General features: G+C 39.9%; 2 protein-coding genes and 1 long non-coding RNA gene across 9 annotated transcripts; 1 reads left to right on the top strand and 2 right to left on the bottom strand.

Moving 5' to 3' along the window:
• Positions 1-68,497: 68,497 nt before the first annotated feature.
• Positions 68,498-73,923, bottom strand: LOC135445970 (uncharacterized). Its single transcript, XR_010439644.1, has 3 exons — positions 73,856-73,923; positions 72,687-72,729; positions 68,498-71,088 (listed from the first exon to the last, which is right to left on the bottom strand). It is a non-coding gene; the product is annotated as an uncharacterized LOC135445970 (long non-coding RNA).
• Positions 73,924-97,010: 23,087 nt separating this feature from the next.
• Positions 97,011-213,540, bottom strand: ARHGEF7 (Rho guanine nucleotide exchange factor 7). 7 transcript variants are annotated; one of them, XM_064709214.1, is made up of 23 exons: positions 213,244-213,540; positions 198,193-198,279; positions 168,269-168,303; positions 167,169-167,253; positions 164,558-164,688; positions 161,932-162,133; positions 152,951-153,039; positions 146,745-146,839; positions 146,375-146,470; positions 140,216-140,338; positions 130,687-130,825; positions 129,743-129,802; positions 128,438-128,584; positions 126,508-126,594; positions 123,026-123,104; positions 121,537-121,676; positions 120,672-120,896; positions 119,524-119,617; positions 116,658-116,747; positions 113,316-113,492; positions 103,937-104,036; positions 103,234-103,288; positions 97,011-100,099 (listed from the first exon to the last, which is right to left on the bottom strand). In XM_064709214.1, exons 6-23 carry the CDS (start codon positions 162,128-162,130, stop codon positions 99,977-99,979), a joined length of 2,118 nt encoding a protein of 705 aa, XP_064565284.1. In that variant the 5' UTR covers positions 162,131-162,133; positions 164,558-164,688; positions 167,169-167,253; positions 168,269-168,303; positions 198,193-198,279; positions 213,244-213,540; the 3' UTR covers positions 97,011-99,976. The 7 variants fall into 7 exon arrangements, 6 of the variants coding, with proteins under 6 accessions (XP_064565284.1, XP_064565293.1, XP_064565255.1 ...); XM_064709223.1 differs by lacking the exon at positions 213,244-213,540 and adding an exon at positions 198,370-198,525; XM_064709185.1 differs by lacking the exon at positions 168,269-168,303 and having other exon boundaries at positions 213,244-213,528.
• A 36,492-nt stretch (positions 213,541-250,032) lies between these two features.
• Positions 250,033-287,349, top strand: ANKRD10 (ankyrin repeat domain 10). Its single transcript, XM_064709170.1, has 6 exons — positions 250,033-250,380; positions 256,185-256,337; positions 264,580-264,671; positions 279,027-279,262; positions 282,753-282,848; positions 285,700-287,349. The coding sequence occupies exons 1-6, from the start codon at positions 250,180-250,182 to the stop codon at positions 286,164-286,166; spliced, it is 1,245 nt and encodes a 414-aa protein (XP_064565240.1). The 5' UTR covers positions 250,033-250,179; the 3' UTR covers positions 286,167-287,349.
• The last annotated feature ends 1,009 nt before the right edge of the window (positions 287,350-288,358 follow it).

Here is a 288,358-nt window from a genome sequence, read left to right as displayed (position 1 = left end):
AGTGGGCATAGCATACCGATACGTGTTTGCCATAGTGTGTTTGGATATAGTGTACAGATTATGTGTTTGCCAGACCACAGCTGATGATTCATGCTAGCATGACTCAGCTTGGCTTTGGTGGGGCTCAGCAACGTGGGAATTAGTCCTGAAAGAATGACTGCAAGTCTTCAAGAGTCCAGCTCCTACTCCTCTTCATCCATGGAAAGGCAAGGCAGAGGAAGAGAGGAGGACATCAGACACAATTTTACAATACATTTTAGAATAGCATGAGTACTGGCTTCAAAACCAGTGCAAAACATACAGTTTGTTACCAAAGAAGACTATTTATCCTGGTGTAATTTTAAGAAATACAGCTCTGGCATCAGTGAAAGATCATTACAGCACTATGAGCTGTACGTGGTAAAGACCCAGAGAACAGAATTATGAGCCTAAAAAGACTGAAAGTGCGTATAATTAAATGTAAGCATATCACATTAATTGGGATCTTGGCACTTTCATTTGGGCAGTGTGTATTTCTGCCACTGTTAATTTGATGGGGGAAGCAGAATACTTTTGTTGTAGTATTCATTAACAGCTGGACACTTGAGTCATTCTTATTTAAAAATAAAAACCACTTTTCAGACATTAACAAATGTTGATAATTCCATTTTACATTAAGGAGGCTAAAAACCTGATTTCCAAAGTTCTTTTCTGAAGATTAAAATTCTCATATCAGCTAGGGGAGGGGTCCGTTGTTTTGAACTCAGTGATTACAGACTAACTTCTGACCAAACCATGAAGCACTAAAGTAGATTCTAGAACTTCAAATCTGTTAAATTCATCAACACAGCCTGCAACAAGCAGCTAAACAGCATAAGCTGAATTTTTAAAAAATTATAATACAGTAAACTCTTGGCTCTATCTCAACTGCACAGGCTTTTTGGGTTTCAAAGCCTTCAAAATACAGTTGGGTCTGTTTTTCAAATTCCTTGACCAAACATGATTTTTTTTTCTTTCTTTTCTCACAATAAATACTATTCCCTTTTCTGTATACATCTTTCTGTCTTATTTTAATGCAGACTGAGACTCTCCAATATTTACTTTGTTTTCTGAAGCCAGGACTTAAGTTACACCACCACATGGCATGGGACTGTCATAATGCTCCTGAGGGCAGCAGTGCCAGAGCTGCTGCTGGGCCCCACAGCCCTCACTGCAGGAGAACACGCCCCACTTCAGGCTGCTAGGGATGTCCACCATGGCACAAGTAAACTAAAGGTCTGACCCAACTGCTTTTTGATGCCAGTTGGAAAGAAAAGAGATATCTGTACAGTTATTCATCAATGCCTTGGACCTAGAAAATTTTTAATGTACTTTCCAACATAAAACATTATATGACTTTGCAAGCATTTAAAAGCATTTAATAACACAAGTTGGAATTGTACTTATGAACTTCGTTTTATCAATTAAAAGAAAATACTTAGTCCCCTTTAATTTGTGGGGCTTTTTTTCTTATTTTCCCCTTTCTCCCTTGATCCTCATTTTTCTTTGTAATAAATTTTTAGAGAATAAGAAGAAGGGAACAAAAAAAAAAAAAGACAGGGAAACCAAATTAATCATAAGGACGAGAAGAATTTTCCTTGAGCACTACAATGTGTTAATCCAGTTCAGTTAGGTCTCCTTGTACTTAATGAAAAAGAGAACAGTAGACAAAAAAAAAAAGTTTGAAACACTGACCCAATTCACCCACTTCAGTTTATCTTCCAAGTCCTTTTGGAGGCACACTTTGCTGGATAGTCTCAGAGATGTACACTGAAAAAAAAACTTCTTGTGGGGTTCTCAGAATGGCAGCAACCATAAGATCCTGGAGGGTTTCAGGACTTCATTGGCTGAAGTTCACTGCAGATGCAGCACGTCCCTCTCACTGCTGAGCTGCACGAATAATGGAGGGACAGAATCCTACCAAAAGCATCTCATAAAAGTAAACGGCACAACCAAACAAAATCAGGCTTATGAACAGAACTGCAATACCCTTAACTTTAAGTAGAAACAGTTTCTGATCATCTAGCAGCATGGCACAGAAATGCAAGAGGAACTAGTGAGTGAACAAAGAGAGACTTGACATTCGCTTCCTCTTAACACAGACGCAGAAAGCGAGAAGCTGCAGCTCAGTATCACACAATTATGTGGCTCATTCATTAGTACCACATCATTGACTACACCATGAAAGAAATGACAAATTAGCAATTTCACAGGACTAGCATAATACTATCATTTGTATCACAAAGTCAGCAAAATCTAACCTCCAATAATTCAGCTCACCATTCTAACCCAGGGCAGGCCATCAATACGGTTTTATGTGGCTTGTACTAATCACTAAAGTCAGATAATATGCAAGGTTAATGGTTGCAGACAGTCTGGGGAAATATCCAAGATCTGATAAGGAAACCCCACATTATTGCTGTTCTATGTGTGTATATCCCAGTCAAGAATAGGCAAAGGAAGGAAATCAATGTCTAAGGCAGTTATAATACATCTCTTGGTGTAACATATAAATTGGCCCTTCATTGCCCATTCACATTTCAGTTAATAAATAGTTCAGACATAGGACACATGGATAGTGAAAAAGTGTAACCATTGTATGTTTGTCTCCCGTATTTTAGATTTATGCTGTCTTAGTACAACAGACCCTATCCAGTGTTGTTCAATTACTTCACTAGTCCTTTAAAGAAAATAAGAAGTGATGCTTAATCCTGATCGGTACTTTGTTATACAGCCCACAACCTGAAAGGAACTTGATGCATTTTTCCTCATTTAAACAAACAGATAATCAACCAGGATCTTCTAATGCTAATCATGCCCCACCACAGCTTACAGTCACAAATATATATTTCATTTCTATCACCCATAACAAAAATTCTTTTTTTCCAAACTTGTTACAGCAGATGTAGTTACAACTAACTAGTTACAGTTGTTGCTTTTCTTTTACATTTAGCACTGAGCTAGCCAAGGATACTCTACAGTAATTTGCAGAAAAAGACTGACTTCAATAGACTCATGCATATATTTTAGTGTAGCATTGCTTATAACATATAAAATCACATAATTTAAACCCATACCTGTCTAGTGTTCTTAAAATGCCAAACCCCACACTATGAAACTTTTTCTTTTGAGTGGGCCCTTTTCTCCTTCTAATGTAATTACATCCCTTTACTCTGCACAAACCAAAACCAGGCAGGCAGTGCATTTAATTCATAACAGTAGCACTCAATGCAAATGTAAAATTGGCAGCTTTGATGTTGCAGCATTAAATATAGCTTATCTCACCAGTGACAGTGAGAAACAGGCACTCTCTTAGGACTGTGAGTTATGACAGTCTCTCCAATGAGTGAAAAATCATCCCTGTACAGCTGTCACTGATGAGATTTTCCTTTGCTTTTTCTTATGGCATGTAAGTGCTTCAGCATAGTTGCAGCCACCCTGCTAGCGGTAAAAATGGAGACTGCTTTGATGCAACAAAGTGTGCCCTTTTGTTCTGCACAGTTTTCTCTACCATATTAAAAAAAAAAAAACTTTTAAAAACCCCATAACAACACAAATCAGAACCAATACCAAACAAACTAAATTTTTCTTAAGAAAGAAAACAAAACTTGTTGGATACAGTAACTATCTGCTATTACACTAATGTACTTCTTGAAGAAGGGATTAGAAAGTGATAAGCACACAAAGCCAAAGATTAAGAGATGTCTCCAGTGCTCACATCATTCAGATCATGACTTCTTTTTGCAGATGTGTATAAGTGCACTTTCACTCACTTCAGCATAAGAAATACATAGTGGTGTTCTTTAAGGAGAGCATCACAGTACCAGTGAGCTTCAGTGACAACTGAGCACACTGTGTAAACTAACTCAGTGCAAGATGTCTTTCCAAAAAGTTTGCAGTCTGATAAAATGTGTTTGCAATTGATATCTGGTGCCGAGAAGAGGGCAGATCAGTAAGAAATACTTTTAAATTCTGGGAAGTGAGGCTCTTTTCATTATGCAATTATGAAATGCAGACACCTCTATCTTTCAGAATATTCTTGGCAGTTTCAGTCATAGCAATTTTAGATGAACACTGGGTGATAAATACAGGTAAACAAGGGAGACCAAACATGTCACACATACCTTAATTTACCTGATTCTGTCTGACTATGTGGCATTACATGCCTAAAATCCTTTCTCAGTCTCTGCTTGGGCAACAGATATTTCAGAAGGACTGATGGTCAAAGGACACAAACAGGAAGACACAGTGCAGTCACTTCTTCCACAAGAGAAGAGTGCAAGATGCAGACTCAGTGGGCTGCACACAGACTGAAAGGATAAGGAAGTCTGCAGAGCTCTGTGTGACCAAACTTACTCTTGCTTTACCTATTTCCTCTGTATCTGTACTTGAATATGAGTTTATTTAATAATAAAACATTTGGAGGCACCTTTAATCACAGACCCACATATCATGCTCTCCTTTCTCCCTCCAAAATTAGTTTCCTGGGAGACAGCATGTATGCTTGGAGCCTCATGTTCACATCCCAGGAAAATGAAAGGGAGGGAGTGCTGACACTCCAGTGTTCAAGCCTCAGAAGTTTATTTGATCAGAAGACAATCAAACTCCTTATTTCAGGTCTGCAGTCTAGAGGAAACAAAAAATGCATCTCATATGCAGCCTATTCTGCAAGTGTGGTACTGTCCTGTGACTGCCCATAACCCATCTGTAAATACCTGCAAGAACAGCTGTACAGCTTTGCTTCCTCCTGCTTGTACCTTCCAGCAAACACATTCCAGTAACACTCATTGCTTGATGACCAAGTATACAGCAAAGTCTTCCCTTGCCCAAATTTTGACGTCCCCTCTCTCATGACTGCTCTTTCCTTGTTCTTACCATCCATCATGTCCCCAGCTTTCCCTTTGTTCAGGGCACTTCTAAATGGAACACTGCTGCCCTCAGCTTCTCTCTACCTTAATCTAGTGCTTCTCAGGAAACCCACAGATCCATCTGCTACATCCAGTATTTTTATTTGACAGCAGGAAGGGGAAGTCTGTTCACTCTAACAGACAATTGCCCTAAGTGTGTGATTTTCTCAAACAATTTTTCTTACGTGCTTTTTATGATTTTTATGGTTTGGTTGACCCCTGAATGAATGATCACAAAGCAACCCAAATGATCTTATTAAATTTTTTCCTCAAAATGCTCATCCAAAGACAGATAGACTAACAGTGGCCTGTGGGTACAGATGTAAAATATGTCCAAAATATTGTCCTTCATGTATTCTCCATTCATATAACACCTCTTGTGTTTTACTTGGGAGGAAAATTTTGGGGAATTTAAAATTTGTTTGCTCTAAGTTATTCTAGGACCTTCTATAATGGCTTATTTAAAAATTGATGAGCTGGCTTGGAGGTCTGGGGATTTCCATTTCAAAACACTTCATTTATATCCCAATAATGGGATTTCCATTTCAAAATACTTCATGTTCCTTGAATTATAACTTTCCAAGAATCTTAAAATGAGAAGTCCAATAAAACTTCATCCCCATTTTTCTAACTAGAAAATCAGGACAGGTGGAAACCTTTTACTTCATTCCAATAGCAGAGGATTTATACCAGGATCAAAGGTAACCCTTGCCAAATTTGGACAATGTGGTATTTCTCTGGAGCTCACCCATCTCCTGCTATCTCTTGCATCTTCATGGTCAAAGCTGCCTCTTTCAGGAGCAGCAGCTCTGCATCAACTTGCAGCAGCTCTCTGGTAAAAAGAAAACTACCCTGAGAATTGCTCAATTATTAAAGCAAGCAAGCTAAAATTGAATCCTAGACCTGCTGTCATACTGAAAAAGCAGCCAGGTTTCAAGGGGCAGAGAATAATAATGCAGTTATTCTGAAAAATACAAGAGAGAATTGACCATCAATTTGAGTTTTCTTTCCCTCACTCAGAAATAGAATGCTGCAGTCCTAGATTAACACTATCTGAAGAGAAACGAGTATGCAGAGCATCAGCAGTAAGGCCTGGAGACCTCAAACAAGATGAATTAATTCTGAACCCTTTTGCCACCATTGGGTAAAGAACTGCAAGGGGAGTACAAGATAGCAAGGCATGAGGCAGCTGGGGTAGTGACTAGCAGAAATCTGAGCCAAAGAAGCAAAGAGACAAAAAATTTACCGTAATTTTTAACTCCCATGCAGTATTTATTTGTACACAGACTGAGCTTTTATGTAATTCTCAGCCATACCTTGATCCCATAGAGAGGGATTTCCTGTTGACCACAACACAAGATTCAGCCTCAGCAAGACCCAAAAATGAGTTCTGATTTACAAAAGATATTACCCAAACTGAATGTGCAAAGACCTCTCATACAGGAACTCCCAAATGCTATATGATTTATTTGAATACTAATAGGAGGACTGTCTCTCCAATATCAATATATTTCAGTGCTATTTATGTTTTAGCAAAGACTAAAATATTTATTTCTGTTTATCTGAGGACTAAAATAAGATCTATTTGGGTTTTTTTAATACATAAAATAGTGATAAGTTTCACAGTTCAACAGGACTAAAATTTTTCTGCAAATGAGCAAGAGTTCATTGTGCAAAGTACTGACACCTTAAGGATAAATGAATAATAGCTCTCTTCAAAATCCTGAAAATAAATGTCTTGCATTGTTTCTCTCAACGCAAAAAGAAAAGGATGGAAGGGTTGAAAGAACAATTAAAAGATAAGGACAGAAAATTGTCCAGCAAGTTCATTGCAACAGCTAATTGCAGCTGTTTTAAGGTAGCCTTTCCAATTCTACTACTAACAGTGCTTCCTTTTCAACTCATAATAATGCAACAATGCTTAATTGTTTCCCTCTGGTCTCATGGATGCTGAATAAGGTCATTATGTTGCTATGTTCTATCTTTATTTCATTCATAATTATAGCTCATAAATCATGCTTTCACAAATTGTGCATTTACACCAAGAATCTGATTTGATCACTAACTTGGAAAGAAACTTCCACTTTCTTTCCCTCCTTTTTGAAAAGACAAAATTATGATGGTTAGGTTGTCTTTTACACCATTTTTCCCTTTGTTTTGCTAAGAAAGTGGTTAGATCACAAGAACAATTTTTGAAATATTATTTGAATAATGCATTTCTGAAGATGCCTTCCTGAATCTGAAGAGAGCCTGAAACACCAGTTCTGAGGTGCAGGCTACCTCATCCACTGCAAGGACTGATAACTCTGTGAGTAATCACAGAGCTGTGTCTGTCACCATTGTTAATTACATCACCACTAATCAAGGCTTAAAAACAGAAGCATTGTCAGCACTGGTGCTCAATTCTCAGTGATACAAGAAGCTAACCAAGTAGAAACAGTTGTAAGTTCAGAGGAACAAGCTTTGGAGACTCTAACACTTAGAATTATGGCGAATTACCTCAGAGAACAACATCTCATACTAGAACATGACACAAAGATATATTGGGAGAGGCAGTAAACCTGGACTGGGAAATCTTCTACCATTAAAATTCATGGCAAAACACTGATGTGAAAAGAACCAGTGTTTCATACCATTTCTCTTCTCTTGGCCAACATAGTTACACATGGGACATGTTGGAAAGAATAAGTCTCAGTCCAAAAAGGAAGATGGCAACATGGCAACTCTATATTCTCTTTCTCATTTTCCTGATGCATTTATTTTGTTAATTAGATTTAAAGCATTACTTATACCAATATAATGAAAATAGCATCTAGATGTTATTATTTGCTGCTTAGATATCAAGTAGAAATTTTCAAACTAAAGAAGGCGTCAAGCTTCTTAATTTGGTGTTATATTATCAGAGATGCTTCTGATGGGAAAATAATGAAATGAAATGAAATGAAATGAAATGAAATGAAATGAAATGAAATGAAATGAAATGAAATTTGCTCAATCATGAGCTTCTCCCATCAGACTTTTTCTCTCTTTTCTTTCTATTTTTATTTTCCTTTTATTATTTTTCTTTCTATCCATTTCTTCCCATGAGCTTCTTCAATTATTAAAGTAGATTTCTTCTACTTTTCACTAGTCAACAGCTCAATGCAGAGGGCAAGATGAGCAAAGAGATTGACCTTGGATTGGTCAGTAGACAGGACATGGGCCAAACAAACATTGGTCAGACTTCTACAGCAAAAGTCCTGCATTCATAATGTGTATTTCAGCCTCCAAGGAACTCTTCAGTGTTATTAGCCTCATTGATGAAAGGTTTATGAGAAAGCACTGGGAGTAACCCTGGATGTTTCAAAGTTTCAGCTTTGAACACAAGGATTAGGACAGTTTGAGGTCTAAATGGGCACCCTGAAAATACAGTATAAACATAAAAACAAGGTGTATCAACCTGTGACAATTGCTGGTCTAAAGTGAGTAATTTTACTAAGGAAAACTGAAACAATTTATCAAACAATATTAAGCACTGAAGCACTGCTGACCATGCTCTGAATGAGTGGAGGAAACTTCCTACTCAGCAGTGGGAATGTGGGGCCAGACAAATCATTATCAGAAGCTTCTGAAGCTTGCTTCTAATGTTGGTGGCTGAATAATGATTAACCATTTTTTAACCTTTTTTTTTTTGAAAGCCTATCATCAGTACCTCTCCTACCCCAAATTTTCTATGGAAGCAATGGGGACCAAACATAGCTGATTGTGAGCTTGGAAAAAATGTGTAAAGAGGTTTTGATTGTAAGTGTCAAGAGTGAAAATTATAGCTGTCTGCTCCTGGAAACTGAGTGCTTTGACACAGAGGAGCAGCTGAGTGAATATACAACCTCAGCTGTACCTTCCCTATTCAAGGCTGGATCATCTTTCCAGAACCTTCTGCCATAAAGAACAGGGCTGCTTCTTTGAGGGGAACATTGTGTATGAAGTTGCACAGCACATGGAGGTTGCTGTTCAGCCTGATAACTGATGTCAATCAGAACGTAGATATTCCTGGGAAATTATTTTTGTTGCCTTATATGGGGTCTGTCCATCCCAAATTGCACTCCTAAAAAAGGAATTCAATTAGTAGCAAGCTTACCTATCACTTACCAGCTGACCATGTAAATAGCCTGAAAAATAGTAAAAAAAGGCAGGTAGTAATCAAATGGGATAATAGCTCAGGGGAAAAAAATATGCTATTAGCCCTGCTGGACTCCACACAGCAAACAGCCCTTCCACTCATAAAACCAGGAACAGATCTGCTGCACAGCGAGAAATCAGCTGGGTTCAGCAGCATGTGTCAAGGCAGGGAGGGAGTGAACCTGTTCTTGTGAGACAAAGGGCTACACTCTGTGAGATAAACAACATTAAGGCAGTATGATCAAAAAATATTTTAAAATAACCACATTAAAGAAATTCAGAGGGGAAGAAAATATTCAAACCACCTAAATGGAATCTCACTGAAAAATAAAATAAAATAATCCTGCCATACTTGTGTCAAAACATTGAATCTGCTACCTTGGAGTCACGCTTTTTGTTCTTCTTCCTGCTGTTTCAAGGAAGCCAATACATTTAAAAAAGGCACAGAAATGTAACCTTTGCCTATTCAGCCCAGGTTGGTACTGGAAGCTGGGAAGGAGGGTCACCTATCCCCCCCTCTGAGAAAGTGCCAAGGAAGAGGACAGAGGTGCCAAACTAAAACAAGCCAGTTATTTTGCTACTTTGAGCCCTTTTCAACTATGAAACAACACACTAATGATTTGTATTATTACAGTCCAGCATGAGATTCCATGCCCATCCCATCGTCCTGCTCACCATGAGGAGTCTCATCATGAAATGCTGGGGCTGGAGCCAATGGAACAGTCAGATACACAACAAATTTTCTGTGTCCTTCAGCATGTCCTTTAAGGCACCCTTGTCTCCCATACCCACCTCACATCTAAAACAGGGGTAACATGACTTATTCACTGGCTACTCCCCAGCTGCATGACTGGCTGTGAGGCAGCTGGGGATCCTCAGGTAGTGCAGCATGGACATCACAGGAAGGATAGTTGAAAGCAATGGGCTGTCTGCATTTCTCAGTGCCAAGGGAAATGGCCTATCTGCAGGCAGCAGGTCACCACACAATTATTAAATCAACAGCTGATTTCTAGTAAAGCAGAGTATTTACTAGAGTTAAGTCCTGATGTTAAAGTCCCAGTGCAAGAAACTGTTTGATGTGTTTCATGGAACACTAAGGTATAGTACAGACTCTTTTCCTGACAGATTTGCTATACTTATCTATGTCTTACATTTACAGTTTTTCAAAGCTCACACATGTAGGATCTAAAATATTTGAATTTTACTTCCTTGCTATGGAAATGGTCTGCATTTAAATCTTCTAATTCCTAATGTCACTGAAAAATATGCACTCAGTTTATCTGCTTACACACAGCTTGAAGCAACTCAGCAATAAAAGATTACTTTAAACACCTGAAATAGGATTTTCTGAGGTGCTCAGTGCCCAAACATCCAAATGTCCAATAGTAACTGCAGAAGTTCAAAGCTACAGAAAAACTATCTCCTTATTTTCCTGTCTGGTGTGTGTAAACAGATTTAATGAAGGAAGGAGGAGGGAATAAGGAGTTTGCAATTAGTTTACAATTAGTTCCCTGTTTCAGGGCAGATAGTGCTCTTGGAGGTTGAAAAAAGGCTGGAAAACAGTGGCTGATGGAAGAATAAACAAGAGCAGACATCAAAAGCAAACATTTAAGAAAAAAATGCCACCTGCATATATTCTCTGTCAGGGACAGTGGCACATCTCTCTCCATATAAACATATCACTTTATAAACGTGCTGACTGTGTCACCAAAGCATCTCAGGTACAGGTGAGAAACAGACAGAGCTTTAGCTGTGTAGAAGGATTTCATAAAACCAGCAAATCCTTCCAATATTTCAGAAGGCATCCAGGAACAAACTGTTTACTAGTCCTCGTGCTCACTACCCGGAATAAGTTCTCTGTTACCAGAAGGTGTGCGGACACTGCTTTCAGCAGTGCTGCTTCCACTCTCTCTAAGTTTTCCCACAGAGATATCTTTTGACTTGTTTCAGTGCAGGACAATGCAGGCAACTGCACTGGTCTTCTCTATCAAATTAAATATTTATGTATGCTTATGTCTAATGAAGAGCATCATTATGCTGACAGGTTAATCAAAAGAAAGAGCACAGTATAGGGGAAGTACATTCTGTGAACATCAAACTTGAATGAAAAATTAAGAATGATAAGTAAAACAGGGATGAATTTATCATCCTATTTTAGTCTCTGACTCTCTCTCCTCCACTTCTTTGTTTGCCTTGTCTTTAAAAGATGAACAACCATACTTTAATAGAGACTTACAGTAGACACATCAGTACAAGGTTTCAAATGACAATCCTGAAAAACACTCCTAGAGTATTTTTTAAAGTTTTAATGAAAAACAGTTGCAAAAAAATAATGGCACAAGCCTACTGATTTTTTTTACATAAAGTACTGAAATGGATATACTCAAACAGGTTGTCAGGGTGGTGCCAGCCACAGGCAAAGTACTCTGACCTGCCTTTGTTTGGCCAGACTTCTCATTAAATTTCATTACTTGACACTTGTGCTTCTTCAGACTATAGTAGGTAAGCTCAAAGACCTGAGGTCCACCTATTTCCTGAAGTATCCTCTTCCATATCAGTCACATTTTTTTCTTAGACCATTTTTCCCTCTCTCTTGAAAATTTCCAGGCCAGAGAATGAAAAGCACAACTCTGTATAAAAATATAATTATCCTCTTTTGATACCTTTCAGCCATCAGGTCAGTCTGAATTCATGTTTGTTACAAATAAGAATCTGTAACACTATGGCATTGAGGGGCAAACTTCTGTCCAATTACCTCACAGTTGTGTCCTCTGTGTTTTTTGCCCCGAGGTACCACTACAGCTCTTCCTGTAGAGAAGGCCAGGAGAGCATTATCTTACCACCAAGGGTTAGCTCAGTGTCACTGACTGAGAGTCAACTCGTGCTGACACTTCTGAACAGCTGAGTATTCACCATGATTAAGTGTTTGCAGTCATTTAAGGCCCAGGTACTTTGTGAGGAAGACAGTTTTTCCAGCTGCCTACATTCCAGTTTCTCTTCTACCTGTTACCCCTATATTGTCATAGGTGCAAAGAAGACCATCAACAAAGGAAGTAAGCAACCAAAAGGTCCTGTCATTCACCCAAGGAGCAAACATCTGTTAAACAACTGATCCAAAAGGTAAAGCACTCCTAATTTTGTAACATTCAAGACAATGGAAGAAATCAAAGCAGGTACAGCCCTGTCAACATCCTTTCAAACCAGGATGATACAATGCACATGTTCATCCCTCAGTGGGGTGGCAGCTCACATCAGTGTAACACCAGTTGGGTATGCATACTGCTCAGCCTGCAATCATAGTCTGCTTTCAGCACCCAATTACCTGGCTGAGGCTCTCAGACCTCATTCACAAGTTCCACCAGTCCCTAGCCAAGGCTCCCTTTCTCTGGCAAAAGCAGCTTCTTCAGCCCTCTCCTCCAGACAGCTCAGTCTCTTGTTTAGTGGTGAATTGATGCACCACCACCCAGATTGTGCCATGAGCTCATTCACCATGAGCTAACTGCTTGTCTTCAGGAGCACCTCAGCTTTCCCAGTGACAATCAGCCATCTCCTGCTGCCAGCCTGAGTCCTGATAATGAAGAGTCACAACAAGGAGGTGCACAGCTCTCCTCTCCTCACAGTGAAGGCAGCACCAGGTTGTGCAAGGAGGGGCACACAATAAGCACAACAGACATTTTGCATAAAATGAGCCATACCTGTGGCATCTGAGAAAATATTTTTGTCTGTACTGCAAGACTAGCTTTTAAAGGCAGAATTGAATAATTAACCATTCATGCAAAAACAGCACTGAAGTTCTGAGAAGCCAGCAAAATAAAAAATAAGAACAACTAAGAGCTAATTAAGTCATTATTTCACACATAAATCAAATGTACATATTGAAAATGCAGGGAATTGAGACAATAATCTATATCCCTCAACTTAGAAACAAGCAGAAAATTAGACTTTGCCATAGGCAATACCATCACAGACAGGTAGGGATGAAAGGTCCACTTCAAGCTAAACTGGTGTTCACCGGTTTTAGAAGAGATAAGGCAGCAGAATGTACTAAGTCCAGAAATGATAAAAGGGGAAGTTCTCCTCTGGTTTGTTCAGTGGGTGCGTTGGGCTCTTGGACCAGGTCAAATCAAGTCTGTTGCACTGGCTCCACTATCAACCTAACTGCTCTGTCATTACAGTTTGGAACTGCTTTCACAAAAAACACACTTTGCTTTGTCAAAATAGGTTTGAATCAACTGCACTTTCATCCAGAAACCAAAACCCCTTCCTCCAGGCTGCATGGGGCCTGGTACAGCTCCAGCAGTGGGAACCACGGACCCCTGCACAGCAGCCCCAGCCCTGCAGTGAGAGCTGAGGATTAGCAGTGAGTCCTGTGCAGGCAGGGAGCCTCCACTCTGACAGCTCTGACAAGTGTAAAAGGCATTCTGGCAGCACCAATGGACTGTGAAGGTACATTCTTTTTGAAGGCGTATTCCTTTTCCCAGTCTTTCTTAGGGTTTGTCTCTCCTGCTGTCCCCTCAAAGCCCCACTTCTGCAAGTGGAGTAGGGATGTACGGCGCTCATCAGCAGCACCATGGGAGCTAGCACAGAGCAGCTGATTCACTGCAAACTCATGCTTCTGCATACCACATACAAATATGTGTAAATAAGCAGTTTAAATGTCCACCTCATTTCTTCACCAAGGTGTTTACTGTTTATTGACACAACATGACAGCAGGAAACCAGTGCACTGAGACTTAATTCTTAGATTTTACACTTGGGAAAAGCTAAAATGACAGCCATCATACATGGTATTCTGTGTGAGATTGCTGACCTACCTCTCCATGTATCTGCAAAAGATCCTATTTGTAGGTATATGACGCAGAAGCCCTCTTGGGGCTCCAATCTTTCACAGAATCAGAATGGGTCAGATGGGAAGGCACCACAGGGGGACACCTGGTCCAACCTCCCTGTCCAAGAAGGGTCATCCCAGAGCACATGGCACAGGAGGCTGTCCAGACAGCTCCTGAGTATCTCCAGTGAGGGAGACTCTACAGCCTCTCTGGAGAACCTGTCCTAGTGCATGGTCCCCCCACAGAATAAAGAATGATTGGAAAACCCCATGCATAGAAGCAAAGAGACTTTGTATGTTTTACAAAATTAATCTATATGATTACTTTGAGTTCAGGTACATCCAGAGAATATAAGTTATCTGGGAAACTGATTAAAATGACCAAAAAAATCAAAAGTGATGTAACTTTTTGCTGTTATCAAGCATGTGCCCTTGAGCATTAGTGTTGTGAGTTTTGGAGGACTCCATACAAAGAGAATTAAAAGCACTTGTAACATTGTATCAAGGAAATGTTCATACATATACATGTAGAGGAACGAAAGAAAAGATAGGTGGTAAAATCATAAAACAGGTCATAAGGAAAAATTAGTGCATTCTTTAGAGATCTTAAAGTAAAGAGAGAGAAATAAACCAAGCAGCCTCATTGTCAGAAGAGCCTTTACATCCTGCAGAAATCCACTCTGTCCTGTGTGGGAAATGCATGTGCACAGCTCTCCACCCCATTGCTGACTGCTGCCCTGCTCACCCCACACACTTCCAGGGCAGCAAAAGTGACCTGACCTCATGTGACAGCCAAGCCAAATGTTAGTTTGACTTGGCTTACTTTACTAAATAAACACATACACTTGCTATGCTCAAAAGCTGATATTGAGGGACACAGAGCTGCATGCACTCTTTGCTTAGGCAGTTCTGCTGGATTTTGCCTGAGTTTCTGGAGAAATAAGGGTTTTTTGAGGGGAATGGTTTTTGTCACTGTTGGGTTGGATTTTTTTTCTTTTTTTTTTTACCTCCAGAGGCTTGATTACAAATTCAAATTCAGGCATCATAGTTGCAATCAGTATTTCATAATACCCCAACTTTGTGGGTAGCTTGGCTGGCCATTTTTCCAGTCCCTATTATCTTTATCTATTTAATGGCCCAGATGTCAGAACAATAGAACATGTTTAATATTGACACTGGGGAAGCATAAAGAAAATTAATATCGCTTTTGTTTATTTTTATTTACTAGTAAATGCTTGTTTTGGTGAGTTACTCTAAATAGTCTGCACTGTTATGGAAGGGTTTTTTCTAAAATTAACTGCTATTCACAGGTTAAACCAAATTCAGATGTCACAGGAATTAACCATTTTGCATTTTAATAGTTGGATTACCTTATTAATCCCATTAATTATGGCTAGTCTCATGTCAGCTGCATTGTGTGACAGATATTTGCTCAGCTGAACAGCATGCATTGCTTCTGTTTGCAGTGATCCTACCTCCACCAGTCTGTTTTTATTTACAGATACTTCTGTTATCACTTGCCTGTCTTTATCCCCATTGCTAACATCCCAGAAATCATGATACAGCATGTTTATCTACAGCAGCTGCTGCAGATCAAGGCACAGCCCAGTAACTCTTCAAGCAACTCAGAGTCCTTAGAGCATATTTCATTGAACCATTTATTTAGGGGAAAAACCTGCATTTTCATCATCTCATGCCACTATTTACAATCTCAAATTATATTTGAAACTAAGCTGCTTCTTTGGAGAATGCAGTGGACAAAGAATATAAATATTCTGAATAGAGTCTAAGTTATTTCAAGGTTTTGAAATAGCTGGTACAATTCATTCTGGTTTTAAGACACAGTGCAGGACACACAAGGCCATTTTTGCCCTATAATATCCATCCTGCTTCTGTGGGACAAGCCACCCAACTTTTTTGAATAATTTTCTCATAGGAGCATTTAATAAACATTTATTTAATTCTCTTAGAGCTCCAGAAGACAGAAAATTAAGATGGACAATGCACTGCTGTTTGCTTTCCATTGATGATTTATAATATTAACACATTCACAGACAATGACTATGTGATGCCCTATTATGAAGGTGTTTGATGACATATTTTCTTTGAGTTTTCTTCAGAAATACAGATAACATGAAAGTAGCTCTTGGCTCATTATGGTTTATTTCAGCTTATCATAAGAAGACATCTTTTCAGTGGTGTCATTGAATAGGAGACCTTTTGGGAAAACTACAGCCCACGTTTCTGAGATTCAAGTCTCCCTAACCACAGAATAAGTCCAACTCAACCCAGCAGGGCTGAATGAACCTGCTAAACAGTTTTGTTTGCAGAGCATGGGCAGGAGAGAGGCACTGCAGGAGGAGGGAGCCTAGCCTGGTGAGAGGATGAGGTGCTTGCAGACCATCATTGCTTCAAGTCTGTATTGCAATAAGCGCATTTTCAGTTCAGGATGGTGAAGCAACACTTTCATTTTAGCCTCAGGCCTCCTTATTGCCCTGACTTTGTTTTATCAACCTGACATGTAATCTAAGAAATCCAGCCCAGCTACACAGCCAACCTGTGCTGATTTAGCCACCCTGGAGGTAAGCACTCCCAGGAGGCTCAGGAGGTCTGACAATGTCCAAAGGCTGATGGTGAGAGTCTCATTGTTTCCCTGCTGTCCCCTGAGAGTGGGCTCAGCTGAGCCTGAAAGACTTCCAGCACCACAGAGCAGTAACCAAAAACTGTGTAACGCTTGTCTACTGGAGCTCTGCATTTTGAACACTGAAACCCTGAAGCCTGTAGGTGCTTCTCACACCAGTTTCTCTTCTAAATAACTTCTCTCAAACCAACCTGTCCCATCAAACATTCTGTTTCAAAGAATAAGGCATTTCCCCCCACCATGAAATGCTTTTTGACATGTTATCTCTGCAACACTCAGGAGTGAATATCAAGCTCAGCACCCTCTGGCCTTGAACATCTTCCACATCTCTGACATCCAGCAGTATCACTGAACAGGTTCCTGGTTGTGCAACAGAAAGGAGACAAAAGGAGTAGCTATAGGTTTCTAGCTCAATAATGGGATTTGGCACAATTTGCAAGGATTGCAAACCACAGAGCACTGCTGTTTGACAGTGCACGTTGCCTAATTTATTTATATACTATTTCAAACAAAGATAAGTAAACAGGCACTGCACACCAGAGCACAGTGGAACTAAAGGCACAATAGATGCAGGAGTGTATAATAAATACTCCATTAAGGAGAAAAAACAAAAAAAGCCCCATGTTAAAAAAACATTCAAACAGCCTCCTCAAGCATTCAGAGATCAGGAAATACACACCATAGGGCTGTTTATGCAGCCAGCAGAAGGTGCTGTCCAGAAATTCATCAGCTCCTGCTGCAGCTCCATAGGTTTCCCCAGACACCTCTCTCTCCTGGCAGGAGTGAAGGGTGCAGAAGGAGATGGCTCAGGTGCCCTCCAGCCCAGGGGATGCTCTGTGGGCAGGGACCCCTGTAACTCTGTGCACACTGAGCCCAGCACAGAGCTGCTGTCAGCTGCAGGAGGGCAGTGCATGGCTGTGCTGCATCCAGGTGCGACCAAAGGTTACAGTTGGGGTCCCTAAAACAGAATTAGACACAGTCTTTCCACAGACAGTCTTGCCAGAACCCAATGCCTTTGAGTCCCGTTTTTTTCCTTTGCTTCTTTTATTTATTTTTTTCCCTTGAGTTAACCTTTAATGTCAAGGAAATCACATTAAGAAAAAAGACAGTGAACACTTGCATTTGAGGGCAAAGGAAGAGCAAGTTCAAGTGACATGCACTTTGGGATGATGGCTTATATCAGCTCAAAATTAGAACTGTGAGATATTCATCCACTGCATTTTTTCCTGCTTTCAATGTGACTGAGACGGTCATCATTCCAGCTGGAATTATTTAAGCAGAAGTCATATCCTAATGCATCAATAATGAATCATTTATCTAATTATCTGTATTTGTCTCTGTTCCCATCCAGTTTTGCATATTGAAAAAGATAAGCAACAAACATGATCTATTTTTTCTCCCATTTACACTTTTAAATATTAGCTTTTAATAAGAATTCATAGGAAAAAAAGCATATTATAGCAACCAAAAATGTTGAGCTTAGTGCTGTTCTTTGCTATTGCACAATTTAAAATAATACTCTGCTTCTGATTTGCATTCTATATCTCATTGCTGGAACTAGATTTTTCTAAAGAGAAAAATGTTGACACAAAAAACACTGGGGCAAGAGCATCTGGAATTAAACACAGAAAAATTCTCCCTCAGCTAAAGAAAAATGGTCTAACACTAGCTCTGTGCCAAAGTTTAGATCAGAAGAAAAAAAACTAGGCAAGGCTCCTATCTAGAATTCCAGACTAACCCTGATAAGGAAAATAAAAATAAAATTTAAAAAAGTTAAGAAGTAGTGATAAAAGCAGTATGAAGGGATCGGGTGTGATAAAAAGCCAGCTGAGAAATAGGCACTAGAGAAGAAAAAGCCATAAATTGGAGCTTGAGGATACAGAACTTGATTCCAGAATAAGAAAGAAGCAATTACAGGGATCTGGGAGATGAACAACATTGACTTAGACACAGGACTGTGGGTCTTGAATGTCCATGACCATCCTCTTTCTGAACAAAAGCAGAAGGAGCAAAAGATCACCCTTTAAAATAGCATATTGATGCTCGGGGAGCATTTTGATCCTCGGTGGAGGATGGAACAATTTAACAAAGGACCTGGCCTTGGAGGCTCCTGAGGGACAAAGTGCCTTGGGGCCAAGGCCCTCCGGGCTCTCTGTTCTCACCTTCTGTCGCTGTGTCACCCTGGCTGCAGCAGTCCCAGGCTCAGCATAGGTCAGGGTTATGGTAAGCAAAATTATTATTATTTTAGTCAAAATTTGCCATACTCGTGTCCTCAGGTGTGGATTTGCACGAGCGAAACCCGCTGAAGCCAGCGGCCCCCAGCTCCCCATCCCGCCGCGCCCGGTCCCAGCCGGGCCAGGGGGTTCCGAATTCCCGGCACGTCCCGGTGCTCCTCCCGTCCTGCCACGGGCGGCAGCGCTGCACGGCCCGGCTGCCCCATCCCGCATCCCGGCTGCTTTTCCAGAGGGATGCTGGCGACATCTGGTGGCGCCGGGAGGGACGCCCGGGCCGGCGGGGATGGCCGCGGAGCCGCGGGGACAGGGCCGGAGCTGCTGCTGCCCCAGCCCCATCCCAGCCACCGCTCACCCCACAGTGAATCGAGGGGGGGAAAGAAACCTCGAGGGCTGAGACAGGAACAGTTTCGGTAATTGAAGCAAACTGAGATATTATAATAACAAACATAATAATTGTAATTAAAAGACAGAGAGGAATAAAACCCAAGACGGACAAGTGATGCACAGTACAATTGCTCACCACCCACTGACTGATGTCCATCCCTGAGCAGCGATCAGGGGCTCTCAACCTGCTCCCTGCTCCATTTAACACTGAGCATGGCAATCTCTGGTATGGAATATCCTTCTGCTCAGTTCAGGTCACCCCCTGGCCATGCTCCCTCAGAGATTCTTGTGCACCTGCTTCTTGGCAGAGCATGAGGCACTGAAAAATCCCTGACTTAGGGCAAGCACTTGTCAGCAACAACCAAACATCAGTGGGTTATCTTTACCCTCATACTGAATCCAAAACACAGCACTGTAACACCTCCTGAGAAAAAAATATTTACAGTATGCCAGCCAAAACCATGACAGATGAGATGAAAAAATATCCTTGGCCTAAACAGTACTAGGTGGCTCCAAGCAAGTTCAACATCTTAGGGAGGTCTAAAGGTCAGATAACAAGAACAATCTTACTATCAGGGTGATTGGAACTAAACCATCTTTAAGGTCATTCCATTCTATGACTCAATAACTACTCCCTTTGCACTTCTTGTAATGCAGCCACAGCAAATAAGAGGTGTGAACCCGGGTGTGAGCTCCAAACTCTGTAACAGGCTGTGTCTCATCATGCCAAGATACAGAACATCTTTCAGCAGAGAAAGAACATAGCTTAAAAAATACTCATAATTTTACTGTAAATCATACACAAACTAGGTGTTTAAGTACATTTCAAACATAGCAAGCTTATAAGAATTTAAGACTTTCATAGAAACATCATTCTGCTCCTGAAATAAAGTAAAAGAATAAACAATTTGTAAGCATCCTGAAGTAACAGCTATTAGTCCACTTCCCAGTTGGAGTTTTCAGCATACTTTTTTACAGTTGCCATGTCTGATTGATTCTCATGCTGCAAAGGAAACCCCAGAAAAAAAATTGATAAGTTTTACAATTTTAACCAATGAAAATAATGGGATTCTTGTACCAGACTCTAGATTACATCTCGTTTTCCCAGAGAAGTTGTGGATGCCCCATCGCTGGAGGTGTTCAAGGCCAGGTGGGATAAGGCTCTGAGCAACCTAGTCTGGTGAAAGGTGAAGAGCCCTGTCCATGGCAGGGGGGTGGGAACAAGATGATCTTTAAGGTCCTTTCAACCCAAACCATTCCATGATTCTATGGTATCAGTAAATTGAGTGCTATGAAATCATAAATACTTTCTCCCCAAAACTGATAGCCATTGGAGGTCACTAAGAACACCTGTGCATAAATCTTTCAAACATGAACTAAGTCTGGCAAATCCTTCCTCATCTGGATTCATAACATGGGCCACCTGACCTTCCAAGGTCACGTTGAGGAAAATGGAAATTTTAGGCAAACAAGTTTCTCAGTTCTGCCTCCTGTTAGAAGCACTGCTAGAATCCCCACACAGAAAGAGTTAAGAGCCTTTCTACCTTAGAGACCTTAGAGGAACGTTCACAAGAGCTGTAGTTACTTAATAATCAGTCATATCCATACATTTCTTAGATTTGAACATCATAAATATTCCACCAAACCTCTAGCCACCTGGATGTCATAACTGAGCCTCATGTCCACGGAACAGCTAAAAATCAGAAGTATTTTGAGGTTGCCCTTCCTGGTACATTCAGCATCTCCACTTGAAACCAGAACCATCACACGCAAATATAGAGAAGAGAAAGTACAATTACTATATACACGGAGTTTGAATTTGGCTTCTAAGCTGGGGGAAAAAAAAATAAAAAGATCAGGCTCTTTGCTTCTCTGAACTGTAGGAGAGGGATTCTTGTTCGGGGCAGTTTAGAACTCACTTGGAATAGGTATTCCCAGAGAATTCTTTCGCTTAAGTTTCCTCCATATACCAATGCACCAATTGCTTTCCAGGAATCACAGACATTACAAAGAGAGGGAAGCACGGTTGGAAACTTGGGAATGACAGAATTGATGTGTTTCCACTTTCCAAAGAAGGCAACAATGAGTCAGCCCTAGATAATCACTGAAGCCTTGACTCCAGCGTGCTGTGAATAATCCACAGTTAGAAATCAAGGAGTATGGAATGCTTTTCTCTATAGTGGTAGGTGTGTTGCTAAGAGTGGGGGTGAAGGGGAGAACATGACAAGGACTCTCTTGCATCTCAGTGAGTCTTGACTGTTGGAGTGGCCTATTGACACTGCTGGCAGCTGATACAGATTGAAGTACTTTGTGAGCCACTCTGCCTTGCCTGACAGGGACTTCAGCTCTACTCAGCGCTGCTAAGGCAGCAGCAAGAGTGTGGTGTCTGGTTTTGGTCACAGCACTTCAACAAAGATGGGAGCCAAATGGAGAGAGTCCAGAGAGGTAATAAGAATGAAGAGAAGTGTAGAAAACATAACCTGAGGTAACAACTTTCCCTAGAAGAGAGAAAACAGAAAATACAGTCCATGAACTGTCTTCAAAAAAGTAAGCAGTTACTGCAAATAGAGAATATATCCTTTGGGGTAGGAATAGCAGTAACAGATTTAAACTGAATCAAGGGTACACTACATTTTCCTCAGGGTTCAGAGCAGTTACACCTTCTGGTTTTAGCTGGACATGAATCATTGCACTGCCTAAATATACTCTCAATATTTTACTCCTAATTATTCTATGTGCATTTTTCTCTGTTGCCTTGGAAAAGTAACACATACAGTCAAAATACTGCTAACAAGTTCAGTGTTTACCAGTACCTTATTTTCTGTATACCTCAGTTTACAGCATTCCTATCTACTTCATACAGTTGTTGTGAGACCTACTCAAACACCTGCTAAGCTATTTGAAAAGTGCAAGTGTGAATAGCATAATTTTATTAATACATAATGATATTGTGTGCATTTATTAATAGCATATCTCAATGTATGTTTAATAGTGTTTTTTATATATTATTAACAGAACCAACAAAAAATGAGAAAAATGAGGCCCCAAACTGTGACCCTGCTTTCATCAGAAATTTTTCAGTCTGGCATCTTATAGTCATCTATAATTACACAAAGCTGACAAAAAGGTTGTTGGGATTGTATTCTAATAACTGAGGAAAGAGACTGGGTCAGTAGAGTCATGCAGTCATCTCAACAGACCAACATCAATAACCTACTTTTCCAAAAGAGAAACGTAGTCAATAAAACATAAAAGAAAAGCATTTAAAAAATTTAAAAGCTTTTCCAAACACAGAAAGTCCATATTATGACAGCAACTGGCCACTCCAGGATGCACATTATCAAAGCATGAAAGCACTGCTGAGGTGACTGAAGTCACTCTGCCTTTACTCTTGTGTCTCCCAGCACACCCAAGGCACACATTAATGGCTTAATGTGTTATTGCCTAATTAAATGATTGAATGTCTTGCATGTAAAAGACAATCTGTTAAGTGGTAGGTTCTGGCACACCTCACCCTGAAAACACATTAAAAGCTCTTGCCATCTGAAAGGGAAAGAGATGAGGGCACAAACATTTGGGTCTACACTATACAAAATAAATCCAATAAAAAGTGTCAAAATTTAATGACAGTGACAGTGAGTGCACAAAATCATGAACTTGCTTTCAATCCATCAGAAGGGAATGAGGAAACAAAAAACAAAAAAGCCTGGATTCATTGTAAACCAGGTGGCAAATGCCTTCTAAATCACTTGCATGCAGTATCTGTGATGTTTTCTGGAAATACATGTCAACACAGAAACCTTTGTACCAGGAATTTCCAGGTGCATTAGTGTTATTAGTGTTTCTACTAATAAAATCATTGCTGTTTGTGGTTTGACTACACTTGCTACATAAAACACCAAAAATACACTGTAGCTATGACTTAGTGAAATTGTCTTGCACTTTAAGGGTGGATTAGCATCATCTAGAGATTGCTAAGGCTAAGAAAACTGCATTAGCTCCTTTTAAGTACAGAAAACCTAAACTCAGTCCACACCACAAAAGATTACTGACTAAGAGGTATTGCTTAAAACTGGGCTTAATCAAAAAGAAAAAGGGCTAAATAGCCCAGTTCATCACCTGGTTCTCCTAACTTCCACAATTCTTGTGTTTCAGGGGCAAAACTGAAATGGGATTGCTTAAAGCAGAGCATAGCCCTAACTCTTGTCAACTGTACAGAAAGCCACTATGTTGCTGTCATGCTGCCATTGGAAACTTCAAGAAACTACATGCAGTGCTAAAAGAGAAATCAGGGGAACCCTTGAACCTGATCCACCAAAAGTCACGGAAGCAGCAGAAACCCAGCCACTAGCAAATATTTTTCTTTGAAGCAAAGCTGAAAAGAGACAGTGCCCAAAGTAACAGTGCATGTGTTCAGGTCAGACACTTAAACCATAAGCAAACTTTATTTTAGAGTTTTTTCTAAAGACAAGAGCTTGAGGATGACATTGACTTTAGGCAGAAAATGCTGTAACAACCACCTGAGGACCCTGGAATCCATACAGCTGTGGATGTCCCAGAAGCCAGGGGGCTGAGCAGCAGGATTGCTAGGCAGCACTGCAAAGAAAACTGCATTTCTGCCGGCATGAAGCTGAGCTTCACTGCTAAAAAATGCCTTCTGGTCTACTCTGCTTTTAAAGACAGGATCACAAGGCATTTCTGCCTACCTGGACAAAGCAAACTCCCAGTTTGGCTGTAAGGACAGGATGCCTCAGTTCATCTGCTCCCTCAGGCAGAGCTCAGTGCATCACACCCCAAGAGAAGCTCCTGACTGGAGATAGGCCTGGAACAGGAGACCCTTCTCTCTATCTAAGCCACTTCATTAACAAAGCTAACATTGTGGTTGATTGCATTGTTGTTTTATTTTGTAGAATAACATGTTACAGAGGATGGGTTGCTCAATGAGCAGAAGAGCATTACAAACTCCTAAGCCCAAAATGCAGCCATTGCCACACAGGCACTCACATCCCAGCACCCTTGAACATCACAGAAAGGCTTGGTTTGGAAGGGATCTTAGAAGTTATTGATTTCCAAAGCCACTTCCACTAGGCCAGGTCACTCAATGCCCCATCTAAATTGCCCTTGAACACCTCCAGGGATGGGCATCCACAACAGTATCTCAAACGTCAGATTTTGGGTGTTTGATGTGAAGAAACACATCAAAGATTGGGTAGCTGTAGATTGTTCTTTAATGCTCTGGGTTTAACATATAGAAGCTCCTTTCCAACAGTTACAATTATGACTGCTATGAATTACAGCCTAAAGTTTCACTCAGATAGTGAAGGCCAGGAATATGTGCAGTGTTATACTCCTGAAAGGCATGTTATCATCTGAGCATGACAGGAATGCCCTAACATGACTCACCTTCCCTGATTATGATCATCAGTGAAAGCTGCTAAATTTGGCAAGTGTGAGTCATTTTGGAGGCTATATATATGTAAAGAATTGATTGTCAGTCTTTGTAGTCTCCTTGAGTTTAAAGCATTGAAACAATGGTCTGCTCTCTCAATGAGCTGCTGAGTTTACAGGGAAGGTAAAATATATGTGCTTACCTGAGAAGGTCACATTTTCATGAGGGAAAATAAGAAGGGGAGAAATTTAAAGGAAGTAGAGGTTTTTTCCCTTTCCCTGATCCCTTTCTTTAAAATCAGATATCCCCATAGCATTCATGATAGACTTCTGTCTCATCGGTTTTCAAAACACTAGACTGCATTATCTTCTCCCAGAACAGTCACATGTGCTTATATTTACTATAAGAAAATATTGGAGTTTGTCTAACTTGAAGTTTGATGCAGTTTAAATTCACAATTTCTTATCTTGTCAGTACAGCATGTAGAAAATAGTTTCTCCTGGTTCTGCAACTTTTTTATCTCTTTGAAGACCAGTTCCCCTTGGCATTTGTTGTAGATTAAATAATTCCAAATTCTTCAATATTCAGTAATAAAAGTTTATTCTGTCATTACCAGACTCATGTTTTTTCAATGAACTTCTTAAGTTTTGATGCCTCCCTAGCAGTTTATCAAGGATTCCAGCACAACCTTCCTCACACCAAGTAGAGGAAACAACTATTTCACAGTACGAAAATAATTCCCATTGCTTTCTGTTTCCACTAGATCTCTATGCTGTAGTCCAGCAGAATCAGTATTATCTTCCAGTATTTTTTTACTGTGCTTCTCATCCTTACTTAGGCTGTTGTTTCCAAATGTGGGGTTTTATCACTTTCTGTACCTGCCTTCCTCTGGTATCCTGTATTTCGTAATACTGAGCTCATCCAGTGCATGGTTTCCTTTGGGTTTGTTTTTTTTTTTTTTTTTTCCAGAGCAATTTTCTAATTCATTAAAATAATTTTGAATTGACACTGTCCTTCCTTATTCTGAGCATCCTTTCCAGCTTAATACTGCTTAGAAACACTACCACACCACTTCCATCACTCAGTATTTTCACTCACACAGTATTTTCCATTGAAAATACTGAGAGCTGCCAGCCCAGGACACACTGTGAATACAAAGGTTGCCAGCAAGTCAGTAGGTGGAGATTTAAAACATCCTTATGCTTTTTTTCCATAGACATTAAGAACTGGAGGGCCTTTTGCTTTGGTCGTCCAAGGTCGCAATCATGATTCATCAACCCACAAGGTTCAACAATGTTCCTATTTGCAATTTGGTATTTGTTCAGCTTATCAAATCTCAGTTATTCTTGTAAGGACTGCAGAACTAGTCCCTGTGCTGGATGGATTTGCTCCTTTTTCACCGATTCACCCAAAAAGTAGACTATTTTGCAGTATTATTAAAAATATAACCTCCTTAACTGACCTCCAGCAGAAAACAAAACCAGAGGTCTTTCTATAAAAACAGCTCTAAGACAATACATCATACTCAGGCTTAGTACCACTTAGCTTTGTCCCTGGCATAATATTTTAACTAGATGACTGGGCAACAGGCCCTTTAGAACTGCAAGTCAACCCTAATAAACTTGGACTAGTGATACAAAACAAATTGAGTTTGACTGCTGTAATGCGTGCTGTTGGCATAATTTCATTCAGGGAAATCAGAAGTCTAGTGGATTGGTCAAGGTCATTGCTGTGATGATGCTTCCTTCATGCCCCTGCTGTTTAAGGGATGCGTGCTGAGATAATGAATCAGATTAAGTATCTTGATGACACTTTTGATTATGCTCCTTCCTCAGAAAGGTTATCAGATTTTGGCTGGTGGCTGGCAATCAGCTTTGGAAAGGCAGCAAATTTCAGAGACACAAGCTGTCCCTTTTTGCGAATACAGTGACCTAACAACAGCAACATACACACTTGAGGCCAGAAGGCTTGATTATTGTAATTCTGTCCTAGCAGGACCTTTCCACAGCTTGCAGGGCGTTCAGAAATGTGTACATGAGCTGGAGTAAGCATCACAAGCTTACTCAGAATTTCCTACAGCAATACCTTCACCTCAGTCAATGGAGCTGCTCCCCCGTCACTTCCCAACGACAGAGTTTGCGAAGCAAAATCCCACCGTAAGAAAGCAGTCCCTGTTCCCATATATACCTCTGCTACTTCTCCAGGATCTGACACACACACAGGGAGCCAGGATGTGATATACATGTGATATACACGTGGCAGAAGTGCAGCCACTTGGTTCAGGGGGGTCGTGGTGAAAAGGCGCTGCCACCCGTTCGTGCAGCTCCTCTGAGCCACCGCAGCTCCGCAGCCTCAGCACCCACGGGGTCACAGTGTGTCACAGCGTGCCCAGGTGTGGAACAGGTAATGCTGCGACACAGGGCACACGATGGAAACCCCCTGGTTCAGGGTGCAGGCAGTGCGGTGAGTGAATGCAGGCACAGCCAGAAAAGCCGCCGCGTGTTTGGGCACTGCACTGCTCTGAGCAACATCTTCAACATCTCAGCACTAGATGGCGGCGACCCTCACAAATTTCTAATCAATGAGAGCTTTATTCTCAAAGTGCGTGCCGAACCCCTGCTTTCTCTCTTTCAAAACCACTAGAACTGCTTTCTCTTCTACAATAACAATTTCTCTTCTACATAACAGTTTTCTGCAAAATGCCTCTGCAAACAATGAAATAGGTCTGGTTTTCAGTACAGGTATTCTGAAAAGTAAAAGTATGTTTCACTAAAACAGCATTATGCCTCTGAAATAAAGCCTATCTGGCTGAACAGAGAACAAACATCCTCTTCTGAGCTTACATCCGATTTCTGTTTTTATACACAAGTCTGTATGGAGAGAATGCTTGTAGCCTTCATATAGATTGATCACTTACGCAGTTCACCTATGTTATTTTGAAGGGACTACCCCATCAGAGAAAACTCTGCAAAGTCTTCCCTTTTCCTTCAAGTTGCCATTAATTTTTCTAGATGTTCACAAAAGTCATTTCACTCAATGTATAAGGGGAAAAAAAACCACAAAACACAAAGGAAGCATACCTATATAATAGGTCTTCCACAGCTCTTCAGAAAGTCCTTTGGCCCTGTCTAGCAGATCTGCCAAGTGCCACACTTGTGATATTCACTCCCTTGGCCCAGTTACACATTCCCTCCTGCTCTCTCTTGCAAGTCACAGGAGTACTGTAATTTATCCCCTACATCAAAAGGCTGCACTGCCACTGGCATTTCACCGATCCATCAGTCAGAGGTTTGTCACACAAGGGAACCTGGGGCTGAGAAGCAGCTCTAGTACTGCAGAGGCCCAGAATTTGATGCCCCTCAGCACACATGGCCTGAAGTACCTAACTGGAAGGTGCATGCATCCCAGTTGCCAGCTTGTACCACAAGTCCTCTACCCCATCATCTAACCTAGCATAGAAAAGGCACATCCACTTCATGAGGAAGCAGCCATGAGCCTCAGGAAGTGAGTAACAACTGCTGGGCATTTTGTCTTTTTCAAATGCTAAAATGCAAATGCGAAAATGCACTGTGCTAAAGCTGGGGCACAGTGACACAGAACAAATCTGCTTGAGTGACAAACGGACTGAGCAGATCCCCAGCTTCAACACAGTATTGAGATCACATCAGATCTGGAGCCAATTCAAAGTTTAGCCCTCGATACCAACTTAATAACATCAGCAAGGATGCAAAAGTAGTTTACTCTGGTCCTGAAGCTCAGAGCAGAAAGAAAACCTGCTTAGAAGAAACTCTACCTAACCCTGCATGTCAGCTCAGAACAGAGCTTACAGCACTGAGCACAAGGTACACATTGGAAATATATGGTAAGATCTAAACCTAAGATAATAAGGTGAAAGAAATTATGCTTGTTAAAATTAATATCTGTTCTATTTCTATATTTTTTCATATATAGTTATACAAAATATACATAATGAGACTAAAAATCTAGCTTTTCAAAAGTAATTCTTTTCACTGCATACAGTCTTGTCACAGCTATTTAATGCTTACTCAAATTATAGTAAAAATGTAAGTAATCCAAGTTCACTATTAAGTTGATCCAAGAAAACCATCTATCATATTTTGTAGTTTAAGGATTGATTTCTTTCATTGGTGCTTGTGTCAAAACCAAATTTGAAGCTGAAGACTGAGACTTGAGACTTTTCCTCAGAGTTTGTCGCCTAAGAAGCCTCTCCAGCCTGAATGTCTGCATGAGTTGCAAACAATTATATATACCAGAGACCTCTGCAAGTCAGAGGTCAGGCTCAGCCATGGATGGCTGATAATGTGGGCACAGCCCAGGAACACATGGAGTAAAGAGAACATAAGGCAAGGGTGCAGTGATCCTTCTTCCCTAGTGTGCACCAGCTGATCTGACACAGATGCGGCAACTCATGGGCCATGGACACAGCTCACATGGGGTCAGAGGGAAAGACTACCATTGTCTTCCTAACAGTTCAGTCTCTGGAATTTTACAAGGTCATGTAATATGATATTTCATATCTCAATTCGTGAGGCTTTCCTCTCTCTCCACTTCACTGTAAACATCTAAGAGAGTGTCTTGTCTGGGAATAGAGTCACCTTGTCTGTTGGTGGAATAAATATTTCTGAGAACCCCTTTTCTTCCTTTTATTGACTACAGAGACTCTATATGGGCATCTCTCTGAGGAGCCTGGATTTGGAAGAACTTGTTTAAGTCCTTTTTAATAGTGCATTTTCCCTTCAATCTTTACAAATAAGCAGGCAAAATGTATGTATTCCCTTGTACTTTAAAGAAAAACCTAATGAATTTTAAGGGAAAATATTTACTTACCCTGAGCAGGGAAAAAATATGGGAATGATATCTGCAAGCTTCCTGTAGGATATGATGTTGCTCTTCCAGAACTGCAGCAGTGTTCACAATATATTTATCAGGAGCAGCCCAAAGTATATAGATTTGAGTTTATCAGAAGTATTTCAGTTGTTCAAGCTATCATTAAATCAGACCAAACCCTATCAGACAATTGAAGGTCCAAGGTTTGGTCCCAACACTCCTGAACTGACCCCAATTGCCAAGAGTCTCAAAATCAAAATGCCACAAGTTGTGATAGTCTGAAATTGTGAGACACTTATCCTTGCAGCTTGTTCTAACCCGTGTAGCACTTCAGACTGAAGAATTATCTCAAACATAAACACTTTTATAATTGAAAAAATCTAGTGTTTTGTGTTTTAAAGAGCAAAGAAAATTTTCCATCCTAAAAACCTAATATTGCTCAATTTTGTGTTTTATACTCTATATTTTATTCTCTTCAGAGTGAATAGCTTGACTCAAGACTTGAGTCTATTTATATAAAGACTATGTTGGCAATGTTCAGGAGAAGGTAAGATGAGAATCCATCACTCAGCCTGCTGCAGAAGACACATTTTTGCCACACAGCTGTTTGACCATCCAGTTAGGTACAGATCAGAGTCCTGGTGTACCACCAGCACACCTCTGAAAATACGAGTCACTAAGGACAGACTTAGAAGTCTAGATTCAACCCACAAATGGATTTCTGTGGATCACTTTCACTCTGTTTGGGACCCAAACACTAGCAAGATGTGCAGCTTTGGAGGGTCAGCATCCTTAGTCAGGTAAAGTTTTGCTCCCAAACACAACCAGAAAGAAGCACAGCCATGCTGAGTATACATTTCAACACAATTTATATCCAAGCATAACCTGAGTACTTTTAAAATTAGCATTATAATCTGAACCTTATGATATTTTCAAGCATATATATTAAAATTGGAGCAATACAGAGAATATTAGCAGAATATTAGGATATTTTCTACCTGAAAGGAAGTTGTAGCCAGGTGAGGAGGTAGTCAGCCTCTTCTCCTAAGCAACCAGCGACAGAGTAAGAGAACATAATTTCAAACTGGGCCAGAGGTGGTTCAGGTTGGACATCAGGAAGAATTTGTTCACAGAAAGGGTTATTAAACATTTAAAGGGATTGTCCAGCGAGATGATGAAGTTGCCATTCCGGGTGGTGCTTAGAAACAACTGGAGATGGCACTTAGTGCCATGGTCTAATTGACAAGATATTGGACTCAATGATCTTAGAGCTTGTTTCCAACCTAATAATTCTGTGATTCCGTGAAATTATTACACATCCAAAGATAATCTAAAACTACTATTTTTTGGATTGAAGTACAGGCTTCAAAGTTTTTCTGACTTCCTCATACACTTAAATTCCTAAAGCTCCATTCTGAAAAAGATATTGACATAACCCAGTCAAAAGCACTGCATAGCACAGCCCACAGGTTTACCAAGGTCTGACTGCAATACCAGCCTCAGCCAAGGATGACAATGTTCCAATTCTGAATGCTGTTTTATTTTTTATAAATTATAAATGGATACCATGCCCACAATGATAAAATTGATTACTCAAAGGCTGAGTCAAATACACAGTACCTCCATGGCTTTTAAGAAAAGGAAACTCTCCAGTCAAATTAGAACCAGATGGCAACATGGGAGATGGAAAATTCTTCTCCAAGTGTCAATTCACATTGCTTTTCAAATCAGCTGTCAAAGGACCTTCTGGCAAAATAGACTTAACCAGTTCAAATCCCCATTTTCTTTACCCATACAGCATCCCACAACATTCCCTGGAAAAATGAAGCAAACCAGATGTATGGTTTTCAAGTAAGACTGTAAAACTCAAAATGTTTGGTAATCTTTTTGTAAAAGTTTCTTCCTTGAGTTTCTCTCACAGAACTTTATTTTTCTTGGGTTAGTCCCAACATCTCAGATTCCAAATACTTTAACATACTTAAAATTCAACTCTTCTCAGTTTAAGTTACAGTATCATCAATATATTTCTCAGTTGTATTTCATAGGAAATTTGCAATTCAGTTTCACAAGAGAACATCAGTACTTTCAAGAGTGAAGACTAGGAACTGTTGAAAAAAATCTACCTAAACTAAAGTAAGTAGGAAAGCAAAACATTGAAAGGAGAAAAGTTTGATTAAATTAATTTCCTTTTCACTTTTTTTTTTTTTTGGTAGAAAACTGAAATATTACTCTTTGTATGGATTATTCACTGTCTACTGAAAGTATCTGTGTGGTTTCAGCCTCCCATCTGTAACTGCAACTTAATGTATGCTACAACCTGCCATGATTTGTGGCTCTGGTCTTGAGAAGAAACTCCATGATGTATCAGAATATTATCTCTTAATTGAGAACTCAGCCTGTGTGCCATTCTGACTATTACCTAGCAGGAAATAATGCAGGATATTTTGGAGCCACTGTGAGTAGCTGTGAGGCACAGTATGGCATTTTTCAACACAAATTTTTCAGCATTCAGTTCTAAGTCTTCTCATGGAAGATGTCCTCTTGCTACCTTCACTGCTGCTGTAAGAGTCTTAAGGATCACAATTGCCTCAAACACTGCCAAGACCACAGAAACAACTTGCTATAAGATAAGCCATCACAGCTGGAACTTGAGATAAGAAATATCTGGGATATAAACTTGAGACAAAAAAAAATCACTGAGACATGAACTCCTATTTGCTTTGACTAAATAGTTTGGGTGCCACTGCAAATTCAAGATGTTTCTTTTCATCTGTTGTCGTCATAACACTTGAAGTTACCAAGAATACCCAGTTTGCATGATGAAGTTAAAATAAAACCAGATCATCTGTTCTTACTATATCAAATCCCAGTCTGAAAGCCTTAAATCCCTCAGTGTAGTTACTTGTTTTGTCCAAATAGATGCTGCCATCCCATGCCTTGTAATTGACGATGACTTACTCAAAAATTTTACCAGGTACATGATGTGAATGAAAAACTTCTGTTACTTTAAAAGCAAATGGAACCTGTGCTGAAAGGCAGATTTGGGCAGTAATATGAGATTTTAGTTCAAAATAAAATGTAAAATAAAGAGTGAGGGAAAGGGAGAATTGGGAAGAATCCATTGGTAAACACACAGTTTAAAAAAAATATAATAAAATAAGAGGAAGTCTCCAGAACTTTCAACTTCTGATTTGTATGAAAACTCTTGAAATTTTTTTTTAATATACACAGAGAGAAAGCTTCTAGAAACATAGTAGCAAATGTGACACTGTATTTCCCATTTCACCCTACAGTTACTCATTTAATACTCAGCTTTAAAACAAAGACAAGAAAGAAGTTCAAAGGCTTTACAGTAAATTCCATCTATTCATTTCTTTTCCCTTATGTTTTTTAAAGTTGTGCCTATGCATACAGCTTTTACCATATACTTTTTCCTTGCTTTTAAAATGTCATGCTGGTCAAATGCACCAGAAATTAAAACCACATGAATTTGCCTCAGATGTAATTTGAATTCTGTCATGCTGGAGCACTCAAAACTTTGCTAGTATGGAATTATGTGACTGAATACATAAATGTCATATGTTTTCCCATTACTCCATGAATGCCTACACTGGCATATCAAGACATATCTACCCTCTAGAAATATCCATATTGAAGCATTAGAAAAGCAAATGGAGGTTAACAAGTGATCAAGCATATGCATGATGCAGGGTACTGAGTTCCTTCAGACTGTTAGGTCATGCAGGAAAACAGAAGATGAGTCAGAAAACTTTTCCGTGATGCATCTGTCGTGTTTCTTCAGGAACATATCCAAAATTCCTTAAAATATACCCAGTCACACCAAAGCATTTCTAGAGAACACAAACAGTATAAAAAAAGGCAATATGCTTTAGCTTTGCATGATTGAAGGCACATTTTTAACCTATCTCCATTATTTACTATTTCTTCAGTACTGGACTGCATCACTTTCACCCATGTGCCCATGACTGGGAGCTCGTTATCCCCATTTTTGTAAACGTCTAGCACAAAAGCTATGGATATCTTTTTCCCCATTCCAATAAAACTGAAACCCAGGGGACTTAGCCTAAATAGCATCTGGGAATCTGGCACTAAGAATTCTAACAAGATCACATTTGATGCTGGGGAAGAACAGAACTCCTAGTTAACCACAGGATCTCCCTTCTCTGAAGGATACTGTACAAGTCCTGAATTTGAGTCTGCTCCAGCAAAATGCTGGATAACTGCTCTGTATCAGCAGCTGTCTGGTTTGAAGTTCCTGGGAAAGGTAAAGGAGATCCTATTCCCCTCCTGACAATATGTGGGATAGATTCACAAGAACAGCTGTAACTACTCTAAATGCACTGACACATCATAAAAGAATTCTTTTGTACATCTGTAACATAAACAATCCATACAAGAGCTCAAAATAAAAGCAAATATGTTTATTGAAGACATAGGAGAGCTTTCAGCCTAACCAATTCTTCTTGTTGCACCATTTTCTTAGACATTTTGTAAACCAGAACAGGCAATACAAACAGTATGCCTTACAGTAGGATTCCTTTGAGTCCCAGAACAGCATGAAATGAAAAACAGTTTCATGTATGATTCTAGGATAATACCATTGCAATATTTACTATTCAGATTGCAAACTCCGAGAAGGATTCTCTAGCATGTCCTTGGTTCACACTAAGAGGAAAAAAACCACAACCAACATAAATAATTTAAAATTCCTGGATTTTGAACATGTAATTTCCCATACAGAATAGCCTCTGGTACTCTAAGCACTGCTAGAACCAGTATGTGAGCATCATGACTGACTATTTAGTTTACGTTTCTGCAAATTTCAGTCACAGAAACTGAGATAATGCAAACAAGCTGTATTCTCATCCCCTCACATATTTTGCCCATCCCAACGCTCACAGACGGCCTGGTCTACCAGGCTGACATTTGCTAATGAGAAAATGCCAATTCCATATCTAAAATCCTAGCCACCATCCATTTTGTGAGCATTTATGGATGACCTCCTTTCACTAACAAGGATCAGCTCATCTCTCATTCCCATCATACCAACCTACTGAGCGCCACAAGGGAAGCTGGGAGCTTGCTCTTCTTGGAGTCATTCTCAGCACCTGCTGCAGCCCAAGCACACTGTCCCTTCCTGCTCCTCACCTTCAGCAGTGCTAAACAAGAAATAATCTGTCACTTGTAAAACAGATTAGAGAAAAGTATGTGTTTTATGTAAATTGCAGGGAAAAGTCTTCAGAACTAATTGCATGAAGTGATTGGGAATGCTGATGGAATTAGATTGCTGTAGGGATTTTTTTTCTGTTCTACAACAAGGAAAATCTTGAGTACCTGGGTTTAGTACAATATTTTGCATATCAAATAGGTAACAAAATTGCTAGCACTAAAACATTTGCAGTCCAGCCAAGCAGACATGTTTCCATGAAATGTTAAATAAGAAACCAACTTAACCTGAGCAAAACAAAGGCTTCTTCTTCATCTTCCTAAAGTCCTTCTTAACAAAAAATATTGATAACTTTAGGGCATGCAAGTTCCTCTAAACATTTCACTCTGTGTTGTATACTAGATGTCAACTTTCTACAGCACTGAACAGTTAGCACATCATTCAGATTTTCAGGAGTGGCAGGAAATATCACCCCTGTGCCTGGACTAGATGCTGAGTGTAGCCAGATTAAGAGCTCTGGGTTCCCATTGTTTGGTTTGGTCTGACCAGAGTTGACACTTTCAGTAAGGATAAACAAACCAACTACATAACTGTTCTCACACTTCATTGATCAACGTTTTCTCTTGCTGCTTTGCCACAGACCAATTATTCTCTTGGTCTCTCTCTGTCACTCCCAGTACATTTTGGATGTCTCTAGCTAGTTATATCTCATTTTGTTCCTTTGACATTTCTGATGTTATCTTCACTTGCTCATTCTATCCTTTCATAACCTCCTTTAAAATGAGACCCAGCCTGGATTGTGTGTTCCCTTCTCTACGTCAGGGCAGAGTTTTCATTGTCTGAGTTTTTAATGCATCTGCTTCTTTTTTTGTCTCTCCATCTCTGCCCATTATGACCCTTTCTTTTTTTATTCTTTTGTGAATAGCTATTCAGCTTTATTTGTGTTATTTAGAAATCCTGACTCTGCCACCATGTTCTAACTGCTTCCCTTTTACTCCAACTTTGTCGGTAACACCTTTCCTTTATCTTACTTGTATTGCACTGGTATATTCAAAAAATATTTAGAGTTAACTTGTTTTTTCCTTTGCGCTAATCTTTTAATCATCTAAGTGTATTAAGCTTTTTTTGGAGCTTTTTTTCTTTCCCTTTACTGAGCTCATGACAAAACCTGGAATGCTCATTTGCTTTACAGGTAGGAAGTAATTTTTTCCCCCAGCTTGCCTCTCAGTTCACACTACTGGGACAAACCATGCTTCAAAAGCTATTTTTCCAGCCATAGGTACCTAGATATTTCTAAATGCTGAGTGTATTACTTATCATTGCTGGACAAAATACCATACAGACTTGTCAGTCCTTTAAGGGCTTACCTTGTTTCTTGATGTTTGTGCAAGAGCTGTAAATGTGCACCCTGGTGGGGTGGTAAGGTCAGAAGGCATTTTTTATGAATCATGCAAGTCATATAGCCTTCAGCCTTCTGTTTGGAGGAAGTGCTCCTAAGAGGAGCCTGTATCTGCTGGACAAAGCTGAGAACAGAGAGACACTAATGTGGTCAACAAAGATCTGCTCTGTACCATACCTTGGGCAACGAAGGGCAAACAGCTGCTTCTGGATTGTCATTATCTGGAAACAATGTGCCACCCAGGGAACTCAGACATTCTGAGCTTTCTTCAGATGTTGACCAGATATAGCACTGGGTGGTTCACTGCTGGATTGATTTATCTGTTTATCCTTGCCTTGGAGTAGACTCACAGCCTCAGTTGTGAACTTCCCATGTCCAGCAGCACTAACAGCTTCTAAATCTTCCTGTCCAACTTTGTCCTTGCTTAGTAACCACTTGTCCTCAAGAAGAGCAGAAGCTAGGAGGACAGAGGTAATGCCAATGCTACTGGAACTTATTTTTGCCAATAAAGTCTCTTCTTGTCTCCTAACTGTTCCTCTACCAAGTATTCATATTCCCATTATTATCTGCTCTGGCACAGAAACGCTCACTTTAGTCCCAAGTTGTTTCTCTTGCAGACTGCTGAAGCTGATTCCAAAGCTGCCAATGGCATAAATAGCATGCCTGTCTATGTCAAAGATGCCTATTATGTTGGAGCTTCTTTTGCATTCAAGAAGTCCTAGATGGTTTTGATCCTGAAAGCATCTTCCTCCAGTAAATAATAATAATAATGACAACTATTACTACTACACAACCCCCCTAAATACAGAGACAAGATATCTTCCTTCTCCTAACAAATTTACTTATAAATTGTGTGACAATTACTGATATGTCATGTCATCTCTGCTGCTTGAGCTTTATTCCTCAGAGCTATCATAACTGGCTTTCCCTGTACACAACATTCCAGTGTCATCATGGGGCACAGTCACAGAAATTGAAGGATGTAATGGCATGGTACAGGGAATAGTTTAAATGGGAATTTCCTCCTCTGGAAGGTCACACTTTTGAACAAAGCCAGTAGAAGTACTCTTTACAGAAACTGCAGAAAACTAATGACAAAATAAAGCCATATGGATTAAGCTTTGAAGAGTAATCTTGAAAGGGATGGGTTTTCAGAGAGGAAAGTAAGGTACGTGTTATTTGGGAATCAGAAGTTTCAATTATCAGTTACAGTCACAAAATCTCAGTCACTAGTTTCATACTTTCAGATTTTCCAGCTGCTTATTTGCACGTTTTGGGGGGTTTTTTCCCAGTTCATTTTAAAACATGCTAACAAAAAAAAAATCTTGTATGAGTCAGGAAACATAATTCCAATGGAAGTCTAAAAAAATCATCCAAAAAAATCCCCCAGAGTGAAAGAACAAGGATTTTGAAACACTACTGCAGCTATCTCCACATCCATCTCCCTTTCTAGGAAAACTAGCTAAGTATGAGGCTCTTAAAAGCAAAATCATATTTTTCCCTAGAACTTTTTATTTGCAGATAAGATACACATCTGCAATTTTAGATGGAGCTGTGAATGAAAGTTTCCAACCTAAGTCTCAGCAGTTGTTAAGTGATTGATTTGCACCTGGACAATTTGTTATAAAGAAGCAAATTAAACAAATTCTAAAACAAATACACTTCAGATGTATTGCAGCAAATAGTTTTACCCAGGTCTCTGTAATAATATTTTCTGACCGAATATGAAATACAGCAGTTTTCCATTTTGAGCAAAAGCAAAAATTCATGCAAGTTATTGTTGTAAAACAGTGAAGAATTTCTGCATAACTCACAAGTTTCAAAGGACAAAAAAAATTGCACCTTAGCAAGATAGGAACATGCTGGTTAGCCTGCCTAAAGTAATGTAACTCAACGTAATTGCAATATGAAAACACAGAAAATTAACACCATGAAAAGGTAGTGATGTGAAGTTCCACAGTGAGCTAGAAGTAGAGATGGGAGCAGAAACAGGCACCCTGGGCTTTTTTCTCACAATGTAGTCCATGAGGAAAAGGAGACAGCAACTTCACTAAATCTTAAGTGCATCAAGATTGTGAATAAAAGCATCACAACATAAAAGAGGCTTTGATTATAGAGTGACTTAAGAATCTTTGAAAATGTTATATGTGGCTCAAGATATTTTTTCAGTTTAACACTAAGGCACATTCCACTGACTGGTGAAATAACTACAGTGCACAGTAATATTTAATGACCTGTTTGAGAGCATTCATAGAATGCAATATTAATTAACCCTCACTGGATTCTTATTCCGTAATGACTGACCTGTAACATTTTACTGTGATGGGAAAGCTTTAACACTCCTGTCATTCGAAGATACAAAGCCTTCCATGTTTTCTGTGGGCTTTAATGAGCAGCCAAACATAATTCTGAAAACAAAGCTAATGACCACTTAAAAATTCTCCCCAAAGTTCAGTGCAAGATATCTTGCTTTTGCATTTCAAGCAGGTAGGTATTTAAGTATCTATGCACTGTTGCCCAGTTTCATCTATGCCTACCAGCCTCTGCAATGTTTAAAGGACCACATGTATTCTGGTATTTGAAAGTCAAAGTTTTGAACATCAAATAACTTGCCCTATGTTTTGGTATCTATTTAATCCCACTGTATTTGCAAATGAAGAAAAGCACTCACTGAAAAGCATAAGCAAAAAGGAGCCTGAGTGCATAAAGCTAGAGTGAAATACATCCTTAGATTGTCCACCCAAGACCTACTTCCCTGGTTTGATTACCTGCTCTCTGGAGAAGTCTCATTTCTCAAACAGGAAGTTTCACATCTGCCTAAAACTCCACCTCCAGAAGGAAACGTGTAAAGGGGCTGGGCAAGGCAAGGCAGTGCTTGCGCATCATCAGCTGCTGTGACAAGCCTGCCCTCTTTTTGTGTATCTTTGAGGTGGTTATGTCCCCATCATTCACCCAGCCTCCTGAAGGTGCCATGACAATGGCAGGTGGGCTGCTCCACTGATAAAAAGCACTAACAGCACATAGGTGTGGAGAAGACTGAAAACCAGCACAGTTTGTAGCCAGCTGGCAAAGGCACAGTGTGACAGGTCAGGAAGAGAGGTCCCAGTTAATTTGGGAAAGGCCAACAGCAGAAACTCCTGCTGAGGAGTACCCTGGCAGTTCTGGGGAAAGATGGTCTCTGAGAGAAGCAGTGTCTAAATGAGGGTACAGAGATAAATGAAATGTACTGCCCTGCTTTGCTTTTCCAAACTGCATGGACAGAAGATCTACCACTAAAAGCTGAATAGCTGCGTGAAGGATGATTTGTGGGACACTTGATTTGGAGAGCACTGCTACTGCATGGAGTTACTATGCCCTAAAATTTTGGAGGCATACAGAAGATGGGCAATCTCTAGGTGATCCCCTTAGCTCCTTCTACAGCTGATGGACAGAGAGAGGCATCACTAGAAAAATATTGCTTTCAACCCAAAACTAACAGGTGAAGTAAACTACTTTCTTAACATGCCCATTTCTCCACTATAGTGCAAGAAGTTCTGGGCAGTTAGCTCAGAGGTATATCCCTAAAGTGGAGTGATATGAACTCACATCGTTATCAGCAAAAGCAATCCTGCCTATAGTTATGAATAATCTATCATCACAAATCATAACTGTTTTGTTTGGGTTTTTTTTTCCTAAAAAGAAATGCAGTGTATTTAAAGCCCCAAATGGCACTAGGCAGCATTTAAAAGATGCTGGTCTTCCCCCCAAAACAGGTATTTAATTCTGTCTCTGATGTTCATACATTTCTCTCATGCTGTACTTGCCACAAAACAAATGCCGACGAAAAAGAGGAGAAAAATCTGTGTTATGCAATGCCATTTGAAACCCCTGACCTCACTCCTCTCCTGTACAATTCAAAAGTCAAAGGGAGAGGAACAAAAAGCTCCCACCAAAGCTCCAGCAAAAGAAATTTTCTCAGGATGTTATTGTGGCCTTTTATCATTCCCCATAGTGACTGGCACTGCTTTACAGAGCTGTGCAGAGAAGCAAGAACGTCATCTCTGGTCCTGCATCACCTCAGGCTCAGTCCTCTGTTTTCCATTTCAAGTAACTACCAAATTGGGAGTACAGTGCACTTGAACTGATTTCCCCCTTCCAAATACTGGTAATAAAAGGAAACCTACCCTGCCTCATTTTCTACATGCAGAAAATAAAAAGAAAAAATTCACCTGCACCCAGAACAATCTTCACAGGAGACAGTGGTGGCAAAGGACTCAGTGTGCTTCCAAATACTTACTAGTGCTACAATATCAAAAGGCACATTTCATAGGCAAGTGAAAACAGAATTTTGTTCTGTGATGTGGATAAGAGATCAGTCAGACACATAACTTTTACTGGCACTGCACTGAAAGGCAAAGTTTGGCTGTAAAGGCAAAAAGGGTAGTTTCTGGCAGTGCCATTAGAGTGAATCTTTTTCTCTCTGCTATAAATCAGTTTTAAATAACACACTGTTGTTCTGGAAAGGTAGTTCTGAAAATAATTTTTTTACTACCATAAATTGAAAGCAACATGAGGCATGTACAGCTTAGTGGAATTGATTAGTTAAATTGTAGGTTTTGGTGCTGACTTCTCAGTCAACATTAAACTACTTCTGAAAATAAGAATCCCAACTCTTTTAATTGTCTTCAGTTATTTGGAACAAATAACTGAGCCCTTTTTGAGTTCATATTATCAAAACTGAAGTTCATTTTGGATTCAAAAGGGGAATAGACCCATAAAGGCTCCATTGCAAAAATACTGTTGACGACAAAGCATAATCAACTAAAAGATGCAGGAGCACAAATGGAGGCACTGTGTTTTCTGATCAGTAAAATTACCTGGGAGAGAGAGTTTAGAACTGCCTTTATTCTTATATTTTTGAAAGGATTATGGGCCAGAAGTAGCTTCATCAGAAAGTTATCCTACTACTGAAACACTGAAAATGCACAACATGTTTGTCAAGTCCTACAGAGCGCTGATTTTATTTATTGTCAGCTATTTGGTCTTTGCTAAATTGAGAGGCCCAAATAACAAAGCCATAGCTGAATGAATTTGATATATTTAGTGAACCCAAATCAAAGCTGTGACACACTTGTTCTCTGCCCAATATCCATGATAAAGCAAAGGACTGTTCATTATGCAATATAAGCTCTACTTTCGCAGATTATTTCTTTCCAGTATTGCTATTGTTTTTTTAAACTCACCCATTATAAGCAAGCAACAGCAGAAAACATGCTTATACATGATTATGATGGAACTTATTTTCTTACTTCTTAGCTTAAAAGTGGTATTCAAGTGTGGATTATATGTGAATTCTATTCTAACTGAGTAAACAAAATGTGAATGACTGCAGTTCCTCTGAACCTGAAGCCTTCTCAAGACAGAGAGAAATAGGCTGTCATAAATATGCCTGTAGAATAATATGAAAAAACTTTCTCTAGTCAGTGTGCATTCAGCAGGAACAATGCATTCATGTTATTTTCATTTTATTAATTTTAATATGGAAATCAGAGCTTCATTACAGTGCAACAAGAAGTACATGATAATATAAAATTTCAAAGCACACAAATAAAATTATGCCTTACCAGCTTTCATTTCCCCACAGCACTCTGCAAATAATACAGACAGAAGTTTTGTTTCAGGATCGGTGTGGCATAACCAATTTTGCTCAGGCAGAGAGCCAAGAAAACACAAGTTCTAATCCCTACCCTCAGGCTCTCAGTTCAGCAAGGCACTTATGTCCCTGTGTAACTTTGAGAAAAAGCAGTGTAGTTGCAGTCAATGAGCCTATTTCACCATTCATGCATTTTCCAAGCACTCAGCTGAGGTGCTAAGCTCCTTTCTGCCATTTTTTTTTCACCTATAATGGGAGACATGCTCAACTGTAGCACTGTGCTGCTGTGAGGTTCCTCATCTGTATTTCTGATGAACTGATGCAGCTCAAATACCATGGAATGCCAATGTTTTGAGGCCTTTAATATATTTATTTTCGAAAACATAAATTCCATTTTACTCAGGTACTGCCTCTCGATTTTAAGCAATGCTAAAATCCTTTTTTATTACTACAAGAGTATAAGTGAATTCCCCTTGCAGCCCATCAGTCTTTGGTGAACCTACCTGAACACTGCTATAGTCCCTCTACCACTTTGTACCCATCACTACTGCCCTCCTCCTTGGGTTTTTTTTTTTTTTTTGAGGAGTTGCCTGTCTATGAAGATAAAGTATAGTTTTAAATCTGGATGAAGCTTGCCTTCACTGTGTCTCTACAGCTTTATATTTGGTGACTATCTGCACCTTCAAACCTCTGTCTCCTGCTTTGCACTAGTTTTTGTCCTGGTTCCAAGGATTTCCTCCTTTCTGCACTCAGCATCACCTCAGGCCTCTTTAAAGCTGTTCACATCCCTCCTACAAGGCAGCCTTCCAATTCATCATCCCAACTGCTGTGATCCACTCTTCCAGCTCCCTTTCCAGTGTGATGGATCACCTCAGTAACAGGGTCTCACAATAAGACCAGCACCCCATGGAGTACCTTAGCACACCTCTGATCCTTGCTTACCCCTGACAGTAATGCCACAGTACACATCGTTTTCTTGCTTCGTTCCAAAGTATTCCCCCACTTTTCCAAGCTGTCCTAAATGTCCTTATTGGCTTTTAGTCTCTCAGTACATCTGACATTCTCTTAAAAACCACCAACTTGACATCAACAAAGCAAAATATGAGCTGAAATGTTGGCTTTCCTGTGAAATTCATTATCCTATGCTCTCCTGCACTCCAGCTTAATTTTCCTGTTTCTTCTTGTCTTTCCCTTACACACAGTTCACTTGTTTACTGAGGTAAGGTCTGTCTTCTTGCTTGCTCATGACTGCAGCAACATCCACAACATACACCCAATCAGCCATATCTCCAGTTAGCCTTCCTAAAGGCCTGTGAAAAGTCAACCACTGTTTTCTGAGTCCAGATCACATGGTCACCCCTTCTGTTCTTTCCCAAGGGGACATCTTCCCTTGGACACTCCCAGGAAATAGCAGCTACCCATGCTGTGCTTTGCTACTGTCCCACCACCTCACAGTTCAATATTTTACACACAATGAGGATTATCAGCAGGTTATTTCTTGCTGCCTTTTGAACATCGTTTCGTGTACATGGCTGCTGTGTATATTGTGTTTTGATAAAACACAAAGCTTTTCAAATACTGCAGGTCTATAGCAAGAGACTGTAATATTTGAGAAGCAAGGCTGAAACTGATTCAAACACATTCTAATGATGATTTGTTTTCCAAATATTGCTTTTCACTATATGACTGTAAATTACATAGCTGCATATTCTAATTTTGCACCAGAACTGGCAAAACACTGTCAGTAGATCCATACCTGATTCCCATGTAAATACTGGACTTGTTTCACAGTGTCCCAGAAGGATAATCTTAGGGAACACCTACTTGGAGGTCATTTTCTTCCAGACATCTGCCCTCATTATTGCAGCTAGACCACTATGTATGTTCTGGTGAATCCAAAACTGGGTTTGAGGCACCTCTGTTCGAGATAGCCTTACATTTAAATACAAGTGCTTAGACTTTATTTAAGAGTTATATATAATTAAGGTAGACTGGCTGTAGCTTCTTAGTCCTACAATGCTGACAGCATGAGGTCTTGGAGGATGCTTTCAGTGGGATTTTAGAGGCCAGCTGAACATTCTGCTCTATGTAATTCCAATCAATTTTCTGGAAGTTTCACTGATATAAAATCAGCACAGGAAAGCAAAAATTAAAATCACTAGTTTCTGAATCACACAGAAGAGCCTGAGACAACACAGAAGATGCAACTGCTGTGCGTAGACATGGCCTGCATTCATGCTTTACTATGTATAAGCAGGGAAAGATAACCAGCTTTCTACTTTTAGCACACTTTTCAGTACAAACTCAGTAGATTTGCTTCATTCCAATACTTCCACCTAACACTAATAAGCATCTGTACATAGGCTTGCATGGGTAATGCACCTGGAGCAGCCATAGAGCACAGGAGCTTTTAAAGAATTAATTTCTGAAAATAATTCAGCCACTGGGAGGTAGTGGACCAGTGTTTTGGGATCACTGTTTTTTTCTAGAAATAAGACAATATTCCCATCCTGCACTGCATTAGGGCTGCATGTTTGTGGGTAACAGAAGGAGATCCTTCTCCCACAGCTCACACTGGTGAGGTACACGTGATGTGCTGGCTCCAGGGCTGGGCTCCTTGGTGCAGGAGTGACAGACTTACCCAGGTGAGCACAGAAAAGGGCCAGAGAAATTATGAAGGCCTTGAATCATCTATTATATGATGAGAGGCTGAGCACAACACCATATGAGCCACTTCTTCAGATATAAGTCACAGCATTTCAGCTACAGAAAGATTTCCATGTTTTCTTATCTCAGACCAACCTTAGTACTGCATTGCTAAGCAAACTCCCCTCAGAAAAACACAAACACCAGAAACTGAAAGGACACAAGACTCTGCTAAGCTCTACAGATCTAAATATTCCTTGCAAACTTAACTTTTTCCACTGTGAAGCTGAGCAAGGGACAGAAATGAACCATAAATATTTAAGTCTTACAATGTCAAGTTGCCTTTCTACTGGTTCTCCATAAGAATGAACTTTATTCCTAGTTTAATGGTCTCTCCTAGTTTATCTGAAAAATAGGTCTGTTGGCCTCATACACACATCAGTCCAACCCTCTCTTCTATACAAAATTTTTAGGTAGCTACATAGGGTCACTGTCCTGGCCCTCTCATATCCTGGATCCCCATTTTACCACCCGCCTGCCATCTGTCTGAGGACCCTGCACAGTGACCTGATAACCAAACTGGCTTTCAGAGATTCCTCAACAGCAAACATTCAACTCAAAGTTACAGAAGCACACAGAGAGGGACTCATGTCAAGCCTTCAAAGCATATAGGATTTTGTGTATTAAATAACATAGCATCCAAGCACTTCCAATTCTGGAAACAAGGATGGCATCTTAGTATAACCCACCATGTTTAGGTTTATATTTGATTCCTCAGAAACAGAACAAAACTACTTGCATTTTATTTTTTCTTGTGCAATCAATAACCTCCAAAATGGAATTCTAGCCAATCACTCTCTCTTTGACAGGCCTACCAGAGAAGCAGAGAACAAAGCAGAAAATAAAAAGTGAGCTCCTAGATGCCTCTAAAAAGTTAGGCTTGAAAAACTTTTCACAAAGCATGGACAAAGAGGACTTTTCATGCTTTGTGAAGGAATAGGGCAAACAATACCACAGACCCTTACTTCAACCCAAGAGCAAGTGAAACATTCTTCTGACTCTGTAAAAAGCTAAAAGGAGCAGAAGTAAAGGGAAATTAACACCAGGGGAACACCTTTACTTTAAAATACACTCCATCAAACCTCATTCTCCCTCACTATACAGGGGTTTCAAGCTTATTTTCTTACTGAAACCATCCTATATGACACTGCACCAGCCCTAAAATCAGTTGTCTGACCAGACAAATGCAGTACCTGCCTTGCTACAAGCAGCTGGAGACAGCAGAGGGACCTGCAGAGCTCTCTCTTCTCACACACATCAGCACCTGACTGGATGGCCTCAGCAGCACAGTGGTACTGGTTTTGTCAAATCCTTAGGTAAATGCTATTAAAACTATTTCACAGTGTTGCACAAAAGTTCTGTACTGGATGCACAAGTTGCTATTCATAAATTTTTAAATTTGTTAAACATAAAATGAAGAACATAAAAACATAGTAATAATCCATAAAATGAGAAGAATTGAATATAATTTTTTTACTATATTAAAATATTTCAGCTAACATCTACCATATTTCAATAAATATTTGAAATATTTCTGGTAATTTACATTCATCAGTTTTCAAGATTTAAAATTGTTGAGATATTACTCCCCAATATCCATTTCCAGGATGTGCTCATATTGCATTCATGAAAATATCTGCTGAAACACATAATAAATTAAATTCCCTAACTTTTTATTTTTCAATTTAAGGTCTTGCTGTAATCAAATGAAGGAGTTTATAAAGGTAGACCAAAATAAACTAAGAGTTTCTCATATTTCTCCAATTGTTTTAGTGTCGTCTTTCAGATAGTGTGGATTTTATCTTTCTACAAGAATTACAACATAAGTATGGGATATCAATATTTCCAAATTACTATCTTTGCAGCTAATGTATTGCAATTACTGATTATTTTAATATATTGGCTTCCATTAATTAGATTATAATAATAGTGATATTATTAAACCACCATTGTTGGATCATGTGGCTCATGTTGTTGAATTTTACACTGACTTGATGAAAATCAGACTGTTTCAGGAATATTCATATTGTCACTTGTTACACACCTTTAGTCACAAGTCACAGGTATTTGTTTCTAACTGCTGCTGGGTTTCATCATGCCTAATTCATTGAGACATGCTTGCAAAGTTAGCCCCTCAAGCCAATATATGTGAAAACATGGCAATACTACTTAGCTTCAATGTACAGAGGAAAACAACAGATAGCTACACCTTGTTAAGCTATGCTGGGAATGAAGATGAGGCAAGTCATTTGCCCAAATCTGCTTTTCTCCTGAGTAGAGGGTCAGCACAACATCTAGTTTCAGTCAAGAGCAAACAAGGATATGCATATGTTTGTCATTTAGCTGTTAGTGGCAAGTTTTTTTGATTGCAGAAATATACCAGATCATTGGAAAAAACCATTTTTTATTGACAAATGCACATAATTCAGTTAAGAGAGATGAACAAGTTTTATTCCTCAGTGAAGAAAAATGAAGTTACTGGCATAACATGCATTTAATTCCTCACAAATTTTAGGGAATGAAAATACTAAAAGATAAAAATGAGCATGTGGGGAAAACAGAAGTTCCCCATTCCTTCTATGGGCCATGTGATGTGCCTGCTGTGCAGCTTGATGGAAGTACAAAGATGTTTCTGATGCTCAGATACATGATTTTTGAAAAGCCTGATCAAAGAAAGTTTTGAAGGCTAGTAACTTAGAGATTTTCCCCAATTGGTCAATTTCTGATGATTACAGTAATAATGTGAGATCACATTACAAGCTTTCTATAGATTACCCATGCAGTTGCTTTGTTCACTGATTTAAAGATCATGTTCCTCATCTGAACTCACTTCTGTGTGCCAGCAGATCTAGCAGATGCCTCTGCTGAAACATGCACTTACTTAAGAGCTACTTAAATACTAAATTGAACTTCAGCCCTAATAGTGTCTTAATATGAACCCAAAGCAGGCACACTAACTGTGAAACAAGGGCCTTTCTATCAGGTCAGCAAGCAAAACATCCTGCACCTGGTACCTCACAGACTGACAGCTCTGTACAAGCCAGGAGCCAGCTTTTGCAGAGCTCCATCCTACACCAGAGTATGAGTCAGTAGCATGGGAGAGCTCTCTTCTTGCTATCAATGAACAGCTGAAGGCACTCCAGAAACTCATGCCCACAAACACATCAAAGAAGCTTGAGATGCTCTGCCAATGTCACTGCAGAGCCCCAGATCACAGCATCTTCCCAGCAGGTTAGAGATGGCAGCAGGAATTCAGAATGGCACTAGATTGTCTAGCTTAATGGCCTAGAAAGACCTAGCAGGATTTAAAGGAAATTAAAACAATGCAGAGATTTCTCTTTCCTTTTCTAAAAGCAGAGAAGGTAGAAGATCAAAATCAAGATAATCTCTGTGGAGCTTAAAGGATCCCAACGCTTTCTTGCCAACAGGTAACAAAGCCAGCAACAGAAGAGAGAGCAAAGAAAAAGAAGATTGTCCTGATTAAAAGAGGTGATTGTTCCCTTTTCAACCAAGTCCTTTATGCTGTCTGGCTTTCCCTTTCCTCACAGTGGAAGTCAAGCAGAAAAGAGAGACACTCATTGCTTTTTCCTCTTCTTCCTCAATACTAAAATGAGATGAGCCCTGACAGCATTTACTGATTTTCATTTAAGGATCCAGCACAAACTAAAACAAGGAAAGCCCTGAGTGAGGAGGGTGCCAGTGAGGAGGAGAGCCCACAGCAGTGCTCTGCAAGGCTATGTCTGCATCAGCCTCCCAGGGAGTGCTAATTCCTGTTACATCTGTACCCAGATAATGCAAAGCCACTGCTGCACAAGGTCAGCATCCACATGACAGGCTACCAAAAAGAACTGGCAAGCCCTCATTGCTGCTTCTGACAATCAACTTCAGTGGAGCACAAGACAGTAGCCCATCTTCTCCTGAGAGAAGCATTATTGTATAAAGCTAGTAGATATTTCACTCCCTTGCAGAATGAAAATCATGGGAAGCATTATGTCCCCTGGACATTCAGAAAAGAAACAGTGGTCAGATACAGAATCACTACAGCACGCCACTGCTGCTAGAGCTTAGTAACTGAACAACTATCTTTCTATCTTTAGGTTTCTATGTCATATCCAGTCTGGAATGAGAGCAGCTGTAAGTTATTGCCACCCCTGATTGTGCCATAGGCTATCCCTTAGGAACAGCTAGTCTCAAAGCATTTCTATTTGTCAGCATTACCCAGGAAAATAGTCACTGTGACTTTCTTAAGTTGAAAAAGGAAAAGAACTCATAGGCTTTAAATTCACACATTTTTATAACACAAAAGATACAGTTAGGTCCACCTTTCCAAACAAGTCTAATGTTGTCTTCAGATGATTTTGTACTGTGTCAGTTTTGCACAGCAACAGCTGCCCTCTCCCAGCTACCTGGAAAATTAATACAATTATTCAATCATAGTTGACACATCTCCTTCCTGTGTTGTAAAGCTCTCTCATGTTCTATTTAGTAGCATTTTGAAAATTCCTTATCCCTTTCAGTGCTGGATCCGTGCCACAAACTGTACAGTGATGTTCCTGATTTCCTGCTCAAGCCTGCACTACCCACCACATCTTGTTTGTGTGATGAATTACATAACAAAGAGAACTTGTGCTTGAGCACATCTGACCAAGTAGAGAGAGCCTTTAAAAACACACAGTATATCCACAAATGTGCGTAATGCCCATGAAAAGACATGTCCCCAAAAAGGTGGCAGGAAGCTTGCAAAAGTTCACAGAGTGTATATCTTTGCCAGTTTCTACAGTGACTTTTGGATGGGACTGTCAGCAGCCTGTCATCACCATGTGTGTCCTTTGATCCAGGTCTTCTGCACACAACTATACCCCTGCTTTCAGACAGGTCATTGTTTTGAAAACATGGACTCTTGCAGCTTAATAACTCTTTCACTTCTTTGAACAGGACTTTTTCCTTTTGCTGTGCTGCCATCCAAAGCAGCATTTACACACACAAAAGCTTGATCTCTAGGGACAGCAGAAATCCAGTGTTCCAGAAAATGAGATCTCTTATTACATTAAAAACTTTGGTCTTATCTTTATAAATAATTAAACTTTCATTTTTCTAAGCTTTCATATAATGTTGAGAGGAATACTGAAAGAGGATCAATGCCTTCTTTCCCCTACTCACACAATGTGAAGTACAAACATCTAACTGGACAGAACTTCTGTAAGATGATGTACTGGTGTTATTCTGGAGTAGGTTGACATAAAAAAATTGAGTTCCAGATGGTTTTTGAAGAGGATAAAAATTCAGACACATAAAGTTGAATGTTTATCTACCTAGTACCACAAAAAAATATGGTCTGTTCTGAATTGGACTAGTATTGAGACATTGAGGAAGCATCTTCAGCAAAATGTGCTTTCACTGTCAATAGAAGACAAAAATTGGTCAGCCAGAATTGAACCTGAAATGGGAAGGTTCCCACTAGATCAGAGATCTATATCAACTGGTCTTTTTCTATATCCATTCAACACAGTACTTTTACACTCCAGCCACAAGACTGATGAGGATGCTGGCCATCAATGTCAAAGTCTCTGATGCACGTCTCAGACTTGAGTAACAACTCCCACATTGCTATTCTGTTAGACTAACCAGAGTATTACCTGATTTTAAGTGCTGAAATACTTTATTAAATTAACAGGCAGTAGTCTCATTTAAAATGCTATTCTGGTTTGGAGACCTATTGAAACTATTCAATTCACTTTTAAAACTCATTACAGTAAATCTTCTTATGAACTGACAAATTATTTTAATGATTTCAGTACAGTTATGTCAGCTTATGAAGTCAAGTGTTAATCAGTAGTCCATTATTCATCTTACATATTTGCAGCTCAGCCTAATAAAACAACTGAAGAGTCCAATGTCATTTTATCCTTTAACATTTATGGGCATGTTTACATTGATTTTGTAAAAAATTGTCAGTTAATGCAACATAATGCCACATTTCCAATATGGTTTAAATGCAACATTTTCACTATTCCAATATGGCTAAAAACTTCCATGAAAGACCTTGATGAAAGATTAAGACCAACTCCAAAGAGACACTGAAGATGAGCTCTCAAACAGATAAATCAAGACACATTTTGCTAGCTGCTATGAAATATGAAGTATTTGATGTACTTTATAAATGCTTTGCAGCTGGATGTTCCATTTCCTAGGGAGACTGTAATGACATTTTTGTAACACTCTCTAAGTTTTGGATCTTTGCTGATTGGTAGAAGTATAAACTGTGCTCTTTCTTCAGTGCAAGCAGTGTTTGGGAAAAGGCTGTGTAAATTGTCTGAGGAAGGCTGTTTAATGCTTCAGATGTGCTACAAGCCTAGACCATGAAAATGAGTACCCATAACAGTTACAGGTTAATGAGTAACCTTAAATCATTGCTTTTTCTGTGGTACTGTGTAGTGGACACACCAATTACTTCTTGCTCCCATTATTCTGAAATTGTTGCTATCTCTTTGGCTTCAGTGTAGCAGTGAGAACATATTTTTATAGATGACCTTAACACTAGCAAACATGGATGGCTTAAGGAGCAAAAGAGAAAGGCTGTTCAACTTCAATGCTCTTCTATTTGACAGAAAAAGAGACATGAAAAACTTTTGCAAAGCTAGCATTTTAGTCTGAGTGCACACCTGGTTTCCCAGTGTGTCCCATCACTTTCACATCTGATTTCAAATTAATTACAGATATTTAAATGATGGAATGCTCTGGGGAAATTAGGACCAGCTCTTTGAGCAACGAAAAGCTAAAATTAAGAGAAAGTTTTAATTGTTTTCAGAGAGGTGAGAAAACCAGTGGGGGAAAAAAATCCATGTATGGATAAAGAAAAAAATACAGTCATCAAAGGCCATCACATCATATATTTTTTAAAAAATTGACTGTTTCATGCTTTGTGGTAGTCTTCTCCAGATCCCTAAGCACTGCCAGTTTATATTTCCTCCTCCATGTACATACTCAATACACCCAATATGCATTGGTCTGATTTTGCAGCATGTATTCTCTTTGGCTGGTGGCATCAGAGATGGTGCTCAAAATATTCTGAGAGATCATTTCATCAAGAACTTACTTCCTTAAACATCTGCTTCTTCACAGCTGTGTAGAGTGACTAAAACTCCCTACAGTTGCAGCGGGTGCTTTTTGCCCATTTATACCACTGTTATTTTGGGGTAGCCTGCAATCCCAGAAACTTGTGGCCAGCCACCATTTCCTTCTCCTCCAACTTCATAATTTAACCTGGAGGATGCCCAGGCATTTGAACTGTAACCCAGCTGCCATGCCAGCCTCCATTTTTCACCTACTCTCTGAAATCACCAGAGAAACACCAAAGTAGTAGACCCGGGAGGGCTAGGGTCCTGGTTTCCTATTTGTAACAGCAAACTGGAGGAATTCTGCTTCAGCTCGCTGTTTAGTTGATTTTCCTCTGCTTTTTTCCAGCCCATTTTGAACATCTAAAAGCTATTAAAGTAGAATACCTCCTTTCTTTCAACTGCTGAAGCCCATTAGGTAGCCCAGCTGCCAGCAAAAATTTTACATTTATTAACTTATTTGTACTGTGTTTCAGAGCCTTAAAGCAGAAAGATGCTGCTCCAACTACCTTTAAGAGCAGTTTGGATGAAATGAGCTGAATTACACTCTAAAATAACACGGCCATCAGGCTATCACACTAAGAAAAGTTGAGGAACCAACCCTCCTCATAAAGCAGAAAATTCCTGTTTCAAAGCAGAACATTGGCATTCAAATAGCTACATTATGGCGGCACCACACACAGAGATCTGCCCTTTTTTCTGGCCACATTTCATAGCGAGGAAGTAAGAGTGTGTTTACAACAGGTGACAATGCAAAACCTGAGCTCTAGAAGGCAAAGCCTTGTTTACAGAGCTCTTGCTGGATGTCTTAATAAAAATACTCAAAGCTTTTCATTGATATGCACCACGTGGATTCAAGTACACAGATAAGGCAGAGTGCATTCAAAGCTGAGAACACAATAAACATTGAAGTCTGCTAACCTTACACCTAACCTGAAAATAAAGACACCCATAAACAAGCTCTCAGTTTTCAAGGATTGAAGTAGACAGATGTGAAAGTGTTGAAACTTCAGGCTGCTCTCAACTTTTATCTCTGCAATTTGCATAAGGAAGTACAGCATTTTACCAAAATCTACACAGGTTAAGCAAACATAACGATCAGAAGAGCAAAAGCAGGAAGGTCTATGAAACAGCATTCTACAGACATTCATCCACAAAATATGGGTTGCACTTTGTCACCTTCATTATCATAATTATTGATGAAAATCCTTTAGAAAATCCTTTAACATATTTTTCATCTTACATATTATTTTTACACATTTTAAAGCCTACCAGATAAGCTGGTGCCAGAGCTATTCTAGCACCAGAGTTCTAATTTGAATAAATTATCTAGATATGCCTTTACTGAAGACTTCTTTTTAATAAACAACTGCATGCAAATCCAGCCAAGGTGACCACAAACTACTTGAAAAACAAGGCTGGAAAATTTAAATACATTTGGTACAGAGATAGTAAATATGCAAAAATATGTTTATACTTAATTCCTTTGGTTTACCTTCTTGTGTAAAAGGTCAGGACTTTTTTTTTCCCCAATAGTAGGGTGCATTGATTAGGTAAGATATGCCAAACCTGAGTATATAATTTTTTTTTTTTACTACAGGGTTTGATGGCCTTTAATTACACTACTGCCTGCAATGGTTGGAACCTGCTTTTTATTGTAAAATTATTATCATTTGCTTTGTACCTCTAGGGGAAACCATACTCAAAGAATTTAGATTCCAGCATCAGCAGAAACTTAAAATTTCAAGACAAATGTACAGAGCATCATCCAACCAATTATGTCAACAGGGGACAACTTTGTGTGTTATAAGTGACCTGTAACTTATGGCTGCCTAGCCTGCAAATGTGTTCCTTTATAAACTTAGAAATGCTAACTGCAAGTGAAAATATCTGCTTTTGTGAGTTACAGCAGTACATAAAGTTAACACTGATAAACATCATATTTGTTTATATTTTAGTCTAAAATAGGCATCATGACATTAGTTTGGAGGTCTTACAGTGTTTCACTGTTAGGTACTTAATCCTAATTCATAACACTGCCAAATAACAGAATAATTCTTGGGCATGAGATGCATTAGCAGCTCTCTCATGGGAAGCTTTTTACTTTCTTTAGTGTACAGCTGTCCCACTCTGGTGCTGTCAGTGGGGGAAATGTCTAATGCTGGTGAAATCTAAAGAAGTGGTTTGTTTTCATGGATGTCTGTGCACATACCAGAGCTTCAATAGAGCACCTCATACCTAAATGAAGCATCCTTTCTGTGTGAAACCCAGAAAAAACCTGCATTTCCATGACAAAGAGGAATCCAACATCAGAAACATAAGGAAACATACTCCAAACAAATTCACTAAATCGTATTCAAATACAGCAAGAGAAGGAAAATTCTTTCTAAAGCTGTAGACAGAGTGGATTCCTTGGCAAACTTGTTTTACGTATTGTGTGTATTTGGTGCTAGGACAACAGTACTGTCCAACTACAACTGAAATGTTTCCTCCTAAAGAAAACTGATAATGCTATGTTCCAGAACTTGTAATTAAAAAGCTAATATCACCACCACATGTCAGTTTCCCAATGAAATAAATGCAAAACCACATTGCTAGATAGTTTTTACCAAAACAAAAAGATTGGTTCTGTTGAATAGACTCTCTGTTCTCATATTAGTAAGTACCAACAGATGCTCTTTTATATGCTAACATACATTCCATTCAAATGCACTTGAAAATTTAGTTATATTATCATTCTTTTAAACACAAGCAATATTATTTATCTCAATTCAGCTTTAAATGTAATATAAAGCAAATTCTCCCATTGTGAAGAAAACTGGAATTGAGTGCATGCTACATTTTGTCTAACCAGCATCTACCCACAATTTTTTGATTTTAAAGATTTTTCTCTAGACAGAGTTAACCCAACAAGCAACAACAATATAAATACTTGCAATGTTCACAAATATTATTCCAAATTCAGCAGTAAAACATATACCAGTCTTAAAACACTTTGAGAAATAAAACACTGTATTTCTGGGAGCCAAACACAGAGGTATGTTAAGTGAATAATAAAAACACATTTGTGTGTACTAATTGGATAATGACATATATTGCTTTGACTGTCAGTTACCACTGTGCCTTTAAAAGTTCCTTTTGTTAAGCATGTAATTTCACTGTTAAAAATGAATAAAAACCTCTGCAACTACTTCAAGACAGCCTTGCATACGGTACAGATCGAATGTCAATGCTACTTTGAAAATAATCCCCATTGTAAGACTTTGCAGTTGACAATTCTCATTTACTTTTATCTGCCTTGGATACGTTCTGGACTGGTGAGGGGGGTAGGGTTTGTTAAACTTTTCTAAACCCTTGGGTAAGTTATAAGGAGAACAATACACCTGGTATTAATCCATTCCTTATTTCAGTTTAAAAGTGCATGGCTTGCAGAGTCTGGATTACAATCCCTTCCACTGTGAGAAAGCCCTTTGCAAAGCTGCTTCTCACTTGCCACCAAGACACGCTCAGTCCTCCCTGCCACCAAAATCCACAAGTAATGGCACAGTTCTGACCAGCTATCGTGTCTCACCCTGCTTCTCCCTGGGCACTCTGATGAGTGGCTTTAATATCTAATCCAGCCAAGAAGACTAGTCAAAATTCAGCCTAATCTTTAAGCAGTCTCTCACCTCAGCGTTGGTGAGGCTGATCAAGTCTGCATCTTACACATAAACAGACTCCAAATCAGCATTTTTGCATGTCTGCGTCTGCATGCAAATTTGTCACCACTCAGAGCTCAACACTATCAAAGCTATCAACAATTTAAAAGCATAAACTGATGGAGAGGAGCAGGAAGGAGGTAATTTCAGGTACTCAGACTGAAGTTTACCCTCCACTCCCCCCAAGCTGAGGCAAAGAAAGAGAGTCACTACAGACAGGACATGCTCCCAGAGTTTTCTGCCAGTCTCTTGCCTTTGCTCACACAGCCTATCTGGGGAGCAACCTTCAGCCACAGCAAGACCTTTAGCATCGAGTCACAAAACACAGATGTGACAACGAGGTACGCCAGTTCAACCAGAAGCAGTGCCGAATCAAACCCGCAAAGTCTCACCCACCTAAGAAGAAAAGAACACCGAACCCCAAAGCAACATTTCCAAGAGCACCTCACAGAGCACTTGGAAACCCTCACTCCTTGCCCCTCACATCCTCCTCCAGCCCCCGCTCGACTCCAAAGAGGCCGAGCCCACGCCACCCTCCCAGGGGCTGGGAGCCCGTTCCCCACCAGCGCTTGGAGAATTCCCAGCCAAGTTGTCCCGGCGCACGCCTTTGCTTACCCTGAGGAGAGGGCAGGCAGGCTGCCTCCCCGCGCTCCGCGCTCCGGCTGCGTGCAGGGCGCACAGTGATGGAGAGCAGGCAACTCTTCAGTGATAATCAGCGCTGAGAGGCTGCTCCTGTGAATAGTGTACATCCTGTAGCAGCAGGCTCTGTTTCTAGCAGCTGGCAGCAGCTTTCGCAGGAGCAGTGATGAGCACAGCTTGAGATCTTCCACAATTAACCAAATATTGTATAGCGGCAACAAATCAACAACTAAAACCCTGCTCGCAAATAAAAGCAAAGTACAATTTCAGATGGGAGCTGAAAGCTTAAGTCACCGAATGCTACATCTCTTCTTCAAGATTATTCCAGCAAGCTCCTTCTGCTATTTTTACTGTACCATAATGCACTAGGTCTGGCTTTTACCCTATTGAAAGAACATGAATATATTATTATCCACACAAAAGAGCAGGTTATTGTTTATGAATTACCAGCCTTCCCAGCAACAAAGGCTATTTTCATAAGAAAACTCAATTTCATTTTAGCTCCAATTTGATTACCAGCTGAAGAAAAGCAGCCCTGCGCCTAAACCTCAAAGGATTTTTATTCATACCATTGAATGGGCTTTATTGCTTCCTTTTCAAAACTGATGTAGAAAGCTTTTAGAGTAAAACATTGACAAAAAATTATTGCGCTGCTATTTTGTGCAATAACAGAGCTGAAGAGGGGCAATGATTTCTCAGTCATCCTTCACTGTACTTCAGAACAGTAAAGGCTGGAATTAATGACAGACCATAGAGAGGAGCTAAGCCAAGGTCTCACAATGCATGTCAAATCTAAATGATCACTATACATTGAAAAGACCCAAAAAAGCCTGCAGCTGATTGATTCATGGCTTTCACAAGAAAGACAGGCTTGAAGAGTTTATTGCACCACAATTTACTCTGAATTATCATAAAAATGAATGTAGAGGCTGAATGTCACCCCGGCACACTCCAAAAACACACATCCAGGGACAAAGTTCACCCAGGAATTATAGCAGTGCTGTTCATGCTACTATAGTTAAGGGTCTGTCACTTTTCTCCTATTATAGGGGGTTTTAGCTCAGCTGTAAAGCTGTGCTCCAGAATAAAACTTGGCACAAAGGTCTCATTTTGAGGGAATATAATTTTTTTAAACAAATGTAAAAAAAACCAAACCTTCCTGGCTGTTTTTAAGTTAAACATTTCTAAAAGCTGCTGGCTAATTTCTGAGGCTTTTAACAAATTGTATAACTCTAAATTGGGTTTAGGAAATGAATAATTTTTCTTTCTTCAAGAAATAAAAATTAAGCTGTCAGACCATAAAGGGCATAAATTGGTTTTGCTGTATTGGACAGAAAGATTTTTAAATTATGTATTTTTTTAAGATGTTCTGTAGAACACATATGATAGAAGAGTGGAATTGAACTGCTAGGGCATAGACTTTGCTAGAGACACCTGGATGCCACATTATGAGAGCAGCCTCTGTACTACTACAATTTGAATTGGCTCAGTCACTAAAGAAGTCTGCACAAAAATTCACATATAGCAGATTGGAATTACTCAAATGCAGCAAATTTACGGTACTAATTCTGAAAATTTCTATTTTCATAGCTACCATAAAAATACCATGAATTCATTTTCATCTTTCAATTATTGGACATCTACTTTTGAAAAGCTAAAGTGGAAAATAAACCGTAGTTGCTACCATAGGGCCCCATTTGGGGCTCTTTGTCTATCACAGAAACTTTGAATTAAACCCCCAAACTGTATTAGTTTTACAAGTAAACCAACAAGTCTTGGCTCATGCTGTCGTTATTCCTTTTACTTCATTGTGCATTTTTTAACATTACCTGTCCTGAGCAGAGATTCACATTTCAGGCTTTCCTCTCAATCTCATATATATTTCAGAGGGAAAGAAAAGGTTTTCTTTAGGTTTTGTTCAAGTCCAAACCTGGAATTTCAGAATAATCTGAACTTCCTTTGTGGTTCTCTTTCAGAATGGGCACAGCTCACACCGAAAAGCTGAAAGGTTTAAGCTCTGGCTAAAGGCAGATGTTACTCCTGAGGTTCATCTCTTGGTCCAAACGGGTTTGGGTTTGATGCTCATTTCAGTGAGTCAGAGTTTCTGTACTGGGATAGTCTGACTGCAAAAGTCCTTTGTGAATTGCAATTAAGATTAAAAAATAACCTGTTCTTGTGCATTTCAGTGAGTATTCTTACTGAAAAATATCTGGAAAGTTTATAAAAGCTAAGAAGCCTGAAAACCCCTCCTTCAGCGCCGGAAAGAAAGAGCATGTACATAAAAAGAACTGATTTTTTAGAGAAATAGTGCAGTTTGGATTTTTTACAGCTATTTCTGACAGTCGGGTAGCTCACTACAAAATTCAGTGTATGCACAGACCACTGTCAGTTCACAGGAGCTGAGTACAAAGGAGTGTTTCAAAATTCCAACATACAGCTTGCTACACAGTCTCATCTCACACTTCAAGTGTACTCATTCTTTCATTTTCTTTTACTGTGTTTGAAACTTTTCTAAAGAGTTGGTGGCAATGGCTATGCATTCGCTTGAGACACAACCAAACTCTGACAAACCGATGTGGAAATTGGAAAATTGTGCATCCAAATCAAGGAAAGAAAAAATCCCCAAAAAGAGGAAGAAAAAAAAGAGAATTAAAATTAGTCAGTTTTCAAATTCAAGAAGGTTTAACTCCACAGTAATTTAACACCTACAAAACATAGAGAATGTTATTCACTAGTGTAGGTATATCCAAGTAAAGACAGGAGGGCTACAACCACGTGCCTTCCAAAAAATAGTATTTTTTTAGGGAAGTATACTGCAACTAGGAAAAGCTATTTGTCTACATAGAGCAATTCCAGTTCCTACTCACAAGGCTTCTTGGCACATGAAGGCACTAAGAGCACCTGGTACAATACCACTGCCCAGGGACTCAGTTTTTGACCACAAATTCAGTTATTTTTGGCACCATGTCGAAGTGAAAAAACTACTGAAGACCAGAAGAGTATTCAGCACCAAAAGAGAACTCACACTGTTGTGTATTTATATGTGTGTGCACACACATGCAGACTATAAAAGCAGTCTCCATATGTATCTGCACACAAAATCTAGTTGGGTTTGCAGCATTCTTGGAAATTGAGTGCAACCATTATATGCAGCCACACGCACATGCACGTTTTTGTTTACAGCAGATGCTTTCTGAAAATATCTATTGTCTCCTAGCCCACATTTTTTAAACAGAGAGGATTTGACAGATCAGGCAAATATTACAAATAGACAGCATTTTAATATATTGCTGCTCCCTGAAAGGCTGAGCTGACAGTGGGTTTAGACCCTTTTAATAATCCATAGGTGCACTCTGTGTCTCTTCTCACTTGTTAACACTTGCTATTTTCCTTTGGGACAGGTAATGCTCAGGGCAGGTGTAAAAAGTCCCTCGCACAAGGCCCCGTGCAAACCAGCAGCAAACAGCCTGCTGTCTCCTTGGCAAACCCCCACTCAGGAATGCAGGAATGGCTGGCATGGTGCTACACCAGTGGACAGCTCCCATGTAAGAGACCGGGGTGGAAACCCACAATAGTTTTCCATCCTTCAACGCCCACAAGAGGCTGATGTTTTGGAGCTGGGAGATTTGAATGCTATGGTTATGAATGTGCATTAAGTATTCTGCCAGGACAACAGTAACTAGGGAAATAGTCACAGGATTTGTCCATTCTATTTCATTAGAGCATTACACAGGAAAAACCAAGAGAAGCTGCCAAGCCACCAGTTAAATACAAGAGCATATTTAAAACAAGTGGACTTGCCTGTATCAAGTCTTCATCATTAAGCTTTCCATAAGAGTGATGATACAGAGTTATCCCTCCTATGCCTTCATTCTTGGACAAAATATGATCAAGATGCCCTTGGGCACGGAGAAGAACAATACCAGGGTTTCTAGCAGACACTCTGTTCCAAGTGGCTTCCTGATCTTTAACATTTCCACAAGTCTTTGCTCTAGGCCCTTTTAGTGTTTCATAGAATCACAGAATTGATTGTGTTGGGAAGGACCTTGGAGATAATCTAGTTCCAACCTCCCTGCCACGGTCAGAGACATCTTCCACCAGACCAGTGGGCTCCTTGTCACATCTAACTCCAGCACCAGCCTTAAACTTTGTTCCATCACATCTTCCCTTGCAGGAAAAACCTGTGCTTAGACTCTCCTTGCAAATCTTGATCCTCCTGTTTCTTAAGTGACTGCAGTGAGAGTGCAGGCACAGGAGAGACAGGGAATAAGTCTCTGGGTGCAAAGCTAGGATGTAAAAGCTGCCCTTACCTTGAAATAAAAAAAAACTAGAGAGTCTGACCTGTTAGAACAGGAGTAGTAAATTGACTACTTGGCCAATACTGAGAAACTGTTGCTTTGCAAAAGGAGGTGACAGAGTGCATTTTAAACTGTTTGAACCAGCTAGTACTAGGCAAGTGTCAGCATTTTAGAGACAGGCTCACTGTTCCATGATTGCCTTACAAGTGTGGCTCAAAGCCCTGTCAGTCATGCACCTGCTCTCCCAGACCCCAGTTCAGCCTGCACTTCAGCACTTGGATGCTACATTACACACAGGACACCAAAGAGGCTTTTTACAGGAGAAGGGGGAGGGATAGGCACTGCAGAACTTGAAACTACAAATTAAATTTCTCTTTTGATATTATCTCCAATTCAACTAGGATCAGATAAAGCTAAGTTAGATTAATTAATTCATTGAATTTTTATTATTCACACTTTTTTATTTTTGCCTGCTCTCTAGGAAATGCATTAGACTTACTACTAAAGTAAAAGTAAACATCCTCTCAATTTTCATAATTCTACCATAGGCAAACCTTCCAGCAGCCTTTTCCCCCAGTTTGGCAATCTCAAGCAGAGATCATGCTTCTATCCAGTCTAAGTCCATGGACAGAGAAGAAGTTGGTACAAACTGGCTAACAGCATTACTATTGTGCACGTGAAGAGGTAAATAAGGATTCACCAGCACCTTTTTTTCTCCTCCCGCTCCAAAAGGAGAGGGATTTTGATGGGATCTTTGGAAAAAGAGCCAAGAGGTACCATATCATTGCAGCTTGCATTATGGCAGGATGTGGGAAAGCTGCTGATGGACTCAGAGCCCATTATATCAAACTGTTCTCTGGCATGGGGAGCGAACAGCCCAAAGCAATACCATGGATGTGGGAGCAAGTGAAGATAAGGCTTTATTGTCAGTCAGTCCCATGGACTGTGTTCTCCCTGGACATCAGGTCTTTAATCTCATTCATGTTGTCATAAGTATTCCTGGAGACTCTGATTTTCAGCTGGGAACCAGATCAGGCTTTGCGCTTGGTGGAAAGTAACCAGTTTTTCAGTTAGAGTGGCACAGGGAAGTATTGAGCCACTATGCAATTTATTAACACAGAGACGGTCAGAACCTAAACCATGCAAACCTTAACCCCTCCTTTAATTATTTGTAAGGATACAGGCAATTGTCTGCTCCATGGCTGAAATCCTTTCTCCCTCACCAGAAAAGTATTTACTTTAGAAAAATAAATAATATTTATCAGAAATGCTATTTCAACTCAGAAAGCAAAACTCTCTTGTAAGAGGTAGCTGGCAGAAAAACCCACGCAAAGTAATGTAAAAAGAATGTAAAGAAAGAGTAGCTGTCAGTGGGAGGAATATTCAAAGACAGCAAAAGAAAAAAGCAAGCTCAATTCAGAGGGAGGTTGTGATAAATGATTGCCTGAAATACACCTAAATGGAAAAAGACAACTTAGAGACACCAAAGAAACAAACACTGAGGAAAACCATCCCTAAAGTATAGCCAGGAATCACAGCTAGGTAGTTGAGAACAGTTCCAAACAGATGCAGCTGGTTTAGGGCAGTCCTGCATTTCTAACATAAAAGGAAAAGAAAGATTGTTTTCTTTGCCTAAGAAAACAATCCTCAATAAATAGTCTTATTTGTGACAGAAGGAAATTACATCTTGCTTATCTGGTTCTTTTCTTCACTGTGTATAAACATACTGAGAACAGGTTTGTTTGAAAAAAATGTACTCATTGTGGCAGTAGCCCACTCTTTTATCTTTCTTTTTTTTTCCTTACCTCAAGAAGAACAGAACCAGGAATATATTTTCTACTAATATTTCAAAATAAACGATAGTTCTCTAAACATCACAGATATGGTTTGTGACAGGATGCAGTGATATCTGGTGCAGTGCCACTGCAAGGAATTAAATTTGTTCGCAGTGGAGGGGTCTTTTTTTGAAAATGAATAAGAACTAAAAAGAAATGGGGAAGGAGGCTGACAGCAAAGGTTGAGGAAAACACAAAGGATCTATTGGACAGCATTTCTATTCTTCTCTGTATGGTGCATTAAGTGCATTATAGTAAAAATGAAGGAAATTTCTTTCCTTCTCTTTAAAGTCCAACATTATTGAACTTGAAACCTTTAACTGTGAGCAGAGCTGTGGCTTTTCTTTAATACAATTCTGCTATTGATTTCTTCATGCATTTCATTCGAATGATTCTGACAGTTTAAAAAAAATACATTACCTTGATGAAAGATACAATTTTTCTCATGGAGAAAGGCATTCAAGTAGGTATGTGTGTGATGTACCAGACATGTGAATCTTAAGAGATGCTCTCAAGCACCCAAAAAAAAAGAAAGACATTTCAAAGAATGGTGATCCAGTTCTTCTCATTGAATGGGACTCTGCACACACAGGTATCACAGCAGCATCTTTTGCAAAACACAATCACTTCTTTCTACTGCTTTCCACTATCCTAAATCCCTTTCTGGTCTGTTGACACCTCTCTTCTATTGTGTTTCTCTCTTTCATTTGGTATTTGGTCATTACCACATTGCATTAGCTTCCTCTTTATGCAAATTGAGTTGTTTTATCTTTAGTAATGGAGAAATGTGTATTTTTAATATGTGTTAATATCCTAGCACCAGCTGCTTTTTATCACCCTATAACCAGTCTCCCCATTTCCCATCACAGTCATCCCATTTGCACATGTGCTCATTTTAAAAACACTACACCTTTAGCACATACTAAAAAGGCTTATCTTTTTTGCAGACAGGAACTCCATAAAACTCACAGACCTGAAGGAAAAAAAGAAAATCATCTAGTCCAACCTTGTGCATTATGGCACTATAAGATTGTCTTTTGAGCTTGAAATAACACATAGAAAGATATTCTTGTACTGGAATGTATGCCTGAATACTGAGTTAAAATTTGTTCAATGAAGGGCATTGCTGACCTTGATAAATTATAACAATGGTTAATTTTCTGTACTGTTAGAGTTTCCTTCATCATACTCTTACTTTTAGGCTGAATTTGTCTTTCAGCCACTGTAAAGAGAAAGGCTCTATTCAAGCCTCTGCAGCAAGAACGTGTCCTGATTTTGTTCTTATTCTGAGGACAAATACATCTGAACTAGCAGTGCTGCTCACTCTTTTTTCTGTACTACACATATCCCCAGTACACTTGAATTAGTCACTTGTCCTCCCAGCCCACTGGCAGCTGGCCACTTGAAGGCCTCAAGCAGCCTGGTAGAAATGTGGTGTGGCATTGTCAATACCCAACTTCGCAAACAGGTAACTGGAATTTTCATTTTTGCAAAGCTGCCTCCATGAAAATGACACAGCAAAGGATTCCCTTTGCAACCTAACCCAGCTCATTAATTATCTTTGGTGGAGCAACTTAACAAATCCTACGTGTACAGATTCCAAAAACTCTAAACTGACCACCATGCTCCTAAGAAGAAAAAAGTTTCAATACTTATCTAAAAACAGTAAATCAAGTTATCAACCTCCTTATCTATCTTCATAATTGTATTTCTAGAAAAAATGTCTTGGTCCTGTTCCACTCTGCATACAAAGCGTGGCCTATGGTACCTAGAGCCTATGTAATTGTTGCATGAGGAGAAACTGGAACATGGCAGATGGAGAACAGTCTTGCTGGACAACTGCATAGGCCTGGAGTTCCAACTTCCCTAGCTGCAATGCAGAGAGGCAGAAAGAAGACTTTCCACTGCTTCCCGCTGCACAGTGAAGTGTTACAAGTTAGGTTCCCACAAAGGAACAGAGAGAGACAATGGAAGGCAGGGATCCTGAGTGAAGGACTCCCAAAGCATAGATGTCCTATCCTCCCAAGTGGACCCAGCAGAGCCACCAACCCAGGTGCCCAGACATGGAGTCCATGGGAGGAATCATCAGGAAGAGCCCTCCATGCCATCCTTCTGACTCAGGGGAGGGGTTGCCAGGGGTGGGGTGCATGGGGTGCAGGGAAGAAATAGCTTGGGATGATCCAGGATTTTTCATGAGACACTTAGGACAGAAAACAGAGGTGGAGAACAAACATGGGAAAACAGAGGGATAGGCAGATGAAAAGGACTGGATACATGTAAATAGGGAGCTGGTCAGCACACTTGTCCATCCATGCCTTTTGCCTGATGAATACAGTATGGTTTATTCCCTAATTAAACTCCTTTCCTGGGTGCAGGCTCTCTGCGCACCTGTGTTATGGGGTCTGAGCACAGCGATTTGAGGTGAGCTCAGGTTACAGAGGGTCTGTATGTCCATGGTGAACACTGAGTGTGGGTGTGCTGGTGAGTGTGTGAGCACAGGCAGGGATACCTGTGGGGGATGTGAGAGCACAAGCCAGGAGTCTGTCTGTAAGGGTGAGACCATGAGAGAAGCAGGTTATAGGTGGGACCAGTGGAGCCCTATCAGCTCCCAGAGTTAGTGGGGTCTCTAAGGGTGTGATGGTGGCTGTGGGCCCAGAGGAGACCCAGCCAGCTCAGGGTGTGCTGGGGTGGGGGGGAATGAGCGATGTGGTCTTTGCTAGCAACTACATCGGGGGTCTCATACATCCAGAGGCCAGCAGCTGGGGGACTGGGACCCAGAGGCCATCCATGAGGCAGACTGAGTGTCCATTGGAGTGGTCCATCCTCTTTAGGAGGTCTCTCTCTAGAGACCTCCCAGTTCTGCTCAGGGATGAGCAGGATGAGGCTGTCATTGTTGCCTGTGTTTGTGTGAGTGCTCTGTGTCTGTCTGTGATCTTGTGGCCAACCATGTATATACAGATGTGGTGTATATGTGTGCTCCATGTGTCTGTGCCCTCTGGGAGTGCATTTCCTGCCTCACAACAGGGAGGAGCTGCAGGCACATAGCACAGGATACTGCAGCTCTGTACCTCCCCAAGCTGCTGGATATGGCATATTTTACTCTAATAGTCTGAATTATCAAACCATTCTGGATCTTTCCTTCATACAAATGCAAAGTACATAGCAGGGCAGGACGCTACCCCAAGGTCAAATGTCACAGAAGGAAAATGAAAGTTGAAGGTACAGACTTTGTCAGCAGATTAGACCAGAGTGACAGTCACAGAGAGAACTACTCCAACTGCAGTAGTCAAAGTTCAGCAGATTGTTATCCTGCTATTCTACTATCCCATCAATTTCTGTGTGAATATTTAGGACCAGGAAAGAAGAACAACCAAAATCTTCAATTCATACTTTGGAATGTCCAGAATAAGATATGGGTGACTGCTCCATTTCAACACTTCCTATTCCAAGGTGAGAAATCAAGGACTGTGCATAGAAAATATCCCTTTTGAAAGCTCTTGTAAACTCTGTAATAATTTTCCCAACTCATCTCCATATCTTGTTCAAGAGTCAACACTCCAAATGGAAACATTGTCATCTGCCAGTAAGGCAAACTGCAGTTACAATCAGATGTCCAATGCAGAATTGCATATTCCTTTGTATTGAGCTTGTGTGGCCAGGTTTTGGTATGCAGAGGGCTACAGGGGTGGTTTGTCTGAGAAGATGCCAGAACTTCCCCCATGTCCAATGCAGGCAGCACCAACTGGCTCCAAGACAGACCTGCCACTGGCTAAGGCTGAGCCTATCTGTGATGGTGGAAGAACCTTGGGAATAACAGATTTAAGGAGGCAAAAAAATTACTGCACAATAGCAGTTATCGACAGAGCAAGGAGTGATAGGTGAGAGCAGCAGCCCTGCAGACACCCAGGTCAGTGGAGGAGGTGGAGGTGCTCCAGGCAGAGCAGAGATTACCCTCAACCTGTGGTGCAGACCATGGTGAGGCAGCTGTGCCCTGCAGCCCATGGAGGGCAGGACACCATGCAATGAACTGACTGCAGACCCCATTTCCCATCTACCCATCTAGACATTGAAGAAGTATGAGGTAGAGAATCAAGAGGAAATTTATGTCCAAGAAGGAGAGAGGGATAGGGTAACATCTATTGTTTATAAGATTTAGGTTTACTATTCATTATCGTACTCTGATTTGATTGGTAATATATTAATGTTTTACCCAAAATCTTGTCTGTTTTGCCCATAACAGTGACTGGTAAGTGATCTCTCCCTATCCTTACCTCAACCCACAAAGCCTTCATTTTACCTTCTCCTTCCTGTCCAGCTCAGAAAGGACTGATAGAAAGGCTTTGGTGGGAACTTGGCATCAAAACCCACCACATACATTCACTTCATAAGTCCAGGGTCACTGTGTTTGAGGAAGTCAGCTTTTGCTCTTGCTGTCATGTTTTTCCTCTTAGAAAAACAACCTCAAAACTGCCTTTAGAAATATTACAATAGATTATTCTTGTAACATAATGCTCACAAAGATTTTTACAGTGCTGAGATTACTCAGTATTACTGCAGTGTTATTTCAGTGATACTCTTTAGACCTAAGGAGACAAAGGAACATAAAACCCCAAAACTGATCAGGGCAAAAATCAATTCAGTAAAATATCCTGTTTCTGATGCTGGCTAGTAGCTGGAAATATTTTTCCCCAGTATATCCTCCCCATATCATTGAAAAGCACAGGGGTTTTCCAAGGCAAGCATCACAGTCAAATAAGTGCATGCAATAACCCAGCAATGGACTTAAACTTCTCTACAGCTCTTAAAATAATTTTTAAAATTATTTTACTGGATCCTGTGACAGATGATTTAATTACACACTATGTTCATTTTAAAGACAGGATGTTGACTTAGCCTCTCTTCTGTGAAAAATAATGAGTAGTAATTGCCTTGTCATCTTTCTAGATCATCTGCAAACTTATAGTCCTCCATTCCAATTCAGTTGGAGATGACCATATCTAAACACTTCCTACAGAAAATCTAGAAGGCTTGGACATCTAATTTAAACTTACTAAAATTAATCCTATCTTTTACTGTCCTGAAAAACATGGTCTGAATATGGCTTTTATTTGAACACATTAATTTTTATGATTTTGTTGAATTGCATCCAACTAATGAATCCCCTTGGTTTTTTGAGAGCATTGGAAATTAACATAAAGTCTAATACCTATGAGTTGCTATGCATTGTATTCACCACATAATTAATATACTGGATGTACAAACTTATGTATTCAGTACGTAATTATGAGCTTTTTTAAAAACATGACCTCTTTTCACACCCATCATAGAAGAAAATACTGTAGGAAAAAAACCTAACACACACACATAAGCCTTTATTCTGTGTTATGGAATCAGAATTGCAGAATGGGTCAGGATGGAAGGGACCCCAGTTGGTCACCTGGTCCAAGCTCCCTGCTCAGGCAGGTCACACTAAAGCACATTGCACAGGATGGTGTCTAGCTGGTTCTTGACTATCTCCAATGAGAAACAACAACCAGCCTCTCTGGACAATCTATTCCCAGTAACACCCATTCCTCATGTTCAGGTAGAAGTTCCTGTGCCAAAGTTTCTGCCCATTGCCTCTCTTCCTATTTCTTGGCACACCTGAGCAGAGCCTGGTTCCATCCTCTGACACCCTGCCTTCACATATTGACAGACATTGAAACCTCACTGCTAGCTTACAATGTAAGTTACCTTTGACGGAAATTCAAACTAAAGATTAAATTTCCTTTATCATTCATTACAAAACTACAGAAATTACCATGCTAGAGCTATTGCTGATAAGGACTACTGTGACTATTTAAAAAGAGGAATGTGTAAGTTTCATGTTGTCTTTGTTCAGTATAAGTGTTCCTACAGTTGACAACAATTCATAAATGGATGGATTGCACTGCAGAGATGTGGCACATGTTTTTAGTGGAAGCTTTGTACATAATTTCTTCTTTGGAAGGCCCAGTGCAGGGTACCTGTCCCCTGAAGCATCAGCCAGAATGCCCTGCTCAGCACCACAGTTCCTTTTAGAGCCATGGGCTGAGCTGGGAGCCCCCAAGCAGTGACCTTAACAGCTCCAAACCAGCCTCTCAAGGCAGAATTCCTGTGAATTTTCACCAGGGGCTGAGTTGTCTGAGTGTGTGTGGCACAGTTCCTGGAAGACCAAGGCAGGTACAGGTGCTGATAGACCTTGAGCCATATTAGGTATCACCTAAGCAGCCATCTGCTCAATCTAGGAGCCATCAAAGAACCTTGGAAGTCAAGCTGGAAGCACCATATAAACCTCCAGGCTGAGGGGGCTAATAAAAGGAGGGAACTGGGGGTGCAGTATTATCCTTCATCACCTTAAATCTTCCTGCACTTCAGTTTGTCCCCAGGTGCTCTACTTAATCTGATCCTTAGCTACATGTGTACTCCAGAAAATTCAGGATTTGGGGTGTATTTGCACTACAGAAGAAATAGGCCATCACTAACAGCCTACAGGAAATGAGGAGACATTCTGCTGGGTGCAGAAACCCAAACAGATTAAACTGATCTGTGGAGAAAAAAAGAGAGTTGTAATAAAAGTATTAAGATTGGTAGGAATCAAGAGTGAATGGGCATATCAGAGTGGAAGGAAAGGAGGGAAAAGAAAGGAAAACCAGAAGCAGAGCTGTTTCAGTGGCAGGTGTCATTAGTGCCTAGATAAGCAAATTCCCAGCACCCAGAACTCTCCACAGAGCACCCAGGCAGAGAAGGCACCTAGATTTAAATAGAAGACAGTGTGCCTTATGAGGAGATGACAGAAAGGTGATGGGCAGGGCTGGAATATTAAGACAAACATAATCTAAAAGGGAACAAGCATTAAGGAGTTACACAAAGGGGTCAGGATGTCTGAAAGGACCACAGTTGCGGTCAGTTCCTTAAAGGTGCATCTTGGTGACCTCAGATTGTCAATCACATGCTGAAAAGCCCAGGAGATCCAGGGAGTGGAAGATAACTGGCACCCATTATCCTCCTGCTATAGCCAGGCCCTCTGGAGATGCAGCTCAGGACTTGTGAATACAGAGGCATGAGTAGAAATCAGCTATTTTTAAAATACATGTTTAAAAAAGTTCACATTGAGCTTTGCTACAGTTTCTCCTGGATTCTGGAGACACCAACACAGCCTTTGGATTGGACTCCAGTTGCTTTCTTCCCTGGTAGCTCTGAAAACACTGAAGGTTCTTTAGTGCCTTTGCCTCTGCACATCAGCCCAGAGTCTTCCTAGGCAAATGGTAAAGTGAGGAGTGAAACCACTCACAAAGCCAGTCTGCCTCATGAGGGGAAGCATATATCTCATGGAGGCACAAATCATGGAAACTATTCTTGGCTGACAAATACAGAGCTATCAAGTCTCCCATTTTGGAGATCAATTGCTCACTCTGGTAGTTATTCAGAGTATTCACAGTTGATCTGCCAGCTGCTAATGAATTTAGAGGGGCTGAATACTTGATATTTGGGAGGAGATGAAATGATTCTTGGTCATAAGGGTTGACTTCCTTCAAGGTTACACTCAGTCACTGTTGCTATAATGGAGACCGAGCTTTGGGATTGTGGGGAGCAGTGCCACTGCTCTGTAGCTGCTGACAGCATTACACTCACAGTTCCTTCTCTGCAATTCCCCATGAGCAAGTGAAGTGCATTTGTGTACCTAGGCTGTATTTCAGCTGAGCAGGGCTACGTGCATAGGCTAACAGGAAAATAGTCCCTGAACCTTGAAGTATATTACCTGTGGTAAATTAATCATTTAATGTAGGTATACATTTATGTAATATTCGCCCAAGAGTTGCTCTGGAATTCTCTTTGAATAATACACAATTAGATTTAAATGTTTTCCTCAATTTTCCTTTCATGGGCGTATTTTCCAAATTTTCTCTGATAATTCATTCCATAGCTGCATTTCAACTGGTTTGTAAAATTTTACTAACTCACAGAGATATAATTTGCATAGAAATGAAATACAGACAGAAATGCTGAAGAAAAAAGGACGTTTAAACTAAGTATAGCATCACAAACAATTTCTTTCATAGGTGCTTTCCAGTGCAGTTGGAAACAGTCATTTAAAAGAATACTATCAAAGAACATGCTGTACCAAGAAATGGTATATTATAAACCCAATTCAAACAGCCACATCTAAATTCCACATTCATATGAATTGAATGATTGACTGATTATTGCTGGCATTTATTTCACAGAAAGAGGGCAGCTTAATAAAAGTGTATTATTCAGTCAATGGTGTGCTATGATGGATAAAGAGGTGAAAATCACAAACATTTAAATCCAAAAAAAGGCAGAAGGCAAAGCAAGTACTGAAAAGGAGGGAAGAGAATTCATTGCTAACAAATCATCTTTTAGGCTACCCTATTGACAGTCTACTCTAACAGCCAGGCTCAGAAAACATGGAAACCTGTGCCCAGAGTGGAATTTACAGATGACTCTTGGGTAAAGGAGGAGCTGCTCATTATTTTTCCTCCTGCTTATTGCATATCTGCTTCCATTGGTCTTTACTTGCTGGCAAGATAAGCAAGTTGATTAAATCTTGTGTGGGCTTCCTAAAAGCAAATCAAGTTAGAACAAATGTTGGTCTTATAGGAAGCCAATGTGCGCACTAACACTTGCACCACATCAGCCTAAGGCAACCTTCAAACAGAGCCTTAAAATCACTTTTCTCTATGTGCAAAATTGTCTCTCAATTAACAGGTTGAATCCAGAACCTGAGCTGTGCTCCTCCAGTGGCCTCAGAGCACAATCCCTCATTGCTGGTCCTGATGATGCACAAAGCCTGTAGGGAGCTAAGTTGTCTCTCACCCAGACTACACCTTCATGTCACCGGGTGTTCACAAAAGAAGGGACTGAGAGCAACAGACAGATATTCTCTTTCTCCCAGAAATTTCAGCTTCTACCCGTGCTCCAGCCCATGCCCCTGTGAGGGCCAGAAATGAAGCACACAAGACTATGAGGGAACAAGACAGGCTAGCAAAGAGTGGCTGGGAGGGCACGTATTTGCTTACAGTCTCCTCACAGTAGTGTTTCACAACAGCCAGAACTGCCTTCTGCAATGGCATTTCAGGAGCTGCTTCTGGGGGCCTCTCATCCTGACACATATGTACATTACCTCTCCTGCAAAAAAAAAAAATATTTATCACAAGTCAGCCACAGGGACAAATAGAAGATGCAAAGCATCACATTGACCTTAAAAACACTCCTGTAAAAGTTGAAGATAAGGAACTAAAAGATTTGGGCCACAAGTGCATGGTGTTTCATCATGCACCAAGGAAGACACCCAGCTCAATTGCTGAGAAACACCAATGCAGCATCCACTGCTTTTTTTTTCAGCAGATTCTTCAAGCACAAAGAAAACAACCCACTTCCATCTGGGGAAAAAAGATACATTGACTTCCTATTTTGAACAGAATTAATTTTTATTTTTAACCTGAGTTTTCAGTTATAAAGTAGTCTTTGTATACACACAAGACAGTTTCTGAACAGCAATCACTGATCTCTTCCCAGACCACAAATTATACCTAAACTATTCAGAATAACTGAATAACCTGAAAAATGCAGTTCACATAAGTCCAGGAGTTTGCACAGTTATCAGAATTTTTCTTTAAAAGAGTGGAGAAAACATAGCCCACTTTCTGTTTGTTACTGTAGCGGTTTCTCACACAAAGGAGATTGGAGAGCCATTTACCTGAACAGCGCTTTATAAATCCTTCCTAAAAACAGCATCTTGCAAGCATAACATTCAGTTTCTACTTGGGAGACTTAGTGTAATGTCAAAACAAAAAGAGCTGCTAGAATCACTTAAGTGAGTAAAAACCAGTATTCATCTTTATTTCTGAAATATAAACAACCTTATCAAATGTTTGGAATTTTTTTTTAAAGCACCCTATAGGACATTTCTTATGACTAAAGAATGGAGCTGGGAGAGGTGAGAAAGGCAGAAAGTAACATAACTCCTCTGCTCAGATTTGTGCTCTTAGCACTAATAGCCCCCCAGTACTAAAAGATAGCTTTCTGTGTCTATTCTTGTAAAAACAAACCCAGCAAAGTCCTGAAACACATTTTTAGGTAAGTGAATCTTTTAAACAGTCCATTCTTTCAACATTTTCTGAATGCATGCCAAGTATTTGGAGTTAAAGAATTTTAATTATGCTATTTTTCCTATTAGCCTTTGCATTAGGCCAAAAGGTTAGTCCAGGTGATCTTTTGAGATGCCTTCCACATAAGCTAGTATATGATTCTGTGAAGTTGTCATTGTACACTAGACTCTCTTGCTTAATGGATCTTGATTTGGAAACCATTTCCCTCTATAAGTCTCCTTTTGGGTGAAAATGAAAATTTAGTGCCCATTTGGTCCTCACTGGAATAGCAGGTGCATGTCTCATCTGCCCATTTTTCCTCTGCAGAGGAGTAGTGTTCAAACTACACATATTATTCTGATTGAACTACCAGTTAAGTCCAGGGTGATATTTCACATTTGCTTTTCATGATAACAAGTGGCAAAAAACCAAACAAGAGTGAAGAAAAATCCCATGGGGTTTCTTATGAATTATAACTAATGGGTGTGTGAACACAGACATATTATTTCAGTCCCTTACAAGTTTTCTATGAAGAGCCTCATATTTTATTATACAGAAAAAAACACCTCACTCCTCTGTCTCATGGTCCTATTGTGAAGCTGTAGTTACCCAAAAATAGCAGTGAAAAAGACTTACCAAAATTTCCTAATTCAGGAACAACTTCGGATCTCAGATGGACCTGGAACGCAGCCACAGGAAGCAAGGTTTGAGCAGAACCTGGACCATGCAGCCTTATTGGGAGATTGATGTCACAAATGCTATAGATAAAGCACTGATTGACTCTGCCCGGGGTTCAAGAGGAATGTTATTGCACACTGTGCTTTCCAATCTACCTTCATTGTCCCTTGTAGCTCACCACACTAGTCATACAAGACTCCTATTGCAAGTAAAAGCCCCTGTAACTGTACTGTTATCACAGGACCTAAAGAAACAATAAAGCAGTTTGCTTCCACAGCTCTAGAAGTACAGCGACTTCTCCATCATTTCAATCTGCAGCAGCAACTTTGAACAAAAAGGCACAGCCAAGGCTATGCTACTCCATACAACATGGCTAAATGGAAGCACACCCTGGACGCATTTTTTGCCCAATAAAGATTTTTAAGCCATATGTAGCTTAAAATCATTCAGAAACTCTTAAAGTAGCATGCCATGTTCATGTTATTATCATGTGCTTCTTTATAGCAAAACTTCATCCTATTCAATGGCAGATGAGTGAATACAAAGGAAGAAACACACCTGGCAGCTTCAGAATGATAAATCCCTATAAATAATTTTTTTCAGATTATATCACAAGAAATTAGGTTTTCTTTTCTAATAGTGACCAACTGGAAGAGTTATTTAACATAACTTTTAAACTATTCAGCCCTAGGAATTAAAAGCCATATCAGAAACTGGTACTATAGGAATCACTGGCCAATAATATTTTAGAACAAGCAGGAAACACTAGGAAAACAGGGAACACCTTAAGCTTTTACACAGCAGCTGCCAAAACACAAACTCCTTCAGAAAACAATCAAGTAGTGAGAAACCTGTGATAGAGAGGCTGAAGGATGCCCACAGGAACTCTTAACAGCAAGGGAAAAAACAGCCCCTCTTCCACATCTAGCTTAAAACTCCAGGACAGAGTGGAAGAAGGCACCTTTGGCTCTGGACTAGTACTGGCCATTGCTGTCACCCCATGTGAAGCTAAACAAGCAGCACACTTGTTACAGCATACGTCACAGTTGAGACAGCCACAATGCACAGATATCACCATACAAGAGCAGAAATCTTTAAGCGTTTGCCCCAACAGAGTAACACCATACCTCATCAGAAGGCTTCAGGCATCCACCCATTCAGAGTAACATCATGACACTTCAGGCTGCAAGCATCTGCCCTTCTTGTCCTTTAGCCTAGCCTTTTATACCCTCATGCTGATGCATGGCACCTGTGTGCCCTCTGCTCCCTTTGGTGGTTGGTCAGTGCCCCTGGCCCTCCATGGCTCATTGCTGTCAGTGCTGCTCACCTGCTGCTCACAGCTGTGGCCCATTGGGGATGAGGCTCAGCCACAGCCCCACTCCCAATCATCACAAACTGTGTGCCTACATACACTGATAGTGGGTAAGGTAGGAGCACTTTACTTTGAGCTACTGGATTTTGTTGGGCTTTTAGAGCAAAAGGGCACGAAAGAGGGTGAAACAGCTCTTTCCCACTTTGCATTCTAACATATCCCATGAAAGTGAGAAATGCGATAGGACAAAAGAAATGGGAGCATATATACATGGAAAGCAAGGGTAGCTCTGAAGATTGGTGATTTGGGACAAGGGATAAAAAGGAGACAATTTTTACCCACTAAACAAAGGAAAGTGGGGAAGAATGGGAATATGAGATCAGGAGAGCCTGGATGGTCGAGGTACAATCAAAGTTGCCACAGAAGAGAGTAAGAGAAGAGCACATGCTGCCCTTGCATGAGGCTGAGGAATCTTACCACACTCTTGTGGCCAGCACCATCTTTCTGATCATCTTAAGACATTGAGAAATTAAATAAAGACAAATAAATTTTTCTAAAATAAAAAGAATGACAGATCAGGAGTAGGTGTAGTGTTAACACAATTACTTTAGATAAACTGGAATTTGTATGTTTGTGCAGAGGGAGGCAAGCCTTGCTGCTCACTCATGGTCTAGGAATCACATGATGAAAAGTATTCAGTATATTTTTGCATCTCTTTTTCTTCAAACTTGTTCCAGATTTTACTGAGGTGTTGAGAACTTTGCCAGCTATAAACCTTCAACTCAGCAGGTTTTTAAGATCTGCACCTCTCTGACTAAAGGCAGATCCTGAGAAATGATGCACAGCCTTCTCTGACCACTCAAACCCCCAGGAATAAATGAAGCAATATCTGTTTCCAGAAATGAGACCAGTGCGTCCTGCTAATGACAAAGCAAGAAGCAACAGCCACAGATTCCTGAGAGACTGGATGTTTCAGTACATGAAATGGTCCAATTTAAAACATGTGATCCCCTGCACAGCAAAGGGTCTCTTCCCTCCCTCACCCACAGTTTCCAGATAGACAAGTTTGGCATGTTCCACACTGGGGGTTTCTCCCTGGCATCCATTCTATAACACTCCACACCTGGGCTGCCCCTTAATTGATAATGTAATTATCAGCATAGTCATATTACTTCACACTAAGCATTTTCAACCATTTATCACAATGTTGATCTTTATTTTAAATATAAATCAGGCAATCATTTATGTCTTTTATGTTCTTTGTATTTATTCAAGAATATTTAACTGTAGACAAAAGGTGACTTATTCATTATTCATCCTGAACAAGGCAAGTATGGCAATTTGAAAAGCCTGACATTTGAGCTTTTTGCCAACACTAGCAAAATTATATCCTTCCCATTGTAAATCAATGAAGTAGAATCATTGTGCACAAAAGAATTAAATTGCCTTGTCACTTTAATAAGGCCACCTTATATACAACCTTCAGCCAATGCCATTGTGCAGAAAAAGGGTGCATCCTTTGCCTCAGCTGTCTCAGATCTCAGTAGGCTTTCCAATTAAATGAACATCCTCTTAGTCTTTCACTCCACTCCACTCTTTCTCTTTTTTGAGAGGCAATGTCAGAATGTCATAGGCATAACTTGCTATCAGTGGCATGCACACATCAATGTGAATTAACTTCCTCCAACTCCTGCTTTCTTTTGGCAGCCTTTTTAACTTGTTTGTCAATTCCAAAATGATGGAACTCCAAGAAAGGGGATTTTTTTTTTGTTGATGTTTACTGAGCGTAGATAAAAGCTGCAAATAGCTATCTGCAAACCAAAAAAACTATACAAATGTGAGGATCCTTTGCAGGCAATGTAGATAATGTAAAATGGCAAAGAAACAACATGTCCAATCAGGCAGAACACAAGTGGCATATGCCAGGAAGAGAACAACTTTGTATGTTCTCACTTCACAGGCTAGGACTCTATTTTACAATCAGACCTGATTTTTCCCATCTAACACCCCTTGGGCACATTTTGCCCTAAGAGTAGAAACCTTTAACCAGCCATTTCCAGGCTTTTCAACGACTACCCAGAACATCTATTTCATAAATCAACAACAGACAGCTGCCCATAATAGTCACATGCCTGCCTGCCCTTCCTTTCCATCATAGCACACAGAGGTTGAAAGAGCAACTTCAGCCTGCATTTTTCTCAGAATCAGAGAACTGAAAACAATTGAACAAAGCCATGCACATCAACAGCATGGTGAGTGAATCTTGATATTTCAAACATACCTAAAAGTCTACAGTTTCACAATTGTTTTGGAGTCTTAATATTATGTCCTGTTTTGATAGTTAACTGATAGGTGCATGGTAAAGAGAAAAACCATGTGAGTACAGAAACAGTGATAATATTCTTGATGTTGTTAACATTTTGGATTTAGTCAGAAAATGTTAATAACAAATGACCTTTTTCTGAAGGGTATTTTAAGGAGAACAAGCAATTTTCTGTAATGTGGTTACCATAGTGATTTGCCCTCTAAAAAGACCAGAAAAAAAAGATGTACATCTGTAATCAACCAGCTACTGCAACAACAAATGGTCTGACAAAGCAACACTTTAATTCAAGCTGGAAAGACTCTTGGTTTGAAGTTAAGTATAAAAGAAACTATTTATGGATGCAAAATAGGTCCTCTAATAACTATTATAGAACATTTGTGATGATTCAGAAGGGATTTTCCTTGAAAACTACATTAGTGCACAATAGATAATTTTTTCTTAGAAACTACTTCATCATCTGTACCGTACTGAGCCAGTCAGAAGAAAAACTCAGCAAGCAACTGGGGATGGTAAATAGGGACCTCTGCCTCCTTCACTCTCTTCCTTTCCTGGAGGATACCTGGAAAATAATCAGTTTAAAGAAGTGCTACAGTTTTAAATATTTCTGCAACTAGACAGACAAATTAACACCACAAACATTTTCAGCCTGCTTGTCCTGGTAATGTTGGTATATTTAAGGACAGGAACTTCAAATCACCCATTAAAGAACATATAACTTGACATTCAGACTATTAAATTAGAGTACTAAAACTTCAACTGTCTAGTTTTCTTCACTGTTTCTTGACATTGGGAAAAACCATGAACAAGTCCCTTTCCATGCTGAAGTTCTCTGGAAGCCTTATGTGACAAGCCTGCCCTTACTCAGAGAAGACCTAGCCATGGCAAGATGCTGCAGCCTGAAATCATGGAAAGCCCAGAACAATCCCTCCTTCTGTGACCTTCACGGCTTGGAACATGTCTTACAAACCCCAGCACTGCAGTGCCATATGTCAAGTGACTTTTTCCTTTGTTTTAAGGCATTTTAAACTTATTGTTTAAGCTTATCATTTCCTGGGCTCTCTTCCTTGCCCTTCTTGAAGATAGGAGGGACATTTGCTTTCCTCCAGTCCTCAGGCATCTCTCCCGTGAGTCACCATTATCATTCAAAGATAATAAACAGTGATCTCTCAAAAACATCCAGCAGCTTTCCCAGCACTCATGGGTGCATCCTATCAGGCCCCATGGGTTTATGCAGGTCTGGTTTGCTTAAGTATTCTCTAATCAGTCTTTTTTTCTACCAAAGGAAAATCTTTCTTGCTCCAAACTTTCTTCTGGGTCCCCACATTTCTGAAGGAGGATCTTACTATTAAAAAGTATGCACTTAGTAGTAGTGGATACTAAATAGTCAGAGACTGTTCTTGAACTAGAAGGAAGCAATCCTCCAGTATCAACCAAATCTCCTGAACCCCTTTTATCTCCAGGGCCATCTCCCATAGGATTATTCTAACCATATCCCTGAAGAAGCCAAATTCTGCCCTTCTGAAGTCTGAGCTTACTGTCTGGCTTTTTGACTTGTTCCCTCTTCTGAGGATCCCAAAGTCCACTTCTTTCAGTTTTCTGAAAAACAGTTTCATCTACTTCTTCCTGCTCAGGCAGCGTGCAGCAGATACCCACTGCAACACCATCCACTAACCCTGATCCTGTGAGTGCCAGGCTGGCTCATCATCCTTTCCTAGCAGAGCTCTATGCAGTCCTGCTGTTCTCTCTCACAAATGCTCTCTCTCTCCTTGTCTTCCTAGCCTGCCCCTCTGCAGAGCCTGAATCCCTCCCCTGCAGCACTCCAGGAGCATGAGCTACCCCACCACATCTCTGTGCAAGTGCACACAGACCTCTAAACCTTTAGCTTGCTCCTGAGCTGCATGCCTGTCTGTCATGCCAGGCTCTTCAGAGAGGCACCCAAGTGCACTGACAGCCCAGAGAAGGTAAGAGCTTTGCCCACCATGCTGTCCTGGAGGTATTTCTTCATTTATGTGTATACATTCAGAGGCCCTTTCAAGTCCTCTTTTACTGTTTTCAGGGTCTGTCTTGACAATATCACCCTGCACCTTTTACTTGCCAACCACCAACAACCAACCACTTCACTTGAATGTGGTCATCAGCTCTCTCTCCTGTTATTCCTTCACAAAACTCTTCATACCAGCTTGGTCAACTTGTTGGCTATGATGCATTTCCTCCTTGGTCAGGTGAATCATCTCTCTTCTCAGACCTCAAATGGATCCAACAGTGATAAAAGCCTCTGTTGTAGGTACCAGCTGCAGAACCGGTTTCAGAATGGCTGGGTCTGAGCTGGCCCCTGCCTTTAGGGAAACAAGAATGACCAGGTGACTCCTCACCTTTATTTTCAAACCTGTTGCTAGAAAAGGCCCTCCTTTTACGGATTTTCTCTACACCAGGGAAATTAAATACATGCTCTTTCTTTCCTTATTTCTGCTGCTTCCATGCTTACAATCTTGAAGAGGTCTGCTTAGGCTTGTTCATAGGGGGAGCAAATTACATCATCCAGCTGTGATGTGACTCTACAGATAAGCATTCTGTGCAAATACTGGGGCAACACCTAGTTTAGGAACATAAGAAACTGAAAACCCTCTCTGCTTTCTAGTGATAATATATATTTATGCTTTTGGACCCACAACAAGAGTTTCTATGTTGGTATCTCATTATGTCTTTAAAGCATGTGAGTTTTCTAAATATATAAAACAAAAAAACCCTGATATTCACCAGGCAGGCAGTGTGAATGACATGGCCATTATCTCATGAATACAAGCCAGTGTTTTAACAGCAATCACATTGTTTTCTTTTCCAGCTATCATTTAACTAACTTTAAAAACAACAATTTATTTGGATGAATGTTCTAAGTCTCTGTATATCATTTAACCAGGCATTAATGACCACTTTATAATGAGAGTATATCATGCTGCCAATGGTCCCATATTAGTTTGACTTCTATCTGATACTGCTCTAAATTTCTCAGGATAATTTGATTATTTCAACATCAAAATATGTTTGATGAAAGTATATCATTGGAATGATTGTTAAAGCCTGCCTCTATTAAATGAATATTGCTTATGGATTTATGATAAGCCGAAAAACAAGGCCCAGGTGTTTTTCTAAATTCCTGGACAAAGTATTTTAACCAAAATGACACATTTTTCATAGGACCTCTTCATATAAGATAGCAAACAACATGTTATAGGCATCTTCCTTTGAAAAGGAAGGTGACTTTAAAAACTAAAACCTCTGTCAGGAAGGACAAAATTAAAATCAATCAATCCAGGTGAAGTAACTTCTTTAGACTCCTACTGGAGGCCCAAGAAACCCTCTCTAGAAATGCTGGAACTTAGAACATTTGCAAGATCTTACCTTGCACCCACCCCATAGTGACCCTCCATTCCTGCAGTCATTGTAAAGCAATTGTTACTACCCATGGAGCACAGGGAGGCTGATATTAATGAGTGGAAGCCTAAGGCATAGGGTAAAGCAGTGAAAAATATTGCCTGTGGACCTTAGTCACTGTACAATGCAGCAAAAATTACAATGTGGAGAAGCCAAATATTGTTTCCATTGGTTTAACTTGTGTAACAGGAAGAAAGACTTCAGCCACTGTTGAGCCATAAGCAAACATCACAACACTCAGCCTTTCCATAGCCCCACACCTCCCAATCCCCAGTATTTCTAAGACCAGGAGAAGATATTATAAACAAGTTCACAGCCTCTTTCCCCATTGTCCCATCTAGGAATTCTCAAAAACCTTTGCTAAAACAAATATCCATCTGGCTCCAAATTTTCATAAATAAAAATGCTTAAAATCTCTGCATTTATGAGTACTAAAAGTCCATAAAGAAATTACGTCTTACCACAGGGCCAAAATCACTAACACAAATCCCAGAGAACATACTGAAATAGGAATCCTTTGAGGTGGTGATCAGTACCTTATAGACAAATTACTTTTGTGAATGAATGAGGGGGACCAGAATCTTTTCAGTAGGTTTAATTGGTGTCAGGAATATTTCAGGACCTATGCAGATGGCAGTCAGTGTGACTACTATCATTGAGATGAGCTGGGTTTTCTGAGTGGCATCCAGCTGGGCAGAGATTTCCCACAGGTCCTCTAAGACATCTGCATGAGGCTGAAGGTGTCTTACTTCCCTAGTGCACCAGATTTGTCAGACATGCTTATATTTTATTGAGGTAACTGGAACAAGTTCCACGTTTCAGCAGAGTAATGGGACCCCAGAGCAAGGCTGAGCTCACATCCTAAAGCACACATCAGATGAATGACTCTCCAGGCTCCACAGACTGTAGTGACTTGCTGTCAGGAGAGCTTAGACACCTAGCACACACACAAGGGTGCCCACATTTGGATGTCTTAATTGCAGCTGAACTGCACAGTCAGGGCAGGATCCAGCTGCTTGAGCAGCTCAGCACTGTCCAAAAGGGCACAAATCATTTTTCTCAAACCCTCCCTCAAGTGGGATAAAGTCATAATCCATCCATCATCTTTTTCTCGTGGCTGAAGGGAGTGAGTTGCATTAAATCACCACCCAAGCTTATAGGACAGGATATACATAGCCTGGCTGTGCCTCAGCACACAGTTAATTCACATACCCTATCTTCATTAGGTATTCCCTGGGCCAGCACCACAGACCTTTCTAGGGATAAAAAAAAAAGGAAAAGAAAAAAAAATTCAATATCTGTGAAAGCCCGTATAAGCTTGAAATCAAGTTATATATGGTACTAATTCAATTTTGGCAAAGTCAATGGAATTACATTTTCTTCATGGAGTAAAAGCACTCACCTGCTGTACACATAAATATGATGAAGATGCCCAGGACAAGTATTATCAAGTTGGCAAGCACTTTCACAAAGGCTGAAAAACAATTACACTCTGTCATCTACAACTCCTCAACATTATTTCTTCCTCCTCCTTTAAATAACAATGGCAGCAGCCTGCACATCACATACAGGAGTGGCATGGACAGCACACACTTAGGGGTGTGATTAATATTAGGTACCACTGGAACAGTTTTTCTCTTCCAACATGTGACACTTGTTCACAAGTTTGAGACACTTGAAGGGTACTATTGGAATAGATATGGGTGATTTAGACCCTTAACTGGGACTTCCTTCTCATTTTCCTTAAATGAAGAGTCTGGTCTCCACCTCTGACTTATAACCAGGGAATTATCTTGATTAGATTAGGTGACTGATTCATTTGATATAGACACACAAAAAAAAAAACAAAAAAGGTGCAAAAAAATTATTTGGGATCTTATAAGATTTTTCCTTTTTTTCTTGCAATCTGTAAGATAATTCTACCAAAGGAACCCTCCACAAAATCATTCTTTTCAGCCTTGCTCATTGAGGAAAAAAATAACCAGTTTATGCTAAAAGGTAAGATGCCTCATAAAAGAGCCCCCATATGTGTCACTAGAGGTACTGTTAATATTGTTATCATAACTGCCATGACATTTAAAAAACCCAGTTTTTAAAGGCTGGAGTTTGACTGCTGAAACACTGGCAAAGTCACAAAGACATCTTAAAACACATTTCCTTTACCATGAAGGAATCAAGTCCCTGAATATCTTTGTACTGGCATGTAAATAAACTTACATAAAATAGGAAGCATTTCACTGTTCTATTTACCCAGCCAAGGCAAAGGATTAAGGGATTTCCAGCCCTGCTTTACAGCCTCACTGGCAAGGACAGTTTTGACAAGGAAGGTTTGAACCTGTGTCCCCACCACCCAGCAGATCCCTCCCAGGGTTACCATTCAGTAAGGGAGAAAATCAGCACTGCACCCTCCCTGCACAGACCTGCACTGTGAACCCATCCTGAAGCACTGTGATTTTTTTTATGGGTCATTTGAATCAAGCATTGCAAAATGTCATGTATTTTCCCCTCTTTTGGCCAAAACTATTCATGTGATTCAATCAGGATGTGAAACTCTGAGCAGCCACAATGAAGCAGCACTTTTTTGGCAAAGAGATTTGTATGAAAAACAATACCCTTTTCTGTGCACAACAGTTCTTTCAGCAAAGTCTCATACTGAGTCTGAGTTAAAGGTGCCCTATGCCACAAGAAACAATACCACACACCATCTTCCCTGCACTCAGCATGAACCTGCTACTTCAACAGTGAGTAAATGAAAATAAATGGGGAAATGAAGAGAAGAAAATGTTGTAACACGTGAGATAACCCCGATCTCAGAAATGGGTGCTGAAGGACATGCATACACTTTTGTGTGTGCTTCATACTTGTTTCACAAAGAGAAAGGAATTAGGAGGAGGAAAAAATGAAATGAGGGGCACGTTGGGTCTTGTAAGCTCATAATGCAGTGATCATAGAACAGCCTGAGTTGGAAGGGACCATAAAGATCTTTTAATTCCAATCCTAGTGCTATGGGCAGGGACATTTTCCTGCAAATGAAAACATGCCTGTGCAGCTCATTTTGGTGTTTCTTGAATACCCTAAATGGTATGTCAGAAACCTTTTTCTTCAGTGGGAAATTAAAATCTGTTGAGCAAAGATGAGTTCCTCACTTGCAAGGCTCTCCAGGCTGAAGAGTTATAGGTCAGTAATTTTCCCCTTTTTGCATTTTCCTTTATCCCATTACCCCCTCTCACACAGATACTGTCTTCATTTTAATATAACTTTTTATAAAAATTCCTTTCCTATCTCTGGCTTTATACCATTTGTAATTTTATTTTTCATTATTATTTGTCCAAGCTTCTGACAGAATATGCTGAGTTGGAAGGGATTTGTCAGGATCATTGAGCCCAGCTCCCAGCTCTGCACAGCACCATTCCCCTAAGTCACACCCTGTGCCTGAAAGCATTGTCCAAATACTTCTTGAATTCTCTCAGGCTTGGTGCTGTGACCACATCCCTGGAGAGCCTTTCCAGAACCCAACTACCCTCTGGGTGAAGAAGCTTTTCCTGATATCCAAACTGAAAGTCCCCTGACACAATTTCAGGCCATTCCCTACAATTCTGTCACTGGTCACCACAGAGAACAGATCAGTGCCTGCCCCTCCTCTTCCTCTCACAAGGAAGCTGTAACTGCAATGAGGTCTCCCCTCAGCATCCTCCAGGCTGAACAGACCAAGTGACCTCAGCACACACGGTTTTCCCTCCAGACCCTTTACCATCTTTGTGGCCTCCTTTGGACACTCTCCAATAGTTCAATGGCTTTCTTTTGTTGTGGCACCCAAAACTGCCCCCAGCACTCGAGGTGAGCCCCCCCAGCTCAGAGCAGAGCAGGACAATCCCCTCCCTTGCCCAGCTGGCCATGCTGTGCCTGATGCCCCCAGGACAGGATTGGCTCTCCTGGCTGTCAGGGCACTGCTGGCTCATGGTCAGCTTGCCAATGACCAGGAACCCCAGGTCCCTTTCCATGGCACTGCTCTGCAGCCTCTCATTCCCCAGTCTGTACATCCAGGGTTGCCTCATTCCGAGTGCATAATCCAGCACAAAATCCAGCACTTTCACTTGCTGAACTTCATGAACAGTTGGTGATTGCCCAATCCCTTAATTTATTGAGATCTCTCTGCAGGGCCTCCCCGCCTGCAAGGAAGTCAACAATTCCTCTCAGTTTTTTATCATCTGTGAACTTGCTCAGTAGCCTGGAAGTCCTTGGAGGAATTCTTGCACTGATCTAGTTAACTTTCTCCAGTCAGTCCAGGTAGACTTGTTATATGGAAACCAGATATTTCCAACAACAAGATTTTTTAACAACACACTATTTAAAGAATCACAGAATTGCATAAATACAGATTTAACTTAGATGTGCATAACCAATAAAGGAAAAGGTAAGGGGAAATTGTCTATCCCACTTCCCTCTGAAGGTGCTCTTTTGCAGGTTTCTTTCTCCTTCATGGAGAAAACATGCCTGCTCTACATTTTTGCAAACATCTGCAATGATTTTTCTGAGTAAACTTATTTCTGCCCCTTTACTCATAAAGATTTTGTTCTCTTCTCTAATATGTCTCCTTGTCCCATGGCTCTATGAGAGGGAGTTGAAACCAGCCCCCTGAAATGCAAATACAAGTCAACGTATGAACACCAGCTTACATTTTGGACAGAACTGAAACATTATCAGTTCTTACCTGCCTCCACACAGACTGATTGCTCAATGATTAATATACATAGCCTGTCCTGGACATTTTTATAATGAGCCTTTAAATATCTTTTTATTGGAATCTGGCTATTATTCCTGCAAATTTTCCTCCCACACAGTTGATGAAGTTCTCTTGGTTATTTTAGTATGAGCAGTGTGATGGCAGTCATCAGAGGAGGATGCAGGGGCACAAGGGCATCAATAATTCGAAATAAGAGCAGAAAGACTGTGGTGGGCTTCATGGGCACAGGTCCATCTCCTTCTGTTGAGAAACGAGCACCACAAAGTTGGTCCATGAAAAGACATTAATCCCAAAATTAGAAGCAAAGTCTGACATGGGAACAATATAAGTTATTTGATAACCATCTCACCCACAGAAGGAGCAGGTCTGTGGTTACATAACACCTCTCCTGGAACTGTTTGGTGATGAATTTCATAAGCATGGTGTTCAAAAAGTACAAAATAGAAAACAAAAAAAGAAGACAGAAAAAAAGGCAGTGGATTTAACACTAGCTTTTCATTTAACTTCACTGCAAGTGGCTGCATTATCTTCATAATCACTGAAAGTGAAATCTGTAATGCATATGTAGAATAAATTAAAGTTTGAAGCAAACAAAATAAAGGTAGAATTGACTATTCATAACAACACAGTCTTCAAGTCATAATACACTTCAGTGGAAGACTCTTGCTGATGCCAGTCTGAATAGTCCAGTAGAACACAAGACAGACTGAATACAATAGAAATGTTGAGATTCGATTTGTAATATATAATTATTCCACATTTTACTGCATTATAAGTTTAAATTATCCACATCAGAGGTTTTAGTATTTCATGTCTGTGTTATAGAATAGAAATTCTACTCCCATTCTGACAGGAAAGGAGGAAGATAATGAATATGTACCACAGAAAAAGAATAAAGAAAAGTACTGCTCTGTGACTGACCAATTTCAATATATTTACAAGTAGTTCAACATTTTAATCAAGAAATCTTTTTATAATATAAAGTGGAAATGGAATTGAAAAATCAGCACAACCAGGTAAAAGACTAAAACTGGGGGGAAAGCCATGTGCTGGCACATTGAAGGGCTCACACAGGACACTGCCTGCAACAGAAAGGGACACACTGAACCCACATCAGGGGACACCTCCCAGATGCAGAGCTAATATTAATGGAACACAAACATTGATGGATCAAAATTTTAAAAGGGTTTTGTTACAACAGCCCTTTGGATCTGCATTTTTGGAGGTGTCTCTGGTCCAGAACGATAGGCATGACCTGCAAACCTGTCTCCCCATAACCACCAAGAAGAAAGGGAAAGCCCATTCCCAACTAGCTCTGTCCCATTTTAAAAATTAAATGTATATTATGGAAGTAGAGGCATTGTAATGCACCATCCCAGGGTATTTTATGCTGCAGCAGACAACGTGGCTGTGGTAGAGGGGCACATGCCCTGATGCTCAACACGAAGCAGCCAAGAGAGCACCCCACTGTTGTTTGAGCTAGGACCAGCACCAGCTACACTGCAGCCTCACAGATGTGCCCAGCCTGTCTGTACTCCTGCTTTTTGAGTCAAGTTCCTTCAGCAGCATGAGCAGTTCAAGCCCACTGGCTTCTCTGGTGAGTTTTTCATCCCTGAGGGTTTTTGAGACCTGACTGGACAAAGTTTTGAGCAATCGGACCGGACCTCAGAGTTGTCCCTTCTCTGGGCAGGAGGCTGGACTAAAGACCTTTCGAGGTCTCTTCTAACCTGAATGTTTTTAGTAATGTACTTAGCCCATAACAGAGCCTGTACTGCTTTAGCTGATCCCACAATCAGTGCTCAGGTGGAGATGAGGAAATTCAGGCCTGTTCCTCTCTGCTACAGTCAAATTTCTAATCCTAATATAGGCCTGGGAGCTCTGAAATGTAGTGACTATGGCAAATATCAGCAAAGGCCCACCTCTTTTTTTTTTTTTTTTCATAAAGCAAGCACTTGGGAACCCAACCTAACTGTGGAGCACATTTGGTATGGGTTTAATGCCTGTCTTCCTGGAGTCAAATCTTGACTAAACAGGAAAGCTAAGTTAAAAAAAAGGATTAAAAGACCAGCTTGACCAGCTTGCTCAGTCTTTCTCTTGGTCAGTGGGGAAATTTTCTGAAGAACTAATAGGATTTAGATATTTAAATATCCTTGAGCTGAAACAAGGGACATAGTTTGGAAGGACATTTTTTCTTTTCCAATATGGTTCAGGTTTTCTGTGCCTCACTACTAACATGAGAAAGTGGTTCCAATCCCAGTTCCAACTAGGAATAAAACTTCCCAGTAGTTCTCAATATCACTTGCTGGGCTGCAGCTATCCTTGATGATAGCTGCAGGAAAAAATTTGGATCATCTTTTTTGGGAAAATGAGAGCTATGGTGATGGAAACCACCAGACAATACCACAGATCTTCCAATTCATGAGGACCAACAAAAGAAAATTTCCAATTGAAAATGGACAGTAAACATGCAAGAGGTTGGATCCAGCCAGATGCAGTCTCTAGATACCTGTGAAGTATCTGAAAGCTGTACTTGGTCTGATCAGAATCTAATTTTCTTCATAGGAATTTGTATCGTGGTGCTATGTTTAGATTTGCAATGAAAGCAGTGTTAACACAGCGTTATTGCTGAGCAGGGCTTGCACAATGTTAGGGCCTTTTCTGCCCTAACCCACCCCACCAGCAAAGGGGCCGGGGATGCACAAGGAGTTGGGAGAGGATACAGCCAAAAGAGCTGACCCCAAGGGACCAGAGGGATATCCCACACCATATGGTGTCGTGTCCAGCATGTAAAGCTGGGGTATGGAGGAGGAAGGGGCGGGGGAACATTCGGAGAGATGGTCTGTGTCTTCCTGAACACCTGCCTGCTCACAGAAATGGTGGATGAATTCCTTGTTCTGCCTTGCTGGTGTGTGCGGATTTTACTTTGCCTGTTACACAGTCTTTATCTGAACCTACGAGTCGAGTTTTCTCACTTTTACCCCTCTGATTCTCTCCTCAATCCCAGCGAGGAAGAAGGAGTGAGCGGCTACCTGGGGCTGGGCTGCCGCCTGGGGTTCCACCACAGGAAGGCAGACAGAGAGCAATGAAGACAATGCCAGAGCATCAGGAAAAGGTGCTGAGAGAAGGGATCTTTCGGGTGGATTTTAGGCACGGTCCTGTTTAACCCTTCCTTTTCCGGACGGCCTCTGAGCTCCCTGGGCCTCAGCCCGAGGGCGCGGCGGGGCCGGCAGGGGGCGCCCCTGCCCCGCGCATGGACCCGCGGCTCCTTCCCGGGAAGGCCCGCCCGGAGCGCGGCCCTCCCTCCCTCCCTCAGCGCGGGCAGGCTGGGCTCTGCTTCGAGCAGGGGTAAAAATGTACGCATAGGAAACACCTGTGAAAAAAGCAGAGCGCGGCCGTTCCTCAGCACGGGCAGGCTGCGCTCCCTCCCTCAGCGCGGGAGGCTTTCCCCCTCTCGAGGAGGGGGGAAAATGTACATAGAGAACACCCGTGACAAAAACAGAGCGTGTCCCCCCCTCAGCACGGGCAGGCTAGGCTCTGCTCTCGAGGAAGGGGGAAAATCTACCTATAGGAAACACCTATGACAAAAGCAGAGCGCGTTGTTTCCTCAGCCCAGCGTGCCAAGGACCCTCGGATGCAGCCCAGCAGGTGGGATTTTGCCAGACTCGCAGGAGGAAGATGTATGGGAAGGAGTCTCCCTGGAGTTCAGATTTTCTTAGGGCCTTGTGCATCTAATTTGAAGGCGCTGGTACAGTACAGCTCATGATGCTGCTTTGCTGCTCCTGAGTGATGTGATTCCTCCAAGTCCCACTGCCCTCACGTTGAGCACAGAAAACCTCACACACAACAGCTTGTTCTCTGTCCTTTGGGGACTCATACTGAGTTCACAAAGATGTTTCCTTGTTCTGCCTGTACTCTGTGAGTTGTCCTTAATTTACATCTTCTTCATGGGCTTCTTTTCCCACCACTGCTCCTATGTGCCACTGCTCCTGGTCCTTGTGTAGTGAAACAAAGTCATTCCTACTCTGGTGGTGAACAGCCACTCTTGGAGTCACCTCCTCACTGCAGGCATTCCTGGATCCCCAGGTGAGCTGCACTTCAGAGGATGCAGGTATCCAGGTAGCCAAGAGCATTATCCAGGAGCTCTAGGGAATTCATGCTGGCTCAGTGCTCCCCAACATCAGAATAAAACACACATTTCATTGACTACTTCAGACACAAATGGCACAACACTGGGATAAGTACAAATGAAAGAAGAGAGGCTAGCAGATCTCCAGCTTCCCCAGCCTGTATCCCTACATCATGGCTTTTGTTAGGAATGTGCTTGTCCCAAAGATAGTATAGTACAACATATACAAAAAGCTTCTCTGGACCTGGTTTTCTTTTTCTACAAATTTGTCCATATTGAAAATGCATTGTATAGGATTATTCACCAAACCACACAATCTCCTCATGATACAATGTCCCATACAGTGAACAAAGATAAATTAGACTTTGTTGAAATGTTCTCTGACCCTGATCTGTCATGTTTCAAAATCTTGTCAATTGCACCAGATTTCAGAAGCACTCAGCTTTTGCAAAAACTCTCATTTTTTGTTTTTCTGATGAGTACAGAACTCAACTGCAACATTGCACTTCTGGATCCTGTTTAGTGCTTTACCACAGTTAAGAACAGTGGCATGACTCATTTACAATATGCACCATTTTGTTGTGATGTGCTATAATATTGACTGTTTACCTTTCAGAATTATCTCTCATCCAGTGTGGTTTATTCTGGCCCTGAAGACAGATTGCGTATTCTCCTCACATAATGGAAGTACAGCATTTGCTTTTGGCACTTTTGACGTGTAAACCCAGAGTAAATATTTTCATCCAAAGCAGTTTGCTTCCTAAGCCACAACTTATGAAGTAACAACTTGTCCCATCTATCACTATTTCAAAGCCAAATGCTCAGAGATAACTTTGCGTCATTTCCAAAGTCTGGAAGGAAGGGAAACTCACAAGATTGTCAGTCATTGTATTCCAGGTATGTTTTAATACTCCAAATTTGGCAGAGGAGAGGGAAACACTTACCTGCACAACAGTATCAGCTACAGCAAATGGCTGGATTCAGTCCCTCAAATATTCCATTTTTGCAGTTTTCACCTGCACATGTATCACTTCGACAAAACAGGGGCTAAAAAAGACATCTGTCACACAGGAGGGGTTTTATTTTTTTGTTTTACACAACTTTTCATTTACTTCTCAGCTTAATGTGGACAGTCATGTTGGTTTCATATCCATTTAATCAGATAAATTTAAAATATTTTTCTGTGAACAACTGTAGAACACATCCAAACAACACCCTACAATTATTGTTCCAGGACAGCAGCTAAGCAGCATCTAAGCAGCCAGTTGTGAGTGTTTGGTTCAGACCAGGGGCTTTCATGGAGAGATGAAAAAGAGGCAGGTTCAGAAAGATATATGATCGGGGTTGCCTGGAAAACAGACCTTGCAGAGGCCTTGAGCTGGATGAAAGAGTTTGTCCAGGACCATCAGCCAGCACAAATTGCATGGACTCTGCAGTCAAGAGCCAGCAAAGGGAGAGGGAGTTTGATGGAAGGGACAGGCCCTGAGCCATGAGCAGGAGGACAATGCACCAAAGACACAAGAGGTGCAAGTCTGTGACAAGTTCATAGAGTGGGATTTGTAAGTGTAGTTTTGCTCTAGTCACTTTTGTTCAAATTGCAGATGCTTCCTGTAAGTCAGTGGATTTCCCTCAATCAATATGCCTCAACTTATGTTTTTATTTCCTTCATATTTCCACAGCATTACTTCACTCTGAATAGGGGGACAGAAGCCCAGAAACAACATTCCAAAATTGTTGGGCAGCTGTTCTTAAAACAGAACTTGGCAACAAAACTAGCAAAGTGTTACTGGCTTTAGAGAGGGGATTTTAGCAGAAGTGCAAACATCCACAGAACCGTATGGCTGCCCACAGCACAGCCTCCAGCAGCTGGCAGGCTTCAGCTGTGCTGGGCAGCAGCCACTGCCACACAGGCACCCACATCCCAGCACCCCACAGAAACACAGAGAGGCTTAGCTTAGGAGGGATCCTAGGGATCATCTACTTCCAAGCCCTTGCTGTAGACAGGGACACTTTCTGCTGGACCAGGTTGCTCAGAGCCCCATCAAACCTGGCCTTGAATATTTCCAGGGATGGGGCATCCACAGCTTCTCTGGGCATCCTGTGCCAGTGTCTCATTGAGGTGTCTGACACAGCTCCATTGTGTTATTTTCAGTTGTTTCAAGACTGGCAAGTAATTACTTGGTTCATTACAAGTCTGTACACAGTTTTTGTCTCACTTTCCTAAGGTACCTGCAAACACCACAAAATCTGGTGAAAATGGGCAGCTCCTCTGCTTTCCACACTCCCTCCAAATCTGAAGGGATTGACAAAGGGAATGAGTTCTTTTAATTTTCCATAAACCAGCACTCATTAGACCAAAAAACCCCTGCAAATTATTCTCCCTAATTCAAAATTAAAGATTTTACTTATTAAGGCTAATCATAGAGCACTTCCAAATGCTGCTAGCCACAGTCAAGGCAGGACACAGAACAGTCTTACAGCAGCATATTTCTTCCTAGGAACCAAGTAGTAGCTCACTGAGTAGTTTAATATATTACAATGTGCACAGTAGCTGCCTGCACAATGCATATTCATGTTTACACAGAGTAAACTACATCTCTGCTTTCTAACCTTACTGGACAAGGTTCCCAGAGATCCAGATCTCTCCTGAGGAGATCTTGCCTGAGCACAGTGAATTGACAGTCAATGATGACCTGAGACTTAGAGGGAAAGTCCAAGCCTAGAAGGTGGAGGGAAGCTGTGAGGAATCACACTAGCAAGAAGTGCTTCTTCATGGCAATCTGCTGAGTTTGTTTGCAAAGCTATGAAGAGGACTTTCTGGAAAGCCATGGGTTCAATTGGAAATAAAACAGAAAAAAGGCACAAGGAATTCTAATATGGTTGCTAAAAAATGAAGTGTTCAGTGCAGCCAAAATCAGTAACATAAAGTTTCAGGGCAGAAGCTTTTCCAGCTGCTCAGGACTGCATCACACCCCTCTTTCCCCACAATGTGGGCTGGTGCTCAGTGAGGTCACATGGTGTTCCACATAGCATTGTAGTTGTTGGGAGACATAACATAAAGACAACACTAGCAGAAAAGAGCAGAATAAGGAGCTCATGTTCTGTGGACAAAAGCCCTCAAAAATTCCCACCTCCTCTGGGACAGTGCCTGTAGGTTGCACAGTGCTTTCAGTCCTTCTTCCCCATCAAAGAAAGCCTGTCACTCCAACCTCTTCCAATAGCCAGGGATTTCAGTAATGCCAGGCAACAACTTGTCTGCCACTTCCCACTCAAGTTTTCACACTCCTGTTCTTCCCAGTGTGCACAGCACACAGGACATGCTGCCTTGCTGGAGGAGCATAGCAGTACTTCCCCTATCAGGATCATGAGACAGGGCATTTTCACCATGGTTTTCTTACGTCACAAGTCAGCCCCATGTCACAGCTCCCTGTTTCCTTTGTCATGTCCCCCCCACAGTGCACCTTTGCACAAGGCTGCCTACTTTCCTGTGTGCAAATCCACGTTCCTGTGTGCAAACCCACTTCCATCATGCTTTTGGTTTGGAGTGCAGCTCAAAGCATGGCTGTTGTTTCCACAGGGTGGTTGAACTAGCCTTCAAAAGTCTCTGCCAAGAAGAATCCTCCTGGCACACACCACATTCCAGCCTTACAGACATGTATACTGATTAAGGTAAAAATTACTTTTCTTCCTGCCATGCACCAGTGCCTCAACTTACTCAGATGCATCTGAGCTCTTTATATACAGACTTGCAGAACACAGAACTCTTCATGTTAAGTGTTTCATGGTGGATGTTGATAAAATGTGATGCTTTTAATGAGCAGGAAGTCATTCAGAATAGCCAGAGAATTATATGCCTTTTCTTTCCATCCAGTGCTTCCCTATTAGTGCGAAATACATTGAAATGTTACATTATTTCTTGCATTGAAGAAATATTGAAGAAATTTCTTGCATTTCACCTCCTAATAGAACCCAGTTCATCTGAGTTGTTTTAAAGTCTCATCTGAACAGATTCCAAAATACCAGTACCCTAAATGGAAGAGGGAGATGGGGAGCAGAACAAAGCTCCCATAATCCAAGGAGATCTGCTACATTTAGTCACACAAGCCTATGGGGCTCAATGGGATTCACCTGAGCATACTGGGGAAACTGGTGGAAGTCCTCATTGAGACATTATCCATCATTTCACAGAGTTACAGACAGGCAAGGATTTAAAAGTCCCACCAGTGGGCCATCTAGTCCAACATCGCTGCTGTTTACCTGTAAAGCCTTCAAAACTGTCTCCTGCAGCATTTTCCTGGAGAAACTGGCTGCTCATGGCACAGATGGGTGCACTGCTCAAGGGGTGAGAAACTGTCCGGATGGCCAGACCCAGAGAATGGTGGTGAATGGAGTTGCATCCAGCTGCTGGCTGGTCACAAGTGTTCCCCAGGGCTCAGCACTGGGCTGGTTGTATTTAATATCTTCAGCAATCTGGATGAGAGGATCAAGTGCACCCTCAGTCAGTTTGCAGACAAGACCAGGTTGGGCAGGATATTGATCTGCTGGAAGGCAGGAAGGCTCTGCAGAGAGATGTGGCCAGGTTGGTTTGATGGGTTGAGGCCAAGGGTAGGGGGTCCAACAAGGCCAAGTGTCAGGTCCTGCACTTGGGTCACAACAACCCCAGGCAGCTTTACAGAGCAGAGAGGCTGGAAAGCTGCCTGGAAGAAAAGGACCAGGAGGGGCTGGTCAAGAGCAGCTGAACATGAGCCAGCAGTGCCCAGGTGGCCAAGAAGGCCAATGGCAGCCTGGCTTGCATGAGCAATAGTGTGGGCAGCAGGAACAGGACAGGGATTGCCCCCCTGTACTCAGCACCAATGAGGCCACACTTCCAGTGCTGTGTTCAGTTCTCGGCACTCACTGCAAGACATCGAGGCACTGCAATGTGTCCAGAGAAGGGCAATGAACCTGGTGAAGGGTCTGGAGAATGAATCATAGGCTGAGGGAGCTGGAACTGTTTAACCTAGTAAAGAAGGCTCAGTGGGGACCTGACAAGTAAAGATGGGACAGACAGTAGAACAAGCAGCCAGGTCTGGATGCAGTGGCAGAAATCCTGCTGAAAATCTGCTGGTCATGGCAGGGCAAGGGCACTTTCTTGAACCTGTGTTTTCAAACACTTATCTTCAAGGATAGGGAAGTTACCAAGCTCCCTCAATGCACTGCTCTTTGCCCCTCCCAGCACTGTTAAAAATCCTATATCATAAATTCCCAGCAGAGATGAAACCAAGTGCAGTGGATGGAGCATGCATTGCATCATGCCAGTTTTCTCAATACAATCTCAGAATGGAGATTTCATGTATTACATGTTGTAGCAGTAGATTTTTCTCAGTCCCTCTGAAATTCTGCCTGTTGTAGACCAAGGCCAGAGATTTAAATGAGTTAGTGATCACAGAAAATTCCTTGCTTAGTTCTGCCTGACAATAAATCTGATCCTGTGTTACCCCCACACTGCATTATGCTGAAACAGCCCTTGTGATGCTGAATGTACTGATGCTATAACAAGTCATGTGTGCCATGGGGAAGTGCTAAAAACCTCACACAAATGCCATGGGCACAGCTTGGTCAAATGCTACATGAACACTTTCACCTGTGACTGTCTACCTCTGTATTACAGGACAAAAGGTATTTAATAGACTGCCTACTGCAGCTTGAAATCTGCTCCAAAATATACAAAAAGCTAACTCCATTTGGTTATAAAACATACAAAAGTAGAAATATTAACAAATTCAGGGAAAGAGTAGTTTCTGACATAGGAGAAGCTAACACAGTCCCCTGCTGGAAAAATATTGCAAAAACATGCTATTTCTGTATTGCTCATCTCTGTCTACTGCAAACACACAGCTATCACAGGCTGCTTGACTGACAAGAGGTGGCTAGCAATACACTAAGAAAAAAATTGACTGTTTGGGGAATCTCACCAGGCCTGCATATGACAACAGTACAATGGACATTAGGAAAAGCTTTGTCCTGGTTTAGACTGGGACAGTTAATTTTTGTCTTACTAGCTGGTACAGTGCTAAGTTTTCAATTCAGCAAAATGTGCTTCCTTTCCCAGGCAGGTTAGCACTGCCATGTTATTGGAAAGCCAGCAGATATACCTGCAGGTGTACACACCCACACAAATAGGGACAGATTCCAGACAGCAGATACCCCAAGTGGAAAATAATACCACAGAAGGGAGCTCTGCCAGGCACAAAGGAGAGCCTGTGCACATTCAACAGAGAAACACAGTGAGATCAGTGAGAATGAGCAGGAACTAATGGGAGCACCTGAGCAAATTTCAGACTGTGAAGACCTGCACTAAGTAATTGGTACCGAAGTTGTAACTATTCCTAGTAACTTGCAGAACTGTAGCTCTCATGTTTTCCTAAGGACACAAGACTTAGATTTAGGCCTGGACAGTGGCTTTAAGGCAGCCACACAAGGTATAATATGACAAGCCTCTATCCTTTTTCCACATGATGAAGCATGTCTTGCAGAGCAAATTCATCTCAAATTTCATATCAGCATTTCTCCAAAGTGCAAACTCCCCTTTTCTGGGACCCTTCAGCATCAGCACCGTGGAACTTAGGGAGTATCTACACATACACATATTAACCCACACAACCCCTGCCTATTGTAGGCTCCTCACTCCCACAATCAAGGATTACATGCTCCTTTTCCCTTCTCATGACCTATCACAGCAAATGAAGGTGTGACAGTGGGTAACAGCAAGTTCTGCACCTGAATTTCTGAGCCTGGTAGGTGTAGCAGGTTCAACAGGATGTAACTGAGACATCCCTTGAACAAGCAGGACACAGCTAAACCTCAGACAAAATGGTAGTGCCTTGAGGAACACCCATTTTAGAGTGCAGCAGTGAGGGGGAAGTGCAACAAAAACTCCTGTAAACACCCAGGTTGGAGAAGGAGGGGAACAAGGTGCCAGAGGTGCTGGAGAAGGCTCCCCTGCAGCCTGTGCAGAACACCACAGTGAAGCAGGTGTCCCCTGCAGCCCATGGAGGACTCCACGCTGCAGCAGATGCACTGAAGGAATCTGCAGTCCATAGTGAGCCCTCAGTGGGGCAGGACCATTGGCAGGAACTGTAGCCCAGGATGAACCCACCTTGGAGCATATCTATCCTTGAAGGACTGCCAGCTGTGGAGAAGAACAACACTGGAGCAGGGAAAAGCATCAAGGGGGAGCAGGAAGGAGGAATTGCTATAGACATACCAAAACTCCCATTCCCACCCTCCTGCACTGCTTGGTGGGAGGAGAGGGGAAGACAGGGAGAACAGAAATGGAAGAGTCAAGTTCAGCTTAAGTGGGGTAAGGGAAAAGTGGCTTAGTTTTTTTGTATGTGAACAATAGGAAATCAGTGTTTTTTATCTCAATGCACAAGCTTTTCCATCTTATTCTTTCTCCCATCTCCTGCTGAGGGAGAGGTGTAAGTGTGGCTGTGTGAGGGTCTGGCAGCCAGCAATGGTCAACCCACCTCAATAAAAAGCATTCAAAAAGAAAAATCTCCAAAACACTTCAGGTAACAAGGAAACAACCATTTCAAATTGTGTAAAATATTCATCTTTACAGTGATGAACCCAGAGAAAAGTTGCAAAGTGAGACTTCTGAGAATAATTATAAACTGCTACAAATAAAGTCCTCTGTTCCAAGTATTTCTCCTTGCTGAACTAAGCTGGAATAAACCTATCATTTCACACACCCAAGATGTTACTAATCCCTTCAAATGCTTTGTCCAAAGACTGAAACCATCTTTTCAAACAAATGGCTCCCTGCACTTTCCTCAACCCATCCCACCATCTGGCATAAAGCCACACTGATGATTCTGCTGCCATAAAAATCACCCCACTCCTCCCATTTCAGGCAGCACCAACCACAAAAAAATACCTATGGCAAACACATCACAAATTTCTGTCTATTCAGATAAATCATGCATGTAGACATTTTTTTACTCAATTGATGCAGTTTCTACTGTTTCCTGCTTTATTTCCTTTCACTATTTTCTGTCTTTGATCTCCTCCATTTCTTACATTACCTGAGCAGGTCAGGTTGCCAAATAAAGTGAACACTTCTCAGTGTAAGACAGTTAAGATCCTCCTCCTCACCCCTCTAAACAACCCTTGCTTTGTGTTTTTTTCTTTTCTCCAGGCATCAAATTACTATTATAATAGACCATGAAAAAGCTCTTTCAAGATAGTATAGCAGCTACTAAATTGGAGAGGTGCTTATTTATATGAATGGCAAAAAAAATAAAGCAATTTCCCTTTATCTCATAGCCCACATATTAGATGAAACATAACACTTCATAGGGTAGGGGAAAAATTCATTGTTTAATTACAATGTAGCATAAAAGCTTTAGTAGTGGATACCAGGATATTATTGTGACATCTAAACTAGAGTTCTTCACAGACACTGTAAACAGATACTCTAAATTCCCTAAATGATTTGCATTAAAAAGGTTTATACAAAAGCAATCAGTTATTCAATCTTTAGGATGTCATGACATGGTGAGACAAACACACATACATCATTAAGTACAGAGAAATGTTATGCTACATTTTGGACAGTTCAGAACTGAAAGTGCTTCACATCTATAGGATAAGAAATGGCTTCATCTCCTCATCCCTAAATGATGAGAGCAAACAAACAACCCTTTAATAGGTTAAATAAACAGTGCCCCATTTATCCATGCTTATGTAAAGTTTCCAACAATTCAGAAGGTCCATGGTGACATTTACAATCTATATACACTGTAACAAATTGTCAATGAAAACAAGTTCAGGTACTTCTTGGTTCCCAAAAGTTGGAAGCTGCTCTCTGCACTAGAGACAAAAGCTACCTACAACATTCGGTCAGTTTTCTTTACTGCCTCCTTTTTTGTGTGTGTGTGTGTGTTTGTGTAAAAATTAGTCCTCTCAATCCACCTTGAATAAAATCAGTCCCTAAGTCCTGGTCATATTTAACAACTGCTTCATCCCAGTGTTTAAGGCATGTTCATTAGATGTCAGTGTAGGGGTACTGTCAGAAATTATAATATCACAGGTACTAAGAGTCAGCAGATTTACACAGCAACACCACTCTTTACAATATAATGCAAAAGAAATTGTTATGATGGAAATTGTTCCTGAGTTAAAATTTGCTAAATACTGCTAAGCTTAATGTTTTCCTTTTATATTTCTTCCTCTGGAATGTCCTTTCACATCTGCTCAATTGAAAATTAAAAATCACTCTGAAAATACTCTGGATGTCAAAGTGAAAATGTTAACAAAATTCTAATTGTATTGACCTTCCCATGTCAAAATTTGGCCATGATAGTATGCATTTGCAGGGGTTAGTATCACTTAGCTTTTAGCAAGGATATTTTGTAAATGTGAAGATAAAATGTCAGTCCACAATTTTGTGCAAATATCAAGGGAAGATTTTGGTAACAATAATTTACATATTTCAAGTTCTGTGAAGATATAAAACTGGTAATGTAGATATTTTTCATTTTCTCCTCCTTTAGAATTAAAGGAAAACATTTTTAAATTGCAGGAACACAAGACACCTACAAATATATTCAGCTTCCTAAAAGAGACAATTTGTCTATTCAGGTTATGAAGCATCCATTCCCACAGAATTGTTTCTCAAGTATGTAATCATTGACAGAATTTCCTATTTAAAAAAGCTGTTCTTGACTGAAAAAGTGGGTAGCTTTAAAAGTAGATTTTTCATTAGATTCAAAATGTGCATTACAATTCTTGCAACCCAAATCATCCTGGCTCCAACTCACTAAAGTTTGTACAAACATTTGCTGAAGTCTGAGCATTACATTTAGCAGGAGTTAAAAGAGCAGTAGAAAATCAGAATGACAAAAGGTGTGACTCAAGTCTGTGCTATACCTGCACTTCTGACTCAACTGAACACAAACCCCTCAGAAAGCTGCACTGTCTGGAGTCAAATCCAAAGTTTGATGAAATCCATGAAAACAATGAGCTTTTATGGGATTAGTATTTTAAGTGCTTCATCTGAAGCTCACCGTTTGCAGTGATGTATCATCCATCTCCTATCTTAAATATAAGAAACTGCAGTGATTGCACCTATCAGACTAGGGAATTAATGTTCCTTTACGTATTTTAAAATCTGTCAGCAGTGCAAATTATGAGTTACAGTACGATTAAAAAAAATCTTCCACATTTCTTTCCATTTAAATCCCAGTAGGACAAAAATCAGCAACAACATGCAAAGAAAAAAGGGTGGGAAAGGAATGACTGCTTCCACAGTATGGGAACTCCAAAAATTATATAGTGGTATAGAAACAAAGCTCTGAATGAAGTTTGGCCTAGACCATGTGTCTTTTGCACAAGGTTAGCTAAAACTTAATTGCTGTGACAATAAAATATAAATAGCAACAATTTATTCACATAATTCTGGATTAGATTGATTTTTTCCTTTGAGAAACTGTATGATGTGTTATCAGCCAGCTGTATGTTTAAGCACAACAACAGAAAATGTAGTACATAAACACCTAAAAATCACAGTCATAAAAAGCAGGCAAGTACATCAGTCTTTTGGTGGCCAAAGCACAATAGATCAGTCTGCCAAACAAGTGTATGTGAATGTCAATTGTGGGCATTAGATTTGTTAAAAATTGTTTCTACTGTCAATAAACAATTTCCTGTATTTTAATACTGTCCTTAAGGAACTGTAAACTGTTTAAAGTAACAGGTAACAGTAAAGGATTTAAATATACTGGTACATAGAAAAATCAGGGGTTTAAATTTGCATGTGTGGTGAGTGGGTAATTTGGAACTAATTCATAATTATCCACAAAGAACTCTGACCTTTCTTAGGTAAGACAGTACTGCCATTATTTCCAACACTTGTGACCATTATGATAACACAAGAAAAAACCCCAACATATCAGCCCTGATACATCAATCACATATGCATTCTAAATTACAGCTATTTACATGAAAAATATATATTTAATTAAAAAGCCACTGAAAAACATGGACTTTTAGTCAGGTGCTGCACTTTATGCAAAATGAGGTAATTTGGATGCAAACAAATTAAGTTTAGTAGAGTTCAGGATCCACAGTCTCCATGCTTAAAGTACAGATTGCTGCAGTAAATGGCTTGACTCTTTCTGTATGTTCAGAGCAAGAAATCACTAGATCCAGTTAAATCCTGTTTTATAGTGCTCTTGATGCAACACTGACTAATGTCAGAAGGCTTCCCAGCTCAGTTCTACAACTGGTCTTTCAATAGAAAGAAGAAGGGGAAAAGAAAAAGTGGTTATAAGTTGGTTTCATCCCAAGATGGATCATTCATATTCTTTAAAACTTTTCTAACAAGCTTCTCCAAGTCCTTGCGAGCTCTTTGTTCCTCTTCTAATGATTTCTTCATCTTTTTGTTATCCTGTGTAACAGAGACAGAGATATTACTGGTTGGTTTTGGGGGCTTTTAACAGATTTGACTACACATACACTGTCATTTACAAACTCTGAAGGCTTTTCCCAATAAAACTGATATTAGCTGTACAAAAGCAAAGCTTCTATTAACTTCACAAGTTACACACAGTTATTTCATACAATGCAACAAAAGCTCCCAAATGGAAACTGAGCTACTTCCTATTTGTACTTGGGGGGCCTTTACACAGCAAGTTCTAGTAACAGATGGCCACTAATCATGAATTCTTCTGCTCAAATCTGATCAATGAGGAGTAGAATATATTTGTTGCTAATGGAGAAGGGAAATGGAGCAGTAAGCAGACTAAATATCCCCTGTAAGAACCTCCTGTGATTTTAACTGGTTTCAATCTCCAAAGAGCTTAAAACTTGATGCAAATCAACTTGCTTCATTAGGAATGTAAATAGTTGAAAGCAGTATCCTGAAAACCCATACGTTCTCTGAAAAGTGTTTTGTGACTAGATTTTAAACTAGACTGATGACTTCCAGCAGTCTAAGAGAAGTCTGAATTTCCAGGAACACCATCTCTCCACATGTATATTAACAAGTGAGTTCTCACTGTTTAGTGTCATGAGGCAATATTGAAATAAATGAACAACAGGACCATAAGGATGACAGGGATCAATCCACAGGAATGCTCACATTGTTTAATCCTGTATAGGTCAAGGTGATGCTGGGAATAGTAGGGAAGCAACCAGAAGATAAAATAACATTGAAAGAAGGCCCCAAGATAAGTCTAATGGTGTTTAACAAACACAGGCCTTCAATCCAAGGGTCCAACTGGACTCCCTTTATCTGTCCTTTACAGACATGTTAGAAAAAGGATGGGATAATAAAACCATGGAATATGAGTTGAGTTGGAAGGGACTCATCAAGATCATTAGGTTCATCTTCTGATCTTGCACAAGACACCCCAACAATCACACCATGTGCCTGAAAGCATTGTCCAAATGCTTCCTGAATTCAGACAGGCTTGGCGCTGTGACCTGGGCCTGGGGACCTGGAGAGCCTGTTCCAGTACCCAACTACCCCTCGGTGAAAAATCTTTTCCTAATATCCAACCTGAACCTCCTCTGGCTCAGTTTCATGCTGTTTCCTCAAGTCCTGACACTGGCCACCAGAGGAGATTGCTACCTGCTCCTCTTCTTGCCCTCACAAGGAACTTGTAGACCACAATAAGGTCTCCTCTCAGCCTCCTCCAGGCTGAACAGATCAAGTGACCTCAGCCCATATGGCTTCCCCTCAAGGCCCTTCACCATCCTCATGGCTCTCCTTTGGACATTCTAACAGTTCAATGTCTTTCTTTTATCATGGCACCCAAAACTGCCCCCAGCACTCGAGGTGAGCCCCCCCAGCTCAGAGCAGAGCAGGACAATCCCCTCCCTTGCCCAGCTGGCCATGCTGTCCCTGATGCCCCCAGGACAGGGAAGTCCCTCCTGGCTGTCAGGGCACTGCTGACTCATGTTCAGCTTGCCAATGACCAGGAACCCCAGGTCTCTTTCCATGGCAGTGCTCTGGAGCTTCTTGATTTCTAGTCTGTACACACAACAATGGTGTGTCACCTCATCAACTGCATTCCCTCCTCAAGTCTGTTAAGAAACTTCATTATTGGGAAAGTTCATTATTTTATGTAGGAACAGATTTAAGTTAAGTCTGCCAATTCAGGACCAGCTCAAGCGTATTGCCTGTGGAACAGCAGCTATGAATAACTGATGGAAGCTGCCCTAGAAAGGATCACACTTTGCAGTCTCGTGTCTACACCAGCCAGGACACCATGTACTCCCAGAGAGCCTTTATCAAAAAAGCCCCTGCCAGCTCAGAGATTATTTCTGCCCCTTCTTTGGTTGGGAGCATCAGTGCAGTGGACCAATAAATGCTTTTAAGAAGAGATTCCTGAATTCCTGATATGTTAGAAAATTAAATCAGGCTTTAATATGTTTTAGCTTGGAAGATGTAAGATTCTGAAGAACACCTATTTGGAAAGGCACCAGAAAAGAGAGCTGTTGCATGAAGCTCAGGAGAAGGTGACTTTTTATTTAAGGGTCATGGAGCTGTGCAGAGCTTCAGTGAGGCTGCACATTTATTCTTTGTACAAAAGCAGGAGGCCAGCAGGACTATTAGTGGACTGTTATGAATTGTATTTTTTAAAAGGCTGCCAAATTCAGCTCTAACCTGGGATACTCATTCTTTATATGCTGAACCCAGCAGAATCTATGTATGCAACACATCAACTGTCCTATTTCAAGGAACATGCATTACATCCTTAGAAATACTAGGCATGGTTACAGATGGAAAAAAAAATCACATTTATAGCCCCAGACCTGAAGAAATTTGAACACAAATCCTATTTACATTAACACAAAAATTTTATCCAACTTCTGGAGTCAGAGTGGTAAGCAAATTCACACCTTGCATAGTGAGGAAAATCCAATGCTTCTTTTCACCTATACATTAAGCCAAGTCTACATGCAGCACCATTAACATGGTTAAAACAAGCTATGCCCTGATAAAGTGATATTTTTATTTAATCATGGTGGATATTTAGAACAAGTGACAAAAAAAGCACCCAGAGCTATTGTGAAGCTCTCATTAAAAAAATACAAACATGTGATAGGCACTGGAAAGGACTCTTGTCTCTAGAAATGAGCAGTTTTAAGAACTGATCCATAGAGGTGTTCAGGTAACTTTAGGACTGTATAATTTTAGAACTATAAATATCTGCTTCTATTTAGGCCTTTATTAGTGTTCTCGAGCAACTGTGATTTCTCAGCCTCTGTAATCTTACTTTGCTGCTGATACAGCACAACTGAATTTGCTTAACACCTTCACCATTTCAGAAACTGCAACATCCAAAACCAGCTTAGTAATTCACTTCAGAGAAGCAATCCTCAATGCTATTCTCAAAAGACTGGTAACATCAGGGAGTGCTTTTTTGGCAAATGATATTTTACTTTTAAAATAAAATCTAGTCCAAAATTGAAGCTCATGACTGTCAAAGTGAAGTTGCAAGCCATATTTATTTTTGTAACAAGCCTTCCATCTTTTCTTTCTCCATGTTGCTATAAATGTAGCAAGTTACCAACCTGTCTTAACTCCTGTACTTCATCCTTTAATGCATATACTGTGTCAACAAGGCTTCTAAAATGAAAAAAAGAAGATAATCTGTAACAACAGTTTTCAGAAATACACCTCTAAATCTATTATTAGACAAAACTGTTTAATGAAATGCAATTAAATAAAAAACACCCCACACCTAATAGCTAATTTCAGACCTGTGTTAAAAAAAAAAAAAAACAAAAACACAACAAAAAACTGTCTGCAATCCTTATTTATATTCAGTAAGGCAAGGACTTGTTACCAGCTTCTGTGACAAGAAACACCTGTCAAGCATTTATGGACCTCTGCTGGTTTCTGTATTAAAGCTTTCTAGAACAGAAGTTTAGTTTCACTTCCAACACACACTTTACCAAGAAAGTTGAATGACACCACAGGCTAACTAGAAGGATGACACCAATTTAACACTGAAATCTGACAGCACTCAGAAAAACTATTTGTAAGTGAAGCACATCACGTCTTGGCATGGGTGGAATAGCTTGCACAGCATATACAAAGAACCAGACATTTAAATGAAGGCCAGCTGCACTGAGAGGACTGGCAGCATACTCCAAACAGCTCTATTCCAGCTACAAACACACCACACATCCCCTGCTATAATGGGAGACACGAGGAGGAGGAAGAGTGCAAAGTTTACTACTTTAATTCATCATTCATTAAACATTTTCTTACTTCTCTTCTATAACAGTCTGACCATTACTTTTAGTTTCTTCTACAATAATTTTTTCTTCTTCTGGAAGCAGGACTTGAGGAGCTGATTCTTTACGGGAACCTGTTGTAAAAATAAATTACAAAGTGAGCAACTCACAAATATCCCTGGGGATTATTTTAAAGATTATTCTTTCATTCACCGCATGATATATCCCCATGACCAAGGTATACCACTTTCCATTTCCCCCTTCCCTCTACACATGAGTTACTGGCACATTTTTTACTTTTGAAACCACAGCCTTACAACAACAAAAGGTTGTGTGACACCCCTACCCCACTGGTGACATAACTCCCAAGTCACTGACGGGGATGTTATACTGTTCAAGGAACAGTACACTATTCAACCATCAGTAAAAGCTGTGCAAATTCCCCACTGCAGACTGAGAAAGACATAGCTGTGTTTAAATAACAGCTTAAAGTGTCAAGGACAGATTCTGATCTCACACTGATACAAATCCAAGATATAATCCTGCTCTAAACCCACTACTCTGTCAGTAAGGAGCAGAATAGTGGTATCAAATGACACAGCAATTAAAGAAAAATAAGCAAAAACCCTTTTCCCCAAAACACTGTAAGCATCCCACTTTATGTGTGCACACATATACATGCAAATACTCTTACAAAGAACCTTTTAGTCCTACAATACATTCCTACCAAATGATACACACTCTTTGTATTTAATATGTGGTTTAAAAAGCACTTCATGGTTTGATGATAAAAACTCAAAACATTCCAACATCTTCAGAACTTTTTCCACATATTACAATTTATAACATCAAGACAAAACATATAGATTATAAAAATGTAGTTCTGACTAGAAAAGCTACAACTCAGAAACGTGCATCCACCCATAAGTCTATAAACATTATTCAATTGGGCTGCAACAAATTACAAAGTTTTTTTTTAAGAAGGTCTGTAAATAAATTGGTGTCTAAGCATTTGTTCAGAATTCAAACACTGCAGATAAAGCACAGAAGTTCTTACATTTTTTAATTAAGACATTGGTTTTAACAAACAAGGTACACCTGTCACAAATTCACTGTAGTGAACTTCCATTAACCAGGAATTTCTCAAGTCTCATACAGTTGAAACTGATAATTTGGTACTACAGAGCACTTGCCTGCCCAGAGACATCAGTTGCTGAACAGCTGCTTTGTGCTAGCAGCACTTTGATTGTTCATGGTAAAACACAAAATATAAACAAATAAACAAAAATGTTGACTAAATCACAATCACTGCAAAATATTAACTTCCCAAACAGCTGCAGTCTTGAGTTCTGAACAGTGAGCTTGTAGGGATCCTATCTTAGCTGTACATGTTTAGCTATTTAAATTATTTTAGCAAACAATGACAACTGTCTTTAATGCAGAAAAACATTTCCTTAAGCTTACAGTAAAGATCTAATGTATCAGTATGTGATTGTCAAAATTATATAGACTAAAGAGAACAGCAGATTTGAGAAAGAATCTTGTCCTCAAAAGCTGTAAGTTCTTCTTACGGAGCGAAGAAATCTTTTAAGGGTTAATACACTTCCACTTATTTTCCAGGAGGAACAACCTATAAAACAAACACATCCAAATTCTGTAGGGAGCTCAAGGACACTTCCCTGCGTGTGCTGTCAGTCTCTGTAAAAAGCTCTCTTACGTTTATTTCAGTTAATTGCTTACTGCTCTGCTTTATTAGCCTGGCAGCTAACACAGAACTGAATTAAATGTTGCATTAGGAATTAGTTGGCAGCAGCTGCTACCAGATCACTGCATTTTGGGTCTCTGTACTGACGTGGAGCACACCTCAGCCCAGCACAGGCCAAGGGGACACTGACCAGGGGAGAGAACTGGCACAGGTTTCTCACCCATGACTCCCATCACCCAAATGGAGCACACGTTTTTCTCTTTGTACAGAGCTGCATCCAGCTGCCAGCCTGGGCAGGGCAATGGGTCCTTGCAAAGCACAAATAGCAGGGAGGAGACAGCTTGACAACAACAATGTGCCAGCTGTTCAGTTATACACACACATGCATGTGAAGCAGATGTTACAGCAGCACATCCTGATGGAAGTACAGCAGAGCACAGCACACAACACTGCACAGACACACAAAGCACTTCACCAACATTATTATACACAAGGAGACCTCAGGGTACACAAACACTCCCAAAGGAACACTGCTGCTGCCAACACTGACCTTCCTGTGCCACAGGACACAAGTTCCACTCTTGCCTTCACTGCTCCAATACCCTTGGTCATAGAAACCCTTATTTGTATGTCACAACTCTTGCTGCTCTTATGGCTCGTACTTCTGTAAAAACCCCCACACTTTCTCTCCCTGATCATGGTTTGGGTTTTGTGAGCTTTGGAGGGTTTTTCTTTATTGTAGATTTTTTTCCTAAACCCCACAAGCACATGCTGAGTATCAAAGGTACAAACACACAACATATCAATCCTGCCACAAAGGATCCAGTCATCAAATGAGTACATGCACAGTAACATCAGACATGAGGTGTCAAGTTCTAAAGGCAAAAAAAAGCTATTTCTGAATAATGCTTTTCTGCATCATTTATGCCAGGAGCTATCTTTTTTTTAAGGGTTTGTTTGTTTGTTTTTTGGTGTGTTTTTTTTTTTTTTTTTGGTTTTTTTTTTTTTTTTTGCAATCACACATCTGGAAGTAACGTCAAGCAGAGTCATCACTGGCACTCAGCAATATCCCCTAAATTACACCTTGTACCATCATGAAGTTCTTCAGGCCTACCCCCTGTGCAACCATTTCCCTCTGCAAAAGCTACAGCTTTAGGACATGAAGAGAGGGTTGTGTTACAGTACAGTGAGCACTTCCCACTGAATTAATACTGACAGGACAGTCTGGGAAGTTTGTACAGCTCAGATAATCCTGAACACCTCTGAGACATACTCCACATTTTCATGAAATGGGGTGGAAGAATCAAGTTACTTTAGTTTGCTATATCTGCTATTCCTCAATTCTAAGCACCCAAGTTTGACACTGTATTTTATTACAAGACACTATTCCAAGTCAAAAAGGCCAAATGACTGTATTTAAATTGACCTCAACTGCCCAATTCACCTGGAGAGAACATAACCACAAGTTACTAGTCAGTTAGTTTGTAGGGGTTTTTCACGTAGGGATTTGTTGTTGTTTTGGATTAGTTTGGGTTTGGGGGTTGGTTTGTTTAATTTTTTTGTTTTTTTAAAGATGGACACCCTGCACCCCAAGCTACACAAAACAGGGTTTCATTTGATTTGGGTTTTTTTTTTTTTTTGGAGGGGGTGGGTATTGAAGGAAGTAAGGTAAATGGGAGGAGAAATTATGTTTGACCAACCCAAACCATTATTTCAAGATTAGCAAGCAAATATCAAGGCCAAGTAAGTTGCCATAACTTCTCAATAGGGAACTCTTAAAACCAGGGTCTTGGAAGAATGACCCCACTGTTCAGAAGTCTGTTGAGTAATTAAAGCAAACAACTGACCACTACAATCATGAGTCATTTAAGTTTCCATAAATTAAATTCCATGACAAAAAATAAAGCTATCTATTCAATATCAATACTTCTCAGCACTAGAGTGGAGAATAAAGAACTACAATGCTTTTTGACAAAATCATACTCTAAATTACAGGTTTAGCAAATTCAGCCTCCAGAGTAAAGCCAGCAACAACACAGCCCACCTGACATTCAGAGCAGGGCCCCAGGCCCTGGCAATACCCCCTACATAATGTGGTAGGACACCTGCAATACAGGAATAGGCCTGTGAGGAACAGCCCCCTGCTTTTGGTTTTCACTGTCTGATCCCCTTTGCGGCTAAATCAATCAGTCTAAAACAAGCAAGCAGTTCTGAGCATTTCTATAAATAAGGAAAGCTGGCACCTGTTTGGGTATTTCCATGGTTGAAAGACTTCATAACAAAAGTTCAGTTTACACCTGCCTAAAACAGGTAGAGTGTTACTGGAGTATGGTCTTAACACCAAACCAGGAAGAGACTACAGCAGAGACTGAATGTCACAAAGATTCTCACTGATGTCTGTTTGCAGTCCTAACTCAGAGCCTTAGCCTTTCATTCACTCTCCCCCAAAAGGAGCATGACATCTTACAAAATGGTTGACACAGAGTCGGCCCCCCTGCCATGGGCAGAGACACCTTCCCCTAGACCAGGCTGCCCAAAGCCCCATCCAAACAGTCCTGAGCACTCCCAGGGATGGCGCATTCACAATTTCTCTGGGCACCATGCAATTTTTATACGGCACCATCCTGGCTCCTGACAGAAGCCAGGCTTCAGAAAAAGAGCTGTAAACAGCCTGGTCCTTTGTTTTGAATCATTTAGCAGACAAATATGAAGGCAGTTTAGAATTTTGGCAGAAGGGAAGTAAGAAAAGAGGGATGAAATTCAGAAACCTTTCTGCTTTAACTGGATATTAAATCTCTGCCTATGTCCATGTCTGTCAGGAAACATTTAAGCAAAGAGAAAAATGGAGGTGGTTATTCACATTATCTGCTAAAGTAGCTAATTTCAGGGCATCACTTAAAAGACAGCTCTCCCCAGTCAACCAAGAACAGCTTCTTCCAGCTGGTGAAAGGGAGGAGAAGGTTCATAGAAGACTATGAGTGTCCTAATTTAAGGTATGGAAGTGAGATGAGTGGGCATGGTGGTAATTTCAAGAAGTGCACAGCATTATCTGAGGCCATGAGCAAAGGCTCTGTTGCACAGCTTTTAAGTATTGCTGTTTTCTTCACTTCTTCGTACCTTTCCTGTGATTAGGAGAGGTAAGTAGGGGAACAAGGCAGGGATAAAGGTCAAAAGTTTGAAATGGTACTTGTGAATATACAATTCTGTTTTTCACCAACTTCACAAGCTAAGAAGCTCTCAGAAATTAAATTTACTTGAGTTTCAATGACAGGAGTGTGTCTTGCCATTGAAAACAAGTTTGTGCATACACAACTGTTTAGATCTACCATTAACACTGGCATGTACAGATATGTACATTTCCTAGTGAAGCAAATGTTAGACAAAAAAATTACTTGTCATTTTTAAATGTTCAGTGTGTAACTGCATTTGCTATATTAAATATGTTAAAGCAGATGAGCAGACCTGCCAAATTAACTTTCTCTTTCTTAATAAATTTTTCATGAGGTCTTAATACAAACAATTCTAAAAATGCTCCTCCTAGACTCAGCATGTGTTGAGATGTAAAAATTGGAAAAATCTGTGCTACAGATCTGCCAAAATCAAAAGGGTATCCTTTACTCTCTTTGTAAAGAAAACACAAATCAGAGGCCAAATATCAGCTAAACTTTAGTTCACTGTATAACATACACCATAGATTTCAAATTCTTGGGAATTATAAAAAAGGTTTGGGCATGAAGTTGTTTTGTCTTTTTTTAACTAATAGAGATCACAAACAGAAATAAAACCCCACATGACTCAGATGACTGATTTAGGCAATTTACAGCATTATGCTTAGATGAGTATAATGGAAACAATCAAGGTGGACCAAAGAACAGCTTCATATGTAAGCGTTAGTCATGTAAGAACAGAATGGTCTGAGAAGACAGATACACCATCTGAAGACATGGGACACCCCTAAGACAACATTTGCAAAGAGCTTCTCCACTAAACTGCCTGTATTTCACTAACCAATGCAAAAACTTCCAAGCCCATGGCTGCAGGACTAGAGCTGCTTAAATCACAGCAAAACAAAGTTATGACCTTTTAATAGAGAGGGGTGGTTATTAAATTTGTTCTGATGTAAACATTTTAGCACATATATTAGCTTATTGATTTGTTTAAATTCACTCATATGTATGCAACTTTTAAGCAGAAACACTACAAATAACTCTTGCTTTTAAAATAAAAATGTTGTCATATTACATCATGAAAACACATAAAAATGTTGTCATATTAAATCATGAAACCACATTATATATACCCTTAGTATATTAATAACATTTCTTTCTGGCAATAGGACCTGCAGAAGTAGATTTTAGACTGTTCCAACAATTCAGCCCATGCTTCTACTGAGAATATACCAACAAAAAAAGACCCCACAAAAAAAACCAACAACAAAAAACCGCACACCAAAAAAAACCCAACCAACCAACAAAAAAAAAAAAAAAAAAAAAAAAAAAAAAAAAAAACCAAAAAAAAAAACCACAAAAAAAAAACAAAAAACCAAACACAAAAAACCTAAAAGGACCAAAATAAACTCAATTTAACAGGAGAGGAAGGCAACAGAAAAACAATCCATAGACGGCAATGTCTCTGAAATTATTTTTACAAAAAAGGGGATATAGAAGAATACATACTTCCCATTACACTGAATTTCCTGTAGATGTGAACTACATTAAACAAAGATTACACACTTATGTCAAAAAAGGTTTTTCACGTCAGCATTTGATTCCTCAGGGAAGAAGGAAGGAAGAGAAAGCAGGCATAGGGAGAAGAGGATGTGTTAAGTTACAAGTTCTGATGTCCTTTCCCCCTGTGTAATAATTAAATATTAAAGTCACAGTCTAGCAAATGCAAAATTTATTTCAACTGTACATAACAGATGTCCTTTTCATATAAAACAAAACACTTAATTGATATATGCAACCACAAACAATATGCATTACTGTACAGTACAATGAAACATTCAGATATACATCCATTTTGCATTTTCCAAAGGCAGTCACCTACTAAAGATGGCTTCTCTCATTCACAAATGAAGTGCACAATATATATTACTCTTTCTATGTTTTACGTCACTATATACACATTACTGTGTTTTGGCAAGATTATGCAAAACACCCAATCAATACTGGCTGGCTTCAGCTTATGGTAAGTACTAATTGATATGGGAACACTGCATAAGCCATGAGAAGAGGGCCTGACAATGGCTTGAACCTACCTTCCAATTCAGGTTCTCCATCCTTCCAGTGTATTTGTAACTGTACACATACAATTTACAGAATTGCATAAACATAAGGTACTGTTATTACCATGACTAAAGTTCCACAAAAATAGAAACACTGAACCTTTGGACTGAATACCATCATTTCCACATTTATCCTTTTTTTGTTTCAAACATTTTGAATTAATACTCCTGATCAGTTCACAATAGTTTACAGCCTGTAACATTGAAGATGTAGAATGGTTTTAAATGTGCTGTGATGTTAATATGAGAATACACAATATGAGAGATCCTAATTATGATAGTACCTAATGACATAATTGCTACAATAATTAAAGGTGGTCAACTGTCAAAGCTTTGGTGCATAAAAAGTCAAAATCTTCAGATCTGGATAACAAAACTTTCTGTGTGATAAGGAAAGTTCAAGTGCAACAACTGTATTACAAACTCATATTTACACTACATAACATGAAACAGACATAAAAGAATTATCATTTATCCAGTGCAGAAAACATTATTCAACTATAACACCACATCATAAGAAACAGGGCAAAAAACAATCCGTACTTTCCATATATGTTGAAAAAACAAAACAAAAAAACTGACTGAAAAGAAGAAAGGAGTGAAGTGGGCTACAAATGTGCTGTGAAATGATATGGAGCAGATTTACTTATCTCATTTCTCTAAGCAAGACTCCTTCATTTGCAAAAGGTTCAACATACACAAGTTCCTGGTCATTAGATTAATACATGACCAGCAGTAAAATGGACCCCTGAAAACCCTCCTTGGTAAGCACTACTGCTTTTTTTAGTCACATTACAGAATGCCAGCAACAGTGAGAGAGGATAAAGCAGGGGATCAAACAAGACTGAACGTAAACTGAAGACATGAAATGCCTTGAAACATCTTCTCCACACTGACCACCATCTGGAATCATGCACTCCTAGCAATTGCAACTTTCTGATCATGTGACCTGCAGAGAGGTATTGAATACCTTTTAAACAGTGTGATCAAGTTGCCAGGCTGCAGTTAAATTTCATCACAATTACTCTGAACTTGTTCATAGAGTAGTATCTGAACACTGGATAGCATGCTTCTGTGAGAAGTGATAAGGGTGTTGCACTTGGGAGCCCTGGCAAAACTGAGAACTGTTTCTGTCCTTTCATCACTTTCACCACACTTTTCCCTAATGCTTACAAAGATTTGGAAAACATGCCATTTTTGTTTTGATGCCAATTACTTTAACAACAAGTCAGCACACACACACAGTTCACCCCAGCAGTGCCCCAGGTGCAGGTTTGAGACCTTCAGCTGTGCACAGCATGTCACAGTTCTCTGAAAAAGCCAACATGACTGTAAGTGAAGAGCTGCTGCTGAAAACAAACCTGCTTATGAGAGAAGTTACAAGACACAATAAAATCTGTCACAGACATGCTCCAAACAATACAACCCAAAAGCCAAGCATTCTATTATTCAGAACTTCAAGCAAGCCAATTTGATCACAGTTGTACCTAGAGTTTCAGATGCTGAACACTGGAGCCTCCATCAGGGGAATCATTTTCCTCTCGTCTTTTCAAGAAGAATGGTCAATTGAGAGTTGACAGTTGTGTATTTTAACAGGCAAGTAAACATCTAAACCCTGCTTTCTGCCACACTACTGCACACAGTAAAGTGACAGTATGACCACAGGTAACATGAGAGTACCAAAACACTGCATGTAATGAGCATGGACTGCCAGGTTTTCATGACAATTGCTGGACTGGGGTGGGGAAAGAGCAGCAAGGTCCTTCATATAAACGTTTTAAGCAATGAGCAAAAGACAGCAGTATAAAACCAGAAATTTTTATGGATTAGCAAATGCTCTTCCAAACAAACAGGCCAGATATGTGAGTATCTGAATGATTTTACAGCTCTTGTACTGCTTATTCTTAAGCTGCTTTTCACTTACTCTACCAGCTATGTATTTTGTTAATAATACGTAGAAAATCCAACCACTATCACTAAGGTATTTCCATATAGCTGGCACTCGGCTCTCAAACCAGTATGGCTTCAGTACAAAATATAAAAATGTGCTTATCCAAAATAAAAACAAAACAAAGGACCTGTTACTACACTAACCAAGTCAAAAGAAAAAAAAGACCATTCAGAGCTACAAATTAACATCTGTCAATTTAAAAAACCCTCAAGAAGTATCATCCTTAACAGGATATACACTTTTTAGAATGACTTTTTTGTACGTGTACTGAATTGACAATAGAGCCTTCCACCAGGTATAACTGAAGTTTCAGGAGCTCCCTCAGAAGTTGTTAAAATATCACATTAAAGAGACAAGGAACAGCAAGAAAACATCTAAGAAAAGCAGGCTGTGATACAACAAGCATTTGTTAAGAAAAAGCTCAGAAGTGCATTAGTTCTGGTGAGAGATATATGAGCAACAGCTCTTACGAGATGTAGACCCCATTCTGTAACTATGGGCTGTCCATATACTGTCATAGTCAGAGTCTTCTGAGAGGTCTGAAGGCTCCAAACGAGAAAGGCTACTGCGACGACCCAAGGAGTCTAGACTTGATTGGTCATCATCAGCCAAGACGTGATTATGCATCAGGTCAGTGCCTTGCCATGCTAAGGATGTATAGGTGAAATGAAATGGTGGATGTGGATAGGCAGAGGTGGGATGAGGAGGAGAACGTAAGGAATAGCCACAACCAAACACATGAAATAAAAGCAAAAAGGTGATGGGAAGAGAAGGAAAAGAGAAAATATTGTTAACAAGGCACCAAAGTTGGTTTTTTTTTCTTTCTTTTTTTTCAAATTTGTTTGGGGTTTAGGTATAAATTACACTCAGCACATGATGTTTGAACGGTTACAATACAATTTTGAAGTGGTTTTTAAGTTTCTAGGCAGTGTCAGTTGAGAATTTTGAGTAACAAAATATTGTTTGAAAGTAGAATTTTTTGAAGAGGAAGTCAGGTTCTTTTGAAATACAGAGTCAGTTCTGGTCTGGGGAGGATTTGACTGGGCACAGAGCAGTAAACAAACACAGTAAGCCAGCATGATCCAGCACCAATGTGAAAAGCAACAGCCCCTTCCCCATCACGTATCTGTACCTCATCCTTTCCCTCCCTTGCAATGACACAGTCTTTTGTACAGCTGCTTCATGAGCCAGGTCAGGAAACAGCTTCAGATGAAAAAATCTTTTGCAGGGTTAGTTTTTTCAAGCAGGTAATTTTCCCACCAGCTCACAACACAGCCAACAGAAGTGCTTGTGTCACCACTGTGAAGAGGAAAATGAAGGGGGAAAAAGAAAAGCAAAGGTTCTCATGCAGAGCAGGGCTGCTGATTACTAAATCAGCAGCAACATCTTGCACCCATTGAAGGAGACTGTCAAAGCACATTTTTTTCTGTGCCCATACCCCTTGTTATTTGTTAAACCACATGGCAAATTAACTCACAGTAAAACACGGCCAAGAGCCTAACAGTGACACAGCCTAGCCCATTCTGACCCCTCACACACCTCTTCCTACATGCCTGAGTCCACCCCCCCCAGTTAAATATTTTTAGATTTCTAGGGTCATTGGTTAAACATAGTAAGGACATGTTTTTCAATTTTTCAAGGCCTGGCAATATCCAAGGATTGAAGCCGTCTAAGTGGCCATGTTATAAGCCACCATGATATTGCAGAGGATTTTAAGTCTCCATTTGAAGCAGAAATGCAAAATAAGCTCAGTGTACAAAAAGCACGAGAAAGTCAAACTCTGCTCTTTCATTTCCATCTACCTACCCAAATTAAATCCCACTTTTTCCCACCTAAAAAAAATGATAAAAAGCTGCTTTGCTACCTCTAATACCACACCTTACCAGTTTGCACTGATGCCATAGCTCTGCTGTACTGACACTGCCAAAAGCAGCAGATTAAGGTGCAGTAGGGGAATTACCCAGTGAGTGCTGTCAGGGACAGGCAGAATATTAACTGGGAGGTAAGAATGGAGTATGTAAAAACCAGCATACCTCACAGATGACAGGCAACTCTCTCATTCTATTATTCTACACTGACTACTGCTCCAACAGAAGCAATTTCAGCTTTATTGGTTCTTCCCCCATTTCCAATTCCAGTTAAAAATGGACCTTCTGAAACCTAGTCTTAGGCGACAACACTATGCTTTCCAAACAGCAGCTGTGTGCCTAATCAATAAAAATTGTTTCGTGCTGCAGTTAAGAGCAAATAAAAGAGCTGACTTCTGATGTATGCAATGACACCCACAGCACTATGTATATTTCTTAAATATACATAGACAGGAAAAATAGGCAAGCAAAAAAAAATCATATCCACTTCATATCTGCACACACACACACTACTGTGCAAGTGCAAATGTTTTCCCAACCATTTCTTGTCACGTCATCCTTGGAAATAACAGAACACAGTTGAGGTGTTTAAACAGCAATCATCTCATTTGATTTTGTTTGGAACAACAGCATATCTTCAGAACTTTGAACTCATTCATTCCCTTTATCCAATTAAACACACTACTGTAATGACTGTAGGACTATAAAAAGATTAGTATTAAAAAAAACCAGTAGCAGTAGCTGATTTCATGATCTTGGAGATCTACAGTTCATTAAGAACCAAAGATTAAAATTAGGGCTTTTGTTATTTGAGAAGTTTTTACAGTCTAATATAATTACCATATTCCCATAGTAAGTTACATAGGAATAGAAAGTAGCTGTGTTTTTTTCAAGGTGGCAATAGCAAATAAATGTGTATTAGGAAAATTCAAGAACTAAGTCTGCAATTGTGTTTTAAGACTTCAACTGTCAGCACGAAGTGCTTTTGCTTGGAAGCAAAACAGGCCTAGAGCACTGTAGGCAGCAGTAAGAGTGATTAATGTTGCAAAATTTAAACATCTTTAGTGGACAAGAAGTTATGATGTCCAGCCTTCTAGTTCCAGCAAAACCAGCCAAGTACCTCAAATTCATTATACTGTGTTCCAAGGATCTCCAAATTAAATTTGTATTCAACAGTGCAAAAAGGAACAAAGGCAACAGCATTTTCTCCTTCCTTGTGTAAATGGAACACATGCTGGTGGACTCCCCTGCTTTGAGCAATGTTTTACTTACAATACAGAGGAACTCCACATGGCAACCTTGATTTGGATTAAATGAAGTAGGACCCCAGAGGCACGTTACAGGTTTTCAATATGCTAGGTATTGATCTGAGAAACTAAAAATGGCTTTAAGCAACACACATCTGAGAACAATTTCTCCTGAAATTATGAGATGGGATTAAAATTTGTAGTTAATACTGAAAACAACTAGTGGCAATAAAATTAAAGAAGTTTTTATTTGCCTAGGTTACTTTTCCATGGACAAAGCCTTTGCTGAACAGAAGACAACAAAAATACAGTCCTCCAAAATTACGACTTCATCATTCCTCCTACTTACCAGCTTCTTGAAATTTATCCAAAAGCATACTGATTAGCTGTTCTATTCAGTTCAGACATCTCTTATTCATTGGTAAAGCTTTAATAAAATTTTAAACCATGACAAGTAGCTACATTTAGGTTTTTGTTGGTTTTGATTGTTTCAAAATACTGAAAAAATGATAGCCTCGAACCACAGTCCTTGGCATCCAATACACAAACACCTGACATTGATGTTAAACCAGAAGCAGGTAATTATTATTTGCAGGTCCAACTTACTGTTTGCAAAGGCCTGAGAATATACAGATCTCTATTTTGCAAACTATCTTATTGATATTTTAGCTAAAAATTACTGAAATAGCTAACTTACTTGAATTTAATGTCTGACGTGTTTTGGCACTTGTGCAATATGCTTCAATGACTTTAAGAATTTGAGCATCTTCTTCTAAAGCAGCTGTACCTAGAATCAATGGGAGAAACAGAATTTTAAACATGGGCATGTTTCTTAATATAGAAAAGCCTTTGTAAATAAGTACAGTTCATTTGAGTACAAAGTCCAGCCTAATCAACCATTGAAAATTGTTTTAATCATACCATTTTAAAAATCAAACTTCAATGAACAAAAGTAACAGTCTAAAAAGACAAATACTATTTTGAAATGCTTAGAAATAATTCAATTCAGAGTAACCACCCACACATTCAAGAAATTTTCTGAGCATCTGATATTGTACAGAATGTTTTGAAGTGTGAGGACTCTCATTCTAATCCAGTCATTTTACTGAAAAACCCCTGTATATTGAAGTTTTTATATAAACACACAATTCAATATCCATACCATTCCATTATTTTAATCAAATGATCAAGGAACAGAATACTAATTCACATTAAACATCTTGAAAACTTTTTGCATTTGTGTGTGTATATATATGTGTTTGTGTACATATATATATATATATAAAATCATATTTACCCCCCAAACAGCACACAACTGAAAACAGAACTCAGAATTAACAGCATAACTTCAGTGCAGCATGGAGAAGGGAACATGCTGCTATCATGTACATATATCTGTGAAAAGTGATAACTCTAAATTATTCAGACTTCAACAGAAATAGCACTACTGAACACATTTAACTATTCAAGCTTTATATGGCAACATTTTCCAAAAGGTAAAGCTCCACAGTGAATCTCATTGGGTGACTCAGTAAAAATAGTGTCAAATTGTTCACTGACAATAGAGTGAACCCTCTACCTCTACCATTATTACTTTAGTTTAAAGCAGAAGTCTATGTGCAATAAAAGTCAATTTGTTGTTTTAAAAGCATTTTTCCTCTTTTCCCCTGTGAAATAACTAGGTTTGAAGATTTTCTGCTTCATGAATCTGAGGAGCCTTCAACATCAAAATGTAGTTGTATTCTCTGCCAGCTAATGCATCCTGTTGGGTTTTGTGATTTATTATCACCAGAAAAAAGCCAACTTTTCAAACATTGTTGAGACAAACTTGCTACTGCAGAAATTATCTTGACCCAATATAATTTTCCTACAGCTTAAGAGATGTAGGAGCTCTAAAGTATGGGTTATCCCTCTTTCAAGGCAGGAAAAATAACTGGATTTTGTAGCTACAATGCAGCACTATATAATTACAGTAGCAGGGCAAACACTACACTTCTGAAATAGCATTTTGAGGGCAGTCAGTTGAAACATCTCAGTTCTTTTGTCTGTTGAAATGCTAATTTGACACAGCAGTTCTCAAACCATAGCCCATAAATCCTCTGGATTCCTGAGAAGGGAAGTAACAAAACCCAGACCTCTTTACCAATGCTTTAAGTTTGACAGAAATAGGAAACTTTTCTAGCTCCACAAAAAAAAGTTGAGAAAGTTGAAGAAACACTAACAGAAGCTTCTAATTACTGATTAGGAAAGATGAATACCAAGAATATGTAAGAAACACAACAAAAAACACCTTTCAATAAAAGTTATCAAATCAGGAGTAGAACAGTGTATTTGCAAGCTACAGACTCCTCCTTTCCCCCAAGTAAAAATCCTAAACTCCTCCCATTGTGTTCTTTAACAATTGCTAAACCTGCAAGTTGACAGCTTCTTCATCATCATTACAACTACTGAATCTCCATTCCCCAGCATCTGAAATGATACTGTAATACAGTACTTTCATTTTTCCTAAACAGATACTTTGCTGTAAGGATAAAACATCCTGAACTACAACATCCACTTGCTCATCCTTGAACAGAGAATCATTCTACTCATTACCTTAATCTTTGCCACATGACATTCACAGAACATTCAGAAGAACCTCAGACAAACCAAGAGCACCCTGAGGAAAAGCTCTTTCTCTACAGCTCTATATAAGCCTGTGAGAGACAACTGCCACAATAACACTTCCTGCACTGAACACTCATGGCACAAACTCTTAAATTAAAGTCCATGAGAAAAAGAAAGACTCAGAGAAGCAAAGGCTACAGCAAAAATCTCTCCAATAAAACACCCTTTTATTGATACAAGTAATCTGATTATTCATCCACACACATTTCTATGGAAGAATTACAGCAACACTGACAAGTAAGTGAATACTGTGCTTGCTTGATAACATTAATGCTCCCTCCACTTCAAATTATCCCAACATCCAGATTTTGACCTCTCTCTTTCTGTACATTACTAAGTCTCTCTCAGATCAGCATTTTTCTTCAGACTTCAGGCAGCCTAAATAGCCACAATTTATTTAGTTACAGATATTATTCACAGGAGATAAGAGAAGACTGTTGGATCCTAGGAGTAGTGATTATGGAAGCAACTTGTCTTCAAATCAGCACCAATAACCAGCTTTCCAACACCCAGGACAGCAGAAGCTCCTACCAAGACCAACTAAAGAACATAGCTACAAAGTATTCTGCAAGAGTGGTTCAGTATCTTCACCTTGTTGCTTACAGTACTAAAAGACAGGTTTAGCTCACTGAACTTCACCTGGCTCTCTAGTGACCCTCCCTTCCTTCTGTAACAAACAGAAATAGGCACTTCACAAGCAGACACCCACTGCAGCAATCATTAATAGCAGAAGGTGACTATAACAAACCATCCCTGGACAAACCTACCCCTCTCCCCTTACACAAGAGAGGAAACCAGGTGACTTGCTTACACTGTACACCTAACTCTTACAGAAATTAAACTGATGTTAATTCCAGTCTTTGTGTTATGCAGATATTTGCTCAAGTCTCTCTTACTTTTTCTCAGTGCAAACTCTTCATCCGATGGCTTCCTCTCTGGCTTGCGTTTGGGAAGCAGCTTTTTCATGGTTTTAGGGCTTTTACTGAGATCCTGTACAGGAAAAATGAAAAGTAGAGCTTCTAGACAGTATTTCAAAAATTTAACTTCTAAGATGCATGCAGGAATTACTATCTAAAAACCTTTCAACAGCACCAAAATTCAGTTTACTAATATTTTTTGCAATGTTCAATTTGCTTGAATGGCTGATTTCCTCTCTACCCTTCCTCCAACTATATACACAGCCAAATATTTTATCTGTTCTATTAAGAGAAATATACATAAAACCTGCTGCAAAGGCATTCAGCCTGTTTGGGAGCTAGAGTGAAGAGAAGAGGCAGGAATATTTCCTGAACAGTTGAAGAAACAACCCATTTCATTTGTCTACTGGGAAGCAAGTAAAAGAGGGACCTAACAAGGAAGCTGGGCAGGTCCTACACTCTTCAAAGCCCAAATCTGTAAAGGTCTAGGTCTATTTTTACAGAGGTCTATAAAAAAAAAACAAGAAAAAAAAACAACAACAAAAAAAAAAAAAAAAAAAAAACAAAAAAAACCCACATAACAAACAAACAAAACCCACAAACAAACAGCAAACCCAGCAGCATTTCTGCTCAAAATGTAGCCATGATAATTTACAGGAACAATACTATGTCTCAGGAACAAAAGGAAGATGCTGATCTACCCTTTACCTTAAGGATACAATACATGTTCTGTGGAAACACAGAACAAGAAAGTAAAAAGATGACTGAGCAGGACCTACCAAAGTTGATCAAGACAGGTTTTGGATGTTATTATAGGCTAAACAGTATAAGGACTATTGAAATTTTAATACATTGGAGAATTTAGTGGCTTACACATGAAAGCATAGAAGGATTTCAAGTTAAATTACAAAATAAGCATATAGTACAGCCAAACAGAAGATTCTCTTACAGCAGCAAAGTTTCAACACAAATCGTGCACTGCAGATCAACTCTCACTTATCTCCTTTTGTTTATGAGATTTACAAAATTAAAGGAAAGTCACATACACACAGCCAGCACAAAAAATGAAAACTTCCCACTGCAGGCCTGCCACCCTGTGCTGTCCTTGGCTGCTGGCCCTCACTCACCTCTTTATAGCAGAGAGCAGCTGACGGGCGCAGCGGAGGGGCCGGCCGCAGGCAGCTCAGGCTCCACGGCTTGGGCGTTTTGGGAGGTTCCAGCGGCCCCCAGTTGATTGTGGTGTGTGGGGTCCCATGATGGGAGGGATGAGGGAGAGTGTGGTAGGCAGGAGTCAGTGGGATTGGCTTGCTGTCTGAATGCTTGCTGGAGGGAGTCACTGGGTGGGAAGGAAGCTGCCAAACACGATGGGAAAGGAAAGGAGGCATATTATCATAATGGAGACATGGTGTCATCAAGGACTGGTGAAATAATCCCACTTGCTATAGAATTCTTGTTTATTACAGCTGGCCTTCAAAAAAATTTACACTAAATCATTTTTTGGAAAAAAGAAGCTTAATTTTTTTTTATTGTCTACCATAGACAGGGCACAAACTAAAGATAGAACAGCTACAAGCAGCCCTGCTCCCACTTCTCTCACCACTAAGGGTGGAGCTAAATTTAGAACCATTCATATCCAACAATTCAAATGCAGAACCGAAAAGAAATTACTGTTTCTCCACAGCCTGTCAAGTACATCACCAATTACAACCTACTGTTCTAAGTATACTTAAAAGATGGTGATGTAGGCACTTGGTCAAAACAGAAAAAGTAATGATAATGAACTTTCTTTCACCCCAGTTAACTGTTCCACTGAGTTTTAAGCATTTTATTCTTTGTTCACACAATTAAAAGCAGAATTATCTTTTTACCTATTAAATACAGTGACAAAATTCAGTTCTTGCTACTAATGGCTAAAAGAAAAAAAGGCTTTCCATGGTGTTATATTTGCCAGACAATCTAATTATAACCTATTTCTACTCATTAATTTCTTACCGTGTGAGATGGCACAGAGTGAGGTTTAATGGTGGGATTCCCAACAGTTGTGACTTTGGTTTGCTTCTGCAGGTGATCCACCCATTCATGCAAATCTTGTTGGTTGTTACAAGACACTAATATCCTTTCAATCATATTTCCTAGGTGATAGACACCAGAAAGACATAGGAAATGAAAAAAATAACAGTTTAGTCAATCTGACATGATTAAAAAATATACTTATTTCTTAAAACAATGTCCTCTCAATACTAAGCAAAAATTTGAACCATGTTTTCAGTACAAGAGCATCCCACTTTTCCAGGCTGTAACACACATCGCCTCCATGTATTTATTCTTAGCCTAGCACAGGAGTTCTACTTTTTTCCCCTAACTCTAATAATTAAGCACAACCTTAAATGACAAGAGTAGGACACAGGCTCATTTACTAGCCTTATGCTTCTCCATCCTCCCCAGCAAAGCCAGCACATAGCCTAAAATGTCATTCTTGAGTCTGCACACTACAACATCAGAAAAGTTATAAAATAAGAGCTCACCAATCTTCTCTCAGAAGAAGGCATAAAATTAAAGCTAAGGCAAAAGTCACTTGGGAATGTACTGACAACCAAAGATAACTTTCACTTCTGCACTTAACACCATTTAACCCATTGCATTCCCCTTGAGGTCAGCTTCATAGCTATTATCACAAAAAAGTCATTTTTTCTCAATATAAACAATTTTTTTCCCCTGTGAGTCATGGCATTGATATCATACCTGAGACAGTCAAAATTATTTTCTTTAAATGCAACCTGCTTGGATGTAGAACTGATCCAGGAAATTAATGAAGATACAAAACTCCACAATGGGGACCTTGCACTGTCCTTTAAATTGTCTCAGGACATATACATGATGAAATGAATGGCTAAACAGAAATTACCTATAAACACAATGGCCACAATCATTAACATCAGAGATGCTAATGAAGCATCTTGTTTTCTCAGAAAGAGGTGGAAAATTTCTAGAAGAAAAGTCTTGCTCAAAGCTCTTCCAGAGCCTCTTGAACTCTTATTCTTTCAGTAAATAGTGTACTTGGAACTGCTTCATCACAAAAAACCTTCTCCAAGGCCACTGCCTTCATTCATTAAGATACAGAAATTCCAGGATGAATCACATGCAAAGAGCTCCTTAACTGCTTAAGAGAAGCAGTAAAAAGCAGCCTTCAGGTGAGGCTCTGGGTAGATGTGTTAGAAAGTCTGAATAACCACAGATGGCTCAGGCTGTAAGGGACCTCTGTAGTCACTGCTCAAGCACAGACACCTGGAGCTGGTTGCCTGAGATCATGGCCAGGGAACTTTCCAGTACCTCCAAGGACAGCCATCTCCCCAGGCACCCTGTGCCAGTGCTTGGTCACCCTCACAATCAAAAGTGTTTTCCTCTGTTCAGAGTGAGTATATGATGTTTGAAACAGTACATGCTGGAATAACTAGCAAATAAAAACACTAATGGGCAATACCTGATATTTCAAATGCATTTTTATGGTTTTCACTGTCTTCTAGCTTTGTAATAGTCATTCCTGTCATAGGCAGTTTTCCCTTAAAAAGAAAAAAGATAACATCAACATTAAATACAAAATACATAAAAGCATTACCAATTAAAGAAAATACTAACTTTAAGCTCTGAAAAAAGATGCTCCCAGTAAATTGACATACACCCCAATGGGTTTAAAAACATTCAAAAATCCATACAAACACCTCACAATGGGAGTTTTTCATATGTCCAGCTTCTGCAAATGACATCTGTGATGTCAGTAAGTCTAGCTGATACCTACTCAGGCTACAAAATCCATACAAACACAGCAGTGATCATTCCTCAGTCTCGGGTTCTTGAAACTGAGACCTTCAGGATCATATTACATGACTGGAGGCAACACTGACTCTTCTTTAAGTACATTTGTTTGCAAACTGTCTTATTAGCTCCCAGAGTAAGGTCTGTAGAACAAGTAAATTTATAAAAGAGTATTTCACTAAATAAATGCATCAATTATTTACTGAAGATTTATTTCCCTAATAAAGCCACTACTAAATCTCCTCATGGAAATACTTTGAGGGGAAAAAAAAGCAGTGAACACCTTCAAATTTGTAAGTTTTCTTCAGAAGAACATACTAATTTTTCAGGAGATCCCATTTTGAGCAGGGAAAAAAAAGTCAGTTTAGGATAACTTTTTGACCCTTTAGAAATGAATAAATAAAATTGAGTATTTTTGGGATGAAAGGCTTTACTGAAAATGAAACTTCAAGAAAAGTCCTTTAAGACATCCTGTATTCTCCTGCACAGAAACACTATTCAGCAAATACTGGCAAAAGCACAAATACTATGTACTGTGGAATTTTGGCTCCAACACAGCAGAAAGAATAAAAACCAACTTTATGTTTTCCTCTTTTCTAAAGACAGCAGAATGGACAAAGATTTCTTAGAAGCTTGAAAACGAAAAATCACTTGGTATTCTGTAGGCACAGAGCATGCTCAGGCCCAAGACACCAAAGATAAAGGAGGAGTTCTCTTGTGGCAGCTTCCCCCCATGAAGGAAACATGGTGGCCATGTACATGATTAAATGCAGCTAAAATTTGCTCTTTTGCCTTTTTTCCCCTGTTTGCTGGTTCATGAATAACACAGCATAACAACAAGAAGATGCGCAAGAACTGCTGACACAGGTGGGGAGGCAATATAGGGGTGCAGTGGTGACAGATCACCTGAACCACAAGGCAAGAACAAGTACAAAGTCATCAAAACAGAAAACTGAAGTGAACTTGTGAATCATTTGTATTTCCCTTCTTTTAACAAACAATTGTGCAGCCCTCCTAAGAAGTATGGTCCTTGCTCCTTGTGACTTCAGCTTAGCACCGCTAAAAGTTCTTCCCTTTAGCTCCTGTGGTAGATATCAGCACTATCAACCAGAAAATTTTGAAGCCTGACAACAACTGGGCTATTCAGAAATGCAGAGAAGGTGTTATGTAGGATGATGCCTCCAGTGGCATAATTTCCTTGAGAGAGACTGGGAGAACTGCATCATCTTCTGCCCATATCCATTCCAGTTCTGAGATGTGAACCTCAGAAAAAATGTCCAGGAGGCCCCCATTATGCTCTTTAGACACGGGCTCTGATCAACTGTCTCAGACAAACAGTGATGAAATAATTTCACCTTGCTGTGAACGTGTAGTCATTAAAATCTGAGAAATTCTCAGTGCTGGGACTATTACACATAAGGCTGTGAAGAAATTAAGAGTTTTGCTTTCAAGAGATGGTTGGATAGTGAAAACCAAGAAAGGCTGTGGCCATTCTGAGTAGAAGCTAAAGACATACCACAGAAAATGGCTTATTTATTGAACAATGCTGTACATCTAGGGGATAAAGTGAGTGGGAAGAAGAAGAAAAGCAAGTGATAGGAGAGGAAAAATAGAGCTTGACGGACTGTTTAATTTCATGTTGCTTGTTAACATACTAAATTTCCAGTCAGCTGCTTTGTAATCAGTACAGAAGACTCTATCCTCACCAGAAATTCTGTCTGTGCCACTTGGAACACAGAACTAATCTGCTTTTTCTACCATCTTTTTCCATCAACATTGGGATAATTAGCAGTGCCACAAACTTAAACTGGACTGTCCCCTTGAACCACCTAATGCAGCAGCATTTCAGACAAATCCATCTACAATTGTGGCAGGTAGGGTATGAACCCAAACACAAATTTTGGAATTTAATTACTCTTAATTAAAAAAAAAAAAAAAAAGTAGTAACATTTTGTGACTGACTGTGGCTGATCATGTAGGAACACCCAATGACCAACCTTTAGCATTCCTTTGAAGCAGGCAAATCACTGCTCAGGAAAAAGGAATTAACTGTTCAAGTGTCTGTTTTATAGAAGCATTTCTAGTAGGTGAAATCTCTGTCTCCTTTTAGAACTTGGTTGCAGTTTTTTCCTGTCTTTTGGTATTTTACTGTGATGCCCCAAACCCACATGGCATTATTTGAACACGTACAAGACTTGGGAAGTCAGGGTTTGCACATTCGCCTCTCTCAGGAGTCTTTGCAACTACATACCCAAGATGCAAGTGTTTTTGTGAAACACAGCCTAGAGCTACAGGGAGCCCAGACAAATGGCACCCCTGCACCTCAGCACTTGTTCCACCTCTGGAACAGGCCTGTGGGACAACAGCCACAAGCGCTCAGCTAGGAAACTTGGGAGAGAGCTCGAAGACTCTGTCTGGCAGCTGTGAGCAGAGGATTTGTGAGGTGAAACACCTGGTGCTAAGGTCCCTAGGGCCGCCTTGTAGCATTTCAGGTGCTGTTACCCTGGGGAGCCTGAGGCTGGGGCCAGGGACTGAAGGTCAGCCCATGTACTTGGTATTTTCCCATAGTTAGAGCATCTCAAGCATACATCTGGAGCATGACTTCAATTTCATCCAAATGGAATCTAGTCTGTGAGCCCCAAAGCAACTCCTACTCTGTGACTCAGTGCTCATTAAACAGAAAAAACTAAAAGATGAATTTTGAAAGTGTGCCACCAATTCCAAGATAACACACAAATGTGGATGCATCCAAACAAACTGATGGCAACAGCTCAATTCACACTAATGGAAGGTTAAGGGGGCTGTGCAATTTTGTTGTCTCAAGCAGCAGTCAAAGAGCACTAACAAACCCATGCAGCAACACTGGTTTCCCAACAGATCTAAAAAGCTCCCAATACTTCCTCTCATCAGCTGCTACTAACAAAGTAAAAAGAACAATGTCTCCTTGGTGATAGACACAGCTACAAAGAAAATCAAACCCTGGGCTTCTAGGGTTTTTCATAAGACAGATGATCACTTCTTATTGCAGATATTACCTTCCATCTTTATAAATGCAAAAGTTTAATAATCCTTCCAAGTTTCTTATGAAATATCATCTGGAAAGAACACAACCCCCAACACATTTTTACACATGTAAATGTATTACTTTACCTGATAGATAAAGCCACTCATTCTTGGGCTGGCAGACAACATTAGCAAAATGTTAGGGAAGAGAAGAAGATACCTTTCATTCTTTTCCTTGTTAAAAAAAGAAAATGAAAAAGTAAATACACCATCACAAGTCCCCTCTCCTATTTTTCTATTACTAAAAGCTCTCAGCATTATAATTGGGTGATTACGCCACAAATATTTGCTCAGTGCAAAACTATTGCTCCATTGTATTAAAAAAAATAAAAGAAAAAGAAAAAAGGAAATAAGTAGACAGAATTACTTATTTTCCATTTGAAAAGTGCTACTAACACATGCCTATCTTTTTCCAGCAGATTAGAGCCTTGTATTTCAAAACAGGAATTTTACATTCTGGGTGAAATACTGACCTTGCTTAATATGATAACAACTGTGTGGCCAATTTCAGTAAAACCAAAATTACATACTGGATCTATTTCTTCCTATAATTTAGATGGATACTGTTACAGTCATATCAAGACTGGTCTCTCAAATTAGAGATCAGATTTTTAAACAGTGGATTATACCCAGAAGCAGAAAAAGCAAAGGAATAATTAGTGTGGTCACAACAAAAGCACTCATTACTTTGTTCTGGTTTTAATCTTCTGGTTTCATGTACAAAGTTATCCATTGTGGTTTTGTTTTAGGGTATTTTTATGGAAGGAGGAATAAGTTTACTCTGAATCTACTGCTATAGATTAAGATTAATAAAAGGGAGAAGCATTAAAGTGTAATATTGTAATGACAACATAAGTATATCAACTGACAAAGCCACCATCCTAATTTCAAGCATCTTCACAAAACTACAAGTCCTTAGCAGGCTTTAATGTTTTTAAGTAAACATTTGCAAATATCTGTATCATTTTTAGAAAGACAAAACCAAACCCAGTTGCTGTTGCACAAATGAAGCTGTCCTGTATCTTGCCAAAAAGCTGTGATGCTAAACAGAAACTTCTAAAAGTTGATTACATTTGACATTTCACCCATGATGACAGTAGGGGATGGTGATTTGTTTTGCTGGCTTAAAAAGAGACATGACTGCAGAAGATGCACTACCAGCTCTACTGAATCTTATTTATTTACTTTAACACCTAACAAAATATCTCAGAGAAAAATATCAAGCGACTAACTTCTAAATATTCAGTTGCATAAACACTTTACTTTTTCTTCATATTTATGGACCTCTTTGTTCTAAGGGAGGAAATGGACTGAATGAGGTTGCAATTCAAAAGCCCGCATCAGATTCAAAGTCTCATTGATTTTTCAGGAGAACAACAAGCAATAAAAACATGTCAGTAACCTGTATAACATTACTTTTCTGTTAGCACTTGCTTTTAAGAGTATTTTAACATTAGTTCTGGTAGGACAAGTTTTTCTTTACATTTTATTTGCTGTTTTGGTAAGAAAAACAAATCACCAGACTATGTCACTTTTAACTTTCTAATGTATCCCCTTATTCTATTTCTCAAAGAGCATTTGGTTCTCAAGCTTGTATTTCAAGATTTACTACTTGAGCAATGTGCCCATAACAGCCAAAAAAGTTTGTCTCAGACACTTCACAACATAAAACTTTAAACCTTTTACTGTTTAAAACACACTCTATGCACAATGATCCTGTAACATAACAACACATGGAAAATCTTGTTCAATTACGCCCTCTGAAAAAAGCCCTGCAAAAATCTTACAATATTTATAACTGCTGTATTTAGTCACTTTTCAGTAAATTTTACAGAAGAGACCATCCATCTTCAAGGAATTTTATTTCAGGTTTTGTAAAAAAATGCCTTAAATCAACACAAAGATTTTAGCTTAAATTACCATCTCTGAATCACTCTCTTTATTTCTGCTGTGTAATGACTATAATGAATTTCATTCAAAATTGGAAGAGTGAGAGTAAAGATGAGAAGGACATTACCTCACTTCCAGCACACTGGATCATGACTTGGGACATGTAAATCACATTGCCAAGTGTTTTGATGTCCTCTCCCTCCCAACAACGAATAGCTTCTGTCAGGATTTGCAGTTCAAGCTCTTTCCGTTTCCGTACTTCTTGACATTGTGCCTAACAAACACAGGGAAAACAATCTCTATAAACTCTACCAGTTTGGAATGGTTCAAGGGTAGAAGTACCATTACAGTTGTATTTACTGCTGCTGTGCTTGTAATGCACACAAGACAGCAGTTTTCATAGCATTTTCATTTAGATGTCTGCTATCAATATTTTTTATAAACTAGTTTTACTAAATTAAATATTACAGCTTTTCAACACACTGATTTCAATTACCATTCCAAATTCAGTAATAGCTCTGTTACTCAATTTTCTCCTTCCTTTATACTTCAAATTTTGGTATGACTAACCAAAAATGGACATGCACAGTAGCAAAGAGTAACACAGCTGTCAGAAATACACATCTATACAACAAAGCATCTTTCAGTAAGAAGAGACATGCCACCTGTGCAAACCTGAGTGTTTATAACTTTGTGTTCCTACTTTTATTAAGTAACTCCAATCTGCTCATGTTATTTGAATTTTTCTCAACAGAAAATTCTGTTGAGAAATTTTCTATTTGTTTTCTCTTGTTTTTATAGCACTCAACAGGATGTAATTCATAAACCTCTTCTAAACACTGATAACACTAAATTTCTAATTTAAAAAATAAAATTTTTCAGGTTATCATCAGCATACATTCCTAAAAGGAAGCACAACACACTAAGTTTCTTGTAACTGAGACTGCATTAATCATTGCTTGATGCAGTTGAGGCATATTTTTTCATGTTTTTTTTGTAAAGACAGTAGCAGACAGCTTATCTGTTCTTCCTGTTCCAATTATTACTAGAAGTTTGGCATCTTCTGAACTTCACTAGCACTTTTCTAACTCTCTCACATCCATAGCCATTTCCTGAGAAGGGATGCATGTGGAAAAAAAAAAATCAAAACATGTACTCATTTATTGTAAAGAAGCCCTTCTTCAGGACAGACAGAGAGGGCAGACAAAGAGGTGCAGAACACTTTGCACAACTCTGATACCAACAGGCTACTTACTACAGCTCCCCAGCAAATTACCATCCTTAGCTCTGACTACATACAGCATTGATTTCCAGCCTTTAAAAAACTTATTACACATTTATGAAAAAGTTTCACTCTTTTAAGCAATAAAGGAAGATGTAATTAGGAAGCATCCTACTTAAAATATATAATTCATTCTTTAATCACTCTTACAGAAAGATTTTTGAAGGCAGTCATGGATTTTTGAATATCTGGACGATCCGGATGATAATCCTAAAAAAAAAAAATGGAGAAAACATATATCAAAGGTTCAGTTCTAGCAAAATTAATTTTGAAAATCAGTAGAGGCTTAACTAAAACCAAATAAACAATTCTGCAAAATTGAAGTTGTAGACTGATCTAGTCTCTTCGTGGCCTTCTTATATTAAACACTGGTGGGTCTGGCTTGTAGTAAAACTTCAGTTATTTAGCACAATGTTAGCTATACTTAAAATAGAGCCAAAGAAGTTTTACAAGACCTGGTGGATAAGAGATTTTGAAATCTCAAGGGGAAAGTATTACCAGAGTTTTTTTTAGCAGGTTAGCTTTGTCACAAAGGTGATTTCCTACAGACTATCTAGCACGTTCTGCTGTCACTGGCTGGCAAACCAATCTGTGTGACAAGATCCCCACACTTTCTATTTCTCTCTTTTTTCCCTACTCCAAACATATAACTTATAAAATGAAAAGGTGAAAAGAGTAGGTCCTCAAAGACCTTCTTGTCCTGTAAAGATCACTTTTGGACAGTGCTCACTAGAAGTCAGAGGGACTGTTTTGCCCATCACACTGAGGTGAAAAGCAGCACTCCCTCTGCAAGATGAAGTGGCCTCAAGTAGTGTGCAGGGGACACATTCAATGTCAAGTCAACTGAAGACCCTGGTAAGACTATCCTAGGAATGATCATTACCTTCTCTGGATAGTTTTACTTTAAATGTTTATCTTCTGCAGGAAGTTTTACTGCACTGACTTTTACATAAACCACTGCAGCCTGTAGTTTAGAAGGCTGACTGAAGAGCAAGCAAATGCAACTTTGGGTCCCATCATGTTTGACATGTACCTTTAAAATAATTGTTGTCAAATCATCATTAAGCTGGAACATAAATGCTGATAAGATATACCTCCATGTGCCTTTCAAGTTCTTTGAGTAACGTGGGGTATTTATCCAGACGCATAAAAGGTTTGCTGAGGCCCGTGGTCAGTACAAGGATCCCAGGGCTGTTTGCACCTTTCATCTCCATGAATTCTCCTAGTTCCTCACTGTGTACACAAAATATTTAAGCAAATTAAGATCAAATTATCAAAGCAAAGAAATGACATAGGAGTCACAATTTAATCTTTCACCTGCAATGAAGTATACCAATAAAACAGGAGGCCAAATCAAAAATTAATTTGAGTATAACTTAAGTGCTGTGACCAGTTTGTGTGTTAAATAAAATACAGGAACAAAGCCACATGCAGATTTGGGACCTAAGCAGGGAAAAACACACATGGGAACACATCTACTGTTCTAGATAACTAGTGCTCAAAGACAGTTCCTAAATGCTGCACCATTCAAGCAACAATTACAGAATAAAGCTCTATTTTATTACTCAGCTCTTCATTCTAGTAAAATGACATATGACCTTAGAGGTAGTTTACACAATACACAAATAAGAGTCAAATGTTTCATATACAATTAAAAATAGGTATTTTTATGGTGTCAGGCACTAAGAAGAAGACAGAAATTTCCAGAAGTTTTTTTTCTCTTGCACTTACATGTTTAATGACCTCATCTCACATCCAAGATGTTAATGCAAAAAAATTACCAACACTGATACAATTGGTAGAAATAATCACTGTGCAGTATATTCTCTAATGAGCTAGGGTTTCATTAAGTGTGGACTTACACAACACATTTCTTTTCACAGCAAAGCCACTGTAAGAAATCCATTCTCTCCATGTATCATGAATTGCTACTTCCCCTCTCTAGATATTTTTTGAATTATTTGAATAATTCAGAACTGGCCCAGCCCCTCAACTTTTACAGCAACTCAGTTAAAACACCAGATCTGAGCATTTCAGCTCCGTTTGCCATCAGGGAAACAAAATAGCTACATCTTCTGCTTACAATGCAGATATTTTAAAGGACTATGGTGGAGGAGGACTAGCTTTTCAAGAGTTTAAATCACCAAGAACAAAATGAGCCCTCTCCATTCATAATGGAAGATACAGCAGCATCTGGGCTGATTGCCAGGCTTCATAAAATACAAGTTGCAAAAGAACACAGAATTCTAAAGGCAAAAATCTATGTAAAAAAATACAGAAAATAATTTATTAAAAATGTAACATCTTACTGCATTCAAGGCACACACACACACTCCTTCCCATTGCAGAACAAGTGACACTGATTATTCACATCATTTGTCCAAGTAGATGTCTTGAAGACAGAACAAGAACACAAATATGGTCCTTAGGGGCAGGTTTAGTGGCGGATTTGGAAGTGCTGGGTTAACAGTTGGATTTTATCTTAAAAGTCTTTTTCAACCTAAATGATTCCATAGTTCTATGAGCTGTGACCCTTCCATCCTAATCTAAGTGCTCTACCCACCATCCCACCTGGATCCTTCACCCCTCAGACACCTAAGTTTCCACCAGTTCACAGAAAAGGTACTTTTCCATACAGTTTAGTCCAAGTTTACTTGTCTTTGGATTAGCTACTTAGAATTTACTTGCACTACACCTTGCTTACGTATAGCCAGCACTGTTTCTGAATTGTCAGGTCCATCATCATTTTACACCACCACTTTCAAGAGCTTTCTGTCCCCACTCTAAGAAGGCCCACGCTCTCCTCAGTGCATGTGTTTGTGCCATTTCAGCTGCATTTAACTACAGAGTGAAAAAAGAGGGATTTCTCAACATCTGCTGTGCATTTTAAAGATGCAAAGAGAAGAGCTGGACACACTTGGGAAAGACCTTGCATCCCTCTTAAACAGGATATATCAGCAACTCCAGGCCCTTCTAAATCAGCTTATGACATAAACAGGTTTTAGCCAAAATTAAAACACCTTGAAAAACTTCCTACAATACCTTGCATGAAGTGTTACAATAATGTAACATAGATGAACCCGAGTACTTTTGAGCTTAAATTTAAATTTAAGTGAAGCTGGCCAGCTATGAATACCTAGAGGTTGAAGACCTATTTTGCCTAATGCTTCCTTAATCACAGCCCTTGGTTAGCATAAAATCACACCACTTCAGAACTTGACCTAAACAAAACTACAGATTTTGACTTGCAACTGTGTCTTGGGTTTACCACTTCCTGGTCAAGCATTCAGGGTAATTCCCTGAAACATCAGGCTTCCTGTACTGTGTGGTGTCACCTGCTCTCCTCCTGACTCAGTTAAAAGAAACTGTTTCCAGTAAGTAATAAAGGTATGACACCCAGTTTACACAGGAAGCTTTACCAAAGTTCACCAGGAAAGCCCTTCTGTCCCACAGCACTCATTGGTTTTAAATTTCAATTCCCTATGCGCATGACACTGATCATGTGCAAGTCATTGCTTTTCTGTTTTATCCATTCATTGTACCTGTAATCAGCCCAACCCATTTCAGCATCATAAAGTCAGGTTACACACAGTACTTGATACGTCATCATCTTAATGTTAAAGATATTTCCTACAAGAACCAAGAGGAAGTAGCTGTTTAAATTCATTCTTTGCATTTTGTTTGCTTCAGTGAGACACAGCCACTGCTGCCTCATTCCACCAACTCTGCCCTTTTACAGTATCTACTACTCTTCCCCATTTCAGGCAGCACAATCCATAAGTGCAATACACAGATTCTCTCACCCCCTACAAAGCTGCATTTCCACAGGATGTGCCAATCTCAAATACCACAGGCTACTCAATTTAACAGTGCTCTGAACAGTCCTCATCTTTGCCCTGAGAATGCTAAGGGGCAAAACCCCCCATTCCTAGCTACTTCAGCCATCTCCATACTGTTGAGTGCATACAAATGCTTTATAGAAATAGTATTTGCTAAGCTATCCGCTCACACAATGTACACACTTCCCCCTCCCTCCTTTTTTTTAATGCTTTTACTGTAGGAGAAACTTTGGTTACTGTTTCACTGGTTTTGGTTCTAGTTTTCATTATCATTGTTCCATTTGTTCAACTTCAGCATTATGAAAGATATGTGAAAAAGCAGGAGAAAATTTACTGTAACTTGAATTGAAAATGACTTCTTGGAAACCGGAAATAAGAAGCTGGCATTATCTTGTTTTCACTGTCTACTCTGCAACCCCTTTAACTAAACAAACTCAGTTACGCCATTCTCCGCTCAAGTGACACTTGGTGCTGATCATCACCTTTTTTACTTAATCACAATATAGAAATCTATGGAGCAAGTTTAAACCTCAGCTCACCTGAAACATACACAAAGTCCTGAAAAACAGGCTTAGCAATGGCATCAAAAGGGAGCAGTGTTAATAGGTGTAATTAAAACTGAATGACGAAGTTTTCCTCCCAACATTCCCAAGAGGACAATGTTTTCTTTCATACACTTCTACACTTCCCTCTTACAAGTTTTGACATGTCTGCTTGTTCAAGCTCTATTCTGAACATAGCACACACTCCTTTAATACAAAAGTACCCAAAATTTTGTCTGAGCAGTTCCATCATACAGACCACTGTAGCATTCTACTCATGCTATACCAACCCAGCATCTCTGCAGCTTTGTGGATATAAAATATCCATCAAAACGCAGATGTTACTTTAGCTCAAAGCTTAAAGTGAGTGTCTTTCATTTAGTCACAAATTACAAATAGCATACAGGACATAATGGAAGGGTTTACTTTTACTTTCAAAAACATAAGAGGGGGTTAAAATACTGTTCGAACATGACAATAGCTCACAACCATTTTATAATTAATTGCAACATAAAAAAGTCTGTGTCAGCTGCTTTGCCAAAGACAATGGCTCTTTCATGTCACAATTTCAATTGATGCCTGCAAGTACCACAGACTCCTAGGCAGTATGTGCTAAATGAAACTGCAGCCCACAGTTAAGAGTATGTTTTAATAAAAAGCTATCATTTAGCTGAACAGGAAAATCTTTTGAACAGTGAAATCATCAACTCAGTCACAACTGCCTAAGCAACTAGCTTTTCAGAAAGAGGCAGATGAGACTTGAATTCACTACTCACATCACTTTACACAATAAAATGCAGAGAAGCATACAAAAGTTCTGTGCTTCATTTATTCTGAAATCTCAAGCTGAAGAGTTCTCCCCACTCCAGACTGGAGTTGGTTCACTTGAGATATTTTAAAGGTCACCATGAAAACTGTCTTTAAGCCCTACTAATATATTCAAATCCATCTCAGAACAGCTGCCTCAAAAGCTACAAATTACACTGGAAGAGGGAAGAAAACAAAGTTCAGATGTTCGCCTACAAGTAACAGAAGGAAGGAGAAAAAAAAAGGTCATTGAACCTTGAGGAAAACAGATCCAGGAACTAAAACTGCAAACATTTAAAATTACAACTTACACTTCTGAAGGAGGTCTCTGTTTGTAATAGATGGAGCATGAGCTATCACTGCTGAGGGGTCTGAGGACTGCACACAGGCACCGCATTTTGAGAGCGTCGTGACACAGCTCAGCTCAGCAACCCCTGTGCTGCAGCTTTTGATTTCCTAGGGCTACACTTGCCAGCCCAGCTCCTCTCCCAGGGACTGCTGCTTGGCGTATGACATCAGCCTGCACACTTGCAGGCTCAGGGATCCACCAAAGTGGGGGAAGCACAAAGAGTTTTCTGACTCAAGCTGATCTGTATTCCACGCACCAGTTACTCAGAGTAATTGTCATGCTCCAGCTCCACAAATTTTATCCAGACTGCTTAGTCTGTGATGCAAGTGTAGAATATGTTTGGGACATGTTATCTCAGAGAACAGAAGAATCTAGCAAAATTAATATTTCAACAAGTAAAGATTTGTGCATAGCTTTCTTGCTGCTGCGAACTGGCTTGGTATTTGCCACTTCGCAAAATAAAAAAAAAACATCAGGTGTGTGTTAGTAATTTTCAACTGCCTTTTCATCAAATTAAATTTTCTTCTGGTAAGATTTTTCTTCTGTTTTAAAATATACTGCTGTTTAAACAAAATAAATAAGTTGAACACCCCACTCTACCCCTCCAAAATTACATACCTGATGCTTGTTATTGAGTCTGTACTGTCCATATTTCCTCAAAAAAATTTTTTGTCCACTGATCAGTGGAGCCTGTTACACTTGTTTTCTTAAATTATGTTATCAAAACTCCAGTAAATCCCCTACTCAAATATCCTTCCTCTTGTCATTTTTGGATATAGTCCATTGGAAGTTGCAGTCCTAGCTTCTGCCTGCTCTCTTTTTCCTTTTTGCTAGACTTTCTTGTTGCACTGAACTTTGTTGCTTGTGATCTTTTCCAGCTAGGTAACATTTCATGTTCCTGACACTCCTCATCCTGCTCCAATTACCCATTTCTGTACTTTGTATCCAACTGGGCATTTTAATCTGCAGGACATTCACGCTTTCACACCTTCAGCTGCTCGTTCTGTTACTTCTCTTACTGGAAGGCAAACACATGTTTGTGATCAGAAGCACACACAGGAACTGTACTAGTTTGACTAAACTCTACACCCTCAAGGCAGTACTGGTCTCACCAGCAAGCAAAATTATCTCCTAAAATAATACCATATATTGGAATACATATCCTTAGATGTGAACTGGGATCTTCAAGCAAAACTAAACCTGATACCATGGAGTCAAAAAGCTGAGACTCTTGTGGAATAAAGTAAATAAAATAGGAATGGTGTACAGTGGCACTCCAGCCACTCTGAGAAGGGAACATGGAAAACTCTGGGCTCTGCCAGAGCACCACCCAACTGTACCTGGCAAACTCCACCTCTTCAGCTCTAGCCAGTGGCTTAAGAGTCAATTACAAGATACAATGACAGATCTGAGGAAAAATTATTTAATCCTTCAAAAACCTTGATTCATTAAGCAGAAGAAATTTCAACTCTGGAAAAAAAGTATGCAATAGCTCCAAAACAATTCCTGAGACAAAAAGGTATCTACCAAATTTGAAGACAGCATAAAATCGGAGAAATTATTTTCTATGCAAACTTTAACATCTGGATAAAACTTATAAAGCCACAACTGGAACAAAGAAAAGAATCTGTTCCCAAACTTAACAGAAAGATTTTGTTGTTGCTGTAATTATCAGAGGCAAATAAACCTTCAGAAACACATAGCTCTGGAACCTGAACTCGTGTATGGGCTGCATTAGGCTTTATTCCGCTTTCTTTATGTTCACATACACTCAGGTCTCCAATGACTTTAATAGTCTTTTAATAGTCTGGCTATTAATGATTTAACTTAATGAAATGAAAGGTGCTTTTGGCTTTGAAGATTTGAACATGATAAATATCTTATTCTTGAAATAACATGATTGACCCCCTTCAGCCCAGACTGTGCATTTACATAAACATGCACATACATGAACATACATGCATGCACCAACCCTTATTCTACATTAACTGAATGAAAGCCCTCATGCTGCTGCTGCATATGATCAAGAAGCAAATGACAAAAGATAAAGTGCAAACAAATTTGCATTCATACTGGACAGCATTTAAAAGAAAGGGAAAAATAAGACAGTCGCATTCCAACTTATACATCCCTTTTACATCTCCAACCCCATCCCTAGGACTGCTATTTAGAACCTACTTCATAAGAATGCTATTCAAAAAAAGTTTTTCTCTAGAAGTGCACGGTAATTCTGAGCACACTGATCTGGTATTTTACCTACACATACACACAGAGACTTTACAACATTTTAGCAGGTCTCATAACGCTGCTTGAAGAGCACCATTGATAGCTCAGAAAACGACATGTAAAACCCCTACTACCAAACCAGACAACTAGTTACAATTTTAATGTAAGTTATCCAATCATTCTGAAGAAAGAATACAGTTAATGCTTTAGCCAATTTCCTTAAAGCTTTTTTAGCCAAGTGACAGTAAAAAACCAATAATAAAAGTCGTATATTTTTTTTTAAAATGTAAAAATCTGCATCTAGAGCTATTATCATGGAGATTTTTTTTATTGTTGGTATGGGTTCCCAGAAAAACAAGCATCCTAATAAACGGAGAAGAAAATACTAATTTTGTGATATAAGAATTTGACATTCGCTAAGGGTTTTTTGTAAAAAGGCTTTCAGAGGTACAGTAATAGTACATGTGTTCAGTTTATGAAGTGCACAGAGCTCATGGCAAGAAATAACCTTCTGTAGACAGTAGGAATTTATGTTCGAAATCAAACTGTTCCAGATAGTTCCCTTTTCTTCTCTAAAATGCTACTGAACAGCACAGATGCTACAAACACAATAATAAAGTCCAAGTATTCCACATACACTTATTTCTTTACCCTATTTTTGCTAGTATTAAAACACATGGGTTTGGACCCTCTTCTAAAATTGTACTGACAAAGCAGCCAACGAACATTGTTTTTCCTTAAAAACCTTAAATCTTGGTATTTTACCCAGTATAAACTGCAGTGTGATTGTTTCATCATTACTACAATCATGGCTGTCCTCAAACCTTAGGCCAACTTGAAAATTTAGGTTTATAGGGGATTTTTTACACACTAAAATCATTTCAGCTAAACAAAGAGACAGTTCTGAGTATTTTACATTTCTTCATGCTTCCAACCAGTTTATTTCTCTCTTTTCCTCTGCTCTGAAACAATGTAACTAAGAAGTTTTCCAGCATTCTGAGAGGCAGAGATTCAGAACTGCTTTAAGCCACCTTCTCATTTTTCACGGCAGTGTCTCAAGCAGAATATTTAGACAGACAACTTGCTACCTACAGCCATGCTGAACAACAAAAATTAATGTAATAGAATAATAAAAGGTGGGTAATCAGAAAAAATAGGATGCAATTCTGTTGACTCATGCCTAGTAACACAATAGCATTAAACAGAAAACTGTCCATCTCAACTTCTGTTCCTTTGAGCTATCTCATACCAACTTCCACAACCAAATTACTTAACTCCTCTATCACACTTATTGTCTCCACCAGGATTTGATGTCAAGCTGACTTTAGAGACCTGAAGCTGAATTTTTCTTAGGACATCTTACACAAAAAGAAAAATCAAAGAAGAAATGCTTCTCTGCTCCATTTGCAGAAGAACCAGCTTTCCTCCCTCACATTTCTATCACTGTTTCTGAGTTCTGAGATAATCCTTTACAGATATTCCCAAATCTAAATAAATGCAGATGATCACTTTGCTGTCACATGTCATCTTCCATCTATAGGTTAAATCCCAGAGCTCTGGGAAAGAGCATAAAGAATCAAACAAACAAAATTCTAATCCCAAAAGTATTGAAAATCATTTACAAAAACTGGTAATAAGAGGGTCATTTGAAAGAAAACCAACACATTGGGATTTCATCAGGGGGGTTTAAAAATATTTTTGTCTTGCTGAATTTTAATGACAAAAACTTACCTGCTTTTTGCCTACACTGTAATGTGAATTTGCAGCTTGATTTTTCCAATGGGATTGGAATACAGTTACATGTATTATTAACATATATGAAAGTTCATAGTATTTGGAATTAGAAGTGTTTTTGTCTTCATAACATTATGAGTAAAGCTCACAAACATACCACAACGTTGCTGTTAAAACAAAATTTGAGTTCCTGAAAGAAGCTAACACTACAGGAAAAAAATCTATTGTGATCCTCTTGGTCTTCTAAGTGTTAAGAGTACTCAAAGTATCTTTACTTTAGTCCAACAGAACAAGACAAAGAGGAGAGGGTGAAGTAAAAAGAACATATATCCTGTGAGAATTTGTCCTAGAGCTGACCTCCAAGAAGAAGTCATGATTCTGTCCTGCACCAGAAGCAAGCAAAAATAACCCCAAACTGACAGCTGCTTCAGCATATGGTCATCAAAATACAAGTATATAGCAAAAGCTTGTGAAAGCTGACTATTTTAATCAAATTCTGGCCTCATACTTGTCTCCCAAGATGATACAGGGCATCTTCCATGCAAATTTAAGGTCTGTCCAAAAGCTGAGCACCCTACATCATGTTAACTAAGCATCCTACTTCTTACAGAAAACAGTAATTTTGTAAACATGATACTTCTCTCATACCACTAAAAAGCAAAGCTAGGGGTATAACACACTTTAAAGTTAAGTATACACAGGCATTTACAGGGCTAAGTTACAATGCACCAACTGTCTAAGGAGCCCAAGTCATGTCAGTTTTGCCATAACTTCACAAACTTGTTTTTATCTCAACATTTTTAAAACAAAGACTACAATCAGAAAAGTTTGTTTTACACATTCAGAGTGCAGCATGCATTCTTTCAATGAAAAAATTCTCTCAAATAGTTGATAATACTCTGCCAAAAGTGACAAGATGTCCTGGCCAAATGAAACAGCTTGGTTTTATGGGGCATTTAATCTTTTATTTACAAGTGTAGGGTTTTTTCCCCTCAAACAAATTCTACAACAACAAACATGTCAAAAGATACATCCCAGCTTTACAATTCAAGTGTATATTTGTATTTTCTCAAGTGCATATTTTGCATTTTTGTATCAGACTCAGAAGACCACAAAGTTAACATACCTGTGTTCTGTGAGGACATTTACTGCTGATGGGTGGTTGGCACAGTATGTAAGGTATAAGCTTTTCATTTGTGGCATCAGATTTAGAAAACATCCTCCAACCCTCTGCTGAGCTTCAGGCAACCTAAAAACAGAGTAATCAATATAAAAATACTGCAATACTAACCAGACAGAGAAATAAATTAAAGACCAGAAAAGCAGTACATATTGTGTGCTGGGTTTGGCTGGGGTAGAGTTAATTTTGTTCACGGTGGCTGGTAGAGGACCATGTTTTGGATTTGTGCAATAGCATAAGGGCAACAGAAGGGATGAAAGTCTTCTTTTCTATGGAGCAGCTCCCACTGCAAGGACTAAGCCTCTTCAGCAGAAGGCTGTGTGGCCAATTGTATAACCCACACTGAAGTTAACCAGAAGATGGACCACCAGCTTTCATCAGTCCTAGATAACAAACTTATTCCTGACACCTTGTCTAAACCACTGTACAACATGTGCAAGATGAAATGTTTCAATTTCGCCATGCACTTGCTCTCCTTCCACAAAGGCTGCATAAAATAAATATGCTAAATCTTTGCTTCTTTGCAAGACATGACAGTGGATTTTACTGTTGTTGTTAATCTTTTTAATTGCTCTTAAAACCAGTACTTCACTCTTCGCATCAGCTGTAAAGCTAAATGAGCCCTCACTGAGTACTTGATGCAAATACTGCTAACACAGTCAAAGAGCTTCATTCTAACATTAGCTCCAACAATTCTTTCTGGAATAATATTTTTTTTTCCTGGAAAAAAATTTTACAGAAGTCAGTATTTTCTGTTGTTGTCCCGGACATGTAGATCAAGTTCCTAAACAGCAATATTAAGCATTTCCCCTTTAAAAAAAAGTGAGAGATGCCCCAGTGAACTTCAGCAGGAAATAAACCATTCAGCTTTCCAGGACAACCACTCCTGCAGGCAGGGGATGTTCCCCTTCTGCTCAAACACAGTCATCTTGTCCCAGTCCTTAGGTTTGCTCGTAGCAGTCAAAATTCAAAGCTCCCAAGAAATTCTCCTCCAAATCCCAAAACAGTAAGTCTGTCTCCTATTAAGCCGTTCAGTCCCTCTGCACAGTCTGGGAAGACCACCCAAAACGAAGTAATAATTGACTGTAGAGGTGTTCCAAATGTGAGTCAGAGGAAACATACTCTCTTATTTGAGGGCAACATTGGCTACAGACACCCAAAAAATGACAGTTGAATGCCCAGCTAACACATCACACCAGACACACTCAGGTCACAGTATCGACATTCCTTATATCAAAGACTAGGGCTCATATTTTCAGTCTGTGTCTTTTATTTTTAAGAAGTTTAGATTCTGCAGTCAATAGAGTGGCTGCTTTTGCAGGTGCTTAGGGGAAAACCAAGCATACTGAGGGAATGCTATTCTTACAGCCTTGCCAAGCAGCATTTCCTGCCAAGCAGCTGGTCCCCTTTAATAAATCTAGCATGAGCTAATAATACATTCTTTGAGTAATAGATGCAGCCAAAGTCTCAAACTCTGAAGACATACTCAAGGCATATAACTCAGTATTAAATAGCAAGAGGCTCCAATAAACAGTTGCTAAAAATGGTTAAATTCCTGTTTCATACTGTAGTGATGGGGGTGGAGGGGGAATTATGGCTGTTTGCACCAAGCAGACATCTGGGTCTCCTCAGTCTGCTGTTCTTTTAGCAGAATCAAAGACTGGCATTATTCTCTTTCACATGTTGCACATGCATTGCCACTTTATACAGCACATTCTTTGTTGAATTAAAATAATTAATAGACTTTGTAAGGGGGTGGTAACTCATCGCTTTAACTTTTCTAATCCATGCACTTTAGTTGCAAGTGCTCTACTATTTTCAGCAGATAGTTTATCTATATGTCCTTTACCCACTGAAAGAAAATCAACAATTTAATGCCTATCACCACATCATATAAACCTTTTAGTAATTAATGTGCTCCATAAAGACCATATCTATTTTACAGTTTACTCTGAAATTATCATCCCAACCTCATTCTCATATTTAACACTTTTATTAAAAAGGAATCACATATAAATATTTACAGATATATTTAAGTTATATCAACTTCCGTTAAAAGAAGACCAGATACATGTTTTAATTCCATTTGCAGATGTAAAGGAACCATAACAAAGCCTCTGCTGTTGTACACTTGCTAGAGGAATCACCATGTGACTACATCTAAATTACCTAACATTGTCTGCTTGCTGGAGTTGCATCCAACAGCTATCAGTTCTGTTTCTCCAGACTTCAACAGCCACCCAGTGCATGGTAATTTGTAGAAAGAAATAAAAAGTAAGTGTAATTGAGCCCCAAAGGGTGCAGTTTGTGAAGAAACTAAATGTTACTTCCTGAGGCTTCACAGTTAACAGAGTTATGAAATAAGGGGCCACTGCAAATTTCTGAGAGACTCCTTGCACCAATTAGGCACTACTCAACTTATTCACAATCCTTCAATCTAATTTTCACCCTTTTCACTACCACACCTTTCACTAATTGTCTAATTGTCTTATCTCTCAGACATTAGTTACTATGCACGTTTGTCTCAGGATATCCGAAGACACGGCAATCAAATTCCCTTAATATCAATACCCTTATTTCTGTTGATACTCATGATAACCAAAAGTAAAGGATGATACTGGAACTTAGACTTAATTTGTATCTGCAGTCCAAAACAAAACCTGAAATACTAGTGAGGTTTGGACTAGATTTAAATAGTCTCCCCCTCACACTCTGGCCTCTCCTCTCTGTTTTTGTTGCTTGAAGTTTTCTTAAATTCCATTCCACTTCAGAATCATCCCCAAACATGAAGTATCTTCTTGCACTTAAACACAGAACAAGACAACAGTTCCTGTGGCTGCAAGAGCGGGACGTGAGGGAAAGAGAGGACAAACCCCAGCTATGGCTGTAGCAGAGCAAGGAGGTAAGCCTGTGATACTACATAAAGGACTTCCATTTGCTACACAGATCATATCTAGATCATATCTATCTACCTATGATCTATGTATCTAATCATATCTATCTACCATATCATGTCATGTAGGCTGCTGCCACCAGCCAGCCTGTGTGTCATGCGTCCCTCCTTACTGAGAAATAATGCCATGGACTGACAGCTTCTACTACCAGGTGAAAGGAAGAATTTTTTTTGGAGCAGGAGATCAAATCAGGTCCACTCTCCTGCTACAGAAATACCCAAAGAGCAAAACTTCCAATCGAGATCATTTGTATCAGGCCAGAGATCACCTGATGGACACTGACTTTGTTCACAGAGACTCTTCTGCTGTGTGAACTACTGCAGAACTGATCTTTGGCACAGGACCACAGACCTGGAATGAGACCTAGAGCACTGCTCTCATTTTGTTTTCAAGAGACCAGAGCACAGAGCACTCTTGCTATGTTTCACTGTCAGAAATCTGCTCTTTCACAGCTGAAGGCTCCAACAGTATCTCTCTGCCTTGTCTATTACAGTTCTTTTCCATCCTGAACCAAGTGCACTGGAAGCTGATCAGCCAAAAGAAAACACCTTTGAAGCCTGTCAGCTAGAAGATTATCACTCAATGCTAGTTGGATTTATTCCATACACCACTTTTGTTTGGTAAATTAAGAAGAGAAGTTACAAAGGTGGAAATAACACCAACCTGGAGAAGTTCAAAGAGGACAAACCTTGAACAATGAACCAGAAGACCTTCAAGGCTGTGGGTCGGGTGGGAGGGTGGCACAGAACTAAACTCAAACCATATCCAAACAACATTTCCCCCAAAACACACAAATAATCCACTACAGCATCATATGCACAACCCAATGTTTAACACCAGGAGGAATAAACAAGCCAAAGTGGCGCAGGCAAAAAGGAGGAAAGCACAGGAAAGTTTCTGCCACTGAAGTACATGCCAGGATTTGTAAAAGAGAAAACTCAAATGACAAACTGTCTCAAGGTGGGTGTGGAATTCAAAAAACATTTAACTCTCATGCCCAAGAAAAGGAATTTGTCAAGCAAGGTAGGCTGGCAGCATTAGAATTGGCAGGATGACAGCATTTGGTCATTGTGACATGTCAAGTTAGAATAAAACACCACACCGGATGTTGCAATATGAAGTGCCTCAATGATGGAACTATAAGCTCTCTGCCAAAAATAAAATAAAATGATAAATCTATTTTCAGCCTGGGAGCTACTCTGAGTTTACAGAACAGGTTCACAGCCAAAAAAACATGGCAAAATGACAAGAAAAAAAAAAAAAAGGCAGCAGAGCAAGCATTCTTCTACATGATGGGAATCATGATGGATTAGTGGATTAGATTCCAATCAGGAGGATGCTGTATGCTCAAGTTAATGTGCTATGATGAAAATTAAACTGAAAATACAACTCAGCATGATGAATATATTTATGAAATGAAAATAAGATAAAACGTTTGCAATAAAGCTTCAGTAACTCCAGAGCATCACTTTCTCTGCCCACCTACTAGTACCCAGTATGTTCCTCTAGTTTACTATATAGCAACATTTCACTTAGCAGAAAGAAGAAATAAAGGACATTATGAAAAGGTGCTTTAAAACAATTTAAGCCAAGCAGAGTTATTAATGAAGCTTTCTGAGCTTGAAGCTCCATTATGATATCACTTAAACTTACATTGCAGGTCAAAATGAAGTTTGCAGTAACATTTGTTTAAAAGTATAGTACAAAGGTATGTATAAAAGTGTACATATATATACTCTTTTCCTCTCATTTTTAAGACCACCTTAAAAAAAGTTTAAAAAGATTACAGTCTGTTCCATGCAAAGTATTTCATTTCCTTAATTTGTGATACAAAGAAACAAAATCAAAGAAGACACCAAAGAGCAGTGACAAGAAACAAAAGGAAACATTTGAGTATGTCGACAAATTGACATTTTCAGAGATTTAGACATTTAACTGATCACGTCAAACTTTCCAGAATGACTATCCTTCTTTCTCACAGCATCAGACAGACCATTTCAAGAATGGTCTATTTCAAGAACACACACCATCCTCCCTTCCTCTCCCTCTGGTCTAAGGTACCTAGAGGCAGGACAGAGGGACAGAAGGCAGGTGGTGGGAGGACGTGGGACCTCAAGTCAGCAACAGTACCAGGAATATGTCACTGCCTGGTGGAGATGCAGCCTCTCCTTTGTCATGACAAGGCTGCTTCCTCACACAGAGCAGCTCAGGGAGAGGAGGGAGAGGTCAAAACAACACATACTGAGGTGATCCAAGCTCAAAGAGGTATTTTCTTCTCCATCCAAGACATTCACTTGTTCTCACAGCAAACTGAAACTCGTTAAGCCCTCAGTAGCACTTCAAATTACTAACTTGGCAGAAACCAAGAAAATTTGTATTAGGAAGTTGCCTTAGCTCCCCATGTGGTCAGACAAACTAAAACATAGGCAGAGAAAATGACACAGCTGAGGTAATGAATGTAAATTACACTTTCAGTGGAGTTTCAGAAAATTGTTAGGACAATCCAAAGGCAGTATGGTCACCTCCTTTCTTACACGCCCAAGTACTGTGGTAACAAGCTGAAAAATACCAAGTTACCACTTCAGTCTCAATTATGGAAGGAGGACGAGTGTCTTCATGCCCTTCTTTCTGGGCTCCATGCTTCCTATATGGCGCAGGACAAGCACTCAGGGGTTTCATTTGATTCAGGTGGCTCTTTCTGCCTATCCTGCATACCTCTCCCAGCATACTTGCATGACAACTTTTGCTCAGGCCAGAAGAATACCAAGTACAAGCGTTCTCATACAGTGTCCTTCATCCAAGTCACTTACCTCCTTCTCCATTGTTCCACTATCACACAAGGTTGCTCCATTCTTTCTTCCTCTTACTTTGAAGAAAATATTTAAAATTCATGCCCCCCAAACCACCACTTTCCTACTGGTATGCACTTGCATCACAAAAATCCAAAGCTTCTTTTAAACTACATCAAAATTCCTATCTTTGCAATTGCAATATGTATCTGTACAAACAATCAATACATTCTCCAAAGATCTATTGCTGGCAACAACTCTTGAAGGAAAAAAATCTATACCAAACAAAACATGCAACAAGTAAAGTAATAGAAGAGATTTGCATGTTAGCATTTACTCTGTCCAGTATGCATGATACTTACTTGGTGCATTCTTCTAAAGACTGTACAAGCATTTGCTGGAAAGAACTTATTTCTTCCAGGTTTCCCATTAAGTAAGAAGTATTTGTCAACGTTAACCTGGAGCCAAAGCAAATAAAACATGTTTAGGTTTGCAGCTATTGACTAACTGTGCATTAATACTATCCATTGCATTAAAAGAAAATGTTTACTGGTTCTTAGATCAAGGACCAGACTGTTTCAGTCAGCAAGCAAGCTGAATAAAAGCAATCCCTGCCTCAAGAATCACACAGTTCACAGAGGTAAATTCACACTGACATCCACATTTTGACCATGTTAACCCTCCCCAATACCTGAGAGAGCTCAATTTAAAACACAGGACAAACTCACATACTTTTCACTGGCTTGTAATGGTCGCAGGTAGTTTGAAAGCATTGTTTGTAGCTCCTTAGCATATTCATTTTCTGTTTCTAATATATTTTGTAGCACCTACAATAAATGACAATTGCTAATTGGTACTTTTTAAGATATATCAATACCAGTTTTAAAGCATACTAAAATTTATTTAGCATGAGAAAAGCTTAAATGAGAGTTCCTATTTTAAAAATGCAAATATCAGCAAATATTGAATACTATACATCTATGAAATTCACAGGAGGAAAAAAAACACTACACCAGATGAACCAATCTTTAACTATACACAAAAAAATGCTAAGTTTACAAGATTATCACTACATTTTGCTGTAAAATTTGAGTTACACAGAGCTTTCCTCCAAAGCCAGGGGTAATTATTCCCCCTATGTATCTTAGAACAGTCAAAGATCATCAGAGGATGGTAAAGCACAATAGAACTTCCAAGAGAAATGAACAATGTCAGTTTCTCAGTCTCAATTCCAACACATTGCAACTAATATTGCTAGTGGAGTGTTCAGATGCACTAAATAACCTGCTAGAACACCTGAATATTAACAGATTTACAAAGATCAAGTAATTTCCAACTTCACTTACCAACACATTTAGCACTATTACATTATTTTTAAATAGTGCTGCCTAACCTTACACTGGGAGTACACTACCATAAGGAAATTGCAATAGACTGATGCAAAGCCAGGTATTTATAAAATACAGCACACACACTTGGGTTTTGGTTGAATATAAATCAAACAAGTAAAATAATCCCAAATATGCACAGGAAAACATTTTACTGGGCCATTTCTTGGGAGTCTGCTTTAGGATATCCTCCCTTATAATCATATCAGGTTCTACTGTGCTTTTAGAAGGCAACTTCTTTTTTGCCTCCAAAAGTTATTTAGCAAGAGAATCATCAGAATTAAATGCAGCTTAGTGAACAGAGCTGAACTTCAAAAACTTACTGCTAATCAGTGGTCACAAGCTGCAGCACAAACCTCATTTTGTTACATGCCATATTTGCCAAGCCTACAGTAATATCATCTCATTTCAGCATTTATAGGAACAACTGTAATTGAGTGCATTATTCACTGTTGTAGTCAATACTCTCTCTTAGGAAATAAAAAAAGCCATTCATTCCTAAATGCAAACCTGATGAAATAACTTTAAATAGTTCAGTATGTCAATGAAGAATTCACTGTTCCTTTCATTGGTGTCACTGATTCTGCTTATTCCTTGAATGCTTCTATTCATTTGAGGAGAGAGAGAGAGAGAAACCATTTTTGAGTCCATTCTTTTGTTGCAAGTCTGAATCTTGAACTGAAGATTAAAATGTCTCCATTCTCTGCTAAACACTGTGACAGAAGAATGTCACAGGGAAAGTTATGGCTACTAACTTGGAAATTACAGCATAAGTACAATATGGGCACACAAATTTTTAAAACGCTAAGAGGATTTTTTGACCCTTTAGACCAGGGAAATGTCTCTGCCAATCATAGCACTAACTAACTCCATATTCTCTTTTATATACATAAAACAAAAAAGCAAATAGTTCAAATGCAAATATAAAAGTACTTGGCATCCATGAGGTTCAAAACTAAGTGCAAAACCAATATTTTTCAATATGGTTTTTCCCACAAAAATCTCCCAGCCCGAAGTCATTAAACTGGCAGGAAAAATTAGTAGGGAAAAGGAAACTGAAAGCCAGGGACAAAACCACAGTGTCCTGATGAAGATCCAAAAAGTATTAAAAGACTCTGAAAGACAAAAATCAACAAACTTGCTAAAGATCTTGAAAGACTGCAGCACTATCCCATTTTCTCAAAGATTACTCCCATTCTGAGCTACAAACAGCTGTCTGAAAAGCTGGAAATAAAACTAGTTTCATGTTGGACACACTTCACTATTTTCCTTGTGCTGGCTTGGATTTTTCTTTGAGGATTTTCTTTGCCATATGGAGAACATGGGATTAAAGGAAAAAGACTTAAGGGCAGGGGAAGGTAATAACAAGAAAGCTTAAAAACTAGAATTAGTAACCTGACAATTAGTGGAAAAAGGAAAATTAATGCCACTGTAAATAAAACTATGCTACAAAACCTGTGCAGAGTACCAGATGCACTTACACATGTTTTTATTCTAGTAATTCACAGTGTTACACAATACTTGAGATATACACAGTTTCAACTGTCCCCAGAACATATTAAACATATTAAATCTATTACCCTTTCTTCTAAACAAGTACAGTTTTCACTGCATACAATTTGTTTTTAACTTTGAATACATTATTTAAAGAATAACCTTGCTTATATAGCTCTAAAACATAACTTCTGTGATATCTTGCATTCTTCCAGCTTGACTTACCTACCTCACTGAGAAGCTGTATTATTGGACTGTGCTTTGAAGTGACAAGTAGTCATTACTGCAACTCAGTATTTTGGCACCAGAAATCCCTGACATTCCTCACATCCACATCTCTTCCACATGATCTAATAATCACCTTTCTTCCCTTTCCTGCTCTCTGAGCACTCTGGCTGCTGCAGGACCCCATGAGAGCTCCCAGACCTCGTTTCCACAGCCGCACCACAACATTGCAGGATCCGCCCGGGTACGACAGAGCAGCATTGCAGCTCGGCAGCCCGTCACTGCTGAATGGCAGGCACACACAGCCGAGCTCAGACTGCACCAGCTCTCCCAGGCACATGGCATACAGCATTCAACATGGCTAACAGTTCTGTCACACAAAACCTCAGCCTGCTCCCTAACACCCAAAAATGGATTTACAGTTACCTACACAAAGATGACTGCCTTCCAAATCGGTGGGAGAAAAGGCAGAGTTGAGAGATACACCTGGGCATTGTCCTGAAGCACACTGACATTTTATCACACTAGTATGGCACTTCACCAAAATATCACAAAGTTGAGCAAAATTGTGATCAGTATGTCATTTTCCTGGTTCACAAGAATTTGCTGAACTCCTTAAAACAGGCTCTTGAGAGGGGCATTGTAAAGCACTGCACAAGTATACCATACGAGTGCCCTCAAAAACTTATATGAACTTCAGTAGACAACTTGATCCAACTTTAAAAGTGTGACCTCAAAAGGCATGTTTATTTTCTACTACTTCTCAAACACTTAAAAGGAAACAAGGTTATCCAAATACTCATAACTGTGGAGAAATTTGCCCATTTCTTCACCTGCTTTTAGAACAGCTGCCTAATCTCAAAGCAACTGTAAATGGAGAGAACCTGATTTTATTCTGGATACAGACTTATAAAATCTCAAGGGATGTGAAGCAAAAATAAAACTCAGAGTAATGCCTGCTCTATCTTCAGGGAATAACATGCAACAATACACCCCCTTCTTCAGTAATAGGCTACTAAATTACTTCTACATGGAAAGTGCTTCATCACAACTCTGGTTCATATTACACACTACTATAGACTTGTACCATTTCATGGAGGACAACACCTCAGCATTCTCAACTAACCTGAACTCCTGAGCCAGGCCAAATGTACATGCATAACAAATGTGTCTTCTCAGCAACATGTAGTGCAAGGAGCAATAATTAAGCACACTGAGACGAGAAGCATGTGATTTGTCTCACAAACTCCAGACGGAGCTGTGAATCCACAGAAATAAAGAACATGTTTATAAGGGGGCAAAGAGAAGAGGAAAGTGGGGAAAGCAGTCTCCTCTTTACATGAAGTATTTTCCCTTAGCCTATCCCAGTCCTCCTCCCAGAAAGGGGGCCTCTCCTATCACTTTCTAAACAGCCTTTTGATTTTGTCCTCAGTCCAAAAAATGTATCCTCAAGTGCTGCCTGCACAAAACCTTCCCCAGGGTAAACAGCAATAAATAACTGTGATGACTATAGAGTCTCAGCACATCCACATGTGGGGACAGCCAACAACCCAAAAATAGTACATAGTCCCAGAGTAGCAGTCCAACTCTAGATTAGTAGTCAAGAAAACCTTAAACACAGATTTTAAGTTTTACTCCTTTACTCCAGCTAAATCCTTTCAGCTACCAGTTGCCAAAAGCTTTTTTAGAAATCTTCTGCTTTTTCCTCAACTTTATTATCAGTACAGACTGATGACATAGCACAGGGAAGTGCCATGTCTGCAGCATAGATATTAAGACAGAACAAAAATTCAACTCAGAAGTTCTCTTCAGTGAATGGGTTTGCTGTTTGTCTTATCTACATGCAAAACATGAAAAAATCTTACATACTTAAACTGAAATTGAAAATACTCTATAGATATTTTCAGAAGCCAAAAATGGCACATTTTTGTGCCATCAGAAGCACAAAATGTATTTCAAGAAAATCGAAATGTCAATATATCTAATTTAGGTTTTAGACACAGCAGTACAATCTTACTTCTCTGAAACAATGGGCTAGGTACAGCAGAGCCTCTCATTTTCTAAACCAGAAGAATAAAATAGTGACTTTAAAAAAAAAAAGGTAGGGGTATTTGCCACACCATGGAAAAAAGTGAAAATGACAATTATCCAATTCATTGCTGACAGATTAAGACCAGCACTCTAGGGTCTGTGGTGTAATTTACAACAAATTTGTATATTATTATGAACTGGTCCTTTTTATTCCCTACAATGTCATCAACAGTTATTTAGTAATCAGCAGTCAAAACAGTTGGCATCTCATTACATCAGGTTAATTGTACCAAGAAAGTGGTACCTGAGCAAGATATAAAATAAATTAATCCTAAGAGTAGGTATATGATGGTCAGTAGGGTTTGGGGGTTTTTAGGTATTTGTTTGTTTTTTAGTTAAACTACTTTAAAAGCCAGCCACAGCTGTATTTCCCAAAGTATAGTAGTTTGAGCCTCCACAATTAGAAAGGGTCATTCAGGGAACAATTATAAAATCACATAAACAAAAGGTGATATTTCAAAATCATACGGTATAACTTAGGTGCCTGAACAAAATCAACATTTACTTTCTCTTCTTTTCACTTAAGTACACTTTCATCTCCCAAATTTGCATCCACACACTACAATAACTTATAAAGACAAAAACACTATAAAGAGATACAGTGAAAACAAAAATAAATTAAATCAATCCACTATTTTGTCACTGGATAAACCACAGCAAGATCTTTATGTCCTGCAGTTTGAGAGAAGGGTGTGCCTGCAGATACTTTCCACTGTGACCAGCAGTTATGGGATGCAGTAGCCAAAGAACTGCAGCCCTCCTTCAGCACAGAATTGCAGCTATGACAGAGCCAGGGGCAGAGCCAGATGGAGCAGCAGGAGGTTGCTTCACAGCCTTCAATTAGGGACAACAGACAAAACACCTCTGCTCTTCCAGGTGCTATTCAAGCCACAACCACACAAGAAAAAACCAGAAAATTATGCTTTATGACCCTTCCTAAAAACTGACATAGAAATGAAAACCCATGACAGCTGCTGGAAGAAAAGGGAAAGAAAGGTTGTGGTTTGGTTTTACACCAGCAGGGAGCAGTGCTTATCAAAAACAGTAAGATGCTTTTTTGCTTCCCAGTGTATCTCCTCAATAAATAAATGATTCTCAACATGGTTACAACACACTTAAAGACAGAGTTGGGTATGTTTCCTACATGCATCTGTTTCTTACATGCAACCTAGTACCTGAGTACTAGATTAAGAATTCCTGGGGGTGTGCTAAAGGCTCACTCTGCCTGTACTGCCTTGCTGTGAAATCTATGCACAGTATAAGGGAAGAGGTTCCTTAGGTTAACAACAGAGCTGACTTACAAGCATCAATACAAAGGAAGCAAATTGAACATTTTGTAACAGTCTCTTATTCAACAAAAAGGACAAAAGTATACCTAATTAGTTTAACACAGCAGAATTTCAGTAATTCATGGAGATTGGGGAACATTGATGTCACATGTGGGGGATGGAAGAAAAAAAGGAAATTAACAACTAGAAAAACATGAGCATAATATTACATTAATGACAATCAGTCACTTACTTTAGACTATAATTTTTGCACCATGTTTAAGATTCCACATATGTGATATTCTATTAAGCTAATAATGATCTTGTTTATATGAGAATCCACCAGTACCTCTATCTAGTTTTGGTACTTCCTAGTAAGACTGCCCTTTTTTTTTTTCCAGATAAGAGCATTTAGTTCAATGACATTCTACTGTATATAACAGCTCACATGGAAGAAAAAGTGATCACTCACCACATTGTAGTAACTTTTGTTAATTGCAGATGTATCAAAGCCTTTAGGTGGACTCTTCAATGTACCTGATTTGGGGGAGACAGGTTTTTCTGAAATAAAAGATATTTTGGGGTCAATGGGGTGCAATTTCACAGCTCAACACTAGAGGTCAAACAAACTGCTTTAAAATATTTATCAAGATACAGTGAAAAGGGTGTTTCACTGAGAAACCTACATAATTGCACTTGCAATTACTGGCAAAGAATCAGTATGTTCACAATGAATCAAACTTTAGCCCCATTGAAGGCAAGCAGAAAAACTGCTATTCTTTTTCCTGGAACCAGAAGGTCAGTTAATAAAATTTGCACTTCCAAATTAATTTTTTAAAAACAAGATGTTGTTATAGACTGTAATTAAAAAAAAAAAGCAAAAAAAATCAGTAACAGGCATTTCCAAACCATATACACACTTTCAAACAAAAGTAGCACTAAGTTTCAACATTAATTTAATGACCTCTGTGAAAGCAAGTGACCAATCAAAAACTGAACGCTCCAGAAGTGAGACATTACACTCAGTCTCAAAATAAGATTCAAAACACTGTACTAGTGAAGTGACTTATCTTATGCCCAGAAAATCAGCTTTTAAAACAAATTATATTTTGCTATTAATAAAGGATAGAATAAAAATGTTTATGCACTTGAGAAAACGGTTCTTCATAAAAATGAATCCTTCCTATTACCCATAGGGAATCTATCCCTCAGTAATGCATGCTCTTCCTAGAAGGACAACATTAATCTGCAAGAACAAAAAGTCCTGAGAGTCACCCAAGTGCTGGCCCAGATCAGAGAGGCAGAGAAAACACACACTCCCCTAAAGCCTTCCCTCCCACCACTACCACTCCCTAAATCAATTACAGAGGAGCAAACATGAGGCGAGAGAAAATCAAAAGCAACATGTTGCTTGCTGCAGAAACAGCAAGTGAGATTTGCAGCATCTCTTCTTGATCTCTCACACTTGACTGTGCACTCAACCAACTGAAAATGCTTGTGAGACTCTGTTTATCAGGACATTTTGGTGCTTTGGTTTGTCTATTTCTATATGTTTTTTAAATAATCAGGCTCCTCTAAGATGCAAATGTCTAATAAGCATTTGAGTAATTTGCATCCAAGCTATAAAACAGCAAATTGTCAACTGAACTGCTCCAAACAAAACCACAGAAGCGTCACCAAAACATACGTACTGAAGGCTCTACCTTAATTTTAAAAGCAAGCTCCTGTTTCAAACACATTTTAATAAAGATACATGAATAATTTAAGTCTAGTTTACCTGATACCTCAGGCTAAGAATAAATTATGCAAGTCTCAAACACCTCTCCAGGAAAAGCCCAGCCAGCCAAGCTAAGGGCCAGCTATGGAAAATTCCCATGGACAGCAGAGCTGACCAGGGAAGCAGCATCACAAGCAGAACACTCCCTGGGGTACCAGCCTCTCCTGAGCCATTTAGGGCTCCTTCAGGCTCCCAGCTGCAGCCCATGGATGATGCCAGCACAAGCAAGCTGACTCCAGGTGCAGATCACCCTTTCATCTCCAGCAGCAGGACAGCCTGGCAGCCCAGAGGCATTAGCTAACAGCCCACAAAGAGCAGCTCAGTCCCCATAAGCACATAAATGCAAGTATCTTTAAGGGGATTTGCTCTGTATTGCAGTGGAACTCCCCTCAAAGAAGCTAATCTAAAAATAAAATAAAGTCTTAAAACTGCCAAACATGTGCAAAGAAAAAAAACCCACCCCATTCTCCTTGCCACATTGAGGGATGACAGTAAAACCCTTTTGGTTAATATTCCCTGCCTAGCCAGCCCACATCAGATCTAAGCTGACACACAGCACAAAAACTGTTAGAGCCAGCAGTTATTCAGCTGGGAACACTGGTGCTCTCAGCCACCAGCCCTGCAATGCATGTGTGCTCTGCTATACAGCCAAGTAATTCCAAATGACAGGACTTCTCCCACCCCCTCAGAACCAAGCTGTAAACTCAAGCAGATTTGCCATCAAACACTCAGTTTGAAAAGACCTAAAATCACCTCATATGTATGGCTACTCATTTATGTATTCATCTGTAATGCTTCTCTATATGGGACAATTAAATACTTTTCTTTGTACTGAATGATGAAAATGATGTCATTCCCACAAACGTGGTAATTTGCTTTTACTCTCTTGGAAGCTCTTGAACTTATCCTACAATTTATAGTGACTTTCAGGTTCACTAAATACCTCAAGGTTTATTATCATGTGCCAAAAAGCATGAAAGGAGAAACCAGAGTTATTTAAGGATAAAAGTAAATACTTGTCACAGAATTTATCATAATACAGATGTCTTGAAAGGAGTAACAAGAGTTATTTAAGGATAAAGGTAAATACTTGTCATTGAATTTATCATAATACAGATGGCTGACCATTGTTAAGCTGGCTGGTCATGGAATTCTGGTTCTTTGTTATTTTAAAGGGTGCAAAAATACCTCTCCACTTAAGCTGCTGAAGAAAGTGGCAGGTTTTTTGCTGAAACATATAGAGTCATTTATATTGCCAGCTGTTCAGCTGATTCAGTTATCCATCAGAGACACTCACATGTCCAAATTCAGATTTAAAGACAGAACAGAAAAAAAGAATCACACATTCATATAATTTTGCCTGAACAGTCATAATCAACATTTAGCTTTTGAAATGTAAAGGCCATTTCTATTGCAGAAACACAGAATCAGACACAGCAAATTAGTCCATCTGTCTATCATGTCTGGTATTCTGCCTCCAAGCAGTGCCTTGCTTCATAATGAGGAATAAGAAACAGTCTTGTTGCAATTAGCTTATTGCACAATGCATTACAGAGAAGAAAATCCTGATCTTGGACATAAGAAATCACTTTCTTTGTTTATGCTAAGTTAAGTGTCATTTAGTATCCTTGGTAATAGAACATTAGAGTATTTTGCAAACAGAGCATATTTCATTAAACATTTCAAGGAGGAATCACCCCTATTCAGCACACTACATCTTTATGAAGTCCATGGGTTTTTGAAACATCAGCAAAAGCCTGGCGCCTTGCCCTCTCCACAGAGGCTCTATTTCTCAAAGCTCTGGAAGAGAGTGACCTGCGCCAGACACCAGGTTTTCCCACACAGATTTTTGCATCTCCCTACTTTTCTCCAGGCACAATGTGCATGCCTTATATTAACACTAAAAGCACAGTGAAAATGGCTCAGTGCATGATCAAATCCAAAGCTGGCAGGCATCTGCTCAAGTATAGGAAGAGATGGAATCCTGCTGATGACTGAAACCAAGAGCTAAGTTCCCAGTGTCCATCTCTCTTGTGATCAAAGCATCACATTCAAATGCCCTCAGCCACACTTGATAATGCATTGTCTAGTGGCAAACCAGATGGACTTCACTGAACAGATCATCTGTGGGTGAGAGAATGAGGGTAGCGCAGGCTTTTAACATTACTTTTCCAGGAAATAATTATCCTCAGTGGAACCAACTGCTTTTATAACCTTCCCCTAAGTGGTATAAGATGCCACAAACTCCCTTAAATGAAGTTATTTTATTCTTTACAAATGTCTATCTATTGGCTATAAAAAGAAAATTTACCCAATCCTTCCCAATACTCTGTTTCTTTCTAACTTATATGCCTTCACATTACCTGATATTCCCACATTCTCTCTCTTCTGAAATGTCTTCAGTTTATGCATATTCATTTTCATGCAACACTCTACTTTGTGCTACTCCACAGAGAATTTATTCCCTTCAGAACGTACTTGACTAAAGCACTTTGACCCTACTGCTACAGAGCACCCCTGAGTGTTTCTGCGATTCCTGCGCCGTGGGGCATTATCTAGATAAAAACATCTGATTTGGGTTATTTCATCCCACATTAGGGCAGGAAAGGTGTGTCAACAAGAACACCAAAAGCTGTGTGGTCCCTATCAGCCAAGTGCTACAAGCATGCTCCATGTTCCTAGACTAATCAGTTCAAGTCCAGCATCAGGAGGGCAGACCCAAACCCATTCCCAGTCCTCAAGAGGGCTCTGGCACTGCTGCAGAGCTCCACTCTGCAATACAGACAACACCAACACTTTTGCCCCAGCAGCATTCACTGGTGCCAAACTCTGTGTTACTGATGCCTGTAGAGTTACACTTGACAAAAGAAAACAATACTCCTCTGAGTGCACATGGTCGGGGAGAGAAAAATTAACATTCTTCATGGGGTTTTAGCTATTTTTTCCTTTGCTTTTTTTTCCCTCAAAGCCAAAAGTGTAATTTCTCTTTCCCTCACACACCACAGGATGGAAGCAGCTGACACTCTACTCCTCCACTATATTCTGACCTTTTCCCCACACTGATTTTGTTTTTTTTAACATCCAACTAAAAGAAACACTATCACTGTAATTTGCACTGGGCCTGATACCAATAACAGTCAAGAACATGTAACAGAGGCTAGAGCAGCAATGATACATAAATTTCTGCAAAGAATTAGAATAAACTTTGCGACATATCAAATGTAGTTCGTACAAAGCTGTATTCCCTTCTGTGTAATCTCATGCCATTTAAAGGGGTTATGCTTGGACACAACTCAGTAATGGACCATGTGTGTTTTGGGTTTTTTTTAAAATCTGATTAACATCTGACAGTGGCTAAGCAACTGCACCCCATTCTGGCTAACCATCCTTCTTTTCATTGCAAGAAAACCCTCCAAATGAGGTCTCCAAATCTCTCTAAGTACTGTGTGAGACAGAAGCAGCACTGTAAGAGACAAGGCTCCACCTACACCTTCACCTCTTCCTGTTCCATTTTATGTAAGCAAAAACAACTTCAGTAAGGCCACACTGTCAAGTATCTTAACAAGTTTACACATTATTTTCTACCCTCTGTCACATGTAAGAGTAGAGCAGGATAAAACCAAAATCCTTTCATTTCAAAGTACTTCCTGACTAGAGATCAAAGAACATTTAAAAACATAAGATGTTAGAGGTTTGAAAATGGAAATGAAAACACAGGGAAGAGGGAGAGAGAAATGAATCTTTTTTTCTGAAGTTCACAGTGTAGGCATGTACCTGAATAGAAAAGCAGTGTATTTTTTTTTACATATTTGATCATAACTATCACTACTTTAAACAAATTCTCTTTTTCTCCTTGGGTCAGGGAGGGGGACAGAATAAATATACACTCAAAAGCAAAACAAAAACAGTTTCCCATCTCAACCAAAATTATTTTCCCCCAAAACAGTCCTTGTCCAACATAAGAAAATGAAACGCTGTGCTTTGCTCAACAACCTCAGTATGTGTCATTTGTAGCTCACCTCATTAGCATTGTGTGCTAACTCTAATCACCCAGGCACAGATAAACAAACAAGTTACAGCCATGGCACAACCACTGTGAGATACCCTATCATGTGATATTCTCTGCTGGTGCAATTTATGTAATGCAGCTTACTTTTCTTCTAAACACTTGAAGAAATCAATGTGGGTAAAGGCAGTTCCATTGCCACACACATATTCAAGGAAGGGAAGAGAGAGAGAACTTCAGAGCCACTGTAAAAGCTAAGATTACATATCTACAGGTTTTTTTACACTAGTGGATTTTAATTTAGAACAAAAATCAATTTATCTAAATATCTAATGCCTATGAAGTTTGCGAGAATCAAAACAAAAACACACATGCATAAAAAACCTCACTCATTTCTTCTTTTACTCAATTTGCACAAGTCAGGTTACATCAGACTGAGCGGACTTAATTTAGTGAAACCCAGAAGCTTATTTAGTCATGTCCTGGGAGCTCTCCATAGAATGCATAATCCTATACAGAATTTCTAAGTATTTACAGTATTTTCAGCTACATTTCAGAGAAGAAAGAAGACTAGAGTTGTACTACCAATGCCAGACCATTTTACAGAGTATGTTGAAAACAAATGAGATGTTCAGGATGAACATTTTTTTCAGAGAGACCTTAATCAAGAGCATGTATTTCAAAACCACTATCTGGATCTTTTTTAAAATCAATCTATTGTAACACTGATAGAAAACACATTTTGAATTTGAGCTAGCAAGGCTGCAAGTTCTAACCACTTTTAAAATACGTAAGGCAAAAAAGAGCACTTTTATATTTCAACCTCATGCTTGAGGCATAAAGGCACTTAAAATACTTGTGAATTGGGGAAATCCTGAAGTGAGGTGTATATAGAGTTACTAGGAAATAAAGAAGAGTGACCAGTGTAAGATTATCAACTCAAGAAATGTCAACTCTCCTAATGAAGACAAACTAAGAAGAGCAGGGACACAGGAAGGCAACAGAAATTGCATTTAACTTAGATGAAGCTTCTTATGAACACCCACCTATTCAAACAACTTCAGAGCTTTGTAACAAACAGCATTACATCCTTGTTTCCACAAGGACAGCAGAACAAAAAGTCCAGCAGCAGGACAGTGACAATGCATTTGGATACAGAAGGGAGGAGAATTCCAGAAAAGCCCTCTCTTTAGGATCTTCAACAATATCCATAAAGCAAAACTTAGCTGAGAATAGAAATGCTCACAACACGTTTCATGGAAACAAGCAATAAAAGAAACAGTGCAGCAAAATTACAACGACGGACTTGAAGTAAGAAGAAAGCAGTGAACTTAAAAATATGGATTAAAAAAGAAGTCCCACTAGTAACAACATAAGCAGAATAGGCTCTCGAGAATGATAATGCCTTTAAAAGTTAGTGGCATATCAAAGGAAGAACAGAAAAAGTGGATGCAAACTGTATATATCACAATTATATACACTGACCACAATCACACAAAAAGAAGCCAAAGTAAGCAGGAGAAGTCAGGTCATCATTTAAAACACAACTAACATGGCCATGAGGGTAGTAGCAACAAAGCATCCCACAGCATGCATACATATATACATGAAGGGGTAAAGCTAATCTGCAACTCCACAGTTCCTAACACACTAAAAAGCTCCTGGTATGTCATGCTTCCTTCCACCACCCCCCATCTTCCTCATAAAAAAATCAATTCCAGACAACTCAAACATATACCTACAAATGCATTAAAACAGGTTAAAAATACTATTTTGATACATTACACAGTACCTCTTGTGCTGAACTGACAGTAAGAGAACTAGCTATATCCATATCTGAAACCAGAGAGGACAAGTGAAGTTCCATAAAGTACTGGAAAAAACCAAACAGTAATTTTAAAATGGAGGAGAAAAACAGAGAAAGCTAGTGAGCTACAGCTCAGTCATGTGAACTTGGTAATACTCAATGAACTAAGCTTCCTGAGAAGAGAAAAGCATGGGCACAAACAGAAGAAACTTCCATAGAATAAATTTAACATATGAGACAGCAGTCCAAGAATGCAATAAGTCTTGCAGAAGCCACAAGAAGCACAATTATAGTGCCACTGTTGTGGCAGAGAGAATCCACCTATAAAGTGGAAGGAAAAGGATTTGGGAGAATTTTCTTTTGACAGCAAGAAGTGAAACCATGCCAGCCCCAGGGATCAGACAGGGCTGCAAGGAGTCACAAGCATCAGACTGCACTTGGCACTACAGCTTGTCCCTTCCTACTTACTTCACCCAATTGCAGCATTCTTAACACAAGAACCACTTAATTCTTGTTACTGGCAACTTGTGGTTCTTGCATGTTCACTGTTAAAGCACTTCTATTCTAGAGCTTAATTGCCTACCTAGGTTCCAGGAGTTGGAAGAGGTCAAAACTGATGAAATTTAAACAAAATCTCTGTAGCGATGATTTAAATTAATAACAATGAGGCAAGAGGGTCATCATGGCAGATGCTAAAACACTACAAACCAAAAACAGGTTTCAAGAATTGCTTCTCAGGATAAGTTGCATTTGGGGGATCTCTAAAGAACATTAAAGCCAAGTCTTACATTGTGACTATGTCTGGAAGAAGCTGGTTGGAAAGGACAATGACGCTGCAGATCTAAGACTAGCACTTTGCAGCAACAGACTGGAGATATTAAACCAAGGAAGAAAACAAGAGGATGCAACCAAAGGAGAAAAGGTAAGTTTTAAAATGGACTTTTGCTCCCACAACCTCACTGCAATCAGGCATCTGAATAGCTGCCTCATGATGGGGGGAAGAAAAAAAAAGCCATGCCAAAGACTTTAGCACAGCCCCAAAAGATGTGTGTTTTCACTGGAGCTGTAACAAAGGAAACAGTGGTAAAGCCTCCCAGAGACCCGGGGTAATTTTATCCTACCAGGCTTATCCCTAATCTCTGAAAATAAGCCAAGACATGGGGTTAAAAAAAGGAAATAAAGGAGACAGAGAAATTATGTCACCCACAGCAATATCCTAGTGGATTAAAAAGGAATGTTACTTCTGATATTCAGATGACATTTACAGAAGGTACTTTGACTGTATAAAGTTCAAAATAAAACTTCAGCAGAAGGATGAAGCCTGTGTGAAGAAAAGCTGAAGGCACATGAACAAGAAAGAAAAAGAAAAATCACAAATACATTAGCTTTCAAAAGATGATTTTGATAGAATTGGGTTTCCCTCCTACAGTTGTTTACTTCTAAGTAATGGGATGCATTGAGTAAATTTTTGTTAGGTTTGGAGGTTTTTCTTGCTTTTTTTTTGGTAGGAAATCTGTCACTTTTTAAACCAAAAGCACCAATTCAAAGTCTGTCAGCATCTGAGTTAAAATCCCATATACTAGGAATTTAGACCAAGGAAGTGAGAGCAGCCCAAACATGACAGACAAGCAAACAGAATGGGGACTTTTCTGCACACTTACTGCTGATTCAGAAGCCACTCTATACAGTGAGCTGGGGTGGGGAAGTGCGAGTTCCCAAGCATTAATCATTGCTGTGAATGACCTTCAGTAAATAAAATCAAACTTAAACAAAAAGCATTAGAAGTTTTAATGAATCAACCAACCATCAGCCTCTACCCAAAGCATGAATTTCTGCAAATATGCTCTCCCCCTCAAAACTCACCATTTGATTTAATTTCTCGTACGTAGTTACTTGGAAACCATCCTGTTTTTCCATTCAAAGTTCCTTCCCACCAGCCTCCTTCTTCCACTCTTGTAACATGAATAATATCGCCTTTTGAAAAAGAAAGTTCATCTTCATTTGTCTGTTGAAAATTAAATTTGGCTCTCACCACCAACTGATGGTTGCCGTTATCTGTCATGTCCTAGGAAGAGAAAACAAAGAATAAAACGATCATTAGAGACTTAAACAATATTTTCATGAGCAAAACAGAAATTTTCATAAAATGGAAATAGTCTTGACTCCACACACAACAGTCCCCACACATTTTTACTCAAAAGCCTTTATAAGGTGCAATTTAGCATTTCCACCATTTCTGTGATTTTTTATCTACAGATTTTTATTAATCATGGGAATAAATATTTTACTTATTACAGCCTCTCCAAATCAGAAAGGATTAACAGCTAAAATGAGAATAATTATTGCTCTCACAAAGAAAAAAGAAAAGAAAACATATACATTTTTCTATAACTAGCATAGACTGAAACTGCCTTTGACAACTACAAAGAAACAAAGGCCTTAGATTAGAGAGTGTTCTCCTAAAATTCTCTGCGCTGCAAGGAGGGAGAAACTGAGTTGGGTTTAATTTAATTTTAGATATATCAAGAGTTTGCAGCACGAAACCTTTTCTTTTTTCCTGTAACAGATCAGGTTAGTGGTTTCCACACTGAAGGTACAAGTCTCCATGGCCTGCCAAAGAAGGAGTGTTCTTTCACAAAACCTACAGAAAGTTACACAACTTACCTTCACTAAGTACTCCCAAATCATTTTTCTGAAGGCTAGCAAAGCTGGAAGCCTGCAGCAGTCAGACTTGCAGCTGTCTATGCACACTATGTATGTGTGTATGCTCATCCCTTACCATGGGTGCAAAGGCAGATTATCACTCTGTCCTAACATCTGAATGTTCTTTGAAGTAACTAGTTTGTCTTCCAAATTAATGATTTTCAAATGTAGCATTTGGTCCTTGGATGTCACTTTGGGTATCTGCACCATTCAAGCACTTCATGAGAGTTTGGGCAAACCTTTATGCTGAAAAAGTGCAATACTTGGACAACTTTAAAAACATTGCACTGTAATTGGGAGAACAGCACTACAAATCATGTTTGTCTCTATCATAACCAAGAATCAATACCTGTACAGCTAAAAACACAGCTTAGTGAGAAAATGACTGTGTAAGTCCTAGTCAGCTCTCCAGGTAGAAGAATTTCCCCTACATGTTGCCTATATAGCTGAGGTGATGACAAGACTGCATGTTGTCACTAGGATCTTACATGTCAGCTTAATTCATAACCCCAGCAATCATGTTATTGTATCACAACTCAATATTACTTTCATCAGAGTTAGCAGCTGAGAAACTACAGGAAAATGAGGGCAAACACAACTTTGAAAATGTGCAGAAAGTCCCAAGACAGTGTAAGTCCCAGTGTTTGACAATTAGATTGGCACATTTTCAAGTGCCTCTGCCATAGACCTCTGCTGGTACATTTTGTGCTTTCATCCTCTTTGCTCAACAAGAGAGAATGTTTTGGTTTAGTAAATGGTAAAAAGCCACTCAATAAGCAAAAACATTGCACAGTGAGACCAACTACAAACCCTATGCTCTGCCAGGTTGGCTTTCCAGCAGAGGAAATGAGTACAAACTTGGTGAGAACAGTTCCAAACAAATTATCTACACCAACAAAACCAAACTAGGAATTTCCTGGGTTTGGCCACTAGCTCTCTTTCCCTCCTTCTTGCACCTCTCTCCTCTAACTTTGCACAGAGCAACTCAGATCACCAAAGTGACAGAAACACTGAAAACTCTGATCACTTCAGTGATCCAGCTCACAGCCAGTCCCTCCAACTGCTACATCTGCAAAACTGAATGGGCTGTGAACAGCAGAACAGGAGCTTGAATTAGTGGCCCTGGGCAAAAACTTCAACAGGCTCTGCTACCTGATAAAACACATTACACACCTAAGAAAGCCACAGGTAAAGCAGCTTTCATAAGGGATCTGAATCCTCCTTGCAGATCTTCAGTGACTAAAAGTACATTTTATCACAATTTCCATGAGGTATGCAACCCTGAATTCAGCTGGACTATAAAACAATGGCCCACACAACTCAGTTACCCAAAGGCAAGTTGAAGGACCAACCTTGAAATATAACAGAAAACAGGAACAACTACCACTACTGCCAATATTAGAAGTATCACCTTCACAGAGGTTTGAAAAACATTCAATCATCACCCCTAAACTCAGAGAGAAAATTAGATTTTTGCCTTTGGAAAAGCAAGTTCTTACACAGAGAAGAAAAACACAAATCCATGAAGATACTGTCTATGCAGAAAAAATGGAGCACTAAAGGAGGAAAAAATAGTTTGAAGTTCACAAAAAGCTGCATGTATTTTGAAGCACCATATAAAAAGCTGCAAAAACAAACGCACAGGCTAAAAATACAGAACTGAAAGAGAAGAAGCAGTTACTTTGCTATGCTATAATTTACTTACAAAGCTCATTAAAAAACAAATGGGAAAAGAAAGGGGGAAAAAATACCACACCACAGCATATTTCATTCACACAGAACTTACCAAACTCCGATACTGTCCCTGAAAGAGTTTTGAAGTTCTACTGTGTGAAGACTGGGATCCCAAAGAATCAAAGGATTTTATCCGATGAGATGAGGGACGTGCACATACAGAGTCACTGCCCAGCCCTATGTCTGTAGGAGGGTGGGGAAAAAAATTAAATATTAGAATTTTAATAATCTGCATCTATAACTTCTGCTTATCTCTGTAAAATTCACATGCTTAAAGCAGATTTGATGTATCTGCAGTTACTCAGTAATTCAAGACTCAAAAATGATAGCAATAAATAGTGTAAAATCCTGAGACATCGACAATTTCTTCCCCACACAGACAAGAAAACAACTTGGCCTGTTTAGAGAGAGGAGGGTTAGGGTTGTATTTCTCTATTCCTACTCACTACCAGTCTATTTAAAGGTAATTAACAGCATCATTTTAGCTAGTAGCCAAGAATTTTGACTGCATAAAACTTGCTTGAAGTGAAGCCAGCCACATCTGTTTCTTAGCTCTTCCCACAGCCCCCCATCTCCTTCTCAATTAAAACATTCCTTCCACTGTCTCTTTTTCTACATTCCTTTGCCTCATCCTATTTTTTTTTTTTTTTTTTTGCCAACTAAGCTATTTTTTCTTCTTTGGAAGGAGGACTAGGAATAGAAGAAAAGAAAATGCTGCTTCTCAAGTAAACAACACCATCCCAAAACATTTCCCCTCTTGCATTTGTCTCTCCTCTGAGAAGCAGACCCATGTGACATGTTCACCTGAAGAGCTGTGTGCCATCAGGGGCTGCTGGGGTCCCTTGTGGGCTGGGAGGCACCGAGGGAGCAGCAGGACAGGGCTCATCCCACCATCCCAGCCAGGAGTGGGGCAGCTGGGGGCACCAGGGCAGCCCCAGCCCTGGACACTGGGCTGGCACATCCCTGGGATGAGGTGTTGCCAGCCAACAAGGGGGGTGTCCTGTGGCTTAGTGAGCCACAGCCAGCCAGGGGCTGCGCCAAAAGCCCCTGAGGCAGGTTCAGTGAGGCAGGTTCAGTGCTGGCTGCAGCCTCCTTCCTTGTGCCACCACTCCAGAGACTGACACTTCAGTGGAGTGAAAACCCACAGAAGTCCTTCATCAGTAATCATGCCCCTTTCTCACATTCCTCATATTGTAGGAAGGCCTATCTCAGAAGAACCCGTGTATGCCTGAAATTCTTGCAGATCCACGTGGGGATCTGAAATCCATCTTCCAATACCAGAGCAAAGATACAGTCTAAAATGCCTCTACACAATTACCCAGTTAATGAAAATTGTTTGGAAGAACAAGGTTTATGCTTGCTCCTAGGAACAAGACAACACCACAGCTTGCATGTGGTTCTGATTTTTGGTTTCCATACCACCACCACATGCCCTCACCGTGAAAGGGATCAGCCCAGGTCCCTTCTAACCAGCTGCAGTTGTGGTTCTTTGACATAGGCCTTAATCCATAGACATCTGGACAAAACAGCCACACTTTCTCCACGTTAACAGCAAAGGCAGCAATGGCTAGTTACAGCAGATTTAAAGATGTACTGCCCTGGTTTGCATTTGCACTTACCCTTGAGATGAGAGGCAATATCTCCAACTGATCTAAACAGCTTCAAAGAAGTCAGTGGTATTACTCCAAACCCATTCATTAAAACTAAGATTTGGTTGCAAAACTTAATTTTAAGGGGTGCTTTCTAACGCAAGGAAAAAACCCACCAAAACCACAAAGTCTCTCATGAAACAGATGAGAGATTATAAATGTGACAAGATACTTATCTCATTAGTATTAAATCAACCAACACTTATGCATCACTGACTTTTCTATCACCTTTGCTTCCTTGCACAAAAACTGACACATATGGTTCAATTTCAGACTCTCTCAGACTCTGACCTGATGACCAGTACTGAAACCTGCTGCTGATGGTGGAACAGGAAGAAACCAAAAGGGCCAATGTCAACATTTCTTGACTGTCCCAGGGTCCAGCTGGCAGAATTTAGCACAGCCTCAGCCTGCAATGATGGATGGACACCTCTCACCTGTCTGTTATTCCTACAGCTCTCTCCCTTCCTATCAAAGAACTTAAGGTGAGTGGTTCATGACTTCTAGCTGCTAAATGAATGAAATATGTGGCTAAAGGGATCAAAGACATTGGATATCCTTTTGGTATTGGCAAGAAAGGATAGCACTGGGAAATGTAGGCTGGGGAGAGCAAAAATGTTGCAAAGTCGTTCAAATAGGAGAATGACAGAATGGAGCAAAAGTCAATTCCAGCAGTTCAAACTGGGATGGAAAAAAAAGAAAGACAACCTAAAAACCAGGCCTTTCTGAAAAACACATTTTTTCAGAAAACACATTTTCAGAAAAACACATTTTTTCTAAATTGCTTGCCAATTTAAAGGCTTAGCCTTAGCTCTACCACAAAGCTTCCTTCTGCAGAAGACACGACTAGAGAACCCAGAGCCACTGCAAAGTTTTAAAAGCATGAACTTCAACAAAAGCTCATTCAAAATACTGCATATGTTCACTTTATCATGGGTACAACACAGATATAAAAATACACTGATGCAAGTGAAAGTAGCAGTAAGCCAGCACAAGACAGAGCAGCCTACTTACCTGCAGTCACCTTATTTAAAGCCACAAGAGAGCTAAGAACTTTGCTGAAATTCTGTCCCTGATACAGGTCATTTGCATCAAAAGTCTGAAAAAGAACCAAAAAACAAGTAGTTAAGCAGTTAATAAAAAAGCCTTTAAGCTTGTACATACAAACCACAACTGTAGAAGCTATTGCATGATCAAAGTATCAGTCTTTTAGTGGTTGCTATGAACCAGTAAAGGGGAGGGTTTCTCCTTAGAAAATGTTTAAACCCCAAATTTTAAACTATGACACTTTTAAATGGAAAGATAATATAGCAACAGCTGCATTTGAAAAAAACTGAAGAACTGAGAAAGTAAAAATATCAAGTATCATTTAAGTTACAAGAATGTTGAATAATACAAGTATCAAGAAGTTTTCCTAAGACATTTTGGCCAAAAAAAAGTTACTGTGTGCTATTACTCTTGGCATACTCTTCTTTTTCTGTAGCAGTGCACAGGCATTGTACCTGATTTTTCATAATGTACTTTAAAAATAACTACTACAACCTACATGCCATCTCTTTACAAGATGCAGAGGAAAACAGCATTCCTGAACATTAATGAATTTTAAAAGAATTAAATTGCTGGATAGGTTAGATCAAGGATGAGGTTTGGGAAGAGGACAGATGAAAGGAGAGGTTAATTTTATTTTTATTTTTTAACTGTGCTAAGGGAATCCAAACCTTGAATTATCTTGCAGAAAACACTCCAGCAACTTTCAAGCACTGGGTGATGACATTAAACATCTGGATTTTTTGGGGGAAAGAGGACATTTTTTCAAAAAAGGAAAAAACCCCACAAACCCGTATTTGCCTGAGGTAATGGAAACACTCAAAGTCTCATGAAAATAGCTCTTGCAATAGATTCTGCATAGGTTGAAAGAACTCACAGTACTCCTTTGTACAAGACTAGAAAGCTGACAATAAAAGACAGCTGCTGCAGTTCTTCCAACTGATTTAGGAAACAGAAAGATATTTAGTTTTCTGCAATGAAGCAGTTTTCATCTAAAAAGTCAACAAAAACCAGTTCACTTTTCTGACAACAGACCCATCCCACAGACACTATCAGAAAGTCCTTACCCAGAAAACAGCCTTCACAGACAGGAGAGGAAAAACTCATAATCCCAGGGGAGAAGCGAGAAAGGAACAAAGAAAGGCCAGTTTAACCCAAGAGAAGCAAAAGTGTTAACAAAAGCCATGAAAGTAACCACAGAAGGGGCTGCCAGACCAGCTCTGACTGGTGATGCAATATCACAGAAAAGGTAGAACAGATTTAGAAAGCATTTAATGACTGTGTTACAGTAAAAAAAAAAAAAAAATTAAAAAAATTTAAAAAAATCCCAATGCATCCACACTATTTGAGGATTTGAGGTACCTGCATACATTCACATGCTCATTTCCCCCCTTAGACTGAGGATCATCTCTGGCCCCAGAAAGCAGCAGTTCTAGCTGGGCTGTACAGCTGCCAACATCCCTCAAGCTTGAGTAGCACTTACACAGCTCAGAAAAGCAATGCCACACAACACACACAGCATCAAGCAGTCAGAACCACACAACAGTGTACTCCAAGCAGTTATTGCACCCATAAACAATGTCAAATAACTACTTCAACAAGTTTCACTGGACTACAGATAATTTAAAAATACTTCTCTTAGTTATTTGAAGCTGTAAGTAGTAAGGAGAGGCACCGGGGAATTGCCTAGATGTGAATTTTGTAAGGCTTTTCCTCAAACACAAGGAATATTAAATGATTATGTACACAAAAAAGGCATTAAAGAGAATAAATAATCTGATTTAACAAACAGAAATGATAGATTTTATTAACAGTATAATTTACAAAGTCAAAACTGAGATCAGCTTAACCTCTGCTCAGATTGAGGGGAAAAATTAAGCTGCTATGGAACAAGAAAGTATTAAGAGTGTGAAATTTCCATTATTGCTACACACTTATTGTAGTAGTTTTTAAACAAACAAAGTGTAAGTAAACTTGAAGTGTGAACAGAATCACAAAAGCCTGGCCCTGATCCTAAAAAAATTAAATACACAACACAGGTGCTCATGCAGAAACCAGACCTGGATCAGAAAGGGACAACAAGGGAGAAAGAATGACTAAGAAAGGGAGCATTTTAAAAAAGGTTACAAATGATAGCTTAAACTTACAGAACCTTAAAACAACCCATTTTAATCTCACCTTCATTCTGGATTCTGATAGAGCCAAGAGCTCCCCACAGTCAGGCTAACTTGAGAACAAAAGGTTGAGAGGAAGCCCCGTTTCCTGCTACACTCAGACTATAGGGGGAACCAAGAACAACTTGATTGGATCATCCCAACACGTAGAGTGCCATAAAAAACCTGTATCCAGGACATGCTCACAGGAAACAGCACAATGGGAGGATGCAAGAAACATTTGCTTCCTTGTGATTTTACATGAAGCAGTTCTGACGGGAAGCCACTCTCAGCAGATCATGGCCAGAACATTCACCAGCAGCCTACAATAAGGGGGAGGGGAACACGACACCCTCCAGAGGGGTCTTCTCCTTACATGGCAAATGTGTAAGAAATAAATAATCTAGAGAGGTAAAAGGGTAAGGGAAATAAGTGCTCTAAAGAATTAAGGCTAATTCATGATTATAAACCCCTTATCTCAAAAACAAAAAAAAAAAAACCAACAGAAAAAAAACCAACCCCAAACAAACCAAAACCCAAGGAAATACACAGCCCACAAAAAAAAAAAAAAAGGAAAAAAAAAAAAAAAGAAACACACAAAAAAAACCTGAAAACCCAAAAGACCCCGCCAAAACAAAACAACAAACAAACAAAAAACCCCCCTACTAACCACTTACACCCTTCTCCCATCTCAGTGGAGGTTTGTTCATTTTACAATACATCTGAAAACTTTGACAGGGTAAGAAAATCAAGTAGCCAGAGAAAACAATCTACTCCAGGTTTTCAAAGGAAGTCTGATTTGCATGTGGTCTGTAATCTTTATACTGGTAATTATGGAAAAATCAGCTGTTGAACTGACTCTAAAAATTTATCTTGCTGTTAGAAAGAGTAACCTCTCATTCAGTGACACAGGATGGCAAACAACTCCCCTCCACCATGCAGCACTCCCAAGTCTTCAACTGCAAAAATCAAAGCTGGATTTTGAGTTCCAAATATCAAGCCAAACTATTTTTATACCACAATATATTACCAAATAATAAGGTCTGCATACTAAATAACTTCCATAATACTGGTATAACCCACTTTTCTAATGACAGCAGAAGCATAACATGAATTCAAAGCTGCACATCCCTACAGCTCTATAAACCTAAAAGCACAAACACTTAGAAAGGTATTACTTGGCAAATATTAAGATTTACCTTTTGAATAGTATGCAACAGGTGTACTTATAGACATTAAACAAAGCTTTATGGAAAAAATATTTCCAATATGTACTCAACTTCCAGGCAAACAAAATTTGTAACTCTCAGGTAGAGACTCTACCTGGGATGAAATTCACCCTCTTGCTCATTCAATCCTTACTTTCCACCAAGAGTCAGATTAAACATTAGTAGAAATACAAGAATAAAACTGTCATAAATCAGATAAGGACCAAGCTAAGCTGAATCTTTTGACTAATTATTTAGCTATACCTTTGTTATTAAATACCACCAAATTGCCCATATGCACATATGCCTTACGTAAGCATGAAGATGAGAGGAGGAGAATGGGCGATGCTCAGAGTGATGGCGTTTGTCTTCCCAAGTCACCACTAGGAGTGATGCAGCCTGCTTTCCTGGAGCTGGCTCAACACCCATCTGCCTGCTCATGGCAAGTAATGGATTCACTCCTGGTTCTGCTTTCTGGCACACACAGCTTCAGCTGCACCCGTGACACTGCCTTTATCTCACCTGGGGAGTTTCCTCTCTCCTGCACCCTTCTGAACCTCCCCCCAAACCCCACCAGGGCAGGGGGAGAGTGTGCCTGCCTGGGGCTGCACCACAACACCCCCCAATGGACACCACGTTCTGAAGGCAGAGCAGACCAGGCCAGCAGTGACCTAACAAACAGAGCTATCAATAACACTCTGGAGCACTCTGGCACTTCTGCTCACTGCCTGCCAAGGCCTGCCAATTGCCTACCCCACCCACAGATCCTGGCTTCCCTTTCCACACACCACACTAAAACCAAACACACAAGCCTGGCTTCCCACAATTACATATGCATTTTCTGCCCCCAGACTTCAACTGGCTATATACTTTATTGATAACAATTCTATGACCTCTTCCAGGTCATCAATGAAATGTTACATAATGTGGTTATGTAGTAACAGCAGCAAAACCCCTACAGCAAGATATACACTGGATGGTCATTCTCCATTTGGAATTTTAATGAAGTTTATTAATAAGGCAGATTTTAAACTCTTCATCACAGCCATTTTCACTTTTCCATCACTGACATTTCTTCAACACCAAACAAAATGCTGTAGAGATTCATTTCATCCACATACTGGCTGTTCAACTACCACATTTACCCTCTGATTCTAAACAAGATTAAACTATGCATGGATCTGCTTAAACTCCATAGCATTCAAAATTATCTGAATGTATTATTAGGACCATTTTAAGTCATCCAAACCACTAACCCCCAGTGGATGGAGACTTCTGTTCAGTGTTTCTCATCTAATAAGAATAAGGAAATAAAACTAACATAACAATGCTTATCCCTCATGTCCCTGCAAGAACCAGTATCTACTGAAAGGAAGAAACACTACAAGAGAGCTTGATGAAGGAAAAAGGAAATGAGAAAATAAAGCTGAAAATATATCTGAGAGCAGACTACCGCATGCAGTAAGCCTGCAGCAAGATCCTTTTCTTCAAATAAGTCAGTTTTAAGGCCTCATGCTACCTTCATACTATTTTATTTCCACCTTCTAGAGCTTAAAGTCAGAATCCAGTTAGGAAGTATTTTTAAAATAAAGGTACTTCACCTGATAAAGCAAAGTCTACAACTGGAGACAAGGAAAAAAAATTGGGGGTGGTGCAGCCAAGCTTTCTTCTGACACACACTTTCTTCAAATATGTCTTCTACAAACCTTGACTTGCTTGTGTCCTTAAACCAGCAGAGCATCAGTAAGGTTATTTCTAACAGTCACAGCAAGAAAAGTTCATATTCTGGTTAAGAGTAAAATAGAAAGGTTTTTCCTTGTTAAACTACTGCCCTGAATATACCCAGGTACAGTATTCCCAGTGAGCATTAACACTTGAATCGTCTGACAAAAACAGGTGACAGCTTTCTTTGCAGTGCTGCATCACCAGCTGCAGCAGCTGAGGAGCAGCCCAGACAGGGCAGCTGCTGCTCACCTCCCCAGCAGCCCCAAAAGCAGCTGTGAGCCCTGGGCTGTGTGTACTACAGCAGCAGGACGCTTTCCAGCTCGGTTTTGCAGCCTCAGGCCCCCAAAAGCTGAGGAGAGAGAACATTGGCTCGCCGAGCCGGAGGAAATGAGAGGAAATGAGCGGAGTGGGCTGACAAAGCACAGCGTGACACCACAACGTGTCACTGCACCTGCTCCTGCTGCACTCACTGCAGGGCTCCTGGCCATGGCAGCAGGAATAAAGAAGTGGCAGGGAAAAAAAGCAAGTCATGTTAAGAAACAGGTGATTGCAAAAAGCGCTGGGAATCCCAACACCTTTCTTTGCTGGGCCACAATCCTCGGAGCAGCTACAGAGGATGCCACGGAGGCCATCCACAGTTCACCTTCCAGTGATGACATCTAATAAATCCAAGCTGAAAAAAAGATCCTGTAGGTAAGCCCAGAAGCAACTCACAGATTTGTTCATTTATTCTCACATTAGGTCAGCTCTAAGCAGTGCTGCAGCTATTATGCAGCAGCTGCTGCTCGAGCTGTGCATTATCATCTGAAAGCTGCAGCAGTAAAAGGAGAGATAAGAAAAGCAGGGAACTATGACAACTGGGAGGAAAGGAAGGGGTGAGGGGAGAAGAGATGATTACAAATGTTCTGGAAATCTCTATGAAGCATACTGTTGCCCAAATGTAGCACTGTAGGGCACATAAGAAAGTTACCAAAAAAATAAGTTCTCTTTCAAAAATTAAGAGTAAGATAAAAGGAAAGGTTTAAAAATAACTGGAAGAACAGACATGCAGTACATGATTTCTGTGCCATTTGGTAACATTTCACAAGAGAAACATCAGTGGTAAAGAATAAATAAAACTTGAGAGGTGGTCTGGAATAAATTTTGCTGCTCATATAAACCTATTCCTCAAAAGTAAAAACCTAACTGTACTAGAACACCACACAACCTAGAAAACTTTAATTCCTAGTAATGCTTTAATTCCTAGTAATGCTTTAATTCCTGAACTAGTAATACTTTTGAGGCATAACTTGTTATCTACAAAAACAATCAGAACCAGCTGTAAAAATGTATATGGAAGTTTGTAGTGTCTGTGTGCACATCTGTGTGTGCATACATCCAGATACACATTTAAAACACAAATCCAAAGAGGACAAAGGTTAAAAAACCTGTTTTAGAATCCTAAAGCTTTCCAGCTCCAAGAATTTTTGCCCAAACACAGACACATCAAAGCACTAAGGATTCTACAGAGCATTAATTTCAAATACTAAACAACATTTTACCTAAGAAAGTGCTTCCACATAAACTTCTCACATACACAACCTATTTTTTCATCAACACAAGCAAAAATATCATTTCAAAAAAAGAAACACAAAAAAAGAAATGCTATGTTTCCTTTTGGAGATTAACTGTACACTTTAAGATTTCAAAATCTGTTTTTAGAATGTAACACTGCAAGTTCGTATCCTCAAATGAATTCAACTGTAAGATGTCACAACTTTTTATTTTTGAGCATAAAGAACAACTACTTTGCTAGTAGTAGCAAAACAAGATGTAATTTAAAAAGCATAAATAGGAAGATGAGCACTGCCTACACTTCTGTAAGCAAGAAAACATAAGAACAAGCCTATTCCAAATTTCTACCTGAACAGCAAAACAAAAACTACATTTATTACACTTTCATCCTAAAACACTTTCAAATTGCTTTGTAGGTTTTGGTTTACAGATGATATCACAAAGTGATAATCTCAGCTGACAGACAAAGACATTCAGTAGCACACAGTATTAATACACAATTGAGTAACATGGCTTAAGGGAGCTCACACTCCTGGAACTACAGACAAAAATAAAAGTTGTTGGAATTAAATTACCAAAGAAAATTTGATCAGGACACTGAAGCTGAGGCATCTCAGTTCTTGCCAATGTAACAGGTTACACCTACATGCTTGGCTGAAACAGCAATTGCATAAGCACCTTCTAGTGCCAATGAAGAGAGGCACCTCAACAGGAAAATTGGCCAGAAACAAACCCTGAGAAATTCAGGTTATTCAGCCAGCAAAACCAATCTCATCCTGGTATACACAGACAACTGTGTATGCTAGCCTCCTAAAATAAATCAGGAAAGACAGATGTGGAAATGCAGGCCAAAATGCAAAGGGAATACAAAGAAGACACATAGCATTGAGGAAAAAAACCAAACAAGCATACGTTTGGAAATACAGACAGCTCTGCTATCAAGCAGAGTAAGCAGTCAGTGATAGAAATGATGAAACTTCATTTTCACTAGTAACTACACAAGGCAGACACTGCCATTACATCTTATAAACAAGAACCTTGTTAAATAGATATTTAACCTTGTTAAATAGATATTTTCTTGAGGAAAACCACATAGCAAGGTAAAGGATTTTCCCAAATGAAATAGACTGTAGAGAAGAAAAAAAGCATCTAGGTCTTACTACTCTCCCCCAACCCTACCCATCACAAGAACAAAGCCAACAACTACTCCAGGACTGTGATGCTGATACTGAGAACAGACACATCTATTTCATCAAACCAGTGCCTTCTTGTATGAATAGTCCATTAAAGATCAATGTCACATGAGAAAGCCTGTGAAGTCTGTTTTTAGGGCTGCTCACAAGCCAGATGCTGGGAATCTGTTTGAGTACATTTCTCAATAACTTGCAATTACAGAAAACCTGAAGATCTGGCAGACGTTGGTCTTCTAAGTCCATGTGATGTCTGTAACACTATAAACTGATCACCTTCCCAAGACTACAATCCCTCTTAGACATGAACAATTGCAAGTAAGGGGAGTAGCTGATCCCTTGAGTGGCTGCACTGCTTTTTAAATCATAGTTCTAGGTTATGATTTGGGGAAGCTATGTCTGGATTCCACAGCTCCTGCTACTTCAGACTCTGTTGGGCACTTATCCTTTCACCACTCTCATTCAACATTATCATGCCCTGTAGTACTAACACTAGCTCACAGATCAGTGTCCCACCTTCTCCTCCAGAACCCATACATGAATGACAAACTTTCAAGTAAAGTTACTGCCACAGAATCTGTAAACTGTTCCCATTTGAGAGGAGAAACATACATTATGGCATCATCATTTTCATACATTTGCAATTTCTTCCTGACTTTTCTTTTTTTCTCCTCAGTAATAAGTTAAAAAGAAACAAGTTATGAAAAAGTCTTAACGAAAGAACAATCTAAAAAAAGGTCTCTGGCACCAACTCCTGACCAAGGCTTCATGCTAACTAAAAATATCAGAAGCACTGCAAGGGAAAACTGACCTGAAATAGATCAGTCAGTCACAGTGGAAATCAAAATCACACAAGAGCAACAAGGACAGTGATTAAGCTACCAAAACAGGATACCCAAAGGGCCTGGCCAGGGTCTGGAAGTAGTTAATGAACATAAGCACTCAGAATGAAATCATCTCCTTCCCAATGGCTGAACTGAGTAGTGACACAAATATTTTAAGGCTCAGATTAAACCAGTTCCTAACAAAGAGGAAGTTGATATATTCAGGAAATTTTCAACTAGGTTTCAAATGTTACGAAGGGAGAGTCTACTTCTGGCATACTTGAATTGTAGATATATTTTCTGAAATAAAAAAAAGTACAGATCAGCTAAACTGTGAACATCTCCATACTCTTACCTAAAAACACAGGAAGGATGGCTTGCCACAACTGATTTCAGATGCCTTCTGTCTAGATGCATGTTCTGCCAACATTTCTCAACTAATTTCTGAAGTATCAGCTTAGTTTCAAATGTATAGAGATATGAAGAGAGGCCTATACAATGAAGCAAAAAGCTTAATTTATATATTGAAAATTTTTGAGAGAAATAAAAAAACAAACCTAGGAAAGCCTGCTTCCAAAATAGGGATTGTTACTGCAATCCAAATCTCCATTTGCAAGTACCACAGGCACACAGTAGGATTGCTGAGGCAGACTTGACTCAGAACAGCAGTGTTAAGAGACACAGGCATGCCCAGAGCAAGAGCTGGAGGTGGGTGAAAGGAGGCATCTTATTGCAAAAGATTTTCTACTACATGAGGTTATCATCTCCCTCCTAAAATAGTCTGCTGGCTGTTTTACTACACTACCACGTGCTCCAACCACAATTTAAATGCCATCACATGCTCACATTTCATCTGGAACAAATGTGTGCAGCCAAGTGATCAGATGATGCAGGGACTCAGCATCAATGGAGAATGAACTACGAGCACGAGCCAGAAGCACAGACCCACTGACCTCAAGTGTGCTTATTTCCCCCACTGCTTATCAGCTGGGGAGTATCTCTTTGCTGTGTGCACACATACTTTTTAAAATAAACATATTAACAAAAGAAACAGGAAAAACCTTAACATTAAGTATGTACTAGTAGCCAAAGAAAAAAGACTGAGGGGGAATTGATATTCTGATAACAGTCAGAATTTGACTAAGTGTGATTAAACACAGGTAAAAAAAAAGTGGGAGAGGGAAATAAAGATAAAGAAATGCAAGAATTAAAGGAAAAAAACCCCAAACACATGTTACACCCTTCTGGTAAGAAGGGATTTAATCAAAAATCTCAATTGCTTCCTTAATACACTGTGGAAAGTGTGAAAACTTAAGAAAAAAGGCTTACTCAATTTTCATATAGCTTGTTGAAACTTTCATTTAATTTAGAATCACAAAACGGAAAAGAAGTAATTCTCAAGCAGTTAGCAGAAATGAACAAGCCCCAAAACCAACACTTCAGGTTTCAACTACAGTAAATTAATTTCAATACTTCCCTTTTAAAAACTGATAGAAGAACACAGAGCTGTAGGCAAATCCCTGAGCTACAGCTCCTCCCCAGCACATCCTTTTCCCTGCCTAGGTTACTATTATGACACCAGCCAGAACAAATTATCTTTAAAAAGGGGCAGAGGGCTGGATCTCTCCCTCTCACAGGTACCTGCAACAATGTGATCCAGCATCCTTCACCATTTATTGACACCCTTTTTGAAGGAGCAGGCTCAGGACTTGATCCAGGGACAAGCCTGACCACCACCTGCTGCACTGACCAGCCCCTGCTGCTGTGGCAGGGCTGGTGGAGCTGCCTGGGCAGCCCTGGGGCCCCGTGTCTTTGGCCAAGGAAGAGAGGAAACTGAAACCAAACCCAGTTTACAGCAACAGCCTGTAAGGTGAGGGCATCCAGCAGCTGCCAGGCCAGCAGACAAGTCATCTCTCTGAAGAACCAGGCAGACACCTCAGGGAGACACATGCAGCACATCTCTAGGTAAAACCATTCCTGCTCTGGATCTGCAAGCCCACAGGTCAGTGCAAAATTTCAGGAGTAAAATCTTCCAGACCTTCTCTCACACCACCTTATATACTTTTCACTCGGGGAGGCCATTAAAGTGGACTCACAGAAAACTAATCCAGCAAGTAGAAAGCTTGCTGCAAATGAGCTAAACCAGTCCAGTATCAGACAAGACCAGCACCTGAGCCGTGGGAGAGAAATATCCCATCTGCCAGGGGGACCAAAAAAAAAAAAACACCCCCCCCCCCAACAACAACAAAAAAAAAAGTGCCAAACTGCTACACTCCAGCCACAGCAAATCATCCATCATTCAGTAGTAAGTTTATGTAATTTAAACTTAACATTTATGGGAATATCTATAAAAATTTCCACATTCCAAACTAATAACAGATGCCCTCTAGCAGGTTACAAGCAGCCACAAAAATTCAATCCACACCAATTCTACTTATTCATAGTCATGCCTGGGAATTCAATTGGAAAGAAATAAAGATAACTTCCTTTAAGAAATTAGCTATTGCTAGAATTTGACAGTTCTGATTCATTAGGTGATACACTATATGCTGGGCTTGGGTAGCCAAGCTGACAAGGGCAGCTAGAGGTGACACTGTGAGCAGTCAGGCCCAACAGTTGATCTCAATTCCTCCTTAACAGTCTCATCTCCACAGTTGAGGTTCTCCCAGCCTTGTCACCCCCCCCACTGCAGACACCTTAACTTCAATGCCCTCTCCAAAACACAACCACTCCCACTCCACCTTCACAGAACAGTCCCCACTCCAGCCTCTCACTGGCAGCACACACTGCCTCACCTGGGCTGCCTGGGCCCTGATCCAGCATCCTGACCCAGAAAGCACATCCTGGGTTTCCTATAGCCATCCACTGAATCCAACAAGCCTCAGCCACCATCAGATCAATGGCAACCATACAGAGACATCCTCACCCTATCACCTGAATGCAGGCACCCAATGCTGAGGAGTCCAGGCCAGTGGTGGTTCCTGCCCTGTACGGTCAGGAATGTGTCTGTCCACAGGCACTAGAGCTTGGAATCTGGTGCAAGACTCAGGTATGCTACCTTGTCCTTTTACAAGTTACACCAGTTCAGGGACTGGCAAAGATGGCTTTGGTGTGAGCCCTTTTGTTAATTTAAGTGCTGCTCCTTGACAGAAAGAATTTCTAGCAGAGGGCCACACACTCCGCCAAGCAGCAGCTAGGGATGCCATCTGTGGAATCAGGACAAGCACTGAAGAAAAATCAGTGACAGCCTATTCAGGCCCAAAGCCTGCATCTCAGATTTGCCAATAAGGAAGAATACAGAAAGGCAAATATGATATAGTAATAGTTCATCAAGGTTATTTTCAACAATTTGTCTCAGGGACTATCTGCACCTAAAGGTCTTAAATGGATGTTTTAGATTTCTATAGTCACTTCATAAATAATGCAACTTCAGCTTCTACAAAAACCACAGAAATCGTTTGCACAACTTAGTTACAGGGTGAAGAATCACTTCCTTTCATTTGTTATGACCTTGCCAATTGCTTGGTTTTTTCTGAGTAACCCTTAGCTCCTGTGCAAAGAGAAATAGAAAATAACCTTTCCACTTTCTCCATGTTGCCTGTTACCAAGATCCTATTGATCTCACATACTCATCTCTTCTGTTGACAGAAGACTCAATTTATCTGCACCTCACACAGACTCTATTCCTTCATTTTCTTGTAACAAGTTCTGTTAAGTCTTGAAATGGCAGACTATTCCATTTCCTTTAAATACAGCATTTAAATGCTGCAAATATAATTCATCTTGATGCTAGAATTCACAGAATAGTGAGTGACCAAGCACAGCATCTTTGTGATTTGCCAGGACTCCATGACACCTGTCAGTAAAAGAACTCGGACACTAAATTGAAATTTTAACTACAGGGAGCAACATCATACATGGCAGAGCCTCAGCAGCAGAGGGATGGAAGGCAGAAAACATGAACCAAGCCTTTAAAGATTAAGGAAGGAAAGAATGGAAGAAATCCAGAGATCTACAGACCAATAAAAGATATGCCTAATCTTGGTAAATTATTAAAAGATGTAACGGAAAAAAGAAAACAGAATGTGAGGTTGGCATAAATAGAGAAATAGAAAAGAATTAACATGGCCTTGGTAGAAGGAAGGAGCCTTTCCAAAATGCTTCTATGCATCTTAAAGCAATTAGTCAAACATAGGGCAGTTCAGATAATACATCATATCTGAATATCCTTTGAAAAGACAACACAACAAGGATTGGTTTCATTTTAAACAAATGTCATTTGAGCTAGGAGACTCCTCTTGAAGATTCAGAAGTGCTACAGAAGAAACAAACAACAGTATACAAACAACTGGGTTTTACCACAAAGGGAGTACCAAAAGTGACCAATAGAGATCCAGCTTGGGAGCCACATTACTCAACACAATGTACCTGCAATTTCACAAAAGGCATTAAGAGAGAAATTTAATGAGGATATGAAATTATTTGAATTAGTCAAAACGTGAACTCACAGAACAGCCACCATATAATGCTGTCAACAGCCAAACATTCAAGTGAGGGGTAAAATCCAGTGCCAACAAATGCAAATCTACCCCAAGGCAAAATAGTAGAGAAAAAAAAAAAAACCATCATTATACCTGTACAGAAATGAGTTCTCAATTAGCTATTTACACTGACAGGTAAAAGATAACACTGAAGTAACAACCTCAGGTCATTAATCAGCCAAGTCATGGAGTCCAAGAAAAACAATACTGGAAAATTAAAGGCAACAAACTGACTTTCTACTATTTCTATAGCCTCAATACAGCTGTGATCCACTGTGATACTACAAAACAAGAAGGGGTACAGAGATGCAAACTGTTTAAACCAACTAAATTACTGCAATGGTATTCACACGAGGAAAAAGTGAACCAAATGTGTTCATCTTGGAAAGAGACAGGATGTAGGGCAGTACCATAATGCCATGAACTCACATATAGCGTGGAGAACATCTCTGACACAAAAACAAAGGCACCCACTGCCACCAGCTGCAGCAGCTGAACAAACAAAAGGAAAATATAAAATGCACAATTTAGACGTGGAATTTACAGCCATAGGATGCTGTGAAGGTAAAGAGAGCTCAAAGCAGCATTAGAAAGCTATTTAAATAAGCCACAGAAGGAGTTCCACTGTGCTGTTAAATATATTGGGATACATGCCTGACTCCAAAAGGAGCTCCTCTGCTATGAACTGTCAGAAGCTGGAAAGATTTACCAGCAGCTATCTTGCTCTATTTTTACCAGCTTGTCTGGGTTTTTTAACTTTTCTTCCAGACAACTACGACAGACCTGCATCTCACAAGATAAGATAAGCTAGCCTTTGATCTGAACTTGCACAGTTATCCTTAGGTCATTGAAGGCAGTAAGACTATTTCTACATTTTTCATGTCCAAAACCAAGCTAGGTAAAAAGTTTTTTATGCTAGTGTAGTTACAACAAAAAATCTTCTGTAAAACACTGCTTGAGTAACAGTAATTAGCATTTATTTCCCAAATTCTCAAAACCATGCATCAAATTTTGTTTCACAGTTATTACAGGATTTAAAAGTTGAGCTAAGCAATTAAATTGTCATACTGGAAGATATAGAAATATTCTGGCAGCAGGTACCTCTGAGAGGACTGAGAGAACATTGTACCCAGGTCAGTCTAACTGTGCCCTGTTACCCCAATGGCCAGTGCTGACTCCACAGGTGTGCCCCCCACACCTCTCCAGTGTGGGATCTGGTCACAGGTCACAGAATCATGGGGTGAGTCACACAAAGTGGCAGGGCTGTGTCTAAGACTATTGGGATTACCCCATTTCACAGTAGCAGTCCATAGCCACAGCAAAAGATGTGCAGCAAACCTTGTTCACCACCAAGAGGGGCAAACACTGTAAGCTAATACCACTAAATGCACCCCCTAAATACCAACATAACTTTGCACCACTTCAAAATTAGCTAGCAATCATGTCTAATCTTAAATGACTGCAAGGAGATTAGCAAAAGGAAACAGCTCCAAATATCACTACAGCAATATGTTAAAGTTATGGCACAGAAGCAGCACTTTGTTATAAAAGCTTCATGTGATACATTAACACATGAGAGTTTTATCCCCACTTAATCTTTGCTATTTAAATACCACAAAAAAGTCAGCCTTAGTCTAGAAGAACAAGTCACGGATTATTATACTGACCCATCTTCACAGCTGATACTGTGGAGTTGAAGTTTATACTAATGGGACTTCTGTGGGAGGCTCACAATTTTCTAATAAGCAAAGTCAAGTTTGCTGAGTTAACAATGAGGCTTGAAGTACAACTGAAACCCCTACAGGGAAGCATTTAAAACTGAAACTATGATTTACATAATACTTTTAGATAAAAGGATACCAACCAAACCTCATGGATCGACAGCATCCTTAGAAACACAATTCATCACTGTAAAGCCATAAATGGTTGTAACACTAGCATTTAGCACAAGTCTCAGAAAAAGCCAAACTAAGAGCATATATAAACCCTTTTTAGATTATTTTTTCCATTACAATCCTCAAAAATCCCATGCAAAATTCCTGCTGAGATCACTAATGTGACTAACATCAGTCTCAAGATGTCAACCTCTTAGCTGTGACACCAAAGCAGAGATCCAGTTATTTCCAGAGTCATGCAGCACTGGAAATCTAACTTCTACAAGACATGCAGACTGCAAACCATTCTGATTTTCTGACACAGAATATGCCAATGCAATGAAATAGAAAAGCAAAAAGTTGTTCATTAAAAGCAGTAACTAGGGTTGTGATCACAAAGACCCAGTCTCAGAGGAGCACCCTCAAAGGTGCTCTGTGTGTGGCAAAAGGAAGCATCACATCCTGTGTGATAACGGAGTACAATGTGCCATTCTAGAAACAGGCTAAAAAGCTAAATCTTTCCAATTGGATGCTCCAGAAGTATTAAGGAATGCAAAGACATGGTTCTAACAAAGTGGAACTGCTTAAAAATCTTCAGCAGTTATCTCAAAATGGTACTGCCAGCAACTTATCTTTGTGGATGACATCATCAAGAAAGTGACTTGTATTCCAAAAAACAAAACAAACACCAAAAAAAATCATCTTATGTGGGTGAGAAACTCTTTCAAATACACTGCAAGAAACAATGCAAAGCAAACAAAGCACAAGTCAGGACAATACTGAAGTTTTCCAACAGATCACAACTCCTAGTGAACAGTATCAAGAGATCACTCTTTTTAACCCCTAATTAGTAACATTAGCTCTGGAAATCAACATATATTTTTTTTAAATCTGACACAAAGGATCTATTAAAAGTACTTCTCATTTGTTAAGCACTGACTGAATATGCTTGCTCTGTACTATCAATCAGGCAGAATTTGTTTTGCCAGGCCTTTGCCAGGCTTCTAGAAGAGCCTGCCTTATTTTGCACTGATTGGACTGCTGCTCAATACAACACACCTGATACACAATACACATACACTGTACAGGTACAGCACATACTCCTCATATTTGTGCCCTGAAACATAATTAGTTTTAGTGTACCCCAACAATAAATATCCCATCCACCCATGAAGACTCTGCTCAAAGCTTGCAGCAGTGGTTTCCACACTACCTTTTACAAGGAATTCCTTTCAGACAGACACTCAAACCATAACCCCAAACTTGATACCACCGTTTAAAATGGAGTTAAGCCACAATGCAATACCTGGATTTTACCAAAGCAATTAAAGTCCTGCTTCATGGCAATTCGCCCCCCTAAACTCCATGATTCTAGTGCTTTCTGAACAATTTAATTTACAAGTACTAGAAGCCACTGGGTCTTCCAACATAAGACTATCTCCTTCCAGCAGCACCTGCCACCCCAACTAATGGCCAAGATGTTCTGTCAAAAACTCTTCCAGCCATGAGAGCAGTGAGCAGCCATGCTTTCTTCCAAGTTGCTTGAGAGCAAGTTCTCTGATTGTCAAACAAGCCACAGCTCACTGCCTGTGAGGAGGCTGCATCTGCTTGCATAAATTCCCTCAGAGAGGCTTTTTAAAAGGCAGGAAAACAAAGGAGGAGAGAGTTTCATGCTGTGATTTCACATCCTTCATTAACTTACAAGAAGGGCACCCAAGGCTTCCTCTTCTGGACTACAAAGCCTCCCTATTCTACAGAAGAAAAAGAAACGCACAATGATGAAAAAGTCGCCTGTAATATTAAAACCAGGATTATTGCGAACAAACCTCACTATATCTCACATCAAGCACCACCACAGTTACCTGAGGGTAGACACTGCCATAAAATATAATTATTTCCCTTGGGTCATTTATCTAGTGAAACTATTAGTATTCAGTAGGTAGTGAGGACACTCCTTGATGAGACCTGCCTTAACTACTACCAAGAACAGACTAAACTCGACAGCAATTACAAGCACCAATTAGATAGAACTCTATCCGGCTTCAGCACTTCCAGTAATGAAGTAAAACAAGTAAGACCCTATCTGAAGGGCTGAGCATGGCAGTACATTCCCGCAGTTAAAGTCAGTTAAATCTCTTATGAGGCACAAGTAGAGGTCTGACAGGCTTTACCTCCAAGAGAAAGCAACTGCCCAATTCACACCATGTAAAACAAAAGCCACATCCAGAAATGAGGAGGGGGAACATGCCACACAAAGAATGACACTGCCAGTAATAAATTTTACCTAAATTTAGGACAGTATTTTTCAGCTGTCTAGGTCAATGCTGTCTTCTTTTGCATCCCTAAAGACTTGATCCCACCCCGCACAGGTTATCCTCTGGAGAGGTTTCTGTTGTTGACCATAACAGGAAGCCTCTCCATAACTAGCACTAGCTGGGATCCATGAGACAGAGCTCAGAGGGCAGGAAAGGACAGTGTTACAGACACCTGCAGCCTCTGCAAAACCCACTTGCTTTAACTACACACTCAGCTACAAAGTTGCACTCTCCCTTTCCCACTAGTTTTTGAGCCCATCACCCCCTCTGCTGTAACAAAGTGAATTGGCTGAAACTATATCAATCCAGTTTTTTTCCTGAAATAGTTCGCAGCATTTCAAGCACCTGACCATCACCACAGAGAATCTACAGAAAGCAACAGACAGAAAAATACTTGTCTCTTTGGCCAGAAACAGCACTGTCCTTGGAAACATCAGAAATCAAGGTTAGACAGCTGATGCTAAGCTAGGAATGACAGGAATGAGGAAACAGAGGCAAATCACCTGAGAAAACATTGCAGAAAGGAAGATTAGAACTCAAAACACAAGTGGAAAAACAGAGCCAACAAGAAAGAGAGAATGGGAGAGGAGAAACAAACAGTTACTAAGAACTTGGTGTAGAAGCCAAGTCATATCATCCCTCTGCTATCAACACTTAGAAAACACAGCAGTTGAGAACATGCCAGCTCAACACAAAGCAGAAACCTGAGCTCACCACCACTGGCAGATAAGCTGACAGCTCAGGTGCAGAGGCTGAGATGGAGACACAGAGACACACATCTCCCACACATCACCAAGCTGCCACAGAGAACTTTCTTTCTCCCTACTTTTTTTCAAGTCTAGGATCACCTAAAGATGATCTACATATTCACTGCACAATAATATATCCTCACATTTTGTGCCAGCCTCAGCTCCCTCTTGACCTCCACAAGGTGAGTTTGGTAGGAAAGCAAGCAGGTTAGCAGGGTTATTTCTACCAGCTGACTTCCTGCACCATCTCACCTCGGAGCCTGCCAAGCATCCATGCCAGACAATGGATGGGCAAGAAATAGGTAAATGATGGCATAGGTAAGAAATAGGTAAATGGTGTCACTGCTGCTCTGCTGCCACAAAGGTTTATCAACCCTAGGAGCACAGCCTGGCCTCAGCCTGCTCTGCATCCTGCTCTGCATTCACAGCTCCAGCTGAGGCCCAGAGGAGCTGTGGCAAACCAGAGACACCCAAGGCTGCAGCTCAAACACCACGAAACAAGGTAATACCACTCCTTCAGAAACCAAACCAAATAAAAAGTACTGTGGAAAGCACTACATTCATACAGCACCTACTAATTCTGCCTCCAAACTCACACTTCAATCCAAGTCTGAGACCATCCAATGAATAAAGGAAGAGCAATGAACAGCTTTCCAGTTGGAACCAGGCAAGGTTCCTAGAAAAAACTGAGCAATTACCTGTTTAGCAAAATGCACATACAGAGAGGGCCCAATAACACTTTTTGGGTTTGGCATAGCAATTTCTTAAGTAACATCCCCATCAAAAATTGAATTGAGGGTGGTATGGTGTGCAAAAATTAAGCCTACAGTTGTTCCAGTCTTACAATGCTTTTAAAATACAAGACAAGTATTCCACTTAGCTATTTTAAACTGAAATAATACAAAAGCTGATTTGTTTACATCTGTGCAAAACCACGCCAAATTACAGTGTTTTGAGTGTGTCAATTGAGGACAACGAACTGCAGCATTCTAAGTTACAACAGTCTCTCACTTCTGCCTCAAAGTGTACTTTCCCAAGACCTGAGATTGTTTTGAGTGCTCTAAAGGCACTCAAGGTATATTCTTCTGCATTTGCTGAAAACAGCTATAAATAAAATGACATTAATTCCCTTAGTTTTGAATGCTACAGTGACATTTGAAATACCTCTAGCAAGAAATATTAACAAAAAAAAATTAAGAGATAAGCCATCTTAATAAGCAAGTACAGGCAGGAAACAACTAGCTGACTGGCATTCTCAAAACTGCTGAGCCCTCCAAGGCAACTAATTAACTTAGGCCATAAATAATACATAGATGTGGTCAATTTAACTATCAGCAGTTTATAATATCAAAGTCAGGTAATTACTAAAAACTTTGTATTTTAACAATGAAGAATTCTCTTTCAGTTTTAATGCCAAGTACAGAAAATAACTTTAGCTGCATTTATCCATGAAATTTATCTTTTGCAAAATGTTCATGTGACACCAGGATGAAGAACTAGCCTAGGGCAAAGGGTGTGAAAATACATTTTCTTGTAATTTACTTTATGCTGCTCACAAGCCCACAGGGTGGATGGATTTAAATGGCCTATTCAAATAATGATTAGATTAGTATAGATTTACATCCTGTTCCATGTTTGTAATTCAAACACTTTCCTAAACCTTTGGCATCAATCTTTAGAGAAAAAAAAGTGAGCGATTACCCTATCTCCACACACTTAAATGCTTTAACATACATGATTTAAATGCTTCAGCAACAAAGACTATGATGAACTGTGTCATGATTTCTGCAGAGGCTTGCTTTTAGACAAAACAAGGTAATTATCTAAAATGTACATTGAGGACACTCTATGAAGCTAATAAACATATAGAACATACCAAAAAAAAAAAGGCATTTCAATGTGTATTGAACAGAAAGCCAGTTAATTTAACAAGTAGGAATATTTGTGCCTGATGATTTAAAACCAAGTGCTTCCAGGCACTTTCTGCTAAGAGACTTCAGAATTCAGAACTGTCTTTTTCTTACTTCATTTCTATTCATTAAGTAAGTGAACACGTGGAAGGGGTGTGATAAATTCCACTCCCTCTCCCACTCTCTTTGCTTTGTACTGACTGAATGAACCCCAAAACTCTTGAAGAATAGGCTGCTCCAGTTAAAAAGTATGTAAAGGCCTATTTATTTGATATCTATCTTTTGATTTGCTGACAAAAGAGGATATCCCAGACTCCCCCATTCTTCACTGAGTCCTCTGTGCCAACCACTCAACCAATTCAGTTCTGAGGGTCAGTTACAACTGGAAGAAAAATCTAATACACATATTGGCAGGGAAGCAATGAACAATTTACTGGGAATCTCTCAGATCATCTATAAACAAAGCAAAATGTATTTCTACTCCAATTTCTTTAGAAATAATCATGAAACACAATGTAAACTCATCTAGATGACGTAAAATAATACAGACAATACACACTTGCTGACAGAGTTTACAACTCTGTCAGGAAAGTAAAACATGGAACTGACTGATACCTTGCTGGGGTGCTTCCATTGCAGCTCACATTGATCTAAAGCAGTGTGCCCTCCTCTGCCATGCTCAGTCACTGCCAGGCAGGTGGGCAACAAGAAAACAGATAACCAGAGTTCCCATTCATGAAATTTTTCAGAGGGGAACGTAAAGAAGGGGGGAGGGGGAGGAAACAAGAGATAATATAATTAAAGCTAGGGCAATGGTTCGGTTTTCAGCAGTACTTGCCTAGGAGAACTGCTTTTGCTGACACTTCCAGTCGACAGTCTCCTAAAAACATCATGCAAAACAGCCTAGGGATTGCTGTGAAGCAAGAGTGGACATCACATGGTGAAGACTTGATCAGGCAGGAATTCTGCAAGTTATTTAACAAGAATAGATCTGGCAAAAATTATTAAGCACATTATCACCATATTCTCACTAAACATCACTAGGCCTCTCTCTGTAAGTCTTCCATCCTCCTCAAGAAAAACATGTTATGGTAGGGGATAGAAAATAGGAGTGGAGAGCATGGGAATATTTTTTTTAAATCTAGATATTAAAAAAATCACTCAGCAGCAGCAGGAGAGGATATGTGAAGATGCCCTTACATCAGCTAGTAATAGCATGTATTTGTTTTTGGGTTCCCTCACCTATAGTTTTTCCTTTATCATTTCACAGCCTAAGGCAGCTGCACCACTACCTTTTATAGGGCTGCTGAAGCAAGCAGCATTGAGGATTTGTATCAAAGGGGCTTGGCTCAGTATTTAACGTTTTATTTGTAAACTGGACTCAAAAGCAACTGCTACTTAACAGTTTCTAAATACTCCATTCAAAGAAGTGTGGCCAACAACAGTCAAAAAACTGGAAGAAGTCTATGACTTCAGCTGAAGTTTGGGAAAAAAGAATTAATCAGGGTTTCATCTGCTAAACATGAACCTCCAGCCCAGGGCTGCAGAAAACAAAGGGTACCCCAAGAATGCTTCACCCTCTCCCTGTTGGCCCCAAAAGTAAAGACACACACAGGCTGCCAGCAAAGCTGCCAGCAGGGCAGAGCCACCTCCAGACAGCACTCAGGCAGAAGCTCTGCACCAGAAGGAAAACCCCTCTTCTTTGCAAGGCACCAGTGCTCAGGCCCGTGCATCTACACTTGGCCCACAGGATGGCCCTGACAGAAAAACTTTGCTCCCTCTTTTTCCCCTCTGGGCCTGCCTCTCCCTGTCACCAGGCTCGCCACTGGCCCTGGACTGACTCAGAGAAGGACTGCCACCTACTGAAAACACCACATCATTTCCCACACAGCTCAATCTCCCTCCTCACCTGCCCCCAGGTTACCCAGCCAGCTGGATCCTGCTGGCTTCATCCCCGAGGAAGAGTAAGAGGCCCACAGCTCAAGGCAGTTTTTTTTCAGTAAAAAGAGTGTGAGGTTTTCAGCACTGCAATTTTCCCCATGACCTAGAGTTTTTCAGTATTTCCTGAAAAACAAAAAGACCTGGGAAAAGCTAGAAGTGTCAAAAAACCATGCTGCTCTCAGTAACAGGATCTAAACAAACTGCAGCTCTCAGTAATACCGACAGGACCAGCCCAGTATCTGAAGAAACATCTACACACAGTTAACTAGAGAGAAATAGAGGGCTCAAGCTGAAACATGCAAGTGCTGGAGCCATTTGGGTATTCAGCTGAGCACAATAAGATAACTCCCCTTAAGGAAATGGAGAAATCACCATATTCTAATATTTCTTTTCCTTTTAATTAGAGCAAGGTGCTTTTCCCCTCTCCTCAACACCATCTTTCAAAATCAAGCCTGTGAAAACTACTCTCCACTGCAGAATGCATATCACCTTTCCCACAAATGCCAGAATATTTACATGCAAGCAGAAGTCAGGAACAGTTGCAAAGCTGGAAGCACTTAAGAAATCAGAGCAACTCACAAAACACCTAGATTTGCTACTCCACAATTTACAGATAACTGAAGTGATTTATGTCAACTCTTAAGTTCAAAGAAAAATCAAAAGATTCTGGCGAGATGACGACAAACAAAAGCAGCAGGATGGACTCTCTTCTGCACAGTCCTCATCTGAGGTAAGGTTCAAAGCAACTGCTCTGCCAGAATTCCTCACTTGCCAAAATGATGCAATACAGTCATTGTCACAAGAGGAGAAAGTTTTCCAGGTTCCTGAAGAGACTGAGTACTGTTATCTCACACACTGCAGGATGCACTTCAGCTCTGAGGACCTTCTTAGTCCAAGTGCATACATTAAGAAAACATTTTATGTCATTAAGGTCTGCAGGTACCCAAGTTTTCTTCACACAATATACCACCAACTATAACCTATTTTGTATTCTTTTTCCTTTTCCTCTGTCACACACATGCTTGGGAAATAATCTGACACCTAATAACAATGGAACTGTGATCAGTATACACAATTGTAGTTGTACAGTGCAAGATTTATCTACATTTCTATTTTTAGTATGCTTGCCATCTAAAAAAATCTCCTCAAAACTATTCAAGACAAAAAGTGTATGTGTAGGGAGGGAGTCTGAGACCTCCTAAGTCCAACTTCACAAGGCACTCATAAAAACCACAACAGCAACTAACAAGCCCATAGCCATCTCTGGGAAGTAAAAAGGCAGGCAGGTCCTGACAGGAACAAGACCTGACTTCTGAAATGCACTTCTCTGCTGAGCACAGCAGGTGCCACACTATCCCAATGCCATCTCCTACTGTCCCTGCTGTCCCTGCTGCTCCCTTGCTGAGAGGGACAGAGCAGCTCACCTGCTCTCCTCCCAAGAGCTGCCGTCACACCCAGCATCCCCACCACCTCTGCACTGCTTGCTGCCTGCTCAGGGCTAATCAGAAGGGCCCCCCTTCCCACAGCTCCCACCCTTCAGAAAACCAGCAGATGAGCCCCTCCTCACTGTGCTTCACAACAAAGGAGGGCACAACAGGGCTAAAGAAATCAGAGAGCAAGAACTCCTCTGACACGTCAGGAGAACAGCCTGTAAATCACAAAGCACACTCTTCTCCCTTTTTAAGCCTTAAGGACTCTGAAGTTCTGCTCAAAACCCTCCAACTCTCTCTACCCACCCTTTTCTCCCAACTTTCCTAGTTACCACACCTTCCCTCAGATGATTAACTCCTATCAAAGAAGCAATCAAATCCTCTTGTGAAAACAGTGTGCTATATTTGAGCATAACACTGAAGTCTTCTGTGCATTCTCTATTAATAGTGCAATACATTTTAATTGCTAGATGAAGATTCTTTGGATCTTGAGAATAAAATGAAACACCACAAATGAAGCAGTTACACAGAAGCCTCTCCTAAAGCACAGAGCAACTCATTTGCAAAACTGCTCTGAACAGATCTCTCCCAGTGCTGTGGTTTGGCCGGGCAGGCAGCTGAACAGCACTGAGCCATTCACTCACTCATCCCCAGCCCACCCCCCAACAAATGGGACAGGGGACAGAATTGGAAAGAAAGGTTAAATTCATAAGTTGAGATAAAAGCAGTTTAATACGGCAGAAAAGGAAGAGAAAATAACAATGATAAGGGACTATAGAAAAATGTGATGCACAAGCACCTATTGACCAGGACCCAGCCAGAGGTCAGGAACAGCAGGTGGACACCCCCCAGGCACCCCCTCCCAGTCTGAGGCTGAGCATGACACCACACGGTGTGGGATGTCCCTCTGGTCAGCTGGCATCAGCTGTCCTCACTGGGTCCCCTTCCAACCTCCTGTCCACCAATCTCCTCCCCGGCAGGACAGCACAAAAATCTAAACAGTCCTTGCTTTTCTGTAAGCACTGCTCAGAAACAACAAAACAGTGAGTTACTAACATTATTCTCATTCTAAATCCAAAATTCAACACTATACCAGCTTCTAGGAATAAAATTAACTCAATCTCAGCCTAAACTAGGAGGACTACTTAATGTTTATTGTGGCACTGCAATTTGCCTTGTACATGCTGACCACCAAGACATGACTGAAACACTTTGGATGTATTCTGACACGTTAGACTCTCCCTCAAATTTGCTTCATGCAGCAAAGAAAGGAATCTGCACCCATGATAGATCCATTGTGCCAGTCTCTATATGCACACTGTCTTATAGGTTTGTGTTCACAGTACCATAAATCATGCAATACAAAAGAACTGGCAGGAATTAAAATATTCATGGTCTAATTCAAAATTTTAAAATTATTTTTTTACCTTTAAAATACTGAACATAGACCTCAAGCAGCAAAAAAAAAAAAAAAAAAACCCAACAAAACAAACATACTGGCACATTCAAAAAAAATACTAGCACTATTTGTTACATTATTCATTACAAAGACACTCTTGTAATCCACTTTTGTTACTTGATAGCTTTCTTCTAAGTATCCACTTTTGTTACTTGATAGCTTTCTTCTAAGTCTTTTCAAATTATCGTGTATCAGGTGCTTTTGAACCTGTACCCCAATAAGGAGCTTCATTCTTCTCTTTAATGAAAGCCACTGGACACACTTTATTCAGCAGGTGATAGCACAATATCATGCTACTGCTGATGCAACAAACTCACACAAGATTAATTCTCACAGAAGGAGCAGGAAGGTTTAAGTGAAAAGGAAATCATGTAAGGATTTGAAAAGCTACCATGCACATTTGTGTTTCAGACTGGGTTTTACTAAGTAAAACAGTTTCTGATACTACCATTCCTCCCTGTCCAATGCCATATGTTCCTGCCTCTGTGTCACCTTCTCAGCTAGCATGACATTATGCACAAATGGTATACAAGATGAGGAACTGGGCTAATATCAGAAAAAAAAAATACTGTTTTTCCACCATTCTATCTGTAAGGCACCCTTAACGTAGTATTCAAAGACTTCTCTTCCATAGGAATACAAAGGATTGATAAATACACAAAACACAGTCTCAGTCTTAGGCCTGCCACTCGGTCCATCATAAAAACTCTCTGTATCACAAGAAGCCATGCTTATGAAAATAATGTAAATAAGTCCAGGAACAGCATCTCCCTGTCTTAAAAACACATATTTACACATGAGAAAAAGGATAGAAACTAAGGGTGTGAGAGAGAGAGAGAAGTAGTCACATGTCAGAGGTCTGTACGTACAAGTTGCAGAGACACATGGCACTTTGCTGTAAGTGATATCTAAAATATATTCAGAATAGTTTAGTGAACAAGTAGAAATCAGAGTGGGAGTTGGGGGGGAAGGTATACAGTAGACACATCTTAATTAAAAGGTACAACTTTTCCCCTTTGAAAAATATACCAATAAAATCTCCACCTCGAAATAAAACTTCACAATGTGCAGTCCATAAGCAAAGAATGGTAGCTTTAAAACATTGAAATTCTGGAAAATATTTATGACATTTAAGAATCATGAAGGCATTTGGCAGCACACCTTCTGGGATAGAAAGGCATTATGTTGGAATAAACCCAGGAGCAAATCTAAGGAATATTGTTCTTGACAAAATAAAGGTCACAGTCTGAACAAGGGCTGAAAGGATACATAGATGATTTAATTTCTGTATCATCATCCTAAGAGTGGCATGAAGGTCTTCAGTACTAGAAACCTATTTACTCATAATTCATTGGCAAGTGAATATCAGCCAAGTCCATGCACATTAGCAGCACAGCTCTACACCTTCCTTATACAAATAGGTCTTTGAAAGTCAGCTGGCAGAATACCTTTCCAAGCCCACACTGGCAGTAGGATTGTAGCCATAATGATCTAAAGAAGTGGGCAAGGCTCAGGGGAGAGAAGCATCACCTAGCAGATGAACCGCTGTGTTAGGTGTGGGTGTGAGGGAAGCAGACAGACAGGTTCCCTTGCTCCCCTAAATTACCTGCTCTAACAGAGTGACACTGGCACCCCTCACAAACTTTTCCCCAAGGCTGGAGCTCCATTATAGCCATTTAAAGGCATTTGTGTATCTTGATTAAATCTTGAGTGCTATGAATTTTATTTTACAAATTTGCATGCAGTGTTCTGAACATTAAGGGCAAATCCCTCTTGTTCAAGAGATTTTATAATACACAAGCACAGGATCTCACACTGTGTAAGACTGCCAGGTTTGCTTCATTTCTTCTTTGGTTAGTTTATTATAGAAATAAACTCCTGGGCTTGGCATTGCTGCCTCTGTAATAAAATGACCATCCTTGAATCCTAGAGGCAAGCAGGTCTCTTAGCAGGTAGAGAAAGGGTTCTCAGATCCATGGCTTGCCTTTTTCCATTGAGCAGTTGCTATCTCACCCATCAGTATAAAAGTCAGAAATACAAAGTATTTTTGAGCTAAGAAACCTGTTAACATTCAGATAAGCAAGCATTAATCTTTTATTTTATGAAAGCCAGCAAAAAACCCCTGCAAGATGCTACTTATGGAATTTGATCACACAGACTGTGGCATTGTTCACAGGATATGTCAAACATTCTGCCCTTTAAACAGCAGATACTAACATGGTTTTCCATTAACCTATTTTTGTTTATTATTCTACATTCAACTGCTCCCCCAACAAACTTCACTGCTGTTGAACTATACAGTGATTTCTCCAGGGCAAATGCAAGCTGTCAAACAGCTCTGGTCATAGAACAAGAAAAGACAGCATTATATTCAGGAAGCTCAAGCTCCCTTGAAAGAAAACAAAACTAGAGTAACATGACACAGGTACAAGATAATCACAATGGCAAAACTTGCTAGGGCTCAGGTAGAAATAAGCCATCACTTTTTCATTTTTCTCTCCTTTGCAAGATTTCTGTGTAAGATATACCTGCAGTGAATTCCTTCTTACTTATACATATCCACCACATTCTTCTAGAACTGAGCCCCTCAGGTACAATAAGTATGTAGGACCCTGTTTGGAAAAGCAGGTCATGCTCCTCAGAAGGGAGTACAGTTAAATGTCTTCCCACCCAAAGAGAAAACTGGGTGAGAAAACAGCCTTTAAAGCACAAATTGCAAGAACAGTAGCTAGCAAATATCCCATTTGCCTAAGGAAAAGGTGTACAGTAAGATGTGAACTGACAACACAGGTGGCTGTTCTACAGTCCTCTCCATCTATACAGACATTCAGCAACAGCACTGAAGGCTCAAAGTAGAATAAACTACTCAACACCACAATTATTCTAAGGATGTACTAATGGCTTTCAGAAGGGAAAAAATATGGAAATTCAGTCCCTGGTGGAGGTCTTAGGAACATTTTTTCATTAATGGGTCTCAGTTCCTTGTATCCGCATACAAGAAAACTGTGTTAAAAATAATTTTTAAAACCCAATACTTGCAGCACATTCCTCTGGTTATTTCTGGAATTATGCTTTGCTGTACAAAGATTGCTGCAAGCTCCAAATTAAGTATTCTCTTTTCTATGGAAAACTTAAATATCAAAAAATACTGAGGGGTGTGGGAAGGGAGCCATTGGTTTCCTCTGAGGAACAGCAATCCTCCTCATTAGAATTTGAAATACCCTTTCTGAATGTTTTATTATCTTTCTAACAACCCAAACTTACTGGGAAGCAAGAGGAAGAAAACAAGAACAACTTTTAGACACCAGCACTTTTCCAAACCAACAGATTTTCTCATCTCTGCCCGTTATTTTACACGTAGGAAAGCAACCAAAGTTATCACATCCCCTAAAAAAGGGATCTGCAGATGAAAGCATCTCTAAGAAGCCATCTACTGCTGTGCAGCTTTCCATTAACCACAGCAGTTTATCAAATTCTGTTTATCAAGCTCTGTAAGTCTCCCCTAAACTGGAGACTTACAGAGCTCCAGCAAGGAAAGGAATTCTGACATGGCTTCATAAAAACACACCACCACTGCTTCCAAGATGAGTTCAGATCTGGGAGCAAAAAGTGCTTGTGCAATGCTGATCTTGGGCTAACCGAACCACTACCACCCTTTCAGCAGGCTCACAAAATCACACACAGAGAAATCATCTGATCCAACTACATATAATTCACATTCAATGTGAGGCTCAAGCACAACCCTTATAAGTCACAAAAATCTCCACATTGTGGAATACTTATTAGGAAAAGTACTACATTAGTGCACAGAATAATGTCACATCTCCCCAAACCACCCTAGAGCTTCCTCTGATACCCATATTGTCCAAATGTTTTTATTGTTTAACATGCTAGATACACATCTAACCCTTTGTCAAATATTTGTACTCACCACTAACTCCTTGTTAGCTCATCTGCCCTCTCTGACAATATCCCCTAAAGCGGTTGCAGAGATGCTCCTCACACTCCGTGCTCCACACAATCCCTACCCCCTGGCTGAGGCTCAGGAAGCATTATACAGACCCTGCACAGGGAGCTGTGGCATCTCCCCAGTTCCCACTGTGAGGAAGCTCAGATTCTCCAGGGCTGACTCACACCTTGTTAACAGAGGGAGGGGAAAGAGCCCGGGAGTAGCGGATGGCCAAGAGGCCCTGCCAGCTGCTCCCTGGGTGAATCCAGGCTGCCATTGCTCTCATCTTTGGCCACAGTTAGGGGCTTGGAAAAATTAATGAGAAAACAACAGGGAACAGACAACGTACAAACCATAAATACACACACAAGAGCTCCACAAGCCCAAGCATTTGTGCCCCTTCTTGCCAGCTTCTGAACTCTCTGGTAGCTTGGGAGTAATTCCTGTTCCAACATGCTGAGCTGGAAGCCACTGCTGCCAGTTCCCTCCACTAAGAAAGGTGTTTCCGGCACTCTTGCTGAGAAGCCCCTGAGGCCAGGTTAACAATTTGACTATTCCCAAAGATACTCAGCCTCTCAGCAAAATTATCTTTTCTTTCAATCATTTTTCTTCATTTTCTCGGCACCCCAAGGAAAAGAGCTGACAAAAGCTTTTTGCAACTAGAAGAGACAAAACTGCAACACTGTGACTATTCCCAGCCTGTCACAATTGCAATGGCTTCAAGCTTCGTGAGAGACCTGAAAAAGGAAATTAGTAAAGGGGAGGAGACTATATTAATGTCATTTTCCCCCTCTTTAACATTTACAACACTCAATTTATTTCTGCATTGAGATCAGAAGTACCTCCTCCCCAGTTCATGAATATCTACCACCTGAAGTTCAGATTTGCTCACACCCATGAATGTTCAAAGCATGAAAAGCTCAATGTGGCCCTAGAAAAGACAAATGGGCGTGACAACTGCTCCAAAGCAAAAAGAATGCTTGACATAATGCACTGTTAACCCCAAAACCTGGTTTCTGAGTATTTCAGAACTTAATTTGGTTTTACTCCCAAGAAATCCTAAGGGATTTTCTATGTATTTGGTGGGGAGAAGGGAAGGAAGGTAAAAATGGAAGGGCTTACAAGAGGAGTGCTAAAAGTGGTCTTAATTTCCATCTTTATCCATGAGGGAACCTAAGATAAAGGGCAAGTCCTGCAAGTATCATTTATTTCACTAATGATACTTCACTGTTTAGAGGCCTCAGGAAAGCAATCAGAGTCTTTTTTTAATGACATTCAGTTACTGCCTGGCAAAATCACAGGCAAGACCAGAGGTACCATAAGACCCTACAAATTAATTAAGGCAAGACTACATTAACTCAAGTCCAGAAGCACAAGAAACCAATTTTTCCACCCAAAAAGAATGTCTCCAAGAACTGAAATGACAATACCTCTCACTTCCCAACGCAGAGAAGCTGAAACCTGTTTTTAATCTCATCAGTTTCTTCCCACACGCCAACATCAAGTAAACTCGACAGCAGTATGTACTTGCTATAGCTAAATATACCAGCAATATTCGAGAACCTAATTTGCAACCCTGCTAACACACGTTCGGAAAAGATGGCAGTTTGCAGGGCTTTTATGTAACGCAAATTTAAATAGAAGAAACAGCACCTGCCATTTTCTTCAATTAGCATTTCGCTCGGTTGTAGGCAACTTAATTTCTCTAAGCCGACCGCTGCGCTTCCAAAGCGATTCCACGAATAAAGCGGACACAACGTACACGTACCGAGAATTCACTCGGACGGAGCAGCAGTGGTTTCAGGCGCCCCGGAGCCAGGCAAACCCCGGCCCCGGCACTCGTGGCTGCAGTGACACAGGGACGGGGCGCGCCCTGCCCGAGCAGCGGCGCGGCCCTTCCATGGGCAGCCCTTCCCTTTCCCTTCCCTTCCACGGGCGCCCCTTCCCTTCCCCGAGGGTTCCTTCCACGCGGTCCCTGCCGGGGCGCGGCCGCCACCGCGCTGCATCGGGCAGCGCCCCGACAGCCCCGGCTTCCCCGCAGCCCCCCGGGCCCGCAGCCAGGGGAGGGGCGGCCGCCACCATCTTGTCAGCCGCGTCCCCGGGCACAAAAGAAGGGCTGGAAACCCCCCGCCCCCGGGACCGAGCCGGGCGCCCCCAGCCCCGACTCACCTCCAGGCGCAGGGAAGCACCGCAGCCCCGCAGGAACTCGCGGATGTTGCTCAGGCACTCGCCCTCCGTCCGCGGCTCCGGGTACACCTGCAAGAGAAGAGGCGGGCGGCTCAGCGCGGGGAGGAGACGGGACCGCGCCGCACCGGAGCGGCGTCCCCCACCCGCCGCTCCCCTCACCTCCCGCTCCCTCCGCAGGCAGCGGCGCCGATCGCTCCCACTGGAGGCTGTGAACCGGGAAGTAAACACGGAGCACAGGAAATGGCGTGCGAGGGCGGGGGGCGGCGGGCAGGAGCGCGGGCAGGGGTGCCCCGGCCAGGCGCGGTCGCGGGTGGCTCTGCCCCGGCGGGGCGGGCGGAGGGAGGAAGGGAGGGATGAGGGAGGCGCGGCTCCGTTCGGCCCTGCCCAGCCCCACTCGGCCCTGCCCAGCCCCGCTCGGCCCTGCCCAGCCCCGCTCGGCCCTGCCCAGCCTAGCCCAGCCCCGCCCCGGCTGCGGGCGGGAGCGGCCCTGGGCCTCGCCGCGCCGTGCTCCTGAATTTTTCAAACTGCTGCTGCACAGAACCCGGTGCCGTGGCGGGTTTGGCTGCAGGGCGAGCGCCCAGCGGGCAGCCGGGGACAGCCCCTGCTCGGGACAGGCAGTGGCCGCGCCCGGGGCACAACGCGCCCGCCGCGGGTGGCCGGTGCCGCCCCTGGGGCTCGTCGGTGCCCTCGTTGTGGCTCCGGTCCACCCTTGGGTATCGGTTTGCTAAAGGAAAATGTGTGAGAAATGCTCCGAAGACCTCCGCGGGAAATACCAGCGCCCGGAGTTAATAATCTACCAATTCCAAGGTCTGATGTTAACGACCTTTATTTGTGGTTTATTAAACAGCCCCTTCTCACCCCGGAGGAAAAACATCTTCACATAGAGGAAACCCTTGACTGAATCTAAGACAGTTTTTGGCAAGGCAGCCCTCTGCTCTCTGCAGCCGCACTCACGGTGCCTTCAGCTCAACCTCTGCAGACCCCAAAAGCAAAGTGTAGCCCTTCTACGGAAAAGCAGCCTGCCCCAAGAGCTTCAGGGACGTGGCTTAACCTACCGCAGCTTGACTAAATTCTGCGTGCACATAAGCGTCGTTTCACAATACATTCATTGATTTCTGTCAAGTAGTTTAGCAAACAAATCATTGCCCAAACTGGACACCTGGCTCTGTCAGAAGGGGAAAGCCTACACAGAAGTGCACTGGCAAACCGCTGGAAACAGAGGTGTTGCAACACACGGTGTCACAGCCTTTGGTCATGCCTTACACTCACAGGAGGTTTTGTTACACGCGTGTGTGCTAAGGTTACATAAACTCACAGCACAATCCACCTGCATAGCACTGGGAACTTCGCATAAGGTTGCCTCCAAACATTCTGTCAAGCCAAGGTAGTGCCTTCCCACAAAGATACCTCTGACCCACAGAGGCACTTTTTGATACAGAATTATTACCACAGAGGTAATTTTTGATATCACAAAAAAGTGACAGCATGACAGGGTGAGCCTGGCACAAACAAATTTAAAACACAAGTCACTATCTAAACAAAATTCAGGTGAGTCTTAAATGAAAGCCACTAGTCTGTAATACAAGGAATTTGATAATCATATGAGTTGAAAAATCTTCCTTTCCTCAAGGAAAGGACACATACACACACCCTCCAAACTCCTCAAATTGTTTGGTACTATGATAAATCACTGTGGCTTAATAATCCTTTACTACACTTAAACATAAAGGGAATCCTAAAGAAGCCCTATGGAAGGACTACAGGCCAAAAGATAAATTCAGTAAGTTTGAAGGACACAAGAGGTGAGAGAGCCCTCCTGAAAACACCATGACCTTCATGTCTCTTCCTTTAAACACTTTTTGATTACTCTATTAATTTATTTCTTAATTCTAGTAAGAAATCTAAAGCTATCATGCCAACATCCCTTGTTAGAATAAGATGCTGGGAATTTTTGCCATGTTGATGCTCCCAGTATGCTCTCTCCTATTTGTTCTTAATATTTACACAACAATGATATAATTACAATTTATAACTATTTTATCTTAAACTATTAGCATAATAACTGGGGTTTATCTCCTTTTACATGTGCTACTTCATTGTCTCTTTTTGGTATCCAACATTTCCTTTTTCTCTTCTTTGTTCATCAAGGCCTCTTTTCATTCTGAGAAACCTTAACATTATTCTGCTCTTCAAACACAAATAATGTCTCCCAAGAAATCACAGTAAATCCAGGTTTCTCTTAAAAGAAGCAAATGTCTTGTCTCACAATGTAATCCACATTAACACAAGATGTCCCAAAGTCTCCAACAGATTAAAGTCCATAATTCTAAGAAACTCAGACATGTACTACCACCTCATAAGAGACTGCACATAATTCATAAAAGACTGAACAATAACTGGAAAAAAGAGGCCAAAAAACAAAAAGGGGGAGTTATGGGGAAGAAAGGGGAGAGGGTAAGGAGAGACATGATTAGAGAAAGGCAACAATTTTCAATTGAAGATCAAAGAAACAACAAGCAAAGAAAACTCAAACCCAGCAAATTGTTCCCTATCAGGTCTAGAAGCTTAAAATACATGCCAAATACACCACTGAGACCTTAGCCCCACCAGCACTCTAATGCATGTTTTCAGTTAAAAGTCATCTTCCTCAAAACAATAAAATAAGTTACAGTAAATCTTTAGAAATGTCATTTCTTCCTTCAAAACAAGGGAAAAGACTTTGGAATGATAAAAGAAGCAGGGTACATTTTCTCAGCTCTGTAGCTGCAAGCATTTTTATACAAGAGAAGACAGAAGCATATGGGTAAAGAATTTAAAAATATCTTTGCATTTGCATTCTGCTAGAAGTGTAAAGTATTAATGATCCCATAAAATGAAGAAAATCCGTTATTTACCTGGAAAATCTTAATGTGATTTTGGTAACCTTCTCCTACAGACGGCTGAGAAGCACAGTAAGGGACCTGAAGAACAAAACCAGCCCTGTGACAGAATGTTGAAGTGCAGTTATGTGGGCCAGGCCCGTGATAAAATCACACATATGGTACATGATATCCTTTATAGCTACAGGAAGCTCAGGAGCATGACCTCTCACACAGATCACATTTATAGCCTCACAGACTATTCAAAATGTACCAGAACATCATGCAAGCAGACCACAGGCAGGTAAGTCCTAGTCCACCTGAAAGACAGCTAATCTGTACAAAGGATAAATAAAAGTAGGGTCATATTCCCAAATTGCTTAGCTTAATAAAAAGTAGGTTGCATGTACACAAAGCCAGTGAAATGAAGAGGTTATGTGTTTTCCTCTCCAATATTTGCTTCATCCTTTTCCTATCATAGACCAACACCATTGGTTCATTAATGGGGGTTGTCTGCTTCTTATATGTATCCACAGCTCTTAGTACAAAGAGGCCTCAGTGTCCAACTGGAACCTCTGTGTGCTCTGGTAATACAAATAAAAAAGGGTAATAGTAATTAGAAAAGACAGGGATTCCAGAGGGGCATGACAAATTCTTAATTAGGGACCAGGGTGCCACAGTGGAATCCAAAGAGATGAGAGGAAGGTAATATGCAGAGCAGCCACTGTTTAAACCACTTCTTTGTGGTTCAGGGACAGGTTCTGATTAAGATTTAATCTCTTGGGGAGCAGTGCTAGAAACCACAGCTAGTTCAATGAGGACACTTATGTGATGCACTGTAGCTATCAAGGAGCAGAGTACATTTCCCACTGTCCAGAAAAGGTGGGGAATAATGTGCAATGCAAATAGATGGTACCTAGTTAAATGTTACATCCCTTTAGATCAGTTTAAATCTATGGTTTTAAGCAACATAACAAGTGAATAAAAAAGGGCAATGCAGAGAGGCTGCATCAGGAAAAGGTCTTAGAAAAAATGAAAAAGGCCACTATTAGTTCATTTGGACAGGGAAATTATATGAAGAAAATAAGCAAGGAATGTGTATAATAATGAATAAATTTAAAAAATAACCAAGAAAACCCACAGTTCTTTGATTCTCAAGTAAACATGAGACATAAATTAAAAGTAGTAGACATCTTCAGCTATATGTATGGGAAATCAGCTGTTTACTTGCATTCACTGCTGAACAAGTTGACAAACCGGGTCACGGAATGAAAAGTGTACAAGGCCTTTATATAGAAACTGGAATCTACCAGGTAGAGTAAGAACACAGTTCCTACCTGCAAGTTACATCAATCATTTATCTAGCACAACATATAATAAGTACAACAGGGTTTACTACATAAGAAGCCTATCTCAGTAACTAGAAAGCAGAAACTAATAGAAAATGTAAACTAGCTGCAAACTAGTAGCCAAGTTCAGCAGACACTTAAAAACATCCTGTTCAGGTGTATGGCTGCTTGAGCCTGAAGTTCAAAGACTGAGCCCTTAAATAGGGGGAAATCCTTTTCATCCTGCCTGGACCCTTTTATATCAGATTTCCCTTGCAGCACAGAACAGTTCTCTTTCCATGTTTCAGAGCACCTTGTACACACAGAGCATTACCACAATCTAATCAGTAAAAATACTATAATTGCACAATGCAGCAAAGCTAACAAAAGGCTCCTATTGATCACATTCAGTCCCACAGCAGCTGTGTTTCCCTTGCTTCTAACCCCTTTGACTGGTCAAGGGCAACTCATCTTCCAATGGGGCAAACACCTCCTGCACAACCACTAAAGGCTGGGATTTGTTGCCAGGGTTTGTGTTCAGGGACAAAAATGAGATTAAAAGCATGATGAGGAGGAAGCCTGGCCATTCTCACACCAGCCTGGGTGGTGAAGCTGCAGGAGATGAACAGTGCAACACCTCCTGCCGGTTCCTTCCCTGCCAGCTGCTGCCTCCTGCCTGCACCTGCACCCATGCCCAGCAGGACCCATCCCTTCAGCATTCGGGTGTCCTGCTCTGTCCCAGACCACTGGCCCTCACAAATTGCCAATGTGAGGCACAAATTTGTGAGGCACAAATCCCCTGGGGATTGTGGGGATGGAAAAGAAAGAGTGGCTACACAGCTACACAGAAAGACATCCTCTGCTTCTCGAGGAAGCATCCACTGCTGGGGACCAGTGTCAGCTGCAGCACTTCCTGCATAGTCAGTGAGCAGCTGGGCTGACAGGACTGCAGATGGGAGCCCCCTGCTCCTCCCAGGACAGCAGGAGGCACAGCTGCACTTCTGAGGATCGCATCTTCCACATCTCCAGTAAGGAGCACTCTGCACTTGCGCCAAATCACTTAAAGAACTGCACATCCCTCTGATGGCACATTAGCAGGATGCTATAGCTAAACTAAAAACACAGATCAGGATTCTCAACAAAGTGCAGCTCTGTTTAAAATCAGGTGTCATGACAGAGACCCAGACCTTAGCATGATACAGTTTCTGCAGTAGCTGTAGCTCTTTAGCACTGACTTTTCCCATCCTATTAAAAAAAAAAAAAAACCTGCAACCCACAAACTTTTCAATAATAACCTGCACAGCAGCCAGCATGGACTACACACCTGTATTTTGGCTTGAGGGAACCCATGCTCTGAAAGCACAGCAAGCAGTCAGATAGACAGACACAAAGATAGTAAGAGCTAGATCCAGCAAAAGACTGAAGCTCCTACAGGTCATGCACTAAAATTTTTTTATGTGCTGAAATTTTACCTTTCCACAACTCACCTAGACTCTGCATACAATACAAAGAGGAAGGGAAGTGCCTTATGATATGCCCTAAAATTCTTATTTGCTGAAAAGGATACCCAGACACCAAGACACAGCAGAAGGTAAAAGCAGGAATCTACTTAGTGTCCCAAACTCCAGTCATCTCCTACACTTACAAGAGTCCTTTGAGTGTCATTTGGAAGAGCTCTCTGAAAAGCGGTTAGTGTCCATTTTTTATTAACAATAGAGCATAAAGGTTCCCAAACCTCTTGCCCTTGGACACCACTACTGGTGACAGCCACAGAAGGAGCTCTTAGATCCCATCACCTCACTCCAAAGCCACCAGCATGACTAGCTCCACATCTGACACTCCTCTGCTTTACATCCTACATCCCCACACCAGTCCCTGTATTCCATCTTTCCATCTCTCCCACCTCAGACCACACACCACCACCTTCCAAACCAGCAAATGCAATCCCACATTTAGCCACACAAACGTAATCCGCCATCTCTTCTTTACTGCCCAACAGGCCACATCAACTCCTCAGCCACCACTCTGTGCTCCCTCAACCTCCACTTTGCTATGCTATCTGAAACCAGGAGCACTTTTAGCTGGCTGAAGACTCCTCCAGCTTTTCTGATTTTTTTCCTCTGCACACGTTCAGAAATGCTCCTCTGCCTGACTAGCCATCATTAACAGTGACCTACATTCAAACACACAAATGTTCTGCTTTAGCTGCTTCATTTCTTTAGTGTGATAGCCCTCAAAATGTAAGTTCAGCTAAGTTTGCAAATGAAATGTGTAGTTTGGTTAAAATGGCAGCCAGGTCTTGTGGCAGCCTTTATAAATGGGACCTTATGCAAAAATTAGAGCTGCTTTTTTCCATTAATCTGCCCTCCAAAAATGACTGTAAAACTGATTCAGCTGTTTGAGTTCATCTTTTCAGATGTGTACCTGAATTAAATAATATTCAGGAAAACAGTACTTCTTTTTCCTTGCAGTACTTTTGCCACTTCCCTTCGACCCTGACTAAATTCCCATCAATGTACATAGACTCAAGTTGCATCAGGGAAGGTTCAGGTCGGACACTAGGAGGCTTTTCTTCACAGAATGGGTGATCAAACATTGGAATGAGCTGCCCAGGGAGGTGGTGGAGTCACCTTCCCTACGGGTGTTTAAGGAAAGACTGGATGGGGTACTTTGTGCCAAGGTCAACTTAACAAGGTGGTGTTCCCTCAAAGACTCAGTGATCTCAGAGGTCTTTTCCAACATGATTGATTCTGTGATTTTGTGGAAGTCTATAACTGACTTCCATGAAGCAGGTTTTAACCCAGCACTAAGATACAAACCCTGTAGTCTAAGGGCACCAGGGCAGTCCGTATGGTACTTTTGTTGTCTCAAGTTTCCATCTAATTTTTATACTTCAGACAGCAAACATAGGTTGGCACATGGCATTAAGAAAATGAGAATGCCATGCACATAAAACTTACAAGCTGTCTTTGCAACTGCTATTAGGAGCCTTGAAGGTCCCCTGCTGTGGCCTGAGCTAGGCAGGAGTCCTACCAGAGCACATGGACAGGAGTGTGCCTGAAGGATGTGATACACACACATAAGAGAGCCTGGCTGCAGCTGCAGCTGTAATCTGCTTTCCCTTCCTTCCTAAAAGCTAAAAACTAATATTCCTAATTCCTGTGGTTTTGCTTATTTTGTTGCTATTTCAAAGAAAAAGAGGAAATCAACTAGCATGCAACTGACCCCAATCCCAAGCAGCATCCTCAGCCTCAGGCTGCAGAGCTCCAGGAGTGTCAGCGTTAAGCGTCCACAAGAAGATGTGTATTTCCCTGAAGTAAGCACGTGAAAAAAGCCTGGTGAAGTGCAGCTCCAGGTGTGGGCTTGGCAGGAGCTGAGCCAAAGAGATTCCCCTGTGAAGGAAGGCAGGTGGGGAAGGGTTTTGCCCCCCTTGTCACGTAAAGCCTGCAGTGTTTGCTGTGGAGCATCGCTGGTCTGATGCAGCGCAAGCTCAGGCTTCGGGAGTCCAATCACTCAGGGTTTGTTTACACTGGGAGAGCTCTGCTGCTAGATATGCTGGCAAAGCTCCTCAGTGTGGATGTAACATATGCCAGAGAGGGAATTCCTCTGCCAGTCTAACAGCACCGCTTCCCCCAGTGACATTAACAAAGCCAACAAAACCACTTCTCTGTCAGCACAGCTGCACCAGTGGGGGGTATATGATTTTTACTGCTTTCCCCCTCCCCCCACCCCATGAAAATATTCCATAAGACTACCAAAGCCCTACAGAAGGGATGGATTCTCTTCTGGGCAAGCTGCCAACATCATCCAATAGCACTCACTGCAGAGCAGGAAAATGGAGACCTGTATTAAATGCACTTAGACCCAAGCAGTGTTTCATTGGCCAGGAAGGGACAGGGGCTCTGCCCACGGGGTGTCAGTGATCCATGATGAGGAGTGGCACCAAGGAAACCTCCTGCAGGTGAAGCTGGCCACCCCTGCTCAACCCCCCACCACAATTACAGTGCTGAGGCACTGAAACAGCTGCCCAGATGAGTCATGGGTGCCTCATCCCTGAAGTGTTCAAGGCCAGGCTGGATGGGGTTCTGAGCAACCTGGTCCAGTGGAAGGTGTCCCATGGCAGGGCTGTTGGAACTAGATGGTCTTTAAGGTCCCTTCCAACTCGATCCATTCTATGGTTCTATAACTCTGGTGGTGGGTAATGGCAGCAATCACATCATACTGAGAGATGTGGAGAGAAAATGGCTTTGCTCTAGGCAGCAAAGTGAGGGAGAGAGCAGAAGTGTCACACTGGCTGAGGATCAGGGAGTAAAGCTCAGCCAGCCAAAGTGCAAGACACTGCTTCCTTGATGCCAGCTCACAGTATTTTTGCAAGCCCTGTCATGCTTCAAATGTTTTAAAGTTACAGCTCTTCAAATCACAGCCTCTGAATAACAAATAATTTAAATTTTTATTTAAGGAAGATGTATATTGAATTCCCCTCAGTGATTCATAGCCAGATTTTAATAACATATATGCATACTATATATAATATATATAAATATATATATATGTGTGTATGTATGAAAACCCTTACATACATACCTAGTCTGCAAACTTCAATTTTAAAGCCAGACTTCCAGTTTTCTAAGGCTGGAATTACAACCTTAAACATTTTCAGCTGAACAGTGTGGTGCCACCAGCCACTAGCATGCAGTGTAACCAGAGGGGAGCGTGCTGGTGGCATCCCCACAGTGCTTCCTTTTCTCCATACACACAGCATTTGGAGGATAGCCTGGGTAGCAGTAGTGCACCTGAGGGCTAATGTTTTCCTTGTCCATATTATGTACAGGCATAGAAAGAAAGTATATAAAAACTGTGGAAAAGGCATTAATGAGAGTAAGAGCAGCAGAACTACATTATTTTTCCACAGTTTCTCACAAAAAACAATTTAATCACCAACAGTTTCCTTAATTGCCCCCTCTTCTCAGGATCTGGCACACCCTTATTTAACTCAGTCCAGATCTTTATGCACTGACAGAATCTGGTTTTCAAGGAAAAAAGCAGTGCACATAGATACAAGTCCTCTGCTTCCTCAATGAGCACAGGCAGACCATATTTCTTTGGATAATATCCCAGTTGCCAGAATTCCAGAGCCAGTACACAGACAGGAAAAGCAAGGGCATTCTCCTTCAAAGCATTCCTGCATCCCTGCTCTCACAAGGCAGTAGGAGTAGCACGGCCAATGACAGGTCTGTAACAGGACCAAATAATCCTACAAAGCTCACAGTGTCCCTGATGGGAATAGCATGTATTCAGGAAAAAGGCACTCCAATGACTTTGTTTGGGATAACTTTTCCCCAGGCTCTTGTCCTTGCAGTGCTTCCCCCCTGGAGCATCAGCAGTGCTCATACACACACTAGCGTTCCCCGAGCACGCAGCCATGGCAGGCACACCTGTCCAGCTCGGATTATTCTTGCCAGAAGCACAATGATCTCCCTGGGAGGACTCTTGCTAAAGGAAGGGAGCATATGCACATTGAAATGCAGATTTGGCTTCCTGTCCTGTGATGACCTGCTGCTGCTGTTGCACACAGCAACCACAATACCTTCCCAACAGATTTCAGTGAGCAAAGGCAGAACAGCCTTTGGGGTCAGCCAGGCACACCCAAACAGCCTCACCAAGGCTTCAGGGTGACAACATCCTGCCAGAAGAACTTCCAAAATGTTGGTTGCTCAGGGCCAAATAGCACCTGGAAATTTCCACCTTAGGAGTAATGTCTGCATTGCTGGTGGGATGTTCTCAAGCTCTGTCTGGGCTCCACATTCAGCTCCCAGCCAGCGAATATACCTTTGCAAATATACTGGGCTACAAAAATCGTCACTTGTTATTAACTCTGGGTCCAAAACACCTTTCCTTTCTTCTTCCTTTGCAAGACATGAAATATCATGTTCAGGTCACACCTTGTCACAACAGGAGAGAAGTATACTTAGCCCTGATATTTATGAGTGAAATGAGAGATAAGTGAGCATAAATCTCCCTTTGCCCGAGCCTAGGAGCACATGCTCATCATGGGGACAAGGCTGGTGACATGGCTGCCACATGTGGCAGCCCAAACCCTCAGTGCTTGTGCTCAACGCAACATTTCATTTGCCTTGTGAATCACAAAAGGTTAATTTATTCCTAAATCACAATTCAGAATGCCTCATTTACCCAAAGACCTCTCTCATTAAAAAGAGAATCATACAGATGTATGATGTATTTGTACAAAGATCTTAATCTTTGCTGCCATCAGCTCTGGTACTACCCAATTAATAACCAAATTAATGTCAACGCCGGTACCCAATCCCCCACAGGGAATGGGGATGCCGTTTCCTTTCGGCCGTGCACCAGGTCTCATCCAGCAGGAGGGAGAGCTGTGCGCTTTTTCCCGGGGCCGTGCCGCCCGTCTCCCACCTCGGCGCGGCGGGAGCAGCCGGAGGAAGCGGCTGTGCCGGCTCAGCCTCCCCCGCGCAGCAGAGCAGCTCCTGCCCTGCTCAATCCCATGCTCGCTGCACAGCCTGGGGATGCTCCATCGGACACAGGGGCCCAGCCGCACACCCCGCTCGCTCCGTGCCCCGCTCCGAGCCCCGAAACAGCCGCGGCCGAGCCCTCCAGCAGCCCGGGCCGAGCGGGGGCACCGCGGGCTGTCAAATGGCCGCGGCATCGCATTGCCCGATGCGCCTTCTGCGTTCTCCCCAAAAAAAGAACAGAGCCGTCCTCAAAACGACGCTCTCTGTCGAACAGCTGACCAAAAATAAAAAGTACAAACAAAACTTAATGGAGCGCGAAGCCTCATATGACAAGGAAAATTCCCGCTCCAATTCTGATCTCTGTTTACAACGTTGAAAGTGGGTCAAACTGGTCTGCGATGGAGGAATCTGTTTGGAAAATGATCTCTGAGAGGAAAAGCATCTAAGCGGCAGACAACTGCACTGCAATGCTTCCACGGGGATCCCTTCCCTGCCATCAGAGTAATTCAGTTTTACCACACAAGGCTGAAACCCTCTAACTTGAAATTATGGCTTTTTAATTTAAATTACTTAAATTCAGCAGTTCCCTATCTTCTGGAGCAAATCAACTAACCATGTTTTAGCATAGATCTCCATGCTTTAAAAAACGAAGACAGCTGGGTTTGGACAGGGTGGAGGAAGCTGTTCTCGGTTTTGTTGGTTTTGCACTGTTTTTTTTTAATAATTGCCCTCACTTTTGTTCATTTCCTGCGTTCAGGATAAGGCTATTGTGCAGTACCATCACATTGCCTAACCCAACTATTTTGTTTTACCCTGTCATGGTCTCTTTCAAAGTGCAAAGGGATTATTATGACATTAAATAGGAGCCCAAAAAAAGGAACAGTCTGTAACAACATTACTTTTCAAGGTATTTTCATACTGACTTAGAGAAATCTAGTCAATTTAATATCTGTCCTTTCCTGTGCAATATAGAATATGATTGTAATGTAAACAAATTCAGCCAAAACTTCCTGGCAAGAAGCTCTGTAGGTTGCTCTGTGCAATGCTGGTATACAAATACACAGCAATCTAAAGAAAGAATATACTAACCAGCCTTGAAACCCACTAATTTGTTTTATCGACTTATGAAAATTCTGTTCTTTGACCTTCAAGTGCTTGATTCCTTTTATGGTCGCACAATCTTTATTTATTAAAAATCTCCTGCTAATTACTCTCAGGGTACCCAGAGGCTTTAAAAAGCACAAAATGCCAAATAATGTATTACTACATTCCTGTATATATTGAATCCTCTTTCTAATCTGTTTTTGAAAGAAAGAAATACATTTATAACATTTTCTAGATAACATCTTTAAAAGAACCCCAAGCAGATAAACATTCCTTCATATTTATATTACTATTTTGTATTTACAGAAAAATGAGCTCTGTAAGTCTTCAAAGTGTCTGCTGATGTCAGATATTTATAGAAAGTTATGATCTCAAATGATTTTAAGGACTGAATCAGTCTACATCTGTGGGACATCCTTGTATCTTTTAAACTTCAAAAATGTCCAGTTTAAACTAGAGACTTTCAGGGCAAATAAGGAATAAAAAGGCTCACATTTTAAATGCACTCAGTATAAAAAAAGTAACAAAAAGTAATGGCCAAAAAGACTTGGAAAAAATACCATGGCACAGTAAAGGATGTAAATTTTATATCTGTTTACTAACAAACAAACAAAGAGAACAAAGTAACACGGAAACAGCTCAGACATAACATAGACGAGAACATGAAAGAGGTATGGACTATAAATTATGAGTCTACAGAAAAAAAATACTAACAAAGTTAGATGGAAAAATGAGTTTGAGAGACATCTATGAATTAGAAAGTGCTTTGTGAATGTCCCATGAAAATAAGAACAGTTACCCTCACAAAAGCAAAGATACCCCTAAAAAAATTTTTAAACCACTATTTCTCCCCAGACTTACAACTATCAGGGATGGACATCCAGGGCCAGCAGGGATGTCCAGGGCAGCCCCCTGTCCCAGCACCCTGCAGGACGCGGGGCGAGCTCAGGGCTGGGCGGCTGCAAGGTGCCAGCCTTCCTCCTGCCCTGCTGTCATCCCAGCCCCGCTGTCATCCCAGCCCTGCTGCCATCCCAGCCCCGCTGTCATCCCAGCCCCGCTGCCATCCCATCCCTGCTGCCATCCCAGCCCCGCTGCAAACCCCACACTGCTGCCATCCCATCCCTGCTGCCATCCCATCCCTGCTGCTATCCCAGCCCCGCTGCCATCCCAGCCCACTGCAAACCCCACACTGCTGCACCATGAGTTCCACTGACAGCTCCTCGCACCCAGGCTGGTGTCCCTGCTGGCTGTGTGCGCCTCTGCCAACCCTCCTCTGCATGTGGGTGCTGTGAAGGGACCCCCGCCCGAACATGAGGGGTGTTTGCTCCTCTGAGATGAAAAGAGAGCTCTTCATTCAATAACCGAGCTGTCCCAAACTGTACTGTAACAGAGAAGCACATGAAGTTGGGAAACACTCTTTTAACACTTATTTCTGTTATGCTCTTTTGTTTATTTTGTTTTTTGGTAGAGCCTCTTTCCCAGATTGAGTGCAGGACCCCATTTTACTAGGCTTGACATCTACACAAAGGGGAAAGACCTTTCCTGCCCTAAAGCTCAGAACCCAAAGCCCAAGAGGTGCTCAGGGAGCGTGCCTGGAGCAGCAGCGTGGGAAAGGCTGCCAAAACCCTCCTCGGGCTTGGTGCCACCAGGCAAAAGAGCCTGGGGACAGGGAGGCACGGGCAGAGCCTGTCAGAGCCAGTGGATAGTTGGGCAGAGGAGCCCCCACTTACCCCCAGCCCCACGTCACACGTGTCACCCCGGACGGCAGAACAGGACATTTACCTGATGGCAGAACAGGACATTTACCTGCTCTGGAGCCCCACTCCGCAGCCCAGTGCAGTGGACAGCAGTTTGCACCTCATGTACCACCTCCACAAAAATACAGTCCCTTGGGAGCAGCGATATCCTCTTCAGCTCTACTGCCTGAACAGCCGCTTAGGGGGAAATGGTGGTGGGGAAAGCTGGCAGCAGCAGTGGCAGGGGCTTCAGCTGTCCCAGCTGGCCCCATGGCCACCACGGTGGTCCCTGAGTTACCCACACAGCCACTGACACACTGTGCCCGCTCTCGTCACTTCCACCGCCTGCCAAGAGCACTGCGGGCTCCTGTGAGGTTTCCACATCCCCACATAACCCCCAATGTACCTGCGGATTTGGGAGGCAGGAATGATCTACTACATCTGCAGAATGGGACTCCAGTCCAGAGCCAAGACCTCCACGCTACAGCACAACACAAAACAGTAACAACCCCAGGGAGTGGTAAACTGAAGAACTAAGGGGGACAGCCCAGCCCAGTGTCCTGCTGAGCTCAAGGCACTGGTTACAACTTTGTAGGTCCGAGAACTACTTGAAATAGAGCCACAAAAGGTAACAAAAGCCCACTGTCAGCAGGCTCCAAGGAGTGGAGTACTCTGCCAACTGCAAAAGGTGAAAAATACGGTTTTATTTTCAAGCAAGAAGTCATCATAGCAGATGACCTTCATCAATCTTCACTACCTTAGACTGGCACACGAGGAAAGTTTTTTGCCGATACGTGGATCTCCTGTGTGCACTACGGTATTGAACGTCAGGTGAGACAACGGAACTGTCCCAAGTTTGGAGGCACAACCAAACCCCTCTCCCTCTGGCTGAGCTACGACAGGAATTACGTACGTACACAGAACACATAAAAGTTACCTGACAGAGTACATTTTCTTCAAACACAACGCAAACTAGAGCTGTAACGCGTTTGTTCAGGCCCCCCCCACCCCAAAAAGGATGAGATTTTTTTCCACAGGCTACCGAACAGTAAAAGACCCAAATAACGCTAAAACAGCCTTCAAGAAAACTAAGCATCAAACGCTAAAATGTCCTTCAGAGGCTGGAAGGGATGAGCTGAATCACCTCCCCAGCGAGGTGAGGCACCGGCTGTTCCAGCAGTTGCGTAGATAACTTTGCAGCCGGCTCGTGGCAGGCAAGGAAGGGTCCACAGCGCACCCCCAAAATGAGCGCATCTCCCGCGCACAGCCAGGACTCCGCTTTGGCGAGCGGAGCGTTTGTCCAGCACTCGCACAACAGTGGCCCCTCAGGGAGAAGCCCCTCCAGCCCGGCCGCCGCTCCCCGCTCTCCCCCGGCCCCGCTCCGCCCCCCGCGCCCCCCGCCGCCCTCCCCGGGCCCGGGGTCCCCCCTCCGGCGCGGGGGGCGGCGCGGGCGGGGCCGGGGGCGGCGGGCCCGGCCGCACAAAGGGCGGCGGGGCGGGGGCCGCCGGGCACTTACTTTGTCTATGGTGCCCGGGAGCAGGCGGTCGAGCAGGCGGCACAGCACCACGCCGTCCTTCAGGGAGGACTGGAGGAAGCCCTCGGGGTCGGAGATGGTCTTTTTGGGCGACTCCAGCACGCCCAGGGCGATCAGCCACGTAACGGTCTGCTCCGCCGAATTCATGGCGATGGCGGCGGCGGGCGGGGGTCGCGGCGCCCCGCGCCTCGCGTGGGTTTTGTGTCTCCCCCGGCGGGGGCTTCAGGCGGAGGCCGGCGGCGCCGCCCCCATGTGAATGCAGATGACGACGCCCCGGCCCCGCCGCTACAGACACATGCAGCTGCAGTGCCGCCTCCTCCCCGCCCCCCCCCCCCGCCGCCACCGCCGCCGCCGCCGCCGCGGCCGCCGCCGCCCCATGACATCACTGGCAGCGGCGGCGGGCGGGCCGCGCGCCCGCGGAGACCCGCGCACCGCTCCGCGCCCGCTGCGCGCTCCCAGGGGCGGCCGGCGCGCGCCCCCTGGCGGGCGGTCTTCGCCTCCGCGGGCGCGCAGCGGGGCGGGCGCGGGAGCCGGAGCCGGAGCCGCGGGCGCCGCCGGCCGCGGGGAAAAGTTGTGGGATGCCCCGGGCCCTCGTTTGCTCCTCGGACGGCGCCGTCGCGCAGAGAACGAGCCCCTACAAAGCCTTCGGCGCCAGGCTCGGGCAGACCGGTTTCGGACCATCTACCTCTGGGAGCACCGGCAGCGGGTTCCGGCCCGACCGGCAGCACCAACGCCATCTCTGCCTTTGCCCGCCGTTCCCTTGCGCACGGAAACGCGTTCGGGAACCCCGGCCCAGCGGGCGGGTGGCGGGCTCGCCCCGGTACGCGCCATCCCCGCCGTGCGCCTGCCGGGATGCTCCATCCCCGGAGCGCCTCCCGCCTGCTCCCACCCCGATGGGCTGCGGCACCGCCTGGAAGCCAGGGCCAATACTCAATACTGTGAAGGCTAACCTGACACAGAGCCTTCCTGTGCCTTTTATTCTGACAAAAACCATTCCTCAAGACTTTCCTTGGACAGGGCACTATGAGCAATCAGTATTTTTTTGTTAGGAGCTGGCTGATGTGGGCTCCGAGGGTCCCTCTGTTGCCATCAGCCTCCCTTGATGCAGCCCACACGCCAGAAGAGGCGATACCACCACAGTCCCTGCTTTCCCTTCTCGCCCCATCTGACCCCCTCGAGGGGCAAAACGCCTCCAAGGCAGAGGTAGAGGGGACAGTGCCGACCCAAACTCGTCTCTGCTGTTCTGCTTCCAGCCTGGTGCGCTGCATCCACCACCATCACAGTCCCTGAGCAGCACCTCTGGTAGGTTCTTCTGACCCAGAATCTCCTCCCAAACCACTGGCCAGCCCAGAAAGACAGAGGTGCTTTTCAATTTGATACAAGATAATCTAATTTCAACACTCAATCTCCTCCTAACCCATAATAGGTGCAGATTTTCTTAAATTCTAACACTTCAGGTAGATACCTCTTCCAAAATTTGTTTTTCCTTTTGCTCTTTGCTTTTTGGTTGAGGTGAGAGCAGCAGACTGGCCTCTGCCAGTATTAACGCCCACCTGGACTCAAGCAGGATGAGAGAAACAAGCACAATGCACACAGCAATGGTCAGAAGGCATTTATTACCTCAGCATCCCCAGCAGGGGTTTCCCAGCAGCTTCCCAAACAAGGTGAGCAGCAAGTGGGGCCATCCCTGGCACTGGCCCATGGTAGAAAACAACGGGCACGAGTTTATGAAGCTTTTCATGTGGCAGATGTGATGGGTACATGAACAAGGTGAAAAGTGCATGGCTGATTACAGCAGAGAGCATGATGTGGGAAAACCCATCCAAAGGCAATGGAAGTACCAACATACTACAGCACAGAACAGTGATGTTAACAAAGCAGAAAGGGTTTCATTATAAGAAATATCTGGGTTGACACTGACTGACATCCATGACCTATCACCCTACCATTCTTCTGCTCTTCACTGTGCACCCTTCCATATTTATTTTCAGCAACAGCTTCTGATCCAATGATTTGCCAGCTGTGAAGAACACCAACATGGCAATTCTTTGCCATTGGAAAGATTGGATGCATTGCCTGGAGACTTCTAACAGAAGCTTGACACAGGTCAGGAAACCATTTCCAGATCTTAAAAGGAAAAAAATTGAAGTGCCCAAAAGATTTAGGAGCATGCCACTCCCTTCTTGGCTTCCTTTCTTGTCAGACTTTCCCCTACAAGGTATTTACTGCAAAGCACCTGAACTCTCTGCACAGCTCCCTTGTTTTATTCTTTCCTCCTGCATGTCCCAGTACTGTCCATTTATACTACAGCCTTGTAGGACAGAGATATTTTGCATCTGCACCATCTGGCAAGTGGAGCCCATGCTATGGTGGGAGTTTTGAAGTAACACAAACAATGAAACATACAATTATTGCAAGTCTGCTCTCCTTCTTTGTTTCACAATTAAAGATGTTCTGATTCTCTTATGTCCTGATTCAGGTCCCATTGTTGCTTCTAAATCATAAACTCATGACATCTTTATTCAAGCATCCATTTTGATAGTATTTAAATAATCTAAATTCTTTCTGAAGTTGTCATAGAGGGATGATTTTAACCAGTTTCTTTTCTGCAAAACATTATAAATTTATGCAAAGCTGAAAAAGTAATTTTGGTACTGGCTCTCATAAACAAAGGACAAATATGAGCATGTATGTAGGTTCAGGTAACTTCCAGGCCTTAAATCTGTTCACACAAGCAAAAAGATTCTTATATTTTGAGGGGGAGGGGAGAGGTGTTTCAGTTTAATAAAATCTGGACCTCTTTTGAACAAGAAATAAATAAATGTTCTCTGAAATACATCAGGCAGCTTTGGCAGAGGTCTAGTAGATTTAACAGCACATAATTTTGTATAAATAAAGATTAAGCAGTTGACAATTTATTTGGTCTTTTTCAAGCTTTTGTCATATTCTTATAAGAAGTTACTAAGGAAACCAAGTAGGCATGAGGTAGAAGGTAAATTTCTGTCATGGATTAGTGAGTGGTTGAAAGACAAAACAGCAGGAATAAATTGCCAGTTTGCAATTTGACCAAAAAGTTGTCAGTAGAGATCTTCCTCTATTCTGTCGTATGAATTAACTGAAAGTCTCCAAAAAATGATTATACTTGTGTGGATTTTATTTATTCTTTTAGCCTGAGCAGTTGGTTTTGGAGGAAGGAGAACAGGAGAGGAAGGAAAGAGCAGGTGAAGAAAGCTACTCTTTCATTTTGGCCTTCCATTTGCCGTTTTCCATTTTCAGCTGCTTTTGCCTTGTCTACCTGCCCCTGGGCAGCAACAAGATGCTTTGGCCAGATACACAAATCTCTGTTTTACCTGTGCCAGGTCAAGGTCAGGATTTCAATGTGGAGGTAACTAATTAATTATCAGTCCAGCTTGGACAGAAACTGCCTTGACAATCTGTAATTAGCTATATAGGGGTCATACTGGATCAATTGCTGGGCTTCCCATTCTATACGTAATTATCTCTGCAGTTTTAGCCTAGGGAGGTTTATATCTCTCTGTAGTAAAAGCCTCACCCCAACAAAGCACACTTCTGTGTTAAACTCAGAGATGCATTTCCATGCAATTTAAACCTACCTTTCAAAAGAATCTTGAGGCTTATAGAGGAGCTAGTCTTTTGCGTTTCCTGAAAACAGCTATCACAAGTTCAACATCACCAGCTCTCTGCTGTTGATTGACTACCTGTCAGCTGAAGGGGTCAGTTGAAACCTATACACCAAAGATTGTGTTGGTGAATTTGGGATGGCAGATCAATGAGCTGTGTGGTACAGCCACAAGCCTCAATGAATTTAAAAAAAAAAACCAAAACAACAAAAAACAAAATAGAGAGCAAATTATTTCATTATCTTCCAAGTTTGCAAAGTATTTTAATAGGCAGATGAAACATTTTTTTGTCCTGAATAAGTGAGTGCCATACAGAGAGCAGCTAAAGTGCTGATGCAGAAACACAAATCAGGACTCTGAGAGAAGATGTTTGACCAAGGGTGACAGCAGCATGATGCTCAGGACTGCCCTGCTCAGCTCCAGGGCAGCACCATGAGTGCCCAGGCAGGCTTGGGCCTCGCAAACAGGCATCACAGAATGCAGTGTGTTGAATACACCAGTGTGTACACCAGCCAAAGAAAAAGATGCTTTAAAACCACTTTCTTTCATGGAAGTTGCAGGTACCTGTTGCAGAATTTGAGGGAAAACAGGGATCCTTAGCATCATCAGAGCTTTTAGCTGGGGGAGAGATGCCCCAGAGATCAAGTCCCTCATTTATTTCCCCCGATTACAGAGCTCAAGTCTCTCAAGGATCTAGTGCACCTGCCCTTCTGCCTCCTGTGCAAGTGCCTTTAGGGCCTACCCAAAAGCAGAAATACTGTCACCATGTCTTTATTTTAATCAATGCAGCCCATTGACACTATGCTCTGATTGAGCTCAGAGTCCAATCTGCTGACAAGTCTTGGCTATCTTAATCCTATGCAGTCAAATTTTTGTTAGCATTTGCTTGATTTGATGAGGCAATCCTGTGTTACAAGCTTTATCACAGTCACTTGTGCTTTTGTGGCTTTTACCCTGCCTATGATCTTTAGGTGGAAATATACAGGGAGTCCTCTGGCAAACCTGCAGTAGCCCAAAATGCAGCTCTGCTTCTGCACTCCTGAGAGCATCAATTCAATAGCTGCCTTTGTCTTCTAAGTGCAGTTCAGGATAATGGCGTTGATCCACTACATTCTTTATACTTTCAGAAACCAGTAAGTGTCTCTGCTTTCGGCAGAGATGAATATAAAACGAAGGTCCTTGCCATGAAGGGCTTAGTCTAAATCACAGATGATGGAAGATGAAGGATAGACCTGAAAAAGGAAGAAATGAAGCAGGACAATAGGAAGCAGCACAGTCACACTTAGGCTGTCTCCACAGGAAGAAACTTGTTTTAATTGCCATTTCAAAAGCTTTATTCGCATTTAATAAGGTCTGAGAAAAAAATGAAGGACAAGAATTGAGCGAGTGAGAAATCAAGATTACTAAAATGAAAATATTTTGAATTTAAACAAACAAAAGTAGCTGAGATTCTTGGATGTTTTTAAAGAAATGCATAATGAATTGACAGTATTTTCCAAATTCTGCCCTGTATTTTGTTAGCATAAGTTGGAATATGTGCTTTTTTAACACTGCAGGCTGGACAGAAGCAAATCAGTGGTTCCCCTGTGGAAGGACTTGGGGGAGGGGAGCTGGCAGTGAGCTCTACCATTTCAGGCCAGACGCAAAGAAAGCTGTGTCCTGCAAGCTGAAATATCAGATGCAGATCCCCAGCTGGTGGAAGTTGTCACAGCTCCCTTAAAGTTGATGAATCTATGACATTTTTAAACAGCGAGCTCAACAATTTGTAAAGAGCTCTGATCACAGGGGACTGACATGACTATCCATAAAAAAAGGCAAATTGGATTCTAAATTGTATCTGATGAAGAATTTTGGGCAGAGTAAATGTAAGAATGTTACTGAGTCATCAGTAGAAACTCGTTTGAATTATAGCACAGAAACTTGGACACTTGTTCTCTGGAAAAACTAAATCACACAGCAATAGAGTCATTAGAAGACTGACAGTGATCTTAGGGGAACTCGGCTTGTTTGCCCTGGTGAAACAAAGCCTGAGAAAGGGAACAGGAGGGCCAGCTATAAATACACCAGTGGGTAAATATCACAGATAGGCATGCAGCTATCTAAGTTTCAGGACAATGCTAGCACAAGAGCAAATGGATATAAACAGTTCCTGAATAAATTTGTGCTGGAAATCAGTAAAATATATTTGTTTCTTCTAGCCATAAAAATTTTCAATGCTGATAAGAAAGAGCAGGGCAAATAACCCAGCTGTTTTTAGAGGGGTGTATAACGAATGTGCAGGCTAAAGGGATTCTGTGGTTTGAGTGCAGTGGCAGGGACTGGACATCGCCCAGGCTCCCTTCCCCAGCAGACTGTGCATTACTCCTACCAGAATCAAAGTGGGCCAAGCATTCATCATGATGGATAAGTTTAGTGAGAGAAGTCAAATAAGCAGAACCGCAGTCAAAGCCATTCTCTCACTCTGAGTGAATGCTAATGACACCCGTTCACTGCTGCTTGCAAAATGCATTTAATGAACTAGGTTAATGGAAGAAAACCCTCTTCTCTGAGATACAGGCTCACAGAGTTGGAAGCTACACATAGTGACTCTTGGATTTTATTTAAGAGCCCTTTTGTATTCAGATTTTTCAATCCTATAAAAGTTTGCTGTGGATCTATGCCTCTTTTTTTTAAACACACAGCAATTACCAGAGAGAAGTAGCATCCTGCTACTCCACTGCCTGTTCTCCACTTTACTCCAAAATCCTCAGCAGTAGACAGACAGTTTTGAAGACATTTTTGAAGTGTGGGCAGACAGAATGGCAGCAGAGGGAATGTGACAGAGGAAGAGAACACAGGATGATAGAAGCTCTTAGTCAATGCATTGAGCAGGAGCATCAAAATATACAGCTCTTCCATCCTTGGATTTATGACAAGATTTCCACACTTGGCTCAGGTAAAGAGAAGGAGAACTGATTTTGATGGGTTTGGTTGGCTGGTGATGTTTGCAAGAGGATTCTTATCCACAGTTGTATGAGTGGACAACATACTGGATACATTTGCTAAAACTGTAAAACTGGATTAGTCCCCATTCACAGGGGAAATTGCTGTCTCCCTGCAGGACAGTAAGTGTCACCATCTGCTGGGTCACCCTTGTGCTTTTCTGGGTGTGGGGGTTGCACTTGCTGCCACTGACAGCAGGACATGCTCAGGGGAGGGTTTGGGAGCCTGCTCCCCTGGCACAGGGCCAGAGCCCCAGCCTGGCACGCAGCAGAGCTCAGCAGAACATCTATGGCTCCATCAGGCTTTCAAGGGCTCTCTGCACTACTTCTCCAAGAGACCACGGGAGCTGATGGAGCTGTTATTTTTAGTCCTACAGTACTATTTGTTGCCTATGGCTGTTTCCTATGCAGGAGGTACTGAAGGACTAGAAGCCTTCTAATGATTGACCAATAAATGTTACAGTCAATAAATGTTGCAGTCAATAAATTGCACCATCTGCCTTACAGTTAGCATCTGCACTCTTCCAGCCTGTAATGATATATTATATGATATATGATATATGATATATGATATATGATATATGATATATCGTATATATTATGTTATGTTATGTTATGTTATGTTATGTTATGTTATGTTATGCTATGTTATGCTATGTTATGCTATGTTATGTTAATTTATAGACCTTTGTATCATCAGCAGTTCAGATTCATTTGTGACACTCTCAATCAGTAATAAGATGGTCTTCTAGTGCTCCTTTTGAAAGAAACCAAATACTAAGTCCTGCAGAAGGCTTACCTAACTTATGGGAGCCTCACCTCCCCACACTAAAGGGTTTTCAGGGGTGCTGTCGCTGGGTACCCAGAAGAAGGTGGAAGCCCAGTTGTGGAAGCTGCTCAGACAGAATATGCAGAGATGGAAACAGCTGAAATCTTGTGCTTTGCCCCAGAATCTCTGAGCACTTCTGACTACTTTCTTTTTTGCTGATTAAAACTACAGCCACCCAGCAAATATGGATTACTTTTATTTGGCTCAGCTCTCTACCATTTTCTCTTTAAGCTCCCAGTGTTTAAGGACATTAATCTTGTGTCTTTTTCCTTGGCTTTTATAGCCCTGTTGGCAGCAATTATAATTCTCAGTGCTCTTAATTTTGGCCAAATAAAATGAATAAGTATACTCTGATAAATTAGCATTTACTTGACAAGCATCTTACCAAACAAAGTCTTTTGGAGGGCTTGAATCCTAAAGATCTACAATGTTATAAAAGCCAAGGTGCACATATAGTTACACCAGAGCTGATTAGAAAGGAGAAATAAGTATCACTGGCATGCTGAATTTCCTAGAGTTCTCAAGCTCAGGTGACGCCACCATTTAGCAAACAAACTCTCTGTAAGGTCTGGCCTCATAGGCCATTTTCTCCCCTGCCATATTCTCCTTGCAACCTTTCCTATTTCAACTGGAACAGGCTACTTGGGGAAGTGGTGGAGTCACCATCCCTGGAAGTGTTCAAAATACCAGTAGTCATGGCACTTCACAATACAATTTAGTGGGCACGGTGTATTCAACCCAAGGTTGGACTTGATGATCTTGGAAGTCTTTTCCAACCATAATGATTTCATGATTCTAGGATCCTAGGTATAATCCCACTGAAATTATTATCCCAAATAAAAATACCCCTTATAAGGAGAGTATCAGGATTTCATTACTTGTTTGCCTTGTGTTAAATCTTATGTTTCCAACCAAGTAATGGGATATTCTTGGACTATGAAACATTGAAAGAACCTTGGGGTGAAGATTGCCTGAAATTTTTGTCTCCTTTTTCTTTGTCCATGTTTTCTATGCTCCCAGTGGAGAGTTTCTGTATTCATGCAAAGCCTATTTTGAAGACAGCTCTGCAGCCATTGCTGCCACATTTCAGCCAATTTCCAGAAGTTACAGCTATTTATCAGACATTGCTACAGAAAGAAACAACACTGCATCGGTACGAAAAGCTTTTTTTTTTTTATTAAACAAAGTAAGATTTTCAGTGTTTACCTAGAATTTTCTAGGTAAAATTCAAAGCTGCTTCAAAGCACGGCAGATCTCTGTATTTTCAGCACGTTACATGTAATGTCTTGATGTGATGATATTTATAAACCTGTACTATATTAATCAGTAATCAATTTAATCGATTGACTCTATACCTAGTTATCTTTCAACCTGAAGAGTGTTCAGTCCATCTCTGTCAAGAATCTCTATCTGGTCAGTGAAACAGACCATGATAAATGCTGTGTAAAAAAGCTTCCTTCTTTACTAATTGGACTGGACTTGGAAACCAGAGGTTTCCTGGGAGCATTGCCTATTTTCCTCATAATTATTTGCATATTCAGTTCAACAGCAAAACACTGTAGTGTCTGTAACTGTTCATTTCAGAAATTAAAATCTCCTTATCATGTATGTGAGTCAGAAGAAAATGTGCAAACACTGCATCAGTGCCAAACAGTACTAAATCGGTATTACCTGCACTAATTTAGGTTTAGGAAGTGAATTAAACAATAACTTAAGAAGCAAAGGATGTTAAGGGAAGGAAGTTTGCTGGAGACATTGTTTAATGTATCCGTGTTAGTACAAGCAAGAATTTTTCTACTGCTCAACATGTAAATTACATTCACTGTCTAATTACACCAATTGAGGCAATCTGAGGTAGTTTAACATTAAGAAATGTTTTGTAACCAATTTGTATTTTATGTTTAACTCACAACAGTATCGACATAATCTTAAAATTTAATAATATGGGTGGGATCAGATCTAAATGGGAGCCTTCTGCTTTGATGTCTGACATAAGTAATGTACATAAGAGGTGTTCAAATGCTGCTTTGCTGTGCTGCTGTGGCTTGAATGTCACAGCTTAATGCCAGTGGGAAGAAATAGCACCACCAAAATAACTTGAATCCACCTATTTAACCTTCCAAATATATACTAGGAAATGGGATAAAGCCTAAAAAAAAAGTTGATGTGAATGTAAAAAAAAAAAAAACCAGCACCTGAAATAGAGTCTAATTCTCACCATTCAAACACACATTTTTTTCTCATGATTTTGTTCCACCCAAACTCACAAAACTGTCTCAACCACATTGACACTATTACATTACAATATAAAGATTTGGTCAAGTCCTTCTTGAAAACAGGATTATTTAATTAATTAACACAGAAGTCAAAACACCAAAGTTCACTCTCAAGGAAATTTGCCCAAAGTAAATAGGAGTTTTACATGAGGAAGAAGTAACAAAATAATTCCAAGCCAACTTCTGACTTTTTTCTACCCTAAATTTCAAAACAAAGGAAAAATACTGCCCTAAACATGAAGCATAAAATCTCATATTATCATTTATTCAAAAGATGTCACTGTAGCAGACAAATTTCAACTGTGGCGACTTCTGTGGATGAGAATAAACCATTCTATAAAACTTGTAGCTGAATAATATTTTAAAAGTCATTTTCTTGGGTGCAGTTTCCCAGGCTGAGGATTCGATCATATAAACCTGTATGGAATGAGCAGACACAAGAGGCAAACTTTCACCAGCTCTAGTCCACCTTTGATTCCAAGCTCAGACAACATAACAGATATGGCACAGACGAGGCTGAGGCACCAGAAAGCAGATCTTTCACAAATGGGCTCCCTTGTGCAGTTTCAACATTTTGTTCTTGACAATAAAGCTCTTCCCTAGTTTGTAGTTGTTTTCTAAACCAGCAGGGAGAAAAATGCCTTTGGCTACTGTCACACCTGTACAGCTGTACTATTTTTGCTCAAACGAATATAAAAATAGTCTTTTAAACAAAACTTTCATACATATATGAAATATTTCAAAGGAGAAGGCAAGCCTTGCTGTTTCCTGCCATTCCTGCAGTTCTGAAATGGCAAATGAGAAGTTAGAGACACCTTTCACTGCTGCTGTTGCCTGGAAAGAGGAACGGGGCTGTTTGCCAGTGCCAGTGAGGACACAGCCCTCTGAATCTGCACTGAGCGTCCTTCCAGGAAGGATGCTCCTCTGCTGCTGCAGAAATCTGCTCATAACTCACCAGACAGCACTGCACTGTCCTGAACTGTAGAACTGCACAAGATTGAGAGAAACACTGACACAGGAAGATTGTACGTTTCCCAAGCTTCATAGCTCATTATGTTGAATACCAAATTTCACTTTTGCCAAATTAAAAGGCAGTGGAGAGAACTGTGGCAGGACCTTTATAGAGATTCTCCTTCCTTTCTCTCTCCTATTGTCTTTAATGCATGAAGAAGTAATTCATGTCCAGGAAAAATTGTTCTGAATTCCTCTGGATTTTGAATACTGGTTGGTCTTTATGCAGAAGTTGCAGCAAATTTTGAATTAATTAATGCAACATTGTGTTTGGACCATAGCTAAAGATCATGCATATGTAAAAAATAAGAAGTGAAAGTAATAAAGTGATGAATTCTACAACAACATGAGGTCATTATCTATGCTCTTCCAGCTAGTATCCAAGTTCATTCAAAGGAAAGGTGTTAGCATTTGAAGACTCCAACTGGAAAAAATTATGAATCAAGTAGTTCAACACCATATATACCTATTTAAACATTTCACAAAACCAGACTGTAATGTATTTGATTTAAACAATAGCAGCCACAAAGCGATCCCATATTTTTTATTCAGTCCTAGATAAATACACTGACATCTTTGCCTTAACAACTGTAAGAGAGGATGTTCTGTAGCAGTAATGAAACATAATTGAACAATGTGTGACAAGGCTGGGATAGTCTTACTCACATGGAGATTGGCTTTACTCTTCAAAGAGACACAGCAGGACTGTTTGAGGAGCAGATACTGTTCCAAAAAACAAATAGATCAAAATTTGAGCCCAAGACACTTTTATTTAAGACTTGGTTTGAACTTTTTAATTTGCAAAGCACAAGATAATTTGCTTTATTTTAAAGTACATTTTAGGAGTGTATTTGTTTAACAGTATAGGTTATCTGAAATACGCATATTTTTACATTTAATTTACAGCCAAATAACCTAATGAAATGAGAAATTATGGCACATCATGCCTGCAGAACTACATAGCTGGCTATAATTTAGCTTCCTCTTCCAGAATGAAAATAACAACTAAGCAAACAAACTTTGAAAGATTTCCACTTTTTGTAGTCAAATATTGTTCTTTTACTAGGTTTGTAAACACTAAAATGTCACACAAGCAAATTTAGCTTCCACAAAGGCATTAAATTGTTTACTGCAAATCACAGCTGTATATCTTTTTGATCACAATTCAAGCCAAGAGAAATCCTGTTTCAAGTTCAGACCTAAAAATAAGATGACTGTCACAAAATATTCACTTTTAGAACATGAACTTTGACACTGCCCTTTAGTCATAAGTCTAAAAATAAATTTTAAAACCCCACTGTGCTACAACTGTATTTCCTGTAACAAATGTTCATGATTGAGTTATCTCACACAGGATGTGCTCAGATGAAATGGAAACTGTCCCTCCATGACAGCCAGTTGAGCTCCCAAAATAAGGGTGATAATAATAATTCCGATAAAATACAAAAGCAAGTATTGATGTTTCACTATCAAGAAGTTACTCACTGTGAAGATTCTAACTCCAAGTACATGAGTCAAAAATTACAGAACAGTAAGAACAACAATAGATACATGTGCTAATGAAGCTACTGATAATAGCAAGGGGAAAGTGAGAATGCAAGGCAGGAACAACAGCACAACACATAAAATTTAAGTCCTATGCAGAAAGATTGAACATATCTTCAGATACGTGGAAGGGCTATTACAAACCATATGGAAATAATGTGTTTTTCATGTCTGTGGTGCATGCAAGGAAAAGGAACTGCAGAAAGGCAAATTCGGACTGGTCAAGGGGAAATGTCCTAACAGGTTTTCTGGAGAGGTGCCATAACCTTAGCATTGTTAGCTACCTTTAAGAAAACACCAGACCAGTATCTGTCAGAAGGGATATATCTACACATGTTCTGCCTGGCAACAGAAAGATGCACTAGATGAACTTTGATGTGCTTTCAAGCCAAATTATTTCATACAGAAACTTCTATATATCAAACAATTTAAAAATTCCCTAAATCTAAAATATGATCTAGAATACAATCTGAACCAGAATTACAGCTATAAATTAAAGATCAGTAATTAATGAATTTTAGAGAAAAATAGCCAGTGATAGCCTTGTGATAGTATTTGCTTATGGGAATTCATAGTAATCACCTTTACATTAAAAAAAAATGTACAGGAACAAGCTCAAGGCATTTTAATACTCAGTATTGAATAAGCAGATGAGACAGCATCCCCTTATCAAGCAGAACCTCTGTGACTCTGACTTGAGATGTGACCTGTGTTAAGGAGAATGTCAGGCTAAATAATCATCATTCTCACTTCTGGTCTTAAAATGCAGGCATAAAACAAGAATCCTTTTTGGTCACCAAAGATCAGAAATCCTGAAACAGTTATGGTGATTGCATGTGATTTTCCAGGGCAAGTTGCATTCAAAAGAATGTCTCTGATCTACTCTTCAAGAATATGCAAAGAAAAAAAAATAAACAAAAAAATCCCAAAATTTAACATATCCTTCCTGATAAAGAAAACAGCAACTCAAATGAACCTCTTGGTGTTAGCAAGACACTATACAATTTCTTTAGCAGGATGATGTTAGGCAACCAGCATCTTTCTTCCTTTCTCTTCTTCTCAGCTATTTCAAGAAGTTACCTCATCCAGATATCTAATACAATCACAAAAGCTGAAAGGCAAAGTATTCTGAGCTCACTGATGTTCTTAGCAGTGCCTCTTAATAGTTACTCTTCCAGTGCCTCCCCTTAGCAGTAAGATGAGCGCAATGGAGGGGAATTAATTTCATCATGTGTCTCTGCCAGAAGCGGCTTCTCCTTCCTGTCACGTTCTGGCAGTGAAAGGCTCTCCCCAGCTGGGGAGTTCACACTGCTCAGTACATACAAATTTTGTTCAGGCAGTGTGAATTCTGTCCCCACTGATTTTACACATACACGTGTGCAACAGTAGCTCAAAATAATACAGCCACTGCATGATTCTCTTAATTCTGTTGTAGTGTAATTGTCTTCCTCTACTTTAGCAGTGGACAAAGGCATTTTTACAAGCAGTTAAAAATAAGTGTATTTGAAGGCTAACCTGTAGCAAATAAATAGTAATTAAACAAAACCTGTTTATGTGAAGATCTTTAAAAATATCCAAGCATTACTAACAATCAAATAAACCTACTGATTTTGTAATTGTTAAAATAAGATTGATAAAAAGATTAATCTTTCTCATTATTTACTGTAAGTGGTATATGAATAAACATTTTAAACTTCCAGATAAGAAACAAGCCCATTCCACATTGACTTTTCCCTAGCCTTTAGCTAAACATATATATATGGCAGTACTGTTTGCACACACAAAGTAGTGCAAGAAGAAAACGTTATTTGCATTTGCACAAACAGGAACAATTTTTGAAAATATCAGAGCCATAGAATCATAGCAAACTCACTGAAATAACATGTATGAATGATGTCTTCCTTAAGAATACCCCTTCTTATGTAGTGCTAAGAATTATTTTATTGAGCTGGAAAGTAGCATGGTATATATGGCATATATGGTATATATGCTATATATGGTATATATAAACTGTCTTAGATGTCTTTCCTGGCATCAGTGCTGGGCACCAAAATCAGGAACTGAAGAGAAGACTCAAACTCAAATTCCAGGCCTGAGGATCAAACCCCAAAAATAACCATTCCCACTCTGACTCCAGTCACATGGTGTATTTCCTGCTCTCATTCTTGGTGTTCTCTCCCTCCTCTGTGTACACTTTTACTTATCCTCTTTGGGTTTTCCCCCCTTTTTCTGTGGTCATTACTGGTAGTTTTGTTGAAACATAAGTTTTTCTGCCTGGAGGAATTTGACTACACATGCACATAGAAATAGGTGGTTTGTACTTAACCAGAGTTCAGACAAACTCAGGATTTTAAGGGATGCAGAATGCTGAAAAGAATCAAAAGCAAATGAATGCCATGGCCACTTAAACAATATTTTAAATTTCTTTTTAGAAAGAAATTGTATGTTTTGGTTGGCAGAAGAACTCGTTATTTGGTCTGCTTTTGAAAACTGTCCAGTAAGATTAGTAGAACTATCTTCTGATGGAAAAGTGTGACATTGGCCATGTCCAAATTTGCCTTGAAATCTCCTTTTTAACAAAAAATAATAGCAGTTTTAAAAGTTTTCTTGGGTATTCAAATGAAAATACTTTGGCTTTCTCAAATTGTAAGCCAGAATCCAGGGACATTTCTGAATCAATTTTTTTTTTTTTTTGTAGTGGTCCACACCTTTTAGGAACAAGATGCATTTGCATTTGCTGAGATGCATTTTCCAGTTTACCCCTGTCCTTTGATCCCTGATTTTCAGCTGTGTGGTTTCTGCCAGGGATTGGTAACTACAGTCACAGCAGTTCACAGGCCTGAACAGTCATTCAGACCATTTCCACAGTGTAAAGGCTCTCTACCAGCTAGAGAAAATAACCCCCAGCCACCTGTTCAGAAGGTAAATGTTAGCTCATGGGCTACAGATTGGGAATCCGTGCTCCAGCACGGACATGGTGAATCAGCACATCCCTCAGCTGCCTTGCCCACAGCCCCAGGCCTTGAGCACTTGCAGTGTGTGCCAAGAGGCTCCTGCCAGGCCAGCTCCTCTGCTGCCCATCCCTGGAACCCGTGCCCAGGAGGGCTGCCACTGCTTATGCCTGAACCTGCCCCAAATTCTTCAAATAAGCAGCGAGGCCAATGTAGGACAGAGGACGGGAGGGCACGTTTTCTGTGTAATGAAGCAATGACCAGCCAGAGAAGTGGGAACAGAGACAACAACTGCAGGTTAAAAAAAGAAAGAAGAAAGGTCTTGTGATTACTGTGTGTGGGCTCCACACCCAGACAGGAATGCCTGAGTTTGATTCACCACTGAGGCTCTAGGGTGTCAGCATAAAATAGTATACAATCAACACAATCCAAGCAGGCAACAGGTATGTTAAACAAATAGCTGGAAATAAAAACAAAAATTTGACAGTGTTCATAGCTGCCTATTTAACAGGTTTGAAACATCATGAATGACTTCACAAATTGCTGCTCAGATATAGTGACAGCATTCAGCTGTCTAGGTCACTCAACTGGACATTTAGCACCATCCTTCAAGAGAGTAACATGAACCTGTTACTAAATATGGTCCTGAAGTGTCAGCAGTGCAAAAACTACACTAATCCTTTTGCTACACTTCAAGGGCTTCATATTTGATTGGAAATCTTACACAGATAAAAAAAATAACTGCAAAGTAAAGATGCACAGGCATATGGATTATTTGAAACAACATTTAAATCAGGATTTTTAGGAAGCTTGCTCTGCCTAGCCTTCATGCAAGCTGTATTTCGAGTCATGTAACATGATGTAAAATAGCAAAGAACACAAAGTTTACTGTGTAGGGTAGTCACCCTTTTCAAATGGCATAAAAAAACCTATACAACCTTATTACATCCACAGACCTGTTTAGAATTTTTTAGCTCATGTATACTTGTATCTCAGTCCTCCAAACAATTCTATAAAGTGCAGCATTTGTCCTTTTCAGGACACAGTTATTTTTTAAAATCCACCAAGATAAATTTTCCTGGTTTGCAAAATATGACAGAAATAATACCAGCTCCTCTATGAACTGGCAGAATGTCATCCATCTTTGACCTAGATATAAGACTTAGCAGAACATAGAAAACCCAGCTCCCTGTCAGCAGATTAAGAGTAATAAAATATATTTCTCTGGAAGAATAGGAGATGAAGAAATCCATAGTATTCACAAATCATGCTTCAAATCTTCATTAGAAATGAAAAAAAGTTTAAAAAAAATCATGAGAGTTGCTTCAAAATCATGATATCTGCTATACAAATAAATTTGGGATAATTTATCTGCCATTGAAATTTTGAGCCTCTAGAGTGTGCTCCAGCCATATTTTCAAGCATTTCCTCAGAAACTGAAATGTGTAGGTATTTAATGTCCAATGAAAGCTGAGATGCATTCATAAAGGTGGTAAATCAGAACAGAGAAATGTCATTTCTTAAAGAATCTGAACATTAGAAAAATATTTTTTAAAATTAATAAGATTACATAATTAGTATTAGAGTAGAATATTAGAAATATAATAGAGGAGGAGATAATTTAAATGACAGCAGAAGGCTGGAAATGTATAAGCATTTCTGAAGAAAGGAAGAAAAATTTCTTCTGGTGCCAAGGAACATAAACTCTAGAATTTAGGGGGTAGCTCAGCAAGCCACTTGGGTGCCAGTTCAGTTATCCACTCAAAAAGCATTAATACCAACTGCATCAAAGAGAGGCTTTTCACAATATTGAATGCTCTATATCTATACAAATTCTGAACTGATTCCTCAAATATAGAGGGTTGGCTTGCAAAAAGTTTCAGATTTGCTTTACAATTCATTTTCAAATGCTTTTATTTGCCTTCCAAAGCTCTTGCCACATTATTTTTAACATTTCAAGACACTCTCATATCTAAGACTAAAAAGTTTGCTTTTATTTAAAAGAAAGCAGGCTTTTAAACAATAATAGAATCACAAGACATCTCACATTGGAAGTGACCTCAAAATATTGCCTGACCCAACATCATGATGAAAGGGAGGCTTGATGAGATTATCTAGCACACTGTCCAATGGCATCTTGAAAATCTCCAGTGGTGGGGGTTCCAACACTGAGGAAGTTGTTCCAGTGAATGATTGTTACCACTGCAAAAAATTTCTTTCTTAGGCAGAGATGAAACCTCTCTTGGAGCAGCTGTTACTGGAATACTGCGATGATGCCCCACAAGCCTTCTTTTCTCCAGGGAGAAGAGGCCTGACTGCTTCAGTCTTTCCTTGCTGTGCAGGTTCTCCAGCCCTTTGACCATCTTTGTGATCTTCCTTTGGATCCTCTTCAGTCTGTCTGCCACTCTCTGGAATTGTGGGGATGAGAACTGACAGAGCACTGCAGGTGCAGCCAGACAGGCCCTCAGAGGAGTGGGATGAGCACATCTCTGTCTCGGCCAGCCACAGCCCCGCGGATGCAGCCCAGGATGCCTTGGCTGCTGCAGTGGCACACTGCCGAGTCCTGCTCAGCTTGTGTCCACCAGCAGCCCCAGGGGTCTCTCAGCAAGGCTGCTCCCCAGCCACACCTCAATAAACTTCATATTGCTCTTGCTTGCCCACTCTGGCAGCCTGGCCAGGCCCCTGTGTGAGAGGGTTTTCTCTTCTGACATGTCCATCTCAACCACCCAGGTTGGTGTCACCAGCAAACTTGGTGAAGCTGCTTTCAACCCCATCACCCAGATTATTTATGAAGATGTTGAATAGCATGGGGTCCTGTCTTCATCCCTGGGGAATTCTACTTGTGGCAGGCATTCAGCCTGAGTACAAACCATTCACCACTACCCTCTGAGTGCCACCTCTCAGCCAATTTCACACCCCTCTTGCAGACCACCCATGCAGTCTCTTGCCACTTTGTGAAGGAGAAGGCTGTGGGAAACCATGTTGAATGCTTTGCTGAAGTCCAACAAAAGGCTGAAATCTTAAGGAAAACACCAAAAGTTGCACTAGAACCATGAAGGCTAGCAACCCTGCATCCTCTAACTCAAACATTTACTTGAGACCAAACCAACATGAGATGGCAGTGCCTGTTGGCTCTGTCAAGTCCACGCTAAGTCCCAGCTGCTCTGTTCACAAATTAGAAAGCAAGATTCTGTATTATGCATTAGATGTGGAATACAAATCAACCATGCCAATAATCTTCTAATTTTCCCAGCAGCTCTGCAATAAGGATGTAGAATTAACCATGGTAACAAGCATAAATATATTCAATTAATTTTTGTTCACTGACATGACACATTTGCTCACTGAATGCCTGCATGATAATTTGATAAGGTAGAAGCTTTCAAATGGGGAAAAAAGGCAGGGCTCTGCTCCTATATATTCAGACTCAGATGGCCAGTTTATTTTCTATGCAGAAGTCATGTAAATTTGAATCCAATATTCCCTTTTTCCTACTGTCTCCAAGTTGAACATATAGAACATGAGAGTCTCCTTAAGTTTCCAATGTCATACATTGGCAATGCTTCAACTAGAGCAATGAATTCTTTTGCCCTCAATTCAAACTATAGTCCAGTGGCTAAAGCACTCCTACAGGCAATAGATGGACACTGGACTTCTCTGCAGCTTGTGATGTGTGTGTTTTAAGTACTAAAAATCAATAGAGTCCTTCTATTGACCTGGCAAGAGCATGAAGAGCTATCAGATTAATTTTCCTGTAACTTAAACCTATGAATTTCTCTATTAATGATGGTAGTATTTATGTTAGATTGCTAAATGAGGATGAAAAGCTCTTCCTTTCTGGCATAACAAAAAAAGAAAAAATTTAACACACCTTAAAAGCTGCGTGGATTCAGATCTAGCAGCAGGTAATTGTTGAATTGTGAAATATGGCTCCATAATCATCTGACTTGTCACTCAGCCCTCACTCAGGTAACACACACATAGATTTATTCTGGAGATTTGCTTAAGCTCTCACTTCGGTGCTCATGTGTACACACTTCATTCTGCAAAGCCATGCTTCCAAGCAGGCTGGAACACAGCCCGATTTCCTCATACAGTAGGGAGAGACAGATTTCCTGAGGGAGAAAAACTACTGTCCAGAGTCTGACAAACAGTTCCAGATGCATTAAGCACTTCAAAATCACACAGGTGCAGCATGTGGGCCAGGAGAGGATAATGAACAAAGGATGGTGAAAATATCTTGGCAGAGACACGGCCAGGAAACAAAACCACGTGACAGTAGGACTTCAGGGTGCGTGGCAAATTGCTAATAGATTTTTGTACAGAACAAAAAATTAACAGGAACTGGCATTGGCCTCCATTTTCCTATTCATACCCTGTGCAGGGCTCCATAAGAATAGCAAACACAATGCCCCAACTATAAACCAGTACACAATAGCCCCATGCCAGGCCTGTGGATCACAGAGAGCCTTTAGCTTCTGCAGTCTCTTGATTAGGTCCCTGATTGGGCCTTTTTCACAGTGCTAACACAAAGACACACTTTTCTACCCAGCGAGTTAGGCTTTGTCCTCCCCTCTCTTACACCTGCCACATGTGCTTTAAATATTAGAAAGACAAAAAGCTTGAAAATACTTCTGTAGCAAGCACTGTAATTCAAATTTCATTATTTAAATAAAATGCTATTACTAAGCAAATCTCATGTTGCTCGTGAGATTGTGCACCAGCTAGTAATCACAGTGATTTTTAGCTGAGCTAAAAGAATAGAAAACAGGCTGGTAAATACAAGAAAGCTGGTACTGGGTTCATGGGACACTTCACTCCAGTACAATGTACAAAGAGCTGAAAAAACCCCTATGCTTTTATGAACCAACTAATGAGGAGTGCTACTGAATGCACACTCGCTCGGGGATTGACCCTATAATCATCAGCTATAGAAACGTGTATGCAATGAAATAACACATCTATAGAGAATGAAATTCTTTAAAAAATCCAAAGCATATGATTTTGGCCACTCTAAAAATGAAAGAATTTAAAACATCATGAATTATAACAAAAAAATGTAATGGGGAATCAATGTGAAAACAGGATGCAATTGATCCTGAAAAGTATGGGTAAATGACAATGAGACTTGTTATCCCTCAGTCACCAAAACAGCCTTGACAGTGAGTGAAAATCATTATTACCTGATAGTTGAGTATTTTGACTTTTAAGTGAACAATTCCAACAGTTTCTAGACAAGCCTCCACGGGAACATGCACATATTACCAATTTTTTATTGCATTTGGTCTCATTTCTGCATGAACTCCCTAAAGACAAACTTTTTCTATAACAAAGGCAATCTTCAGAAGCCTGGATGCACTGATGGTGAGGAGTGCAGACTGCCTGTTGCCTCTCTTTGTCCTGGTTCATGCTCCAAGGCATGCAAGCACCTGTAATATTCTTCTTAGGGCACGGCAAACAAGAAGCCAGCTCCTTCAGCTTCTCATCTGTGTCGCTCACAATTCTTTAATACCTGCCCCTGTTTTCCTTCAAAGTTAAAGTCAGTTCTTCCCCTACAATCATGCACAAAACACACAAATTCTGCAGCTGAATTTCTTTGACTCAGGTAATTCTCCATCTCCATATTATCCAGTAAATTTCTTGTGTTTATCACATTTTGCTACTCCTTCATCTAGCATGTCAGGCAACTGATTTAAACCTTCTCAGTATTTATGTTCAGATGGGTAGGGATTTAACCCTTACAAGTAAAGACAAATCACATGTACAGTACAGTCTGTATATTAGTGTTTCTAGCCACAGGAAAATGTAAGGCAAAAGCCTTGACCTAATTATGTATATCTGTCTTTGTTGCATTACACATTTCCTGGCCCAGCTACAGTAACGTAGGTCACTGCCTTTCCCCTAAAAACTAAGAACTAGTAAGGTTCCTAAGCATGACCATAAGAAGCCACACAAACTTCTCACTGATCCATGTGAAAACTTCTGTATTTTGCAGGATCCTTTTGTGACATCAAAACCTGATTCCCTGATTCTCAAAATTGTTGACAAACATGACTAAGCCATAAGAAAACAAGTTGTGAAATTCTGTTCTAAGGTTACTTACCTTAATTTGAGCAACTGTACTACAGGTTTTTCCAACTTCAGAACTAGTTCTGTAAAACTCAGTTGAACCAGAAACATTGCATTTTGGTCTCTTACTAGGTATTCCCAATAGAAAGAAGCCATAAATTGAGTCACTCTTCTAATATGCTGATTACTTCACGGTCTCCCTCTCCCAAATCCTCCCATAACAATCATCTGCTCTAAACACTGGAGCAGCCATATGTTGATGCAGAATATTCTTTTGTTAAAAAGCTCTCCTTTTCTCCAGACTGGCTGCAGGCACAGAAGTTCAGACTAAAAAAGCTCGTTCAACATTTGTTGAGACATAAACTCTTCAACGTATTCCACGTTCATAGATGGGCTTTTGGCTCTCCACACTTCTCACCATCTGCTGGAGGGCAGGATGCCCACTGATGTTAGCCAGAATCTGTGCCAGTTGCCAAGAGAAAAGGGATATATAGTCCTTCAAGTGACATCTGTTTTGCCAGAAGCCCTTTTCTCCCTGAACAATGTTTCACTTTAATCTCAGGCACACTTGTTAAGAACAGCATTAAAAAGACAAACTAATGAAAAACCCTGGAAAGTATTGAAAGGGAAGGGAAACATAAGATGGTCACCATAAGGGTACATTTCACAAATCCATGGAGAATTCTTTCAGTATTAAAATGATGGGAATATTGAAAGAAAATTGTAGGTGTTCTGTCTATATGGACAACCTCATGGCAGATGAAGTCACCAAGGGATAAGAGCAACCACAAAGGGCTCACTGTAATTTACTCCAATACAACAGCTGTGCTCTTAAAGAGAACACTGAAGAAAAGGCACAACTGAAGTTTAATAAGATAAGGCCTTTTCACATGTATGAAAGAGAGAAAAAAGAACAAGCCATTATGTACCCTTAATCAAATCTTATTGATTCAGTGAGACACATGGCAGTTTGTGTGTGAGAGGAGGGACACCAAATGATGCAGGTGGTCTGTCTTCTGCTTGTAGATTTATTGACACATCTAGAAGTTGAGTCCATAATGCAGAGCAAACACTGTTCAATCTACTAACATTCATGTGCTTTCTGCAAGAGAGCACAAAGTCTCTGGCAGTTGTATCCCAACGAGACTTGAGAAGTATTACCAACAAATGGAGCAGAGAAAAACTGATGAAGAAAAGAGGGAGATCATCCAGGAGTCATTAACACTTATAGAAGCAGAATGATGAGTATGATACAGTGACTGTTTCTGGAATGGTGAATGAAAGGAGAGGATATAACCCAACAAGATACAAAACTCATCTCAGAGACCTGTTGACTGCATTCACTGAATCTTTTGTGCATTTAACACATATATCACATGTAGAAATCTACACCACAGACATCTAAACTGAGTCTGATTCAGGCTCTAGGAGCAGGAACTCCTGTTCTCATTCAAGATCAGTGATGACTTGTCCTGGGTGTGTGCTTCATCAGAATATGTGGCTGGGTCAAGGCTAAGGCATGTACCCACACCAAAGCGCCTGGAAATGCTCCTGAGCTTCTCAACACAGATTTTTGTTCAGTTGCATCTGTGTCTCAGTTGGAAAACTGAACTACTTCTGTTGGCAGAACAGTTTAATTTAGTTTAAGGTAGCCCAAAAATTATTTGGGCTTACCTTAATATGCTTGGCTGCAAATTAAAGAAATTCAGCAGCTGCTGCATTGAACAGCTGAACTATCTTTGCACGGAGGGTGGAAAACCCCATGTCATGGGATGGAAAGGACAGCTGGGAGCAGGAAGTGTCCCAGCCATCACTAGATGAGCCTCACCATTTGTGATTCAGCACCCTCACTGCTCCTATTCTTAACACACTGCTCTTACAAATATGTAGTTCTGAGCAACAGGCTTTCCCATTTACATTCCCAGCAGTATGTCATCTGTATAATAGTAACTGTAGAGTCTAGGTGACACTAGAACACCTATATTGTGCAAGAATTACATCAGTATTAGAAAAAAACATCATAAAGCATCATAGGAACTCTTGGCATTTCCCACAATATAAGACACAGGGGAAAACTGAGTTACTTTCAGTTAAACTGCCTGACAGTAAAAACATGGAAAATCTGAATAAAATTGAGGTAATGCTTCTAAGAAATAGCTAAGTATGTCCCAAATCTAAACTGCTGGATTAAACTCAACTAATAGAACTTATTACATAAGACCTACTCTGGCAGAGCTTTTTAGCACTTGGTCAGAATAGTCCAAAGTGGTGGCTAGAGGTGAGAAATATAAAGTCAGGCTGAAAAAAATCATTAGCATTTTCCTTCCTGATTCTCATTTTGAGGAGACATCCTATCAGTTTGAGACTCCAGCATTGTGCCCATTGCCAAACTGTCTGCTAGCTACCTCTCCCTTTAAAAGCTCTGCTCCTAAATTCACTATAGGCCTGATCAGCAACCATCCTTACAACTCCACAGTGAATTTACAGCCTCATACTCCTATTTTAGTTAGGCTTTTCCCCAAAACTGAAAATTTTAAATATACTTTCTTTTCATCCCAAGCACTACACATTTTGAAAAGTATTCAGACTTCGAGATAAGGTTCCAAATGCACATGGTACATGCATAACTTTAATTTTGAAGGTCACACATTTCAACATATCTAGTCTATAATATGTAAAACCATAAACAGTGGCAAGTATTCTCTTTTTTTTTTCTTCTTCTAGTCAAAACTGAAGGTAGAACAGACATTGACAATGAATCATAAAGATCTTGGTCATTGGTCAAGGCTGAAGCAGACCGGTGATTTTTAACACTGTGATCCTCCTGCTGCCTTTACCATCTCTTGTTCTACAAGGGGTGAACTTGATTCCTCAGTCTAGTACCATCAAAAACCTTATACACTTGTTCTACAAATTGATTTACACGGAGCACTACAACATCTAACCTTGGATGTTTTCATGCCCAAAGGGGTGCCTTGGCTCCTATATAGTGCAGCTTTGAATGGAGGGCTAACCCAAGTCAGAATGAGCAGCTTAAAACAGCAGATCTGTTTCTTGCCTTCCCCTGAGAATGGGTATGGATCCAGTATGCTGAACTTGCCTCAATGAGCCAGGGGTGATGCCAGAACAAAGGGCATCACATATCTCACAACGTATGTGCCTCTCAAATTGATGGGCCTTAACCTAGGCTGCAGTAATTAGTCACCTACATTGCTCCTTTCCAAAGGCAGCAGAAATACTTTTAGAAGAGGCAAAACCACACCAGTGCTTCCTGTCCTTTGGAAAATAGATATCACCTGGTGAGACAGCTATTTTTAAAAGTGACAAATAATCCTGCTTGATTCTGAGGTACAGGTGAACAAATAATTTTTTAGGTTATGATTTATATAACTTGAATGCAAATCATACATTGTATTAAGCTAAGAAAATACATTAATAAATGTGTGAAATGTGTCAAAAAATCATGCAATGATACACACACAGAAAGAAAAGAACTATTGTTCTGCATAACTGTATCACAACAGCCTGGAATTCTTTCAATACTAATTTGCTTATAGCACCAAATGTTGGGGTTATTTGAGCCAAATGGCTCTTATCCACACAAAGGGCTTTATTTTCCTACAATTTCATTGAGGAAAAAACCCAAAGCATTTCTCAAAAGTTTTATAGCTTGTACTTTTGGGGTTTTGTCTGGTTTGTTTTTTATTCCAGTGGTAATACGCCTTTTGGAATGAATGTAGTACAGCTTTAGTATCAAAGATGTTTTCATGGGTGATGTATTATAAAAACTTGTAAGCTTTTGTTTATGTATTTCTATTTCTGTGTCCTTGGCTCAGGGCTTTACATAAATTATACTTAGCCTTGCAAATCTTGTGGAACAATGGAGTCCCAGCAGTTCTCCCAGACTATTTTCCCAATGAATATTGACCTACGTGCAGATCCACAGAAGGTTTTAAGAAGGTAATTGCTATTTAAAGAGGGTTTCAGCTGCCACAAATGGGAGCAAGAGTCTTTGTAGGTCTGGACCAGTATGTTTGGGACAACATAAGAAACCTCAAGCAGTGAATGAAGGAAACCCATTCTACCAAAATGCAGGATGATATCCAAACTTCTTGGATATTCCTCAGCTTCTCAAATGCTTGAAAGTCAAGGTAGATTTGCAAGTTTGGCCATTCATTTCATTACTGTGATTAGCAGACAATTATTCCCCAAGCATGGAGAAAATTACATGAGTTTCAAAAACGATAACAGATTTTAAACATGGTACTATCCATCATTTCAAAACCTGGTAAGGCCAAAGATCTTCAGCATCAACTGTTATGCCAGCGTGTGATATCAGACAGCCTCTCATGTCCTGTCTGGTTGCTTAAAATAACACATTGCCATTCCTTTGGGGTTACACCACTACTTTATGTTGATATAAATAATGGCTGTGGTTTAAGCTTCCTTGTAAGATGCTCCATACAACTTCCTGGGTCTTATTTCAGAAATATCTTCAGAATGGCAACACCATGACTAAACAAGATATATCTTTTCTCCTTGAAATGTCAGAAAGATTGGTCAATAAAAAGAATATCTGCATGTTAGGATATTCTGATACAAGAATGTTGCCACTACAGCCAGTTAGACAGCATCTGATAGAATAAAAACTACTCCAGGCAGAGGCTTCCACGCTGCCATGTTGGTTTGCTCTGCCTAAAGCTTTTGCTTTCAGGCCAGCATTTACTCTTGGTAAATCCTGCTGAGAACTGTGTTGTTTCAGAAAGTATTCTGATACATCCAGCAGCCTGAGGAAAACCTACAGAAGTTGCACATAAGGCAAGGTCTTTGCAGTCACTTTGTACACATCTGCACTTGGTCCATAACCATTTCTTCAGTCCAGCCAAACAGTTATCACTGGCACAGATTTATACAGTAAAATCACCAATCTAATTAACAATGCTAACAGTTTAAAGCTGTTCTGCAATTTGGTGAGCTCAGTGCAAGTTAATGTGATTCCAATCAGATCAGAACCTGGAATTAGATATTGCAGAAGAGATGGCACTGCTGAAAGACAGGCTGGTGTCTGCAAGAACCAAGGGTGTGCAATAGGGTTGTACCAGCATTTAGCTGATTTAAATGAGGTCTGGCATCTACTGGATGTGGTAAAAATACAGTATACTAATCAAGATTAAAGTTTTATAAAAAGGACCAAATCTTCAATTGTTATAATATAATACCAAAGTAAATGACAAAAAGAGGTGACACTCATCTGAAGGTGAATTCACAGGAAATATCACTGATTAACTTCACTGGACTCTCACACTGGATATTCAGTACCATATACACGATATCTGTAAACTTTTCAGAGCACAGATAAAGCTCATTTTCCTCCAAAGATGTTTGAAATGTCTCTCTGTGTCAAAAGTATTTTATTTTTAGCAAATCAGGAGTTTACTATTGAAGCAAATGATTTCAATCAAGTAAATTACATTTAATATGTCAAGGTGCAAAGAGAAGCAGGGAGACAGTTTCATTTTTGGATGAATTTCCAGATTGTGGCATTACAACATTCTCTTCCAGATTCTGCCATTTAATTATTTCACCAAACATTTTAAAAATGCTTTCCTTACTATTTTGAATAACACAATTTCTGATTGCCAACTTAGCATACACCTAGTTAACAGAAACAAAAAAATCTGGACAAAGGTAACTCTTAGGCTGATCTGCTAAAAGCTTCCATAAACAGTGGATGGCAGTGAGTTATTCCTAGGGAAAATCTTACTTGACTTCTTGTTTATTAATAAGGAAGTGCTGACCTAGGTAAGAAATGTATCTATGACTACAAATTCACTTAGCAACAAGAAACTTCTGGAAGCTGAATCCAGGTAATTCTAATCGACTCTGATCAGTTCTGTTAAATGAGTATATGCTGGTACTTTTCAACAGCTTTCATAGAGTTTAGCACTCTAAACTCTATGAAAGCTGAGTTTAGACCTTCATTCATTTAAAGTATTGCATTCATCCTTCTGAATGCCATACTTTAAAAAGGTCCTCACTTCCAAGCAGTTTATTCTTGCATCTTTTAACTTCTTTACATTCCACTTTTCTTAGAATGTGTGTTTATTCTCCTCTGAATATGCTACATTTGCCAAATTTCTGGACTTTTATATGCCTTTTCATAAAAAAGTTCCACAACTACATCTGTCTGGGATCTATGAATCTGTGATTTCAGTTTCACCAAAGTAAATACATGTTTTTGTGGAAACATATGAAAAATAAGTTTTGCTTCCAGCACCATTCAAATATGTAGAGACAGAGGTCAAGCTGTGGTTCTACGTAACTGGTGGATGTCTTGAGTGATGCACAGACTCAGTTTTTGAAAGGAGACTTTCTGTATCCTAACAGCTACAGAAATTAGGCAGGTTAATTAATATTATTTTAAATTGTTATTCTAATCCATTATCTTCCAGAGTCCTGTACATTGAAAGACTTGTAGCTGCAGATTATTTGTGGGAAAAATATTCCCATATATATATTCTCTTATTCCAGCACTCAGAATAATCATCACTGTCATACCAGCAAAACTTTTGGAGGGACGATATTTTAACTTATTTGTTTTTAACCTATTTCCAAGAAATAGGTTACAATCCTCTACTACATGCTTCATTCCAGAGACTGTATCTCCTTTACTAGATGTTAGATAGAGAAAATTAAATTAGAAAGTAAAGACCTATGATTATGCATGAAAATTATTGTTGCTTACAGCAGAGCAAACACAATCTTACTGATAGATTAAGTCCAAATTCTACATGGCATGATACCTGTCATTTCCCTGCTTATGTTCTCTACAACTGTGGTGTTTCATTCAATTAAGTAATTTTCTCAAACAGTGAGATGTCATTTGACTGTTTGATCTTATTTAGTGATACTGAAAACGATTTTTCCATCTCAAGAAAAATACAATTTTTTAAGTCTTCTCTTTAACTGAGAAGAAAAAGTAAAGATATCAGTAAGATATTTAAAAAATGAAAAGAAACTTAAGCATCTCATTTAACAGCTTAAAAACATTCCAATTTTAGTATGAAGTTTTGAACTATTTCAGTAATTTTTTAAAAATCAGATTTTCATTTAAAAAATGTTATACTTAACAAAGAAAACATATTCTGAAGGAGCCCACACATATTTTCAGTAAAAAAGCAAGCAGTATTCTTTGATTGAAAATTTTATCAGGTCTAATTTTAATCCGATTCTCAAATACTTTCCCAAAATATATTTTTACAATGTCTTTCTACTCCAGATGTAGTAAAAACTATTACTAATCCTGTCTCTCTTAGATCTCAAAGTCTACCTTATTAGTCTCACTTCAAACCCCAACTGCAGATTTGCATTTTCGTAGGACAATCTTTTCTTCAACTCTGAGAACACAATAAAACTCAAATGGCACATTCTAAAGTAGGTATTAACTTACCTGTTAGTTGGTGTATGTGCACAAATTTACCAGAAATATAGATTCCATGCATTTTTGCTTTCCAACCAATATCAAAAAGCAATAAAATAAAATCTGTACCATTTTTCTGTATTTTCAGCAAGTTATGGTGATCCTTGACCCGGATATTACATTTAGTTACTAAAAACTGCAGTAGGCAGATGGCTACCCAAGCTGAATCATATATAACCTTACTCAAAACTAAGGTTATTTGGTAGGGATTTTTAAAAACATATTTAAATAAATTGATGCAAGCATCAGTGAGCGAATCTACATAAAATAAATTTGCTAATCTACTCCGGATTTTGTGGATTTATCAAACTCTAAAACTGGTAAGTGCTATTGTGTATCAGCAAAGAGGTGAAGAAATCTGACTGCTGTATCATCTAAATGTTGGCTCCCCAAGACAAATTAGAAGTCCAGGAGAAAAAGGTAGGGATGCATTGTACCTGGAATATCCAGAGTTCCTAGTGAGCACATTTCATTGAAGATTATATATCTACAGATAGATAGATAGATATATATAGATATAGATATAGATATAGATATAGATATAGATATAGATATAGATATAGATATAGATATAGATGATATATCACTTAGCATCACCAACAGTTCCTCTAAGAGCTGTACTTCAGAGGACATGCTGTTGATTGTTAGTTTAAAGCAAAATTTAGAGTGCAGATTACTGTGTTTGTCTGAAGAGAGCTCAGAGGACTAGCAATTACTGGGATGAACTGACTAGCAGTGAAATCAGACTGAACACATCTAGTTTAATCCTGTATGAACAGACAGATGTGCTATTTTAATTCAGAAGATTTGGTAGAAGTGGGACCTGATAGAAAAAAAATTTCACTGAGTAAAAACATTTGAAAGGTCAAAGGTTATTTGGAAGGTTACATTTCTAAAGCACAGAAGAAAAATCATCACAGAAGTGTAGAAGCACGTTTCACTCCAGCTTTTCAAGGCAATCTTACAGCAACATTTTATTTTCAAAGGAGACAACCACAAGATGGCTCCTTTCATATGGTGCTAGCTGAAATAGAAACCATTCCTGATAACACAGGCTGGTTAGTTTTTTTTCAGTCCCTCTCCTGAAACACCAGGCACCAATCTCCAATGACAATGTGGTGCCACAATTGCTTTGTTAAACCACGGTTTGGGGAGGAGCATAGCCTTTGGAGAAGTAAGAACTAAATCCCCCAAATACATCTAATCTCACTGCACAGGGTGCAGGTTTCAAGAAGACTTGTTAAGGTGTTCTGCTCAGAGACAGATGTTTCATACTCTTCACCTTCCTCTGGATTTTTGTTTCCTCTCTTTTTAAGTAGAAATGGCATTTTCACCTTTATGAAATACTTTCCCATGTGAAGGTTTCTAGATTATTACACAATTAACCCATCCAGTTTTCCAGACAGGAGTTACTTACTGTTACTTCCAAGAAATCAGCAAATGAGATTTATATTCACCCTAAATGTTACCCCTTTTTTTTTTTTTTTTTTTTTTTTTTTACAGTCAGGACACAATTTGAAGATGAGGAAATTGAAGAACCTTCTCCTTACTGTGGTTCAGGCTCAATATAAATGGAAATGGTTTGGTATTGATTTCTTACAGTACTGTTTTTAACCACAATACTGGCATTTCACCACTCAAGAAATGTTAATTATGTTAATTTTCAGTTTAAATTGGTAAGGAATGTGGGAAAAAGAAAGGTAATTTGTCAAAAAGCCAAGAACTATAATTAACTTATCTTTTAGTGACCTCCAGACCTTATCTTTTAGGAGCTAGACCTCTCAGCTGAGCACAGCCCAGATGATTCACATATATGAAGAAGAGGAGAGCAGAGTTGCACAGAGGCAGAATTGACAAAGCCTTATGATGAAAAAGGTCACTCTTCCCAGGCTCATAAAAGATGGCAGCTTTACAACTGTAGTGCAACAAATCCATTTTTATTTATTACCCACGAAATCACATCGTTTCCTAAGCAGCAAAGTTTTTAAAAAGGGCTTCTTTACGCATGAGTAAATATTTTCCCAATGAACTCTTGGTTTGTCTTGCAACCCAACCCTAGTTTATTTAACAGTGAGATTGCTTTCTCCAGGGAAGGCAGTCAGAAATGGGGGATGGGAAAGGGAGAAATTGGCTCTGTCTACAGGGCACAGCTGCTCTTTGCTACTAGCCTCCAACAGAGTAATACATCAGTAATTATTTGAAAGTCAGACAGATTCCCTGCTTTTCTTGCCAGACAAAACTCTGAGAACTGAGTGGAAAGGAGGATAAAGGATTTTCAGTTTACTGTTTTTCCACTCATGACTTTTTTTTTCCATGTTAGCAGCTACTGCTGCCATTACTTTTCTGAGCTTTGTCCCTCCAGAGGCCTCACATATTATGCACACTCAGTTTTAGTTCTTGAACACCAATGTATCTAAGTTTATAAAATTAGCTTTTACAAAATGTTTTAGCTCTTTCATCTGAAAAAAAAATAATAACTTCCATCTAAAAAAAAAGTGTTTATTTCTGATTCTGTTTTAGGAGTGATTTAAATAGAACACTTGGTCTTCACTGAAGAAAGGGGAAGACAGCTAAAAATCGAGATAAGAACAACATACTTCAAGTGGTGCCTCACTCAGCTTTGGTTTAATGTAAGCAAAAATAGGAAGTAAATCTAATCTTTGAACTGCTCCCTGAAAATTATGAGTCAGTCTCTATTTACGCTAGAAAAATGATGTAAAGTTCCCACCACTGCTAAAAAAAATCATGGCATCTAAAGAAATGTCACATTTTCATTACAGTTCACGGAGAGTTTTAAGAGAAAAAAAGGAAAAAAAGGGAAAAAAAGGAAAAAGAAAGAAAAAAAGATGAATAACATCTTAATAAGTTTGTCCTTTGGGAAAATCACCCTCAAAGATAGGAAAACAGAAGGAAACACAAATAGCAACTACAATGACCCACAGGCCCAGAACTACACTCAGGCATAATGTAGGGTGTAAACAGCAACTCTGTGACAGCCTCCTTCAAACACAAGGGGTTAATGGGACTCAGGACCAGACAAAATCTGAGGAACTCCTTGTGTGACTGGGCATACCAATTTAAATGACATTTGTGGAGAAGTGTTAGCCTAAGAAGCCTTCAGACTCCCAAGATATCTATCAGCTCTGTGCCGGCATGGCAGAGAACTTGTGTAAACTTATCCTGCTCTGCAGCAGCTGGCAACAGGAACAAATACTCTTGGGCATCTCAAATGGCACTAGAAATGTATACATGGGCAACTAAATAAAGCTCTAAGTGTTAACTAGTGCAAACTTTCTACAGCAAGAAAGGAGGAATTTGAATGAATTCTCTATTTGATGAAATTCTAGAGTATTTTTACAAAAAAAAAAAAAAAAAAAGCAACAAAAACAAAACAACAAAAAAATCCAACAAAATCCTGACTTTGTCCAGTACAAGTTATTATAAAATGCTCCATATTCAACCAGCCTGAAAAGAAAATAGAATTTATTTGTATCAGAGAAGACAAGTACACTACAGCAAATCCTTTTCCACAAAGCACACATTTAAAATATCCTGTTTACTTTTTAAATATATGCTTGCTAGACTAGTGAATATTCAAGAAGCCTTCAATTATAGACCATTTTATTTCTGTGCCATTAGCCAAAAGAGAACATAATAACAAACTTAGCTAAAATAAAGCCAATCTCTTCTTTCACTCCACTTTGCCTATAAGCTCCTCTGTGTGTTCTGCTGTTTGAAATTTAATTCTGTTAAATGCCCCAACAAAACATGAAGTCTACCTCCTTGGGCTGACAGAAACAGAAACAAAGCTTCTCACTTCCCTTAAAAGACCAAGAATAGAACTGAGGATGAAATTAATGCAAATAGGACTGCAAATAACTACTTTTTTTCAAATATACAGAAACGTGTTCTGCTAAGTTTAGTAGGTGAACTCTCTGAGTAATTTAAAAAACCAAGAATGTATCTTTTTAATAAATAATACTGTAACTATTTACAATACTAATTACTGCATTCCAATACAGACTTCAGTTTAACAAACATTAAACATATAAAACACTAAAATATCTTTATGTAAAACAGCAAATGCAAAGAACCTGAAATGCTACATATTACTGTGCCCTTTTTTCATAAAAATTCATAAATCCCAATTTAACCCATGACTCTCAAATTCTTGAATTATGCCATGTGCAAACAGACTATAATAGCAGGTCAAGGAAACCAGATCTATAATCTAGAAAGAAGTTAGAATCACAAAACAGATTTATATTTTATGCATCTGATCTTTTGCGCAGTAAGACTGTTGAAAATCTCTTTAAGATATGTCTTGCTCTGTACAGAATTAAGCCACAACAATGATAGAGAAGTACAAAAGAATAAATTATAATGTAATCGAAAGGAAATGTTAAAAATCCCAGAATTTCCATGTCCTCAATTTCAGAAGGTATGACAGTACTTAAAGATTTTATTTCTATTAAATTTGATTAACTTATGAAGTCCATTGCCAAAATATTTTAAGGAAGTCAAAGGAAATGCAGAATATCAAAACATGCACGTTTTTACATTTATCTGTATAATGATTCACATTTCAAAAAATAGAGAGACAAATGTGATTTCACAAGTCATATGCCAACTACAGACTGATTAAGGAATCAGTCTTATACAGAGAGCACTGTGCTCTGCTATTTTGGAACTTTTGGTGTAGATCACTAGCATGGAAATAAAAAAGATTGACCTCATAACAAAGAATTTAGTCACAAAACAAGATATCCCAGAGTTCATTTCCACATGCTGAATTCCTGCACAGCATTTTTAAAGCCTCTTCCCCTCCCTGCATTCTCCTTCCACCCCTCCAAAAGAAATGCAGTGGCAGTTGTCTAACTTGTAGGAATCACTGGCAGGTAAATGAAGTCACTGTCCATAAGGAAAGTAGCCTTTGTCTGGCGTGGCAGCTTCTAAATCGCTGTATGAGACAAAAAACTCATGCAAATCTTGAATATTAATCTTCTCAAGGCCAGGAATCTTTTTGTTCCTCTTCACTATAATCCATGCTCTTTACATTTACTGCCTTTTATATGTTTATAACATAGTTATAAACAATATGTGAACAACTATGTCAGTGCTTATACACCACACTATAAAAAACATTGCCTTTTTGACCTGGGAAACTCTGTCCTTTAATACCAAATATTTTGGTAAGGTCCACTTTTATGACATAAGTTTTGGTAAAGGTTGGGGTTTTTGTTTTGGTTTGGCTTTTTCCTTTTTGTTTTTGGGTTTTGTGTGGTTTGATTCCGGGTTTTGTGTGGTTTGGTTTTTGGCTTTTTTTTTCTTTCAATTGCTCCATCATATAGGATCTGCATTACTTAATCCCCAAACCAGGCAAGCAGATATAAAAGTGTCAGCATCTGCCTAGCTGCACATGGGAAAAAAATCCCCATAACCCAGGATCAGAAGTTCATATAGGATGATGAACTTTCAGAGCTTTTGAAAACAAAGGCCAGGTCCAACATAAAATGGGCCAATAAAATGTTTGGTTTTGCAAGGCTAAGGATAAGGGACTGAACTGAAAGTTGCTGTAGCTGAAAGTACTCCCTCCCCTGGCCAAAGCATTTCGCTTTCCCGTGCTTCAGTGTCAGCATCTAAAAAAGGGCTGATGTGTAATCCATCCTCCTTTGCACATTATTCTGAGATCTATATCTTGGCAGCATCCTAGAAGCTGAAGTGATATTTTATTTCGGTGAATATATAATAAAATATAGGGGATGTAAATATTAGCTACAGTAACACCTCATGTTGAAATGCCTTGTCTGTATATGCATATCACAGTGTTCTGTTTTTTACCTCAAAGCTCTTTGATTAATTGAGCTTCTTACCACCACTCAGGACAGGATTTTATTATTCCCATTTTGAAGATTTAAAAAATAAATAAGCCTTTACAGTTTAAATAAAAAAGACAGTTAAGGTTAAAACAAAAGTTTCTGAAAGCAAGATTTCCATCTTCATATTCTGACTTGATACAGCTATAAAAATATAGCCACATTTCCAGTTAATTATTTTTATGAATTTAAATATCTTGATACCAGATTTGTGCTTCTAGTTGTAAATACAGAGCTGTATGTTGTTATATGCAGATCAAAACAAAACTTTGAGAACACAAAAAAGGTGTTTCATTTTGCTATGATTTTCACAGTCTAAATCCATGGTTTGTAGCTCAGGCCATCCCTGTGATATTTTAAGGAAAATCTTAAGCTAAATCTCCAGTTTGCTGTTGCCACAGCTTCCTGGAAAGAGCCTTCTCTACATGAGAGCAGTACAACCCAACACCCACTATTTATCAGTGCCTTTCCACAATGAATGAATTCCTTAATCACCTTCTTGGAGGCTAAAAAATGGCCCCATATGCTGATTGTCCAATTCCTTTTCTGAGATTTCACATGTGTACCAAAAGAGTATTTGCCATGGGATGCATATGCCAGAGGGGCATTTTGTGCTGGGCTATAAGCCACGGTGCAGTTCTTTCTGTGTGCAAGTGTTTTTCTTTGTGCTGAAACCTTATCTCTGAGCACTGGATACTGTACACACACAGCTTTATACATGCCAAAATGCAAAGCCAAATAAATGTGAGAAATGCCTACAGAATCACAATTTCTGAGAAGTCAGAAGTCCTACATTAAGAAAAAAATATTTCACAGTATCAATGATCATTTAATGATCAATTTAACCTGATGTTAAAGACAAGCTTTTTAAATGTCTGGGTCTCTTGACACTTTTAACAGAAATTCATTTGCACCTTCTTTGCCTCAGAATTCCTGGCTTGCATTGCCCCATAATGTACACTGAAAAAGGAATACTCCTTGACACCCAGAGAAGTTGTGGAAGCCCCTGGAAATGTTTAGGGGTGGTTGGATGGAGATCTCAGCAACCTGGTCTAGTGGAAGGTGTCCCTGACTATGGCAGGGGGGTTGGATTGATCCCTTCCAACTGAAACTATTCTATGCTTCAGTGATTCTACGATTTTCAGTGACAGGTGAGCGAACTTATATTTAAACAATTGTACTTCTCATTATCATCAGTTAAATTTTACTGGTGTCAGAAAAAGACATTCACAAATACTTCGGACAGAAAACAATTAGGAGCAACCAACAGAAGCTCCTTAAAAATTCTGCGGAGCCATTACCCAGCGACTGATTTCTGGTTCAAACAATCGAAAATCAGGCACTATCATTTTAACCAGACACTGACAGGGTTATCCTTTGGTTTGCAATCCACTGAGCAGCACAAACCCATAGTGATCTCCGAAACTGGCTTGACAGCACGTCCGTGGTGTACGGGAACAAACCACGACAGGCGCTGCCCGCGACTCAGCCCCGTCGTGCTGCCGGCACCTTTTCCCTGCCGACACACGGCCCCGGCGGGGATACACGGATCGCCGCGGACACACGGCCCCGGCGGGGACAACACGGCCCCGGCGCCGTCACCCGCGGCGCTCCCGCCCTGCCCCGGCCACGGCGGCCACATCGGCCCGAGGCAGCGGCGAGAGCGGCTCTGCCGCCTCGGACAAAAGAAAAATCCGGGCGAGGAAAGGGAGAGAGAAGAGCGGAATGAAGAAGGGGAGGGAGAGAAGGAACGGAGAAAGGGGAGGGAGAAGGGGAGGAGGGAGAAACAGGGAGAGGGAACGAGAAGGAGGGAGAGGATGAAAGGGTGAGGGAAGGGAAGCGGTGGGGAGAGAGAGAGAAGGGAAGGGAAGGGAGAGCGGGAGGGAAGAAAGGCGGAGAGACGAGGAGAAGGAAGGAGGGACAGGCGAAGCCGGAGCGGGAGGCGTGAGGACGAAGGAGCACGGACGGGAGGGTGGGCAGGGGAGCAGCCGCGCACTCCCCGCTCGCTGCGCCCCGCCTCACACCGACCCGCTCCGCTCCGCCCACCCCGCTCCGGGCTCCCTGAGGGCCGCGCGGCCCCGCCCTCCTGGGGGCGGAGCGTCACGGGCGGCCCCGCCCCGCTCCCTTTGTGCCGGGGCCGCGCGCGCCGGCCGCAGTCGCTGCCGCTTCCCGCCAGGGCAGCGCGCGCCTGCCCGCTCCTCTTTCCCCTTCTCCCTCCCCCATTCCTTCCTATTCCCTCTCTCCGCTCTCCCGCTCGCCATGTCGCTGGGAGCCGGCCCCGAGGCGGGCTTCTCCAGCGAGGAGCTGCTGACCCTGCGCTTCCCCCTGCACCGCGCTTGCCGCGATGGGGACCTGCCCGCCCTGTGCGCGCTGCTCCAGAGCTCACCCCGCTCCGACCTGGCGGCCGAGGATTCCTTCTATGGCTGGACGCCCATCCACTGGGCCGCGCACTTCGGCAAGGTGGGGCCTGGCCGGGCTCAGCCGGCGGCGGGAGCGGGGGTGGGAACGGGAAGGAGAAGGGGAAGGAGGGAGCGATTCCCGCTCGCGCGCAACGCGGCGCCATCTTTGCCCCTAGCGCGCGCTGTGCCGGGAGGCGCCGCCGCCCCCCCTTCCCTCACCGCCTCCTGCCGCTCCTCAGGGAATCGGGCGGGACGGCAGCGGACAGCCGTGGCGCTTGGCTCCGCTCCTGTCCCCGCGGTCAGCGAGGCGTGGGTGGCGCAGGTCACAAGGCTGGCGGCACCTGCCGTCTCGACATCACTCATCCCACCCCCACTGCCGGCGGCAGCCGCCCCTCTCCCTCCCCGCTCCTTCCCCGGCTGGCAGCGGCGGCCCCGCGCCTCGCCCGGGCATAGGAGCGAATGGCGAGGAGCGGCCGATATCCCCAGACCCCCTCGGGGGACGCCGGCCATGCGGGCTGGAGGCACCGCCGAGGCGCGACCTCTTCCCCGCCCTGGGCTGATCCTCCTGCATGCCCGCCCTGCCTGCCGGGGCGCTTTGTCTGCGCGCTCTGCCCGCGGCCCGGGCTCTCCGCACCTGGAGACCGCTGTGTTGTGCTGCCCGTGTTATGACAACCGGCTCGTAGGAGTTTGGGCACAAGGTGCTGCTGGTGCCTGTAAGGCGCTCCCCTTTTGCCTTCGGTAGAAAAAATAAATCGCGGTTCATACGTATGGAATTTTCTGCATTCGCGTCGTTGCGTTGCAGAAAAGACCAAAACATTCGAAGTAGCTCCGCTAACTTCACATCTTAGAATGAGTAGTATTCTAATTCCTGGATTTTAATATAGGCGTTTCCTGTTTCTGATGCAGTGAGTATCTCAGACTATGCAGGATTCTAGCCTGGATGATTGGGATCTGTTCTTTTCCTCTCATTGATTTGTCTGAGTTTAGAATTCGAGGGGCTTTTGTTCTTGTTCTCCCTCCCATTTCCCATATACTTCTATTTGCTTATTGGTTGTGCGCCAGAGCAGGAAGATGGATGTACTTAGGCAGTTGTCATGGTTTATAAAAGGACATTAGGAGATGGTTTCCATACGTTATGTGATCTTAGCTGCAGTTGCTTCTTTGAGAAGCTTTTAGAAGCAGCTTTAGCTAAGTCGTCTTCCAGTCCTAAAACAAAGGCAAACAAAAAACCCTAAACCCACAAAATCCAAAATGTAGAATAGTCTTTTATCGGTTGAGAAAGAAGCTAATAATCTGCACTCTGAAAAAAAGTGGAGTGCCTTTATTTTCCTTGTGAAGTACACTCGCAGGAAGTATTAAGGTACTAATTGGCTTTATGGTCTTCTGTTTCTTTTTTCTGTCTTGTAAGAATTCCTTTTCAGTATGAGCTTCTGGCAGCCGTGCTGTTGTGAGGTAGTATTTACTTAATTATTGGATATAGATTTTGGATAGTGTATGTGTTGTTTCGGTTTTTTTTCCTTTAAGCATCTTAAGTGCCTGCTAACCATCCTAGGTTGAGTGACCTTTGTGTACATTCCAGTTTCTGTTGAAGAAACTTTTGCAGGAAGAGCAAACAAAGGGAACAAGTCGGCCTGCAACACGTTGTGCTTGTATTTGCTATTTTCATTCTTAGGTATGGGCAGAATTTGATGGGTGGTGGTGTTACATATGGGGGGAAGTCTGCCATATGAAATGAGACTTACAGAGTTGACATAGGCTGTAAATGGGTTTTACAGAATTTTGTTCATATGTTTTGTCCTAAAAGCCATCAGATCCAGGCAGCAATTTGTGGAAGTTATCTACATTCTTTATAGTCTAGTTAAATTGTGTTCCTTTCTCAGAGCCAAAGACTGCACAACACTTTGAAAAAGTTACAGTAGTGTATTGGATCCCAGATCCGACTGGTTTTGGGCTTGTGTGGCACAGTTACATTTGTACCTTTGAGCAGTTAACAGTGTTGCCAGCAGTGAGACAAGAGCTGCTCAGATGCATGTCTTACATTCACGGCATTTTTGTTTCCCAAATTCAAAAGGAAATGGAAAATTCTTCTGTTTCTCAAAGTACCACAGTTTTCAAATGTTAATTTTTGAAGCGTTGGTTAACAGTTACTGAACAGGTCTATTTCTCTTCTCTTCTTTGTTTTTCTAGATTTTGTGAGATTTTCACTTGTTAGGTTTTTTTTCTTTTCCTGGAAAAAATTATGTATGATGACAGAACTTCATGTCTGTCTGTGATACAGGGCCAGTTAGTAACGTGGTCCACCAGACTATTGCTTCTCACTGCAGCTCTCTAGGATCCTGAAAAGACAAAATTGGTTTAGTTCTGGTCTGGAACTACTTGTGAGCAATGAAATCTAACCCAGTTCATACATGCACACACATGTGTGCCTGCACACACAGCAGGAGTCCGGATTTGATGAACTTCAAAGAGTTTTTTTTCCCTCTGCCTGTGGCTCAGGTTGAACATAAGATGGCTCTCCCTGCATCAAAGGGCAGTACAGAAGGATTTTACAGTGAAGCTGTGTAGAGCTAAAATCTTGCATGCAGTTGTAGATATGCTTCAGGAAGGAAGTAGCAGCAACAGTCAAGTTGGTTATAAATGATTATGTGAAAGAGAAAAGGTGGCTTATGGGGGAGAAAATACTGCTGTAAAACCAGTAGCAGTAAAAATGAGGTCTCTTACAACTAAAAGTGAAAACTGGGTTCTTGAATAACTTAATTCTAAAGCACACTTCTCCAGTTTGCAGGTAATAGTTAAAATACCAGCAAAGTCAATTGGAGGTGATGGATATTGCAGCTTGTGTTTCTAGCTGTAATATCTGGGCATTTAATGACAGTATGGAGCTCCTTTTAGAGGTAGCAGCAAGTGCAAATTTACTTGCTGTGTGGAGTACCTGTGGTGGAGTTTGCATTTCAGGACATTCCCTGACTGCAGACAAGTGCTTGTCTCCTGAGATGTGAATTAATTCCCATTAGAGTTTCTATATTTTAATTGGAGTTAATTATATGGTGCCCTAAATTACACTGGTATTCCACAGCTTTCTGAGAAGATGGGTCAGAATGTAAAAATGTTAAAAGTCTAAAAAAGCTACCAGAGAGGTAGGATATACAGGACTTGCATAAAAAATTGATTTTGATATTAATTTTAGTTCATTGTTTTGGACTAACCTTAATTTTCTTTTTAATCACTTGCAATTGAATTATTTTCTGTGGCCACATCTCTTTGCTTGTGCTCCTTGCCCACTTTTGTTTTTTGTCATTTGACTTTTCACATTATGGGAAGCAAATAGTAGTAAATATGTTCTGTTTCTTTTGGAACAAAAGTGGTAGAGCTAAAAATGCCTGTCTCCTGCTTGGTATTTTTCCAGTGTTGTGACCTGTATGGAGGCCTGTCTTTCTTCACTAAATCAGTTTAACCTCTGCTTTAGGTAGGAAAATATCTACTGTATTAAATTTAGGTCATTTAATGAAAGTGGACTTGTGTGTCCTGATCTCAAGCAGAAATGATCAAGTGAGGTATTGTCTTTTGTCGTGATGACTTTTTCTGGTCATGGATGGAATTAACCTTATTCTTCCATAACGTTGGTAGAAGCAGGTTTTTCTGACAGCCATGATACAGAAGATCCATACTCAAGCTTTTAATGGGATGAAATGTATTCACAGTTAAAGCTCTATGACTCTAAAGTCAGAGTATTAAAAAAAAAAAAAAGGAAAAACAATGTTTAAAAGTGAAGTTGCATGGATAATCATGGTGTGTGGCCCTCTTAGATCCAGGCAGTGCAGGATAGTGCTGGTGAATCATTTTGTGTTTGTTCCTTTTCAGTCGATGGGCTGGAATGCCTGGCTAATTAAGGAATTCTTCCAGCCTGGTGCCTGTGCAGGAAATATTATTCTTTCCTGAAGTTGTAATGCTTGTCTGGAAGTGTTTTCAAATGAACTCTATTAATAAAGTCTATTGTTTTAAAAAAAGGCTGAAATTTATTTTTGCCTTCAGTTACCACAGATGAACCTCTTGGTGTAGCTGGAGGGGTGTTTCCCATCACATGACTTATTAATAATTGAAGTGTTACAATTTAATTAATACCTACTAAAGATTGACAACAATATTATGAGTGCTAACATGTGAAGATCACGGAAAGTCTAATATTGGTAAACACAAAATGTAGTTCAGTAGTCTAGTGTTGGAGTTATAAATTTCCTTAAGTTATTGGATACGTGGTTTTTTCCCCAACAAAAGTGCTCATTTTCTTTTGAAAAGGTACTTTCTCTTTGGCAGAGTTGATGTTCATGGAGCTAGATTCATTAATATGCAGTATTTCAGTTATCCTCACCCTTTCTTCATGCAGTTTGAGTTCCTGGTACAACTGTGTCCAGCCTTAACTCCATTACAGTCCAAAAAAATTACTTCTGTATGTCCAAAGGGATAGGGTTCCCATGTGTTTTGTTTGAATTGTATGAGGGAAGGAAACAAATGAAGTTGGCAATGTATTTGCAAAACTAATGTAAAATACTTCATTACAGTGTTTTGTAATTTTTTATCTTGTGTAATTCAGCAAGATCAGGATTTTGCAGGTTAAGAGAGGGAGAAAGAAAGGCTGACCCACAGCAACAGAGAAGAATGTTATAATCCTGATGTTGATGCTTCTTTCTGAGTCCAGCTGCCAGCCCACATTCAGATGATTTTTAATTGCTCCTTTATGGACAGACTATTCCACAGCTGTGGTGTGGCTGATGTTTTCTTTAATTGTGATACACTGAGACAACCACAGATTTGTTTGATATGAACCAATGCCTGAGCTGGTGTAAGGGTCTTTGTTTTGCTGCTGCATTTGTGTGCAGTGGTATTTGTTTTCTGCCCACAGTAAATGGATGCCTAGACTAAACTGTTTATTCCAGCGTCGTGAGTTTCTTTTCCTATCAACAATACAATGTTACTGTGTGACAGGAAAGGAGTGTTGTTTTGACTGTTTTTGAAAGTTGAGGTCATCGTAGCTGTGGTTTGCCTAGTTTCTACAAATGAGAAGTTATGAACCTTTAAAAATAGTATCTGGTTATCTGACACTTCTGGTTAGTGTGTTAAGAAAAAAGGCAGAATATAACTTGACCATTACTGCAATTTTTTAAAAGAAAAAAAAGCTTTTATTGTCTTTGTGGTGTCACAAACAAGCAGCCTGTTTTGTTTTAAATAGTTTATCTGAAATAACAAGAAAATGGTGGAATTGATTCCTTTTATAGATTTAACACATTATATGTATTCTTAAGTATTATTTTTCATGACTAATCTTCTGTCATTCCAGGAATATGGTAAAGAAATGAAAAATCTTTTATTTTTCTGATCTAGCTTTATATAAACTCTGCTGGGAGTACGAGTCCAGCATCTGTGTATCTCCTAACAACACTTTTGTTTTGGCAAATATTATCTAATAATGTCTGGTTAGTATCATGTTTGCTGGATCAGAACTCTTTCCCCTTTTTCCCCCTCCTTTTCTTTCTTCCCTTTCCACCTTCTTAACAAAAGTGAACTGAATATCTCTTGTAGTTAGGATTGAAGGGTTTATGTCCTCTTTTTCTCTTTTCTGAAATTAAAGATGAAACTCTTTGGGAGGTGAGAATTAAGTACTTCTCAGGTGTGGCCTATGACCAAATAGGGAAAGACTAAAGGAGAAGGGAGCAAGTCCTAAATTCCATATTCTATCTTATTTTTCATTCATGTAGTCTTACTAGTAAGTCTAGCTCTTCTGAGTTTTATGTATTTATTACCACATGCTAATTGTCGTAGCACATCTGTGTAACGTTTTTGGTTTTATTTTCCCTCATGTCTTTAAAGCTGGAGTGCCTAATGCAGTTAGTAAGAGCTGGAGCTTCTGTAAATGCCAGTACGACACGTTTTGCTCAAACACCAGCCCACATTGCTGCTTTTGGAGGACATCCACAGTGCCTGAATTGGTTGATTCAAGTGGGGGCCAACATAAACAAACAGGTACGGATTAATGTGTATTTCATGTGTGCTTATAGTTCTGCAAGGAGGGTCTTGATCCCTTTTTATGACATGTATGAGCCTTACATTAACATACAGATGCTTCATTTTTGACATCAGCTGAAGTCAAGTGACTTAATTATCAGTTAGAGACATTTTACATTGAGGTAGAGGTAGGACTAATAAATGTCCTTTAAGCCTCTAGGGGTTTGGAGGATATTTGTTTTAGGAGTTGACATCTTTCTGCTTCTTGAACAAAGTGGTAATGTTGCCTTGTATTGGCAGCATTAGCAAATACTCTGATATTGTAGTGCTGCTGTAGGGGCAAGAAAAAGAGTAGTGAGGAACATCATACTTTATAAATACGCTAATAATAGAAAAATTGACTATTACCTACAGAACCATGAGACCTTTGTGGTGCTTCATGATTTATCATACATCTAACTAGTAAGAGCTGCCTTGATTTATTTTAAGGTGCATCTGGTTTTATGTTGTTTTTCTTTTAGATTATTACTTAAGCTTTTCTAGTAGCTTTCTGAAAATAGATCAGAAACATGTACTTGACTAACAAAGAATGAATAGGTGATTTTTAAAATTTCTTTTGCCCATTTTGTTACTATAAGTGTCATTAGTTTAGGTGAGTATGTAATTTATTTGGTAGCAGGGAGTGCATTAATATAGCAAAATTCCTGCAAAGGAGTGTTGTACTCTCTGGTACAGTAACAGAATCAATACCTAAAAACTGTCATCATGTTTTTTAAGAAAATGTTTGAAGCACTGAATGAATCTGTTATGTATGCTGGTCATCCATAACATCATTTTTAATGGTAATCAAAAGCATTTTTAATAATATTCTGAGAGTAATTAATACTACAGCATATGCTGTTGTTAAAAGCTGTGGTATAGCACAGCATCCATAAAATGTCTGGCCTGTTAAATCTTGCATCATACTTTTCTTAAAATATTTAAGGGCCAGACTATGTTTTATATGCAGTAGAGTTAAGCTAAGTCTGCTGAAGAACTAAAACATTTGCATTTCTAGAGTTTGGTTCTTTTTTTTTTTAAAGCTGTGCAAAAATAAGAAATGGGGAAGTTTGTGTTGAGTTTTCAGAAAAGAAGTCTGGTGCATTGAGAACAGCTGTGAGACATCAGGAGAATTGTAGAAACAATGAAGGTGGCTGGATGCAGAGGCTATAGATGGCATCTTCTCCTTGATACCTGACAAAAATAACTTATGCAAAAAGTTATTGCTGCATAGTGGTAGAATCTTCAGAAGAGAAAATACAAGAACTGTAAATGCATCTGGAGACCAGGTAAGAATGTAAAGAAATGGTGATTAGAGAGGAAACGTGGCATGCACAGAATAAAGATATACAAATAACTGCTAAATGAGAAGAGAAGAATGAATGAAAGTGAATGAATGAGAAGAATGAAAGTTTCCAGCTATGAGGATAAAGAGAAGAACTGACCAGTGAGGTTGAAATGGAGTTGAAGAACAAGCTTGATGTCCTGGAACATGAGGGGGAGAAAAAAATCACATGTAGTGAGTGAGGTTGTAGCAAAGAAGAAAAGTAGCAGCTAGCTCCCAGAAGAAGAGGAGCAGAGTGTGGAGAGATCTCTCCATGGGCTGAGGGCAACATGCAGATGACTGTAAAAGAAAGCAGAAGGCAGTATAATATGCAGTTAAAAATGGGCAGGAGACTCATTCCAGCTTAAAGAAGTTAGTAAGGCAGGACAGTGACTCAGAAGTCTGTATGTTGCTGGCTTGTTGCCAGAGCAAATGGTCTTCCACATTGTCAGATAGTGGTGATAGCATCTTACAGACTTAGGGGTCAGACTGAGGCAGTGACAGACCACAGACACAACAGAGGTGGGTGCCTTGTATGTCACTAATGGTAGGCTCAAGTTACACTTCAGTGTAGTAACTTTTTTTTGCACCCACAAGATATTAATTGAACATATGACCAGAGGTATTTCAGACTCAGTTTAATGACAATATAAGATACCTCTGGATAATTAAATGGTAGTAGAAACAAAAAAGTCTCTGAAGTTTGTAGGATACAACTGGTCAGTCACACTGTTTTCTCATGCACAAGCACTGAAAGCTAGGCAGTGTGCCTTGGTGATAACTAAAGCAGAAAGCTCATCCCACAGATAGTTGGAATGTTTCATACATGACTATGTGAAGCACAGTGCATGCTTTGCTATTCCCAGTTTCCTCAGCTGTTTATTGAATTGCAGTCAAATTCTACTATTCTTGTTTGGTTTGAACTCCTTAAGTGATCTCTGTTCCTTATTTAATTTGCAAGCACTTTTAGGTGATCATCTAGGGCTTCCACCCACACTTCTGAGCTTTTGGAGCACTATTTCCTGATGTGTATTTTGTTTATTCCTTCCAGCTCGCTGACTGATGCTGTACTCCAAACAGACATAGTCACTGGCTAATGCTTGTGTGAGGACAAGTGTTCCATGGACACTGGATACAAAACACATGCTGAGAAAGATCTGGGAATGCTTGATATTTAAACTAGTAAACTTTTCCTTCCAAACTGACTTCTGGTCATTGGCTACAGACTAACCCTTCACTTCTGGAAAAAGAAAAGGATAGCTTCTGAAAAGGAATCCACTCGAGTCTCTCAGTTTTACCGTAAACCTCCGGTACTCAGTAGAGTTTGCGTGCATGCTTTCATATCTGCCCTGAGGTATTGTATTGTAGCTCATGCTGCCTGCCCTGAAGTTTAGGAAAACTTAAACATGTTTTATCTTGTTGCTGGTGAGAGTTGCCCAGGACACTTCTCAGGCAGCAGCAATGAAGGACAAATGCTGAAAACTGCTTGTCCCAACTTCACTTTGCTCCCCAAATAAATTATGTGAGTATATCCTGTGATGCCCAGCCCTCCTATGTAACTGTATGTGCTGGCTAGAATCACATCTGTCTCTCATCAGTGGGCAGCTCCTTACCCCCAGGATCACCATATAAAAATACACAGGAGGAAAGCTGAAGTGCCAAGCAATGGTCTGTTTCTACCCATCAGTGTATTCAAGACGATGTCCTACTTTTTCTGATTTTTTTTCCCCCTCAGTGGGCTGTGCCTGCTAATAGTTGTTAGTAGTGTGACTCAGGACCTGCATTTGGCTGCCTGCCTGCTCTAGTTCACTGTAACAGTGCAAAGCAATTACCCTGCTAGTTTTCCTGAGGATTTTTTTCTGATTTATCATTGTCACAACACAGATTGGTTCTGGGCTGTTGTATATGTTAGATACATCAGATAATAAGTACTTCTGATTTAAAAAAAAAACATTAACTTCATTTAAATATATTTTCCCTCTAGCCTCAGCCTATTAAACATTTCTTTTGTATGTTGCCTTTGTTGATTGGCCAAAAAAAGTGTTGTGTGGCCTGTCATAAAGGGAAGGAAAAAGAAATACTGCACCCTTACAGGAGATGCAACTTACTATTCATGCAGTCAGTTAATATCACATGGCAGTGGTGGCAGATAGTTCTCGGAGGGTTAGACTACCTATAGGAGCAAGAACTGCAAATAGGCTGATATCCTTGGTGGGGAAGAAGAAAACATTCTTTAGGTATATTACAGTTTTTATTTTAAACAACAATTAGGTTTAAATCCAGATAAAAAGATTCCATAAGTTCTCACTTGTGCACAAAAGCCTTTTTAGCAAAGGAGGAAAGGTACTCAGTGTTCTCTAGTTTCTGCTTCCTAGCTTCAGAAAGGATAAGGATACAGGCTCTAAGAAATGAGTAATGTTTGGAAATGTGATCATCTGAAAGATGATTGAAATTCTGTCAGTTCAGTTAAGGAATGGAGTTAGTTTGTATTTCTTTTCAAGTAAGGGCTTCTGTGTCTTAGTCAGGTATCACTACTAGAAATATTTTAGAAGTGCTTGCACAGTGTTGAGGTTTATCCCCAGTGGATATCTAAGCACCACACAGCTGCTTCCTTGGTGAGGAACAGCAGGGAGATGTGAGAGCTCATGGGTTGAAATAAAGACAGGTTAACTGGTAAAAAAAGGAAACAAAAAAAATCCAAGAAAATCAAGTGATAAAACGTTTTTAAAAACCTCACAGCACAAAAAGCTTTGTTGCTCACCACTACCTCAGTGATGCCAGCCAGTGCTGGAGCAATGGCAGCCCCAGTTGTACTTGCTGAGCATGGTGTCACATGGCATGGGATAATCCTCTGGTCCTTTGGGTCAGTGGTCCCAGCTGGGGCACATCCCAGCCTACTCCCAGCTGGAACATTGGTGTACTAAAAACACTTAGCTGCTCACAAACCCGAAACGTCTTACCAGGTACTATGAAGAAAATTAACTCTGTCCCATCCAAAAGAATATTCATAGTTGCAAGTTTTCAGTGTAAATGTGTGTGGGAGCTTTTTACTTTAAAAATAAATTCCTGCAAATAAGTTGCTTTTCACTGGGAGGGTTGTTTTGGTTTATTTCATTATTTCTGTGTTGTTTGGTTTTGGTTGGTTTGATTGTTTTGGGTTTGTTTGATTTTTTTTTTTTTTTTTTTTGGTTGTTTTTTAATAAATGGAAGGAATGTAAAGGTACCAGTGAGTGAAATCAATTGAATCATGGCCAGGGACTTGGAATTTGGAGAACAAAATAGGAAATGTGCTCTGAATTCAACTGGACCATCCTCAAGCCAACAGAATTCAGGTCCCAAAAAGACAGGAGATAAAAATGGAGTAAAATATGGCTTTAGACTGAATTGAAAAAAATACCCATACGTGAAAGAGGCCTGGGAAGAGAGTTTGAGAAAAGTATTTAATCAGTAGAGGAAGTGTCTTTTGAGGTTAAGAGCATAGTGAGGAACTGGAAACTGATTAGTCAAGCTGAGATAGATTTACTGATTAAAGCCAAAAAAAGCAAAAGACTCTTCAGCCACATAAAATAAAAGATAATAAGGAAGGAAGCTAGATGTTTATTCAGTAAAATGAAATAAAAGTCAAAGGTAATCTAGTCGTGACCCCAAGCTAGAGAAAACTGCCCTTGTCTGTGTGAGAGGGTAGCCATTCTTTCCAAGGGAAATGAGGAAGGCATTCAGCAATGGGTTGCAAAAACTAAATGTGTCTGTGATGGTTCATGAATTCTTTTTGTCATTTCTTCAAGAGCACTGTGCACAAAATATTTAGTAACTACAGAACCTATCAAATGTATTATCTTGAATGCTAAATTAATGAAACTTAGTTTGAGTTTCTACTCATTTATTTAGAATGCATCTAGATTATGAGGCATGTTTGGGCTGTTTGTGCAGTGTTGCAACAGAGGGACGAGTTCTGCTCTAGTTGTGAAAGGCCAGTCCAAGTCATTGATGCTTCTCTTCTTGGAATATTATTACAAAAGGGATTGTTTCAGACTCAAGCACAGATGGGGAGTGTGACCAGTTTAAAGGATTATGAGGTGTTATCAGGGGCAATGAGGAATTAATAGAGCTTCTCAAAATAAAAGAACTTCTTTTGCAAGATAAAAGAGATAGGGAAGAAGTATTTTACACATGAGAATGTGCTGAAAGGCTATACCCTGAACTGCTCTCAGAAACTTCTTGGAAAAAAATGTTACTTTGTTTTCCTGTTAGGTCACATCCATTCCAGTTGTTGAATCAAAACAATTATTCTGAGACTCATACAGAGTACTTTTGTTTTCTTCTCCATGCATTGAAAGATATAAAAGCCATCTTTCAGTGGGATGTATATATTTTCCCATGTGTATTTCTTTTTCATTTAGTCAAACTTAAAATCTAGAGAGAATTTCTGAGGAGAGCTAGGAAAGTGTTTCAGTGCAAATATATTTGGCCCCTTATGAGAATTTCAAAGTCACATAATAGTAATGACAACTGAAATTTTGGTACTGTAACTAAAAGGAATGCTATAAAAACCTACGTCTGTGTATTCTGTTGTTTTTTAAGTATTATTTGAATTCCTTAACTTTGGATACATGGTTTTCTGGGCTAGTGATCAAAAGCAGCCCTTCTTAAGACATATATTCCCTTCTGAAATACTTATCTTTTCTGTTTGGTGATGGAGGTGGTAGCTGCTATAAGCTTAGCTCATTTTTCTAATGCAATGCTGGGGAGTCCTTTTGCAAAGGTCTTCTCTCATTCTTTTTGTGTGTCCCCACAGCAAGGATGGAATTCAGTTCTCTAGATCTTACTGTGGGCAGTGTGCCAGGTGTTTAGGGCTAGGGGAGATTTTATCTCTGCCATATGCATGGCCAACTAACCCTAACCTGAACTTCATATTGAGTGAATCTCTTGTAACTTAGACTTGGGCTTGCAGATACTAATGCTGACCAAAAGAGGCAAATCACTTACTTTCTATATTTTGGCCATTTTAACAAAAGGGAGGAGGGGAGGACACAGTAACAGAATGATGAATTGAAGACAGCTTTTATGACTGGAAAATTTATTACCCAAATAAGTTTTTTCTGGATAAATTAGCCTCAAATAAATTTCAATGTATGGTAGTTTAAAAATTGTATCCTCTCTTAAATTTCTTTCTCTTCCTGTTACTTCAGGGGAAGTTACAAAAAGGAAAAATTTGCATAAACTTCATTGGAAAGCAGTCTTCTGTCCATCAGCTGCAGACATCCACTTTGAAAGAAGGGCTTTATAGCCTTTTTCTAATCCTTTAAGCATTGCTACTCTTTCCTGTGTCCAAACTTTATCAGCCTCAACAGTTTTCCTTATTTTATAAGAAAGTAAACTTTGGTGCCATTGTTGTTCCCTGCTGGGTGTGCTAAGTAGTTCACTGTTTGGCTGAATATATGTCTTAAGCACAGGTAAGCTGGCTTACCCTCCATGAATTTGTAACGTGTTGTAAAGATATTTCACCATGAAATAAAATTGTCAAGTAGAAAATTGAGAATACATACCTTATAATCCAAAATTCATTTTCAAGTTATACTTACATGGCCTAAAAGATAGGATTAAATTTCTCCAAAGCTTGGCAGACAATTTTAGACACTTAGTAGCTTCTAGGTAGTATGGTCATATTTTGCATACATTCACATTTCAAGTAGAGCTAAAGTCTAGCCAGTACTGTGGAGTTAGGCATGAACCCTGTTGTGTGTGAACACTGGCGAATCAGTAAACGTGCTGTGTTAATTTAATAGCTAATGTTGATATTTTTATAAAAGGAACAGGGAAGCTAAACTGAGGCACATACAGTTAGAACATGTTTAATATCTGGAACAGACTAGTGAAGTCTGTCAAAAGTTTGGAGACAAAGAGAAGGGGGGAGAAAATAAACCAAAAAAAAATCAACCAAAAACCCCTTGCTACACTGTGGAAGTGCTGAGGATGAATCACATTAATAGACCAGTACAAACATTTACTTGCTATTCCAAGGCAATGTTTCATTACAGATTCTTCTCTGTGGTTCTTAATACTGATGGTTAATTGCAAGTACTGAACTTCTCTGCAGCTGTAGATCATGATGCATGAATTTACTTGCTGCTTGCTTGGATTTGTAAAATTGTTGTAGATCCTCCCTGTTACCTGTAAGACAGTTAATGGGGGGGAGTTGCCTGAAAAGCAATACTCTACCCCCAGTATGTCTGCACATTATGCAAAAGAATTAAATTATTGGATGTGCTGGTTAATACTAATGGAGTATAAATTGACAGAAGATCAGAGAAGACAAATCTATAGGTTGTGAATCAATGTGTATGTGTTGGGGGAGATCTGGCCTGTCCTGTGAACACTGGGCATACCTCTGTTGCAGTAAGCTCTGCGTGTGGGCTCCTCTCCTGCCGAGTACTGATGGTGCCAGCCTCAAGGACTGAGTCAGTGTGCCAGCAAGATCTGAAAGCAGCACAGTCCCACACACTCAGCCTTGCTGCTCCCGAGCTCAAGAGGGCTTGTGCAGCCCAGTGTATTGGGAAAGGAGTGCCAGCAAATGAAGGTGTTAGAATAACGTGCTGCAGTGGTGGATGTTGGGAGGGTTGACCAGTTTTCTGAATCTGAGTCTGCTGATTGTTGAGCTATTGGATAAGGCTTATCTTGTGAGTTAAATGCCTTTAATGTTACTTTTGCTAAAAGTCTAATGTACTTGACTGCCAGCTGCAGACTTTAAAGTAATGATAAAGTACCTGATGTATTTGCTAGCTAATAATAAATGCTGCTTTTATATATCTGCTATCTTAATTAAAGTAATGTAATGTAATAATAGTATTTTAATTTTTAGAAAGATTATGCTTGACAAAATGTAGTTTGTCTTTACAGGATTATGTTGGTGAAACTCCTATTCATAAAGCAGCACGGTCTGGTAGTATGGATTCCATAAGTGCCCTTGTGGCTCATGGTGCGCAAATAGAGTAAGTGAGGTATTTTTTCTTGTTGTTGATTGTTGTGTGTGTAGCTGACTAACTTAGATTGGTAAACATAGATACTAATTTCAGAAAGAAAAGTCAAAACAGCAGACACGTGATCCAAATAATAATGACAGCTAGACATGTCCAACTGTAATGAAGCCTAAGATATTTTGCATGTCTAGTAATAAAGTTAATTTTAATTAAATGATACCATTGTGCTACATTAGTGTTGCACATACATCTGATATAGTAAAATATTTATTGTGCTTCTGTCAGATGACCCCAAACTATACAGTTTATTCAGCATGTAGTTATTTTTTACAAGAAATCTACACTTTGCAGTGATGAATAAAGATAGAAAACAATGCAAAAGCAGCATTATGTGCAAAACAGCAATTCACACACTTCACCATTAGTTTATTACTGTTTGTTAGTGTATTGTGTATTTGCCCTGTTAACTTTTTTCTTTAAAGGTTTATGTACTGCAAAAACATTCAGAAAAGCTCACAAACTTTTGCAACTTACAGCATGGACAAAATGGATGCAGTTTTCACCTAGAAATGTTGAGTATAAGCTCTATGGCTTATAAATAATATCAATACTTTAGCAAAATGTTTTAATTAGAACTAGCTTTATTATCTTAAATGGTAACTAGTTACTGTATTTTAACCTGCACTATGGAACTTTGAAGTTGTAAGTGAATTAAGAATCATGTAGTTAATTTCTTGTTTTACCCTTTGGTTTCCATCTTACTGTTTTTGTAATGCTGCCTTGATAAATCTACAATAAAATTTAACTCTTTTAGCTGTGTCATAGAGTATTCAGGGAATATATTACCTTTAGGTTACTAGTACTGAACTAAGTGCTTTGTATGAAGAGATTTCTTTATAGAAAAACAAAATAAGCTGTCTCAGTTATTGACATGCACAATAAATCAGTCTTGAATGTATAATTTCCCATTTTTCCTCACTTTTGGATATTTTTAAGAAAAACTTGGAATTAAATTTACTGTGGAATTGAGCAAACCTCAATTATCATCATCAATTAGTATGTAATATTGTGGTTTTAACAAAGTAGCCAACCAAAAGAAAAGTTGTGGAACTACATAAACAATGTGAAATGGGTGATACCTGTCTTTTACCAAAGCTATTTGCAGCAGAAGCAGTGTAGGTTTATAGCAGTTGTAATGAACAGGAAATAACGTGAATTCTCAGTTTCCTAACTTTGAATTCCATCTCTGTTTCAGATAGGTAATTAAACATCAGGTCCTATCTTGGGAATGGCAAAATCAGGGATGCAAATGCAAAAGGCTTGTGGAGCAACCCAGGTTTAATCATTTAGAGAATAAGGACTTGGCCCTGTCACCTGAGGGAGTTAGCTATTGACTGATAGGGGTGAGGATTTTTTTTTCCTTAGTTTCCAGGTTCAGTTTGTTAAATTAGGCCAAATCCATGTATATGCTGTTGACACTGATTAATTTTGGGTCATCTGGTTTTGAAAGCTGGCCCTGATTAATGGTTATGTAGATTTCCTCATTTTTGTAAAAACATGAAAATGTAAATGCTTTGGAAGTTCTGTCTCCTTTATTTTATTACTCCTGTTAGAAGAAAAGGAGAGGGATTTTAGCCGTATATTTGAGTTTTAATTTGTATATATTAACTGAAATGATAACTGACTGATAAAATTGACTGATAATTGATTGATAAAACCAAGGCAAGAACTTTATGAAATACAGAACTGAGCACTAACTAGAATTAAACTGCTGATCTGTACTGATGATGAATAAGTACTTTCTATTTTTACTGGGATTAGATCCTCTAATCCAGTTTTTTCTTTATTTCTTAGTGTAGTTAACAGTATTGAAGTCCAGTTTCATAAGGATGAATGGAGTACCCCTTGGGATTCCAAATAGTCAAGCACCTCTACACAATATTTATAATATATGTCCATAATGCCATCATCCCTAGTTTTTATGGCAAGTAGAACAGGGATGCTAAGATTTCATTATTACACAAACACTAGTAACCACTAATGCAATATTGCAAGAAACGTCTTTTTTGTTAATTAGTGATTTTTGCTGTTTAAATGAAGTAACTTGGACTAGAGAAATCTTATTATCAGTGTTTACCACATTTCTACTTTATATCCTCCTTTGGTTATATTGGAAGACAAAGAATATTGATAATAGTCAAGGATAAAAGTAAGAATTTTAGTTTTAATAAAATAGCCTCTTTAATTTTTCTAGTTTACTATATTTCAGGCTTGCTAGTGTATTGCTTTTGCAGAGAAAGACAGGATGTTGCAGTATAAATCTCATTAATCTTGTTGCATTGTTTTCCTAATTGATGAGAGAGAATTTGGGTCTCTATTCCTGTGTAAATTTTTAATAATATTAAAAAATAATAATTGTACCCTAGTGAAAATATTTTGATTTTTTTTGTGGTATTTACCTTCTCATTTTAGCTGAAGCATATTCTGTGCACAGTATGTCCTACAGCCATAAAAATGGTTGCTCCACTAACTATGGTATTCATGGACCCTTGAAGAGGGGGAAGCAGGTGGTCACAATGTCCTCATATGAGTGAAAAGGTTTGCTGTGTAACTGACTTTTTAATGTGGATAGTACCTTTTAAAGTATCCATAATTACTGCTGGATTTTCACTAAAAGGCATATTGATGCAATTTATGTATGGTTAATTGTGTATTATTTATCATGGTGACAGACAAGTGTCCGCAGCTGTTCATAGAGGAAAAGCCTTCTTGGTGCCATGTTTTGTTTTGCTCTTTTGCACTCTTATGTAAATGCTGTGTTTTAATGTAGTTATACAGATTGTATCACAGCATATATAAAAATACAAAATTCAGCTGTAAACACGGGACACTCCTGAATCAAAAAGAAGCAGATTCAATTATTGATTATCCTGACTTGCTTCATGTCCACTTACATGTGGTGCAATTGTGCATTGTGTCCACTTATCTCTGAATAAAAATTCTTCTGCAGCTGTCATTTAAGCAGTTGTGTATTCCTTAGTGTCTTGATTTAGAACTAAGAGAGAAGTTTCAAACACTGTATTATCCTGGGCTAGAGAGAGGTGTAACTTGTGGAATGGACTGTGGCTTGGTATGTACCCATCCAATTGAACACAAATTCTTGATGGCTTGAAGGTTTTACTGATCATGATATTTGAATAGTATTATAGAAAAGCTTTTTATTTGCCTGCCAGAAATCTTCAGGTTTGGGTAAATTTGGGTTGTATACCAAGATGGCATGTTATGAGACCCTAAAGAGATAGTTTCCCTTCTAGTTTAATATACTCTGGTCTCAAGGTTTGAGTAGAAGCGGTGACATGCTGAGATAAATAAACTAGTACATCTGTTTCCACCAGATGACAGATTCATACTGTGATGTTGATCTGGTTTAGGCAGACACTTCAGCCACTTTCTTGTTAAAGCTGTCTGGCATTCATCTGTGTGTGTGTAAATTTCATGCCAGAAATGTCCTATCACTGATACTAGGTTTTTCAGCAAGACCTTTATTCTCATTCTTTGACAGGGATTTACTTAATTTTATTTCTTCTTGTCAAACTTGTGTGTCACAAACTGCTAAAAAAGGCAATATTAATATCATTTTTCTTCTTTGCAACTGCTATCCATCTTCCATAACAGAAGTCTGTCTGCTGTGAATTTTTAGTGCTGCTGGATTAGTCCTTTGTGAAATTCTTGTATTTCTGTTCCACATGAGCACTCTTGTGATATCTCAGCTTTTATTCTTCTCATTTGTACTTTTGAGATTTCTTGACCTCCTGAAAATCAGTCGCCTCTAGTGAAGAGACAGTGACGTGTTGTTTTCATGGCAGCGCAGAAGTCGGCCATTCCTTTCTGATGCCAACCCTCAGTTCCTTTCAGTCTGGAGGGGAAGCTTACATGGCCTCTTTTCTTGAAGGGTCCCAGGGTTCAGAAATCTCCTGTCTTAGTTAATGGATAGCTTCTTGATTTCTTAAGATCCTAGAAGCTATTTGCAGGTTTTTACTGTGAGCTTGTTTTTCTTGCCTAGCTAACTTAACTATCAAGCTTTTAATATTGAACTGCAGTCCATTTCTGGTGTTAACGTACTTGTGAAGGGCCAGAACTATGTCACCTCTTTACTTCAGAAGCTATATTACAGCATAGATTCAGTGTAGAAGCAACATTCTGCTTTCTCACAGTCATTAAATTAACCTCATCTTGAGAGTAATGCTTCAGGATCTTACTGATCATTTGGATTTAGGTGCTTTTTCAACTGAGAGGTTCTTATCTGTTAATTAGTATATTAGTGCTTATATAATCTGTTTGGTACTTTCCAAACTCAGACCACTTCATACACATTCTTTTTATAAACCTGATTGCCTCCAGATACTAGTTAAACTGCTGGATTAAGTGCTGTTGTTGCATTATTAAACGTTGCTGTATAATTAATGAAGAATATATGGCAATTCTTGTTTAATTGTATGTAACAAGCATTTTAAGGGCCATCACTGTAGTATTCTTGTAGAGACCATTTTTCAGTGTAGAGGATACACATGTTGGAATTTATTCTGCCTTTCCCATTTTATGTAAATTGTTATGGGAAGGCAAATTCAAAGTGGCATGTACATTTCAGTTGTGAAACACTAATTCTCCTTTAAGGAACTGCAAGTAAAGATTGGTAATTTCTTCCATGTTTGGTTTCCTGTTTGGTTGCTATGGTTGTAGCAGTACTTGAGGTGGTTTGTAGGAGCTTGTGATTATGAAGTAGGGCAGTAATTTGGATTTAGTCTGAAGAAAAGATTTGGAAATACCAAAGCAGAATGTATATGCATGGGTGACTGATAAAAATGAGAGAGGCTCAGTCTTAGAGTAAACCAGTCTGGAAAAATGTAGTTTTCTGAGTTACTGACATTCCTAATAATTGCAGGAAGCTGAGACAAACTCCTACCACTGAATTCCTGTTCAGTTTGAATGCAGATTATTCTTAGTGAGGGTGGAATAACAACAGTGATTACTGGCATCAGCTGGAAAATACCACAGAATATGAGAGGCTGTGTTTTTTATGAATAAAGTAAAATCCATCGTTAAAGCAATGATACTTATGACCTTTCTGAAACAGAGAGAGAAAATTCACTGATACATGTGAGCTTGATAGTTTAGCTTATTCATTAGTGAGAAGCCTTATAGCACTGGCTTCTTGACTTTTCTTCAGTCCAAGAGAGCTGGGTAAAGAGTATGGAAGTGTTACCAAGACTTTTATGTGCAGATGGCTCAGATTTCTGACAGGAATGTTTGGGGTTTTTTGTTGGGATTGATCTACCTTCATGTAAGATATTGTGCTGATGATCACATTAGTGTGTGCAGTTTCCCTTAAGATAGATTTTTTTTTTTTCCTGCAAGATAAGCTATTCTGTTGCTATTCTGGCAACAGAAACCCAGGTACAGTTAAGTCAAGTGGATAAACTAAAGTGTTACGAAGTGGAGCTTTGCCAGAGTTAAATACAGTGAATGAAACAGTTACATCCCAAATATAGTAATCTTACTAGCTCTGATGTTAGTCCAGATGTCTCTGGTGGTGATTTGTAGGGGTGCTATGCTTGATCTGGCATTAGTTTTTGACTAGATACATGGTGAGAGAATTGTTTATTGCAACATCTGCTCTAGCCTGCCGTGTTGATTTGGGTTTTGTTTGCTGATCTGGTTTCTGTTTTTTCAGTAAAGTTGTTCATAGACCAACTAGTACTTAGCCTCTGGACAAAAAAACCCAGGAGGTAGATGTGGTGTTGCCCAGAACATGTTCAGGTTTTTCAGAAAAGTTTTCTTATGTGTCATGCACTACTGATTACCAGATATATCTCATGGCATGGAGGCTTAACAAACCATGGAAGAGCTTTGGTAATCATAACCTAAGGAAAATATTACTCTTCAGCTTCATTCTGTTTTGCTTGATTTGGCTTATATACGATGGATACATTTTCTTATAAAGGGAGAAAAATCTAAGTTTGAGTGGTTTTTTTTTCGTGAAGCTCATTTAAACTGGTTTTGTGCACTTCAGCAGTTCCTTAATCCAGAAGATTTTATGTCTGCTTGAGTAAACGCACCAAGTTATTTTTCACACAAAAAAAAAACTCTAACAAGACTGTGTAGCTTGATAGTGTCCTTATTATGGGAAAATAATGAAGCCATCTTCCTTTTATTCTTGATTTTTGCTCTGCTTTTGGTACAAAAGTACCTTGACATTAATTTACTTCTTCATTTTTATTTCCAAACTTGTACTGTCCATGCTGTTTGTATTGAACAGCGTAAACTTTCTTTCAAGTTTGGCACTTTTGAGAGAAGCTTGTTTCCTTCATTTCTCTAATTCTAAGCTACCTTTGGGTTTCATTTGCTATGTTGAGGGGAAATAATGTCATTTTATTTGCTACTAGAGTCATCTTGGTGGATATCTGTATTGTAAGGTTGTTTTATCTTTTCAATTTAGAGTTTGCTCTGAACCTCTTCCCAGTAGTTTTCCATTACACTTTCTTCATTGTTCGCAACTTCATTTGCAATTCTTGCTCTGTTTCTAGAAACATGAAGTTAACAGCACTGATAGTTATCATTGTCATAAGGTTGGCTAAGTAATTCTTACATTCTCTTTAAGTGGCTGCAGTACTATTACTATTTGGAATTAAATTTCGCTAGTGATCTAGGAAATACTTTCATTTAAGTAGGAAAGGTCTTTTCTGTTATGCTGTATTGCAATCAGATTGTTGTTTCAAGAATTACCATAGTCTTTCCTGTCTTCCCTTTGTGAATTGTTATTAGGATCACTTCTTAAATAATGAAATATGAATTTAAAAATATTGTTGCTAGAACTAGGCCAAGTCAAGCCTATATAGATCATGGGAAGGTTTACTTGGAAATGTGAATATTTTGTACAAAAGGTATTGAAAGTTAAGTGCACTGTTTGAGGTCTTTAGCAAAGCATATAAATGGGAATACAGATACAACAAAAAATCCTGATGGTGATGTTTGTGGTAACTGCAACATTGCCTACCATGGTTAATGAATTCTTTCTTCTGCCAGTGTTTGCTCAGTCAGGAGTTGAAGTTATGTAGGAGCTAATTATAGCTGCATAATTCATAGTGAACTTTGATTTTCCTGTGGAGAAAGTGGCTTCACAAAGCAGAGTCCTTCTGTTCAGTATATTCCTCTTGTTATGATTTTGGATGATGTTCACAGGAACTCTAGCACTGGTTTTTAAAGTGTAAAATAATTTCAGCTGCCAGATGCTTTGTTGTGAAATAAAAACTTGGCACCAACTTGTGCTTTTGTAGATGCCCAGTGTGTAATTCTAGCATGAATTTGTATAGCTGCTCCAGCAGTGACACACATCTGTTTAGTTAAGATTATTTTTCTCTTGGTATCTGGAAAAAACAAAGTTTGAAACAATTTTATAACTTCTGTATTTGGACACCAAAGGGTTAAAACACTTAAAGTTTAGTATTTTAAAATAATTTTGCTTTAGAAATTTTACACTAGTATACTACTGTTTATATAGGAAACAATTTTTCTCACTGTGGGCGTTTTAGTGTTCTGATCTTTTTTTCTCTTTCTTCTTTTGTTTTGTTTTAATCCTTGTATCTGCTAATTTTTGTATATAGGAATAGCTACTAATTCTTTTGAGATACAGCCTACTAAATTTAAAGTAATTGAAGCCATGAGTTGACCGGTAACTTTAATCCATTCTATGTAAATTTCAGTGGAGAACTGAAAAATTGGTTTCAGGATGAAAGTTATAATGCTTTTAAAGGCATAAAAGGCTTAGTATCTTGTTGTTAAGGTGGTCACATGATAATGGCTTACATATTGAATAATGTGCTACAGCACTTATTGTATGTTAATGTACTTTTAATCTTAATGTTGCCTGCAAATATGTGATCCCTTATGATATAAGTTTCCTGTTTATGCACCATTGCCCGTTTAAATCAAACAGAAGATTCTGAAACTGTAAAAACTACACATGTCAATGTTTTACAGCTACGTAATTCGAATTGACTTGATTTTTTCAAGTAATCCTAGAAAGGGGGAGCATTCCATATAGAAACTGCTGAAACTGCCACAGGTGCTTCTCCGAAAACCTTACAGTTGTGGCATTGAATGTTCAGTATCGCTTCCTTTCTGCACACAAGGCATACTGTTGAGGTATTTGTTGCGGTGATTGGTTTTAATGCTAATCTAGGAATTCAGATATAGAATCTATAGATTTGCATGCTTTGCTTACCCTAATTTACAATTATCTACATTTTTATTTGTAAACTAACAATAGATAATTGAGATCAGTAATTTTTAACAGATATTACATTGATATACGAAAACTGTGGTTTATTTTCTTAGATTGTCGCATGGCATTAACAAAAACACAGTAAGCTGTAGGTGCTGTAATCACTATTTCAAATTAAACATTCAGGAGATTTTTTTTACATTAATGATTTTCAAAAATATTTATTGAGTTTTTGTGTAGCAAATGTTTGTTTTGTTTTTCAAGGTATGTGACATTATAAGTTGAAGATAGTGTATTTCTAAGATATTTCTATGTTAAAAAGAAATCTACCTGTTTTTTTTCTGCCAATGAATATGAAAAATGAACCGTTGAAGCAACTTAGAAGCAATTTTTTGAAGTAAATTGAATAGCATTTATAATTCAATATGAGAAGCACCAGTCTTTGTTTTCTTTCTACAGATCTTTCAAAAATTCTGTACATTTCACTGAAGTAAATCTTCATTGCACCAAGTCATATTTAAACAATTCTAAATTTTGAGTGTTTTCTTGGTTTTGTTTTGTTTTTTACTTTCTATTGCTTAGCCATAGTGGAAGCATCTTGAATATTTTTTAAAAGCTTGCCTCAATTTTTTTTTTCTTCCTTTAGGAAACTTCTTAAATTAGGTTGATATGATGAAAATTTCCTCCTAAATAAAGCTAAGCTTAAAGTTAAATTCGTGTTTCTCTGCACCAATCCTGTTTGGCCAGATAATGCACTTGTCTCTTGGTTTAGAGCAACAATTGAATTACACTCACAGCCAACATTTTTGAAAAGGCATTTCAGAAGAAGGAAATACCTAAAGTCATGCTTCATCAGTATCCTCTTTATAGCTGCTTTAATTGGGTACCAGGACTCTCATTTAGAATGGGAGTTCAGATGATGTCAACCCAGAGGGAGAAGAATGGATCGTAAAAAAACAGTCCTCTTCATGCCAAGATCAGTCAGTTTTCAAGACTGCCTGTGGACATCACTTGATGGAAGAAGAAAAACATGTTATAAGAGTGTTTTAAGCACTGTAGGTCTGTGAATAAATGCATATGCAAAAGTCATAGCATTAACTCAATATATCAGTGTGTGTTTTGAGTTTATTTATGAAAACACCTGTCACTGCAGAGTGTGATAAGCAAGTGTCGTATGTCAAGAAACTTCAAGATCACCTACTCATTCATATTCAGACTTTCATCATCTTTTCTCATGGATTTTTTTTCTATTTAGTATAGCTTTATAATATGAAAATGTATCCTTCCTTACATTTGGCTTTCTTTTTTTGCATTGGAATTAGCATCTTATACTTCTGTACTTTGAAGAAAACAAGATGTTCTTATTCCCAGCTCCTGGATTTTAGCCTACAGGAAGGCTGAGGGTAAATAATAGTGTGCTTCATGATTTTGTTTCTAGTAATAAGAATTACATGGGGACAAAGTATATAGCAAAAAAATACTGCTTAATGAAAAATCCTGAACAGGACTCAGTCATTTTTCAAATACTTGAATTGCCTTGGAACGAATGCAAGATATGTGTTTTCTAAACATGGAGTGAATTGACTTTCTGATGGCTGCCTTTAGCCCTGGGCAATGTTAAGTAAGGAATTTTTCTCCTGTTTGTCAGTTCGTGCCTTCGTGTATATTCCTGTCTGGAGCAGGTGCCAAAAAAGGAATGACATTTTCAGAGCTTTTGTTTTCAGTGTCCTTTCTTCAGTTTTCCTTTCCACATGTTTGTGTAGCTAGACTGACCTTCAAAGTTGGCTTCAGTTTTTGACTTTTTTGCTGGAGAGAGAACAAAGTAAGTTTTTGGAGCAGTGCTCTCTGATTTGATAGTTATTAGGCCAACCTTTAGAAAATTCTGCATCAAGTCAATGAATACTGCTGACTAAGCATAAAACATGTGTCACTTTCCAAGACTTATTCTGATTTTCTTGCTTATGTCTTCCTTCCATCCTTCCACACCTTCCTTGCTGCTGGCTTCTTCCTTTTTAATGGATTCATGTGAAAAATGCAGTGTTTGTGACCTGCTGTTTGTCTTGTTTGAGCTAGACGCCTAGCTGAGAGACAAACTTGAAAAGGAACATAAGCTTGTCCTGAAGTTTGGCATCTTTGTCACAAAAGAAGTTTTTTAAAAAAGCCAATGACAACAAAAACCCCTACAAAATAAAGTGTATAACCTGCTAGAAGTTTCTGTCCCCATTTTTAATTCTGAGTACTGCAGTTGCAGAAATAGACCTGTCATATTTGCTGTATGGTTAGCAGTAACAACAGGACAGTTTGCCTGAAGACTTAGTATCACTGTGTTTCAAACTTCTTGGAGCTTCCACTCTTTCAGGGTGTTTAGGATGAAAGATTAAAGCTGGTACCAGACAGATTTTTTTGTCTTCAACTAACTAAAAAAAAGCAGAGGATGGGTGGAAAATAAGATTTTTTTTTTTTTCAAGACCCATGACATTTAGGTAGTTCTGTCCATGTTGCCCACTGTTTCTTCCAGTGTTTTATCTTTTGCAGCCCAGGTCTTGAAGTTACTTCCAGTTATAATATTCTTTACCAATCCTTTTTCTTTATGTCAGCAGCTACAATAAATGAAGTACCTTTCAAGGGACACCTAATAACTGAAAGAGCTGTGAATTTACTTGAATATAGTGACTATCTGAGTTTCCTGCTTGTTGATTTTTCTTCCCTTTTTAGCCATGCATTCCATGTCATGTAGCTACTACACTTGGTAGCCAAATGAATCACATACTATTCCTCCTCCTTTTCACTTGATAGTCAGTTTATATATAATTGCAGTTCATAACCAAGGGCCGACAGGGATTGCACATAAGAGGTTGAACTCCTCTTATGTGTGGCTGGGACAGTGAACCATTTCTATTTTCATCCATATAATCTAGTCTGTCTACAGTAATGACACTTAAATTCTTAGCTCCTGGGATAAGCTGAGGCAGACTCTTCCTGCCAGACATGGACAGCAGACTTAGTATTAGATGTGTTCCTAGTTACTTGTAATTACAGCTGTAACAGGGTGGTTCCTCTCCAAGTTCAGATTAACACTTATAAAGAATAGTTTAGTAGATATCCTGGCTTTTTAATTCATTCAAGTACTCCAGGCTTTCTGGAAGGGACTGTGTTTTACACTGTTTTTCTGTTACAGACTCAGAATCCTTACAGTCATTGACAGTATTTCTAAATTATTTTGAAAATAATTACCAGTCTGGTAAAACTCCATGATATCTGTTAAGAACATTTTCTTTATTATTTTTTCCTATTTACATTAGCAATTTTTTTTTATTACTTGCATTTGGTTATGATAGGCTATTATAGCACAGCTACCTCCTGCTGCCTTTTGTGTTCTCATTGACAGATTTTTTTCCTCCTAGAGAATGCTGGAGAAATCAGTTAAAGAAGTAGGTATTTTTTTCATCTTTCTAGCCTGTTTTTGAGAAAGTCATGGAAGGTTTCTGCAAAATTTGTCAGCTTTTCCTCTACTGCGTCCTGTTAATATTGGAATGCAAGGCAGTCTAACAGAAATTTGAAAGTATATCAAAGTCCAAGAATAATCGGACTTTCATTAAAATCATGGACATTGACAACTGGATATAGAAAAAATATTCAAATTAGTGTTTCCAATGTCAGCGAGCAGAGAGAACATCTGTGTTGTCTTCCGTAACATTTGTTCAGACAATTTTCAGAGTAGTCTAGAACTTTATAATCTCCCCTTATTTCATTGAACTTTTTCATCTTTTCATTACTAACTTGATAGGCTAAATTCAGATTCACACCTTTAAAAGAGGTATTTCTAAACTTCAGAAGCAAGAATGTTTAATCCAGTAGGCTTGAGTCCCTTGAAGTCTATGCAGTGATTCCAGGATATTTCTGTAAAACAAGCACACCTTTGTCTATCTGTTAAGAGTAGTATTAGTTCAGGCAGAGGTAGGAATGGGACAGATCTTTAAATATCAAAGTTCATTGCATTTTAAAGTTTTTCAAAGTTTTTCTCCTGCTTATTTTTTTTCTGGGAAATTTTTCTTTCCCAGAGTTTGGTTGTGTAGCTTTACACACTTTGATCTTAGTTTATAAATCTTCAAATGCCTCTGGCATCTTACATTGACGATCCTTTGGAAAATGGTGACTGAACTGTAGTCTCTTACAGTCAATTTTGAAAAGCAGAGTTAGTGTTCAGTTGTACTTGCTAAGTAATAGAATTGAACATCTCTTAGATTAGATGGCTATTCAGTACCGTTTTGGTTTTGTCATTTTTATCTTTGCGTAACTTTGTTTATTTTGCTCTTGCTTAGATTTCTTTTAGTGTTCTTTTGCGGCTCAGAAATAAAAAAAAAATGTCGGAGAACTGATCTTTTCTTCTTGAACAGAACAGATCTGTTAAAACTCTGTTTCCTAAGCTGTAGTTTCATTGGTCTACATCCTTATGCTGCATAAGTAAATCAGAATTGCTAAAGGAGTGTAAAATATTTGTTGCTTAGTGGCCTTAACAGGTCATCTAGTTCAGCAGGGGAAAGGATTGACAGTAGAATTTCTGATATCATAGGCAGCTTTTACAATGAGGAGAAGAGACTCTTCTCAAGATTCAGCAAGCTTTATACTCTAAAACTTTGTCCTGATGCTAGCATTAATTCTCCTTTGTTCATATTAATCCCATTCATATACTGCCTACACTGGATGCACAGCACTTTGCAGTTCTTCTGTAGATATTCAAAACTAATCCCACCTTGAGGTTTCATTTATTTTGACTAACTAGGTTTTTCAGTATTCTGAAGTCTTACTTTCTAGAGCACTCTTGACTGCTGTTCTGTGGAATTTCACTTGAAGTCCAAGTAAATAATTACTTAGAATAGTACAGTACGGATGAAATTAATCCTGGATTAGATTATGGGTTTTGTGATTCTGCAATAGTCAGTTTCTAAGGGTTTTCTTATTTATAGCAAGTAAGTTACAGTGATCTAGGAAGCAGATCTGGGCTTTGTTCTTTGATTTCTTCTCATGAGCTGGAGTTTCAAGAGAATCAGATCTATTAATCTTCTGAATTCTTGTTCTGTTAGCCGGTCTGTTTCTGGATTTCTAAGTAAGGCACTTGTCTAAATGACTGAAGCCAAGAAAAAAAATTCCACTTCTCTGACTAGTTACATCTGTCTGGAAAAATATTAGGAAAGATTAATGGGCATCTTTTGCATCACCATCTAGTTTTGTCATTGCTGGCCTTCTTGTCTCCACTTTTATGCTCTTCCTGATGAAGTTAGCCTGAATTGCTGAGCACAAGGCATCCTGTGTGTTTGTGTAAATGCACATAATTCAACACTTCTTCAAATTAAACCTCTGCATATCTACATGTCCTTCCTGATTTCATTCCTAACCTCCTTGATGCACTAGAATATGCAAAATCAGTGTCATTCTCTTGTGCACATAAAAGTCTTGATTGAAATTACTGAAGCAAGTCCAAGTACTTATGATGTCACACACTTTGAAATGAGAAACAAACCTGAAACAAAAGTATAAGCAAAGCACAGCTAAGTATAGCATCTATACCTATCTTACTAAATATGTCTGTATTTTGTTGTTAGGAAAAATAGTGATGTTGTTGTTACCTTGGAAACCAGAATGCCATGGACAATTGCCAAGTCATGTTAAGTTTGTTTTGAGTATTTGATCTTTTGCTCAAGTTAAAGCAATAGATTGCAGAATAAACTGCAGAAGATGGTAAAATTCAACACTTAAATTGGTCTGAAGTTTATGTAAAGATTAGCTACTTCAGACTGTTTTAGAATAAAGCATTTTGGGAAGTTTAAATAGGAAGATGGTTTAAGGCACATAGTATATTGATTTTATTTAAAAGTGTATTGTCTCCCAAATTTTGCTTAGAAGTGAGATATATGTGCAAAAAGTTAAGATAGTTATGAACTAAGATTGATAACTAATTTCTTAATGGAAAATTTGCTAAGTGTATGTTTTCTCTCATCACCAGCAGATAGATAGTCAGTAAGGGCAGCAGCAGCAGCCAGCTAGCCTGATGAATGAGTGTAATCCAGTTTCTTTGTATTGTACAGCTTGAGAAATGCCAGTGGCCTGACAGCAGCAGACCTTGCACATACCCAGGGCTTCCAAGAATGTGCCCAGTTTCTCTTGAACCTCCAGAACTGTCACCTGAATCGTTTCTATAGCAATGGCACCTTAAATGGGGTTCATCAGAATGCAGGTCCCAATCCTTTCAGTGGTGGGACAAGTCGAAAGAGATCCTTTGAAGATGCGGAGTCTGCTGGAGTGAAGAAGGCTAGAACAGAAGGTGAGACCCCAGAGGTAAAAGGGATGGGTTGATACTGGTCCTGAGAAAGGAAAATAAAAGTTTTAAAGTCTTTTGGAGTGGATGTTGAGTATTTTTGACAAACTCACATATCTAAATTACATATTAATACAAAAAGCAGATTAATACAATTACTCCATGCCACAGGATCCCAGTTCTCCCTGTCATCATCTTGGCGTGTTCAGAAATTTCTGTTTCCAGAGAGTGCTAAAGCTGCATGATGCTGAGAATAATTATGCAGAGGAGTAGGAGCTGAAATTAGTCTCTACTCTTTCCTCAGTTTCTTCAGTTTCAGGAGGGCCAAGTAATGTTCCATTGATTCAGAGAGATGCTTGGATGTTCTGATGATAATTTCCCATTCAGGGATTAATTCGCAGTTCAGAAACTGCTGCATAAGGTAGATGGAAGAAATTGAATGCACAAGGGTTTCCCAAATCAAGAGGGGTTATGTCTGTAAATTAGCATACCCTGAGTTTCCAAGGGTTGCTTTCCAAGGGAAGCTGCTATCTTACACAAGGGTGTAAGAACAGAATGAACCTTAAGGTTTCCTATCCAGCCTTGTATGTTGAGGATACTGCTTTGCCAGCCATGATGAAATGGTACAACTAAAGATACTTTTTGATAGCTCTGTGTAGAAATCTTTTTATATTTTAGATGTTTTTAGAAACACCTTGAGTAACATGATAGAGGAGAGTTATCTTCTTCCTTTCTATTGGTCATTCCACTAAATTCTTACTAAAATCAAGGGAGTAATTCTGCACTTAAACCTCATTTTTCCTGATGATGCTAAAGGATGCTGTTCTTTAGCATCAGGAAAGGGACTTCATGGAAGGCACTTTGTTCAGGTAAAGTTGACGTTCTAACATTAGCTGCTTTGAGCGAACCAAATAGAATGGGCTTAAACAGTGCTTAATTCCAGATAGCAAGGGGGGAATTGAGACCTAAACCACATTTCTAAATATGACATAGGCAACATAAATCACATCAATGTCAACACTACTGTTTGTTCAGTACTTGCTATCCAAACACCATGTCACCTATACCAGGTCAGAGACCTTAACTGGGTACTCCATGGCCAATCATAAACAGGATATGTTGCTTCATGTAGCTGGTCTAAATGATACATTTCATTATGGAGAAGAATCTCTGGGCAATTAAATACAACACTTCAGGAATAAGTATTTCCTAAGCAGCTACATAGAATAAGAAAATTTGCCCAGTACACAAGTGTCCATAACAACTGCAGTAAGATGTTTTCAGTCCATTGATCTACCAGGACGCACTGCTTGGAAGTCAAGTTATCTTACCTTGCATTTTGAAGAGCTGCCCCATCTGAGTGTTCCTGAGCAGCTGTCTCTTTCAGAATGTGCTCCAGGCTGGTCAGTGCGCAGCATCTCCCCACAATCGGGGGCAGTGGCGCTGTGTCTGCATTACCTTCACTGTTCAGACTTGGTCCAGCACCTAAGTTAAGTTGAGCAAATAGACAGTGCTTGAAGTGAACAAGTGCTGCTGAACAATTATAGAAATGTTGGAAAAGCAATTGGAGTAGATGACTTTTGAAATTGTTAACAATATGACTTTTTAAGACCTTCACAAACAAATGCAAAAGCTTTGCTGCTTTTGCTTGAAGGTTCTTGGAGTAAGTAAGAGATGCATCCCAGCTGTGGAGTTTCTAATCTGACGTGTTTGCCCTCAAAGACACCAGCATCAGTAATAACTCTTGAATCGATGTGAAAAGTCTCTTGCACTGAGAATGAGTCACTGTTCCTGAGGCATTTTGGTGAACAACAAATAGGTGTAATAATAGAGCTGAGTAATGAGTTATCAGTGCATCTTTGTGCTTAGCTGGCCTTTTTACAGAACAAGCCAAATTTTGTGTTATTTTTAAACCCTTACTAAAACCTCACTGGTCCGTTGTCCTTTAAAGACAATTTGCAGGAGATTCCAGATGTTCAGAGAGTGAAGCCAACCTACATTTGCAGGGAAAAGTCAGATTTTGATTGCTGTACCCCAGATTGGAGCAATCACTGCTTTGGAATGACTTGCTGCAACAGCATAAGTCCCTTACAAGAAGCTGTATGCACTAGAGTTGAGAGAAGATCAATGCTTAAGGTGTGCTTTGCCCTGGAATAACTCAACTGGGCAGTGTATGGGCATTACTTGTAATTGTTTATATACACACTGGTGTATCTGCTCACGGGTGCATAGTATTAAAAGAAGCCTTAAACCTCAAAATCAGGCGACACTGGTACATAAAACACTGTATCAGAAACTAATTACTCAAGTGTGATTAACAGAAGTAAATTGGTGACCACTTTCAGAATATATGCCATATCGTTTTTTATTTTTATTTAGGAACATAAACTGAATTTTATGTCATCTTTGTGAAATCAATTCCAGAAATGTCATCTTGCTTCATGGGAAGATCAGCAGAGGGTGCACAGGTTCAATGATGATGATGCACAGTGGGCCAAGTGGTCACACAGCTGTGTTTGTGTCAGTCATAATCCTGAACCCCTCTAGTGCAGCCTTCAGCAGGTTGACTTGTGCTCTGTGATGTGTGTGCTGCTTACAGCCACTGTCTAGGTGTCACCAGCCTCAGCACAGATGCTTTGGGTGTTCTGTGTGAGGTGTGATGGAGGGCATTCCTGGAACTGAACCTTGGAACTGGCCAACATGAAACTGCCCTTACATATTCCTCTAGTTAACAAAAAAAGTCTTTCCTGGTTTAGGGTAATTTGCAGCCTGCTGATCCAAGGGCCCTGACGTCATTTAAACCCTCAGCAATCTCTTTGGCCCTGGAACAGTTCGGGACTTAGGGTTCTTTAAAAATGAGTAGCTTATGAAAATTTTGGTTGTGCCCAAGATAGTAGGAGTGGAATTGAAGTCCACCAAAGCAGGCATTTACGACATAACATTGAGGGTGTGTGCAGTGTGTGTGTAGAAGAGTGTGTCAATGTCAGTGTGAATGACAGCAGGGCAGGGCCTGCTGGGATAGTAGTGGAACAATTCTCTGGATAGGTACAAGAAGTAGTAGTGAAATCAAGCCCATCTTGCTTATTAAAGCATTCCCCCCAGCAGTCTAACCCCTTGGCAGTTTCTTTCAAAGACAGTTCTGCTTGTTCAGCTCTTGAAGAGATCCCTGGGAGCAGTTTGGTGTGGATAAGGGTGGGGTTTTGGGACCTGGCCCTTGAGAGTGAAAAAGGGAGCAGTCTAAACTGACAGTAAACGAATGTGAGTTGGGCAATGTGCTGGTTTTGCCACAATCCCTGTAAAGCCTAAGTATGAGTAACTTAAATTTCTCCTCATTCAATCTATTTGTGCATCCTACTAGTAACTTTAATATGTAGGTGCAAAGTCTGATAGGTACCTTGGTAATTTTCTGGTTTGCTTTAATAATCAAAGTGCTCATCTTTGTGTGGGCTGAGTTTTCAAGTGGGCACTTATGACTAAACATGACTTTTTCTGTCAGCTTACAGCTTTGATGGCTTAATACCAATGCTGAATGGAGGAGCTGAGGACGATGCTGACAATATGCACGTTGATAGAGAGTTTGCTGTTGTATCAGGTGGGAGTGGACAGTTTGCTGTTAACTACAACAACACTCAAATGGTTGAAGACACCAAACAACAGGAGAGTACTTCTGTTGGACCAAAAGAAATTGAAATATACACTGTTTCTGCAATGCAAACTCCTTGTCGTTGCAAGAATCAATATGCGTTTTATTTTTAATTTAAGTATAAAACTTAGTCCTTTATTTTTGCACATTGTTGTCTGGAGTCTTGAAAACTATTGTATTGCTGTAACACCCATTATATTGGGAGTTTAGTAGGTATCAAAAAATTAGCTGTTTCATGCAATGTATTGTAATGGTGAAAGAGAAGGTTTATTAGTAATTTCTTAACATTTCAAGTAAACAAGTCCACGATGGCGGTTTCACTTTTAACCTGAGGCTTGTATTACGTTGTGCCTTGCTTCTAGTTGCTATAATTTTGAGTTAAAGGAAATTCAGACATAAGTTAAATTATTTGTTTCATTTTGATTGAGTAGATAGTAAGAAGACCTGGTAGGGAAGCATATTCTAGCTTTGAAAATAACATTATGACAAAACTATATTCAAGATAGTACGATAAATACTATAGAGAATAATCTAGACATACACCTTGTCTTCAGAACTTGCTCAGACACAATGACATAAGTGCAGTATCCTGCTGTGGGGTTTTTTATGTAAATAGAAGACCAGACGTCACAGTTCTAATCTACTATTTAGAACTAGTGTACCTGGGAAAACAGATTTTGTGTTTTGTACCAATCATAATGAAACAGTCAAAATGTTACTAGGATTGTTCTATATTAATGCTCTAGATTTTTTAAGGGCTGCTTAATCAAGATGCTTTTGGTGATGGGATGTGTATAGAGTTTGATTAAAACTGTCTTGGGTCAGCCTTTTTTGCACTTTGTAGTTTAAGACATGGAGTTACTACAGTCGTGCATTATTACATTCAGAAATTAATTTCTTATTTATCAATTTTTTCTGCCAGAAGTGTTTATGCTTTGTACCACAGATCCAAGTCAACAAAGGGAATGATAATAATAGATATTTTAATATATTAGGAATAAATAGATATACATATATATAATCAATACATTAAAAGTAGACTATGGTATTTTCCAGTGATAATTACTAAGTGTTCTTATTTATGGAAAAATTATTTTATTTCATAAATATATACTATTGCTGTATTACTACAGGTGCTCGTTTTTAACCAATAATAACATTCTATAATTATCACTAAAACTATTCATTAGCTACTTTGGCATATTACCTAATAGAAGTGCCAGATTTATTAAATTTGATTTGGCAAAACCAGCCTATAATGGTTTATTTTTAAACAGTTAAAAGTTTGCACTTTTCAGTTAATAAACACTATATGAAACTCCTTCTGTGCGTTTTTATCACTGAAGTATTAACTGTGATGTCGTGATAGGTTTATGGGGGTTTTTTCCACTTTTAATGAGAATTCATGGTTAGTGAGGCTGGCTGATGTGGTTATTTTAACTGATGTAGGGACTAAATGGGGAACTCCAGTTAGTACATCCAGTGAGTTACAAATTGGACACATTTCTTGTGTAACATACTGGTGTCTGTGAAATATCAGTGTTGTAATTCGTGCTTCAAATAATAGCCATGCAAAAAAACAGAGAGAACCAAACTCCAGATTCTTCCTTGTCAGACAGTGGTACTCATTATGTGTCACTTAAATGGGAACCCAGTGTTATACAAATGTGGGAAGTTGCCCACAGACTAAATTACAGTAAATGCAATCCTTTTTTGCACATGGGTTTATGCATTCATGGAGGCATAAACATATGTGCATGTATCCAAGGATAATCACAGAATGTAAAATCTTAAAATGTCACCACATAGCTCTGTAGTTGCTATGTTTGCCTTGCTCATCTTTACCAATATAGACATAAATTATATTTTAAAGGCAGAATGTGTCATGCATTTTTTGTGCTAGTACTTTTGAGTACCACTGCAAAACATGCAGTTCAGACAGACTGATAAAATCTGTTCATGGAAATAAAACCTACTGTACTAATTACTAACTTAAAAGGGGAAATTGCTTCAAAACAGTCAGTGATTTTTGCATGCACATTTTTAGAATTTTGTTTGCTACTAGTATTTTTTAGTCTTCTGTGCACTCTGCTGTTGCTGTTGTATGGCATTTTCATTGTGGATTGTGCACATGCTGTTATAAACCTAGCATTAAATACAAACCTGCCCAGTATGTTATTTAGCAAGCTGCTAGGTACATTGAAGTACTTTCTGAATAAAGGAACTTGGAAACATTTTATATTAGCACTCTAATGTAACATTTCTTTATGTGACTTACTTCAGTGCTTACTGTACTCTGAGAGTTACAAATAAAAAAAAAAAAGCCACAGTTAAATTACAGCTGCAAAATGGAAAAAAACCCACCCTTCACCATCTCACAGATACTCAGTTCTTGTATGTACATAATCTTCCATCCCAAGAGAGCATTACAATTAAGGTGGAAAGATCACTTTTATTCCTCCTTTGAAAACACTGTCCAGAATGTTGTCAGCTGCACTTCTTACAGTTAAATGAAAAAAAAAATCTGAGAAGTTCACATTGTCTTTGCAAAAATCAATATAGGCATATTTTCAAAACAAATGTGGATATATAGTTGCATTTTCAACGTAAGAATCCATGCCACAAATTTGCTGGTCAGATCTCATTACTTGGAGCTGCCTGCATTGTTATAAAGAAAGGATAGATTTATTTTCAAAGCTGTGTATGGAAACATTTTAAAGTAAGTGAAGTATAGTGGAGACATTTTGATGTATTTCGATTTACTGTTAATTGTTGGTGACAGGTGTATTTCTCAATGCAGATATGAATAGCAGTAGCTCCATATTGAGTGCACTGACAAATGGATGTGCCATCAATGGACACTTGGATTTCAGCGCCGCACGGCAGCTCGGTGGGATGGATGCCAGGCGTGAGGAGTGCTTGGCACTGGCACCCAACGGCGCCGTTCCTGGGGTCACCTCTCCCAGCCGGCACCGGCTGCACACCGCCAACGGCACCGAGGAGCCCGAGAAAGCCATGAGCAACTCCACTGATATGTGTGGGTCCCTGCACCTCAATGGGAGCCCCAGTAGCTGTGTTTCCAACCGGCCCTCCTGGGTGGAAGACCCTGGGGACACTTTGCACTATGGACACTATCATGGTTTTGGGGATACTGCTGAAAGCATCCCTGAACTCAGTAGTGTTGTTGAGCATTCCAATTCTGTCAAGGTCGAACAGAGATATGACAACACTGTCCTAGGCACAATGTATTTGTACCACGGTTCCTAGATGAATGACATTTATATCAAACCATATTGAAATTGTTACCAAATGAAACTGGGGGGACAGAATCCTCACATAGCATTAAATTTGAAGATCCCAACTTGTTGCTATTTTTACACTTTGTTTATATGAAAAGTAAACCTTTAATTTGATGGCCTTATACAATAGTTGTAGTTTGTTGCATGTATGGGGCTTATTTAGTGATAAAATAGGTGCTGTCATGATGGAATGTTTATTTTTATTTTTTTATTATGGAATGTTCTGGTTTTGTATTTTTTTTCTAAGCTTGTGAACACTATCTTTCCCTTTTTAGAGCTGTTTTCCCTTTTATTAAAACAATGTTTAACTGAATTTTGTGAAGAAAATGCTACATATATGCATCACTTAGAAGTAATTTTTTTCTTTTCTGTATCTTCTGCTGAAGCTATGGTAGCAATATCAGTGCCAGCTCTCACTATGCAAGGTTGAAAGTGGCAATCTTCTGGAGCTTCTCTGACTTTATAGTTTGTACATTTGTTTGGTATAATTAGATGTTCATCTTTAAATTTTTTGAACGAGTTGTTTAAAAAGCGGAGACAAATTTGGAAAGAGTTGCTGTTCACTTTCTGTAGCGTAGAAATGCTTTCTGTTGTTGTTGGGCTCTTTGCATTACAGAGTGGGGGCGTGGGCTGCCTTTGTTCGGTCGCAGTTGGGTGTGCCTCAGGTTAGCTCTGTGGTGGGTTTCTTGGGCTTCTCTCCTTTGTATGTGTGCTTGATGTTTTACCATAGCTCACAGACTGGAGGCATGTTGGCACTGTTCTGCTTTGTACGCAGTTTAAAATTGCTGTTACTCGTTATAGAATTTGCCAAGTCAAAGTATTTGAGTTTGACTGTCCTGGATATACATTTATTGTCTTTTTTTTTAACATATGCTTTGAAAATGTAACGTTGTGTACTCTTTGGGCTATGCTCACGGAAAATACATTGTATTTAATGCTTAATACACAAATCAAAATTCATATAAGTGCACTATATGAGCACTAATACTATAAGTTGCTGCTTGTGTTATAAGTGAAGAGTGGGGAAGAATATGGTAAATGAGATAAGCCCTCTGAATTGTGTTGATTTTTTTGTTCTTGTTTTGTTTAAAAAGGGACCTTTACAAATTGGATTTTAAAAAAATAAAGAAACATATTACATTGTATCTGAATATTTTGTTTAGATGTTATTATTTTAGCAGCAAGTTGAGAAAGCATTCAGTAGTTTATAAGTCACAATTCTCATAATCTTGCTCAATGCTGCTGGTGAATTTCTTCTTGTCAGTATATGAAAGCAAATGAGAACAGCCCAACAAGTTCTCCTTGACTGAATTACAGAAACAAACTGGATACCTGGTGTATGACAAGTTGCATTAGCCTTCAGCTTAAAAAATACTAGGTTAGAATACTGCCTATCTGTAAATAAAAAAAGTTATAGTCTCATTCAAACATTTTTAAGCAAAGTGCTACTCATTGCAGAGAATCAGTGTTTGAATTACTTTACACTCTGTATGGGTCACTAGGCCCGAGATGCTCCCAGTGTATTCAGATTGAGAGTAGGACTGACAGGAAGATTCACTAGTTCTTTTGCAGACCTGCAGAAGTCCTCTGTGCCTTCTGGAAACAAAAAAAAAAAAAAAAAAAAAGAAAAAAAAAAAGAAAAAAAGCTCACCAGTGAAAGCTGAGTGTCACCTGAGATGAGCTGCTCTGGCATGCACATTAACCACTTGCTTGTGCTTGGGCAGCTGTACCTGGGCCCTGGTTTTAGATGGTTTAATTTAATTAAAGGAGCACAGGCCATTGCCCTTGTACTGACAGGAGACAGTGGCTCTCATTTGCTGCAGCATTTGGGCTTGGGGATCTTCTTAGTATTTGCCAGGTTTGCTCCATATGGTTTCTGGTACTTCTTCAAATAAATGAAAGCAGCTCATAATAAGCACTGCCATCTTACCTTACTCCATCTTTCCACGGCTGTAAACTGATCCCTAGAGAGCTGGTTTTGGGTACAGCTTTGGTAAGTTGGCATATGAGAATGTAATGTTAGGGAGATAATTTTAGCAAGATAAGATTTATGCTCTGCTCATAAGGCAAGATTTTTAAAATTTGTGTACATTTGGTTTTCATTCACTTGCTCTTCACACATTTTCACCTAAAAATACCTTGGAAGACATTGTACTTCAA

Source organism: Zonotrichia leucophrys, chromosome 1 (genome assembly GCF_028769735.1).
Source record: "Zonotrichia leucophrys gambelii isolate GWCS_2022_RI chromosome 1, RI_Zleu_2.0, whole genome shotgun sequence".
Taxonomy (NCBI): Eukaryota; Metazoa; Chordata; class Aves; order Passeriformes; family Passerellidae; genus Zonotrichia; species Zonotrichia leucophrys.
Note: the sequence above shows the minus strand (reverse complement) of the source record. Positions and strands in the feature narration are given on the sequence as shown.

Bases quoted from the DNA above. Each gene is read 5' to 3' on its own strand.
- ARHGEF7 (XM_064709185.1), bottom strand. From the start codon at position 213,408: ATGAATTCGGCGGAGCAGACCGTTACGTGGCTGATCGCCCTGGGCGTG. The intron at 146,471-146,744 runs GTATGTGAGTTT...CTTTGGCTCCAG, and splicing joins CCATTACAAGCCAGTGAAAA to GTTAACGTTGACAAATACTT. The intron at 103,289-103,936 runs GTAAGAAAATGT...TTTTCATTTTAG, and splicing joins CAGACTGTTATAGAAGAGAA to AAGCCTTGTTGACACAGTAT.
- ANKRD10 (XM_064709170.1), top strand. From the start codon at position 250,180: ATGTCGCTGGGAGCCGGCCCCGAGGCGGGCTTCTCCAGCGAGGAGCTG. The intron at 264,672-279,026 runs GTAAGTGAGGTA...TGTATTGTACAG, and splicing joins GCTCATGGTGCGCAAATAGA to CTTGAGAAATGCCAGTGGCC. The intron at 282,849-285,699 runs GTGGGAGTGGAC...TTCTCAATGCAG, and splicing joins AGAGTTTGCTGTTGTATCAG to ATATGAATAGCAGTAGCTCC.